We start from the raw sequence: 272745 nt of genomic DNA, 5'->3' as shown, positions 1-272745 counted from the left end.
AGCAGGGTTCCCTCAGGAGCGTCGGCGTCCTGACGCAGCACTGCCAGCCACACCACCTCCTCGCTGTCCTGCAGGCGACCAACTACAACGGTACGGGCGTGCTGCCGTACATCCGTGTATGGGTGCTGTGTTGAGGGTAGGGCTGATGTCCTGTAGACCTCAAAGACATCTTCTGGAGAGGTGGAAAGAATCATTATGCCCATTTGGGAGCTGAGGACCCCAAAGCACACAGCAGTGTCTGACATCTTTAAAATGTCACTGTCTTGTAGGCCTCCCCACTGTTGATTATTGCCTCTCATGGCTTTGAATTTTGCAGTGCTCAGGTTTTTTTGGTGACAATAAGTTGCAGTCAAACGCTGGAATAAATCCTCTTAAGAAATCTTTCCACATTCCAACCCTGTTTTTCATGCCTACCAGAATCTGGAAAGCTTTCTGGAAAACACCCTTTTGCCATGGATGAATCACAAACTTAAGATACCATCCTGTCCTATCATCTTGACTTTACCTGAACAGTAGGGCATTAAGTTAGACTTACTGAAAAATTTTCCCTTCATTTGTGCTTTGCAGGACATACATGTCTCCATCTGGCATCTATTCAAGGATACCTGGCTATTGTCGAATACTTGCTGACCTTGGGAGCAGATGTAAATGCTCAGGTATGTAATGTATACCATGAATTGAACTGAGCAGAGCTGTGTAGTCATAGGAATCAGCAGGCCCAGCATCAGCTCCCCTAACACGCTAAACCGTGTGTTACTTTCACGCAGGAGCCGTGCAATGGCAGAACAGCACTACATCTGGCTGTCGACCTGCAGAACCCAGACCTGGTGTCGCTTCTGGTGAAACACGGCGCCGACGTGAACAAAGTGACCTACCAGGGCTATTCCCCTTATCAGCTCACCTGGGGAAGAGACAACTCCAGCATACAAGAACAGCTGAAGCAGCTGACCACAGCTGACCTGCAGATGTTGCCCGAAAGTGAAGATGAGGAAAGCAGTGAATCTGAGCCTGAATTCACAGAGGATGAAGTAAGTAGCTCTTTGCACCTTTTCAAGAGAAGAGGAAAATTGTGCCTTCTGTAGTTTTTTTTTTGGTGGTGCCACTCGGATGACTTCTTTCAGTGACCTGTTGCCTATATAACAGATGGATATAAATAGCCTAAAAAGTGAGGGTGTACAATCAAACATCAGCAAGATGGCACTTGGGACAAGCAATTAAACAGAATAGTTTAAGAATGAAATGTAAAAAATAACATGAGGGACCAGAGGTTAACTTGACATAACACGGTTCTTTGAACACCATTCTATTGCTGACATCTACAGAACCCTGTGAGATAAAATTCAAGTTTATGGGTGGCTTCTTCTCCCCATCATTTGTTTTTCTAGTGTTCTCAGAGCCATTAAATGGCAAGCATAACCATTTCAGTGTAGAAATTGTATATGCTGCTGAAGTCAGGGCACGCAGAAATTGGCAGTTATCCCAGAGTGGATACAATACTCTCAGTAAGAGTTTTGCATTAACAGTCTTCTGTTTTTTCTTGCAGCTTATGTATGATGACTGCCTTATTGGAGGACGACAGCTGGCATTTTAAAGCAGAGCTTTCTGTGAAAAGAAGGGACCGTGTACATATGTATAGAAAGAGGACTGAATTTCTTCCTTTTAAAAAGAAAGTTGCAATGCAGAGGGAAAAGCCAGGAGGGAAATACTACACTGCTTGGCAAGGAGCACGTAACTGTAACTGGACGATTCCAGGTTCTGGCCTGTGTTTAGGTACAGGAGTGGGATGTGTAACATCAGTAGAGATCTGTGATTATTCACACCGCTTGATAAAGAGCTGCATAGCTTATCTTCTCAACCCTACAGAGGTAACAGACTACACATCCAACTGGCTAGTTACAGAGAGCTACCTTGTGGCCTTCACTACCTGAGGAACAGGTCCTCTCGTGGCAGGGCAGGCTCATACCAACACCCCATCTTCTCGGAGATTGTGTGTTAATTTATGTTGGGCTGAAGGTGCTCCCTGGCCTTACTGACCCACCTCAGCTGCTCTCGTGAGGTGTCCCAGTGTCCCAGGTGGAGGAGTCCAGCCGAGGCACTGGTGACCTCCTGGCTATTAGGAGAAAGTAGCAATAATGTTAACTGTGGGCATTGGAAACTGTGTGTTTCACACCATGTGTGTCATAATTGCTACACTTTTTAGCAGTTGTATATTGTGTAAATACTGTACATTTTTTGTTTATAATTATTTTGGTACATGTGAGATGTGTATTTATTAAAAAATGTCAGATTACTGTGCCTAGTCTGTGAAATGGTTCTTTGTGCACCTTGTTTCCCTGAGACAGAGGGGAATCCACCTAGTTTGCTTTTTAAGAAACATGTAGCGCCTGGTAGACCAATGGGGTCAGAGGCTCAGGGGTTTTAAGTGGTTCACCTCAGCAGTGGTAAGGTGTCTGAGCAGCTCACAGCTCTCAGCCCTCCTGCAGCTAATTTTGGAAGCAGACGTAGGTGTCTGTTTCCTGCACCCATTGCAGCAGGCGGGTCTTGGGGCTGGGATTCCCCTCTGCCACCCAAGCACCAGGCTGCCTGGCCACTAGAAAGGGGTTTTGAGGCAGCACCCGCCCGCTTGCCCTCGTGGCACCTTTTGTTCCAGCTCCAGTGCTCAGCAGCTCTTGCTGGGACTTGCTGGGGTAGGCTGGAGGTTTGTAGCACAGCCCCGTGTCCGCCCTCCCTCTCGTTTATCAGCTGGCCTGGCTCCGGTTTGAACTCAGGCACCTTTGGATTTTCCAGTGGGGATTTCCACGGGAGGAGGGAGCACACGTGCCTGGGAACACGTGCTGCTGCCTTCCACCTCTGAAATTCAGGCACAGGGCCTCCTTCCCTCCCTGCTGCGGGAGCTACAGCTCTCCACAGCGATGGAGGATGTGGCTTTAACCCACTTCAGTTATTCCTGCCTGTTTCTCTCCAGCACTCAAGCACACAGAATCACTTTGCTCAAATCCTCATCTGCACCAGATTACCTCTTGGCTGCATGTCGCAGCACAGGACTAATTTTAGCCACAGATTTTAGCCTATTGTGTGATGACATAAAGGCTGGGCTGCTTGAAGGGTGTCCAAGCCCCATTCCTTTTGTGCCATAACCCTCTGGATGGGGATGGGGTGCAGCAGAGCTGCTGACGCAGGACTGAGCTCTGCCAAAAGTGCTGGCTGGGGGAGTCCTGTGCTGCTGGCACCCAGCTTGGCTCAGGCCGACAGAGAAGGCCATAGCTCCACATGGCACAGGAACATCCATTCCCTTTTCCACCCTGCTCTTCCCAAGGATTTCCTGATACATGACCTGCTCTAAGGAGGGCTCTAGTATGAGGAAGAGCACCACAGCTGACTGAGTGCTTACTAATTTGCATGTGAGGCAGAGGCCATTGTGGAAAGGACTATACAAAATTCTCATCCTGAGTAATTTTTATTTCCCTTCCACTCCCATAGCCCAGGTGTATGAGCTCAAACTTCCTTCTGGCAGACAGGGCCTGCCTGCACTGCAAACCTGCAAATTTTTCCAAGTGTGGGTTTGCTAAACCCTTCTTGGGAACTCCTCTTGCACTCCAAGAGGAGGTTTTGTCCACCTGCTGCTACAGGTTTTCCACCAGCAAAATATCCCCAGCACTTTCAGCCTTTCTTGACTGAACACATTGTTGCCACATCTGGAAACAGGAAAGGCAGTGTTCCCTTCATTAGCTATGCTTCATTTACCCCCTTGCAGAACACGAGCTTGAAATGCTGTCAAGGCCCTGCAGAGGCATTCACCAGCTATAGATATCAGTGTTATGGAAGTCCTCAGGTACTTGGCTGGACCTGGTATGCAAATATTTAAATAGATACCATCTGAATCCAAATACTTTTTATTTGAAGGCCAGAGGGAGGGAGGAAAGTGAAGTTATCAGTAGTACCAGGTTGGTCGAGCAGTTTCAGAGGCAGCAGTACACTCTCTGCCACCCATTGCAACATTTAGACAAACACTATCTGAGGAAGGTGCTGCTATAATCTTACAAGGGCTCTATAATGACTTAATAAATTAAGCAATTACTTTACTGTACAAGGAAGTTTTGCAGCTAAACAAATCATTGCCCAGGTACCATATGCTGGTTATGCTACTGTTTGCCTCTGCCAGTCATGCAAAAGTAACCGCATACCACATGCAGAGGAACTGCATGTAAAGCAAGTAGGACAGCTATTAATGTGAGAATATGTGTTTGTTAACAAAGTAGGTTGGGATGTGTTGTGTATTCATGCATTGCTAACATGGGGCTATTTAGTGCAGAGCTTTACCTGTTCGCTTGATGACATATCAGATTGTCCACTTCAGGTCACCCCCCAAACTCTCACTTTCAAACACATGCTCTTCACTGCACCATGTCCACGCTGTCTCAGGCTTTTTCATACCCATGCCTTTGGAAAGAGCTTCTGAGAGGGGTTTTGGTGATAACCTGCCTTCATGCTACCTTCTTTGCACTCTGGCAGAAATATCGCACAGTCCCATTTGTAGGGCTTGGAGCAAGAACTACTTACACAGAATCTCTTTTTCCTTTCTCAGCCACCACACCTGCTGCTAACAGAGCATGCTAGCTTGCTCTTGCTTGTCCTCCTGCCAGTGCTTCCCTGTGCTGGCCTGGGATTCAAAATTCTCTCCCAGCACCTTCACTACCTGCCCTTGGTGGCTCAGCAAGCTTCAAGAGCAGCCATGCTGCCACAGATCAAGGTCCTGTGAAGTTTAGTTCTAGTTTCCTGACTCTGGCCCTCTCTCCCTTGGCTTTCTTCCTTTCCTAAGCTCCTGCCATACCTATGTCCTCTGCTCTTACTGCCCTTGGCACCCATGTCTGTCCCTGCCTGCTCTTTTCTCCCTTCCAGGATGAGCATCTTTCTGCAGGTCCCCCCTCCCTCCTCTCCCGAACATAAGCTCACCATGAACTACTCATTCACCCATCATCACATTGCACAGCATGAGGCTGCACTTTTCTTTCCAGCCTTTTGCCACTGCCTATTCTTGTAAATTAATTTGATAATCCCACAGGGATATTCCCATACTTCCTTATATTGCACACAAAGAGCTGAACTCCCCATTTCCTCCCACACCCTCCTTTTCCTTCTCACACTCCACCTTCCTGCAGGCCTCCCTCACCCCAACCACAGCCCAGGGGCCACCTTCAGTCTCTGCTCTCCTGCCTTTCAGCTCAGTCAGCATCAGCCCTGGACTTCTCAAGAACCTTACGGTGGTGACAAATAAAATGCCAGGGCAGCAGTGAGCAAAGCCCAGGGCCTGATTTTTACCCAGTAAATAGGGAACTGCAGCTTTGGAAAATGTTAAGAACAAGGGCAAAATTCAACCCTGCACTTGGGGATATGCACAGGCAGGCTGTGTCCTCCCACTGGCTCCAATGCCAGCCTGACCTTTGCAGTCATGAGCCCTACAGCTTCAGTTCAGATTTGGATGAGCAAGATGGTTGAGTGAGGAAAGGAGAAGGTGGAACCAGCAACAAAACCTGAGGAAAGACACTGTGATCTCCAAGGAGGAGGACAAATATAATTCGTGACTTGTTTTAATGGAAATTCCTCAGTGATGGCAGACTCTGGGCTGGGCAGAGGCCCAGCACAGATTGTTTTTCTGCAGCAGCTGAGCTGTGGAAATAATTAGTTGTTCCTAGAATAAAGAATTGCAAAACAGAGTGCAGAGTTGGCAGGGAGGACCCTCTCCTTGGGTGAAAGCCTGCCCTCACTTTAGGGGAGTGGAGGAAGGGCTTTTCTAGCATTGTTGCACTCCCAGCACCAGCACAGGAGCATTCCCCCTGTGCAAGATCCGAGGAAATGAGGGAGTAGGAAAGTTCCGTCCCCTCCCTCCAGAGGGGACAGCATGCACCACTGGGATGGCTATTGTACAGCCTCTTCCAGTCTCCAGCAAGTGCCTGTCACAGCTCTGGCACCTCTCACCTCCTTGTCCCTTCAGACAGCTCTCTGAAGCGTTAACATCAGGGCCAAAAGGCTCCCTTTAAACACAGACACATTTATCAGGCCATAATGTAAGAACCCAAACTCCAAAGCCAAAGGGGTTGAAACAGAAACTCCCCAACACCCTGGACAATTGAATGCTCTCCCTTCCCTTGCTCCAGCACCCAGATTTTCCCAGGACCATCTCCTTGTTCAGTTTTCCAAACAGGACTTTCCAGTCCCTGTCAGAAGAGACCTGGGGTTTTCCCCGCTCACTCCTTTCTGCAGCTTTACCCCTTTACAGCGGCCACAAGCCATGGCACTGGGCTCCATTGCCTCTCCAGCAGCCAAAGGGCAGCCTCCTGCCTGCTCATTGCCAGCCCCAGGGGCTTCCCAGCCTCGAAGGAACAGGCCTGCACTCCTTTCATTTAAATAAATTTCCCATTCCCAGCTAATTCATATTCTTTTTCCTGTGCATATTTTAAGGGAAGCTCTTCACCCCTCCAGCTGAAAGCGAAATAAAAGCAAATGTGTGCAAAGTGATGCAAGAAAGTGCCTTAAAATGCAAATATTTTCAAAATGCACACACCCTGTGAAGGGCACACAGCTACAATAACAATACAACACTTAACTCTGTTAATTATTACCCCTGGATTTCAGTAGCTTGAAGGAGGGATTTTCCCAAGGCCCTACAGAAGTTCTCAGTGAGCCCTGCTGCTCCACTTCAGCATCGCCCAGTGCTTCATGGGGAGTGCCCAAGGGTCAAGGGGGACACAGCCCCCCCAGAGGAGCACTGAGCAGTGGTAAAGGAGAGCCCATGGTGTTTTCTCATGCAGTGTGGGAGGGAGGACCCATGTGGTGCTTTCCCTCTCTTCATGGGAAAAGGACACACCACGTCTCAAAGCAATGCCTGTGTGCTGAGCTAAGGCCTGGGTGTCTGTGAGGATGGCTGCCCAGCCTGTGCAGCACGCAGAATGAAACCATCTCTTCTTTCATTTATTTCTAAGTGAATAAGTGGTTTCCATTCTGGTGTGTGTCAAGGCTGATGTTTCTGGATTTCATCTAAAAACTGAGACCTGACTCCTGGCAACAGCTTCTCTGAGAAGTTCTGCCCCAGCAAGCAAACAAACAAGCCTTTCCTCCCCAGGCTGCATGGAGGCTCATTATCCCAGACTGTGCCAAGCAAGACTTGGGGAAAACCCTCCAGAGGAGGGGGATTCACACCACCCACTCACCCCCGAACACACTTGACCTCCACCTCCTCTCAAACAGTCTATGAAGTTTCCTGAGTGTAGTAAAACATCCAACATGGTCTGCCTGTCCATCCGTCTGCCCCAGACCTCCCCATGCTCCTGAGCCCTAGCAGGAGTGGGCTGAAATGCGTGGTGCTGAGCTGCTGAACTACCCCACCACGGTGAGAGAAAGCTTGAAAAGTGCCATGTCTCCTGCCTTGACAATCATTCTCGCAGGACAGAGCTCAAACCTGTGGAAACTGAACCAATTAGGTGGAGACGGAGCTAGCTGCAGTGGTGTGGGAGGCTGGCAGGCTTTGCCTGCAGTCAGCTGGGGTTAAACAGGTGACTAAACAGCAAAAGGGCACATTCAACAACTGTGAAATGGCATGAAGGCAGAGGGGAAAATGGCAGCAGTGCCACTGGGATGCAAAAACTAGATGAGACACCAGCAGCAGCAGACTCAGGTTTGGCAGGTCTCCCACATCCACTGCTGAGGTGACCTTGTCCCTTCACAGCCCAGTGGCAGAACTTTTCTCAAGAAATGCTTAAACTTTCCCTTCTGCATCCTCCACTCTGGCTCTGTCACCAGGGAATGGAAATGAGCAGGTCTAAGAAAGGCTGGAACTTCTGGCCAGGACTGCCTTCTGCCCCTGGGTGATGGCATGCAGAGCCAGTTTCCCTTCTCCACACAACTGACTCCCAAGGTGATCCGATCACCCACTTCCCCCTGTAAGCCAATCCAGTATCTGAGGGACTAGTGGAGCAAGGAACTGATGACTCTTCATTTCCTTTTTCAGAGAAATGTGGGCAAAGTGAAAAAGGGAAACCATGCAGGTTACTTGGCAGTTGGCATCTTTCCATGAGCAGCTCCAGGCACAGGGCAGCATGACCAAGCCTTCCTAAGCATGCTGCTTGGGAAAGCCTTTTCCTAAAAACAGCCATGCTGAGAGCCAGAAGGCAAGAGGACCAAGCTGCACCCATGCACTGCAGAAAATTAAGAGCATCTCAGCAGAGCACGTGGCAGCTCTGTGCCACAAGAAGGATCACAGACACTTCTCACAAAGACTCATGTGTGCAGAAGTGTGAGCCCAGCTGCACAGCAGTATCCTGGGAATGAGTGCCAGTGTCTCCAAATGTTCTGCTTCAAATTTAAGAAGTGGAATGATTCAAAATAGCAATTCTTTTCTATTTTGCAAAGGAAATGTTTTGCTCTGCTTTGTTTCACTGAGAAACAATGTATTGTGTAAAAAATCATATGATTAAATTAATATCAAGAACTTCCCAACTGAAACATTATTTCTGTAGGCTCAGAAAACAAAAATTTATTCAATTATTTTCTTACTCTCTGGAAACTTTAGGTATTTGTTTTCTCACTCACCTGAAAAATGTTTTCTCCTAAGCTTTTTTGGTTGCAACATAGTAGAATTTCCTCTTGTCCTGAGTCATGTGAACTGGGCAAACCTCCAGCCTGGGGCTTACCCTGTTGTCTCTGAAAAGCAAACCCTCAAATCTGCATCCAATTGCCATTTGTATAATAGCTATTACTCTCCTCATGCTTGTGTAGGGGCAAGTCTTTACTCAGGCTCACAGCAACAGCCTCCCATCAGGTCTGCTTGGCTGCCACTTGCTGTGACAGCACCCACTCCCCTCACACAGGTACATCCTATTCCCTCTACCAATTAACTCCATCTTTTGGCTGCTCTAAATATACCAAGAAGAAAGCTCAGCTCACAGGAGGTGATAATTTTAAAACTGACCCTGAGGGCATTCTTGTGCTGAAAGTTTTGGGGCTGCAAATCAATCCATAGCAAGTGTGCGGCTTCTGGCAGGTAAATTGATGCTGATTCTGACACCAACTCATGTCCCGCTGCCGGACATCTTGGCCATGACTTCGACCAAGTCTGGAGGCTGATTCAACCCAAGGCGTGAAGCCAGCGCACATGACCCAGGGAGTGTTAGGTATTTCCCATGCAGATGCTTTCATTCAGCAATGAAGTGAACGCAGGTCGGTGTGTCCTCTTCCTGGAGGCAAGTCCCTTGCATTGTAAGCACATTCGTCATGAAATGCCACCCCACACGGCTTCTCAACATCATCATGAGACAAACGCTATCTCTGCCACCCTTCCGCTTCACTGAGTTTACAGCTGGGCCCTTGGCTGCTGTCAATAGAAACTGCATGTTCCTTGTAAGCACAAGATAAACACAGCTCTGTGTAGCCTTTTTGATAATTTTGCTTAATGGTACGTGAAATATCATCTTCATCGCCAGTCCTGGGAGGATCTCGGTCCTGTCTCCGAGGATAGCAAAGAAACCATTTGGGAGCAGCCTCCCTTTAGGCAGTGGCAAGCCTCCTGCCCAAGCTGAGGTGTGCAGGGGAATGCTGTGTTGGTGCACATGCTGCTGCACAGCAGGGTGCTGGCACAGCACAAGTAATCTCATGTCCCTTCCCCCACCTCTGCCCATTGGCACTACAGGGAGACCACAGCTTTTGCCCCAGACTGGGTATGACCCTGGCCCAGTGGAGAGGTGAAGAAGGATGCAGCACTGCGGGTGCCCAGTGCAAAGCTGGCTTTTCAGGGTGAACTAAAAGGCAACTGTGCCCAAGCAGTACGGCAGACTTTTGTATCATGTTTCATCATCACTTAGCCCAAAGAACAGTGCTGTGATATACACAAAGAGTTTGCTGTTTGCTCCTGGTGGCATCTTGGTCCCTGTCCAGGGTTGGCCACCAGGCACAAGTGCTTCTGACATCAGAGCCTGTGGTTGGAGCAGGAGGCGTCCCCATCCCTGCAGCACTTCAGTGCCTGGTACCCCAAGCCCTACCCTGCTGGCTGTCAGTGACCTGCTTCAGCAAACCACAGGAGGAAGTCAAAGACAAGATGTGTGAGATCAATGAAGCATGAAGAGCATGATCCTGCTGAATCTCATTGGTCTGCCACCAGTGTGTGGAAATTCAGAGTTCAGGGCATAACTCATCAACAGTATGTAAACTGTTATGACAATCAGAAGAAAGCAAGCTTCAAAATGAGAGTGATTGCTGAAAATGTCACCCTTCAAGGGGCTAAAGCAAAGAGGCACCATATGCTTTCAACCTCAACTGAAGCCAGTAGGAGCTCACCACCTCTGAACTGAGCCTCCAGGAGCTATTCAGAAAGGAAAGTGTAAGGTGGTGCAGAGTGACTGAGCTGCTTTGCATGGCATTTCATTTTACCTTTTTTATAAAGCAATGGTAAGAAAAAGGGGCAGTGACGGTAAATGCAAATATCTGCAAGACATCAAGGCCTCTGCAGGGAATGTGCTCAGTTCTGCTGTCCCTGAGCACAGGAATAAGGGAGCTATGTGGCCATGATTTACGATTGACATGGATCTTGCTGCAATGACTGACAGACCTCCTAGCTGGGATAAGTCCCTTTATTCCATCAACACCAGGTGGGGCTTTTTTTGTCTCCTACTCAGACATGACTGAAATTTGTACTGAAGATCTGCTCTTAAAAGTGAGAGCTCAATACACACAGCTGCTTTTGGTATTACTAGAAATGTAGAAGAAAGAGGAAATTAATTTTAACTGTGTGCATACAGCTGAGCTGCATCAAGCTGCAGACAGGATGATTCTTCTCCGACATGTGCAGCAGCTACACTGGGGTCTCTCACCCTCTTGCTGCTGATGGCTAAATTATTTTTTGCACAGCTGTAATAATACACCTAATTAACTTGCTCCTGCATAAACCCTGAGCATCTCACTTTTGCTATATGGTAACCTGCTGGGCCCTCTATCCCTGCACAGCACGTCGCAGATCTCATGTGCAATGTCAGATACATTTCTGGCACGATTCTCAGAGTCCCCATGAGGGGCCTCCATCAGAGCTGTGTGCTTCCAGCTTCTGCCAAATGGGGCTGCAGATATCTCCAGGGGAAAAACTCCCTGCAAAAAGCCAAGACAGAACAAGCTGATCAGTACCAAAGGCATGAGGAAGAGGGAAGGAAATGTTTTTGCTAGCAAACAGCCAGCAATTTAAATTAGGAATGGCAGTAACAGCAGTGAGCCTGACTGAATGTGGTAGTAGCTTCCCAAAATACTTGTAGTACGAGTGTTCTAAGTCCCCAGTGGAGAGAACTGAGGTACAGATAGTCGGCAGTTTATGCTGCAGCATAGGAGGGCTCAGCCTGCTCCTAAAGAGCATGTAGGACAGTGAGAAAGTAAAACATCACTTTCCCTTAAAAGCACCTTCTGGTAACAACAGCGGCACAGGCTGGCAAAGGCCAGGGCTGGCTCCATCTCTGCTGCTCACCATGTGTGTGCACCCTGTGCAGCTCCACTGCTCCTCACCTGGGCAGGCTACACGTGCACCTCAAGGCACTGCAAACTAGCAGGCTCAGAATGCTGCCACAGGACATGGAGTCACAGCCCACACTGGCCTTGAGGCCTGCAGCACCTCTGCCTGGCCTTGGACTGTAAGCTCCCTAGGGCAGAGACTGCTTTTAAATAGGTGTTTGCAGAGCTGCCTGCTACCAGTCTCCCCTGGGGAGCCACAGGCAATATGAACTGGTAAAACCAGCACCTACAGTGTTAAAGCAGTTGGTGCTTCCAGCTGCAAACTTACCCACTTTGATGTCTGTTGGGACAGCCAAGATTTGGGCTGTCACCTGTGCACCGGGCCTCCCTCAGGTGCTTTAGGCTCTACTAAATTAGCAGACTTCCATTAGTGATGTGCGATAAGGTAAGGTAAAAGGGTGTGGACTCCAGTAGCCAGAGGTACATGAAAAATTGGGAGGATTTCTTGCTGGGCAGGAGCCCTGCTGTGCTGTTGGATTTCACCTTTGTTCAGCCCTGTTGGCAGAGGTACTCTGTGCAAATGTTGTTCTCTAAGCTTTCACACATGGGACTTTCAAAAGATTCACACGCTTCAGAAAAAAATGTACAGGATCAGATTTTCCTGTGGCCCCTCAAGTTATTGTATTAATCACCAGGGCCATTCTCAAACATCTTTCAACATCAAGAAATTCCACTTAATCACGGCCTGCCCTGGTACCACCTTCTCAGCATCAGATGGAGAAAGAAATGATGCAGCAAGGACCTTAGTCACACTAACACTGTTTCAAGGCTGAGCTGGGGAATGGGAGATGAATCATCTTTGCCTTTTCTTTCTTTTAAGGGAAATAGAGAAGATGACTGCTGCTCTGAGGGTAAAATGCATAAAGCAGTGACAGGTCTTCCTGTTTCTTTCCCATCTTAGGTCCTTGCTGCATGCTCCTTCCCTGCACTTAGTGGTATCTACTGAAAAAGCTCATCTCTCTTTCAAGCTACTCCTTGGAGACTTGTTTACCACATCTCAGCAAGTGTAGAGCCACACAGAGCTGTTTTCCAGGACCCACTGGCAGAATGAATTGCAGGATATTTTCCAAACAAGCCAGTTTCTCCTCATAGAGGACTTCTCTGTGTGTGCAGATGCATAAGGGCAGCAAGACAGTCTGCTGAGAGATAAAAAGACCAGATCCCTAGAAAGGCATAAGCGTGGCAATGAGAGGCATTGCATCGCCTCACTTTTGCAAGCCTGTCTTGCTTGCTGGAGTCCACTGAGCAGGTCTGGTGCCCGGGACAGGGAGCAGGCAGCTGCCTATGGAAGCAGAGGGACATGCCGAGGCCAGAGGTGCACCTCCAGCCTCACGGCACAGAGAAGGAGGTGAATCAGGATTGAGGGTCATGCATAGCTGTGCTGTGAAAAGTGCTCTCCATGGCCTCTGGGGCATCTCCTTTCGTACTCCTGATGTGAGGCACACAGAAAGGAGTGCACGGGGCTCTGCAGACTGATTCTTTCCCATAGGGCCGCAGAAACCCTCTCTGCATAGAAGGAGGGGGTGGGGGGAATATTTTTCCCTCTCTCTTTTGTACTGGAAAATGCATAACCACAACTCCTCATCGGTGCAGCCCCTCCGGAGAGGAACAGGTATCTTGCTAGAAAAATCCAGCATTTTTTATCTAGACATGCTTTGAGCAAGGCTTAGGTAATACACAGCTGAAGAGCAAGGAGCTGAATGCCACGCTAACACTCCCTCTACCACTTCAGCAGCCTCCTGCTCGACTGAATGCTGAGATCTGGGGCAGGCTGCCCAGCGCCTCAGCCGTGGCTCCGAGCCAAAGCAACCGGAGCTGCAGGCCTTGCCTCTGCAGCCAGCAGCCGGGCACACTGCAGGCCTGCCTCTGCAAGCTGCCCCAAAGGGCTGGGTCGCAGCAACTGGCTTGGGTGCTGCAGCAAGGAAAAGGATGCAACTCGTCGCAAGCAAGCTGGGTCGTGGCTTGCTGCAAAAAAAAGGAAGCCCACAACAACGCATTGCTAAGGACAAATCCCAGCAAACTGCTTGTGTAGGCAAGGGGTTGCCCTATTTCTGTTTGGAGTTTCCTGCCCTGAAATAAAGGTGTCTGTGCTGAGAGAAGCTGCATGCATGCAGTAAGCTCAGCAGGTTGCATGTGTGGAACAATCTGTGCAATACAGCCAGGGCACTTCAGCTGCGCTTGTGCAATCAAGAGTCCAGGATTTCCAAACACTCTAGTGACTGGTCACAGCTGCTCTTTTGCCGGGGTTGCTTGATGTCAGCCAGCCAAAGTCCTCAACTTCAGCACAGACAAAATTTCCAAGGGTGAAAAGCGAGCACATCCAGGGAGGCAGCAGACATGGGGCAACTGTTCTGTACTCAGACAATTTCTTCCAAGGAAAGGTCAGAGGAATCCTCCCCGGCAGATGGCTCGCCAAGGAAGGAGCTGTGCACTGCCCCATTGGCCCCTTCCACATTCCCCTCCCCCCCCACACATGCTGGCAGGCCATTAGTCTGCTCTAAGCCCTGGTTTGGACAAAAACCTGCCACTAATTCAGCAGCCAGGGCTGCACCTTGGAGTAGCTTATCGTTAGTTTCCATACAGCTTGCTTTTCTGTTGCCAGGACTCTGCAGTTATCCAAACTCAAATGACATGTAAAGCTGGGAATCCCCCCACCCCCAAACTGTTCTATCACCCTAACAATGTCACCTCCCTAAATGGGCCATCAAACTAGTTTCAGCTCTTGGCAGGACGCCCGTAGAAACACGCTCCAGCCACATAGTAATTCCAGAGCTTGGAGACAGGCACCCACCCAGGCTGCAGAGCTCCCTGTGAGACACAGCTCCCAGGCTTTGCTTTTGCTCTTTCAATCCCAGTGCTCTCCCACTTCCTCACAGCCCACTACCACCCAGGATCTGCCAGCCATGGCCACTCCTAGCTTCTGACAGCTGGCACTCTGGTCACACAAACTCCTGTGTAAAGTAGATTTCTCAGTTCACTGAACTCTTGTGTTTTGTTTGATTAGATTTAGCAGCTTGAAGGAGATAAGTCAGTTCCTAGAAGCTTTGCCACAGCAGCTGGCAACCTCTATTGACTACCAGAGACAACTCTGTGGGAAGGTGGTGCCAGAACTTACACGAGCTGGGAAGCCCCTGGCAGGCGATTTTGCAACAACATCCCCAGCATCCAGGACATCGTGACAGCTTCCAAGATTGCTCTTCTCTGTCAGCCCCAGCGTGGGTCTCTGGCTGGTGCTGCAGTAGCTGCACGCGCTTGCTGAGACCTTGCACAACATGAGAATCAAAGCTGTGCTTGGGGCAATCTGAGCTCATGCTTTCTTATACTGCAAAACAGAGGCCTCGTCCTTGGAGTTGAGCAAACCTGTAATTTATGCTGGGGATGATGAGCCTTGGGCAGACACAGAGCCACTGAGGGAGCTGCTCACATTGCTCGCCGCACTGCAACTTATTTGCTAGACAGACTATTTCAAGCTGTGTCAGGGGCACTGAGTTACATGAAGAAAACAGCCTGTTGAGCAACAAGCCAAGTTTGACAGTTAATAAGGCCACTGCAGTCACCAACCCAGAGGTCTTACCAGTCTGGTGTGTTGTCTTCAGCCATGACCAAAGATGGAAATGCTCGGGGTACAACCTCACCATCACTTGGGTTCCTAGGAAACTAGTAGTGCAGACCTGTGAAGGGACATGCTTCTGCCCAGGTCAGTGACCATCTTAACGACCCAGCAGCAGAAGAATTAAGAGCAGTATAATACTGTCCCAGCTGTAGCTGACGCTTCAGGGCCTACAGAAGTGTCATTCTGAAGTGCCACAGAAATAGAGCAGCTATTATAGCCCAGCTTCAGGAAAAACTACTTGTTCTCCAGTAGCACAGTGGAAATCATCACTTGGGCAGGGATCTCAGAAGACATTTAAGACCCTAAATCAGCATTCTGGTAGGCTCTGAAAGCCTGTGTCCAAACCCAACATCTGGAAAGCCTGTGCTCAGCAGCCCTCTACCTCCTGCTACTTGGCTTGGAAGTCCCTGAGCAGCCAGGGGGCTGTGTGGGTGCATGCCTCACCTGAAGACCCTTTGATAGACATTGCGTGTACCCTCCTGGAAGGAAGATCTCGTAAATGTTCCCTCACTCCCAGCCGAACAACCTAATCCCATACTCTTGCACACTCTGCTCCTGACCCTGTGCCACCACCCTGAATCCCTGGCATTAGGGAAAGAGAGGACACAGTGTTGCCTCTTTCTCTCTCTCCTGCCCAAGGGCTGAGGCTTATCTTCTATGGAGACGTGCCCAGCTGCCCTTGGGCTGAGGGGCAAGAAACCCATTTGTTGGGTGGGTGCTCGAGCTGGAAATGTATTATGTTCACCTGAGAGGCTGTTTTCTTTGGCATATTTCAGGAGGAAAAGAGAAAGGCTGTGGAAGGACATTGGTGTTCACACCAGACCCTCGGAACAGTCATCCTCAGCTGAGTCAAGAGTTTGGGTGTTGGGAGAGGCCTATCTTCAGGCATAACCTGTGCTCAGTGTTTCCAGCTGACTACCAGCTCTATTTAGCTTAGGTACTGTTTTTTTGTTTTCAGCCCCTCATGGAGGAGTGCAACCACAGGACAGGGCTTGCTTCAGCCCCAGCTTTGCTGGTGGAAGAGCTTATCATCCGGGACTGCCTGACCACTGCAGCACCTGAACTGCAGCTGCCAGAGAGGATTGCATGAGCTTTCCCCTGGTTCAGCTTGGATAGAACCAGCCACGGTGGCAGAGACGAGCTTAAATTAACCTATATAATTTTGCCTAAAGTAAACACAGAGAACTGCACTCTAATTACGCCACCTGCCATCTGAGGGGGTGCTACCTCAAGTGGGAGGCATAGGTGAGAGCAGTGAGACTGAAAACCTCTTCCAGCACTACGTCCAGAAGAAGAAAAGTCTTTGTGGCCCAATGCATGTAGGAAACCCCTCCTAGAAATCCCCCAAGTTAGCAGGGCAGGCAGCAGCTGCACACCTTCCTAGCAGCAGGCAAAGAAGCTTTCACTGAGCCCAGAGGAACGGAGATGTGAAGTTTGTGGCCTTTCTGTATAAAAAAACAGAGAGGACCCTGAAGACTTACTGTGCAAAGGAGCAAAAGAAGCCAGTAGGACTGACTGCAAATGCCTGCACGCACAGCGCAGGTCAGAGGTAGAAGAAGGTCCCCCTCAAGGGGGCCAAGGCCAGGAGGACACCAGGAAAATGGATGTTGGACATACTGGGAGACGGGAGTGCCATGAGAAACTTCCAGGCAAAATGGCAACTTGCCTGACCAAGTGTCTGCCTTATTGCAAGAGAGAAAATAGAGAAAATCAGAAGAGTCCACTGGCTCTCAGCGCTTCAGTGTGGCAACTGGCAGCATCAGTCTGCAGCCCCTGCAGCCCCCAGCTACCAAGTGTCAGGAAGTAGAGGAAGGAGCAGCACGGCTGTCCCGGTACGCAGGGGTTGCCTCTGCTCACCTACAAGGGCTCACCTCAGAAACAGGCCTGACACCAGGTAGATGGATGCTGAGCTGCAGGGCTGGCTGTCAGCCAGAACCCTTCTCAGTCTGCAAGGAGGCTGGAGAGGCTGAGGCGGAGCACTGGAAAGGATGCCAGCTACTTGATGGAAACGCAATCAGTTAAACCTGCTGCTCTCACCTTGGGAAATTCCAGGTTCCTTCCACAAATGAAATGTTCCTTTTGCAAACTTGTTTTGGTGGGGTTCCTGTCTACACCCAGGCTGTATAAACAAAACCAGTGCTGCAAGTAGAAGTATCCATACTGTGCTATATGCAGGACTCCCTTCACTTCTTGTGTTAATTGTGGTGTGATGGCCACCCTCTGTCACCTCAGTAACACGCTCAGTTAAATCCAATCCCTTGGAACACCTGTGATGTGAGCAGCACGTGCCATCACATGTGTGGGTCCTCTGAGAAATGGCTGACATTTCCCAAATCAGCTGCTGACAGATAGCTTGGTGACTCAGCTCTCATGATCTGCTGCTGCTCATCAAGGAGGGTTTTGCCACTTCCACTCTAATTAGCTAATCCTGCAAGGCACACATTTGAGCTGATCTTTCTTGTCCACTTCATGGGTGCTTTATACCATAGTTGAGCTATCAGTGCCCTTCTTTCTTCCGTTTCTTTAGAAGGCAGAGAGCTACAGGGTGGCTTTGCCTCAAAGTCACTGTAAACTGGTGATATGCTGCACTGAGCATAGGCACTGCAGAAGAGCTGTGAAAGGAAACATCCAGACCCTGAAGTCAGAGAGAATCCCACTTTAGGGGAGCAAAAAGCATATCCCAATGTGGAAGTGCCTTGGGGCAGCCAGAGAAACCCTGGTTTGGATGGTAACTATATGACATTATCCACAACATCTGTGAGAACCCAGGAAAACTTCTCAAGAAAGGCCAAGGTTGGGGGCAGAAGCACAGAAACAGAAGCTGAGCAACCGGGCAAGGCAATTTTTAGGCAACCAAAGTAGACAAGGGCAAAGGGATACAGATGAAGACATTGCCTGAAATTGTTATCCTCAAAGCAAAATTATCCCTGGATGGAGCCCCTGCAATTTCTACCTGGATGTACCGGATTTCAGCACAAATGGGTGTGCCATGCAGATGCTCTTTTTTTTTTTTTTTTTTTTTTTAATGTTTTTGCTCAGAAAGCAAAAGTCACAGGAGTGTTTCCTGTGGTAACTTGCAAAGACAAACTCCTGTGCTCTGGCTTGGAAGGAAGACATTTTTCCACGTCCCCCAGGAACATGCTAGGGAGAAAGAAGGGCTTTCTGGCGAGCTCAGTAGCAGCAGGGAGGATCATCTTCTGTCCTCACACTCTTTTCTTCCTTTAGAGGTGCCTGGCTGCTGCAGGAACAGGGGGAGAGGCTGCTGTCCCAGCTCCTGTGGAAGGCTGTGGCGGTGGAGCTGCGCCAGCACTGGCACCAAGCCGCCCATTTGGCCTGGACTGTGGTTTTCTGGGGAATCACCCAGACCAAGGCAAACACAGGGCACACCTGACAGGTTTTATTAAAGCGTTTCTCACTTCCCTAACACAGACAGGCAGTGTCCTCACCACTTGTGGGTCCAAGTTGGACCAAGCCACCTGGCCAGGGTGAGGATGCTCCTGTGGCTCACTGGCAGATGAGGGGAAAATCCCACACAGCACAATAAGGCACATAAGGTGCCTTAGGCTGTTTTCTGGTTAATACTCACTTTCCTAGGGTTTTTCTCACCCACTTTCACAGTGATTCAAGTGGAAAACATTGTCAGGACCTGGTTTCCACTGAGTGTACAGACTTAGAGGACCACATGTTGATCAGTAGGTCAGTGATAATCAGTTGCATTTCCCATCCCAGTCCCATTTAACCCCTCTGTAGCACTCTGCTGCTCTGAAGCACTGAAGAAGCAGAAGTTTTGGTACACAAAGTGAGGCGCCTTCCCCTAATCCATGTGTTGCTTGGGGTCTCCCCCACTCCTGCTGATCATTTGCCTAGAGGAGGAAACATTTGAGGATATTTCTAGCCAGTGTGCAGGACTGGACCAGAAAACATGCACATCTAAAAATCAGATTGGTTAGCTAGGAAAAAAGAATGAAAACAAAGCCCACAGGAACTGTGGGATGGATGTGCCACAGCCCTTATGTGAAGAAAAAAAAAAAGGCACATTCTTCCCAGTTTTTCAGCCAGCTTTGCCTTGCAGCTGAACACAGCAACAGACCTACATGGTGACAGAAGATCTCCCTGGGCACATTTTCCCTTCCCTTTCCTTTTTTCCATCTTTTTTTTTGTTTCATTTTTTGCCTTTTTTTTTTCTTCTTTCTCTTCTGCTTGGTCCTATGTGGCAACAGCTGCTTTAAGAGGAAAGCATTACTCTGGCCTCTGTATCCACTGGTTTGGCTTACTCAGCTTCTCCTTGGGGATTTCTAGAGGAAGGTAATCAGCATTGTGGCTAAACCAGCTTCCCTTCAGCAGCCCATAAATAATCCCTGACCTCCAGAAGAGTAGCAAATGCGCTTCACTGGGATGAACTATTTCACGCATTCATGGTACTGCCTGGTCCCCAGCCTGCAGATGGCAGGAGGAGAACCAAAGCTTATGGTCCAATGTGTTCATAGCCCCTAATTCTCCAGATCCTGTAGCTGACTAATCAGGTTTGAGGGATTTGAAGGGATTTTCCTCTTTATGAAAAATGGATTTCTACTGAAGTTAAAAACTCTATTAGGACTGGTTGTACAGCACCTCTTCTCCTCCATTTGCACACCAAGTCTGTTTTCCCTTGCTCTATACCTGCTTAAAATCAGGAATATTTTGGCCAAAAAAAGTTAGACATTTTGTGGTTTCTAAAAGCTACCTGCACCCAGAGGCACTGTCTATTATCCTGACAAAATGGTTGAGGATAAAAGGAGGATCCTTTCCTCTTCCTTATACCAGGAGGGTCTCCTGGGGAGGTGAGTCTGCAGAGACTGTCATGAATGGAGCAGAACCGAGTGCTCACCCTGCCTGGGATGCTGGTGTACTTTCCTCCTGGTCAGAGAACACTGTGTGGTTGTGCAATGACAAAGCCACTGCGTTTTAGGAAGAAGAAAAGAGGAAGGAAACTCTGCAAGTCAGGGGTTTCCCGGACTGCGACACTGTCTGTATACACGGTACTTTTGAATGGAGGAGAAATCTGGGAATAGGGAAGCCAGGAGGGGTTTTTGGTACCTTTACTTCTCCTTGCTGAGCCAGTAATTCAGATCCCAGTTGAAGCCGTGGCAGTTCCACCAGCCCAGGCAGCCCACAGCAATCACCTGGCAGGCCCACGCAAACCGGGTGGGACCCTGTGAGAGGCACACAATCTCCCGCCTCACCTCCCTGTGGACCTGCTGACACTACAAAATGCTGCTGGCAGGGCCAGGGCTGACGTGTGCCTCTGGGGAAGCTGGGACTGTCCCCTGAGCTCCATCCACACCCGAGCCCTGCCAGCCTGCCAGCGCTCCCCAGCAGCAAGCAGCGCACCCACCAGTCCTTCCCAGCATCTCCAGTCCTGCGGTGCTGCCAGGCAGCTGGGATCATGTAGAGCCCTGCCGTCCCTGTGGAGGGGGGTGGGAGCGTTTCACACTCCATGGCACAGAGGGGAGTGCAGGGTGGGGTGCCTACGTGCCTGGGCACAGATAAGCTGCACTATCCCCTAACAGCCTGCAAAACCTCACTGCTCACAGCGTCTGACTTTAATTTGCCTTTTAATTTGGTCCTAGCAGGCTTTTTTACTAAGCTCACTGAAGAGGCCAACCCCCAAATTTAAGCACTGTGCTGCAGGAGCTCACTCAGCAGGGAGTTTTGCTGTGAAGCCATTATCTGCACTGTAGCATTTCAAGAACAATTAAGTTTGACCTACAGCCCTGAGGTAGACAGATGTTACTGCCCATCTGACCACACGAGATAAAAGCATAGACCAGACCACTCTAGTCTTAGCAGACAAAAGCCCATTAGTCACTGTTTGTTAAAAAAAAAAAAGAAAAAAGAAAAAAGAAAAAAAAAAAAGAGTAAAGAAAATGCAGACTGCCCCAGCTGCAAAGGCCACGGTATCTCTCTGCACTGAGCAGATACCACTTGGCTCTGCTGCAGGAGATTCAAAGGCACTAGGACACACAATCTTCAGAGGAGGAAAGGACTGTGCACATTCGTACAGATTTCTGCTTTATTTACAGGAGCTGCAATCAAGTCGGTCCTGGGCTTGGGGCCACGCTGCTTGTGGTGCAGCAACTGAGCGTGGGAATTCCCTCCAGGGTGGAGCCTTGTGCTGTAGGTGTGGCACCAACAAAAACAAGCACAGGTTTTCGCTGCTTCTTTCAGGGTGGGCCTCGGAGCAGCTCGGTGTGGAGAAAATTGCCTTGACATTTTAATGCTGTTGACAGTTTAGTAGAAGAGTAACTGCTAAGTGTGTGGAAGTTAGAGGGGACAGGACTAAGACTAGCACCTCTTTGACAATTTCAGACTACCCATATCCTGGTATTGTGACACTTGCTTTCTGCAGAACTTGTCATTCTTGTCTCCAGAAAAGAACACTGAACCGTTCTCTCAAAGACAGACAGAAGGGAGAAAGGGAGGGAAGGGAAGGGAAGGGAAGGGAAGGGAAGGGAAGGGAAGGGAAGGGAAGGGAAGGGAAGGGAAGGGAGGAAGATTTCTCGAGGCTGTAGCTGTGGGGCACCCAGCCCCATAGAGCTGCCGCCAGTGCTCAAAGCCGGGGAGGCACGTCTGCCCCTTTGCTGTCGGTGCGGAGACTGCAAGACATGAGGATATTTTAAATCAAAATTTGAAAGCACAGATCCAGCTGAAACAAGCCGAGCAGGTTCTGCTGCAACTATATTTAATCGCTGTTCTGAATCCTCTCCCACAGCCTGTGGCATGAAGCTCACAAGAGCCCGGTGGTGCTTGGGCTGGCTTCCTCTCTAGCTTGGCTATCCTCACATGACCCCGCGTACTGAGGACAAGGCTGTTTTCTCTCCCAGCTCTAAAAATCAACAGATGCACAAAACCGAGTGCCTAGGTTTTGTTCACAGTCATCGCAAATACTCAAGTTGCCTTACATGTGTATCTTGCAGCATAGGTGTACTTTAAGATCTTTGCTTTATTTTACTTATTGATTTTCAACAGACCTTCAGAAGGCAAATCAGAGGCAGAACATTGTCAGAGCAGCCAACAACACACTCGCCAGCACAGCTGACTGGTCTCAGCAGCTCCACAGTATTTGCCAAGAGCAGAGGGAGGGGGCTCGAGGTTTCCACCAGCAGGAACAAATCCAGGCAGTATCCATAGCTCTTAAATCCAGCCCTTACAACCCCCCGTTGTATGCAACACTGAAAGACGCACGTGCATGAAGTTTCACATGCTTTGTGTGGCCTGCAGAGCGGCTGAAGCACAATCTGGAGGATGGTCCTCCCACTGCTGGGGAGTGCCACGAGCTTGCAATGTGTGTGAAGCTGGCAAAGAGCAATTGTTTATTCTCCTAGGTAACAATGCATCTCAAAATGGTTTAAAATGCCAACACAGTGTAACTGTGGCAACCTCCAGTATGCTTTATGTGGCACAATCAAATAAAAGGGTGTACTTTTTGCACTCTCACAGGATGACAAAACAACAGCCTGTGCAAAACTAGATCCTACCCCCTCGGTTTCCACAAGATCCTATCCTCTCCCTCCTACAAGCCCTGAGCCTTGTGCAACCACAGTGAGCAAGTGAACTGAGGCAGATAAAACTTAATCCAGAGTGACAAAGGGGCAAGTACTAGACCAGATGGACTCCCTGAACCAGGTCAGCTTGCACTCACATGTGGAAACACATGGGATGGCATGAGACAACACAGCAACAGAAGGTAGCCAGTTCTGACAGGTAAAGATTTTGTGGACCTGTGACCTTGTCTGCTCGTGCCACGAGCCAAACATCATGAACCTGAGCCTAGAAGCTGAAATGAGACCCTTTGCCTGCTGTGCTCTTGCAGCACACCTTGGCTTTGCCAGCTCTTTTGAAAGCTCCATGCTCCTGGCACAGCTGGATTACAGCACATATTTATCTACACACCTCAATTCTTGTTACAAAGCACAGGTGTTCACATATGGTGATGGTATGTGCTTTGATTTATTACAAAAGTGGGAGAGCATCACATTCTCATTATTATCTGCACCTGAAATAAGTGCTGTAACCTCATATGTGGTTCATCAACAGAAGCAGTTTCTCAGTTGTGCTCCTGCTGGATGCTTTGCACATGCTTTCCTTTGTCAATAGGTCCAGCATCAGAAAGCAGAAAAAATCCGTTTTATCCTCTATTTCTTGATTAATAACTAAATCACTTTCTTAAATTGAAGGGGAAGGACATTTCTACTCCAATCCTGCAATACAGACTGCCTGTAATGCTACTTATCACTAATTCTTTTTGTTATCTTCCTTTTCTGGACAAGCTTATGCCCTTTTTCAGACCATCAAAACCCTCTCTGGTATGTTAGGACACTCACAACATCTGGGTTTATTTTTTCTCCCCATCCAGACTTATTTTGCATTCTGTAACTCTAACTCTTGCCTTTGAATTTGTGGACCATTACTGCACTTTAGGCAGATGTCCCTCACTGAACTACCTACACAAGAGCTCATGACTGTTTCCTGCGTTGGAGTGAGAAAGATGTAGGTGTCAGTGCAAAGTACTCAAAGTAGGAAAAAAAGTTAAAAAAATTACTTCCTGGTGAGTACTGTTGTCACTCAGGAGATATAACTATTTTTGCACTTAAAAGGTGCACTATTCTGTACTGTATTTATTTACTTGGTTTGTTACTAGGTAGGATAGTAATGGAAACTTCTCCTGGAGATAAGATCAGGGAATATAATAACCTAATGTTGTAACAAGTATTCAACAAACATTTCATGGGTGCAGACACCCACGAGGCAGAGCAACCAGGAGCTACATGCTGAGAAATCCACCAGAGACTGAGGGTTCAGGCAACTCTCCACTACCTCGCAGCAGGTCAGGCAGCATTCCCAGTCATGACTGAAAATCCTCCTTTCTCTCCCATCCCTTCTGCTAACAGTCTCGACCCTCCAGCCTTCTTGCAGGCACATCCTGTGACCTCGGGCGGTAATGAGTAACTAACTGCTCTACCCTGGCAACCTATTTTCAAGGTTCACCACATCCTTAGGTGAAACAGTTTTGTGTGTTGTTTTGTTTGTTGGGGTTTTTTTTGGTTGTTGTTGTTTGTTTTTTTCTGTAAACCTGGTATTTCCAAATACTGTTACTGAAACTAGGGTAACATTCAATGTAAATAAATTTATTCACAACACCCTAAGGGTATGCTCAGCTACAAGTGGTTTAAGGGACACATATAGAAAAGCAAATGGAGGAAACACTGCCCATCGCACTTGTGCTAAAACCCAATCCAAGGTGGCTGTCCCCTTTGACAGCCAACACGCTGTAGGTTTTCTTGACACCTTGTTGAAAGTTCTACCTTCCTAAATGCCCTAAATCTGCACTGTCCAGAGAGAACTCTGCCTGGCTGCCCATCCCAGCTGCCAGTTAGATTCCAGAAAGGAGGGTTCAATGGATTCAGGTAACTGATATGCCCCCCTCTCCCAGAGGAAAATATTTTCTTACAAGGGAGGATTTTGACTGTCATTCCTACCAGTGGCACCACTGGTTTAACCAGAACCTGCTTATGGATCCTGTCCTGCAGTGCCCCCTGTATTGCTACTGCCATTGCAGGACCAGGATCAAGATTAAACCAGCATCCAAACTGAGTTAATGCTGATTTGCTGGATGTATATTTTAATTTAATTTTTTTTTTAAACACAGACTTGTTTCCAAATCAGATTCCTCAAGTAGCCCTGGAAATGGCTGCACTACACAATAGGTGTAGGAGCAGAGGAATCAGGGAGGAGCTGCAGTAAAACCACTGTCCCCAAAGAAATCTTCCTCAGACAAAATAAACCTTGCCTGGTCAATGGGTAGGCTTGATGCCACTCAGTGAAGGCTTGTGTCACCTACTGGCCAAAGGAAATACCATTTTGGTAGAACAGGTGTCATCACACAGGGATAAGTCAAAGAGTAGTCGAGAGGACAATGAGCTATGGTTACTCCTGTTCCTTTGGTGATGCAGGCCATGGTTTCCACAGCAGCTTAAACCAGAAGCAGTGCAATCCTATGTCCCTCTTCCCCCCTTTACACCAGCGCTACACCCAGCGTGATCCTACAGCAAGCCGATTCAGGTCACTAATCCAACAGAGAACTGAACCAAACCAAACTGTGTTTACCAGCAGTTTAGTGAACAAACAGCTGATTACAAATATAAAGGAGTAGCAGTGCTGGCTGAAAGAGGAGGGTGGACACAGCTGGGACCAAAATAGGGAGGAGGGCAAGTGTACATGCAAGGATCACAGCTGTATCATTTCTCACACAAAGGAATTCCCATTCCTGATCATGCAAACCCAGCTGATGCACATTCCTGCTGCATTTCTTCATCCCCAACTACCAAGTCTGACTCTCTAACTTTAGAGAGGGTTGCTTCCTAGCCTAAGGAATCCTGTAAAGGATTAAATACCTTATGTTCACAACTCCCTATGCCAGTGGGTGTCACAAGAGGTAGTTTTCTGGAAGAAAAGACAAAGAGATAAAATTTGATGGCAAAAGGTTAAAGCTTGGCTGGTGTGCCCTAATCTGCACTGCATACTAGGCTGCTAACGCCTTAGCTAGGAAACTGCACTGCAGAGGATCTGGTTCAACATACATGATGTCAGCTAAGCCACCATCAGTTGCACAGCGAGGCCGTGTAGTGCATCTGCACTACAGATCGGAAGCTCAGCTACAGCTGACGGGTTCTAAAAAGTATCAGGAGAAAAAAACATCAACCCAAAGAATGAAAGCACACACTTCTTCCTAGATGACTCAGTTCTGCCAAACAGTTAGATGGATTTTGACTTAGTGACATGCTGGGTCTATTTATTCACCAAGGTTACCGTCAAGTACATCACAGTTCCCAGATTTAACACTGTGGCACAGAATTTTCATAGATGATGGTGACACAGGTAAGACTAGTACTAGAGAAAAGATTACTGTGCTAAGAAAATCTTGGTGAAGAGCAGCAAATGCTGCTATTCACTGTGGATTTTGACTGCCATTTTAGAAGTGCAAGTTTAACTGTACAAAGTACAAAGGACAGGAGAAAATGTTTTGTTTTGGTTTTGTGTGTTTTTTTTTTTTTAATATGACAATAATAATAAACAAAATCCAGACACTATTTTAAGCAGCTTTGCATACGCACATGAGGATCCTTGTTTTAGTTTAGGCATGAGAGGTTTAAGTTCACTGTTCCTACAGATCCTGAAGTACAGGATGTCTTGCATTGTTTCCAAATAGTTTGGGTTATAGCAAAACAAAGAGAACAGAACAAACTGTTACTAGCAAGGACTGGCTGGAACAAGCTACGACAATTCAAGAACTTCCCATCGTAAAAAAAAAAAACACAACACAACGAAACTGTGATTACAAAATGAAAACCAGTGCCCCTACCGTTAGTTTCCTGGTAGTGTAGTTTCTTTTCTAGAAGAAAACATGAACACTGTCACGGATACGCTTCACACAACCCGTGAGCCAACAAGGCTGCTGTTTTGCAGAACTCAATAGCAGGCTTTGTTTGTATGTCAGCGGAAAAAACAAAGAGGAAAAGTTAATTTTTTTTTTTTTTTTTTTTTTCAGATGCAAGCGAGCTACAGATCTAATTATTTCATGTTACTTCCAGCAAGGTGCACTGAACCAAAATATTTATTTATTACACCCTGAGATTGGGCTAATGAGGAGCAGGACAGAGAAGGCAAATTAAAATGCAGCATATTATTCCATGTAATTAAGGTTGCTGTAATACATCTACACATAATTGCTCCACTTGAGCCTCCCATTTACCTCTCTGTGCTTAAGACTGTCACCACTGGAGGCTTTACAGTGAAAAGGTATGGTCTAACATTCTCAATTCCAAGTTGATTCAATACCACGTGTTGCACTTAAGAAGTATCTGACATACTGGAGAGGTTGGTTCCCGCCTGTCTTGGCATCTTTTGTTGCCAGGAGGAATGAACACACAGACAGCTCCTGGTCACCCACAGACCACTGATGTTAAGACTCCTTGTTAAGCTACTTCGGTCTGTAATACATGACATTGCTGCCTCTGGGCCCCTCTCAGGGGCTGTTCATAAAAAATCCAGATGCTTTTCACAAATTCCAGTGGACACTGTTTTACCTAAGCTGACTGCATCTACTTGGCCTTTACATCCTTACACCCTAACCACAAATAATGAGCCCTTGGAACGTAGCGTGGACAGTTACAAGGCTGTGTGGAGCATGTCTAGGTTTAGTACAGATAACACTGATCTGGGGCTAGTGTGTGAATAAGACTTAATCCTATTCCTGCTTAACTACTCAAGCATTCACACTGTAACTGCATCTACCAGAGTTTTCAGCCCTGGCACAACAAACCGCAAATACATGGAGTGAGCCCAAGCCTGGTATCACTCACTCTTGACAAGCTCCGGCCAAACCAGTGTCAGGATCATATCATGCATGCTCTGGCCTCACTGCAAGTGCCAGGTTTGGAAGAGCAGAATACAGTTCAACACCAGCCATGGCTGACACAGTTTGGTTGCAGGTGCTCTCTGATCCAGGGTGTGATCACGTGTATGTGTAATACATGGGATTTTCCCCTTGGTCAGGTAACCCCATCTGTGCAGCTGCCTTATCTTATGCAACACAAAGCTTTGACTGAAAAAGAAAAATGATCATTATTATGAAAAGAGAACCATGAATTTCCAGTACAGGACAAAATACTAGCATAAATGGCATTTCAGTTGCTGCAACTTTAACTTTGTCTATTAAAATAAAAAAGCAATATTCCCCATGAATGTAGACAGCTTATTTCATCATCTCTGAACAGAAATTGGGATGTTCTGTGCTGCAAAAGCATAAGGTATGAACAAACACTCACTGCTCTCAAAACCACCACCCAAGTTAGACAATCACATGCAGGCTCCAAAATTTAGAATTAAAGGTGTTGCAGAGTTTTAACACAAAATACAATGCAAATGTACTCTAGTCATATGGCTCCCCAGTTGTCATCTTTTTTATTTATTTTCTTCAAGTCATTAGTGACGTTTCATCTATATAATTAAAGTATCAGTGGGTTATACTTTATGGCAAAATAAATCATTACTTAAGTCTACTCAAATTCCAGGTTGTTATGCAACCGGAGGACTCAGAAGGGTCCTAGGAAGTTTCAGAAATGCCGCTGTCACTTGGAATGACTCAGACCTTTCCAAACATGCCATTAGGATTAGTTCTGCCAATGGTTGCACAAAACCACACAGAGTTCTTGTACAACCAACACAAAACCAGAAGCAAGGCGGCTTCATCTTATCATCTGTACTACACTGTATGACAAGAGAGAGGCTGAAATTTGGAGGCACTAATGGAAATTTAGCAAGCTTTGTAAAGTCAACAATTCACAATACAGCTGAATCTCCTCAACTCAGTTATCACAAAAGGTTAGTATTATCTTTTATTAAAAAAACCAATCACATAATGCATCTCATTTACTATGATGAACTTGGAAAATACATATTCAAGAGGCTTTAACTGTAAAGCAAAAAGAAAAAAATTAAGCAACCCCAGTTTCTGATGACTTACGAGGTCTTCCTCAAAGGTCTCAAAAAAAAATTTAAAAAAAATAAGAGAAGTATTTTGATAAAATAAAACAAATACAGGAATAGCATGGCACAGGAATGAAGGTAAGGAGCTAAATTGTATTAGCTTGGCATTCTCCCAAGAAGACACTCGCATCTATCCCAAAGTACCTGGTAATCTTCCCCTTCCCTCCTCACCACCTCTTTGCCTCACTTCATAATCTCCCTTTTTGCTGCTAAGACTGAAACCTTTTCAGTTGAAGCAAAACAAAAATGCCTTTTTCTTCACCTTGATTCACATTTTTTCAATCTTCTATTTTCTCCTAACCCAGAACCTTTGAAGGAGCAAGGGGATTTGTCTCCCAGAGATATTCCCACTGATGGATTTTGATGGTTGGTTCCATCCGGCCCCAACAATGTTTCTGGCACTGCCCAAAGCCTTAAAACCAGGTAGGTGACAAACAGCTAAGATCCCAAAGTACACTGCATACAGAATCTGCTCCCCTAAATAAATGTTACCTTCAGAGCTACTTGCACCCCAAATAAATGAGTCTAAAGGAGTGCACTGGGAATCACAGCTCGTGTTTTCCCTCAGCTGTCCTATATCCTCATACAAAAGTGAGAAAATATTAAGATCATCTTCATTTCCCCACAGTTAAACCACTAATGTTAAAAGCCTTTCAACACCAGGGCAAGAGAACACACATAGGTGTGAGAACTATCTCCAGACACACAGGCCACATCACGTGATATAAAACTTCACACTAGGAGCCAAATAGCTCAGATGAAAAATACAGCACATGACATAACATTTCTGTTAAAATACAACTAAAAGGCAAGCAATGATTACAACAATATTCTAAGTCATCAAGCATTTTAATGAGAATTTCACAAAACTGAAAGTTAAAAAAAAATACATTAAAAGGAGACACCAAGTATTTCAAAAACCTCTGTTTTATTTGTACAGAGTAAAATACATCATATAGTGAACATGGTTTTCCACCCATAATCTAAAGCCATTAATAAGTGTTTTCACCAAATATCCTGGCCAGAAGCACAGACAATGCAAAAGGGAACACTAATTAGTCTCTCTCTGCCAGAGCTACAAGGTGCACATCAATCTCTGCTTCTGTAAGGATCCTGAAAGAAAAAAAAAAAGAACTTTAAATTGCTTAAATGAATCTTCCCCTTAAGCTTCAATATTACAACCCAATGTCTACAGAAATAAGTTTTATACAATACATCTTTCAGCCCTTTAAAGCCTCACTGCCAGGACCACAGGCCAATGTTCCAATTCTTTTTAGAAAAATAAAAGAATCATAGGCATTAAAGAGCAATGAAGTAACAAATGGTAGGAGAAGAACAAGTAACTCCTCACGAGGAACGTATTTGCAAGCTGGGACCTGCTGAGAAGGATGGGTATGGTTATCAGTAGGATTACTCCAAGGGGGACACAGATTTTCATAGCCTTCTGCCTCTGCTTGTTACCCATCCTTTCTGAAAAGGACATAAACCCAGTAAATGCAGCTTGGCAGAAAGCTGGCAGTTGACCTTTGAACAGCAGTAGGAAAGGGGTAATGCAGCTCCTGCACGCTTTCTCAAAAATCCTATGCTGTTGTGTTGTCCTAACACACACCACCAAATGCAAAACCACCCACCATCACCATGTCAACTTTATACATTAAGAAGCACTCAAAAGAATACATCTGTAGGACCCAAAGGTTTGAAGTTTCTCTCCAGTCCCCACCCACCCACTAACTAGACTAAAGTAGCAGACAAATTTGTCTTCCACCTAGCTATTAATTTCTTTGCTTTTAAAAATTTTAAAAAAAGGCAAGAAAGATTAAGGCAGGAATAACTGAATTTCTCTGCAGCAAGCCAGCCTTAAATAAATTTTAGGTAAGACATACCTAGAGGGTCCTTTTGCATATACACTGTGTTGTGAGGAGGCTGCCAAGGACACTGTATCTGATGTGAGGTATAACCCTCAGCAGGAAGATTTCCACGTGTTGTCTCAATAGACTGACCAAGTAACCTTGCTGCACACCGTGGGTGGCACTCAGATTCAGGCAGTAACAGGGGAGGAAGGAAACTGTAGGTGTTTTGCTTGCATTCTAGTTGGTAATGCAGTGTACTCAGAAAGTGAAAAGTTCAGCCAGTTCCAAATCACTGCAGTGATTTTTTAAATAAAGGATCATTTAAACTTGTAAAATTTAAGTAGAATATTTTAAACAATACAAATTCATAGCATATTAACTATATAGTGGAGCTGTTAAAAACTGATACAATTATAAGATGAGCAAGAGTAATTTAAAGATCCCACTTAGAAGAGGATTTAAAAAATTAAGAGACTTGCAAAAATTTCCAATATAAAACAGACTTCACTGTGTTAAGTTGTCATGACCATCATTTGGAAGTGGACTCCAGATACTAGTACAAAGAAATTTTTTAATTCTTTTAAGCATGAAAAATCATCTAGATCTGATGTAACCACTCTTGAATCATCACAAGAAGCAATATCCTTTTCAGAAACAAAAGATAACACTTCACTGTATCCCTTAACTCTGTCAAACATTTGTCCTGGTTTTGGCTGGGATAGAACTAATTTTCTTCTTAGTGGCTAGAATAGCACTATGTTTAATATGGCTTTAGTAGGAGGTTTGGTTTGAGGAGAATGTTGATAATTCACTGTTTTTAGTTGTTGCTAATTATCAAAGACCCCGTATTTTTCCAGTGTGGTGAACAAGCCAGGAGGGAGTATAACCAGAACAACGGATCCAAAGTGGCCAAAGGAGTATTCCTTATCATTTAAGGTCCTGATCAGTGTATAGTTGAGACGTGGTGGGGAATTTGCTTTCTTTCTCTTGCAGGATTGCAGTTTTGGGATCTCTCTCCTCCTCTGGGATGGTTAGCCAGGAATAAGCTTGGCCTTGGTCAGTGGGTGGTAAGCAGTCACATTGTGCTTCACTGCTCCGGATACTCTTCTTCTTATTAACACTATTATTATTATTACTGTTTAATTTACTATTATCATTATTGCTAAATTTTCTTTCAATTGTTTTTCTCACAACCTATGAGTCTCTGTGCTGGTTTGGTGGGTTTTTTGGTAGTGGGGGAAGGGCACCAGGAGTGGCTACTGTAAGAAGCTGAGAAACACCCCCAACTCCAAACCCAGCCAAGGAGCCATTAAAAGGACAGTAGATGAACCTCAGCGATTAACATATGAAAGAACTGAGATAACACCTGAGCAGAGCAAGCAGTTAAAAAAAAAAGAGCTGTGCCGGAGAGGTGAGAAGCAGTGCTGGGGCGAAGATCCCGGGTGGCTGATGAGGAAGAAGGGGAAGAAGGTGACCAAGCAGAAATTTCCCTGCAACCCATGGCGGATGGCAGCTGTCCGCCTGCACTCATGGATGAACATGGTGGAACATTCCCTGGAAGGTGCCAGGAGGGGTGAACTTGGCCAGTGGGCTTGGATTTTGTGGCCAGTGGATTTGCTGACAGGGGACTCAGATTACGCAGCTGTGGAAGACCCCGGCACCAGGGGAGTTTGTTCCCCAAGCAGCCCGTGACTCTGTGGGAAGCCCAGGCTGGAGCAGCTCTGGACCTCACAGGAAGGACTCATGAAGGAGAGGTTCGTGGAGGACTCTCTGCCATGGGAGGGACCCCGTGAGGAAGCAGGGAAGGACTGTAAGGAATCCTTCTTCCTTAAGGAAGGAGTGGCAAGAACCACCAGTCTGTGAACTGGCTCTAAACCCTATCCCCTGTCCCCCTGTGCTGCTGGGGGGAAGGAGGGAGAGAAACTGGGAACAAAGTGATTTGGGCCCTGGAAGAAGGGAGGGGTGGGGGTAACGTATGTAAGCCCTGCTGCTTGTGTTGTCTGTGTCCTATGTGAATTTCATTACTGTGAAATTATTATTTTTCCCCAAGTTGAGTCTGTTTTGCCCGGGACCTTAATTGGTGAAGAACCCTCCTTGTCCTTTGTCTCAACCCATGAGCTTCTAGTTGGACTTTGTCCTCCTTAACCCAGAGTGTGTGTGTGGGGCAGGGGGGAAGCTGAGTGAGCGGCCAGGTGGCTGTTTCTTTGTTGTCATGTTAGGCCCAAACCACAACAGTCTTCTTACCCTTACTCTTCCAATTCTCTTCCTCATCCCCTGGGGCAGGGGAGGGTGAGCAAGCAGCTGCATGGTTAAACCACAACAACATTCTAAAACTGTGTTAAGATATTGTATTTTTAAAAAACAATGTCTTTTACCTCTACACATTTTGAAGAGTTAAAAGTAAAAAAGAACTCAAAATCTTCAGCTTCTGACATTTATATTTTTTTCACAATTTACCATGACACAAGAAGTCAAAACTGATTGCACATAGGAGAAACACATCAAGTTTTATCAACACTGATCACTTACCTGAATTTAGGATTTTCCACTGTAACTACACCAACTTCTATTTCTGAAGGTTTGAAATCAATGGATAGTACAGTAGACAGGCATGTTATTGCTGTCTGAAAGAGGACAAAAACCCTATCATTAAATAGAAAGCACTAAGGCTTTTTTTTTTTTATGTAGACATAGAATTAACAACTAGCCTTCCTTTCAGTTTTAAGTTATCTCCTTCCACCTCAAAACCTCTGCTGGAAAGTTTCATACAGTTTCTCTCTGTTACAGAATACAGTCCCTCCCTGGTCCTCTCCCTAAGAAGCCAATTTATAAAAATCCAAGGGACATGTCATTTTTGTAGCAGAAGAAACCCTCAACAAAAGCGTTTTATCATGCAAAGATTAAAATCCCATGGCCCAGAAACAGAACATGCTTTCTAACATGAAGACTGTTTTAAGTGCCACTAAAAGAAGTCTTTACTGGTATCCCCAGTACTTGAGCACTGTAGTAACTAACCACCAGCTATGGTGGGAGTGCTGCAATGATAGATTCTACTTCAGCTAATTGAAGTAGAAAAAGCAGATTACATGACTATTTGACCACTTGCAAAATACCTTCAAAAGATTTTTTGGTTGAAATAACTATACTTGCTCTGACAGCAGTACAGAACTGTAAGAAAACAGGCAATGCCTAACTGCATTCCTTTATATCGTAAGCCTACATACACCGTATTATTGAAACTACTTTAACAGATCTTTATTTCCTTCTGTTAGCCTACCTCTACTGTTTGTTCATATGTCCAATCAAATTTCTTCTTTACTTTCTTTTCAAGAAAACTGGTTGACTCTGTCTGTTTAACTCCTGCAGCTGTGGCCTTGAATCCACAATAGTAACCTGCTGGGTCACACTTGTACACCTGAGGGCCATGTTCTTCGTCGATTCCAATCAAAATCATACCTTGAAGAGAAAATTTGTTACTTAATTTTTTCCACAATTTTAGCAAGTTCATTCAGCTGAAGACTAGAAAAAATACTCCCCTCCTGTGAAACATGTGCATGCACAGCAATACATTTTTGGGAACCAGTCCAATACCTGTGGCTGTGATTTCCTATTTATCTCTAACTTGCCGTTTTCTACCAGCCTCTCATTCCCAGGTGTACAACTCAGTTTACTCCAAACCAGATTTCTTTCATTCCAAAAGAAGGCTACTCATTAAAGATTGAAACGTTTTTGCCATGCTCTGTGTGTAGGTAACCACAAAGTCAGGAAATACAACAGTTTAATCCTGATAGAAGTTAACCCAGCCACAGTTCACTCCTGTGTGCTGTATGACACTTTAAAAATGTAACTAATAGTTCTATTAACATGTGCCTAATACAAGAAGGCAACTTTATAAATTATGTTTACATTAATGGAAATATTTTAAAAATCAGCTTCAAATTTCTTGATTGTAATTCTGAAAAGCACTACATTACATCCCTTTTCCTCTTTTTTTTTTTAAAAGGAAAAAAATTCTGAAACTAAATGTGAAAATACCAGAACGCAAACCTGAGTCTTTGAAGACCATTTTACTAAATGCTTTCAAGTTGGACAGACTTGGGAGTAACACATTCTGATTAAAAATGCATCTGTGTTCACCTGTACTTCTAGATTTACAGTTGTATTCTCTCAATATGCATATTAAAAATAATTTGAAAGTAATACTTGCCAAAAAAATCAAAACAGAACAAGGTCAAGTTTTAAATTATTTTTGCTTTATGTTGCATAACTTCCAAGTAGTAGTTACAGCTAAAAGCTTCTGAGCAAATATTACTACCACAGAAAGAAAAATTCCATCAGCTTTTCAAAAAAGCTTAAGGGAAGTTAAGAAAAATACATTTTTATTCATGTATTAAAAAGAAAATTAATAAAATAAAATCGCTTTCCAGTACTATAATGGCATGGGAAATTCCAGCAGAAGAAACAAACAATTGTTCCTGAACATTCCAAGCACAGGAAAATTACCCCATCATGGAAACTGTGGTGCAACCCTGAACATTACTGCTTTAGTGAGAATAGTGCCTACTATGATTACAAGAAGTGATGAATCAGTTCTGAAACTATTCTCCTTAAAAGAAAAAAAACAACAAAAAAACCCCCACAACAAGCAAAACAAAAAGAAACCCAGACAAAATGTTTAATAAAAGGTAATGGAGTAAACATGAAATGTTTTGTCTCAGTTCCAAGACACCACTTCTCTACATTATATATATCTCGGTTAGTTTAAGAGCAAAAATTATGCAGATTTTTGTCCTATACATATTACTTAGATCAAAAAAAGCCACAAAATCTGCACAACCATAGTTCCACTCTCCTTATGTCAGTTTAAATAGTGATATTTCCCTGGACACAGACACCGGTAAAAAGAGCATCTCCCATTCACAGACATCACTGTGCAGTGCAAACAGACTAGGCCCCAAAAACTTAGGAGCAATGGCATAGCTCACTCTAAAGAGGCTAAAATCACTGACTCCAAATGAAATGCTGAGTCAATGGTAAAATCAGGGCTCCCAATTCAAGACTTCCAACACTCCTCTCTCACTGGCTGCTCATCCCTCTTACTCCTTCAGTTACATCTGTATCTTGCACAATTTGAAAATAGGTGAGAATTTCTTATGCTTGAAGTCGCAGGCTTAGACAAGGAACAGAAAAGTTTAATTTCATAGACTATACTTACAGCAACCAAGAGGCCTCATTTCAGCATTTTGTGTGTAGACCTGAGAAATATCTGCAATCCTTTTACACAGCATATCCACAGGGATGTCATAACCATACTTGTACTTCCAGTTAGCAGCCTCATAGCGGGCTCTCTGCACCTGAGATCTGCTGTCAGCTAGACAGAAAGAACTAATATTAATTTCACCAAGCATTTACCACGTTTATTCCTAGCATTGCTTGAGAAGGCAAATTCCAGGCTCAACTTTAAGTTGTCTTTAAATATACACACCAAAACTAGACAAGTTCTCCAAAATCAGACTGAGTGGAATAAATCTCCTAAAGCACTGAATTGTTTATGTGATGCAAAGTAGGTGAACTATATAAAGAAGCTGACACACTTCAGACATTTTAAAAGATGGTGAATTAAATACCTGTCATTCCTGTCATCACACAGCCGATATTTTCTGTAATTCTGAATAAGTGAGTCACTGTGTTGGAATCCAGTAACTTGTCCTAAAGAGGAAATTGAAATAAACTAATAGAAAACACTGTTCTTCAAGTACAAAAAAGACAGACTCTGAATGCTCTGGTATTTACAGAAGAGTGATTAAAAAAAAAAAATATCAACAAACAGCTAAAAATTATCTTTCAGGCTCATTACTGATATAGGCATGGGAAAGAAAAAACAGGAAAATTAAGAAGATAAAACCTCAACATCTGCAAAACGATGACAGCTAGAGCATGAACAAGATCAAAGTCCTTTTCCCTCTGAAGAAACATTTGAGAACACACAAAAACTTGAGCTCTCTTTGCCCACTGCCCTTAAAACACATGGGTTTTTCCTCTTTGTCAGCAGCACATCCCCACTGTGCTGAAACACCCATGAAAATCAGTTCTGCATGTTATTGGCATAAGGTGTTCTGAGTAGGGATTAATGAAATCAGGAAACTGAATATGGACAACTCAGTCCTTACAAGCCAGAGTCATGCAAGCATGCCCAACTTAATGGTCCAGCAGGACCAACTTAATGTTTTAGCTTTAATCTTTTGACAGCTATAGAGAAAACCAGTATTATAGTACTTGGTCAGGACATGTACAATTGAGTACCAAAAGGAGCTAGAACTTGTCATAAGCAGAATGAGAATAAGATACTCAATTCAAACTGCCATATATGTCAATGCCAATAAACTTAGTATCAATGTTGCAGAGTCTCACCCCCACCTTTTTCCTTATCTCCTTCCAGCCTCCCCCTCAAAACCAGACTACTTACAGGTACTTTCTTCTGTGTTACAATTACTGCAGAGTCTTTCCCACGAACAGCTACAGATGTAAGTCCGCCCTGGTTTATGGCCTTAAAAGCATATTCTGTAAAAATATGTAAGAGTTAATAAAAAACAGCACTAGAGACATCAGTACAAACAACTCCGACACACTTTCCCTAACAGAGAAGTATCACCAAGTCCTGGCCTTTTAAATACTTCAATATTTGTGTAATACTTTGGGTGTTTAAGGTTTTTAGAACAATGCACAGAAGAACCTTCTGATAGAAATTAAATCACCAACTCTCTTCACAAAACCACTACCACTTCTTCCTTCAAATACTTCTAGTAATTTGCCTTTTTGTTCAGTTAGAATGTTTAGCAGCAACAGAACTTGTTTTAAAACAAAAAGGCTGTTCTGCATGTGACCAAAATGGTCCAACCTTAACCTATAGTAAGCATAAATCCTTACATAGTACTTTCTAACATGCAGAAGTTTAGTAATTCAAGCATTATTACCATTGCAAGGATGCAATTTTATTTTGCAGATTTTAACTGAGAAAGATGAAAACTCAAATGATGGACCAGGCACATAGGATTCATTTTAGCCTCACTATCCCATTTTCTGACTTGATGTTCCAACACTGCAATGCTTTTATTCACTTTTTAAAATGAAACCTACGCACACGCCCACTAAACAGCATTCCTCAGATAAATGTAATGTATTAAGATTTCCTTGATATGATCCATGAAATTAATTTCCCTTGATCAATGGCTTCAAAAGCCTCAAGAAAAGCAACTTTAAAAATCTTTGATCTGACATTATACGGTAAACATTCAGAAATTCCCAATATCAAGTTAGGAGAGGCAAGTTTGAGGCAATTGCTAAATGTAGATGACTTTTGTTAGCCATGTGAATGAAAGTGGAATTTAGAACATGTCTAACCAAAAGTGCAGCAAAAGAAGTGCATCTGTTTTAAACGCTGCATTCAGATCTATGGAAGACACTGCACAACAGGAGCAGAGCAATCTGAAAATGAAAACTCAACTCTTGCAACACCAGGATCCTGACGTTCAATTTGCTGAGTCAGTGCTGTGGAAGGAAACTGACTGCCCTGTATTTATGGCACAGTCTTTATTACTCTTGGGCATCAGAACACTTACTGGTTACCCAAACACACCATAAAGAATGTTCTCCCTTTCTCTCCATGAGATGCACAGCTCTGCTCACCTCTTCTCTCGCCTTCCCCGGGATGACCAGTGCTAGCCTGAAGCCAAGCACAGAACCCAGTGATGCATGAGCTAACACTGCCCACAAACTGGTTGTGCTTGAAGCCCCAGGCCAGAGCTCTGCAACACTTGCTGATTTATGTGTACAAATATCTGAAAGGAGGGTGTAAAGAAGACTAACACAGCCAGAGAGGCAATGGATGTAACCTGAAATGCAGAAGGGTCCATATGAATATCAGGAAACACTTTTTCACTGTGAGGGTGACCGAGCACTGGCACAGGTTGCCCAGAGAGGCTGTGGAGTCTCTAGTCTTTAGAAATATCCAAAAGTCACCTGGACATGTCCTGGGCTATGAGCTCTAGGTGGCCCTGTTTGAGCAGGGGGTTGCACCAGGTGATGTCTTCCCACCTCAACTGTTCTGATCCTGTGACACTTAGCTGGAAGCAGGAATACGTGCCCTCACAAACTGTTTTTGCTCACAAGTACTGATAATCAGACTTGCTGAACTGCAGTTCCTTCTTGCCCTGTTTCTATTACCACTTGCATTGCTCAGTTTTCAAAAAGACAAGTCAAAAAGTGAAATGGCCCTTAGAGTGTAACAAATCCAAATTACTAGTGGTGTTACACTGCTTTGTGCTATTTAAGTATTTCAGTAGTACTGCACACATTCCTTCTGAAAACAGCAGTCCCTTGCTGTTCCCTGAATACATCGGATCGGTCAGAAATTTGACAATAATTATTTTCTTCACCACCTGAAATTCTGCTTACATGAAACACTGATGACTGAAACTAACAGGCAGGACAACACTGATGCTCTGAGGGATTTTTAACCACAGCAACAAGAAATATATGTGAAATGTTTCTGTTCTAATATGAGATCCCTTTGAAGTCACATGAGCTTTTGAGCTTCAGAAGCAGAAGACAGATCTAAGGCAAAGCACAGGCATTTCAATCCTGTATCACTACAATGGAAATCTCTGTTCTGGTACTGTCAGCCTCCAGAAAAACCTCAGGTTTTAAGGCAGCCTTAGGGCAATACATGTCCATGTCCATCCCCGACAGCACCTAGTTAACCTGAATCCAGCACACAGACAGGGATGTACAGGATTCAAAAATAAAAGGAAGGAAGAAAGGAAGATATAAGCTAGATTTGGATATTTGACCTCAAGCAAACATGAGCCTCCTGCCCATGCTGTGGCTAGATGCTAGCCAACAGAGACACTCGTGTGGTGCTATGCCAGAGTTATCAGCCCGGCCACTGGCAGAGTCTTCATACTTGTTTGAAGTTTACAATGCACACTTGCATATTTTTCTTCCCATGGCATAGGGAAGGTATAGGTACTCAAAATATCTTCAAGACAGCTTCAGGCTGTGTGCAGAGGGTCTCAAATGCACATGCATATACTTGCTTCTAAGACATGAGTCAAAGACACGGGAGGTACAGCACATTTCTCACACATTAAGGTAATGGTTGAATATACCCAGGAGGTAGGAAACCAAGGCTCAGTTACCTCTTTGCTACAGGATGCAGAAACCTTTCCCAACAATCACTGCTGTAACAGAAAAACAGCCAGAAAGGCGATGTAGACCAACCAGCCTGTTTCAATGGCAGCAGAAGGTCAGAGCCTGTGACACTTCCACCACAGAGCCACTGACACCCTGTGTGAGGCAGCACTGTCCCTACCACCCACAGGTACAAGGCTTACTGTACTAGCTGCCTGCAAGCCTTATGCACACTCCAGGTATAAGACAGCACTACGCATAACCCTATGTAGGTATCTAGTACAGGTAACTTTCTGTTACAACTTTCTGTCCTCCTCAAACCAGCACATCTGTGTATAGACACCTATGGACAGAGACTTTCCTAAGCTGCTCCTTGGAAAAAGAAGTGCTTGTGACTAGGCTGCTTGCTCATTAAGCCTATTCCACACAACCCTCTTCCTGGAAAAAACTCAAGAGCTGACACAAAATAAACTACTGGCTATCAGAGACAATTCATGCACTCTGGTCTCAGCAACCTCCTTTCCTGGTGAACATACGGATTAATGGACACGATGTGCAGTGCATGAGGAGTGAAGCCACTGCAGCTGGGGAAGAGCCACTAAGCTCCAGGGGAAGATGGCATCAGGATGATGCTGCAAAAACCATTCCTCTGGCCCTCCCTGCTGTGAAGCTCCTCAATGAATTCACTCTCAATGAACTGTCATGCCAGACCAGGGATCTGAAGATGCTGTTTAAGGAGTACTCTGCAGAAGCAGCACTATGAGGCTCTTCTGCAGAAGCCAGTGCACTGTAAAAATACGAATAAAAGATACAGTGGTCTATAAAAGAAAATGAAGCTGGGCTGCAGCTTCAATTGCAAAACGTTCAGAGAAGCCTGGAAATAATCAATTGCTGCTGCTGCCTCACAGGCCACAATGTACAGAACACACGGCATTCGGGTGTAACAACAGCAAACACGGGTTGCCTTCCAAAACTGACCTTGCTTATCTGGCATGCATGGTTTGAGGTAGTTCCAGACCCGTTTTTAACAGCTATTGTAGTTCTCAGCTTACAAAGCACAATGTTCGTAAGTCTGGCCAGACAAACTGAAAAAAAAAACCCGTCAAGGGGAACAAATAGTTTCTGGATAGCTGTCAGCCTGGCCGCCAAGCACTTGAAATCAAAGACTAGGAAATCAGAAGAGGCCGTTCCCCGTCGCAGGGCGCACTGCAGAAGGCCCACCCTGGCTAGGAGCCCTCCCTGCCTCGGCGCGGATCCCCTTCCCAGGCCCCTTCCCAGGCCCCGCAGCTGCCCCGCGCACGCTGCGGGACCAGGCAGAGCGAGAACCCAGGCTGCCCGGCCACGGAAGGCTCCAGGCTGCCCAGCCTCTCCCCAGAGGCCCCAGGCGCGGCAGGCTTCCCGGGCCGGCTGCAGCCGCGCTGGGCGGGACGCGAAGGCGGCGGCGCGGGCAGGCCGGGCCCGTGACGGGGCAATTCCGCGGCAGCACCCGCGGGGCCGAACACGCACCGACTTGGTAGAGGCGACCCTCGGGCGAGAAGATGGTGATGTGGCGGTCAAAGCCGGCGCTGGAGCCGCGGGACATGGCGGGCGCGGGGCGGCGGGGCCGGGGGCGGCGGGAGGGGCGCGGGCCGCACCGCCGCGCGCAGGGACGGCCGGAGCGCTTCCGGGGCGCGGGCTGCGCGCAGGCGCCGCGGCGGGCGGGGGTGGCGCTGCGGCCCGTCCCCTTCCGCCGCGCCGAGCGCGTCATGTCGCGACAGGCCGCGTGCGTCGTGAGGGAGATGCGGGCCCTGCGGCGCGGCGGCCGCGAGGCCTCCAGCCAGTGGAGGAGCGGCGGGGGCTCCGCAGGCTGCTGAAGCGGTTCCTGGTCATGGAAAACTTGGAACGTGCTCCAGGTGCCCGAGGGAACGCGCAGGGAGGCGGCGAGGAACGAACTGGGGGAAAGGATCTTGGTGGGCGGTACCGCCAGCCAGCAAAACAAAACCTCTCTTAGTTCTCTTCAAGTATTTCCACGTGTTCTCCTCAGCGAGTGTGTGATTTTAAAGCAGAGACTTGTACCAACCTCACAAAAGATGTTTCAGTTCCTCATCATACTTGTTGCCGCAGCCGCACTGTAGCGTGATGCTTGAAAAGACTTTTTATCGGTGCCCAGTACAAAGGGAAATTCCCCACATTTAAACTCCTGAATGTCTGCTTTTGTTTTTCCTCTCAGCATCTTGGATTTCCCCTGCTCTTTGTGGGAAGGCTTTTAAAGTCGGTCATTAAAAGGGCTGGAAAAGCTCTGTTTTGGTATCCACACCTCTGTTCCAAAAGATCCCTGTTAGACCAGCTTACTCCTTGTTGAAAGAGCAGATGACGTGTGCTTTGTGTGTGCCATACGTAGGAGGTCTGCATTCTTGAATGGTTCAGTGTGCTTTTCCTTCCTGATTGATACTATGGGAGAATAAACGGACTCACTGTGTATTACAAGACACAGAGTTTGTCCCCTCTGTTAGGGGAGCACTTTGTGGGCAGCCATGAGATGTTTGAAGCTGTGAGGTGAGCACTGGAGCATGGAGAACAGGGAAATGGAAGGACGTCTCTGCTGGGTCAGACGTGGAGTCTGTCCAGACACATGCCCTGTCTCCACCTGCTGCCAGAAGTGGGTGTCCAAGGAAAAGTATTAAGACTACAGACAGCCTTTAATGATACATTCCCTGAATACTCTCCCGATCTCCAACCACCTGGAGGGACTTCCCAAGGCAGAGATAGTGTCTGGTTATTTAATAATGGCTGCTGGTCTCCCCTTGAACTCACACAAACTTCTTGCACCTGTGAGATGCTGTGGCAGAGTCGCTCAGCAGAACGACGTGTCTTGTGGTTTCATCCAAAACCTCACCTTTCCTCTGAACCTTCTGACTGCCAGCACCACTTGATGCTGCCTTGGTACAGGAAGAGACAGCAAACAATTGATCCCTATACATCCCCTCCACAAGACTCATGGTTCTTATGGCCAGTGCCTCTTAAGACCTGTGTTTGTCTAGGCTGAGGATTCCCACCTTTCCACTCCTTTCATGTAAAAAGCTCTTCCATGCGGTAACACTGGAATTTATTGTCAGATTTTTCTTCCCTTGAGAAGAAGGGGATGGGAAAGTGGAAGTTACTGTCATGCATTCAGCCTGATTGGCAAAAACTAATCAAGAAAATCCTTAAGTGTTTGGAGTCAAAGATTCAATATTTGACTTAGACCAAGGAAAGAGTAATAGTTGTTCAATACCATGGACATGTTGGAGTGGAAGTCATGCTACTTTCAGGACATGGCTTCTAGAAATTTTGTCCATCTTTGTAGCGATTTTTTCAGTTTCCAAAATACGGTTTTGTTTCAGAAGAGCAATCATATTTTTGGTTTAGTGTTCATTGCCTCTAATCAACCCTATGAGAGTCCCAGTCTCAAAGAGTGTTGCAGAATCCTGAGGAGCTGTTCTCACTGACATGTTTTTAACGGTAACAGTAAGTGGGTGATCTCGGAGATTAAGCTACTTGCACAGTAGCTGTAAGCACAGGCTGCATCAGTTCAGACCTCAAATCTATCTTGCCCACGCATCTCCCTCTCCGTGGCATGTGGCAGGCTAAGCCTGAGTTCCATCCAATTCCCATTCTCCTCACTCAGTGTGCTAAGCAAAGGGCTGTCAATGTCATTTGCCATGATTTCATGGGTACCAGTTGCTGCAGCATTTGGAAGACTTGCCTTTCTGGCATTCGGCGTGGACCCATCAATCTAATAAACTACTATCAGGTAGATATGAAAAAGCCTTTGGCATTTACTGTACCAACAAGTAGTAGATGTCAAGTAGATCTGCTGGTAGTTTGCTTTGGTTTGGCTCTCAGGTTTATTGCCAATGAACATGCCCTCCTGCCCTGAATGCCTTTTACATAGTCTGAAGCAAATCCTCATATTCAATGTTACCTCTAAATTCTCTGTTTCAGTAATGACATTTCCAGATCTACAGCCACACAAAAGCAATGTTATTCCACAAATATCTTAAAGAAAATGCAAATAATTAACCTCAGACAGAAGTGAACCTCTGCAGACTGTGTCCATCTGTATGAATGGGTGGTGTGGAACTGAAAAAGTCCGTAGGTTGATCACTAATGTTTCTGCTTTTGGTCCAGAGAGGAGGCCATTAATTGCCTATAAAGATCTACACTAAAGTGTATTAGCAGCAAACATAAGAAGAAAAAAAAAAGTCACAACAATTCTGATACTAATATTGGGATATCTCTCTGTTGTAAATTCAAGATTCTGTTCCATCTTTCCCTAAATAGACTAAGTAGTTAGGAAGTGTTACTATTTAGAAGGTATTATGGTACCTCTGTAAGAACAGTTTTGAGATGAAGCTCAGGTGATTGGTTAGGGACACATCTATTCTCAGGATGCATTTATTCCAGTCAGTTGTTGGTATTATGGATGCCTGTTGATGACCACTGTGAGGTAAAACACTAACTTCAGTGGATGAACATGTCTTGCAATGAAGTGGATAACCTGAAGGTTCAGTTCCTGGTCAGCTAAAGCTGACCTGAGGGTGCACTGCAGAAGCCCACCTTCTGCAGCCTGACATTTCAACACCACCCCCCCCCCCCCAGCACCCCTCGATACCAGTACCTGTGCAGCAGTGCTAGTTCCATACACCACCAATTTTGACCTAGCCAAAACATTTTTTTGTAAAGGATTTGCATTCAGCTGACCCAGCTCTGAATTGCTCAGGCCTGCATGACCACCAGAGTTTGTCACAAACTGGGACTGTAACAGCACTGATCCAGATCAGTTTATGCTGTTGTGAAACTTCATACAGAGGGTAAGTAACTCTCATACAGAGCAATGATTGCTAAGTAAGCAGGAAGACAAACAAGTATTTGCATTTTCAAGGAGATGTGGTAGTTCTCTGACATACGGAATTTTAAAAACCGTCTTCTGACAAATTCAAAGTAAACCGGCTTGAGGAGCAAGTGAAGAAAATCCAATCTTTCTGCTTTCCCTGTCAGACTCCAGAAAGCAGGTAATGTATGGGAGCTGGCATGTTCTGTCAGAAAAGGGGTTGGTGAAGAATGCTACCAAGACCACGATGAATTTAAAACCAAGGTTCTAAGTTACCTTAAGAGGTATCCAGCTTCTCTACATGTTCTGCACAGTGCCTGAAGGACATGACTGCATGCTAATTACACCTGCTGGTTTACAAGCCAGTAGAAATAGTGTGAGTATAGCTCTGTGATGTGACAAAAAATAGCAGGGAACATATTTTAATGCTAGGAGTCCTCAGGGAGCTTTGTCAAGGAACACTGCAAAAGCTCAGAACTGCAAATGCCATATAAAAAGATCTCTGATTCAGCTCAGTTTCAAACTGAGGATTTTTCAGTGTGCAAGACAAATGTGACAAAACCCATCATCTTTCATCTGAGATTAATGTGGCATTTTCATGTTTTTTGAGGAGTAAAGTTTGCAATAAAATGGTAAGTGCAATAAATGAACTCATTTACCAATTAGAAACTTAAAACACTTTTCCTGTAATATATACTATTTTTCTTGCTTTATTCGTAACTTGGGATGGGTTTTATAAGAATATCTGTACAAAATCCAGTTTTATCATATTAGTGCCTAAAATAATTTCTAGTTATGATCAATTTTTGTTTAGAAAATGAATGTGTTTCCATAAACAAACTATTTCCAGACATGAAACCCTGCAAGAAGCAGCAAATTTAAGAGTATGAAAGAGCCAGGCAATGTCCCACTGCTTGTTTCCTGATTCTTCCAATCAAAATCTTAATATATGTTGCCACAACAAAACTTTGGCATTCTATGTCATCAAATGAATTCAAGTTAGTGTGAGGAACTATTTAGATCTATGTGTGCCTGGCAAATGGTAAACATACTGTTTGGCCTCCTTAGCTCCATTTACTGGCTACAGACATTACGTGATACTGTTGCACAGTCAGCCATGCCCACTTTGTAGATACTTCACAAGTCCTGCTTCATTTCTTTGAAGTAGAGAGTTAATTAATTTCAGTGTAGATTAAAAACTTGAGAAAATAGAAGATTATAAAATTCCAAGAGGGACAAGCAAGTTTTAATTCAAATCACATTGAGAGGCTACAGAAATTGTCTGTAAAAATGGAAATAATGGACCTAATTAATCCCTGCTGGACCACCATTGATGTTAACAGATTTAATGCAGGAATGATTTTGACAAAATGCAGTTACTGAATTTTATTTAGTTACAGGTCTCACACATTAATCCCATAATTGTACTGCTGAGTTCTAGTCAGCAACAATGATTTAAAAAACAAAACAAACAGTTTCAGCTTGTGCAATTACATTCTTCACTTCTGTTGAATGCAGAGCCATTTTTTTGGTACTTTATATGAATATTTTTCCTCAAAAATGTCTTTATAGGGGATATGCCATGTATCACCTGTAGTCTGTACCACACAGTCATAACGGAAAGCAGGCTGTTGGATAAAGACAACATGTATTACTAAAATACCAGCTATAGGTAGTTACAACTTCCAACACTTACCTTAGAAATCTCCACTGATTAATCTCTTTAACAGCTTTAATTTATTTTCTTACACCAAAGAAATTATAAATTTTATCAGTGGAGGAGCATCTAGTCGAACAAATATAATAAACTATTTTTCAGGTCTGTTATGTGATAGGGATACTAACTCAACACACATATAACTTAAATACAAAATAAATGTTACTGGTTTGCAGTTACACTTCTCAGAACATCCTGTCACTCTGTCTTTGGAGTTTGCTTTCCTGTGATAGTTTCCAGAATAAACCAGAAGACAGCTATGACTGGGAACGTCAGTCATCCAAATCACTTCAATGGGAATTAAGATGTGAAAATCACTAGCCCTTTCATACAAAAGAAAGATACAAGGTGTAGCTGGCAACGCTGAATGAAAGGCTCTCGTTCTTATAGGCCTCTACCTCTAAGGTCTGTTTGTAATGATGAATATTATTTTACAATTTTATCCAGAGCAGCAAGAAAATGAAACTGCATAAAGTATTCCTTTAAGTTGGCAATAACAACGCAGACAGACCAGACAACAGAACACTGCATTTTCAGTAAGCATGGGAATTCTGAGTCCATTGGAACAAATGCATTTCCTAGACTCCCAACACTCCTTCCAGAGTTTGAATTTGTGTATCTTTAATTCATATGCTCTGTGTGCTTTCTGATTTCTGCAGCAAACTTACCAAGAATGTGATATGCTTTCCTTCTGCAGAAGGGGAAAACACTATCTGGTGTCCACGCTGCCACTTACGAAACAGATGACGCGTCAGGCTGTCGGTAAGACAAGCCTTGTGATCCCGGAGGAAGTCTCTAGTAACAAACTTGCAATGCTTGCCTGACTGAAGAGTGGCATATAACAAGAAGGTATCATCTTCAGAGCTTAACAAAACCAATGGAAAAGACAGACATCAGGAAATGAGTCAAATGCTGATCTGAGATTTATTCATCAGCAATACTGAAAATTCCCATCACTACTCTAGTTCCCTTGTAAAATAACTACTTACCACAGGATGCAAAAAGTTAGTGTATTCTTCCCTCCAGTCACAATGTGATAACACAATACAATCTTTTGCCATGTAATGTAACAGTGCTACGTGGAACAAAACTGCTGAAACTCTTAAGGATACCCACAAAACTTTGTTGGAATACAATCATCACAACTGACAATGAAGCATACAGTAATCAACAGTCAGAATTACAGAATCTTTGTCTTTTCCATGGGTAAATATACTTTCAAAAGATATTATGATTATGCAACATTAGCTCCAATTAAACGGAGACAATTTTAGGGAAAAATCTCTAAAAATACATTTATAGTGGGCATGAGATACCCTATACCTGGACAAGCTGAGCAGAACTTTTCTTGAAACCACTTTTTGATTGCTGTAATAGGAAGTGACCAGGCATGAGATTAGCAAGGATTTCCAGCCTGCAGTAACTGAGTCCCCTTTGGTGGTGCTCAGATTGCAGGAAAGAAAGCAATGTGATTCAACATCAAAGAGAATGAGAGCCAGAACTGGACGGTGACAAAGAAGTACAGATCAGAAACAAGGAGCCAGACAGAAGAGACTTGCACTGGCTGTTGGGACAAGGAACTTGGTCAGAAGTTCTGGGATCACAGAGGAAACTGCAGAGACAAGTGAAGGCTCAACAGCGGCCACCTCAGTTGGAGACTAGGTGGAGCTTGAACCGCAGGACAACAGACTCATATGAGGAAAGCAGGGCAGGGAGAGGAGACACTGACATGGAGACAAGAACCTAGGTTAGAAACAAGGGCAGGTTTGGCTGGGCAAGAGCAAGAAGGTTGCGGTTCTAAAATTTGAGAGGCAGGGGGTCCATTTCCAGTCACAGATATATTCTCCTCTGAGAGCAGAAAGGAAGTCAGTGCTCCAGGCTCTCCACAGTGCTGGGCTACCAAGCAACACTGGCCAGGCATGAACTTCACTCCCCCATGATGCAAGGCTAACACAGCAGACCACGACTGTACACTGATGCTAGCAGGTATTCTGTAAGTTCAGGCCACTGTGTCTTGGCAGTGGTTTTAGCACTCTAAGTGATGAAATTCCTCATATTGCAACTTTTAATATCTGTTGTTTTTTTGAAACAAGTATAGCAAGAGATATGTTTCTCTTTCACATACACAGAGTTGGAGATACGAATAATGGTACTAAAAACTACAACTGTGTATACTGATTGAAAATGCACTTAAATCAGCTGCTGATCTCCATTCCAGTTAGCCATTTTCTTAAACTTACATATTTTCAGCAAAGAAGAAGTCTGCCTTATTCTGCATCTCCTTCATAATCCCTCTTTTCCAATTTGAAGAGTTAGTCAGCATGTGTTTGCGGCCCAGCACAAGCAGTCGGGCATTCCCTTTTGCCAGGATGTTGACAGCATTGAATAGCTGCAGAAAACAAAAGCAAAACCAAAGATTTTCTTAGCTGTAAAAGCAGACCAACACGAAACACTTTAACATCTGTGTCTCAACTAGTGGGACCTGCAGCGTACCCTCATTTCCCACAGTTCTTAACTGCAATGCGACTTAAGTAGATAACTAATTTAACTCCCTAATGACAAAGAAAACCACCAAGCCAATTCATTGTAGGAAGCTGCTCTCAAACACACAGAAAATACATTGCTATTACAAATCCTTCCCAGTTATCACAGCTTGAATGACGTGAATTGAACTCAGGAAGAGTCAGCTGAGGGAACTGAATTATCCTGGGATTTAGTACTATCTACTTTTGGAAACGATCACTGAAGCCTTTGTTGCTATCAAAGCAGGACCAAGCCCTTAAATATTCTGCCTTTCCAGCCCCACCTGTTGTCGAAATGGGAGAACTACATGTCATCTGGGCTGCCCTGCGGAGAAGCAAGCAGCAGTAAAAGGAAATCTGTGACCTCAGGATTAAGGGTTTATGAAAACCACATCCAGACCAGACTCCCACTTATTAACTAACATCCTGACGTCGCAAATTCACTTCTACACCAGCTTCTCTTCAGAGGGACTTTTCACCAGCCTTTTAGGGCTGTGCCTGTTCAGAATCTTTTCAGGACAGTGGTGATGCCTGTAGCTTTCCCTGCCTGCTTCCCCCAGGAGAGCTCCTGGAAGACAAAGATTCTGGCTTTTCAGCACCCAGGTTATTACTGTGGACTGACTGCTCACAAAGCAATGACATTTCAGTTCTGCCCAGAAAGAGAGAAGAACTGTTTCTTGAGACTGAAGCATCATGTTTGAAGGCCAAGGACAATATGCTCAAGGGAAAGGTGTTTTCTCATTTTTACCTGCATTTGCTGCCACTGTTTGTCAATATACAATCCTCTGATTTTTCTCTTATCTCTCTTCCTGCTTTTCTAGCTACTTCCCTCTTTCCTGATCTCTCTTCTCCCTGCAATACCTCCAACTGCCCTTCACCTTCTCTTGCTTTCCCCCTCCTTTCCCTCCTATTTGTGACCTTTATCATTATTCAGGACCATTATCTTTTGTTCCAGGGGCTAGAAATAATTGTTCTCACTCTTCTTACAATGCATTTATTTTGTTCTGCCTGCAAGTAGCAGTGGAAAGGGGTGGTCCCACTTAGTCCTCTTTCAAACTGCACATTCCTATTACTATTTCTGTTGCATCAGATCTAACCATGTCACAACTATCCACGAGCTCCAACAAAACAAAAATTTTTTGCAGGGTTGACCTTGCAGCCACACAACTGATAGACATGAGCCAAAGGGAACAACACACTGCTGGAGGTGGTGAAGACAGGAAGTGTGGGACTGTCCCTCTCAGCCAAGGACCTGAAGATACATCAAATAAAGTATGCCATGAATCTGAAGATCTGAGAAAGGAGGCCAGAAGATTTTATACGTTAATGTTTACTGTTGACAATGAAAAACTGAAAAACTGAGGTTGTAGTGTTTCCATATTGCCATTTCTTTTTGGAATTCTACTTGTTTACAGCTACTTTTATTTTCTGGTCCTCACGCTTGGCCAAGTACTGCAAATAGCTGGATCCAAGTACCAAGGGAGAATTAAGTTTGTTAAGCTGAGTTAATTAAACCTAGTAAAAGTAAAGAATGTACCTACAATATTCATTCACATTTTCATGTAGACAAGGCAACAGTCAAGAAATATCAACCATGAGTAACATAAGCAACCCCTTACAAATTCCAAATGAAAATCCTTTCTCGCCTAATGTTTTGCTACATTATAGGAAGGTTAGCAAAGTCATGTGGAAGTTAAAAAAACTTCCAAAGAACACTCCAGAAACTGATTCTAAAATACAAAACTTGACACCACAAGCATCCTGATGGGACAACAAAGGAAACAACTCCTAAAAACAGACTCCTGAGTCAAAAAGAGTCTCAGGAACACAGCTGCACTAGTGGTACTGTAAAGGATTGCCCGTATTTGAACTGCTGGAGTTCGCCCCCAATAAAAAAAGAGGAAACACCCTTTAATTACACTTTTGGCTAAACACAAAGGCAGCTGGATTTCCAGATACAGTTTGGTCAGCTGGGGCTATTCCCAAGTTTATAAAAAGCTTAACTTGGCTTGGACCCAGCTCCCTTAAGTCTTCCTTTCTGAAGGTTATTACTAGTGTCATTCTGTACCTATGAGTAATAAGGACTTCTTCTCCTACATATTATTAGCAGATGAAGTTCTCTAGTATGAAGTGCTTCTGGGAAAAAAAATATAAAAATGAAGGATTGTTTTAAATTTTCTACAGTTTTGCAATGGAAAAACTCAAACCAGGCTTAAGTCATAATAAAAGTAAAAGGAATCACCATTAAAAAAATTAGAAACTCCTGTTTGCATAACAGCACAATGTCTCTCCTCTACTTACCACAAAGATTAACCTTTACTTACAAAATTAAAAACAGAAGATTGAATTTTTTTTTGCTTTCACAAGATAAAATTAATTCTGTTCTGCACACTGCCTTGCCTGATGCAACTTTACTAAAGAGCATTTTATCTCCATTTAGGCTTACGTGTTTAACAGGGGTGGTGTACAGGGAGTCACAAAACTTACGTGGGGGGTTTCCTAAGTGTGTCTACTCCCACTCCTGGCTGCTTCTCAAGAAAGGAAGATGTGAGACACACAGTAACACTTATTGTAGTCATACAGGAAACTGAGCATAACACTGCTAAAGCAGTAGTGATTTCTCAGTTTAAAAGGCACAAATATTTTATTAATCTAGTATTTCAAAAAGTTATCTACAAATCATTATTATTTGCCACTACCCAATGCAAATATCCTATATGCAATAAGCTCTATGTAGATGCTTCCTTTGAATGTTCCTACATTATTTAGGCCGCAACATGTTCAAAAGGCCATCTGCATAAAATCTTAAAAAATATACTGCATGTACTTTCCTTATGCCATTCATTTTCTTGAGAGTGAGTATTACAAAATTGGTGAAATAATATTTTAAGAATATTAGTATCTTTCACATTTTGGACAGCAGAGCATATAAAGCCACATTTTCTCTGAAAATAGGAATTGTAAGATTCTGTTTTGCACAGAAGGGAAAATAAGCACGATTAGACTGGCTGCTAAAGTTCACAAGGAAAGATGTGGCTGAGACAGGGTAGCAAGAAGTTGTGAATTGCTGCTCTCTGCACAAATCACTAGCCACACAACAAGGCACTAAAAATACTACTGGATTATGTAGATAAATACCACTGCATTCAGTCACTTTCTTTTCCTCTGACAGGGCACATCAGAATTTGTTTCTTTCTGAACTACACAGACACTTTCATCAACTGTTTGTGAAGATCACTAGATCCTTCTCCAAGAAACTCATGATCATTAGTACCTCCTGAGTACCCACCTTCCGAGTGCAATTCCTTTAATAATTTACCAGCTGCATTTTAATTATTCCCGTGCTGTCCCAGTCTTTGTTTAATTAATCTTTCTCAAGCTTCTTCTAAACGTTAACAGTTCACTTACAATGTGAACAATTTTATGTTCACAGCACTTTAGCAAATTACTGATGGAGTCATGGTGAAGCCACAAAGAAGTATAAAACTACACACAGATCAATGGAAGAGTCAAGACCAGCTGTTCACAAATGTATCAAGTGTCTCCTAATGTGGTTCTTCTAAGTCCAGTGCTAATAATTTATCTATTTTTTAATTATTAAAAATTATCCATAATTAAACATGTGAATGTTTCCAGTATGCATGTTCTAACTCTGATTTCTGCACCTTGATCTGTGAATCAGTTAAGAACTAGCACACTTGTACAATAGTCTGGCTGAGTGTATACACTTACCTCTTCTTGGCACAGTCCCAGAGATAAGAGCTATTTCCCCACATGAAAATGAGTTCTTTTTCGTTTCTGCAGCAATGTTATTTTACAGAATTTCCCCTCCACCACCAAGTTCCTACCCTCATACTACAATACACCTTTTTCTTCTTCCCTGTTGTGCTGATATGATCTATTTGTTGGGCCATGTTTTCAACCAGGTCATGGCACAATCACAGCTGCACTCACACACCAGAGCAGGAACTTTGGATCAGAGGAGATGGTGAAAAGAGGTAGGAAGGCATAGCAGCAGGACAGCAACCAAAAATGCTGTAACTGGTAGTTTTACACTTTAAAAATCAGCAAGTTACACCTTAAAAGAACCATTTTTCAGGTCAGAATAAATGCTGGTTTCCCATCAGAAGGGAACTTTTCTATTCAAATTCCTGGAAATAATTTTGCAGTGTTCCACATTCACAATTGTGCACAATTTAATGGAGATCAAATATAGCAGTTAAGCTGGAAGAGCACAGAATCCTTGTCACACTGCAAGATCAATCCTCGTTTGTTAAGTTTCACAACAGCCTTATGAAGTAAATGCATAATTACATCTCCATTTTACACCATTGCCTAAAGGAGCACATGGAAGACAGATTAATTACTCCACCTCACACAAGGAACTACAGGCAGAGCAGGATAAGGATTTCCCAAGGCTTCATTGCCAGTCACCCGTTCTGCTCTCCAGATCACACTGTGTCATGTGTCCTAGTTTCAAAGGCTAGCTTGCTGTAGTACAGCCTTTCTCCTAGGACATTACTGGTGGTTTCCCACTTGTCAGATGGGAAAACCCCTGAACACTGCTGCCAAGAGGCAAAGCATTCAGTGAGTCAGCAAGAAGTGACTCACCTGTATGCAGGTATAGGATGAAGAAGTAATCACTCAGAAAAGTTTAAATCCGATTTGTTAATAAATCACATTTGCCTTTTTCTAAACATTTAGTTTCACTAACTACCATTTAAAAGCAAAACACACCTACAAACAGATTATCTGCTAATAACAACAAACTGCTCTGTTACTGTTTTTACTGTTGTTAGTGCTGCTTCCCACCCAACACTGTAGCTGTGAAACTGCAGAGGAAACCCCAACACTGACCACAGGTATAGAGCTGCCGTACGGACACTGTCAGGTGGGACTGAGCATGAGCATTCTCTCCAAAGGTTGGCTAGGAATCAATTCCCACAACCGCCACATTTATTTGACTTACAATTTTGTAATTTTTCGTGCCCTTTTTACATATTGTAGACAAAGAACCTTAAAAAACTTGTGTACTGTAGTAGCACACAGTAGAGGGAGCGAGAGAGACATGAAGGGAAGCCAGAGTTTTTCCCATGGCATGTCCAGTTACCTAGAGAAGGCAAGGGTGCTGCTTGCAAGAAAGGCTGGAATTTCTCACTGAGCCTGGTAATTTCACCAAAGCAGATTCAACACCATTATCACAGCACCAAACACAATGAAAGCTGCTTCTTATATTCTCTACATTAATACTGCTGGCACTGTGTCAATTACCCTCAAAGTCCTCTTTATTCAAATGCAGGGCAGCACACACACTTCTTGATTCCCTGCAGATTATCTGCCCCTCACCAGCAAGGGAGTAGCTACTTAGAAGGGAAAGCAGTAATGGATGAGTAACAGTCACTAAGCTTACTCAGCTTGATTTACTTTATGCCCCATACAGCCAACAGCTGACTCTTGGGAATTATCCCTTAAAACACTGGGAATATTTGTATCGCATGTTACAGCAGGACTACTTAGATTGATGGAACACACACATCATCATGCACAACTCTACCAATGACAGCACTTTGCATATCAGTGATAGAAACTGCACAATATTTAACATGTTTTAACCTGTCTACATTGACTCCATACCTTGAATTGACTTATCCTCTCTTGATTCATTCACTAGAGATATGTCTTAATTCCCTATCACAATTGATTAACATTTGCAGTTCATTATTACATTCCATCTTTTGCTCTTGACTTCACAGTCAACTCCATAATCAAAGGCATATTATTGATTGAACAGGAAAACTAAACCATGGAAGAAAAGATACCTGAGTTGACTCAATATAGCTTGAGGATGGCACAGGAGCCTCAGTTTGCTCAGATGAGGCGATGCCTAAATATAGCTCTGCTGCTTGTAGAGCATGTTTGTATTCAGAAGCATCCTGAGGATGCTTTTGCAGCCTGATCCAAACTGAGTGTGTGTTAAGACACCTGGTGCCCCCACACAGTCCAACATTCCCATGGACTGGAGGACTTGGAACAAGTGCAGCTCTGGATGAATGTGCCCTCCTGAATGCTGGGTAGTGGGGAGAGTACAGCAGAGTAACCATAAACAGTCAGGTCAGGTACAGAAGCAATAAATAGAAAGAAACTGTAATAATAAATAACATATATAATATATACAAGTATACATTAATATAATAAAATATAATAAGTAATTATAACAATTTATATCTTCCTGTATTCATGGTACACTGGCTACTATGCCAGTATCAGATCTTTAATTACAACTCGATTTCAACTGAAGATGCAACCTACTCAACATAATCTCTGAAAGAGTTCTGAATGGAGAATATGTTTGCAACTAGGCTGTGACATCATATTCTGTCATATTATAAACTGTAGGAAAAATTTCCAGTTTCTAACAATCTTTCAGAGCCATGCCTGGTTTTTATTCTACTGACCAACTTGGAAAACAGCACCACACAAACCAAATTAACTTTAGGCTTGGGACAACTGTTACTAATCTCTCCTGTGCAACACAAAGATAGGGATAGGTCCCTATCCTTCCCAGCAGAAAGGCATGTAAGAAAAAAAAGGTTTTGAAATAGGTATTTTCTTATATATAATCTCATTATGGCCATATCCTGCTCTTATTCCAAAAAAGGTACGACAAGTAGTGGTGCGATGGATAGTGAAGCAGTATTTCCTAGGAGAACTATCAGGATCAAGGCAGGATGCGTGCAGAGACCAATGAAATATATAAACAACTTAAACACAGAATTTAAATTGTGTATATGACATGAAGTATGGGGAGGCAGGAGCAGGATCATCAAGCGGAGCTGACGCAAACTTTCTGGAGCCTGGCTTCTCAGAATGGATTGTCACCTTTAAAAGATCTCAGCCACTTTGCCAGATCTTAAGCCTGACAAACCTTTTAGTGTGACCAACACTTTTTGAATGTCCCTTTTTTGAATGGTAATGATAATTTTCATTATTTTTATCATAATGATTTTTACATGAATAAAGGTCAACTATGAATAAAAGAAATAAAAATGGGTACTGACAATAGTGAGCATGGCATGTTATTTGATGAACAATGCCAAGAACTGATGAAATGATGGCTAAAGAAGAGATGGACAGTCGGGGAATTGCTGAATTTTATAGTATAAATTGCAAGAGAAAAACTGGGGTTTTTTTCTGAGTCTTACAACAATTCAAGAAATACATGGATAAACACTCTTCAGTTGCATAACGGTATCTTTGAAAGTTGAATTTTGTAAATCACTGCAATAAATTTTCTCAATCCAAAAGCTTTATTAACCAGCTACAACACCATTTTCTTTCCCAATTGCAAAAAAATGTATGTTGGTTTAAATATGCAAGCAGATCCTTCAATGTTGGCTCAGCAATTATGAGGTAGGCATAAAGATGGAAGAGGATATGTGAATCTGGACTCCAAAGCAGCATTTTGATAAGGCAGCAACTGGGAAATGTTCAATTCACAATTGACTATAGTCCAGTCCTAGCATCTGTAAGATTTGTATTTTAATTATGCCAGGCAGTAAAATGTTTTCTTTCATGAATTTGAATTTTCCAAATGTCTTCCTTTCTTGAATCATGTAAAAGGGCAAAGATCATTTGCTTTTTCTGTTCTTCTCAGAGATATTTTCTCTACATAGCTGATACCATTGTATACTTCTATCTCTCCTCTTACCCATCTTTTTTCTTGCAACAGAGAATAAATACCAGGCTCTGGACAATACATACGGGATATCTTCTATTGAATCTTTTTTCTTCAGACATCTCCTTTTTGTACCAAAATCTGGAGACTTGCAAGGTATTAAAAGGAGTTACCAGTATCAACCCTCCACACTAAGATGAGCTAAGTGACTCTGTCTATCTGTGATTATAAAAGAGTAGGAAAATACACATGTAAAAACTGAAAGGATATGAAGCGTTACCTATGCATTTCCCCTTATCAATACTATCCTTTGTTCTCATCCTTGAAATCTTTCTGCCTGCATCGCTGATTTTTCAACACTATTTGCTTACTGATAACTACACATTGTTTTGCTCCACCAAATACACATTATCTTTATTTTCATCAGGAAGCAAGTGACACAAAAATTAAAAGGTATGAGGTTTTACTTATTTTTGTATAGGCTTTAGAAGTGAAACTTCACCTATCACAGCCACTGACTATAAATGGAATAAATGTTTCAGCTGAAGTCACAGCCCCAGGGGTCTGCCATCTTTCACTGTAAATGGAGTCTTTGCCATTACATTGGTACTCTTGCATTTCTACTACTAGCATAGCAGCTGTATACAATGACGTAGGGCCATAAGAGAGTTTCTCTTATGATTTTTAATTTTAGAAGGAACGTAAAAAGCTAGCTAGGAACATTTGTGGACTAAATGCCGCTGAGCCAATCTTAGATTTTCACAGTGTGGATCAGAAGTTATATATAAGTACCGAAAATCCAAAATGTGAGCAGGATCTCTGGGTGAAGGTGGCAACAGTGGTGGTAATGGGGTGTTATGAAAACGAAAACACAAGCTTGACTGATCCTTTCCATAGATAGGAAATAACTTGGTACAGGACTGAAGTTGGCTTTGTAAAACTGAAACTGACAGTTTAAAAGATACCAATAGTTTAACTTTCACCACTGTCCTATGCAGATGTCTGCACAGCGTCACTGACCTAGTCTGATGTTGAGTGTTTTCCCCCTCTCCAATCTGTGGTTCAGAAAGCCCCAGATGGTACTTTTATTCTTTAAGGAAAGGTGCTGCAGCAGCCGAGGAGATCACTGTTGTAGAGGGCACAGGCATGATGCTGTTGAAGACACATGAAACCTATGTTTCTGCAGTGACATCCTGTTTTAATAGACTTGATAGTTCCACAAAAACTTGAAAATAAAGACTATTCCTGTGCTTACAGATCAACAGGCTTATTGTCCAGGTAGAATGAGACAATAACCAAAGAAACCCATCAATAAACTGATTGCTTGCAATAATAAAAAAAAAAAATAATTTGACTGCAACATGCAGCAAATATTTCTAACACAATTTTCACACTGCTATTCATCTGTTTCTTATTAGCACTATTTTCCAGTTGCTTGCTACTGATTATTATTCAGAGATAAAGACATTACCTTCAAAACAATTGCTCCAATAGGAATAATTTTACAGTTCTTTAAACAAATAAATACATTAACAAACACTAGTCAAGTGAACGGTGATTTCTCTTTGAAGGTCAGAAAGATGAAAAGTTGTTTAATGTAAAAGACAACATACAAAATATTCTTCTTCAACAGGACAAAAATGAGCAGAAGCAAACTAAAGCACAAAGGTCTGAGGTGGAGGAGCAGCTGTGTGGTCAGTAAGGCCCACCTAACCCTGGCAGACCATGCTTCTAGGCTTTCAGCAAGGAGGGATCAAGGACAGTATCTGTTTAATGTTTAATCTTACAGGTAAGAGCATAACCTTAGGAGACTTTAATGTACACCAGTACAACCCACACTGCCAGTTCAATGAGTCAGAAGTTCAATGTCTCATTTGGATGACACCTGCACACTGTGGTAAGTAACACTGCAGACTCAAGCCATTTTACTACTAGTAACACTGCGGGCAGTATCTATGCCTGGAGATCCTAGGCAGTGAAGGTCTGAAAGTCCCCTACAATAGCTACAATCCACAAGATCTGATTTACTTCAATGCTTTTAATACAAGTTTATGGATAACAGTCTGCAGTACACAACAGCTGTACACTGGGCAAGCCACTATCTAAAGTGTTTTTCTTTAAAAGAGGAGATAAGATACAGCTATTTGACAAACAGATAATATTGTCAGCTCCTACAAATTAATTATGGATGATATTTGTCATTTGTCTAAAAGCTCCACCTCCTGGGAACAACTATTATATGAAAATCTTGGTCTACTTAGTCATTTTTTCCCCAGTAGTCCAGAGAAATAAGCTTGAGAATATGAAAAACTGACCACCAGAATGGCTTGGACAACAAAAGACAAACAAGAACCACCCACCTCCTATTTCATAAAAGGATTTAACATTTTTACTCCAGTTTTGGGGTTTAGCATTACAGTTTCCAGGTATCTGTATATGACTATGCCAGCCAGCACATTTGAGAAATTCTGTTGTACCTTTCCCTCCTTTGTCCTTTTCCATGGAAAGGACGCAGATATCCACTTAATCACTCCTTGAGCACCCAGGACTGAGCAGCCGTGCTCAAGTGCCAGAGAGAGCGCTAGTTTCAGAAGTATTTTGTTTACCAAATTTATCAGACTGCTAAGGGTTAAAGCTCTGTGTTACCGGTTATGTGAGCTAGGCTGTCAGAGTGAACGGGCTTGTGGAAATGAAGATGAGTGGAATGAGAAAAAGGAAATCCCTAACCTATAGCATTCTTATTTCTGAAAGCTCATTTGGGGATGCCCATTCAATGGAAAGTTAGAGCTTTTCACTCTGCAAGGCATGAAGTATGAAGATACATACATACCAATGAGAAGTGAAAATGTCAAAAGCCTCCAATTCTTTCAAAGCCACTTTAACTATTGAGCCTTAGGGCCATCATACATAAATGGATTTAAGCAGTACAGTGCAACATTTTGCAGGGATATCATGTAAATTACTTCAGATGCTGAAACCAGTGTAGCAACATTAACATTAGATAAGCTCAGGATAACTACTCCCCATAGGTAGCTGGGTAAATCAGCATCATTAAAAGTGACTGGATCTGCTTTATGACTACCTGCTTGCAACACTCTTATTACTACTTAATTTTATGTACTCAAATGTGTGGCAACTTAGGGCTGTGGTAGAAGACAAATTCTACCAACAATCAATCAATCAATCAATCAGGTAGTGGTACAGGTAGTATTTCAGGAATACCCATCTTTCACTGTGGTCAAACTTGCATTGAATGTACAAAAGCTCAGATTCCAGTAAACTACAGCTCTAAGAAGCACCTGCATCATACCTCTGATTTTTTTTCAGTCAATAGAGTAACCACTACCTAGTTTACCCAAAATCACACACTTAGGAAATAAACAAGGAGATAAGGCATCAGCAAGGTTGATCTTCTCACACTGGTATATCATGTAAGTCAGGAACAACTCCACAGAGCCAGTGAAAGTGAACTGGCATTTAACTTCTGGTTAAAGAGCTTATGGCACACAAAGTACAGAGCTTGCTCAAGGAGCTGTGTCAACATGTCTCCTTAAAAGCTGAAGACTCAAAAGATTCAAACTATCAGAGGCAGAGGAAATACTACTGCTAACTCACTGTTTCCTTTTTGGCAATCATAGAAGTGAGCAGGTAATGGATGAATGCTGGGCAACAATGCGGACAGACATAAGCATCACTAGTATTTCCTGATCTATGTAAAAGGTAAGTTGGCATTGTTAATATGATAGGTCCAGTTTTAACAGTCCCTACATGAAACACTGTGCAAGGATTAGGACAATGCAGAAGCTGGAAATGGTAGAAATTATTTGGAAAAATTAGACAGAAGTATCAGTTAATACTTAATAAAATGGGTTAGAAAAAGAAGTATATTATGTTTACATAATTTTGCCAACCTCTTTAGCTTCTGACTCACCTGACTCATTATAAAATAAAATCGCCCTGCAGGTGTTTTCTCTTTTTCCCTGAAAATCTAGAGAAGAGCAGCAGCAAAGGTAGCCATTGCTTTCTTATGATGTTCTTGGTAGTGCTATTCTTGTTAGATCATCACTCCTGTTTCTCACATAATACCAAGAAACAAAATCATTTACAAGTCCCAGCATGTATGATAATAGCTTAGTTACATTTTGTATGGATAGATCAGGTCTGTTTACAAGCATGCTTGCAAGGCTTCTAGGCATTCCACATTTTGTACTATTCCAGAGCATGCATCGATTGCATTGGTGGTGGTGAGTTAGACAGATGATACCAGATCACTGTTCCCTGCTCCTGGTATCTCTGTTGCTATGTTGTAATTTAACCACAGCAGAGGCACACCACAGATCATCCACAGGAGACAGCAATGGACTGCTGAAGGAGCACACACAAACTCCCAAATATTTCTGAGGTGGAATTAATTTTAAATTTTATTTAAAATCTTATATATTAATCCAATCTCTTATACTCAAATAAGGAAAAAAAACCCACACCTTATCAGGCATTTTCATTCTATGACAAACAAGAATGTTTTGAAAAACAGTGAAAAATGCAAAAGAAACTTTGGCTTGTTAACTACAGGTAACCTGCAAGACCAGGATACTTCAAACTGAGTTGCTCAGAGTCAAACAGGAGATCAACAATTACATAATGAAATGCTGGTCTTCTGAGTCCAATTTAAGAGGCTTAGCCCAATAGTAGCCCTGATTGTCACCACACACACCCAGGTAAAACAAAGATTTCTATCAAGAAAGTAGTATAGTTAAAAATGAAAAGGAAATACAAATGTACACAATTATATGCCTTTTTTTTTTTTCTCCAGATAATTTGTAAAAATAATATATGCTAGTTATTTGAAAAGGTCTGTAAAACAGCAAGCTAGCTGGAAAGTGCAAATAGGGACTATGCCATTTTTCAGCACAAGCAGCAGAGACCATCATACAAAATTAAAAAATAGCAAGTTTAAAACAAACCAAAGCACATGCATTATCATATCCTATATAATTGTGGGTCACATTGCTAGAGGATGGTTTGAAAACCAAAGACAAAAATAAGTTAAGAAGGTAAATACATTTATGAAAGACATCTCCATCAAACTTGCTCATCAGGATGCAACTTCTTAATCCAGAATTTGCTAAATCAGTAACAAAATCTGGGAAACTGTAACAACTGAAATTATCCCTCCAAACTTGTCTCCTTGTTGCACTACTAATCTACTTCTGACCACTGTCTTGATTAGACAGGTTAGATACTTCGATTTGATACAATACAAATACTCTTCATCTTTTTAATACTGAAGAAAATAAAACATTGTCTTATAACTTCTAGACTCCACTTCTGTCGTGGTCCTGGTGGCAGCCTACAGAGAAGTGACAGGTATTTGAATGAGATCTCCTCTTAATATAAGCACACAAAAAATGGTATTAGTTTAATTTAAGTTGATGTAATTTAGATTCACACTACAGATAAAGGCTTAAGTCTGAACTAGTCTGGGGACTATTTTATTTTTACTTTTGTTTTTGCCCTGCCTCCTTCTCCCTCCCTTGTTTGGAGGAACTGCTCAAACACACCCTTAAATAAAACAAGTAAAAGATATAATAGGGACAGTCTCTTGACTGTCACCTCTGCATCTGATGTACAAAATCAATACTGGGAAAAGGTGAGGTTTTCCCAATAAGTGTTGGATGCAAAAGGTCACCTCTAATGGTGACTATCCAATATTTTGGATAAGAATTAAGAGTTCTTACAATTTTTCAGAAGTTCAGTTTGAAACAGGAATTCTTGTGAATTGGTTTTAAGCAAGGATACTGCCAGCATGATTGTGTTCCCTGCATGGAATTTTAATCCTGGTGAAACTGGTCTCCTATATTCAAATAGGAGTTCCTATTTCCATGTTCCAGCCAATATGAAACAGTTTATGAAGAGATTTAGATTAAAAGCTGCAGACAATTGTACTTGACATTCTATGAGTCTAAAACAAAATATTTATTCTTACACAGAATTGGCCTTTAGTAACCCAACCTTCACATTTTCTGGCCTGTTTCCCATATCCTAATAGCACTGTAGTCTCTCACCATTATGGATACCTTCCATATAATAATTACTTCTAAAGAAGCAGTTCAGTTCCCTAAACACCAGGTTTCCAGTTTGGAGGCCAAGCACACTTCTTATTATCACACTGATAACAAACAATTCCATTATTAGGTGAATCAGTCGGGTTGCTCAAAGAAAACTCATCTTGTGGTTTCCAAGGGAGAAGTGAAAACAAGACTGAAACTCATCCAGTCCAGAAGACCTTCATTCGGCTTCATCATCCAGATTTCAGGACTTCCCTACAACATACAGCAAACAACCTGTTGCTACAGTTACCATTTTCACTGGGAAATGAATCATCAAGGCATGCTCATTCTGCTCTGCTCAATTTCAAGCCTATATGCGTAGTGATTAGAAGAATTCTTGTTACAAAAGGTACGATGCAATTCCTCTCATAAAAAGAGGAGTGCTTGGGTGCTCACGTACTTTTTGAATTGCCACTATCACCAAATACAAAGGTAGAAGTTATGAATACCAGACAGAACCCACTAGAGATTCTTAAATTAGTCACATAGTTTTTATTCAATTTTATGGCCAGCAACAGAGGTTGCAAATAGTAAGGGGAGGCAACACTGAGAAGCATCTGAGTTTAGGAGAAAACAGGGAGAAGTTGTCAAAACGACTGACAGTCAGGAGTTTTTAACTTGCTCAGTTTCTGCTGCTCTATTCTTCCTTTCTTCACCAGGAAAGGAAAAATCAGATTGGAAACCTCTGAAAGCAAAAATTGCTGCTTAGAGTTGACTGCTGAGGCCTTTAGTCAGGGAATCCTGTCAGCCTCCCCCCCAAATCACTATGTTGGGAAGTTAAAAAGTTTTGAGCAAGCTCCCCTGTATTTGCAAGTAGCCAGTCTTCGGATTTCCTTTCTTAAGAAGTCCTATCTACCTCCTACTCTTCCTTCCCAGCACTGCAGAAATGGCAAAGGATGTTGGAGCATCCCCCTATGGGTAGAGCCAAACTTGGCGGCTCAAAGGTATGTAGTCATCACCTGCATTTCCTCAGTGGAAGAGTATGTGCTGGCCACTTGCAGAAGTACTTTTAGAACCTCTGACACACACTCATCCAATACACCTTTGTTTACTGTGTATTGGTATACAAAGCTGAATATATTAGATGTCCTTTTACTTCTCTTTTAGCCACAAACGGGAACTGCCAGGTTTCAGAAGAACTGGAAGGAGAGAAGGAAGACTTCAAGGCCAAGTTTTTGCCCTAGGTTTCACAAGCAAATGAGTCCAGTCTCCTTTACTTCTCCTGAGAAGCTTAAAAGCCTTGCTGTTCTGGATCTGGTGAGCAAGATTTTTGAGCTTGAGCTATTCCGTTTTAGGAAGGCCTCAATATAGGAGGGGAGGTGGAAGATTTCAGCATTTCAGTATCAATGTCTTGTATGTGGCTTCAGAGAAGAACTTGACTCAGTCCACTTGCTGAGATATTCAAGAAAACCAGAAATTAACTGAAGAAAGATTAATGCAATGCTGATTGTTCCAGTCACACATCTCTAACACTAGAATCAGGTGAAGTTACAAGTTTACCCCTTAGTGCTTGAGCTCCTTTCTTTTCTCAGATCATGTTATACAGAGGCTGAAGGTCCTTTTCAGTGAAAATACCAAAACTCTTCAAGTTCACCATTTCTGCAACACTTAAGGGAAATTAAAGTACAGGTCTAAAGAATGAAACACATGTCGCAAAGAGAGAAAACTCTCCGGTCTTGAGCAACAAGGCAAATGTTTTGTTACAGAAATGCAAACTTGGACTACCATTAGAAGACAAGAAAAAAGAAAGAGAGATGGAAAAGGCTGGGAGCAAATGAATGAACACATCTGACTGCTTTGTTGAGTGGTAAGCCAAGAGTTGGTGGAAGAATTGATGAACTGTCACAGTATGACAAATAAGACCTCTGTTGGATGTATTGATTCCGAACAGAGAATGACTCATGGATCTACTTAATTCTTGCCTCATTTACAGACAGTAAAGTACTTGAACAAATCACAGATGCTGCCAAATTAGTCAAAGAAGTAAAAAATTCTTTTCCACGCATTACTTTTTTGGGGTCAAATTTATTAATAACTGCTTGTTTTGCAGGACAGCTCATACAGTAGAACTTGTCTTTTCTATCAAGTTATCTCTGTCTCTAATTGTGCAGTTGATCTCTCATACACGTTGCACAGTTAAGGCAGACTTCAACACTGGGAAAAATTACCACATGAAAACCCAAGCATATTAGTACGTGTGTTTGTCAACTACGTATGTATGCACAGATGTTAATTTCTTTGTGTGTTTCATAGCCTCAAGACAATTTTTAGTAAGTGGGAATTGGGGAGACAAAATTTTACTTACTATTTTCCCCAAACACCATAAGTGCCAAGGCTTTTTTTTCCCCTTTTTTCATCATGGAGGATTTATAGGCACAACAGTAGAGATTTCAAAGAAACAAAATTATGCTTCAAAATTGATTTGGGTTACTAACCCAAGAGAATGGCTGGTCATAGGTGCCCTGTTTTTGTGGGAGTTTTTTTACCTTTTTTTTAACTTTACCTTCATTTGAAGAGTTATTATTTTTGTCTTGATATTTGTCTTTATGTTCATTTTGGAAAACAAACCTTGAAAATGTGAATAATGTGCATACCAAAACAATGATTCTGAGCTAAATTTATAAAGCATAATTCATCAAGGGTCTTAATTTCTGTGGCCACAGTTGGGCTTATCAAAAAGAAATGTAATGACCATTCACTATTTTCCTGTAGACTTGTATCCTACATCCTGGTTTTCTCCCCTGTCCTAATGAAACATTTTTCTTTCTCTCAGCTTTCCCTTCAAGGCTGCTCTCTCTGCTCACTTTTTTTCCATACTGCTGAAGCATGCAGAGTGTCCCGGAATAACTACTACAGAATTACTGGAATAATGAATTAGTTCTAAACTTCAAATCCTCTTTATAAATATGATTTAAAAAATATTTTAAATATGGAAAACAAAAATGCAGCAGTATGTTCACATGATCACATTTAGTCAAAGAATGCTTCACCAATTCAGAGTGCAGCCTCCACTCAGTAAGTCTGCTGCTCCTCCCTTGGAAGAGACAAGAAATAACTGCAAGGGATGTTCTGTCTCCTCTGCCTGTCACAGAGCAACCCTAACTACAGCAGTCACAGCCTGGCTTCTTGTGGCAGCCTGTAAGAGGTGCAGGAGGGCAGCTCTGGTGGCTTTCTTGGCAGTTGCTGACTGCAGCTGCAAGAGGGAGAGATGTGGTAGGGGTGGCATGCCAGCTGCTGCTACCAGACAGGGATGGGATGGGAATAGAAAGGATCTGGCTTTGTCAGCTGTTGTACAGGCCTACTGTAATTTACATGGGAATTGTACAAACTTACACAGTTCATTTATAGAAATGCTGATTAACTTTGGGAGCAACCACTTTGAACCATCTGCCAAGAGCATAAACTATTCCTTTGTGCATTGTCAGCCTCAAGGAACTCAATCTGGAACTATTTTACCAATCTTTTAGATGTCTGAGTTTAATACAGAAATTAGAGAGGGTAAAGTTAGGGCAGAGCTGACCCCAACTGCCAAACTATTTGAAGGAGGGAATTTTAAGTTAGCTTTGATTGAACACACATTCAAAATCTTTATGCAGTTATGTTTAACTCCAGATGGGTACAGCTAAAAAAGAAGCTGGCTCCTTACCTCATTTACAACATACCAACCTCAATGTAAATTAAAAATTGCAAAGTACTCTTTAAACTGTGTTTGCTGATAGTGCTCCCTCATCCCTCTCTTGCCTCCCACCCTGGCCCTTTACACTCTTGGGGCAGCTGCAGCACAGCTCATTGTAACTCCTTCATTCCCCTCCCACAAGCAAAGTGAGATGCTCCAGAGCCTAGATACCCTGCTTGCACTTGGATTCCCCCTCACTTCCAAGGAATACTTCGAGAGAAAATTGTGATAAACAGGAAAAATCCATTTAAGAATTATGCAACAGTTTGTGTTTAGTAAGAAAATTAAACAATTAGCATGTGGAAATTCCCTCTCTTGACCTTTAGAAAGGTGGGGCACTATGTGACTTACGGCAGCAGAGTACAGAGTACCAAATGTCAGTGTGCTTTGCTAAAGATTTATGTAACCAGATACATCTGGAGGAAAGGATTAACTCAGCGTCATGATATAGCTGTTTGCAGTACAATGACTGACTCACCAAGGCAAATACACATCAGGTACAGTCTTAAACAGCAGCAGAATGCACAAAAAACCTAGAAAAATACAAGGCTGGATGTTTTTAGGCATTATGGGAGTTTGTCTCTATTGTCTGGATTATATAGCAAAAAAAAATTTCCATTCTATAATATCTTTTAATTAGGGGTCAACTTTAATGCCTAATTTAAAATGCTGCAGTAAGGAAGGGAAAAGGTTGAAGAGAGGTGCTGGCATGTGCCCAGTGTTGCAGTTTTAGTCACTGTCAGTGCAGTGTCTTCAAAACCAAGATCTCATCATTTCCTAGCCCTCAAAAATGTTTGTTTCCACTCTCATAATACCTCCTGGTTTTGTCTAATCAATACAGCCACCTGGTGATTTGTACCAGGAAACAGACCTAGTATAAAACGAACCTGGAAAAAAGGGGATTGTAATTACAAACCGACAGTGTCATATACTAGAGAAATTACCACAGAATATTCCTGTAAATCTGCCAAGTCAATAATATTTATTATGATCTGCTCAGTTAGTGCTGGCTGTGAAGCCTGAAGTTGCCTGGGGCTACTGGAAGTCACATAAATACTTTTCCAGAATGTTGGAACACTTTGGGGATTAAATGAGTAAAAATAATTCCTTTAACTTCTGTTTTTTTCCTTCTCTTCTCATTTCTCAAGGCACTCTTGCCTTGTTCACACAACCCAGCCCTTTCCCAAGATGCCTAAGTGGAATCACATATGTTAAGATGTTTGGAAAAAAAAAAAAAGGAATATCTATGATTTCTTATTTTAATTATATGACTAAGAGTTAGCTAGAATTGATCTCCAGCAAAACAATTAGAGTTCATAAAGCTAAATCAAAAAGTGGAACCATATTTTTTGTTAAATTTAAATAAAGATTCTAAAGCATTTAAATCACTACGCTATTGTCACAAATCTTAGGCCCTCTCCTGTGTTTAGCAATGCCCTTTATTTTGCTGTTCTCTCTAAAGCACACAAGGGACACGGTCCAAAAAAACCTAATAATCTGCACATAGTAATGCCTACAGTGTGTTATAAATGAAGAGCAACAATCTCATTTTCTCTTTCAACCATCACTGCTGCACACTAAACTATACACTAGAACAGAAAAGTTTATAAAACAATACCCTGACTGGGTCAAACAGCTGCAGTAATGAACCCCTGAAAAGAGCACAGAGTGACTTGCATCTGGAGACTTAGAATAATTTTTCTTTTTGACAAGTGAAACACGTGTTGGGCAGCCTTTTAACACAGGCCCTTAGAAATACTGCTCCTTGGTAGTTACCTCTCAAGTCGGACAGAAGAGGTCACTGACGAGTCACAGCATCCCCCTCTTCTCCAAAACGGGCCAGCCGTGCTGTCCTAGCCAGCCAGCTTGGCCTCAGCAGCCTTCACTCTCAGCTTTTTTCCATCTTTTGTGCTCTGCCCCCAGCTTCTCTTGCATTTAGTTTTCCTTTCCATCCTCTCAGTTCTACACTATGTTTCCCTATGTATACTGGAGAGTTTAATAAGGCACAGGCTGTGAACACCCCAGACCTGCCCCTCTACGTTTTCCATTCAGCTGCCTCTGTTGAAAGGACAGCAGCCTCCAGAAGAGGATGTTTGGTGGCAGTCAGCCCTCAAAGCACAGACTATAGCGCCCAGAGAGGTCAGCATTCACAGATGGGGAACTACTTGGCAGCAATACCAGTAACCAGGAAAGCAACAGATGCAGAGATTCCTGTGGTCTTCCCTTTCCTCATCTGGAAGAAAAGTTTGGAGACAGAAGAAAGGATTGCTCTGCTTTGTGGGTTTCTCTTTTTAGCAGTCTTAAAAAACATCAGAGTGAGAAAACAAGAATACATGCTTCTTGTCAGAAGTATCCCAAAAAAAGAACAAAGACACAGTCCTCTCCTGACATGTTACAACATGGGAGTTCAGACTCATTAAGAAATAAAACAGGATTTGCTAGCACCCAGCATGATCTTGCATTTAAACAATGTTCACAGTTGGAAATCAACTGTAAGCTCAATAGTTAATATTGTGATCATGTAAAAAATAATAAAAAGGATATAAAACTGTATCAGTGAATAAAGAAACTGAACATAGGAAACAGTCTTCAGTAGTTCATCTGTCTAGAAGAGTACTTCTTTTGGGCTGCAAAAGCGCTATTTTGTTGCTTCGAGTACAGATACAAACTTCCTGTGTCAAAGTAAAGGTACTATCCAGCCACTGAATATCTACAGGTGTAAGGCAGGAGTAATGAGCATGTCATGTAACGACTCCACACTCTCAAAAACAGCATACAGATAACAGGAGCAGCAAAAGACTAGCTGGTGGAATCTCTAGTGATTGACGTTTTTTGTGCATGACAAAATGCAGTGATAATTAACGGCAACACAGCTCACAGAACAAGTAGATCTTCTGGAGGTAAGATGGAGTGAGCCCAAGTTACTGTTCTGTTGTGAAGGAAGGAAAGGCAGATCTTCCTAAAAATCCTCCTAGTCTGTAAAGTCTGGGATTTGAGATGTGACCTATATCTGTATGGAACAACCTACATGGAAAATTGATGCCTCCATACACTCTTTCTGGAGATCCCTGGCATCATGGATCCCAAAGTCATAGAATCTTAACATTGCTTTGGTTGGAAAAGACTTTTAAGATCAACACGTCCAACCATTAACCTAGCACTGCCAAGTGCAACACTAAACCATGTCCTGAAACACCACATCTACATGTCTTTTATATACCCTTAGTTACCTGGGCAGCCTGTTCCACTGCCTGGCAACCCTTTTGGCAAAGAAGTATTTCCTAATATCCAGTCTAAATCTCCCATAGTGCAAACTGAGGCCATTTCCTCTTGTTTCATTGGGTACCTGGGAGAAGAGACCAACACCTGCTTCCCTACAACCTCCTTTCAGGCAGTTGAAGAGACTGGTAAGGCCTCCCCTCAGCCTCCTTCTCTCCAGACTAAACCACCCCAGTTCCCTCAGATGATCCTCACAGACTTGTGCTCTAGACCTTTCACCAGTTTAGTTGCCCCACTTTGGACATGCTCCAGCACTTCAATGTCTTTCTTGTAGTGAGGGGCCCAAAACTGACCACAGTATTAGAGGTCATTCCAATACTGCAGAAGCTAAGGAGGAACTCAAAGGCAGTTCGTGCTGCTCAGCATGCTAATACCTCGTAGTAAGATTTCTGATCAGAAATCAGCAGTAATTATCCTGAAAAAACAGTCTGTATCTTTTCTCCATTGCTTCCAGCTTTTACAGAACATTCAGGATCCTGTTCAGAGTTTCCACGCTGGGACAGGCAAGCACTGAGGAAGGAGGTTAATTTCTCTTCCCCTTCTTCAGCAACATAGATCTGTCTCTCTACACCCTAAAAACATTGTGCCACTGCATGCTGCTTGGGATTATTCTTAGATAATCAACACTTCCTCTCTGGTCTCATGCAAACAACTTGTAAACTTCCTTTTCTATTTTCATAGTAGGAAAAGCAGCATCTTTGTGAGCCAGTATCTCATGAAACATCACCACAGCTCTCAAACACCTTTCAGCAAGTTTATCTAACCTCCCTAGCTAAGGTGCTTCTATTTTCATAAATGAAAGCATATCCTGCTTCTTCAGAAGAAAGTAGTTCTCAGAACAGAAACATATTTCTTGCAATTACTAGAATTACTTAAGTTATTATTAAGCTAATTTATAACTTAGTTTTGATTTCAAGAGGGTGAAAACTTAAATTCTGGCTTTGGCATACATGGCAGCAGCTACTTCAGTATTCCTAATTTAAATTAAAAAACAATCTTAAGCCATTTCTTAGTAAAATGGTAAGGGGAGTGCCAAAAATTCTCAAAAGTAGATATTAATAAAAAGCAGGATTATTCTTCTAAAAATCACCAAGTGCAAAGAAATTAAGTCAGTTTGAGTTGCCCTTGTAAGAAGAGTACTCAAATGCTTAAAGCAATAGCAAATGAGATTAAGTTTAAACTTGTGCAGGATGTGGTTTGAACTAAGCAAAGGGTTATTTTAAGAGGAATTCTTATCAGCCTAACTATATTAAATTGAATTTTCTATAATGTTGATTTACACTGTTTCCCCAAATCCCTATTATTCTGAAAACATACACACCCACACAACATATGTCCTAATTATATTATTAATAATAACTTAGATGCAACTATCAGAATTGCATACACAGAGAAATTTAGGTATGATTTTTTACAGTGAATACAGTCAAATATGTAAGAAGAACCATCTTCCTACTGATAATTTTTAGTTTGTGAAGTCTAAATAATGCTTCGAACTTCACTGTAACATGCTACAAAAGTGTTTTATCAGCTTCTCAAGAGGATAATAATGAGGCACTAATTGTTTACAATCAGCCTAAGCATACAAAAAACCCTTAATGAATATTTAACCAGCACTTACATTTTCACACTGCATCTTTCTGGGTTTTATATGGGAAACATTGAGTCCATCAATAACAATATCAAACGGAAGTCGATTTTCCACAAATGTTTGAAAGGCTTCAAATTCCTGAAATAAATAAATAAGAAGTGGGAAGAATATGTTGAGTTTAGCAGAAGCAAATTCATTCACTTTATATCAAGAAAAGAAAAAAAGGCTAAATCTTTCACTTTTCCTTTGTTGGCTACATTCCACATCTTTACTTGCCTATTTGCTGAAGCCACCAAACAAACTTAAAAAAAAATTTAAAAGCCAGAAGTGCTACAGGGGATTCCTTCAACATAACCTTAAATTACATTACAACTGAAAATAAAAACTGTACAGCATCTAAATTTTCAAAATTATAATCCAAATTACTAATAAAGATACAAGCTATTGCCATTGTTATGCAACAGCTGCAAGCTTATCTTGCAACTTTATATACCAGTAGACCATGACATTAAATCTTAACACTTCCAAATCTAAAATAAGCATTATATTTAGTTTCTCTGTAAGCACTCTGAAATTTCTGAATGCTGGTCTTTGGGTAACAGACCAATATTTAAATAAACATTCACTTAGAAACACAGCACTCCCTTTGTGAGAAACACACAGCTTTAAAGCTAGCAAAACAATGAACTTTCTTACTAGGTCAGAACTGCAGTGACTGAGCAAACCGACTGCGTCCATCCAGTTTTTCCAACAGAAGGAAAACCAGTTTCTTTAGGCTTGAGACCCCATAGGAGGAGAACAGACTACAAAGTAACAATACAAACTTCAGGAATTCCTCCCTTCATTTTTTGAGGAAAGATACACATTGTTTCAGCAGACACTTGCATTAGATTCCTACTTCCAGCATCAAACTGTTCTTAATGGGCACAAGATCCCTAATCCATCCTGGTGGGCAGCCACCTGGTTTCATAAATGACATTTCTAGTAGCAGGTAAGACTTATCAGGGAATAAATGTTTCATAGCCCAAGGTTATAAGTGAAGTTTCATGGGAACTCAAAACAACTGCAAATTTCGTGCCTTCTGCTCAAAATTCAAGAAGCCTTTTTGTAATCTTGTCTTCTCCCATGCGGCCATGCAGCAATATGTAAGTCTAAAGAAAAAATATCCTTTCAGCACCCAAATAAAAAAAACTACGCAACATACACAATTCTTCCTTGGACAAAGGAATGAAGGAAAGAATTCATTTGTTCAGAAAATACATTTGCTGTCAGGCAGTAACAAATGATCACCAGCTTCAAATTTAGTCAGAATGGTTATGACTAATTATACCAAGAAAAGGTTACTTGTATTACAAGTACAAACCCACCAAGTGAGACAAGGGTGCCTCACTCAGATGTTAAACTTACAGGTATGCAAGTGAACAGAGGTGTACTCGTCCAAAGTACACCAACAGGAACACAGACAACATGAGGCTCAGTCTAGCACCACCAGAATCAACTCCCTTACGTGACCATTCACCTCTCCATGGCTTAAATTCAGATAAATCATCACTGAAATACTAGATGGCTGTCTGAAATGTGGGAAGGATAAAAAAGAAAACACGTACAGACTAAATGAAGGTAAAATAGGAGAGGTTTGAGAAAAAGATGAGTAAAAACGGTAAAGAGAAAAGAAAGGGGAAGCACATGAAAAGGTACGGTATTCAATCCAAAAGAGCATTATTTTCCTAAAGCCAACAAATGCCAATATTATTTGAAGTAACATGGTTTCATTCAAGTAGACATTTTTATAAAATATAATGTGCATGTCATCTTGTCTTCAAGGGCTCAATTCAACACAAACCAGACACTTTGTGGATAATTTTTAAAGCAGTATTTTATTTCAAGCAACAAGAGTTCCAGAGCAGTTCCTGAAGTGATAGGTTTTCCCTAATGGGCAGAGTAGAGTGCTTTGCCAAGGGAAAACCACAGCACAAGTTTAGGGAGCAACTGAGTATTTTAGCAGGTCAGTGATCCGCTCTGCCCACTCTTTGCTCGGTTCCCTCTCCTCTCCCCAGCAGGGCAGATGGAGCAGGACCTGCCAGGGGAGTTCTGCTGAGAGGCACCAGGACAGGCTTGGCAACTCTCAAAAGCCAGCTCCTTGTTCTCTGGGGTGCAGAAGACAAATGGCCAAGTTTAATTTATGTCACAAATACAGAATACTCCAGTGGAAAGTATAAGATGGACTGAAAATCCCCAAGGATCTATTAGTTTTTTCCTTGCCATCCATATTTTCCCAGCAACACACAAGTGATCTTTTTCTTTTCCAGAAAAAAATACATAACCACAGAGAAGATCCAAGTCTTCTCTCCTGAGAGACAGTTTTTGAGTTACCTTATTTCCCATCCTCTCCTGACACAGGGAAGTAAAAGGGCAAAGCTTGGGAATAATAGCAGGCTACATCATCCAGATACAGTACAAAGGGTTATTCAAACATACACAGACTTACACTATAAAAGGTGTGCAATTTGAAGGATGCTGATCTTCCAAAGATAAGAGATTTGTTTGGATTTTATGCAGATCCTACTTACAGCCACAGTAATAAAGAGACGGTGCACCCACAGTTCTCTAAAGATATTTCCCTCACTAGCCAACTGTAAGAAGGAACTGTAGATCTTCTTTATAAGCAGTAAATGAAGTAGAGCCCAGCTGCAGCTAGGGTACAGCCGATCAAGAGAAGCCAGACACAATAATAATCAGTGCAGTACGAGGATGTTGTGAACGTTGGTTTAGACCAAAAGAAGTGAGCTATTCACACAGGCTTCCTCTTCCAAATGGAGAACACAATGTGTGATCTACATACAGCCCTGCTTATGCCACAGGAATGTTTACACAGACACTTCCTGCTAAACACTACAAGGGGCATTTCTGATGAACCCCTTCAACACACCAACAAGTAACAAAACATCTCGCTTTCACTCTTTTGGTAAGAGAACCAAAACAAACACAGCAAACCTTAGATGATTTCCAGCTTGTACCGACTGGGTTAATTTCATAAAGTTTCCAAGGAGAAGGATCTGGGAGTCCTGGTAGATAGTAAATTATCCATGAGCCAGCAATGTGCCCTTGTCACCAAGAAGGCAAATGGAATCCTGGGGTGCATTAGGAAGAGTGGGGCCAGTAGGTTGAGAGAGGTCATTCTCTCTCTCTACTCTGCCCTGGTGAGGCTGCATCTGGAGAACTGTGACCAGTTCTGGGCTCCCCAGTTGAGAGACAGGGAGCTACTAGACAGAGTCCAGCAGAGGGCAACAAAGATGACTGGGGGATTGGAGCATCTCCCTTATGAGGAAAGGCTCAGAGAGCTGGAACTCTAGCCTGGAGAAGAGAAGGCTGAGGGGGGACCTTGTTAATACCTACAAGTATCTAAAGGGTGGGTAGAGGGAGGATGGAGCCAGCCTCTTCAGTAGTTCCCAGTGACAGGACAAGGGGCAAGGGGCACAAGCTGCAACACAGGAAGTTCCATTTAAATATGAGAAAAAGCTTGTTTACTGTGAGGGTAACAGAGCACTGGAACAGGCTGCCCAGGGAGGTTGTGGAGTCCTCTTCTCTGGAGATATTCAAGATCTGCCTGGATCCAGTCCTGAGTAAGGTGCTCTAGGGGATCCTGCTTTAGTGGGGGAATTGGACTAGATGATCTCTAGAGGTCCCTTCCAACTCTGACTATTCTGTGATTCCATGAAAAGTCCATTCTTCCAGCCTCAGAAACACCACTCAGACTCAGTTGGCAACTGAAGGGACAAAACTTTAAAAACACATTCAGCATTGCTGACTGGCATGACCCTCTTAATGCTCAGGAGCCACAGAAAAGTGTTGTAATACAGCCAGGCCGTTACCTCACTGCAAGACTTCCCCGAGCAGCCCATGCACCGTGTGAACACGCCTCCATGCAGCAGGAACATGAATATGCACGGTGCAGCAGGGTGCTCACAGCAGGCTCCAGAGATATCCTGTGTATACCAAGTGCAAAAGAAAAGGGAATTCTAAAAAACCCACCTGATTTCATCCATTGCTTAGCTGAGAAAATAGGGGAATGCCAACTACGCAGCCATTAGAGATGATTCATCACACCTTATACTAAAAAAAATGTAGCTTGCAAATGAACCTCACACTGACTAAATCAGTTTGGAAGCAAGAGCCAGCCATAACAAACCCATGATGGAATTTCTCTTGATGTGAAGAACTGAAGACATTTAGACTCATTTTTTGTTTAACCACTAGCATGTGGGTGGCTCAAGTCCCTTCATATCCGAGCAAAAGCACAACACAGTCTTGCAGCTTTTTGGTATTCCACACCAGCTGCATGACTCATGTGCTATTTCACCATCATTTTATACTGGTATATACTGGTGCTGCCACAGAAAGAGGTGTTTCCACTTTCTCCCTTCCCTCAGCCACTGCTTCCTAGTCTTGTTCCCTCCTCTACCTATGGACACATTTTTGAGAAAGACTGAAGGGGATGAACTGAGTCCATGTTAACTGAGCCAATGTAACAGTCCTTAGCCAGCACCAGCTCTCCTGTTCAGGTCAGAGCACAGAGGTTTGATTGGGCATGAAAATTCAGCCAGGACATGGAATAAGAATGAGACTGTAGCAGGTGAAACTACTGGCATCACCTTTTCCCATAGGTAGTCTTGACTATGCTAACAGACTGGATGGTGAAACTACAACATTTTATGAGATTAATCTCTCAACCTGGGGTATTGCAGCAAAACAAAAGATAGAGGTTGGATTTCAAAAAACAGGTACAGGAATTATTGTTTGGAAAAAAAAAAGAAAAAGAAAAAAGATTGGTTTTGCTATTTTAAACCATTCATTTAATTTTAAGGCTTTTTTAAAAAAGTGTGACCTCAGACTTCAAAAGTCTGGCTTACACAGCCAATAGTATTTGAAATGGCAGTAGTAATAAATTTGAGTATAGGACTTTCCTGTAAGAATATTACTACTGTTTCAACTTCTGTAAACAGAAAACAGAAATGTATGTTTTTCTTTCAGTCCACACAGAGACTACAAGCCTCAAAAGCACAACAAAAATGCAGGGAGGAATAAATTATTAATATTTACAGATTTACTACGTTAAATATTATAACACAAATAAACATTACAATTCAAGACAAAACAAAGAAAAAATTGCTAGACAAGCATGTCCTTTGATAATAACAACATGAGCAATTAAAAAGAGTATTCTGAAATAATTTTAATTTCTATAACAGATCTAAGAATATGACAAGTTTCAGATCACAGAAAGATACGATCATTTAAGTATTTGTCTCCTCAGGTATAAATAGGAAATGTGTTGCCAACTAGAAATAAAAATCATGGTATTGCTCAAATTCTTCAACATCCAAAATGTCTACTGATCCAACTGCAAAAAAAAAAAAGGGGGGGGGGAGGGAGGGGAAAAAAAAAAAAGAACAACCCACAACAAAAACCCCAAAAAACACCAGCCTTATGAAAAACTATTAAAATCACTGCAAAAAAAGGCTGCTCAACACTTCTAAACAATAAGGTTTATGCTCATGCATCAGGAACAGTGGAGAGATATTAAGGTAAAATTAAAAGTGCAAAAACTACAGCATTCAATGTGCATTGTTTCCAGAAGCATTCACAATAATTTAAGCTTTGTGCAACAGAAAAATCAGTGCTTCCCCATCCGTATTTAAAGACAATATACTCTGGTGCAAGGAAAGAGCAAATTCTAATTAACAAAACATTATACTGCACAGCATTATGTAACTATCTTTATTATCAAAAAAGGTGTTTTTCAACACACTAAGAGCAGATTTTAGAGAAGTGAAAACATTTACTTTTTAAAAGTTTCATAAAATCCAAAGTGATGGGGGTTGCTTTGTTTTCAGGAATGCTTCTTGTATCAGAAGAAAAACACGGGAATGAGTACTAGAGTGTGAGAAATGAAATTCAGCTGTCAAACTGAAATCCAGCCAATTTTTTTTTTGGCGCCTGGTTGGAGAACTCTTAAATCTGTTTGTTGCTATGCCTGAAGGGTTTGAATATTTCCCCCACAGTTTCAAAGCTTGGAAATCCCCTTCTAACCCTTATAAGCAGGAAGGCTTTTCTCAGTATTGTTATGGTATCACTATGTGCTCTGGATTGCATACAATTTGTTTGCCCTCTGTTATATGCTTTTAGATTTAACAAATAATCCAGGAGTCACAAACTCCTGTATCTGTAACCTTCTGAGGTACTGTCACAAACAGGAAGGTACTCACAAGCACAGTGACAACCTGGCTGAGATGTGCTCTGTGTTGCCTGTTTGTAGACCTCTGACAACAGCAGGCTGTGTTTTCAGAGAACTTGTTCCTGCCTGCCCTCAGCAGAGGGTCAGTGTTAAGCAATGCAAAACTTGGATCTCAGCAGTCCAGGCACAGCACTTCTGAAACCTCCTTTCTGAGCACACCTAACATGATGGAGGGAGAAACAAGCCATTTGTCTTGCCATCCTCAGTGAAAAAATGCCCTCATCTTTGCAAGGCTGCCATCCTAAGAACAGGATTATGGAAATGGACCATACCAAGCTTTCATTTAAAATGAGCAAAAAACCTTGCAAAGGCAGAAAAATTTTGAATTAATGGTGCATTCTAAAGTAAAAACACTATTTTGGAACCTTTTCATCTTAAGGCAAACCTCCTAACAGAATGCTAAGCTAGGAAAAGATTGACTTGAATGCATAAATACAATGTAAGGGGCATTACAGAAAGATAGTGGAATAATATAAAAGCAATGCATAATGAGTTTCGTAGAAAAGACAGCATCCCAAGTAAGTGAGGCAGACAGACCACGTGGAAAAAATACTACATGTGTATCAGCCAGCCAGATATACCTCCATGTTGCTGTCTCTGCTATGCTGGTACAAATGTTTGAAGCAAATTTGAACAAGGAACTCAACTAGCTGGAAAAAAACCAAGACAACAAAACTTTATTTTGTCATCTAGGTCAGTACCCTGCTTACCACAGGGCTGTGCTCACTTGTTTCCTGGAGCACGTGCAGGGGACAAAAGGGGCAGAAATGAACAACTGGCTGGGTAGTAAGGCTAGTTATGCTAGTTTAAAACTCACACTGCCACCAAATGCTTATGATAACCACTATTTGCAATGTCAAGAGAAACAGCAACTGTTCTGTGCCACTGAATGGCACCACATGTTCTACCCCTATTTTAATATTTCTAGAAACAATCCAGAGAATTATAAACCTACACACCCAGCATCTGTCCACTGTAATATGGTTGAACTGATCACTAAAAACTGCACAAACCCTCTGGAATAATATGATGTGGTAGCATTTAAGGCATCCTCCTTTTGCAAAATAATATCTCTAGCAACTCCTTCCTTGTCAATGAAAAAGTAGGTAAAAAAGAACAAGACAGCACTAATTAGATTTTAAAAAAACCTGTCACAAGACTTCCTAACAAGCTACTAAAACAGCATTAGAAGAGGCAGAAAAGAAAAAGCAGAGGGCCGTGCTAAAAAATTAGCAGCATCTTTCAAAGTTCTGTATCAATTCCCATATACACAAAGTATTTTACTGATATTTAGGAAAGGGGATGGCACAGAAGAAGATAAAACAATGACAATTACAAAACCCCCTAAATTTAGCATCAGAAAGATGAAACCATGTAGAAGAAAGTGCACTTATAATTTACAGATTTCTGGAGGAACTGTATCAACTTAAATAATCATCATAATGTAATGAAAACATCTGCTCAAATTGCTGATGTTCTGAAATAAATCTAATAAAATCCTAAGAGCTAATCTAAATATCATAAATTATAACATAGCTCTATATGAGACAATTCCACATGGGCCTCTGTAGCATCAGAACCTGTCTTTGACCACAGCTGGAGATCAGCTCCTTAAATTAGAAGGACTTCTGGTAATGGACCAAAGGACCAAATGGTAAAGGAACATTCAATAATGCTCAAGTTTTGAGAGGTAACATTTCAAAGGATCTTAAATCAACAAGTCCTCACACTAAGTTTACTTTAGAAGTATTATCAGAGAACTTAACCATATTCAGAGACAGCAAACACTTAAAAAAAGGATGGTAGCACATGCAGTCTGCATTGTGTAAACATGCGTCAAGATCCTACTTAGTGGAATGCATGAGCTGAAAGTAAAGGACTGTGTCTTCAGGAGGTTCCTGATAAAACTATCTCTTTAAAAAACAACTGCTCAGATAATTCAGATTGGTTTAATTCTTTAGTTAAAAGTTACTGTTCTGATGTCATGTTTATGGCCCTGTCTACCTCTGTGTTGAGCTAACAAACAAGAAAAAAGAAATACTGTATCAAGGTATGCCATTCTTAAATCTTGGTGAAATTCTTAGACTTCTTCTATTTCTCTCAATTTATTCTTATATATTCTAGCTAATGTAAGGAAGATATAGATCTGGGAAAAATCACTGCATCAGCAAACCACATTTGTAGTTTGCTTAGCAAGATCTTCAGGTGATATATGGTGAAAAAAAGTTAAGGTTAGCAACTGTATTTTAACCAAGAACTGGTGTTAAAAAACAAACAACAAAATAAAACAAAAAAACCCCACAGATTTTTCTTACTTATTGCACTAACTGGAATATGAAGAATGTATCATGTTAGGAGAATTTCCAATTACAGAGGTGACAAAGAGTAAAAAGACTGTAGAGGACAAGGAATCAAGTTTTGTCAGTGCCTTGGAAGAAACGAGAATTCTTGAGTTGCAGGGTGGCCTAATTTTTCTGCATAACCATTTGATGGCAAAGGAGACCAAGTGACCTGAACAAAACCCCAGCTCATTTGTTGCTATATGAATCGAGAAAAGGAGGACTGTGGACCACCCCAGAAGATCTCACCCACCCCCAAGAAAGATTCTCTAACACTGAGGTAATTGAAGGAAAGAAATATGCACTAAATTTATAATGTTTTCATCTAGATGTATTTCTTGCTGCTGAAGAAGCAGCCAAGTCTTTATTCTCCTGCCAAAAGACTGTGCGCTTCTGTTTTCTTCCATTATCAAGAGCCTCTAGGGTAAGGGAAGATGCAAGAGAACTCCAACAGCCTTTGTCTCTCACCACCTATTTCCTATTCGGTCTGCCTCTTTCCCTTCCGCCCAGAAGTTCCCTCCCTCTAGCAGATCATATCACAAGAAGAGTGTAACACCCACCCTGAATTAAATGGAGGCTGGAGTACAGAAAGTAAGCAGGATAAAGGCTGCAGCTTGGGCTGCAGCGCTCTCAGACTCTGGGCACACTTACTACTCCAATTGTTTCAACACCCACCAGAATTCATCACCTGTCTTTATGAGACCTAATACACTAGACCTACAAGATTGAACAGATCAAGCTCTGAGACAAGTGTTCTCTCTAACCCCAAAACTAACTCTAGTTCTAGTAAAATACTGCAACAGAAATAAACCCACAGCTAATCCTGAGCCCCACTCAGACAAGCTCTCCTCTGTCCCTGTGCATGTTATAAGATCTAGCAGCAAACCTGGCCTTTAAGGAAATGTAGGATCCTGCTCTACCGAATACTAACCTGATCCTGAGTTCAGTGGCCCATACTTAGCAGAGATCTAGTAAAAAAAAAAAACAACAAACACAGAAAAAAAAAAGCTGTTCAACCCTATCTGCAAAGATTGTGTCTCACCTCTGTAGGTTTCCCTAGACTTATGACTGCACATCTTCATGATCCAGCAGTCTCCAGGCTTGGTATCAAGGTATTTAATTCTAACTGCAATGCTAACCCTATCCTTCTTTACAACCTAATGACCATATCCTTTCCGTAACTAAAAATCAGCCACAAAACAACAATGGGACTTAGTGATCAATCTGCTTTTCTGCAAGACCTGTAGAATTACACTGTTCAGCACTGGCCATCCTATAATCAAACAACAGCTACAAGCAAGTTTTTTAACCACTGTTGTTGCAGACTAGTCAACACACTTGTCCTTATTGATGGCACCTCCAGTATCATGCTCTGGCCTAACCAGAGCCATAATAAGCAAGTGCTTCAAGTATTTTAAGTCCCAAATATCAGCCCTTACCCTAGTCTTATCCATAGTCCAACACCAACACATACCCAATTAAGATCCTTCATATCCACTGGCATTAGCTGTCACTCAGTCCTAATGAACTTGCAAGACTCAAATAGTAACTCAAGTTCTCCAGCACCTGCTGTCCAAAACACTAATTCCCACGAACCACACTTTCAGGACTTTAAAGATTCAACAATAACAGGTTCTTCCAGCCTTGCCATCCTGAAATCCCAGCTTACCCACAAACCAGTAACTCATACGCATCCAAAAATTAGTTATTACTTGCTCATCTAAGCCAACCTCAGCATCCATCCTACAGTTGGGCCTCTGAGGGGAGGGGTTGGGAGAGGGGAGGTGAGAGGAGAGGAGATGAGGGGAGAGGAGGCAAGGCAAGAAGGAAAAGAAGAAAAAATAAAGCAAGCTCAGAAATCTCTATCATCTTGAAGCCTTAACCCTAATCCTACTCCTAATTACAGCTTATTGTCCCTATATCCCCCTCCAGAACTTACAGAAAGCTTTCAACCCTTGACAGCACCAGCAAAATTTCCATTCAGCCAGCACAGTTCTCACAGAAGCGAGCTCTGAATCCAAGTGCTGTCATTCTAAACCAAGCCCTAGCAAAGTGACTCAGCCTGCCACAGAACTGACAAGAGCAGTTTCAGTCATTTCTACCTGAGAAGAAACCACAGGAACTGTTCAAGCCCAAAACAGCCCCCATCCCAGTGCAAGGGGCTTTGCAGCACTCAGGAACATGCCAAATTTTTGCACTCCTGCAAAGGACAAACACTTCCCTGGGAATCTGATCCCTTTACTGCAATGTAGTATGTATCTGGAGGGAAGGGGGAACACAAACCCACAGAATTCCACCCAGCCTTTTTCTTCCTTACATGTTTCCTCTCCTCAGAAAGTTTTTTGCTCCCTGACAGAGACAGGGAAGACGCAACATATATGGCAATAGAGGTAGACAGGGCAAACAGCACACACAGCCTGGGCTGTGGCACACAGTATTAGCCATTTAGTGGGAAGAGATCTTTCCCTCTTCAGCCCCTCAGGAGACATAGCAAGCCTAACTGAATTAACAAGCCTTCTCTGTCTCCCTGATCTCAGGCAAAGAAACCATGACATCCAGGTGCAAGACAGCCAGCCATAACCCAGGCGTCTAGGGGCAGGTAAGGGTAGCTCACCTTGGAAACAGCTTACGTGCAGGCAATTTAGCTGACTTTGACCACAAGCTGAGAGTTAACAAAGCAGGCAGAAGAATGAGAAGATCATGCGGGAATTCAGGAGTGAAGGCTCTGCCAGATGGGGTTAGTGCAAATGGTGTTAGACAGTTTCCTTAGAGTTCGGAGTACATACAGTTTGTGGAAATAATAAACTACTGCATTCAGAACAGGACTGACATATATCACACAAGACCTTGGGGCAAATCATGGAATTGGAAAATATGCACATGTGGAAGGAGAATCAAAGCATTGCAGAAAAGAAGAGGCAGGGCTCTTCTAAAAGTTAAGAGACAGGGCTTTATTTTCAAGGCTCCATGTAAACAGCACAATCTCATTCACTTGAAAAAATAACACTGAGATGAATGGGTCACTTCCTCCTCCCCCTCCAGACTCTTATATTCCAGAAGAATATGTAAAACCCCTTCAGACACTTTGCCCAGATCTAGTGTGGGGGACTTTCCATGCCCGTAGACCCATCTCTTCCTGCCTTCTTGACAGCACATACACATCTACTACACGCTTCCTTCCCCCTGCACAACTGTTGTTTCAGGCTTCTCAGGGGTATGAAGGGAATAAAATTACTGCAGATGGGAGCAGCTGCAACAAGAAAGTCCTCTCAGCAAAAGCTGATTCTGCCTCTCAGTACACCAATTATATCAGCTCATGCTCAATGGCATAGCTTCCAATTATATGCAGCCAGAGTAAACAGGCATCTGACTGAAAACATAAGCTAGACATTGCTACAAAAGATGAGTCATGTTACAATTGTTTTCTTTCTACAGTAGTCTTTAAGGTTGCAGCTTGCTACATTAAATCATCATATGACATCCTAATACATCTTTCAGTAGCTGTGCATAAAGAGCTGAATACGTCTTCTTTTAATGTGTAACAAGTATTTCCTTACCACAGATAATCAGTTTTATAGTTCATGAAAATAATCTTTTCAACACATTTCTAAATAGTGCTCATTAGCATTCTGATGTACAAACCTTAGTTGTTTGATTTTCTTGCCTAAAACTAATTACAAAAAGTATTTTTTTGATCAGCACAACAGACTACTTTTGGGGGATCCTCAACAAACCAAATCTTTGCTCCTAATTTTCTACTGACTGCATTTACTCTTAAGTGAGAAATAAAATCAAATAAAGCAACGATACTGTTCCAAAAGTATGACAAAAGACTACTCCTCAATCAACAAAAAATAATTTCAAACATATTACATATTCAGTTTGAAACACTGTTGAAAAAAAAAATGTTCAGAGCTCAAAACAACTGAAACTGTTTCCCTGAATAATAATTTTATTGCAGAAAACATAGAAGCACTGAAGAAAACTAATTAGGAGAAAAGAAGGAATAGAAAGCTAAAATGTTTTATGTTTGAATTGCAGCTACTACAAAAAAAAAGACTGGAAAATGGAAACCCCCCTCTCAGATATACTTGCTTACATTCTGTTTTCAGCCTCTTCACCTAGTTTCCCCTCTGGAAAACCCTGGCTGCAGAAGAAGTCACACAGTCTGGCATACTTAAAATAGGCAGCATGTTTTCATCACCACACATCTGCTTTCACAGCACAAAGGCAACTAAAAAGTGCCAAATTTATTTTTGGAAACCTGTGGCACATCACAGTGGTGTTTTGCCTCTGTCCCGTGCACACCCGTGCTCAAAATTCACTGAGGAAGCGGGCTTTAAACTGTATAGCCAATAGTAAACACACCAAGTTCATCTCCATTCAGCCTCCTGGTCACTGCCTGACAACAGGAACTGGAACAAGGTCAACTTGGAACTAGCAAGTGGGTGGCCCCAGAATGGTAAATAACAGAATTTCAGCTATTACATGGTCTAACACAATCTACTGACATAAAAACTTACAATAGTGTATTGAGTCTTTGTTTCACTAGACTGCATTCATTTGAACAATCAGGTTCTCAGACAAGAAGAACATAATTTCCAGCACTCCTCAGCCTGGGAGTTAATGTCCTGTTACCCAGAACTCCCTTCCTTAATTTCCCTGCCTTCAACCGGTACTGCTAATCTAGCCTTGTGTACACGACAAATTTGAAATTTTCAAGCCAAGACACATAAATGAAACTTCATGGACTAGACAATTTGCCAGTTAAGGAATGAAAGTTTTGCTGTTGTTGCTTTCTTTAATAAATGAACCTCAACCACAACATTCACAAAGGCTTTCAGAGGACAGAGTTAGCTGTTCAGTGTGCAATGAAACACACTCTTTTGTTTATCTTATAATATTATAGAACATCAGTATCCCCTACAAATTTTATGTCATTTCTACATTTTTAAGGATAGTTTTACTCCCTGCACAATTTACAGCGATATGAACTAAAAGTCCTGAACTGAGGAGAAAACCTCTGTGGAATTGAGATGTCTGAACAATAGGCTGCATGTACAAGCACCCCAGCAGGAGATGTTTCAAGTTTCTTTAACTTACACACGTGCAATGTCTGTGCCTGCAGAGACCCTGAAGAATTAAACCTGCTGCCCTCTTCCACATTTTCCGGGCCAGTGCCAGCGGCAGCAAAGGGACACCCACACAACACCCACACAACACCCACACAACACCCGCCAACATCAAGCCGAGCCCGCCCTGGCGTGGCACGGGCTCCCCCTGGCGGAGCGCGGCGCCAGTGCCTGCGAATTGTCCATCCCCTCTGCCACTGGCCTTTGGAAAGCCTGATCCTCCTGATGGGCACTGTCATACCGACACGAAAGTGTATCTTTAAAGTGCAAGGGGCAGCGGGCTGGCTGGTGGGTTGTGACAGTCGAGCGAACAAAATGGTAACTGGTTTCTTCTTGTTTCTGGCAAACAGGTGCCCGGTGGAAAACGAGATCTGCAGCACATACACAAGCCTCAGATACCACACTGAACTGAAGAAACACTAGGACTTCTACTTTTTCACAAGCTAAAAATACTAGATGTCTTGTTCTGGTTACTGGATTTTATTCCCTATTTAAAATTTACCTTTCAGAAGATTAAAATATTTCCATACCTTTTAATTTTTTTCATGTAAAAACAAATTACATTTTACTTATTTTGGTATCCATTATCAGGACAACATCTTTGTCATCTTTGTGACAACAAAGATCATACGAAGGTCAAGATTTAGACCCATTTTATAAACACAGCTGGAAAAGGTACACAGGATACTTCAGTATTGAATGGCCTATTAATGTCTAAATCAAAGAAAAAAACATTTGTGGTGTTTTCAAAGTACCTGAACAATTGTGTATTACACCGGACACCATGCAAGACCTACCTGTGGGCTTGTCTTTCTAAAAGTGTCAGTTCCATGTATCACATCCTTTATTATTTTTTCTCTGAGATCATTATACTCCTCTTCAGTGAGGTCACTATCCTCCAACTGATGGCTGCAAACTGGGCACTTGCCGCTGTAATAATAATGAAACAAGAAAATTAAAGGATAAAGGCTTTACAAAAAAGAAATACCTTAAATTTACTAACTTATTGAGCGTCTTGTGTAAGATCACAGTTCTTTACAAGAACTCCAACATAGTACCATAATCAGAAAATTATTTGTAATATTTCTGGGATGCATCCAAAACCTACTGAAGTCAACAGAAATATTTTGATGTGACTTAGTGGGATCAGGATCAAAGACAAAACTAGAGAAGTTTGAGCGCTTAGGACCAAAACTCCGCATGAGCATGGAAAAAAACCCACAAAACAAGCAAAAAAGTATTTAAATATTCACCAGCATTTATTCAGGCCTTGAGAGATAAGAGTTCAATTCTCAGCATTACCACAAATTTCCGTATCTCTAATATTTGAAAGTTTCCGTACTACACAGCAAAGTCACCACGGATACCTACAGCCCAGATCTCAATGTGGGAAGGTGATGCAGTTGCACTGACCCAGCTATTAATTCATTCCAAAGTGTCACAACAAGAAAATGTACCAGTGAAATGTTCCACTATTGTGACACCATCTGTTCCTACAAAAAAGCTAAGCTATTTGTGCCTGGTTTATCATGGTTTGGAAAAATCAACCTGCCACAGGTGTAGGAATGATCCCATCCAAAAGAAGGAAAAAAAAAAAAAAAAAAAAGAGAAATACAGAAAAGGTAACATAAATCTGCTGTATGGTTGGAAAAGCAAATAAAGAGCGAGATTGCCTTCTCTGTTCACTTGTCTTCTGCTGTCAGACTTCCCCTTTATTCCTAGGCTGACTGTTCAGATCTGTCCAAGGTGGCCAAAATGAACAGACGGCGAGCAGGGTGTGACTAAAACAGAAATACAGCTTGTTTTGAAAACCCTCAGCAACACGAAGTCCCACTGGCACTGCCTGTCTGTATGATGTCCAATTCCATCAGAGACAGTCTAATACCAGGCTGACTGCACCCAAACAGAAAGCAGCTTTAAAATGCTATCTCCTGGTAACTAATCACTACTTCCTTATTTATTGTTAAGAAACTTCAGTCCCTGCTCTGTAGCTAAATATCATCACATGGATCTAGAAATGTGGACTGGTGCAGATGACAAAGCTCTGCAGCTACAGTCAACCAACACCATCATTTAGTGTTCATTTCCCAGAGACCAAAACACCACTCTATTATACCCAGCTGTGTCAGTGACTGTATGACTGCATGCAGTACTGGGACAGTTTCCTTCATCATTCACATTGTCCACTTCTTGGTAGTCTTAGTTTCCCTGTTACGGGGCCAGCAGCTATGGTAACAATTGTGGTTTTGCAAATCCCAAATCATACCTTGTTTTGTGTTTAACACACACAAGAACTCTCTGCTGATCTGTCCAAGCATGTTTTTAATACTAAAAGACCAAAGAGACTGAAAGTCCATAGCAAAAGAAAAGATTACAAAGCAGAACAATAGGGAATGCGAAAAAACAGACTTCAAACGCTTCCATTTCCTCAAGAAGAGTGCTGGCATGTCATAACAGACCCTGAAAAATTTTCCAGAATACCACAAGTGAAGCAATGCTGCAGAGAACACACTGATTCATGCCAGTCGAGAGGCACAACTTTTTCTCTGACCAACCTAGCGCTGCAAAAACTTCCCAGCACCAGGAAAGGCTATCAAAACCAACCACAACCACTGTGCTATGGGCTACACCCAACAACTGCAATGAGTTGGGTTTTTGTTCCTACAGACTTCTAGCATAGCACACACATAATTCCAAGAAGTTTTTCCAAGCTTAACTCTTCAGTAACTAAATAAACAATCAGAAAGGACATGAGCATACTGTAAGGAAATTCACAGCCAGTCATGTCTATTCTTAGGCACTTCTGCCAAGAATATTGAACGTGAGATCCAGCTTGCATCTTCCACCACTGGACTGGACACTCCAGCCACAGTTAACAAGAAAAGAAGTAGAACGTAGTAGCTTCTCCAACAGGCAATAAAATGGTGTTTAGCTTGAATGGGTCTTTGGTTCTTCCTGGCTTATGAACACTGACTTTTTAGCCACTTGTTCCCACTTAAGCTTCTCTTGTATGCAGGACATGTTGTTGACATTTCACATTCCTTCCTCTCTGTCATACTCTGTTCAGAAGCCTATACTCACCCATCTTGGCATTGTCTGAACTGAAGGAGTAACAATTCTCCAAATCCACCCAAATATCATCTTTTTCACAAGCACAATCTCAGAACCGAATTGTAGGATTTGAGATAGGGTGCTAAAATTGAAAGAATTATTGTCCCCTGGCTGTCTCCACAGAGATAGCCTAGAGAGGCCAAAGCTGTCATTGTAGTTTTCTAAACCTACGGCAATCAGAAATGTTACATTCTCCCAACAACTGATCTTTAATATACATTAAAGTACATACCATAAGCCAAGACTGCATTAACTGCAATGCTGACAGTGCATTTACTGAATCAAAAAACGTTATGCATGAAACCTCAACAATGGGCATTCACTGCTGCACACAGACTATGCTCCAGTTGCTCAACCCACCATGGCCATTGCAGGCTTAGCCTACATATTAACATAGGCAATGAGACCAGCTCCTCATACAGCTGTGAAGTTATCATTAAATACAATTAATTGCTTTTAGGAACTTCACAGTTTGGCAACAGACAATGAAGGCCTAACAAACTGTTATGAGACTATTTCAAAATCATTAAGCCTAAAACTTAAAGGACCTGTCCCATAGTTGACTTGGATCCTTCTGCAACTACAACTTTCAGGTTACTTGAAAAAAGCCAAAACCTTCACATACCCAAACAAATCAACCCACCCCAACCACCTATCAACAACTAAAGCTCCAGAAACCAGTTTATTCTTGTGAATTCTCAATATAGATTCCCAAAGGGAGCAGAAGCAAAACAGGTACAAGGAACACCCAGCAACTTGCAAGGCTGGACCCTTAGTCTAACTGCTGCTTCTTTGCAACCATACCTTTAAAATTACCTTGCAATTTTTGTAATATCTCATTGATAATTTTAGAATTTCATGCCAAGAAATTCCAACACTGAAGGCTCTCCCCTCTGGAGGTTATTTAGCTGTCCTTACAGCTAATTGGCCATTTAGCTACTTTTTTGAGAGAGACATGGAGTATCATGGCATCTGTGTATCAAGCACGAGGTCAGAAATGTTACAGTAGTTTTAACACAGCCTCAAAAACCTAAGTTGCAGCTTTCTATAGAACTTGACCAGCAAACTTCAAGGTTTGTTTGCAGGGAATTCAAGATTCTATCTCAGTTCAAACAAACTAGGAATTCAGTGTTAGAGGAAGAAGAAAATATCCTGGATATAAACATTGTAGATACAATCAACAGTATTTATTCAAACCCAGAATAATCCTATTAAGTTATCAAACTCAGTTCAGGAAAAATATAGTTCTTCTGGATTTTTAACTCAAGACTCTCATGTTTTTAAGACACCATTTATGTTGCCTGCAGAGATGAGCCTAGAAACAATCACCACGAGTTTCAGAGATACCTTAACGGCTTTGTCCTTTTTTGATCAGGAACAAAAAATATCCCCTGAAAAAACCCAAACAACAAAACTCAAACTTCTTTTTTTCTTTCTTAAGTCCTAAGGATCTTTTCCGTCAGCAGCTACTTAATTTAAATATAATAAAATTCTTACATTATTTTCATTAAGTAATGCTAATTTTATTTGAATACTTCTCCAGGTAGGCTACCTAAAACTTGTTTATTTCAAAATAAAAATTGTTTGCACAGTTATCACAAAATACCTATCAATTAGCACCTTGTCACCACTTTGTTCACAGATTCTGAATCCATGGTAAAATGTAAGATAACAAGATAGCAAGCTACCTCTTAATCAAGACAATCAACTTAAGAGTTTTAAAACTTCAGAAGATGAAAAAGGTTGTCTAAATTTGGTGAATTATCATAATATAGTAATACACACATACATAATTATAATCCATCTTACAGTGAACAACCTCTACTCTTAGGACAGTGAGTTATGCTGTTCTTTCATGGGCTTCAACAGCAGCAGACTCTACTGGTGCTTTTACTTCAGAGTGTGCAACACAGTTTATTTCTACAAACCACCAAAAACCCCCATAATCCATTGGAGACATTCTTGTAATTAATATATTTATAGTTCCCAAATTGCTACAAAAACACAGAATTAGATTTCAAATAGAATAACATTTAAAATAAGAATTTACAGACATTAAGATAACTGTTATGTAAGAGAAACACAACCAAATAATTATTGTCAAAACCTAACATCAGAATAATTTTGCCTTCACTGAAAATCGGGTGGGAAAAGGGAACCTTTCCACCTATACAAATTAACTGCAGTGTCTGAATAGTATCAGTTTTCAAGAAGACACCATTTACACACCAAAGCTGCTCTGTTACATATTGTGTTAAACAATGGTATTATAAAGCCAACCAATAAAGTAAGTCTTTGTGTACCCATGGGAAATCATGGGTAAATAACAAAGGTTCATATTCTTATGAATTAAACTATTTCCTTACACAAGGAAAACTATTTTTATACTTATGCAAGAGTTCAAGATAGAATAATCAAGACAATATCTTGCTTTTAAATAAAATGTTACATTTACCTGTCTTTGATGTTGGTCAAGTGTCCCCTCCAGTTTCCTCCTGGTATACTAGTAATTTCAGAGGGAAAGATAAATAAAAACGTTAGATTTTTATTCAAAAATACCTGAATTACAGATAAAGAATAATTCTATTTTGGTCAACATTTAGAAATGAAAGACTGATCAATTATCTACCCTGCAAAGAACTAATACGACGATTCACGTATAATTTAGCAACACCTTAAAATATCATATAAAGAACCAGAATTTAACAACACAGAGATAAATAACAGTATCGCCCTCCCCAGTTTGTTTTCCTTATATATTCAGAACCATACAAATAACCAGGCTGCACTGACAATGTGTAAGTTGCTGCCCTACACATTCATAAAACACCTCAGAAACTAGATGGGAAAGCAGGAATGAAGGTTTCTATGCAAAAGACATCCTCAGAGAATAAGAAAGACCTGCTCATACCTAAATGCTGCACTGAGACTTTCTGACTCCCCATCATTTTCATCATCATCATCACCACCACTCCCACACCTGCCATCACACTGCTGTAAATACTCCTCCTTGCCCAGGAAGACTAACTTGTAAAATGGTTGTGTAGGTCACATAAACCAAAGCCAACAGTTAAAAAAGAAAGTCACAGATGGACTCACATGCAACAGTAAGACCAATATGCAGTAGGCTCAGGGGAACTACACTGTGCATGTGCAGTACAACTGGTTGCAATTTGCAGAGCCTGACCGTCAGTACTCATGAAAGACAACTGTGCATTCTGCTAAGTACTGTGCTAAAACAAAGAGCCTCCTATCAGGATTATTCCTTTCCTGTTATTCTATACAAAGTCAACACTTAGTCTTCACTTAACCTCAGGTAAATTGCCTCATTCTTTCCCTTACAGAAAGAACCTACCTAATGTTCCAATAATTTACTACTCCTACATTCTGACAGATTCTACAAAAAACCCTTATACTTCTGTGTTCCTTGTGCACCAACCCCAGAAAGAGATGAAGCTGGATATTTTGGACAGCCATCGGTATCACTATTTCCTGCTTTCTGTACCAAGGAATAATATTTTTAACAGGTAAAATATTTCAAGAAAAGGAGAAATCAGTGAGAATTTTACACTTGGTGCAAAAATAAAACACATCTTTTCATGACAATGGAGAATCAACAACCAAAATGAGATGTGGAGGGGTCTTATTTAGAGCCGATCTGTGGAATAATCTGAATCCCATCCTCATGAACTGGAGCTTGCTATCGAAACATTATTTACCTTTCAAACCACAGCTTTATACTCCGCATAAATGTTTTGTGAGGGTATATCTGGTTCTCTCTCAAATATAAGAGGATACCAAACAGCTCTTTTTGTAACTCAGCACCTTTCATCCCCCTGCTGAAGTCAAAAAAGGCCTGCAGGATGTCCAAGGTTGGCACCAAATCCTTAGTCAACATTTCATGGTAAAGTTCAAATGCTAGGGTCATTTCCTGGTGACGGCCAGCTGCTTTGATGCAGGATTCATAGTTTGTCCGTGAGGGAACCATATTCTTTTTAACTTCTTCCAAAAGAGTCAAGGCCATTCTCCATTGATCTGAATTGCTCAGCCCCCTGATAAAAAGGTTGTAAGCCCCACTTTCTAAAATCTTAAATCTGATTTTCATTATATCATACACATCACGAATTTCTGAAGTCTGCCCCTGCTGGACACACAACGCCAGATACTTGACCAACAAATGATAGGCAATGTCACCGTTACTCTGTGCCACGTGGGTCAGCAAGGACTTGGCCACATCAATGGGGCTGTTGTGCCTGATCATACTGTTAAACATGACTTCATGAAATATTTCAGGTGACCGAAAGGTTTCCTTCAGTCTGTTCCATTCCTCAACCTGCAAGGGTTTTTCTGGAGGCTGCACGTATGTAAACTTATGCCTTGACAGAACTTGACTCATTAACTGTTTCTTTGGAGCTCCAACAGAGGAAGAAAAGTGGAGTTTCCCTTCAGACGTTTCTTTAGTCTCCTCATCCCATCCTTTTTCTTCTTCATAATCAGCTTCAGACATTTTATTGGTAGGAATGACATCGGTTCCTTCGGGATTCGCTGGTAAAGCAGTGCTAGAAGATGTCATAAAACTGAAATAGTTATAGTTAACCTTTTCCCTGCTGGGGATGCTGAAAGAGACAGGAAACAGTTGTTGGCATCTTGAAACAGGCCAGAACATACGACATTTCCACAGCAAAGCCTGAAAACCCTGTTGACTAGTTTGAGAAAAAAGTGCCATGACAAGAAATTGTCTCACTATATTAGCTCACTGAAGTTAAAAAATTGAAAATGCAGTTTTCCTGGGAATGTTTAATATAGAAGCCCAAGGGCTGTCAAGCTGTATAAGCTTTAGTTCAAAAATACTTGCTCTGTGAGTCCTTTCTGCCCTTATGAAAGTAAAAAATGGCAACTTTTTTTTTCCCCACAAAAATCAGTCTCTTAGAGTGTGAGAAAACTCATCCAAAATGAGGGTTATCTTTCTTTCTAGAGAAGACGCTTTGCAGGCTTGCAATTTATAATTTGTTTGTTGGCTGCTCTGAAGACGAGTGTGTCACAGGCAGACAGGCAACTCTGATGCAGCTTGGCAAAACCCACAGGTTTTCTTCCCCCTGCCTTCATCCAAGTCAAGTCAGAAGATTCTCTAAAAATAAAATTTTTAAATAACACTGTAAAATCATGACCTGCTCCATGCTTTCCCGTCACATACACACTTATTTGCACGCTAGCAAACACCAAGTCCAAGGTACCTCGACAGCTTCAGGTCAGGAATCCCAGTGCGCATCCCGCGGGCAGTGCCAGCACGGGATTCCTGCGCTGCTTCCCTCACACCTTCCAAACTCTGACCAACTTCTGTCGAACGGGACCCTCCAACCCTCGCGAGCGCCGCCGCCGAGGAGGCAGAGCAGCACCGCTGGCAGCGATTACAGTTAAACCCCACATGAATGTCAAGTTGCCAGCGCCCCTCCCGAGCGGTTCGCCGGCAGGGGGGAGGCAGCGGCTGCCGCAGAGGCCCCGGCCGGGCCTCCCGTCCCCCGCCCGGCCCGCCCGGCCCGGCGCACTACAGCTCCCAGCGCGCGCTGCGGCCCCGCAGCGCTGCCCCGCGGGAGGCGCCGCTCCCGATCCCCTCTTACCCCGCCCGAGTAACCACGCGCGGTCCCGGCGCGGGCGCGCCCTGGCCCCGCCGAGATGGACCGACCCGGCTCGGCAGGCGGCGGGCACGGGCCTCCCGGCGCCGCGGGGCAGGGCCGCGGGGCAGGGCCGCGGGGCAGGGCAGCGGGGCGGCCGCGGGAGGGCCCAGCAGCCCGCCTGCCGCCAGACCGGAAGCGCCGCAGCCCGCGCCCGGGTGTGGAGCCAATCGCGTCTCGCTGGGCCGGTCCGCACGTGCCTCCGCGCGCCCGGTTCGGGCGGATGGGGCCCGGCCGCCATGTCTGTTGCGGGCACGGGCGCTCCCCGGGGGCGGGCGCGCTGGGCGGGCGGGCGCGCACGCGCACAGGGCCGGGCGGAGCGGGGCCGCGGTGGGGGGGTCACGTGGCGGCGGGCGCGCGGGGTCCCGCCGGGGGGGGGCCATGGACTGGGAGGGCAGCCTGAGGGGCCGCCTGGCCGCGCGCCGCGCGCGTGAGTGCCCCGCGGGGCGGGGGGGCCGTGCGGGGGGCGCTGTGCGGGGGGCGCTGTGCGGGGGGGGGCGCCCGCAGGGAGCAGCCCCGGGAGGAGGGCCCGGCCTGGCGGGGCGAGCGGTGCTGCTGAAGCGTCTGGCGGGCGGGCAGCTGCGGGGCCGTGCGGGGGCTGGTCTGGCTGCGGTGCGGGCCCCTGAGGCAGCTCTGGCTGGTGGCTGCTCCCAAGGGAGCCCTCCGAGGGGTCGTGCAGGACGAGAATCGTAGACTGGTTTGGGTTGGAAGGGACCTCAAAGATCGTCGAGTTGCAGCCGCCCCGCGTGGGCAGGGGCACCTCCGCTAGAGCAGGTTGCTCAGGGCCCCATCCAGCCTGGCCTTGAGCACTGCCAGGGATGGGGCTGCCACAGCCTCCCTGGGCAGCCCTGGTGTCTCACCACCCTTTCAGGAAAGAATTTCGTCCTGATGTCTCATCTCGATCTACCGTCTTTCACCTTAAAACTCTTCCCCCTCTTCCTGTCACTACATGTCCTTGTAAAAAGCCCCTCCCCAGCTTTCCTGTAGGCCCCCTTCAGGTGCTGAAAGGCTGCTGTAAAGTCTCCCTGGAGCCTTCTCCACGGGTCTCTCTGTGGCAGAGCAAAAGGTGACCTTGTGCTGCTGCTCGCAGTACGCAGTATCCCAGGCAGTGCCACCGCTGCAGAACACAAGTGCTGCTGCTCAGTCAGGCATAACCATGTGTCTGTTGCAACCAGGTGCTGTCCAGAGAATCAGGCGTGTGTAGTTACTGAAAGAAGTGCTTTGTAGATACTCACATACAGTGTATATCTGACACATTCGATGTATCTGTTATATCATTTGCATAATGGGCCTGTGCTCCATTCATTTCAACCTAATACTTGTGTTGCTAAACAGCATAGCTGTGTAAGCCTCAGCATTAACTCCTTTCTTCCAGCTCCTTGTTATGTTAGAATCTCTAGAGTACAATACGAAAATTCTTTTCTGTGTTAATCAGCCAAAAAGAGTGAACAAGAGCTAAAAGATGAAGAAATGGATTTATTTACAAAATACTACATGGAATGGAAAGGAGGAAGAAAAAGTGGCAATACATCATACACAAACATACCACGATTTTACTACAGGGTAAGTGAGGTATTCAGATAAACATTACAAGAAGCTTTTCTGTCGTATAAATAAAGCTGTGGTTATTCAAAGGGATACTTAAGCTTCAGAAGCTTAAGTAGATTGAAATCTGAATGATATGAATTGCTAAGCATATTTTTTTCTTTTGTACAATTGTGGATTTCAGCAGTTTCAAATAATTGCTGACCATCTCATCAAAGGCCATTAAATAGTTTGGTGATCAGGCTTGGCTGTTTACTGAAGATAGGAAGTCCTGTTTCTTTTTCAGAGAAACTTCCTGGTTCAGCTAAATTTTGACATACCAGTGTTATAAATGTGTACCTTCCTGGTTATGTTGAGACAGACTGGGATGCTGCTTCATGAAAATGGTGGGTCACTGGTCTTCCAGTGGGTCTGTTGCTTGCATCATCCAGCAGAAGTGCTTGGTCTGGTAGCATATGTTAGGTGAACCAGATTGGGATGGGGGAATATGGGAGCACAAGTTTGACGTCTTCATGTTGCTTTCACTTAACAGCTTGGCTACTCAGCCCCTATCTAACTTGTAAGGACCCATATTCCTCAGGATCATGACTTTCTTCCAATTCAGTTCTCAAGTACTTATGTTTCAGTTGATGAGTACTTATGCAGCCATCCAAGGTCAGGTAGTTTTGCATGTAAACATCAGAAGAGCTTTCATACTGAGTGTTCCTCTACCTGTTTTCCTGGACAACACAAGCCTAGTAGACATTCGCACTTTTGAGAGTCAGGCCTACCACAAATAGAAAGGGCTGCCCTCTCCTGAGTAAAAATACAGTAGTAAATGTCTTTTATGTGTGAGACCTCCTGTCTTGCAGCTGTGGGAAAGTGCTTACAGGATGGGTTATTAGGTATGAGGTATCTCTTATGTTAAAGATGTCCTGATTTAAGTAAATACTTAAATATTGAAGTAGTTTTGTACACTATGCGAGTGATACCCCTGTAGAAGAAGCAGGTACCATGTAACATTGTGGTAGATAGGTCATTATTGTCTGTCAAGTAAACAGCTTTGTAAGAGTGTGGGAGTCAGGACTTGCTAAACGTGTAGTTTTTGAATGGTACCACTGTACAGAAAGTTAAAGTGCTGCAATGTTTTCAGCTGCCAGCTGAAGATGAAGTCTTGCTTCAGAAATTAAGAGAAGAATCCAGAGCGGTCTTTCTGCAAAGAAAAAGTAGAGAGCTGTTGGATAATGAAGAGCTGCAGGTAGGAAAATATTTTCTTTGTCTCATAATGCCTTCTGACAAGGATTCTTTCTGCAGAGTTTGACTATCTCCTGTCTGTCCACAGAATCTTGTGGTAAGGTGCTTTTTATTTGGGCATGTTGGCTGGTTGTGAAGTACTAGCTAAGGGTGAAGTGCTGTATTGGCTTGGGCTGGTAATGTCAGTGTAAATCTTCTTTGCTATGATGAATATGAGGACTAAATCAGTGGCTTCTGGTTTTCTACATTCGAACAATTTCCCTAGTTGGCCCAGAAGAAATAAGTTCTGCTTATGTGTATGACTGAGAGAGACTTCAAAGATGATTGAGTTTACTGCAGTGCAAAGAGAAGCAGGATGTGACCCTAGAGATTGTAATGAGTGAGAGAGAGGATGTGTGTTTAACACCAGTTTATAGTAGTGGAAATACCACTTAACTGTTTTTCTGACTCAACTGACAGTGTGTACTGATGAACCGAGATACCCTCGCAGCAAAACTATTTTTCCTGCATTTCTTAAATCTTCTGTCTTAAGCACTTTGACATCTCTTGAGAAATGTATTCTCAACCCAATATAATTGCCTTCTAAGAATCTGTGGTTTCTGCTGGACAAACATCAGACACCACCAATGATTGGGGAAGAAGCAATGATCAACTATGAGAACTTCTTGAAAGTTGGTGAAAAAGCTGGAACTAAATGCAAGTAAGGCTTTCTTCTCTTATATATACTTAGTTTGGATAAACTTTGGGTAAAGTGCTGCTGTAACTTTTACTTGCTAAAATAGATGGAAACAGTTTAATGGTTAGATAAAATCATGTCCTTGGAGTTGTTGATGAAATAGTAGCTTTGCATCCTTGCAAAGATGTATTGCCCTACATCTGTGAGGGGACTTTTGATAGAGATGTCTACAAGAGGGGTACTGCATCCTTTTGAAGAATAAAATCTTATCAGCTTGAGCATTGTTACGTTGTTAGTGGCCAGTAAACAGCACATTTTGTACTTGAATTCATGTCCCCAGTGATATTGCCAGACTTTCCCTAATACCTTCTGATGGAAAATCTCCTACCAGATGTTGTGTGTACAGCTTGTGTATTCCCTCTCTATGCTCGTGTTGGAGGCTGCTGTTGTGCACATAGCTTTGTGATGGAGTTTTGGGCAGAAGCAGGTTAGTTCTCAGTATTGGCAGTTCCTTTTATGTGCATATGATTGTAGAAGATTGAAAGCCACCGAATATTTTGTACTAAAGAAAAACTAAATTGAATGAAAGCTCTCAAAACTTCCACATCACTGAAGAGTCTGATGGGCAGCTGCTTTTTATTGAGTTTACCATTGTTATTTGGTAGGATCCCACTTGATGAGCAGTAGTGTAGCAAATTAACATCTTTGAATGCACAGAACATGTTCTGTATTGTTGAAAAGTGTCCATAATTTTTTGATACTGTAGCTGGCTCCATCAGTGCAGTGTAATCAGATGTACAGAAGTAGCTTTGTGTTTGTGTTTTACAGGCAGTTCTTCACAGCTAAGATCTTTGCTAAATTACTCCACAATGATCCTTATGGGAGGATATCTATCATGCAGTTTTTCAATTATGTCATGCGAAAAGGTTAGTTGATGCTTACCCTGTGTTAATGAGAAGTTGTTTTATTTTCAAGGCTATTTTAAGCTTTATTAATTCCTTGCTATTTCCTTCAACAGAACTGAGATCTAGCCCTAGATTGCTCAAGCTGTTTTCCTGGAGGCTTGGGAATTTTTTCTGGTTATTAGGGATGTCAGAGTTCACCCTGCTTCTGAAATCCACCTCTCCTCTCAGCCAGAGATATCCTTGATCTGTTTGTTATATGTTGTCATTCCGATTTGCTTGACTGTAAAGAGCAAAACCGTGAAGTTCTGTGGCAAGAGTGATCCTAACCACTGTGATCTGTCTGTCTGGCAGACAGACTTGGCCCTTTTTTCTTCTACATAGTGGTGTTGTCTGTGCCTTCTAACTGTGTTTGTCAAGTATGTGAATATGTTCTTGTGCTTGTCACTATAGCCTTACCATATTTTCAGCTATTTTTTATTATAAATAACCACTTGTGCTTAAAAATGCTTTTTTTTTTTTTTAAATCTGCATGAGATCTTGTTTAAAAAGATGAGGCTGCCTAGCAGAAAGGAAGGTTACCTCACTGCCTTGTCCCCAGGCTACTGTGTTCTTCAGTCTGGTAGAGCCTTCAGGAGGGGAGAGTGGCACCTTTCCGCAGAGCAGCTCAGCTCGTTTAACTTAAAATCTTGTGGTGCAAGGGATGAGAGATGTGTTGAGCAGGAAACCTGGTGAGTAGATGTGTAGAGTATACAAGAAAGGAGTAATAAGCACATTTGCAACAAACAGCAAAACCAAAAGCTGCAAGATAAGACATTTTTCAAGAAGTCTGTGGAAATCGTATGCATTTCAAAAAGGCCAACTGAGATGACACAACAGAGATTCTTTCAGAGCTCTTTATTTAATTTGTTTTACCCAGAAGTTTTAAAGTTTTGTGTATTTATGGTAACTTTTTTCCTAAAAAAACCCAAACAAAAACCCCCAAACAAACAAAACCCAAACAAAACACAGCCCCACAACACCAAATTCAGAGCCTTTTTCATGTCCCATCTCAAATTTAACTTGCAGACTCAGGCCAATACAGGTCTCATTGCAGTGTTTGTGTGCAAGCCCCTCTTGGTCAGTTGAATAAAGATCCTTATTTTTTGCTAGCTTACAGCACTGGAATTACCTAAGAAAGTTAGCCCAGTAGCATGTCTGTGCAGTACCTGAGATAATTTCTGTTACCAGTTGTATTGGGTTCTGTATGAGGACTAAAGACCACACCAGGTATTAAAGGAAGAAAAGATTTAAATTCCTGTAGGAGCTTTCAGTTTTTACTTTAGATTGGAATTAGTGGTTTCCATCTGTATTTACTGATAAATGTTCTTCAGTGTGGAACTGAAAGAAATGGAAAGTAACAGATGATGAAGGGAGTTACTCCAGCTGCTCGAGCTGTTCCAACCTGGGGCAGTGCAGTCCTGCGTCACACCTTGTTTTGAGAAAGCTCAGGCAGCAGAGGGTCTGTCTGCAGAGTGGAGCTGCAGCAGGGAAGAGCTTCAAAATCACCCTGAGCTTCAGAAACCTTAAGCTGCTGTGCCTTGGGTGTGTTATGGTGTCATCTAACCAGCTGAACTCATTAATGAGCTTTTGAGGTTTTTCTTTTGTATGCTTGTTAAATTTTTCAGAAATACCTGTGTGTATTCATGTATTTGTGCTGAACATGTAGCATCTGTCTTTCTCCTTCCTACCTCCAGCTAGAAGTCCATGGATTACAGCTTTTCTGCCTCATTCTTAATGATCTACACAGTCCTTTTGGGAGGGCGTGAGAGAATGGTGATGTTAATAACTGAATAATGGTGAAGCATTTCCCAAAGCACCATCTGCCTCTATTAACATTCCCCGTTCAGGAGGAGAGGTGGTTGACTCCATTGGCTTTGTCCAAACAAGTCAAGCCTAGTAAAAGTGTCTTGAATCACTTGAGGGTGTGTGATGGACTTACCTTTACACGTGAGCCAACAAAGAAACAGCCTCACAGTACAACCTCTGTCATCGCTGAGCAAGATGCTTAGTCCACTTTGACACTTACTTTGAAGAGAAGAATATTGGTATGAACCACAGCTCGTATTTCATAAGAGAAACTTTTGAACAGTTTCTTCATAAAATGGAAGTTAAATTTAACGTGGAAAGTGTGAATAATAGTTTTTATGCCTAATCTCTACAACATCTCCATTACTGTGCTTTAGCAATGGCCTCAAGCACATTGTCCTGTAGATTGCCTGATTACTGTGCCTTCTCATGGCAAAAATAGTTGCTCGTGCTATTCTAATCGTCCTATTGTAACTCCTAACAGAGGGCAGGACCTCTGGCTGTAGCTGCAACATCTCGTGCTGCACCAGGGCTGTAGCAGTCTGACAGGAAGTCTGTATATGACGTTGTACAGCTGTTATTGATGCAGTAAACGTGCACTGCTACACATCACTAGGTCATCAAGAGAGAACAAATCCATGTATTTCATGTACCAGATGCAGTGTGGTGTCTGCTAAGCTGTTTCTCACACCTAGTTACTACAGCGCAGTCTTGCCCACTGCATACCATGTATCACCAGGGCTTTCCAACAGCTCAGAGACTGAAATGCATTTCTAAGCAGGACTGGTACATAATCATGGCTTTGCTTAAGTCTCAGAAAAACAGGGAATACAGAGAGGCACTTAATGTCCAACAGTGCCTTGTGGCCTTTAGGAAAGCTTCAGATTTTGATGAGGCTTCAAAAACCCTCTAGGTTTCTTGCATTGCAATTTTGTGTTCTGTTTTACAGTATGGCTTCATCAGACAAGAATAGGTCTCAGTTTATATGACGTGGCAGGACAGGGCTACCTCAGAGAATCAGTAAGTAAATTGTTGATTAGCTGTCTGTCTTTGCTCAAATGACAGACCATATGAAAGGCTGGGATTTTCTTCTAGTCTTATCATATAAAAGATTATATCGTAATCTAGATTTGGGGTGGGCACGCCAGATTTGTTTGGATATTTGTTATTTGTTTGGATAAATAACAATCTATATTCTACAGATTTGGTGGGGAGAGTGCTAATAGCCTTTTTAAACATCTGGTAATTCTCTGAAAAAAAGATGATAGATATCAAGGTTTCATGTCATTAGCATTTTACTAGATTTAGTAGGATATAACAGAAATGACAAAAAAGGATGACAGGAATCTGTCTCAATGCATTATTCTCCTGTTCTAACAGGAGTTAATATTATATAATAAATAAGAAGGTTCTAGTTACTACTCTATTTTAAAAATATCTATTCAATAGTATTCAGCAATAGGATAAGCTAGGAGTTTTGCATTGGTATTTGGTAAAGGTACAGTTGAATGCATTTATATTTACCTATAAATACCATCTACCTTGTGAACATTCTGCTTGATTTGTAGACTGTTTCAGTCATGGCATCACATGTATCATATGACCTAGGATTTCTTGCATGGAGACAGAAGTTTTTTTGCCTGCTTTCATGCTCTTCCCAGCATTGTTGCAGATTGTATTTTTAACAAAATGTTGAAAGCCAGGTGGAATATAGCAAACATGCAATCATAGTAGTGTTGAAAGCTTGTTTTCTTTCTTAAATCTGCAGGATTTAGAAAACTATATTTTGGAACTCATCCCTACTTTGCCACAGCTGGATGGTTTAGAAAAATCTTTTTACTCCTTCTATGTCTGCACAGCAGTTAGAAAGTTCTTCTTCTTTCTGGATCCTCTCAGAACAGGTAGACTTCAAAATTCTAAATATATGGGAGAATTTTCACTTTTAAAATGTTTCCACTGAAGCTACTTGTGTTTTCAAAGTAGTATGTAGTTGTCCTTGTAGGCTTTTGTAGCAATCTTGTATTTGAAGACAAATCTCCGCTGAAGACCATGAGTCTCTATGTGGGTCTCGTAATCTACATCCACAGCTAATTAATTTCCATGAGTTGCCCATCAGTTGTAGTACTATAGAGTTGTCTCATAGAAACTGACAAATAAGGTATTGTTTCATCATAATGCATCATTAGCAGTAGCTAATTTTACAAGTGTACAGTGTGAATAGAAAACACAGTAACTAACAACAGAACTGCTTGATGGACCATCTGCAGAGCTGTGGAAATGCTCAAGAATTTTATGTGTTTCTGCTGTGATTAAATGTGTGTGCACCATGTAAACTCATTAGAAAAGGTTTGCAGTTTGGGCTGCTAATTCTTATTTCAGATGTAGCTCCCTCAGATGATAGTTTGCTTTGCATATGCCCTGATTTCAGTCACTCCATGTGTTTTCAAGATCTAGCTGTGCCACTCAAAGATGGCAGAGTTGTGTGGGAAGTTACCTCTGGCAGAGGTAAGGATGAACAGGTAGGGAAGGGTGTGTGTGAAGTTATAATGCCATTATTTAGCACAGCTCTTTGTGCAGTGTTGATGCAGCAGTCAAAGCTGCACCAGCAGAAGTGCATTCTGCCACCTTAGCTTTGTGTCACATCTGTAGCTTCTGAAGACGTGAAAATATCCCATCACTTAAGAGACTGTTACTCCAACATATGTTTTAAGTGTGCTTCCTTTGCATTTTTTATTTTACATTAATCTAGTTTTTTGGCTTTTAAGGCTTCAGGATAACACCTGTTCTGCCAACATCAGGCTAGTTTTATTAGTTGTTTTAAAAGCTTTTTTAATTTTATCTCTTAAATTGCAGCCTAATCCTTGATGTTAGAAGTTAATTTTTTTTTGGTTTAGGTTTTTTAAAAAGACTTCTTTATGCTCAGATTATTTCTTTTTAAGTAGAACCACCTAAATGAGAACAGTCAAATGGATCCGTTGGCTGCGCAACTGTTAACATTTGTTTTCCTTTTCTTGCTGCAGGAAAGATAAAGATACAGGATATTTTAGCTTGCAGCTTCCTAGATGACTTACTGGAGGTAAAGTTCTCTTAGCATATAGTATTGTATTTTTATTTACTCTTTCTGAATTCTAACTTTGTGTTTCACTTAGTTAAGGGATGAAGAACTTTCTAAAGAAAGTCAGGAAACAAATTGGTTTTCTGCTCCTTCTGCATTAAGAGTTTATGGTAGGTGCCTTTGCATATGTATGCTTTCCTCCTCCCACCCTCATTTTTTTACTCTCCTCTCTGCCTTGGATGACTTAGTTGCATTCTTAGTCTTATTTTTCCTCTGTTTTTGTCTCTTTAAACCCTCCTAAGAACTTGTCCTTTCAACTCCTGTAGCCATCCTTTCAGTATACATTCCTGACTATATTTACAGTTTTGGCTCTCCACTGGAGCTGTTTACTGTGGTTTTATCCTCTCTCCTTTTGTGCTTTTTGCACAAGGTACAAGATGCCTCTGTAACCTTATCTTTTGGCTATTCTATTCATGCTTTTGTATCACCTTTAACTTTTTTTTCATGCTTACAGCAGATCTGCTTAAAATAATACACTCTTAGCCTTCTGCTCCTTTCTCTGTATACACAGCCTTTGCTTTTGAGCCTAGAGCAGAACTATAAACACCGTTATCGGAATCCTTATTCCCCTGCCTCCCTGTTCTGTGCTCATTTTGTGGTGGTGTATGAATATTATTGTGGATCTAGCATTTTCCCACTTAAATGCTTTAAATTTATGATGAAAATTAAATAAATGTTTAAAAAGTGCTACATTTTCTTTCTTTGTTGGAACAGTTATTTGCTAATATAGGTATGTTATGTTTTGCCCTCTATATCTCCTCCCTAGGCCAGTACTTAAACCTTGATAAAGATCACAATGGCATGCTCAGCAAAGAAGAGCTGTCCCGGTATGGAACAGGGACTCTGACCAACATATTTTTGGATCGTGTCTTTCAGGAATGCTTAACTTACGATGGCGAAATGGTAATCATGTATTTTCACTTTCTTGACAATATAAAAGGTTTGGCTTATTGAGATGGGAAATGTCTCATAATCAGTATCTTTAAAATAAAGAAGAGCTTGAGGTAAAGTAACTTTTGGTTTTGATTGTGCATGCAAATGACCGTGCAGCAGATGAGAAGACTTAATTTTCTTAAAAGTAAGGTGATTGCAATGTGGCTTAAAGACAAGTTGCTTGCTTTGAAGAGCAGAGGTGACAAAAAATTCAGACAGCCTAGGGTAAATCTTTCAGATTTAGTGACATACAGTTGAAAAAATGCATAGATGTAGCAGTGCTTTTTAGTTACAAGTAATTTTTTTAAGATAACCAAAGACAAGTGGCACACTGGAGAGTAGTGCAACTTAGCTAATTCATCCACTTCTCCATAAATACAACGGTGTTTTCTGTTGTAACCTTTCCATAGCTCTGAAAAATGGGAAATCTAACTAAATTAGAGTTAAAATAAGAAGTTTTACCTGTATTTATTTTGAAAGTTTTACTTAATGTATTGCTAACCTTGTTATCTGCATTCGCTGGCTGAACTCTAAAAGCAATAAAAGTACAAATAGAGTCCTGCTGCTGCCTTAGGAGTTCTTTGTAGAATCACAGAATCCTTGAGGTCGTGAGGGATCCTCTGATTTGCCCTTTGCTGGACATACTCCAGTCAGTCCGTCTCTCTGTTGTTTGGGGGAAACCAGAACAAGACAGTGCTCAGATGTGCTCTAAGACGTGCTGACTAGGGGGGAAGGATCACCTTCCTCGACTTGTCAGCCAGTCTCTTCCCAAGGCAGCCCAGGATGATGTCAGCAGCCTTTGCTGCAAGGGCACATTGCTGGCGGGTGTTCATTTTTGTTGCCCCTCAGGACTTCCACATCTGTCTGTGCAGAGGTGCTTTCTGCCTAGTCATCCCCAGCATGTACTGGGGTTATGCCTCCTCAGATGCAGCATTTTGCGTTCCCTCTGTTGTCCTTGGTGAAGCTGCTGCCAGCCCATGCTCCCCTTCTGTCAAGCTCACCCTGAATGGCAGCACAAGTCTCTGGTGTTTAAGGTAGAGAGAGTTATTATATACATAGGCCTGAAGGATTTCTGTCCTTGTCACAGCTAGATCTTGAGCAGGAAACCAAAAATCAGTACTAATGAAAAAGAAAAGTGTGATACTTGTGATGTCTGCTAATGCTTCTACCACCTGATTTAACAAAGGACCTACTCTGGCCTAAGTGTTATATACTTTAATTGTCCATATAGTTCTCTGCTTGGTAATGGCTCACCTGCCACTGGACATTTAATTTGTGGTAATGAAAACCTTTTATATGGCTTTTCTTCACTTGTTGGGTATGTTGAGCTGTCTAAAGATGTATTAAACATTGTTTAAAAATATATATGGTATGTTTTGTTGGATTTATGCTTAGAATCCTGTTTTACCTTTAAAATGGCAGGATTTCCTATTGTCAGCAGTCATTAACGACTAACATTTCTGTTCGTGTTGGTGGTAGCAGCCATTTTCTATTTCATGTTGCCTTTTTCAGAAAATAGACTGAGCCCCTACAATGAAATAGCTGCCAATTATAAAGTTCCTGCTTGCAAAATCAATTTAGAAAGAAAACTGTAATAAACATGATTGTATCTACTTTTAGGACTATAAAACCTACCTGGACTTTGTGCTTGCATTAGAAAACAGAAAGGAGCCTGCAGCTCTGCAATATATTTTCAAGCTGCTTGATATAGAGAACAAAGGATACCTGAATGTTTTTTCCCTTAATTATTTCTTTAGGGTAAGTCTCTTTATACAGGAAGGCCATTTTCTGTGTTTGTAGTGTTACAGCCTGTGTGCTTCTACATGCAGTCTGCAGGAAATCACTTTAAATTACCAGTACCCACTGGGAGGCTAGTAACTACTTCTAAGGAGATTTAAAATATTAAGAAAAAGTAATTCCAAAAGTTGGAAAGAATTCAAAAGGTATTTTTAGCAATTTATCTGCAGTTGAAATTAACTGTTTTGATTTTGGTTAGGAAAAATATTTTCTGTTTATTTATTTTAATTGAAATTGTCCCAAAGTGGCCTAACGATACTTACTAAAATCCATTACGATGGTTCTAATTGGTTAATGTCCATGGCTTTAATTTCCACTGTAATCCTAAAATTCAGTAGAAGGAATAAAAATAATGAAACGCAGTGATGGGCCTGTACAGCTGTGGGATTTTTTCAATCACTATATTGATTGCAAAAATCTTTTTGCATTTTTCATACTCTGTATTTTTATCTGTTGCTCCCAGAATAAATTTAAAACAAGCTTAATTTTGTAAAATTGCTGCTAATATTAGCCTAAAGCTTGGAAGGCCTTCTCCAAATTGTGGTTTGCCTGTGTGTGAGTGGTTTTTTGTTTCTGTTTTCTGGCTTCTGGTGGGTTTGGTTTGGGATGGGGGGATGGATGTTTTCTTGTTTGGTCTTAGTTTTTTTAATAGATACCTAAGGTATGTTGGGAAGGGAAGTGTCATACAGTAAAATAGTATTTTTGCTGTGGATGGCTTAGACTGAGTTATGAGTGTGATGCTTTTTTCATGTAAAAGATCCCTTCAAGGCTGTCTATTTAGACACAGAGACAAGCACTTCAATTTTCTTTAAGTGGATCTTGGTGTTATAACTACAAGAATAAACAGTGTTACTGTACTTGGCCGTATGATGAACAGGGTACCTGCTTCTTTCATCGCATCAGGCAAAGCATTCCTGCCTGCTCAAGGCATAATCTTATATCCGCATCATTTCTATATTGTAATAAGTGTCCAGTTGGACATGAACTTTGATAGTGACTACAGCCATTTTTTACAACCATTTACAACCATTTTTTTGTAAAAAAAAGACTTCCTACCTGGAAGATATTTTCTGTAAAGGAAAGGTTTTTCTCTTATTTCTTTTTTTTTTTTTTTTTTTTTTTTGTTAACAAATGAAAAAAACCAAAATGCCCACAGCCCTTTTTTTTGTGCCTTGGAACCATCAAATAATTTAGGGTGGAATGGACCTTTGGAGGTCTTCTCCTTTCTCTTTCCCAAGTCTGTATTTCACACTTAGTCAGAAAATTGAACCTTCTGATTTGAGTGTACTACTGTCCTGAGCTTTGAGTGATAATATTCGAGTGCCTGCACATCCAATTTGCAGGGTGCTCCAGCACTGGTCATAATCAAAGTTGGATTCTATCATACTAAGAACAGTGAACCTAGAGGCGTGCATCATTGATTGTGCCTTAACTCACCCCTGCCTCACTTGTGGAAAAGAATTGATTGCAAGCTGGACCATGAATGCTTTGTAACAGGGCTATGCAGCTTAAGGTGCAGAAGCGTTAAAAAATTCCCATACAGTGCCAGTGTAATCCTGCACTATCTGTTCATAACTTTTGTTTTTCTAGGCTATTCAGGAACAAATGAAAATCCATGGACAAGAACCTGTTTCTTTTCAGGACGTCAAGGTTAGTTTTACTGAATAGAGAACGACGTGAAATATTTAATAAGCATTTCATTACTAGCTCATTATATTATAGTTTCTAGGTTGCTGTATATTTACTTGCAAAGTAGTAGCAATGATCTGACTTGTCCTGCTCATAGGTTTGAAAATGTCTATTTAGCAGTTGCTCTTTAAGAAATCTGGTGTGCAACTGTTCTAGTAGTTTCCTTACTAATAGACAAAGTGGCTGTTAAATACACGTTGCTGTGCCGTACACTTGAAGATACTTGATATGTCTATTTTATGGCTCAGGATCATACCTCAGGAAGGGGGGGTGGGGGCCTGGTGACTAAGAAAATCCCTGTCTTTAAAACTGTCTATATTATTGCCTACTTTATACCTAGCAGTTTTAGTACTTAAAAAAAAAAAAAAAAAAAAAGAGTACAAGAGTTTCTGTAATACTTGGCTCATACAAGTAAACAGTTTCAAATTGCCACTTGGAGGCCAAAGCCTCCCCAGAAAAGCAGATTTTGAGATGTGGGAGCTGAGCACACTGCTCCTATCTGTAGCCAGTTATTGTGCTTTGTATCTTAAATAGTTAGGGACTTTAACAGCTTCTTTTCTTTGTAAATCAGTGTGGGTGGCACTAGTTACCCAAAGATCATTCTACGTATGACATGAAGTTGCCATTATTCTGCTCGTTAATGTGTTGGGGGTTCTTTCCCCTCTCAATTTTTACTTTTCTTTCATAGGATGAAATATTTGATATGGTGAAGCCTAAGGATCCTTACAAAATCTCTCTTCAAGACTTAATCAATAGCAGCCAAGGAGACACTGTTACCAGCATTCTAATTGATCTGAATGGGTTCTGGACATACGAGAACAGAGAGGTCCTTGTGGCAAGTGATAATGACAACACTGCTGATGTTGATGATACGTGACTTTGAACAGGAGCAGACTGTATCCATAGAGACTCTCAAACCGATGCAGCAACTCTTGGAAGCTGGAAACACTCATCATGTCAACCAGTGGCTCTTGCGTTTTACTCCCCTTCCTCCCTTATCTCCCTCCCCCCATATAATTTAAAATGTGGTACTTACAGAACAGCAGAACTGGTTTCTGAAATAAAAAATCAAGTGTTGTTCAAGAGGTAAAAATTACTGCTTTTTTTTTTTTTTAATAAATGTTTTTGGACTTCTTCCCCATGTACCAAGCCCTATTCTTATTTGAATACCATATTCTAAATGTGAATTTACCCTTAAAGTAAGGATATGATTCCTGGTACCTTCAGCACTGGCCTGTACCCATTCAGCCATCCCAGGCTTCCCACTGCATTCTGAATGGCTTCCTCTAATGATAACACTGTTGAGCATTCTATTGTAAAGGGAAAAGTCCTCAGTAAGACATGAAGATTTTAGAACTTTTTTTTCCTGTATAAATGTCCAGCTTTCTGTTAGACACTTGAAGGGTAAGTAACTGTTGAACTGACTGAACAGTTACAGATTTCTTCAGAGGTTCATGAACAGAAACAAAACTGCAGTAGCTTTAGGTCCAGTTAAAATTAATCCAAACACATGTATAAAGCCTTTTCACGAACTTGACCTCCCTTGCAAGTATTTTATGTAATTTAAATTAATTGTACAGCTGAGTTACGGCGATAGTTAAAGCAGTGATGCTCTCTTCAACAAAGCTGTAGAAATGTTTTGACTTTCAAAATTACAATAGCTCAAGGCCAGAGGTGGTTGCAATCCTACATTATTTATTAGTTCGAGGTGGTGCTGAAGACAGTACATTAACAAGTGCTGCATGAGACTGTAAGGAAGGGATGGGGGTAGTGTGATCTTTCCAATGTCAGTGCTTGAATATTCTACCAGGATGTGTGACTCAGTAAAGATGGAAACAGAGAACAGCCACATGCTCCCGTGTGTGTAGGCATAAAGTTTTGAAGACCAGTTTTAAAGGAAAAGTCATAGCCAACTTCCAATTAAAAAATTATATTAAATACAAAATAACCAATTAATGCACTTACAGAAAACCATTATGAAAGTAACTGCTTTCATACAGTTTGCTAAAAACTGAAGGAAGGATTAAGTTAAGGCACAGTGAGTAATACAGTATTTTATATAAAGAAGTTTAAACCCAAGGCAGTGAATTTCTGAGGCAACACATAGGAAGAGAGGCAAAAAAATTTAAAAAAGCAACAAAACCGACATTAATTTCTTGGCAGAAAAGCAAAGCATCCTTCAGCTGTAAAGGTTTTACTCTTGAGGCTTTCTGTCTTTGACAGTATAAGAACTCCCAACTAGCTGTTCTTCTGTGTATTCCCCAGGTGTTGAACTAAGCTCTCCCTTGCAGATGTTCAGAGCTAAGGAATGGTTTTACACAGCTGTCAAAACCCTCTGTCTTACAATTCCAAAAGAAGACAAAGAACAGACTATCAAAACAGATGGAATAGAGCTGATGATTAAATCCTCAGGAGATTTTCTGTCATGCTGGAGTGCTGAGGGCAGATGACAGGAGAAAGAATTTGTGCTCTACAGGACACTAGTTCAGGCAGAATGTCTGAAATACCTAACTGAACTCTGGAAACTAATACCCAAGTTACCTGGCCTCTGATACGACGTCGGACTTCTTAGTTGGTAGTAGGACCAAGGCCAGGGACATGCAATGCAACCAACACAAAACTTCACTGACGACTCTTTTAAATCTTTTTCAGAAATCTCAAGGACAGAAGTAGTGTTTCACATGGTAATTAGTGCAGGTTCTCTGCTCCTTTCTACAGTGATTCCCTATAGAAAGTGATTGGGGCACTGACATCCAATTGTCACAAACCTTCCACCTTCTAAAAGCTACAAGCAGAATGACAGTCGCTGCAGTAAAACTGCCTTAACTGGTATTTGGGACTACTTGAAAGCTCTGGAGCTACCTCCACTTCACTTTTGACAACAACTAATATTACTGTTGTTGCAGTATTGCAAGAAAGTGTTTTGTTTATTTACGATAAAGGAAGTATAAGGTGATTTTTAGTTATTTATGTGGCGGGGGGAGGAGAAAACATCTGCAATAGTAATTTAACAAGCAAATGATCTGTTTAGGTTTATCAAGTATACTGACTCAGGTAATGTACATCCAAAAAAGTTTTCATAGTTCTAGATTGGTACCATGCACAGTGTCCAGTACATTCAGTATAATTTAGCAAGGCTTCCCAGGACCATTCAGAGCATGTGAAGTATTCAAGCAGGTGGGTCTCTTATTGGAGCAAGAATATCCTACACTGATGATAGTTCTGTACTTTGCTACAGCACTGAATGGAGCAGCTGAGCACTATTAGCCTCAAAGAGGGCTAGTACTTGTTAATAACTTCTAAAGGGTGTTCACAGCCACAAGGTGTTGTTTTTTTTAAATTTAAAAAAAAGAAGTTAGTGGACCCTTACATATAATTAACATTAAATCTGACATTATCTCTTGTGTTAAACAATGGAAAAAAGATACATGCATACAACAGTGACAATAAATAGGGGAAATCAGACAGTTAGAATGACTTAGGAGTTACAGGATATTGATTCCTATTAATCTATTCATAGAGAGCTGAGTTGCAAACACTGTGCAAATCAGAAACAGTTGTTGAGAAGTGGGGAACGGCACTGCATCCACAGGTGTTAAGAGACACAGCAATTGAAAGAAAAGTAATTTTTACTTGCTTTACACAGAAACTAGCTCACACATTCCATTTTTGATCAAATGTTTGTAGTGCAATTTTTGTTCTAACTGAAGTGCCAGTCTGGCAGAATGCCTCACCCCGTATTAGGTGGACAGACTGAACAGACGGGGCTTAGCTCTCTCCTGATCAATAAGAATGCAGTAAGTTTTATTTCACTGAACAAATATAACCCTATTTTTCCTGCTCCTTCTAGCCAGATTGTGGCACCTGACACTTTTATTTCCTACATTATACAGACATTTATGCTTAAGGAGGGACAGGAACTACATCTTGTTTATTTTCCCCAATGGACTGGCAAGCTCCCTCATTTTCAAAGTTCACATTCATGAATGAAGTGCATGCTGTTGCTTCAGGCTGGTCTGTCTGGACAGGAGCTTCTGCGTGTGGCTTGTTCTGCTGTTCCTGATGCTGTCTTTCTGCTTCTTCTGACAACTTGTTTTCCTGTTCCTCCTCTTCCTCCTAAAAATAGCCAGATTTGCAAGCTACTATTTACTATTTACCACTTACTTACATTCACTTAGTCCTTCTGTAAGAGTATGCCAGTTCCTATGACAGGACAAGGACATTTGTCCCACTAGAAAATGGTCACTAGTTGATCATAAGATGAGGTATATTCCAGAATTGCCAGTATGAGAAAAAAATAAATCACCAGAAGTGAAGGATTAAACTATGTTAAATAAAGAGAAAATGTCATGTGTCTAGATAAGCAGTTTTTAGTCAACAGCAATACTGATGGGTCTACCTTCTCTCAGGCTTTTTCAGCTCTTAATAATAAAGAACTACCAAAAATTAGAAAAAAAGTAGTAAAGCTCTAAATATGTTTCCCATCTCCTCCAAATGAAAATTATTATGGTTTTTATTTTGCATAAAGCACTGGCTACCTATCAGTCATTTCCATTTATGGTTTACAACAAATGGTAGCATCATGTTCAATTCACCCTCAACACTTCGTTGACCAAGGTTTAGAGAAGGAAAGTATGTGCCTCACAGCGGCCCCTTTACAGTGTCCAGTAACTGCTCCATCCAGCTTTCTCACACCATTGACCTGAAAGTGGATTGTCCAAGAGAAATACATAGAGCAGTGATCAGCACCCAGCCAGTTCTAAGAATGATGAACTGGTGAGTAAAGGCAGACGGATAAGCAAGCATTAATCATGCAGCAAATGAAAACTGAAGGCAAGCTGGAACAGAGGTTCCAAAATTTCATTTTAATGCTGGAATTTTTTTTTTTTATTTTTTTTTTTAAATAGCAGGGAAGGCAGTGTGGGAGGAAAGGAATGTTAGAGTCCTATCTCACATACATACCTCTCTCTTCATTCTGTAATACTCATCAATGGCATATTGGTATTTTGGTGTGCTTATTCCCAGAACAGATGCAATCTTTTCCCCAAGGAAATCACACACTAAAAAATAAAGAGAGATTTACTTAAAATTATAAGAAAATTTTGAATCACAATTTTATTTTAAAAGGTATCCTCTTTCCTGAATGGTTTTCCATAGTCCCACTTGACTCAAAAGACAAAACCAAAATCTGCTCGGCTAACCTACTTCACATGTAATTATTAGCTCAAGATACTAATAATTGTTCTTCAAGATAAATAACAGAAAGAAGGACATGGAAATCAACGACAATCTAAATGGTGGTAGTGTTTGTTTGAATTCTACTAGTTTCAGCTTTGGATCTAGGTCTGTTTCGCTAGGGGATCAGTTAAAGGATAAACCTCTAACTGAACTTTAACTGAAAATTAAACAAAAATACATCGATACAACTGTACTGGCATTTCAGTCTAATGGTACCACGAAACTAGAGAGGTACTTACACATGCACAATTTGAGTCAATAGCAGTTTTAACAACGTCCTGTGTTGCATACTAATGGATTAATAAAGTATTTAGGTTTCAGCTGTCTCATTTTTCAAGCTGGACACTCCAAGCAGGCACTACCAAACAGGCAGCACACCATCAGACACATGGAACAAGTGGGCTTGTGTCAGTCAGTCTCTTTACCATGCTGATGGCTACAGCACTGGCTCTTGAGTAAAGGCAAGAAAGAAGTCAAATATATTGCACTGCAAATTGCAAATTTGCCCTGAGGATACAAACAAATTTGTCACCTTGAGGGAAAACAAGTTACAAGTTAGCAATTGGCTGCTTCAATGAATATTCACAATAGCTATTTTTATAGATACCCTAACATCCAGAGTGCTGTGCAAAACCCCCAACAGTCCAAATTACAAATACAAGAAGCAAAACTGAAGTGGGAAGAAGGAAGTACTAATCTTCAAATTCATGAAGGACTTCTGAAAAAAGGCAAGTATATCTGCCTTTGTGTATGAAGAACAGATATGACAAGAAAAAGAATTACACTGCATACTAGAGAAAAAAAGTGTTTCTAAAAATAAGGATAGATTATTTAGTAAACTGCCAATAGTTTGTTTTTTTTTAAATATTCAAAATGAGGTGTACAATGACAGAAACTCCACAGTATTTGTAAAAAAAACCCAACCCAACCAATAGAGATACTTTATACTTTGGGAAGAACACAGACTAGGACAAGCACTTTTAACACTCCGGAAAATTCTATGAGGTCCACAAGTTGAATAAACTTCTATGCAGTGAGTTTAAGGCTAGTTTAGTTATCCAAACAGCATTATTTTTAAATAACATCACACAAAATCATTCCCTGCAAAACTTAATAGAAAGCTGACATCTTTCCTTGCCAACACCACCCTATCTACATATGGAGAAAAAGGGGAACAAAGTGTTCAGCAAAGGGGATTTTCTGTTCATTATTTCCCTTAAAGAGTTGTTGATTGAAAGTAGAAAAAAAGAAAAAAGCCTAAGGCAAAAGAGTACACCTTCATAGATTAAAATGCAGGTTCATTCATAATTTTGAAAAAATGGCCAGTAGCATACAAAGACTATTCAGTCTGTCAAAGCAACTTTCAATAGTCCATTACTGGTTTATCCAAGAATTAAACAAAGCCATACCTGATAAGGTTGATGTGGCAACTCGCAGCATGTGAAACCACAAGTAGGGTCCCCATGTGAGTGTTGTCTGTAAGAAGGGTAGTATAAATACGTACAGTTGTACATTCATGGCACAAAATAAGACATGCAAAAGCTCAAACAGATTGTGAAGAAAGATCTGCAGTGTTCCCTGTTTGCCAGCTACCACAATATTTTTGCTTTAAAAGAAGTCTAGACCAGACATATAAATGTAATATAAGCATAGTTTACATCTAAGAACATTTGTTTCACTGTTTTTTTTCGCACTCACAGACTTGCGGAAAGGACAAGCATCTGACTCACTCCCAAGGTAACTCCTAGAAACTGAAAGACCCTTCTGTAATGTTCTGAATTCCACCAAAGAAGTGGGTTAACCAAGTAGTCCTTCATTACAGTAATGAGAACTGCAAAAAGTCTGTCAAACCAAACCTTCAAAGTGGTCCTTGAGCAAGAGGCATTTACCACCAGAACGAATTCTCACTGCACCTGAAGAACAAAACCAGGAACCGTGAGGGAGGGAGAGAGCTACCCAGCTCTGAGGGTGCAAAGGACAGGCTGACAAACTAAGTGCCTGGGGTGATGTGAGCAACCAGGAACACAAAATGAACAAAACAGGGCTAAAGTGGGGTCACCTCAAGCATTGGCATGTAAGCAAGGTAGCCCCTCCAAAGTGTTTTCAGACTAAGGTACAAAGTGTGGGAAGTAAGCATGAGGAATGGGAGATCCATGTGCATCTACAGGCTGGGACCTTGTTGGGATCCCAGAGGTGTGGTAAATGGCTCACATGACTGGAGTCCTGCAATGGAGAGCACAGACTCTCTAAGAAGGACTGGATGGGAATACAGGGAGAAGGAGTTGCCCTTTGCACGACTACGATGCATTCACTGCCACAACAGAAGTACTGCAGCCTCCAGACAATTGACATACTTACACATAGGAAATTAAAGCAAATTTAGAAATTAATGGGCATTCATAGGCTATCCTGTTTGCTATGAAAAGAGGCTGTTTCTCTTTAAAAATAAACAAACAAACAAACAAAACAAAAAACAACCACAAAAAAACCCAAACCACTCAAAAACTAGAACAAAAACCCCAAAACAAAACAAAACAAACAAACAACAAAGCTATGTAATGAAAAGGAGAAGAGAAAAAACAGATTCCTGTCTAACAGGGAAAAAGTTGTAGGCTTTCACTTTTGTGAAAAGGCAAAATGAAATTTCATAGTGAACTAAAGCATGTTTATAGTTAACAGTCTGTTGTATTCACGCAAGCTCTTTGTTACGTACTTCCCCTCAGTAAAGATCTCTGCAGAGTTGTTACTTGTGGAAAATAGCACTAAAAAGGGTCAGCTTTTCTTAAATGAACTCCATTTGCATGACTCAGTCACATACTTTACATAACTTGTTGCTAAAAACTGTCTGATAGCAACCATTTTCTGTGATCTTATTTAAGAGATATCTGTACAGGACAATCAATATTACTGTAAACAATACAGCCTCTGGGTCTAATTGATACAGCCTCAGTATGAATGTACACAAGCTACTAGACTTTAGTGCTTTTCAAAAAACAGCCTCTACAAATGAGTGCAGCAAGAAATCATCTCTCAAGCCAGAAACTCAAGTTAGGCAGGCTCAAAAAAGCCAGGTGAGATGTATTTTTGGCAGTGGGTATGGAAAATGTCCTGCCAAGGTAGAAGTGTAAGCAAAACCAGCTGCTATCCTGCTTGCACAAAAGCACCTCCAGCTTGTTGATTATGCGCTCAGCTGGCAGGCCATTGAAGAAGTCAAGGAAAGTGCTGGAAAAGCTTGTTGCCACAGGTGCAAATAATGGCATTGATGAGGCTCAGTACAATCCTTCATAACAGGTGACAAGGTTAAAAAGCATTCACACAATGTGCAGGACAAGCAAGAGCCTGCTGTGTGGCTGTAAGCAAGAAGCTACAAGAGCCCTGTTAGCATTTAAGAGTGAAAATCCAAGCTGAACTTCAATGTGACAGAAGTAACTCAGACGCAGGACACTCTAACATGTTTGTGGCAAGACAGAGGAAGGGAAATCTGAGGCTCAGCAGACACCAAGGCTCTGTCTATTTCTGATGTGTCCCCCGCCCCCCATTAAAAACCAGTTTGGTATGTTAGAAGCACTTCTAAGTTCAGCTTCCTGGAAACTCTGCTTTCTCACAAAGGCCAACCAGATACTTCTTCATCCCTGACCAGAAAGGTCTTGCCAGTCCCCTCAATTTAAAAAATGACCATTTCAGGTGTCTCAAAAGGCAATATAAAACCATGAGAGAAGTTACTTCACACAAATTCAACAAGAGAAAGGAGATGGCTTGGAGACTAAGCTACAAAGAACAACCAGGAACATGTGAACACATCCAAGAAATAATCCTCCATTTTCTCCTCCCCTTAGTTCCTCAGGTTAAGTGTGGCTGGTTTGCCAGAGCACCCTGGAGATCACTGCAGGAATGGTGAACATGAGGTGAGAAGAGGCACTGGAGACAACCAGAACCATTTGGGTGATATGAACAAGGCTGTTAGGCAACGGTTCAGTACAAACTAATCCTACACCATGAAGGAGCTTTAATGCATTGAGCAATACTGAAAAATGGTCCCCAAGTCAGGCTCTTACTGTGGTTCACTAAGAACCACATATCAGATACTAGAAACAAGGGGCAGCACTATGAAACACAGGACACTGGTTTATTTATAAGGGGACAGTATTCTTCCTGCCATGAATCCCTTTCGTATATATTTCTACAATGCTTAATTATACTTTTCAGCTATCCTGACTTCATTTTACCATTTAGAATGGAAAACACAATGGTTATGACACCTGGTTTACAAAAAATCTCAATGTACAATTTTAATCCAAGTGCTGCAATTTAACTAGGAATTAACATAATGGATTTGTCCATTTATAAAAGCAAGAGGGCTCTGGTTCAGCAAGAGAACATTATTTTGTTTCCTAGTAAGGGACTACTGAAGGAAGCACACACGCACTTCCCTGAACTTCTGAGAGCATCATGTGCCTAAACAATCCACATCAATATTTGTTTTTGCCAGATTTCAGTCCCTAATAACTTCTGAACTTTCCAAAGAATGTAGGAGGGTTTTGGGTTGCTTTTTTTTTGCCAAAGAAAATGGCAAAATGAGGAAAAGAATAATTTCTGGATTTAAGAAAAAATGAATCCTGTATTTGAGTTGATATATGCCACCAAATAGATACTTTTTCATTGTTTACTGTGCCAAGATGCCTTTTGAATGTTTAATCATTGACTCTTCATTGCTATAATAGCTCCTTCAGTGTATGCATCATGTAAAACTGTAGCACCTCAGACAAACCAGTAAAAGATCAGAAACACACACACACCATTCTCTACATTACCATACTCTACATTAAGAGTAGCTATTACTTGGTCGGTATCTATTTTTCTCCCTCATTCCCAAATTCTTAAATGAAAACTAGAGTTCAGTGGTCCTCAAGAGTGAACAGGATATCAAGATAATTTTCCTCCAAGAATGTGTTTCAATTATTTTAAGCACTGAAGGTTAGTAAAACTACATCTCTTCTGGAGCTTTGTGCAGCGATGTACTCAGGATGAATTCTGAGGTTATCATCAACAGTTACACTGCTTACAGTTGCTCTGCAAAGACCAGCACTCCACCTTCTGCCTACTCATGTAACAGGTGAGTGCGACAAAGAGTTTATAGCACGTGGCCCTCCAGTGATAGACAGATTATCTTCTAAAATAGGTTAGAGAAATTCAATTACTACAAAGTAAAGTTTTGGTGGACAGAAGCAAAAGGAGATTTACATGTAAAGTGTAAGCATCTGAATTTTAGGGCAGAATAGATGAGTCTGTTAAAACTGAATAATTTACGTTATTAAAGCATTTAAATTTTAATTTGAAAACACTCAGGTAACACCGAATGCTATTACCTAAAAAATCCAGGGAAACAGTATTAAGCATACCCTGTTTTCTGGATTCAACTTGAAAAAAAAAAACAAAACACAACAGAATGGACACTCCAGTCCAAGAATGTTAATGAACTGAGTGCTGACCTATAGAAGTATCCAAATCGTTCTTTTTGAGAATTTGTTTCATTATGAGTGGCAGCCATCCTAACACTGAGTGCTTTGGTTATGGTATTACCAGGTTATACACATTACTTTGCTTAGTAAGAAAGGCATTGTCCTTTTATGCTTAGGTCTGAAACACGATTAAGCCAAAGTGCTTACTTACTGAAGATGTTTCTTCACAAAATGGCAAAATATTTGTTTCCCTTAAACTCAGTCAGAAGCTGCCAGGACACTCATACCAGCTAAGCTTTGAAATTTCATGAAGAAAAGTTTCTATTCAAAATGTGCTTTTTCTAAAAGTAAATTGGACCAGAAACAGCTATTACTTGCAACATACTTTTTCGTAACCCGCCTGAGATAAGTTTTAGACATGCTGGTCCAAGGAAACTGACTGTTTAATTGCTTTTATAGAAATCCTACAACAAAAACATTTTAAGGTGGTTGTTGGCTAAAACATCAAAGCTCAGCTTGGACTAACATTTCTTCAATTGACTGGCTCAGCTGGGATACACAAAGCATGCAGCAGCTAAGGTAAACTTCACTTAATGGCACCCCTTGGTCTAATCAAGCTTATTCTGTCAAGGTAAAAAGCAATACATAGTAAGGCAGACTGTGCTCCACAACAAACTACTCTGGTTTGGGGGGTCCTTTTATTAAAAAGTGTAGTAATAAATAAGGATTTAATAAACTATTAAAGGAGAAGAAAGCAATCTGAACTGTGCCATACAATATACATTTTTGGTATTCAGAAAAAAAGAAGTGGTATTAGGAAAGCAGGAGAATGATCACACAGCATTCCTGGCTGTTATGCATGTTTGAGGGCTCTTAAGTTAAGTGCCCATTTGTACAGCAGCGTGCATGCCTCTGCCCTCACAACACATACATCATGGCTTGTGAGCTGTCTCCATCACTACACCACAGTGGAACTTTCCTACTGAGAGGAAATGGCACCAAAAATCACACAAATCTGGTTCACTGCTACTTAAAGTTGGGAAAAAATCTTTTACACATCCATGGATACCTGACATGACCTGCATAATGGAGAACAGATCTATCTCTAAAGATACCTGAACATTACCATAACATTCAGTAAGTTTCACAGTTCTTGCATTTCCTTAGGGAAGATCCGTAGGGACAAAAAAACCCAACAACATCCACTGAGGCAGCTTAACACCTATTCATTGTTTGTGAGTATAATACAGTTATTTTCAATATAGTACCTGCTCTCAGGCTAATGTTACTTTCCACTGTATACAAAACTGCCTAGCGCTAAAGAGAAAGCAGTACCATCAGTCCATCCAAGAGGAGATGCAACAGCTTCACCTGTGAATCCCTAGGAACCCAAATCCCAGCTGAATTCACACAGTCTCACTGCAGCTTAGTCTTCAAAACACATTTTTTTAATTCAAGATAAATTTATTTTACAGAGGGAAAAAAAGAACTGATTGTCAGTCCTTCCCAAAGCAAACCCCTTGTGGTTCACAACTTCAGAACACAATAAGCAGAATGTCAAACTCTTCAGTGAAGTTCCTTTAACAAAGCCAAGCTCTTCCAGGATGCATATGTACATAAATAAATAAATACATGGCCTACTATTGTCATCTAAATAGAGAGCTTCAACCACAACATTTCTTAATCACAGATTCCCAAACCATGGTGCACAACTAGTATCAAGAGCAATGTCAAGTAGAAAAAGGCACTAGTTGCCATGCAGGCAAAGACCCTTCTCTGAAGTGTGGGAACAAGCAGCTTTACACCGGCCTCCAGCATGCAACCAGGACTGCACACAGCCACGACTCCCAGCAGCCTGGCCCTACTCCAGCACATCAGGAAGAACCCAGCCAATTTTGGAGCCTCCACCTCCAGGTCCAGAGAGGGTCAAACAGGGAGCCCCGCTGACAGGCAAGGAACAGGACTGCAGACCCAATTTATTGAGGTAAGAAAAGAGGTGGCTGGGACACCATTTGGGGGTGTCATGAAAGAAACATGAGACTGGGGATGTGAGAGATGAAGAGACGGATGCGGATTATCTCTGGGACTGACTGCCAGAGGGCAGGGAGGTGCTGCCACGCACAGCTGTGAGCTCTGCAAATACACTACCACTGCAAAATATAGTCAGACACACCAACAGAGTAAAACAGGTTATATATTTCATTTTACCTCAAAGTATAGATCCAGAATAACTGACAAAAAGGAAAAATTATTTTAGCAGGTGCAATACATACTGCTGGAGACAGCTCCAATTGTTGAAACTCCACTTGAATTTGGACCAATAAATAGAGACTCCATTCACAGGCTGAGCAACATTTTAACATCCTACAAGACAGATGAACACTAACACAGACTAGGCAGGTCCTTTAAAATCTGTTTTTGGTATATCATTAATTACACTATAATTTTCTTTATTCCTGCAAGTCATCTGCTTCTTTCCCTTCTACATTTGCCAAGGGAAGCTGTTTCACCAAGGGAGGCTGCTGGGGAGCCAGCCCAACCCTCAGCAGAGTGGCCAATGTTGGCACATGGGGCCTTTTCCTCAGGCAGGGAAATACAAGGGCAGTGGAGACCCACCAGGAGCCAGTAGCTTTCACAGCTGACCAGACCTGGGCATTGCCAGGGCCACCATGACCACCCCCACACCGGTAAAATTCCACCAGGGAAGTGCTAGAGGCCAGAGGGGGCACGGGGGGGGGAAAGCAAGGGCCTGGCACGGCAGCTTGGGCAGAGGGTGCACAGGAAGGGCGTAGTGACCCTACTAGCTCAAGAACTGAGCTCACTGCTGGTCATCACCTTCTCAGGAGCTTAGCTATGGTATCCACCTGGAGGGACACTGTGCTCTGCACTCAGCAGAATGGATGTGGCAACTCAGAGAGAGCTCCCATAAAAACATGCAGGTGTCCAGGTCTTGGGCTGCAGGGCATGCCAGAGCTTTTTGTTGGCAAGAGATGGCAGGGATGTGTGAGGTGCAAACAGGTGGACAATCTGCTCAGCCTGGTGGCAGAGCTCCAAGGAAAACCAGAAAGCATCAGGGAGGCTGAGAAAGAGATAGACTGGTGAAGCCATGGTCTGCCCTCCCCAAGACAGAAGAGCCACCAGCAAAAAAACAAGAACATGGGGGTCCCGTACCCTCTCCCCCACCAGGCAGATGGCAGTAGCTTAACTGAAAGGAGTGAATGGAGGCAAGTCCAGACTTGGGGCTAAAGGTGAACCCCCTCCTTGCCTTCCCAGGTGCCCCTGTACAACAGGCACGAGGCTCTGGATGTGGAAGGTCAGTCAGTGGATGATGGTCTGTCTGTATCACAGGTGCTGTAAAGGTTAGATTGGCCTATTCCCTGTATCATGATCACCTCCATCAGGAAAAAAAGATGGGTTACAGTTGTAGGAAACTCCCTTCTGAAGGGAACAGAGGGTCCAATATGCTATACAGACCATCCTCTTTGGGAAGTCTGCTGCCTCCCTGGTGCCTGGGTTAAGAACATTGCTAGGAAACTTCCTAGCCTGGTACTGCCCTCAGACTATGACCCATTACTGATCTTCCATGTGTGGAGCAATGAAGGTGCAACACATAATCCAAGGGCAATCAAAAGAGACCTCAGGGCTTTGGAATCATTGGTGAGGAAAGCCAAGGCACAGGTTATTTTTAGCTTTTCTCCTTCCAGTTGCAGGCAGTGAAACTGGAAGAAACAAATGGACACAGTCTATTACATAGCTCCATGGCTGGTGTCATCACCAGAATTTTCAGGTTTTTGGTAATGGGATAGCCTACATGGCACCAAGCTTGCTGGTGTCAGATGGGATTCACTTTCTCAGAAGAGGGCATTTGCTCAAGAGCTTGCAGGGCTTACTGACAGAGCTTTAAACTAGATTTGAAGGGGGAGTGAATAATATCAGGCTTCCCCTTGACAAGCTGTGGGATTACACGTCAAGGTTAGAGGGATGGGGTGCTCGTGAGGGCCCTCAGCCTGTTGCTCAGAGATGTGCTGGATACACTGCAGCACACAAAGACTTCCAGAGATGAGCCAGGGGCTCCTGAGGTTATATGAGCCTACAGGGAAGAACCACATAAATACCTCAAAGGAACTTCAGCCACTCCAGCCAGTAAGTCAGCTTCAGCAGGGGCCCAACTTAAATGCCTCTATACAAACAGATGTAGCAAGGGGAATAAACAAGAGGAGTTAGAGACATGCATGTGCCTGCAGGGCTGTGATCTTACTAGCATCATGGAGACATGGTGGGATGGCTCCTATGACTGGAGTGTTGGAATGGAAGGATCCAGGCTCCTTAGGAAGGACAGGCAGGGAGATAAGGAGGGGGTGTTGACCTCTCTGTCAATGACCAGCTAGGGTGCATGGATTAGGAGCTGACAGAGACCTTATGGGTCAGGGCTAATGGGAGGGCAGGAACAGGAAACATTATAGTGGGCATCTGCTACAGGCCACCTGACCAGGATGACACAGTGGACAAGGAAGAGGGTAGATTTAGCTTAAATATTATGAAGAAATTCTTTAGTGTGAGGGTGGTCAGACACTGGAACAGGCTGCCCAGAGAAGCTGTGGATACCCCATCCCTGGAAGTGTTCAAGGCCAGGTAGGATGAGGCTTTGAGCAACCTGGCCTAGAGGACAGTGTCCCTGCCCATGGCAGGGGGGTTGGAACTATAGGATCTTCAAAGTCCCTTCCAACCCCACATTCTATGATTCTATGATACTCCTTCAGTTGCTGGTATGGTAATACTAAATTCAAGGTTCTACTCTCCACTGTCACCAAACATAAGGAAACAAATCCCTTCCCGGCACATTTTTTAAAACAACAGTATAGATCAAGGAGACACCAAGCAAATATTATTAGAGGAGGTAATGCTGGAAATGCTGGAGAGGATGGACTAGAAGACTGAAGAAACTGGACTCATTAATGGGGCTACTACGGTGGAGAACTCCAGGGCAAAACTTCTCAGGAATACTTTTCACAGATTTGTCAGTCCCTATGGAAAATCAAATTCAGGGAACCTTTAATACTAAATACTAAATCAGATTTGTGATACAAGAATTAAAGTATAAAATGTAGGTAGTCACCCAGTAAACTAGAAGCAGCAGTTTATCAAGTAAAATACCTACAGGATCTATGGGTGGCAACAGGTCTTTTTTCTCTTGTTCATCTTCCTCTTCATCTGTGCTATATTCTTCCATTGTTTCTCCACTTGCAAAATGAATAACCCTCCTTGGAATTTTCTTCTTCTTTCCTATGACACCCAGCTCCACATTCTCAAAGCCTCTCTCTCCATTTGCAAGTTGCTATAAAGAAGAAAAAAACATTATCTCAAGTGCATGCCTCTGGAACTGGAAAAGTTTCCCCTTGAAAAACTTAATGAAATTTTAAAAAGTCTTTAGATTGATCAGCATATACAATGCACATTTGCAAGAGCTTTGCTGTAAAAAGATAAGACTGAAACATTGTAGGCAGATATGTAAAAACTGATCTCTTCACTAAAAATAGTAAGAAGTGCCTTCACTTTGGCACGGACATTGGTATTAAAAACATCTATTACGAAAGACCAGTGTAGGAGTTTCTTAGCAGGACCCTTTTCTTTAAATAAATGGATAAGCATGTGTTAGTATTTTAAAGTATCACTGGTTTCAGAATTAACATCTAGTGAAAATAATCAAGTAGTTCATAGGCTGTAGCCATCCCTTTGCAAGTTTAGACACCTCTAGCACAAAAGAGAACTGAATGAAGGACAACTAAGAAACCAGACTCAAGCTTTAAAAAGAAACCAAGGAATCTGCCTCTGTGGGCTTTCATCAGCAATCACAGTTAGTAGTAGGGACCATGCTAAAAGAACAACACTAAGTTTTGACTAAGGACATATAAAAAGAGAAGTACAATGTCTGGTTTTGTTCTTCCAGCTCATAAACACTACAATGCAGTCAGTCTTTGGGTCACAAGCATTAAAAAAGTAGACTTCTAGTTTCAAGGCAAATGAATAACTCTTTAGGATAGTAACCCCCAGGGCCAGAGAACTGTAGTAAGGTTTTGTATCATATCTATTAAAATAGAGTTTCAAATGCATAAAACTTGAAAACACTTCTGTCACACAGAGAAGAAGTTAGGAAATGCCAGCCACACGTTTTTAACGTACCACAATGGTTTTTTAAAATGCATGAGCTCACGTAGCTTCAAACGATATCGTAATGGATATGTGTATGAGTACACAGAATTCAGGTTACATAAAGCAGGCACATTCCAATATCCAACTTCTTGTCTATGCAACCTTAACTGTCTCCATAGAGACAACTCAAAATTATCTATAAAAATACGTATTGTATCACACAGTTGTAAGACATCCCGTGATCACAGCAAGCACAGTAGTACCATTCCCATCTCTTATGCTAGATAACGTAAATTAGCTTTACAATGCAAACAGGCTCAGTTAGCTGGGAAAGCCTGTGGGCATGGTATGGAGAGGCAGGAGGGACTGCGGGAAGCAGAACTGCTTCCTTCACTTCACAGGCACAGGTTTTTCTCATGTCCCCAGAGAAGAGGGAGGGAAGGTCACGTGCCAGCTCTACAGTGTGGAGAGGGAGCGCACACATTCATGTCTCTCCCAGCCCTTGTTCCACTGCTTCTCAAAACTGCAAGTCATTTCAGCTTCCCCTAGCATCTCTTTAGCTACCATGGCACACTTCAGGTGTTTTCCGCGAGGAGCAGAGCAGAACTGGTGGCAAGTTTCAACTGGGTAATTCAGCTGAATCAGCATCACATTTTCATGCAGAATTACATTTTCTTGTAGAAAGACAAAACTGACCATCCACGGCCCCACACATTCTCTCCACTGTGTTTCAGCCTTGGGAACAGATCAGGAGCAGAATGGCAAAGCTACAAAAATACGGACGCTGAAAACAGTGAAGCAACCTAAGCACAGGGAGCACTCCTTGCTGCCACTATGAAAGTGGATGCTACTTACTGTGACTCAGTTCTGCATTATTTGGAGCAGAGCGCATAACAGAATCGGCCTTTTATAAACATTTCAGGCTCCTTTATTGGCGTCATACAATTATACCATTTTTCATGTTGGGTCACAGGGCTGAAGAGCACTATTTCTTGCAACACAGCATCACAAATATTACTGAGATTAGTAACAGCAAGCAGCATGAGCCTCTCCTTAGAGCTCCTCCTCTACAGGCACAGTTTCTTCATCTGATTTTGGCTTAACTCAAATTCTTCAGATATTTTAACTTGGGAAAACATGGTAGTTAATATTTCAAGTTTAAAATCAGACTTTAATTCTCTGCACACCCATCCCATGCTCTGCTTACACTACCTAAAATAAGCAGCTCTGCATAGTTGGTGCTGGTACAAAATTCAAGACAAATGCAGTTGTTCAAGACAGCAAGGATTCGTCAAGGAACGATTAATCTTTTCCCTTAGTAATCTGGCTCAGAGTCCTAAATTATTAAATAAAATAATAAAGATTGGCTGTTCTTTGGTTATTGCCTAGTCCACAAACCTCTATGTGGGTTTTAGTCTACACTGTAGCACTTGTCCTTAGCATCAGTAAATTTTATTTATCTTTTCAAAACTGTGGCAATGCAGATCTACTCTAGAACTGTCAGCCAGACTCACTTTATAGCTCAAATGTTACAGTAACCCCTGTTTGAGGCTTTATACTTTTGATATTCCTTTACAAATTGGATGTCCTTTCCCAATTCAGTAAGTTGTTATGAAGACGATTCTTCCATGATCTTTGGTCAGGTTGCCATCTGATTTTTTCCCACAGGCTCATCCCTTTCCGACACATCATATGGGTCCTGAAAGACTCAGTATTTGTCTTAACATTATGCCACACAGTGATTACTTTGGCTTCTATTCTAGGAACTATTAGACAATGCAGGCCAGACATCCTCATGCTTTCGCCACACTAGCTGACACTCTTAAGGTACTCAGTGGACACTGTAAAGCGACTTCCTTTTTCTTTTACATGCCCTCTTGTAATTTTTCTTGGCTTTATGGCACCCATACAAACCTTACCTGCCAGGAAGTCAGTGTCTGAAACTGCTGCTCCTTCTTTACCCTCTTTACACCCCACTCACTTATCTCAGTCCTTGGCCAGAGAGTGGGCAGGGCACATTTTGGGGGTGTTGGTACAATACCCAGCACAACAGCACTTCAGTCCACAACCAAAATGCCAAAATAAATAACTACAGTGAAGGATGAGGTGTGCCAGGACACCGGCAAGTAAACCTGGGGAGCTGACACAATTAATATTAGGTGATGCAATAATGCAAAGTTGCATCAAGAAGAGGAAGAAGAAAACCAAAAAGTAATAGGGAGATGATTCACATTATCATCTTTTAATCTGTCAGGTGTGGATATCATTACAATATGACCCAAAATACCACAGTCTGCCATGTCCACTCTCCCTTATGAGTTATTCCTTTTGGACAGATCTACTGACCTGAGAGTGCTAGATACCAGAAGGCTGGTAACTGTTAATGAGAAATATTTCTTCCCAGACTATCTTGCCTGCCTTACTGATTTAATTCGTGTCACTTTTTTTGGCTGCATTTTTTTTGAGGAGTTTGTTTGGTTTGGGTTTTTTCATATTGCTTGACTTTCCACCCTTGTGTTTCAACTGCAATTAAACAGCACGAGTCTTTCTGAAACAGCAGACAGTCAAGTCAGCCAGAGGATGACTGTAAGAAAAAGCAGCCTCCGAACAGCAAGTCTTGGAAAAGGGCCGCAACCAGTGAAGGCGCAGCGCAAGAAGCACTCAGGGTGAAGCCCAGGCCACCGCGAGGGACATCTGTGGAAGGGACAGGAGAGCTTACCAGGTCACACTCTGATTAAGAGCCGGTGTCCGTGACCGCCTCCAACGCCTTCGCGAACTTGGCAGGCAGGGGAGACCGGACACCTCTCTCCATTTAGTATTTATCAGGCTCGTTTGTCAGAGGCATGATCTGCCGGTCAGCAGGAGACACCGGAGACACGCCTGCCCGCCCTGCTGACTGTAATTACAGAGCGGTGCAAGGAGGGAAGGACGGACGGACGGACCGACCGACCTCCTCCCGGCGCGGCCGGGCCCCCCGCACTCCGCCACCAGCGGACAAAAGGACCTGCCCACCCGGGGGCCGCTCCTGCCCACCCGGGGGCCGCTCCTGCCCACCCGGGGGCCGCTCCTGCCCACCCGCGGGGCTCAGGCCGCGGCCGCACCCCCGCCCGGCCGGCCCGCACCGCCACGGCCGCGCCGCGGGCTGAGCGGCCGCGCCCTCCCCCGGAAGCGGCCGGTTCCCGGGCCCTGCTGCCGGGCCTCGGCCGGCCCCGCTCACCTGCTCCGGCTCCATGGCGCAGGCGGCAGCCGTGGGGGCGGCGGCGGGAGCGCAGTAGAGGGTGATGGCGGACAGCCCCTGCTCCATCCTCCCGCCCGCCCGGCGCCGGGGGAGGGCGGCAGCGGGCCGGCCGCGGCCCAGGGACGCGAGCAGCCGGGCGGCACCGCCCGTCACACCGCCCGCCGGGGCGGTGCTTGGAGCCCGCCGCGGCCTGCTGGGCCGCAGCCCCGTCCCCTCCGCGCCCCGAGGGCGGGCGTCCCGCTGCGGCGGGCATGGCTTGTCAGCCCCTACCCGCCCGGGAGAGGCGCCCGGCGGGTCCCCTCGGAGCGGGAGCCCCGGAGGGAAAGGGGGAAAAGACGGGAGGCAGCCGGGCTGCCAGGCCCGGCCGTACCCAGCCACAGCGGGAAGCGTACCCCGCTGCGGAGAGGGAAACCTGCGGGGTGGGGGGACATACAGACGTCATCTTCTTGGAAGAGCTTGAGAAGCTCATGAGGTTACCGGGCAGCGTTTATGACCCCCCTCGCTGAGGCTTTCAATACCTGGTGTTGGTGCCGGCTTTTTAAAGGAGAGACCAACAGAAGGAGGACGAAGGTGCCCCGGCCCCTGGCGTGTGTCTAGGGGAGAAGAGATCGTTTATTCCCAGCAGACAGGAAATGTTTGTCAGAGAACTGGTTTGCTGGACTGCCCCAGTGGAGAGCTGGAAGTCCTTTTCCCTCCAAGTCTATCCCCCGGCCTCCTTGCTGCAGGTGATGACCCAGCCTGAAGAGCAAGGAGGAAAAGGGACATGAGCTAGTGAAACAGCTGGAGGTGGAAGTATTTGAAAATTTTTTTTATTGGACTGAGGAGTGATTTATTTATTTCTTAAAGGTTGAAGCCAATGGCTCCTTATTTAAATGACAGCAAGAGCCATCCTTCAATCCTGTATCATTAAGAATAGCTTCCAAATAATTAGTTTGTACCATAGGTGGGCACTTAGATACCATCTTAGTCATAGAATCATAAACTCATTTAGGATTGAGTCCAACCATTATCAAAGCATTATCCAGATCCCATAAGAAATTAAAGTCCCAGGTAAAGTATTGATGTACCAGATCTGCAGTTCTACTAGCATAAGGCAGAAAATGTTCCCCTTACAAAAAGGACTGATACACAGAATGTACTATTGAATATATGATTACAGAAACACATGTAAGATTAGACTACTATTCTAGATAGCACATCTAAATATACCTCTGGATGTTAAAACAAGGAGGTATTACTTAAAACTGCAAAGAAAGAAACCAAGGGAACATAAATAGCTCTTACCCTTAGATTCTACATGCTGTTTAGTAAGGACTGGTTGAAATAGGGTAGCATTAAATTATCAACAGCCAACTTGCTCTTCTTTGTCTTTACTGCAATTACAGCAGCTGTACAGTAATATTGAAGTTAATATTTTTCCCTGCCAGAACAACTACCATTTGCAACTTAGGCAATATGAATAGATTTATCAAGGATCAATACTGAGAGTCCCAAGGAAAGGTAAAGACTGTTAATGAACAAAACCATGTGTCTGCCTTTCCATGGCTATTTGTACATGCTAACAGTTAATTGTCCAGCTCCTATCCCACAGCTATCTATTGACCATCGTAACCATTTCCTCTTAATCAGCTGCTCAGCAGAGAGGCTTAATAGCAGTTACCATGAACTACATGCATCCTTTGCCCTAGCTGCAATAAGAGGATATTTCTATTTTAACTGCTAAGGTCCTCCTCTTTCTTGAAGGAGTAAAAAAATTCCATCAAACCTATTGTTCTAGTCCTATGGGTAGGATTTTCCTTAAAAAGGCAGCTAACTGATAAAGCATGCACCAACAATACATTATTTCTCCATAGCTGGAGAAAGTCTTCCACTTTCAGGGAACAACCACTGTTTTCAAAAAAATATGCAACAGGTAAGTATTTCTATAGTAGTGTGCTGGATGTCAAAGCTTATTTACATCCTGCCACCAAAGAAAAAAGTAACTGCCAGATGTCACGGATTTTGAAATAAGGGTGCACTTCTAACACAGAAATAGTTAAGCTTACTTGGTACATTACTCTCATGTCCATTGGCTCCTTCTAGTGGCCTTCCCAAGGCGCTACAATCACTTGATCACCTAAACCCTTCCTTACCTAAAGTTCTCAACAAACTTCATTTAGCCATACGTCCAGATACCAAAACAGAGAAACTTGTCTGAGCAGCACCAACAGCTTCCATTAAGATAGACAGAAAAACAGACTTCAGCCTTCTAAGTATTTCCCATTAAGCTTGTTGGCCTCCAACTCCTCAGGCTTCTTGTACCCCACAGAAAACACTACTGCAGAACATGGTGAGATCCCGTGGAGATTAAGTACAAGAGGCCTAATGCAAGAAAATGGTACTGAGAGTTGTTACTCATGGCACTTGCTGGCAGTGTTTTACATAGCCTCCCCTGGTTAATGCAATTAACTCTCCATTTCAGAATACCAAATTGAGACAAGATCCAGAATATGATAGCTTCTGTTCTCTTCCAACAACTTTAGGATTTCTTTCTACACATTGTGCAGCATCCACAAATACAAAAAAATTATTACCCACGCTCCCTAAAATTCTCATGTTCTATAAAACTATGAGAGGATTTTATAGGTGCTCCTATACAGTTGAACTCCCCTTTAAAGTGCCTCCAACCTGGTATTTATTTAAACTTGGTATCTCTAAAAGGCTCCAAAGTGTTCTCCACCTGCCATCTTAAGGTATAAGTAATATACAGCTATTTGCTTATTCCAGCATAGACCTTAGAAGTAACAACTGACATGTTAACACTTTAAAGGAAATGCTCTCTGAGCTTGCTCTTGCCTCTGCCAAAACACAGCTCATGACAGCTCTCTTCCTGTCTGGTAGCAGTGGGAGTAGTTGGGAAACGTTGAATTAAAAACTAGAATTAAATGCATGCAATGAATTGAAAATAGAGTTAACTGTTGGTAACTTGACAATCTAACTGAGCCTGTGCAGCAGCACAGTGCTGCACTGTTCATCCTCAATATGCCTATTCATGTCTGATTTCCATCAAAAGCATTCAACTTAACTATCTACTCACCCCTACTGACTGCATTCCAAACCTGGATTTATTTTCTGCTCTTTGCTGCATGGTTTTTATGTTGCATTGATTTGTACTCCTCAACAACTGAAAATACTATAAAAGATAAAGCTTTAATAAACACACACCACTTACATAGCTAAGGAGAGCTCCCCCACAAGCCAGTTATATGCAAGGACTCATTCTTTTGTTACATTTAAAACACGAAGATCCAACTTAACTGGTCCTTTTACAGACTAATGCTATGTGTGTTCAATGCAGCACTGGAGGTAAATGACATACCTGAGGATTTTCCAGCATTCTCCATAGAGTAGATACATGGACCGCTAATCACACAGAGGATACTTCCACGTTATAAAGTTACAGCAGACCTTATGTTTTATTAGCACAAAAGCATAAACATCTATATAAGCTATTCACTGTCAGGTGCCACATTCTCAAAAAAATAGCTGAGAGGACACATTTGGTTTAATTGCTGCATTTTATTTTTATCTTACCTAAGCAACAGAGATGGGTGTCCATATACAACCCAAGAACTGCAGCATATTAACATGAATTCTCAATACACCCTCTTGACTTTAGATAAAGGGTGAGAGGTCTTACAATATTTGCCAAGACACGTTGGATTTCAAGTTTCATCTGGTCTACCTAGTTTCTAAAGTGTGCCTATAGATTCTGACCTTTTAAGACTAACACAGTGAAGAGAAATACTAGAAGAAATGTTATAGGAAATTAAGATCAGATTGTAGCTGAGTTGGGGCAATATGCTCTGTCAGATATAGCTCTGTCTGCTTTATTTTAAGTACCAGCACAGGATTCCATCTAGTATGCATTTGAAGTTATTTCTGGAAAAGAACTGCTTCAGCAACAGCCTTTTGTGAAGATTATCATCAGTATATGAGACAGCTTGGTATCTGCACACCTCTATGTTTTCAGTTATTTCATTTTTTATGTACAGGGAAAGAATAAAAAAAAATTCTGCAGAACAAAGTTTTGTACAAACCTGAGCGCAGCACTTACACCTTCTAAAGATGCTCCAAGAACACCTGAGCAGCAACAGCAGATTTCCAATACTGAATTATTCTTATAGTACCTATAGCAGACATGAGTTACAACAGTCATTAAAAACAAATCAAACCAAGAATATCATCTCTTTACATACTGATGAAGGACAGTTATGAAAGAACTGAAGAAACGGGCCATTTCTTTGTTTATAACCACTTACATTTTATTTTACAGTATATTTGTGACATTTTATTACTATAACCAAAGATCAGGGCTGTTTACAAATATAATGGCTGCCATTTGATGTAAACAATTAAAAAGTGTCTCTATTAAAATCTGACATCATGATTTTGTTTTATTAAATTGAATTACTCTTTGTGCCATCAGGTATTAGTGGAGAGGAACTAATTTAAGCAAAAATAGTTTTCAGAAATTAGATGTAGAAACTGAGAAGCCTGAATAAGATTTCTAAGAGCACTCCCCCATCACTGTAAAAAGGAAGAAAACAAATTCTTTCACTGAAGTTGCAATGAAGAGTCAACCAAGTCCATTTTTATTAAGGCTTCTTTACATATTATTGAATCCCATCATGCCTTTCATATTCCCAGCAGCACCTTGTTGAAATTGTCTCATCATTGACTGCAATCCTGCCATGCCACCTGCAGAAAATGAGAACATGGATGTGTTAATTAACTCTGAAGCACAGTTATCTTGCCTCTGAGGCCTCATTACAGCACACAAGCTATTAATAATACACAAATGCAAAAGCCCAAGACTGTCAAGCCAGGTTTAAATGGCTATTAGAAATGGACAAGTGAGCATTTACAGAAAGGTCTGCAAAACACCAGGCTTAAAGTAGGTTTTAAGATGACCTAGACAAAAGAAAAAACCTTGAAGAAATGACCATTATAAATTTGTAAGTCTTTTTTTAAAGTTGCTCTTATAAAATCTAATCATTTGAGGCAAAGCTTTGAAGAGAAGGGAATTTTAGGAATACATTTGCTTTACTACAGTCATGTTTGAAGTCATCACTACACTGTTTCATCAACTGTTACACTCCTGTTGCTTATTTTGAGAGCTGAATCCAAGTGAAGAGAATAGATTAAGCACTGGTAAGTGCAAGGCATTCATAACATATTGACTAAACTTTCCAACTCATTAGAAAGCCTAGAAATAAGTACTTAATGCTGATATATACTGCACTCATCACATCACCATCCTCATTCTATTATTTCAAATGCTCCACTGTAACTGGTAGTCCTCTCTTGAAGCTGTAAAAAGCCAACACATACCCATATGATGAAGAACTCTTGGATCCATCATCTTTGCCATCTGTTGATTCAGTTTGGCTAACTGAGATGGGTTCACATTCTTTGACATATCACCACCTAAAAAAAAACCACCAAGCAATTCTGGCTTACAAATATATGGAGCTAAAAAAAAATAAATCAGAATTTAACATAATGATTCTTTATTAAAATCTGTTTAAGTCTGTAATCAAGTTACTACATCAGCCACTTAAGTATTTTAAGGATCAACAGTCCCTGCATCCCACATTACTACTACAATACTGACACTTCAGTCTGTTATGAAGTCTACACTGATAAAGCCAAAAATACAGTCGTTTTCACAGCTCAGTTACACATTAGTATAATGAAGAACAGTGCAGCTTTTACCAGTTATATAAAAGAGCTTTCAAACATCACAAAGATGAGCTACAACTCACCTTCTCTTCTCCCAACACCTACTCAACATTTTCACATGTCCTCTGTGTTCACACATCAAGTGATGATCTCCCCACTGAGTTAATAAATGTTTTTCTTTTATTTTTTTACCTTTGAAAAGTCCTTTGATGCCTCCCATCTTTTTCACCATCTGTGCAAACTTAGTGTATTGAGTCAAAAGCTCCTGAACATCTCTGGTAGAAACACCTGAACCTCTTGCTACTCTTTGGATTCTTCCTGGCTGTTTACTGAAAACTTTGGCACCATCTGTACTGTCAAGTTCTGCAATTACAGCGTGGGAAAGAAAGAGCCATGAAATTACTGACATTAAAATATGTTACAGCTGGCAGCAAACTTGTTTTCATTATTGTTGAGAATTTAGTTTTGAGCCAGAGAAAAAGTGTGGCTTAAAAAGTGACATTTGGAGAACAAGTCTTATAAGGGGCATCTGAGGGAACTGGGACTGTTCAGCCTGGAGAAAAGGAGGCTGAGGGGAGACCTCAACACTCTCTACAACTGCCAGAAAGGAGGCTGTAGTGAGGTGGGGGTTGGTCTCTTCTCCCTAAAGAGACAAAAAACAGGACAAGAGGAAATGGGCTCAAGTTGCACCAGGGAGCTTTAGATAGGATATTAGGCAAAGCTTCTTCACTGAAAGGCTTGTTAAACACTGGAACAGACTGCCCAGGGAGGTGGTTGAATCACCACCCCTGGGGGTGTTTAAAAGACATGTAGATGTGGTGCTTAGGGACATGGTTAAACACCGACTTGGTTAGGTTAATGGTTGGACTAGATCTTCAAGGTCTTTTACAATCAGAATGATTCTGTAATGCAGAATTTTACATAACTGATATATAATATTCCAGGGAATGGTACTACAGAGCTGCTATGTTCATATGCTAATTAATATGATGGAAAGCTGCTGGAATAAATTTTGCTCTCACCATACTTAGTCTTGAGCCATATTAATGTGTTTAGCACAAGGGTAGGATCATACATCTCCTGCAAGTGTTATGGGAGGATTAGAAACACTACACCTTGAATTCCAGAGAGCAGGCTACCTCACTGAGTAAATTTGAGGGTGGGTAGGAAGAAAGATGGCAATGACGGATTAAAGATAAATCTAGCTTTTTAATTTGCAAGTAATTTGTTTTACCTTGGTCATTCATACTGTCCATTATAGTCATCAGTTTCTTTAGCCTTGCCATTGATTCCTGTTCATTGCCTTTACTCATGAAGTCAGTTCCAAACCCAGGGATCATACCCTTGTTTTAAAAGTGGGAAGAAAAGCTGTGTCAGAATAGGCAAAGTTACCTTCAATTAAGCAGCCAGAAATATAGACAGCAAGCTTTAGTTCAGAAGTTATGTATCACAGTAGGCAAATCATTCCACCTTCTTGAAAAACAAAGCACAGACTAACACCAGTTTTAATTAAGAGTAAGTTCACAGCCTAAGTTTGATAAATATACAAGAAAATTTGATAAAATTATTTTTGGGATGACTAACCAAGATCTGACTGAATGGTCCCATTTTCATGATGTTTTGGAACTGTTCGTACATATCTCTTAACGTAAATTGACCTGAAGTACAAAAAAAAAGTTAACAAAAGTCACACTAGCATTTTGGTTCTACTGTCCTCTCTCAATTATTCTTTCTATTTACAATATAAATACTCAACGGCTTAGATAAGTAGATAAATAAACCTCTTCTCCACCATTAACATGGCTAAACTGTTTTAGATGGCACACACTTAAGAGTTAAGCTAGTTATTCTGCAGTTATAGACAGTTACAGTCTTATGGACTTATCATTCAAAAAAACTAACTCAATTTACTTGTCTGCCACGTTAGAAAAAGAGTAACCATTCTTCACCATGCACATGAAACAAGTTCCTTGTCTCTACACAATATAAATTAGCTCAGTGATCGACATCTCTTCAAGAACCTGTCTTGACTAGGTCACAGTAATGTACCCACTATTCAGGGCTTGGGAATAACTTACCATGTTTGAGCTTTTCTATGAGTGCTTCATTATCATCCAACTTTAACTCATTTACTTTATCTATCAATCCTTCAATATCACCCATACCTGGGGAAAAAAAGAAAAAACGATACAAAACAGCACTGAAGTTAGCATTAAAATTTACACTTTGACTTTCTATTATCCAATTCAAAGTGTCTTTTGAGTACAGTTTTACACAGTACATACCAAGAAGTTTGCTGATGAAAGGCTGTGTTTTGAAGGGTTCAAAGTCATCTATGTGTTCTCCAGTTCCAATAAAAATAATAGGACTCTTTGTGGCAGCAACTCTGCAGTAAAATATATTTTGTGAAATGGCCTCTCAAAAACCACCCATCTTTTGTACCACCTGTTGGCATAATGAGCTAGGCATCATCAGCACAATGCATCCCATTTAAAGTACCTTTCATACTCCTAAAATAATTAATGCAAAAACATCCAGCATTTAGGATGGTAGCTGACAGTAGCTGACTATATGTTAACTTTAAGTAGTACTTTGTAAAATACAAACTCTGCTTTGAAAAATCTATCAACAGAAATACAAGTTGCTTATTTTCATTGCTGAGTTTAATAAACTTGAGAGGAAAGAAAAATAAATAATCTCCTTTTTATCCTAATATTGGGAGGTCAGATGAGACAGGCATTGATTACTTTTTCTATTCTGTAGATACTTCCAAAACCAGACAGGAATCTCATTGTCAACAAGGAAAGAAACTCGGACATAAGAAAAATCAGAATCTTTTAATCAATTAATCAATCATTTGCACTAGCTTTTCCAGTCTACAGAAAGTACAGAACAATCACAGCAGACTTATCACATGTGAGTGCATGACAACTAGAAGAAGCTTCTGGTATTTTCAATTTGCTCTTAAGTTTAGTTTTCCCTCACTATGCTATAAATTACAGCAAAATACATATGGCAGTTTGTGAATTTTAACACTTGAGATCAAAATCAGACATTGATTTAATAACTCAGTGTCAGTTAACTTTGACTGTTTTGACAAATTATCTCAGCTCCACACAAGCTATGTCATTGAAACACATCTGGAGGTAAGTCTGACATGCCATCATGTATTTTTTTCTAGCCAATACAGTCTGCCAAGATACAGCTCATGCGAAGTCCAACAAGGATGGAATTTGAGGAAGTATGACTGCAGACGAATTTTTTACCAAATTGCTAGACACTGGCAACCCAGAGGTTTGTTTGCATCACAGTTCTAAGACCATTAGACTCTGACTAGCTAGAGTTTTCCCCTTTTTGGAAAAAAAATCTTGGGGATTAAATGAGAAGCAAAATGTACCAAGTAAGTCATATTACTCAGTCCAGATGTACATTTTTGATAAAAATTCCTACTACTTAAGAAGCAATAAAAATAATTGCTTGATGCTATTTTAAGAAGACATAAGTCTGTCAAATGACAATACACACTATTGTATTGGATTAAAATCATAACATCCAATTCTGATTGACGTTAAGTACAAAAGGGTGACCCTGTCCACCAGAAGCAGAGTAAGAACAGAACTGTCACTGACTTAAATGTCAGGTTCTGTGCAGCGCGAGTTTCACAGGACAGGTTTCTGTGAGACACTAACACATTTCTTGCTGTCCATGCATGGCCAGGTGATGGAAACTTTTATATCAACATACTTACGCACTAAGAGCTCCACCTCCTTTTGCATGTCCATCAAGCTTAGTAACAATAACAGAAGCTACATCTACTTTATCTTTGAAAGCTTTAGCTTGAGCTTCACAAGCTTGGCCAATGGAAGCATCCATCACATAAACAATGTTATCTGGTTGCTAGAAGAAATGAGAGATACATAAATAATAATTTTCTGCATTCTTAAACAGTGTTGGCACATTATGTTCACTAGCAGAACTTATTGCAATAACACTACATAACAGTTTAAAACAAAAGGGCAACTGTTTTATGAAGAGTACTGTCTAAGGACTATTTGAAAACTGATGCTGTATTACCATGTGAAAGACTTATCTACAACACAGACTATTCAAATCTAATGGGTTTACAGTTATTACTTATGTTTTGAGTGATTTTAGTCAGTATTTGAATCAATAAGCAACTGAGTATCTACAAGCAGTTAACAGCTAACAACATCTTCCATTTGGTTTTTCATTAAGACCTTTAAGACATCCACTCCTCTGAAAACAAGATAGCCACTAACAGGAGTTGTGTGGGAACTGTCATATTGTCATGCAAGGCCACAGAATCAAACCACCAACCAGACTTTTAAAATCCATACAAGAATTAGCAGCTTCATTTACATATCAAAACTGTTGAAAGTTATCCCGTCATCTTCTGTTTCAGGGCAATTATTCATGGCAATCACAGAAAATGTAGTACACATAGCTACAGAAAACCAGATCAGACTGGTTCTTTCATCTAGCTTCTCAATGCAAAGATCCTGAAAAGGAAAAGTTAAAGCAGGAACAGTAGCCTAGTTATGTGCAAGCATCCTTGAATTACAGATAAAAGAATTAAAACTGATGCTGTCAAGCATTGATAATCCAGCCCTTGTTTATTCATAACCATTTGTAATTCCTAATGTAATCTAGGAGGTGAAGTGCTGATGCATTCCAGATGAGCAATATCCACACAACATTAGGAGATAAAAATAATTTAGATGTAGTCAAATTACTGTAACACAAGTTACTGTATTTTTTCAAACTACTCACTATGGCATTAGCAACTTGTAACATCTCTTCAAACAAAGAGTCCTCCTGTTTGTGACGGCCACTTGTATCAACAATGATTATTTCAAAGTTTTCATTCTTAAATTTCTCAACACCTTCTGAGGCAATAATTACAGGATCCATTTCTGTATAACTGATCACAAAGAGAAACATTAATATATAACCAATTCTTTGTTCCCAAAGAAACTAATTCAAACTTTCATCACTTGACTGTAAACTTGTTAACTGTAAATCCATCTGGATCTCAAGAATTCAGCAAAAAATGATTAAAAAATGCACCTTCCTGAGCCATTTGTGTTCACCATTAAGTGAAGTGAAGCACAAAGGACTGTGTGTCTCATCTGCTGAAGACTGCACTATGTTCTACTAGCCCTTCTCTGAACTAAGATTTAACTGAGCACCCAGACAGTACATATCCATTGAAGCCTAAGGAAAAGTTATTTACTGCTTTATAAAAGCTATTTCAGGTCCTCTGCTGCCTCTGACATTAAAAATTAAGAGTCCAAAAATCATATCCTTTGTTATGTAAAGATACTTCCTGAAAATCTGAATGTGCCTGATAAAGGCCTATAAACTACTATACACTGACAGAACATTCCAAGGAATTATCTCTGGATGCCTGATCTCTTCTTACATTACCCCTACCTGCTACTACTGGCAGACAGTACACTGAACTAAGCAGAATTTTCATCTGATGAGAGCAAATATTATAATAAAATCTAAGTAATGAGGCAACACCGAATGGGGTTTAGGGTTAGATGTTCAATAAAGAACACATCATTGGAGTTGAATCATGCTCCAAATTGATTCTGAAAGATGCTTACCTCCCATAAAAGGGAATTCTTGCTTTTGTGGCATTCTGCTTTAACTGGTCAAAAGCACCTGTAAGACAGGTATAGTCAATAGACTATTAAAAATACATATACTTGTTAAGTATCAGAAATAAAGGACCACATAATTAAAGATTGTATTACCTGCTCTGTATGTGTCTGCACATATTAAACACGTCTTCCAACCTTTCCTCTGATAGAAATATGCTAACTGTGAAAAGAAATCCAAAACAAGTAGTTACAGCATGGTGACATGGTGTAACAGCCTGTAAGTCACTGAAATACATACAGGAGACAAAGTCAAGCCAGCCTTCCTGTAACTGAGACCACTTAGTAACACTGTACAAGTATGAAATATTAGCATCTCCATTATTTAGAGGAGTATGTTATCCATGTAATTATTAATGGCAAGAAGAAAATAGCTGCTTGACTCTGCTTCTGATTTCAGTTTCCTGAGCTAGGAATAACTACAAATAATTCCAGTTCCCATTTTATTACCTGCATTCTACTTACTGTTAATATTGCTAATAGGACTAGCTTAAATAAACTTAAATAACCAAAGCAATAAGTACTTCAGTATTAAGCACTGTAATGGCTACAACTTGTACAGTGCTGTTTCTGTACTTCCAGAAGAACAAAGATATTTTCATTGCAAGAAAATGTTTTAAAGCGATGAACAGAATCCTTACTTTCTTTTCCTTCCTTTCTTCTAACACTTAGCTTCACTGGTACAAAATACATTCACAGAAGGTTTGACTGATCAAAAACACACTTCCAAAATACAGTTAGCCTACAGAAGCACTGGGGATGTCCTATGAAATAAGAGCAGTTCTATATTCGGTTTAGCCTACGTGTGAATCTCAGAAACAGATGACTGAAAAAAGCAACAAAGACGCATCAGTCTTTTTCCACTGGATAATTTTTCCTCCTAGCAACAATCATAAATAGGTTAAAGTATTGATCCAGAGCACTCTTCTTTAGCCTTAAAAATACAAATCCAAATTTCCTCAATGAATTTGTGTCTGAAAGAGGTTTCACACCACCCACTCACGCCTAACGGTGATATTTAACTCAGAGGCCAGTCTCCACTGGCTCCCTTAAATAGGCAATGGAATGAGACAGGTTCCATTCATAGTACTAGTTTTAAACCCAGAATGCAAAGAATAGAAAGAATCTTTCTTACCCATATACAGTATTATTTAATCAAGAGTTTAATTTTTACAAAATCTTGTATCAAGTCCTACAAACCCCTCTGAAAAAATATCTCGACATTGTAATCAGTTAGTACTTTCCTGCTAATAGAAACAGCACAGATCACAAGCAAATCCTACCAAAGGAGTTCCAGGAGCACCACCCTCCCCGAGGAAAACAAAGAAATCCCCACATGAACAGATTCTGTGCAAGTTACCTTTGAACAGGTTGTTGTTTTACCACTTCCTTGCAAACCAACAAACATAATAATATTCTGTTTTCCTTTGGTAGGTGTCCATGCTTTGACTCCAGGATCCACAAGCTAAAGAACAAAGTATAATATATTTTGCAGAAATTAATTTCAAAAGCACAGAAAAGCCAGTGTCACAGTCATGCTAGCCATCTGGTTTTATATTCGACAGAGCTAACCAATTTCTGCATATTCTAGTATTAATTTGGCTTAGATGCTTGCTGATCTACAGTGAACAGCAACAGCCCATGCAAGGTATCTATAGTGTTATGCATAATAGTCTATACAGTGTTATAGGTAATAATTCTGTAACAGTAACAGAGTTAATTCCTCTCTAGCACCAAAGCCAGAGCAGCCTATATACAGAGCACAAATGAAACAACCAACACAGAAACAAGACCTCCACCCAACCAATACTGCTCAAGATGGACCTCTTCTGGTGAAAATCCTACAGTACAGAAGACTTTTTAAGGTTGATGCCTCACTTCTGGAATAAGTAGGTGTACATACATTCCAAAGAGCCATCACAGACTACAGAAAAACAAAAGACTATACTGTTAACTGGAGAGAGGACAGAACACTAATACCCAGGTGCTGATTTGACCAAGAGGGCAGATTAAAGAGGAATGTTGCCATAAAATGCTGGGTTATTACTTAACACTTTTTCAAAGACTTGTAAGTAGGTTGAACAAACCTTCATTAGGGTAGAAAAGGGTGTTTCTGGGACAACCACAAACAGTCCAGAAGCTAACAGTACTTCACCCTTATTTTGTCTTTAAATTTCAATTGAAGAGTATAAACACCTGAACTTGAAGCTTAAATTGAAGTTATTCAGAGAAGCCAGGAAGCAATTCCAACCAGGACACTACTGCTTGCAACAGTAACAAGCCTTACAACAGAGAACTTAACTGCAGGTACCACATAATTACCTAAAGCTTGGCATTGCTTCCACAGCTCAGGCTGAACAAGAAAAGTGACATAATACAAAATTTTGAAATCCTACCTTAACAAGTTCCTTAAAGACAGCATGCTGAATCATTTTTCTTTTGTTAAGGCCAGATGCCATTTCTTCAAGATCAATTGCAGACCTGAGTTTAGGAAAATCATGAAACACTATCAAGGCTTAAAGCATCACTCTAACCAAGTAATAAAGGATGGCTTTCCAACTGGAACAGCAGTTTTCAGACAGGATGTATTTAATAGACGTGTTGGACACGTTACTTCTTTATACAGGACAAAAACATTTTTCTAAAATACCTGAATCTTTCAGACTTGCATCTACTTGAATTACACATCTGAAAATAGCCAAGGTAGCAGTACTGGCCTATTTATAGTACAGATCTATCTATAGCCAGCACAGAACATGTGAAGATGAGGTGTCTGGGAAGTAGCAAATCTTGTTTATTAAACCACTCAACTGATGACATCACTGTTTTTTTTGAAACACAACTGTAACAGCAATAACTGGCTACATTTGATGAAGATTCTTTTGATGTAACTCGCTAGACATTTAGTTCAAACTGTATTTGTTTAACTGGATAACTACATTAAGGCAAACGGGATGTGTCTAAGAAAACCAAACAGTTATTCTTTTGTAACCTCAAATTGCAACTTTCACAAACATTACAAGTTAAATGCATTTTGATAATTTCACTTACTTGACATTTTCTCTGAGTTGCTTCACAAGTTTAATATTAACATCAGCTTCCAGTAATGCTGTACATACTTCTTTTAACATAGCATTTAAAACCTTTGGAGTAGAAAAGAAAAATGGTTTTACAATACACAGCATTGGCTAGGCCAGTATCAGTTCAAAATAAGAATGTGAAAGTGCACTGATGATACAACCAAGGCTTTCATGAATTAAATGCATGCAAACCTGAAATTATTTTGACTGCCACAAAAAAAAATAAAATTGTTTCTATATCAACGCAATTTCAATTTGACAAGGTAATACTAGAAAAGAAGGGTCCTCAATTTGCAACATGCACACTATAACCAAGTAACACAGAATACTTCCTATTCCATTAAGGACAACAGCTGCTTGTATGGTAGCAAGACTTCCTAAACTTCCCTCCAGGTACTCCTTAGAGACAGCTGTTAACTGAAGCCACAAAATAATCTCTTAACACAGTCTCTGTAGATAAAAGTATTCCTAAAATGCAAGATGGACATGTTGCTATCTGCATTCTCAAAGAAAACTGAACTGCTCTGGGGTATGCCTTTTAGGCAAACAGACGCCTCAGGAACCCAGTTTAGTACTTCTAAGGCTTTTCAAAGTGAAAAGTCTTGAACAAAAAGATTTTTTGAAAGTAACACCTGCATAAAGTCCTCATTTGCACAGCTGGAGCTCTTGCAGGCCAAAAGTTTCTACTGCTGAAAAAAAAAAAAATTGGGCAAAATTTGATTCAGCTAGGGATTTGTTCTCTCCCAGCTGAAGATCTTTTAAAACCTCTCCTCTATGCACAAGTTCCAACATTATAACCCTTGATAAGCCTACTTTTTACTTTAAGCCACCTATCTGCCTACTTCAAGAGTTTCAACCCATTCATTTACTTGGAGGCACTTCTACACCATTACTTCAGTTAGCTTTCCATCTTGCTTTTCAGTTCAGAAAACACTTATTTATAATTTCAATCTCTTAATTAGGAAAAAAAATACAGACTACACCAAGTCAAACAGCTTCCAGAACCACACACTGTACTGGCTTGAATACAAAGGCAGCAAACATAACATTTCAGATGGCAAAGTTCATGTGGAAAACTATCTGTTCTTCCACACTTTGACGTCCAGCAGCCTAGTACACATCTCCAAGGTCTAGCTGCACATACATAAAAACGAGAGCACACTACGTAGTCTTGCAGTACATAGGTACATGTTGCCTCCTCCAGCATCACCTCCTCAGGATGCTCATCTCCGTAAGTACAGCCACGAGTTCACAGACCCTTTGGGACCCGCTATGTCTGAGGTGACTGTACATTTCTAACTCTGGTTCTAATTTTTGCAGTACTATCAGGGGATTAAAACATCTAGCTAGAAATTCTACTTGAATGTAGAAAGAAGCCTCAGGTTAACACGAAGTTACTTTAAGCTCTTCATCAGCCTTGAAGAACTTCTTCCCAGGACTTGGCTTTCTGAAGGCTAGTGCCACCACAGAGGCACACTACGTACCTCCTCATTGATAATGGTAGCATTGCTCAGCGAGCGCAGCGCTGACGTTATCTTTCTTCCAAGGTCTGCTAGAACCATTTTGGCGGCTTCAAGGACAACTCAGGAGAATCTGGAAAACAATTAAAAATTAAGTTTAAAGCTAGCTGAAGCTATGCCTTTGCAAATCAATTAATTCCAGTATCTTTTGGGTTAAGAAACCTGCTTTACATTCCAGAAAGTGCACAAGTTTTACTTTAGTTATTTTAAGGAAATACTGGCCTGAAGTTAATTTGAGGCTATCCTGACGGCCTACTTAAGAATAGAGATACCACACTGCAATTAGGAAGCATTTCACTGTCTGGAATTTTTGTGCATTGTGCATTTTGTGCATTCCCCATGAAAGAACAGTCCAGACAGACTTCCAGAAAGAACGCCAACTGCTTTTTATCATCTTATAAACATGTTACATGACAGAATAAAATCAAGCAGAACAGCCTAGAAGCTGTGTATCCTGCAAAGATCAGAAGCAAAGTATTTTGCCAGCAAAATTGAACATTATTTATTGGTATCTATCTTCCACTAAATCAAACTGAATTTCCCATTTCGGTAAGTCTACAAACATATTTGTACTTTAATAAGCAAAATTCACGTTGTATTTTTTAACAGCTTTATTGGAAAATCAGACTAATTTTGTTCACTGCAGACACAAATCCTAAATATAAGCCTAAAGCTTATCACAACTTACAGCTAGGAAACAATAAAAGTTAATTTCTGAAGCACACACAGTCTAGTCAACATGCTAAACCACTCCACCTCCTATACAAGGTGGCAAGATATTCAGGAGAGGGCAGACAAAGCAATCTATAATTCTGGAAAAGGGCAAACCAGTATTTGTCTAAAGAACAAAAGTTGCAAGACCACAGTTACTGCAGAAATGGAGCACTTCAGATACCTTGTGTCTGTCTTCTAATTCCACAGTTGTTTTCTCATACCCAAATGAAACTGCTCCCTTGATGACAGCTGAATTCAGAATTTCACATTTGAGATCCTCCTTTCAGAACTGAAAGCAAACTCCCCAATAATGACAGCTTCTGTAACCCAAGAAGCTGAGAGTTTTCAAAATTTTGCAAACTTCCTCCCCTCTTCAAAAAGTAGAGAGGAAAACGGACAAGAAGGCCTTGTGCACCTGGTAGAAGAACGTGTTATTCCTGTTTTAATTAAGAGAGTGCCAACCTAGGTGCAGCTCATATACACAAGCTGAGATTTACTAGCTGCACAGACCCCCAAAAGCAAGGTTTATGTTGTGTTTATGAGTACAAAGATAGATTCCAAAGTAGGTGAAATGAGTCACTCACATAAGCCAACCTTTGTGCTTTGCCTACTTGAGAGTTAATATCATCACAGATTTGGCAGGTTGAAAAAAACCAACCAAAATACAACCGCCAGTCCAACCCCTCCAAAACTACGGCCACAACACAGAAGAAAATCTTCAGAATTTGCAGAAGATGAAGCATAAATAATTCACTCTAAGCATAGGCCTCAGCAAATAATACAAAAATCAATGTATTTACCCATTTTAGATTGAATGTACACAGTATATACAAGCAATTCCAAACCCTGCCATCTCGATATTTCATTAAAAATCAGTCTATGCTTCCTAAAGAATTCTGCCCATAAGATATCTGCAGATCAGAACACTAAGAGATTTGGACCTCTACCTTCTTACTTTGCTGGAAGAGGATATCTACTGGCTATCTGAAGTGCAAAAACTCCAAGTCTTCCTTATGAGGCATGTAAGTCATAATCTTACAAAATATTTCCGAAAAAGCATTATCACCAATATGATCTACCAAAAGGTGTCAGCAAAACAGATGTTAAAAACCTTTTTCTAACTTGTTTCCCGTGAAAATCACAATGCAAAAAAAGCCCTTTTGAAATAGCATAGCATCTCGGTGAGCTCTGAGCTGCTGAAACTGCAGCTGCAGACAAAAGTTGATTAGAACACTTGGCTATAGGAGACAAGAAATTTTACAAGATGACCAACATACAGCAGCTAGGTGAACACTCAATATTTAAAGTTAGCTTGCAGAGTTCTACAGACCTCCAAATACGAGTTAATTATGCCGTAATAAACAAATGTTTCCACTGCAGAACTCCAAAAGCTTCTTCCAAAAGCCTTACAAGAATAACACCAATACTGTGCTAAGGGAGTTTGAGCATTTTACTATCAACTGCTTTCTCTAGCACATTAAGGATTTATAAGCCATCAGAATTACTAAGGGATGCCAAGTACAGAAATGAATATAACTTTTCACATACAGTCCATCCAAGCTGTGAGCCACACTACAGACAAAAAGACACACAAGATGCCTTAGCAGGTGGCCAACCTGGGCTGGCAGGTAGCCAAAGGGCATTAGCAGTGACTGCACTGCAGAATGTGTATATGCTGCGTTCAGAGCATCCGTAGTTCTGGAAGAGATTTTTAACCTTGCTGCAGCACTCCACAAATGCACAGAGGAGCTTTACACCTGGCAGGGCTCCACAGTAAACAGGCCAGGCCATATCAAGCAGCCTTGTGCTGAGCAAGGCCATGAGCTCTGTACAGTCTGAGGTGCCTTCAGCAGAAGCAGCCCGGGGGGCCTTGGCACCGAGCTCTCAGGTCATTGTTCTACTGCAGATTCCTAACACCTCTTCACTTGCTCCTGAAAAGCAGGGGCAGAACAAAACAGAAAGAAGAAATAGGGGGACTTGTATTAAGCCATAGCAAAACATCAGTGAAACAGCTCTGAGCAGACAGACTGCCTATGCCTGCCAATCCATCTGGTATAAACTGTGAACCAAAATTGGGCTAGATAACCTAACAGTACTCTCAATTGTACAGAATTTTTATAAGATAACAGCTTTAACAGATAACTGCTTTAAAGGTAATAAGCAAAAGAGATATTTACCTAAAGTTATACTAATATACACATACATGGGTTAAAACCAGGGAGAGTCCAACACCGTGAAAAAAGGCTGATTCACCACTGGAAATAGCTTGAGCTACTGCCCTGACATTCAGCCCCAACTTAGTAGCTTTCACCTTCTAAAATTATCTGACCAAGGCACGGGAAGGCTCCCCTGGGCCGCAGAAGAGTCTATCTTACAATCATAGAATCGTTACAGTTGGAAGGCACCTCACAGACGATCCAGCTCCAAACCCCTGCCCTGGGCAGGGGCACCTCCCGCTAGATCCGGTTGCTCAGAGCCCCGTCCAGCCTGAGCCTCGCTCGCGGCCCGACACTCACTTTCACGGAAAACAAACCATCGACGACACAGGCTCAGATACGTGCCCGGGCACCGCCTTTCCCGCCGCGCACCCGGAGCTGGCCAGGGCCAACAGCCGGGCGCCGGGCCGGGCAAGTCCCGCCGCGGCGACGCGGACAGCGAGGGCTCCCCGGGCGCCCCAGGACTCCGCTCCCCCGGGGCCGAGCGGGGCTGGCGCACAGCACTGGCCTCTGCCCAGCTCGGCCGCCCCACGCCCGGGTCAGGGGAGGGCAGACCTGCGGCCCGCTCCCCGCCAGGGCCCGGCTGCAAACCCTCCCCGCCGCCGCGCCTGGGCCAACGGGCCCGTCTCGCCCCGAAACACCGGTCCCGCCAGCGGTCCCGCCTGGCGCCGCGGCGGCCCGAACACTCACCGGGAGCGCGGCGCGGGGCCCGCCGCCCGCCGAGGCGAGGCCGCCCAGCGCTCCGCAGCCGCCGCCGGCAGCTCCGACACAGCCCGGCCGCCGCCACCAGGGAAACGTCACCACTCGCCCTCACCCCGCGGGCCCCGCCCCGCTTCCGCTTCCGGGGCGCGAGCGCTCGCCTCCGCCTTAAGGTAGCCCGGCTGCGCGGCCGGCCCGCCCAGCCCCGCTGCGCCGCCCGGAACTGCGCCGCGCCGGCTTAAGGGCGGGGGGGGGGGGGGCAGGTCGGGCTTCCCCGGGACGTGCGCACCGGGCGGGCAGGCGGGGCCGGGCGTGCGGGAGGCGGCGGCGCCTGCGCGTGCCGGGCGCGGGCTGCCGGGGAGGCCCCGCCCCCCGGGGCGGCCCCGCCCCCGGGCGGGCGCGCGCGGCGCCCCCCGGCGGCGCGATGGAGCTGGAGGCGGCGCGGCGCGCGGTGCTGGCGGCGGTGCGGGGCACGCGCGCGGCCGACCTGCCCCGCCTGCTGCGCTGGATGCGCGAGACCCGTAAGCGCGGGCCGGGCCGGGCGCTGCGGGGCCCGGCGGCGCGGGGGGCCCGGGGGGCGTAGCGGGCCCGGCCCGTGCCACGGCCGGTCGAGCCGCCCGTAGCGTTGCGGCCGGCGGGCACCGCCTCCCGCCGCCGGGGCGCGGGGCCGGTGCGGCGGGCAGGGCCGGGGGCGCCCCTCTCCGCCAGGCCGAGCGCGTGCCTGCCTAACGGCCGCGGGGCCGGCGTCGGGCGCTGCTGGCGGCCCAGGGCCCGCCCGGCCTCCTCAGGGAGCCGCCCCGGCCGCTGCAGCGCGGCTCGGCCTGGCGGGGCGGGGCGGGGGAGCTGCCGCCGCAGCGTGCGGTGCGGTGCGGTGCGCGGGGAGGCAGGGCAGGCCTGCAGCCCGTCTGGTGCCGCCCGCCCTCTCCGGCTCCGAGCGTGCGCCGCGGTGCCCGAAGCTGCCGGGGGCTGGGCCCGCTGTGCGGAGCCGCCGCCGCCTGCGGGCCGGCGTGCCCGCCTGGGCTGGAGCCGGTGGCGCGCCTGGGGTGGCCGGTGTCCCGGCAGCGCACAAGCTGCGGGTGCTGTGCCGGCTGTGCTGCTGGAACGGGCGCTGCCGGCAGGCGAGCAGGACGGCGCTGGGCTGGTGACTTAGTAAACTCTCCGGCATGAAGCGTCATGGGCCATGCGGAGGCACTCTCTTCCTGGTGTATCTGGCGATTTTTAAGTGTTAGTCTTGTTCAACCTTACACATGTTCGCAGCAGCCTTTCAGAAGCTTGAAAATAGCAGTTTGAACTAACTCGCAAACACTGCCAGTTACGATCTAACGTAGTCTCAAGTTACTGTAGTTTTGATTTACTTTCTTGTTTATGTCTCAGTGTAACTTTTTCAACAGGCTGCACTCAAGCATCTCATGACAGATGAAGAAATGTGGGTCAGTGTATAAGCTGTTAGTTTGCAACGGAAGAAAAGGATGACATGGAAGACGTTAATACAGGCAGTGCACTAAAGCTGTAGGCGCATATTGCCATTCTGAACAAACTGACTAAATGCTGCCTAGTTTATGGGTATATTTGCATTTACCATGGCAGATATGATTCTTGAAGTCCCACTGGATGCTTTGATCCAGTCTCAAGCAGCCAATAAGTGCACCTTTTGGGTGGCTAAACCCACTGCCTGGTGATCATGTTTTGAGCAGGAAAAAAATGTCAAACAGTACATTACTTCCCCAAGTAATCCCCTTTTGTACTCGGGTTATTCCCCTGGTTCAGGTCTTTTGTTCCAGCACCTCCGTTTTAGGATAGAAACATCTTCATAAGCAAACACATTAAGACCGTTGCACAAAGGCCAGCCCTGACACCTAGAAGTTGTCCAGGTGCTTGGAACTGTGAACTCACTGTTGCTCTGTGATTTTCGGCTCCCACAGTCGCTCGGATGGAGAGAAGCACCAGAGATCCTTCTCTGGCTGCACGGGCCATCTGCTGGCGCTGTGGGAGAGGTACCGCCTGGGAGGACAGTGTTTACCCTCCTCGGTGGTGACTCAGACCTCTCACCCCAGCAGGTTCTTTCCTCGGAAAGGCATTGCCAGATGTTGCAGAGCATCTGTGAGCCAGCCTTCGCGATTAGAGCAGCAATGGGACTCAACAGGACTTGAAGGCTAAAGTTCAATGAATGTAGTTAACTGTAACTGCACATTCTTATTTTATGTGTGTGTTCTTCTATGCACATATAGATACGCATGCATACGTCTACACGCATGTGTATAGACATCATGCTAGAGCAATGTGCTGTAAGCATTTTCTTACCTCTTTTTGAGTGCTTCTCTGGGTGCAGTAGCATGCTCTACTTGCTGAACTGTGCCTGAGTTCCTGTAAATAATCTTGTAATAAGTGGTTCTCTTCTGCCCAATATTCCCTAAGTTAAAAATCTCATTGGATTTCATATGCAATCATTCACATTGCTTGTTCACTTAATGTAAATCATTACAGCTACGTCTACACTGTATTAGTTTGTGTGGTGCATATACATGGCTTTCTCAGCTGACTACTACAAACATAGTAAAACACTTGGGAACTTACTAGTAAAACTTGAAAATGCTAAGCTGTTTCAGTTAGGTAGCATACACTTACTATTTTATCCACTTTGATTTTATGATGATGCTTTAATTCTACCATAGAATTTTTAGCCAATGGCTTAATTCATATAGACTTGCAAAAATTCTTTGACCTTGAATAACCGTTAAAATTTTCCTTCTTATGCTGCAGCTTCCAAAAATTCTTACAGCTACGTAATATCTGTGAAAGACAAGTATGCTGTTGTTCTAGCCTTTTTTAGAGTATGGTATCTCAAACATTTTTTTTCTGAATTTTAATTATTAGATCCATGCCTAGGCTTTTCAGTGAAAGGAAATATGTATATATTTTTTCTTTGTATTTACTTTTCATAATTAAGGTACAAGCTAATACGTAGATCATGTTCCAAACTTGGAACTACTTTTTGCTTGGTACATGTGCGCAATTTGTGTCCTGTTTTTCTGTTGTTTGCCTCAGTTATGATTGCTGCTGCTTCACTGTGTTCATCATCTAAAAACTAACATAATTAGTTTTGCAGTTGCCATACAATGGCTTTTTAGCTCATATGCTGCAGATCAGAGGAGACAGGATACATAGGGCAATCAGGATCAAGCAGCTGACGTAATGAATATAATTTCATCTTTGTAGTCTCCCTGACAGGCCATCTTCAGAATATTCTTTGTTTTAGGATTCTTCAAGTCAATATCCATAATGCTTTCCTTAAATTCTTTGTTTACAGGCTTGTGCTCTAATAATAATTTATAATAATTTTCTCTTTTTTTCAGAAAAAAAAAATAATAATTGTTAATGTCCTGGCTGGGTGCTATTAGCTTATTTTTTGAGAAATTAAGTTGGACTTTGGGCATATGCATCTTTGGCATTTCCATACAGTTTGTGATTTTATTTTGCCAAGTGTTGGTGCAGTATAAAGCTATAGGTAACAAATATATTTGTTCCCAGATACGTCATTTGAGACTGTGTGACTTAAGTTAATTTTATTTCCTGGATTGCCACATTTGCGGAGAAGTTTAGAGCCTATAGAGTTTTATCTCATGATACTGCTTGTAGAAGTTAACAGCTTCTGAATTAGTTGATTATGATGTTTACAAGTATTGATGTTTGCCCAGGTTTTTCTGCATCTTCAGGTGCTGCAGTCTCCCCCTCTAACATCCATGTATATGTACATGTAGGTATATGGTAGAAGGGAGGGAATTTGAAAGCCTTATGCCTCTCTGTGAGAACTTTTTGTTGTTCTCCAATTCAGATATGTTTCATTGTCTCTTTGGACATTTAACCTGTTCATGTTTTTGCGCTCAACTTTTCCTGAATGGCTGTGTCCTTCTTGTTCATCTCCAGTTTTTATTTTCTTCAACCTGTGAAAGTACAGGACCAGAGTTACTGGTTTTATTTTGCCACAGCATTGAACAGTAAGTAGGCATTTGTCTAGCAGGTCACTTTCCTTTACGCTTTTTGCAGTTTCCATTTTCCCTGGAGTTGCAGACATTTTGGATGATGTCCCCACCACAGCACTCTTGGTGACACTTCCTTTTGTATTGTTTCTCTGAGCTGTTTCTGTGGCTGCATATTGACAGTAACTTTTACTATGGGATTTTTTTCCCCCCTCAGAATTGTTGTGTTTGAGTAATTATACTGCCCATTGTGACACCTAGATCCTGGTTGGGCAGAGGATAGTGAGGAGCTGGTACCTATGTTTCTGCTGCAGTACCCTAAATACAGCTAGGGAACCTGCGGTTCTCTCTGTATAGAGAGAAAACAGTTTTATAGGAAATGCTAAAAAGTTGCCAGATTCTGTATCACACAGAAATAAAAGCCTACCTAGTATTTAGCAATGCAGATGTAGGAGAGAAACAAACCTCTGATAAACAAGAAAAAAAGTTGCAGGGGTGGGGAGATAATATTTTGAATGAGAAAATGGTAAGCAAACAAGGATAGGGTAAGTGGAAACAAAAATGCCATAATCACAGACAAGTTGTTTTTCTGTGGTTTGTGCATTTACCCCCCCACCTCCTACTGCCATCCTATTCCTGTTCCTGTCAAGATTTGAGCTTAGAGTTTTACTTCCAGCTGAGGAGGACTGGGCATGATTCCAGTGTTAGCTATAGTCAGGATTTTTCCTCCCTCATGCCTCTCTCTCAACTTAGAGTAAAGCCCTGCAGAAAGTGGTTGCCCTTCAGGATTAGTGTTGTTATTAATTTGACTTAGTTCATGTTTTCTGACTCACACGCTGAATGCATGGACTATTATTGAGAAACTTTTCCATGGAAGAGCCAAATTCCTTTATAGTAAAGCAAGTTACCTGAAGTAGAGACTCGTGTATGTGGAACTGAGAGAACGTTGTACAGATTCTCACTCTGTAATGATTTCAGACTAATCTTCCCTTGTAAATTACAGGAAAGTCAGTGTATGCAAGATGTCAATAATTTTCTTCTTTCTACAAATAAAACAGCCAGTCATGCTTTTTTTCTTTCTTTGGTATTGCAATTTTTAGAATTTCCAAATCTTTATGTATGATGGAAGAAGACGTTACTGTTTGAAGGCAGGTGCTTAGCAACACTGCTTTGCTGTTTCGCAATCAGCCAGCTCATCCCACACACTGCAGTGAAATGTACGTCATTGCACAGTGACTGGCATTCCAGCTTTTCTCTTGAGTTAGTCTTAGATCTCAAAGAAAATGAAATAATAAGAGTTGGAAAGAATAACAGGAACTTTTGGTGTCTTAACTTTTTTATAATAGGATGATTAATGCTTTAATATCCTTCTGCAATAACCACATTCCAGAAGTTCGGCTAAGAAAACTTGGGTGAAGCCCAAGATCTAATTCAAACCACTTGGGGAAATCCCCCTGAAGTTCCCCCCTCAGTTGGGTCCCAGCATTTGATGTATAGCTTCTATATAAATTTAGGTATGGTCATATTTCTCTTGCTCCTCTACTGTCCAAACTCTTAAGAATTTTCAATAGGAGGAGAGGCTGCATTTGGTAAGAATGAATGCTGGGAAAGATGAACAGTTAAAACAGAATTGATCAGGCTATCTCTGTACAGGAACAGAGATAGAGGAATCAGAGGAAGCAGATACAGGAATCCTGATTTCAAGTTTGATATGAGAGTTACCAAACCATTCTACTTACTGGCAACTACTAAACATTTTTGCTGTATTCAGAGCTTTCATGTTGATTACGAAAGCCCGTCTCTCAATTCATGTCACTGAAGCACAGATAAGGTGATAAAAAGACCCTTTGTGGTTTTGTATGTACTGTTGTGGGGTCTAAGATTTAAAAATACTCTTTTCAGTGGGGCTAAAATTGATTGTTCTAATACTCGCTTTTAAATTTTTTTTTCAGTCATATAGCAGTAAAATAAAACAGTCTTGCAGTCTTTCCAATCAATGCATTTCATTAGAAACATTTAAATATAAAGCTAAGATTTCAAAGAGATGTACTGGTCTGAATTGCTGATTGTTATTAGTGATATATTACTCAAAACAACCATTGAATAATAAACTGTTTCAAGTCCTCTTAAGGATAAACAGTGTATAGTTGAGTACAAATTAAGGGTTTTTTTGTGGCTTGATTTGTACTGGAAGCAAACCAGCTTTCTAGGAGATGAGCATAGGATATATAGTCTTGTGACTTGGAAACTGAGGGCAGTCAGTGCTGTAGGTTCAGGCTTTTAACAGGCAGTGAGGGAGGGGTATCCAAGAAAATTACCCAGACCATGGTGGGTGTGCTGCTTTAGCAGTGTTCTGCATATGGGAGAGTAAACTTCTCATCATACTGTAAGGAACAGACCAAGTTTGTCCAGCTTTTTCTATTATGTGCTTTATGATCTAGGCATTACTGTGTTCCCAGCCTGATAGTTAAAATTATCAGATGATTTTCACAAGGCAAAACTAGGAAATAGTGTAAAAACTGGACTCTTACAGGAAATGTTCTTTTATATTTCCCTTCAGTACTGTTGTCACTGCAGGTGAACCAAAGTGAAACGCATCTCTACAAAAGGTTGAAAGCATGATTTTCTGTAATGTAACAAGTATAGTTTGTAATGTGTGTGTGTGCAAAAGGAATTTAGTAGAAGGCATGATACCCAAATTAGTAGAATTGATTTATCCAAGTAAAATGCCCTTTCAGAAGAGATCAAAATAGCATTGCAGAGCCACATTAACTGGAATGTATTTCTTTGTTAAAATTATGTCATACCAAAAATCTTTTCCACTACTCTGTTGTGTGGTAAACTAAAATGGGATGTTACCTGTAATCTGATGAATCACCAACTTTGAGAACTGGCATTAATTTCATTTGTTGTGACAAATGATACTGCTGTGAGACAGGTCTCAAGAATACCAAATATTTCTAAGTTGTTAGTCACTGAAACTTAAAAATGTTGGGGAAAACTAGTGATTGTAAAATAACCGTGACTTACCTTGTTTAAAATTTAACTTTGAAGTTTCTTTCAATTTGCAAATGTAAAAGCCTTAACTAAAAAAAAAATTACCTCTGGTTATACTCCTATTGGAAAAATTTGATTACTTTTTACCAATAGCTAAATATGCTTAGGGATAGAAATAGAACTTAGAGTTCATGAAGAAGTTGGTATACTGAGGTAATAGATTGCTTCTCAAATTGTGTAGCCAAAAATGGAGATAGTAATATTTTAGAGATCTGGGACTTCCTTCTTGACTTGTTTATTCAGTATGATTAAAACACAGAATTATTAAATTAGCCTTGTATTAAGTAATATAGATGTTAATGTTTGCTTTTTACTTCCGTAAGTCTGAATGTGTATCTAGAAAACCATAAGGTGCTTGCTGTTACGGTTGCCTTTGCTAAATCCTCTTCTTTCAAGGAGACACATAATCTGTTGTAGTTTGGGAATTGTGTATTTCTTGTCTCTAATCATGTATTTCACAGTGCCAGGATGTTTAGATGTTGGTATAGCGGTGCTCTCTATCCATTGTGAAGGTTTATGATCTTTCCTTAGATTGTGTTATGTTTGCCATAGAAAGCCTGAGCAGTACCAGGGTGTTAATTAAGCTTTTTGCAATGTGTTATTTAAATTTTATAAATGCACGTTGAGTAGATCCAGTGGAACCGGTTTTTGAAGTAAAATACAAACACTGTGCACTCAGGCTTCCTCCATAAACAAATGATTGTGATTCATCTCGCAGTATTTCATTAGCTGTACAGTTCTTTCCTGGTTAGTTGTGTGTTCAATAAACACAGGGGTTGGCTTGCATGCTCTCCATTTCATATGTATAGCAGGCACTAAAATGGTATAAAAATAGTTTTCTATTTTTGTTTCTTCTTTGAAGATCCCCTGAAAGGTGATACTGAGATTGTCAAGAAGGAACAATTTGCTAAACACAAGGATGGAGTTTATAAAACCACCAGTCTGAGGCAGAAATGCCTATTTTCATATTTGGCACCTGTGTTCTGTACTTGATGGCAATCTATAAATATTTACATACTGCAAAAGTGAGCAAGTTATTGTGGTAGCTGTTGCTGTTTCTTGCTTTGACAGGAATGAGGCGACTCTCTGCCTCTTGAGTTCAGTCGCAAACTATACACGCCAGCACAGAGCTTTTCATGTGCAGCTTCTGCTGAAGCTGCCATTTTGTTATCTCAGAAGGAGTGTTCACATCCCCTCTATTTTTTTGTTCCTGCAAGTTTATGCTTTACAGTATTAACTGATAGTTGGGAAGGAGCATTTCTGCTCATCATTTATTTTTCAGTATCAGTGTGTCAACAGTTTTTTTCTGTTTGAGCTGCATATGTGTTGTAAGATTTTCATTAGGACTTGTTCCATACAGAGCAAGACCTCTGCTGTGTCATAGTTTGTTTCATAGAAGAGCTCTAAGGGTCCCATGTAAGATAGTCAGTGTTGTGACAAGTATTATACAAATGGAAGTCAAGGCAGGGAAGAGGTTTTCTGGATTTGAGGAAGATGAGTGTGCTACGTGTCACCCACTCTATTTCTTTACTGTAGAGCTGGGACACTGAATAGCCTATAGAGCTGTCTGCTGCTGTTGTTGGCCGGAGAAGGTCATCCAGCTCATGAGGGAGCAGATCCTATTGACACACCAGCTCTGGGAGAAAGGGAGCTGAAATTCTGCATTTGATGTGTGATGTGGCTGGCCTGGTGGTCAGTGAACACTTCCTGCATGTCATTAGATGCCATATATGAATATGATACCCCTAACAGGCAGTGTAACAGCTGGATGAGCTCTCTTGCATAGTAATAGTATTGTTTTAAAGCATGTGCCAGATGTAGACACTTATTGCCCACAGGCACTGGTCTGTACAGCTGCTAATATCAGCTTTCTACTTGCTTATTCTGTCAAGCACAATTTTTTCTCCTTCTCACTTCCTCAGATGTTGTCCACTTAAGCAAACTCTGGCTCCTTTGTACTCTGATGGCCTGTCATGGCGCTGGCAGTCCCAGTTAAGCAACAGTTAAATCTGTCCACCTTCCTTTCCTGTAATCTCTAGGTTTATTTCTGTCACGTGTCACACCCACAGAAGTCTTCCCTGAGCTGATCAGAAAAATCGCTCGCTGCTTCTGGGATGTTCATAACAAATGTACAAGTTGTTGGATGGACCATGAGGTTAACAGGAGATAGGTGCTGATTAGAGGTTTCAAATTAAAATGCTGACAAGCTGGAGCTGCTGCATTGCACCTGTTGTGTTGTTTATGCTGCTGCTGTTGCAGCTGCTGCCTCTGTCCCTCCTGTGTTCCTCAATGCAAAGCCTGCATCTCTTGAGCTGAGGTTCTGGAGAACTTAACTGTGAGGTCTTTGGAACAGCAAATTGTCTTCCTGTCTTATAACTACCAATGGTATTATGCCCATCAGGGCCTTGGAGTGTTACTGCTGTATATTTAATAAATAATAAATAAAATACATGTTAGGAGAATCCTGATGGTTTAAAGTTTCTGTTGCTTACTATGGGGGATTCAGGATTATCTGCTGGATATCAGTTTTGGGACATGTGCAGAGAGACATTTACATTTGCACTTAAGAAGACAGCTTGCACCAAAGAATGAGAGTTTCTTTAATCGTATTGTTCTCACTACAGTGCTTAAGCCAAAAGCATTTCAGAAACATTTCATCATTAAAAGTTTAGCTGGTCTCTATTTCTTATACTAGCCTTAAAAAGCCTCACTGTTTCTAGCATTGCCTGTGTTCCACAGGAAAGATTAAGTATATTAGCATAGAAAAAATTTGTACCATGTTTATGGATTTATTTTGAACCTACTTGTCATCAAGTGAGACTGTACTAATATTCCCACCTGGAACAGCAATGCTAGCAAACATGAACTTTTTTTAAACACCTCTAAAAGCTGGCAGATCTTCTTTTGGTGAGTATTATACATCCATTTAAAAAACACACTCCCTGTCCAACTTAGTGGCAGTCTAAATAGAGCAAGAACAAACCAGAAGGGGTGGGGAAGAGAGGACAAACATTTATATTTTTAGATGAGAATCAATAGGTGGGTTTGGTATATTTTTCAGGATTAGGTTTGTGGTTACTTCTTATTGTGTGTTTTTTGTTTCTCACAGGTATGTAGTTTTGTCCTGAGATATGCCTTTGTTTAGAACCAGTTCAGTGCCCTCAGAGAGCAGTGAGGTTTCCAGACAAAAAGGAATTTAATCTAGTCCTTCTTTTGGGGAAAATGTAACAGGAAAGGAACAGAGTAACAGGCATACAGCAGATCACATGCTGAGAACATCATACTCTGGCAAGAGAGCTAACATGAAACGGGTGTGCAAGCAGTGCCGCAAGATATGAAAAGACTGTTTAGTGCAAATAAACCTTTAGCTGGGTTAATGTGTCTAGTTCTCAGTACTGCAGGTCATAAAGGATGAGACAGTCTAGAAAACCCAAAGAGGAGTGAGGAGAAAGATCAGACTTCTAGAAAAGAGGCAGGAAAGGGCTGGATAAGTGGATGATGTTTCTTACAGAAAAGAAGACAGATGGGACACATGATAAGTCGTCAAAGAAGTAAAAGGTTGCTCTATACAGGAGAGGAACAAACTTGTCTATTTCCATTGCAAGTGGGACAGAGTACTAAGTTTAAATTGTGGCAGAGGAAATCTAGATTGGTTAGTTAGAAAAGTATTCCTTTCTAATACTAAGAGTAGTCAAGCACTCAAATAGATTGCTAAGGGAGGTTGTGGAGTCCCCAGCACGAACAGTCTTTTTAAAAGAATAGTTTGGATAAGGAGTGACGCATACTGATTGAACCATGGAAGAAGGTTTGGTGACTTCCCAAGGTTTCCTCAATCTTTTTTTCTAGATGTCTTAAAAAAAAAGGTGTTAATGCAGGAATATCCTGGAAAAACAGCAAGAATTTACAGTGTGGCTTTGCAAGAATATAATAGTTTACATCCGTTCTGTTTTCTTTCACATAGGAAATATTTTGATAGTAATGTAAGATGTATTGTAAGTTGAACTGTTGAACTGTGTATTATCCGGGATTTTTTGGTAACCACTTTATTAGAAAGATGGTATGTATAAAAAGAAACTTGTATTAAAATAAGAAAAGGCCTGCATTCAGGCGGCTATGAGCTTTGTAATTTCTCCAATAGTTCAAAAACATCTTTGATGTTTTTATATTTTAAGCTGAAGCAGTATCGCTTTGGTGGCAGCCCAGACCATCATATGTGAGTTAAAAGTTTATAAATATGAAAATAATTTGAGATTTCAAAAAAGCGCTACGTTTATTTTAAGTGGCAAAGTTATTACAATTCAAATCTGTCATTGGCTGAAAAAGCTAACAAAGGCTGAAAAATGCATTTCAAATAAAAACCTTGCCCATCTGGTATTGTTTATGTCTCGCAACTGTATTGTACTGGTCATCACTTAGTCCGCATGATCTACGCATGATTGTTCAGGGGCTTTTGTTTGTCTTGATTTATAGATGACTTTGATGAGCTTGTGGTGAGTAACAGTGATGTTGTGCTCAAAAATATTGCTGAAGATTTGCGGAATCGTTTGCCCATCGAGGCAATGTTTGATTCGGAACATCAAGCTGTTCAGAAAGTAAGCTAATGTTATGATCTCCTTTTGCTGAACCACATCATTTATCTGGGGACTGTTGCTGATTTCAGTTTTAATAGTAGTTACTAATAGAGAATGAGCGCTGGGTTGAAGGATAGGAAGTCTCAGTTTGGTTCTCAGGTCTGGTGCTGCATGAATGTGTGACCCTGAGAAAGTTGCTTCATATTTCTTGATACTTTGTTCATAAGTTGTTTGGCATAGCTTCATTCTGTGTGGTATGGCACCTGACACAGTGATTCTTTAATGCTAGCTCAAAAACAACCCCCTTAAAGAAAACAGAAATACAGGACCAGTGTTTGGTTGTTGCCATAATGTGGGCAGCCCAGAAATTATTTCCAGCTTTTTCCAGCTTCTTATGGCTCAGAAAGAGGTGGGCTGTGAGTGCTGTGGGAAGGGAGAGCACCTTTTCTACTTGAGCTGTCAGTATAGGTGGAAAGTTAACGCATTTCCCAGAAGAGTGGTGTCTGGCTCTTAAATGGGAGAAGTGGACTGGCCACATACCACAAGCCTGAGAGAGGGAGGAAAGATGAGTAGGAGGATAAAGATTATACCCCTTGAAATGATGAGAAGGCAGGCATCCCAAGTGGTATCCTTTTGATTGAAAATGACACCCATGTTCATCAAGGGTGTTTTGAGGCATAAGGCATGAAGATGAAAATATTCAGACAGTTGAAGTTCAGAAGCAAAGTTGCCCTTTCTGTTAAATTTTACATTCTCATTAAAGGGGAAGAGAAGCTTCCTTTGCCTTGTACCTCATTTATAGCCAAGCAGGCACTAAGGAGACAAAATTCACAGCAGGTCTCCTACTCAGCTATCAAAACCAGCTTGCTTTCCTTTGTTGGCTGGCACTTAGTGGTTATTTCAGTGGAATTCGATGATCCAGTTTACATGCAGGATTTCTGTGGTTTCATTTTGATTTTTAACTTTTCAGTAGGGAAAATCTTAATTCTCGGGGATGTTGAGAAAAGTAGGATGGTGGGACAACTAGGAACAGTGTAAGTGAGATTAAGACACTTGGTTATGCCTTTCTTAGGTTCTGTTCATCTTCTCAGATACATCAGCATCCACTGCCTGTGATTCATGTTGATGCATTCCTTTATGATGATGATTTTGTTGATTCATTGTGTGAGGAAGGGAAAATGAGTAGGAGCTACTGCACAGAGTGTGGCTCATACAAGACTGCATCTTTAGGTAAGTGCTCTTTTGGGAACGTAAGAAACAAATTCATTTTAACTAAACTGGTTTCTACAGTGACTCAGCTGGACAGCACAACATCCAGCAGATGAAGGACTTTGTCCAGACTGGTGTAGTACATAGGCTAGAAATATTCCCATAACCAATAGAAGGAGACTCCTCCTACACATGTAAGTTGAATTAATTTGCAGTGTATGAATGACACTAGTTGCCCACAAAAACTGCAGCAAAGAGGTAGGGCTTTGTACCACTGAAAAGGAAGATGTAAGAGGAAGACAATACTGTCCATGCAGTAGCCTCAGTCTCCTCACATACACTGAAAAGCAGTAGAAAGCACCATCTGTCTTAAAGCTTGTGTGTGGTGTGGCACAGATCAGTGCTGTCACCAGTACAGCACAGGCATTGAAGAAAGAACGGTTTTCATGGACAGCCTTCCATTCCTTAAAACCTTGGAGCTAAAGTCCAAGCTAATATATTTGCCCATAAAAAGGTTTGCATGGTTTGTGTTGAGCCTTAGGTGCCTTAGGTACCATGTTTCCTTTTTCACATAAATGATTCTAAGTTACTGGGTTTGTATTCTTTAACATATGTCACTGTGCAGAAAAAGGTAATTCAGTTTCATAAAGGATTTCAAAAATTTCCATGTAAGGGAAGGAATCCCCAGACTCAAGACAGACTACTTGGCAAGCTATCTCCAGTCTGCAAACCCTGGTTTTCCAGGGTCCCCAGCAGTAGTGCAGGCAGGAAACCACACAGGTTTTCAGTGATGATAACTCTTCAGATTAATATTTCATTGGTTAATAACACAGTAGTTAGTACTGCCCACCCAACACCTTTGTTCTGTTCTTATTTCCCAGAGTTTATTTCGCATTCCTTTTCCCTCATGGAACTGAAGTTTCTTTATCAACATGTACTGCCTGACCTGACAGGAAAGGTAGTGGTTGACGTTGGCTCCAGGCTTGGTGCAGTGCTATTTGCGGTAACTTCCAGCACAGGAATTCATATTCTGTTACTGTGACAAACATTTTCCCTCTTCTCTGACTGCCTACTCTTGTTGCTTCATCTTGGACGGGTCATTTTGAGAGGCACCTCTGATCTGATTTTCTGAACAGTATAAGGTGCTGTTTATTAGCAATTTCAGCTCTTGTTCTGTTCCTCCCAAGAGGGAATATGAATGATCTTTCTTACAGAGAGGAAAAGTCTGTTATCCAACAGAGAAGCATATTGCTGTCACACATGCTGCTCTTTTGCTAGTTCCTGCTCTGTCTCTGCTTCATAAGTAAGTTTGGCCTCTATATCTTGACCACGTCGATACATATAGATTAGTTATGTTAAATTCCTTTATGAAGCTGACAAACAGTTACATTATACAAAGGAAGACTTTGATATTAATTTGTCTCCAAAAACATATTGTTCTGCTCTGTGTTTTAAAATGCACATAAAATACTTCATCGAGAAACTTGAGTGCAATTTTGATTGCTTTTGGCATGGCTGGTATAGCATATGGCCAACAGCAATGCAAAACACACATTACAACTTTCTTACAAAAGTCAATGGCTGTTTAGGGCTTAATCTTGGAAACGCTTGAGCATGTAATTTTACTCATCTGAATAATCTAATTTTGGGACTACTCAAATGAGGAAAGTTACTCCCATTTGTAAATATTTGCAGCATTGGGTCCTTAAATGGTAACACGTCTGCTATGCTGAATTTATTTTAAAGTACTTAAATTATTGTATTGTTATAGTAGAAGATGGTCTTAAGATAAAGCAAGGAAAATGTTTTTTAAAAGAGTTCTTCTTTTTAATTGTATTTTGGGCTGGTATTGGGGGAGGGGTGACTTCACCTTCACAGATTGCTTTTCTACTCTGCATTGAATGGATTCAGAAATCTTTAATATGGGTATCTCAGAGAATATCTTTAGCTCTGTTTGCCTCTGCCATTGATGGCAAAGTGTAATTACAGTGTTCAGTAGAGACAATGGCACTTAAAGCAATTTATCTTCCTTTGGGCCCTGTAGGCTCATGTATTTATACTTTTTCTAACATCTCCAATGACTTTCCAAAATCTCAGTTGAAAACGGAACCATTCTTTTTATTTTATTATTAAGGGATAAATTATGTTATTTTTTTTCATATGTACATGTGTGAAGCACCTGAAAATGGCAGTAAAACAATAAACAGAGGTGCTGACAAAGACTCTGTACCAAAGTGTCCCATTATATTGCCCATGCATTGTTCTCCATTTTCACTCACTCGGAGTATTTGTATGTTTCATGGTTTGTTTTTTTTTCTCTTGCTGTTTTCTTCCATTCTCCTAAGAAATAATGTGTGGAGGCTTTTCCTTTCACACTATTTTTATATCTTGGTTTGTGCTGCTTTTTTCCTTCTTAGACCCTATTTTGCAATCAAAGTGAAGTTGGAGCTTTAATTTTTAATATTTGACATGTCATTTTTGGATACCTTATTAAAATTCATGAGATGTGTTGCCAAATCAGGGCTCTGAAGAACGTGTCACATCCACTGAAAGACATGTCTCAACTTGCTATTTCAAAATTATTTCTTAATCTTAACCTGTGTTTTGTTTTTTCCATTTTAACTGAAATTTTTGAACTTGTTATAAAGGCATCACAGTTACTACATTTCCTTTTCCTAATGTAGGGTTATCTTTATAGCTCAGCATCCCAACTGTGTGGAGTAGAAATGAATGCAGACTTTTGCCAGTTGCAAGAAATTATGATCACAAAATACCAGTTCATCGACAGGATAAAGGTAACTAAATATATGGCTTATTGTGTGTATTTTTAAGCACTGTGTGCAAGGTATTCTGTTTATCTGAGTGGCTGGTAAATCAGCATTCTGAAAAGCTTCTGCCTTTGCTTGTTTCGGTCCTAACCAAAGGCTTTGGTATTAGGAAAAAAAATATCTCAGAAAGAGGGAAATTACCAAAATGCGTTAACATGTTGAGTTGCTTAGCAATGGACTTAACCTGCTGGCTCACACAAACCAGGTATATCTTAGCTGTTTCTCCCAGTGAAATCAATTACACTGTTGCCATGAACTTCTGTGAAACCAAGTGTATAAAGAGTTTCTGTCAGGAATAACAAAACTAAATGTCTGTATTTCCTTAAGGTTATCAGAAGTTTGTAGGATTTGCAGATTTGCACCTAAGAACGTTAGAGGACGTAAGGCTAGTGGTATTTACTTTCTTGGAATGTCACTGCATATATACCTTCCACAAACAAATGGGTTTCAAACAGTGTGATCTCATTATGGGAACCATTCTTCTAGTCCTGTTATGGAAATAACTGCTACTGTTTTAATGATTAACAAATACATTATTTTTTTTTTCTTTCTGGGGAATGCCAGTTATTGTATGACTAGCAAAAGTTGGTAGGGGTAGAATGCTGACCTGAGTCCTGTGTTGCATGTGTGTGCTCTTGAATAGAGTCCCAGAAACTGCTGGGTGTAATAATTTCTTGGGAATTAAAGCAACCAACTTTAAACTGGAAAGAAACACTAAAAGTGAAATATTTAACACAGGATAAGCAGTATCATTGGGTTGCCCAATTAAGTCACAGTTGCTGCCAGTTTATCCATAACCTCTGTTTTTTGCATATGTTTTGTAACACCTTACTGTGATGAGACTGAAAATGCAGTTAGGAACTCTTATCAGGTTAATTCGGTGGAGCTGGAGATCTGTATGCATCCTTTTCAGGCTTGTATATTCTTCTGTAAGCCTTTTTGGTTTTCCTATGCACCTTGTAATTCTGCTGAAGTATTCATTTCAGAGCATGAAGATGAGAAGATAGTATATTTTCAAAGCAGTGCCTCAGGACTTAGCTATCTGAGTCTCAATAGATGCTAATTTAGTCATGTGAGTCCTGTTATGACACTGCTTTGAGCACTTCTGTCTTAGATTTTTTTCATCCCCAAATGTATCCTCTCTAGAGATACACACCAGCTTGAAAAATAGTCAGAATCCAGTTACTGACACAAATTTGTGACACAAATTTGAAGACACCCTTCTTAAATAATGATTGTTTTTTCAGGATATTCTGATTTTTTTATTAGAGTATGTCCCAAAGGACAACAGGGTGGAATGATATCTTTAGTGGCTATATCTCTGAGTGAACCTTATGTTTCTTTGGTCTACATTTGGTTTGTTAAAATACATAGAAAGTTGCTCAGCATCTTTTTCCATTTGAATAAATACTTAGATCCTGAAAGGAAAGTAAACAACTCAACAGATGTTAGGAAATTTGAGACCTCAATTCAGAAATTGGCTGTAGTAGTGAAAGGCTTGGTGTGTATTCAATTGGGAAGCAGGGCTGTTTTTTGTAAAATCAGTGGCTGCCCCTCTGTTGTGTCAGCATACAGCCAAGCAGGTCAGGGAACTGGTCCAGCTGAAAAAGAACCCATCAAAAGAGTGTTGTTTGGGCTGGAGCAGTACCTGAATCTGGCTCGTGCTGCAGCCACACATGCTTATGTGGTCTGACATTCCCCAATAGGAATGAGGATGTGTCTGGGGAGAATGGGGTGCTTAGGTCAGATTAGTCAGTATGGTCATCTGCTCTGCAAATACAGACCTAAGTTAAGTTTTAAATGTTACTTGAGAAAATATCAATATATGTTCAGAATTTCCTGGTAGTTTAAGTATGTTTCTGAATTGAGGCTTAAAATACGAGGACTGCCATTAGTAGGGCATTAAGAGAGTTCTGTGCTAGTCATGACTTCTTGTGCTACAAGAAATCTTCTGATAGAACAGCCAGCCAGTCACTTGTGTTTGGTTTAAAGAACTGTAGTTCTCCAAGATTAAATGCTATGATGCCTAGTGTTTAATGAACAGTAGAGTTTTGTTTTTATTATTACTGATACTGAAATATTTGGCTGTCAGTGCAATTGCTATAATGCATTTTTTGACAGCATGAACTGGAGCCAAACTGTGGCAGCTGATCATCTTTTCTGCACTTGAACAAGTTGCAGGGGTGGTAGTATCTGTTTCCTCTGACAGTCAAACAGCATTCTTTGTGCGTTTATTATGAGGAGAAATACATAATTTACCCTCCCAACAAGTAGTGATATATTGTTAAGTGGGCAAAACGTTTTTCAACAAATAAGCATTTTTAATCTTCTATACTAACGTTCAGCTTTCTTGTCAGAATGAAGATTTCCTTTTTACATCTGTCCAATATTGGAAGGATTTGACTACCAAATTCATCAGATTAGTATATTCTCAGCACAACCTACTAATAGGTCACACAGGAAGGAAAATAAGTTGTTCAGATTTTTTGCCCATTTCCAACATAGAGAGATGCACTTTCAAAAAAAAAAATTGTGGAATGCAGGTAACATTCAGATTGGCTTTCTCTCCCTTAGGCCTTCAAAATATGTTCCAATTTATGTTTCTTCTCAGATTTAGGATGTGATGTACTTCTCTGTGTTTAAGAGGAAATCAGACACATCTTGTGAGAGTGTTAAAGAGCATCCATATTCTGTCACTATAATCTCACCTGTTTGAAAAGGACATGGTGTGATAATATCCTTTTTTGGTTGGTGAAGGTAGATGAAATCAAACCAGCTCCTACACTGACTGGAGAGGCAATTGTTTAGTAAGGTAAAGCACTTGCTGTCCTCCTGTGCCACTGAGCATCCTGCCACTTAGCTCCTTTCTGTAAATCAGTGACCATTTGTGATAAAATATAGGTCAGTGAAATGTAACAGCCATCATCTCCTCTTCTGAGGCACACAGTGTTCTGTGACAAAAGTCAGGTGTAGTTTATTTCACTTAATGTACTGAATCGAGTGTTTTAATTAGAGAAGAAAATCTTACTTTTATTTTTCATTTTTAAAGCTTATTCTGGTTGCTTACTTCAGTTTTATCTACTATGAAGCCAGTGGCATACCCATTTTTGTGACTGGTTCAGAATGGTGGTGGCAGGTGCTGTATTAGGATGACAGGCTTCATGGCTACTTGAAGGCTGCATTTGTCTCTTAATTTATGCTTTGTGAAACTTTTCTCCTTCAGGTATTTCACGCAGACATCTGTACTCAGGCTTCCCTTCTTCAGAACGCTGATGTTGTTGTAATGAATAATGTCTTTGAATATTTTCTTAATAGAGAGGAACAGGCCAGGTAAACTATGTGTCCAAACAAGTAATATATTTCTTTGGCAATGAGTGTGTAACCTTGTGAGTTATGGAAAACCTTAAGGTTGTGCTTTTTGAAGTCACATGCATAAATTTCATAAGGAAATTGTTTTAAACTGCCTACACTTAATTGTTACACTCAACTGCTAAGGTGTTATGGCAGTTGTTTGTTGATAAACCCAGTAAACACTGCTGCTTTTTTTTACCCAAACCTGGCCCTGAATCTTTGTGTTGATCTGTTAAAACAGTATCTTGCAATTAAAGGATCTGAAATTACTATAGTAGCATAAAGCTTTATAAGGATGTGGTGGCAAACAAACGCATGGCTAAGGTTCTTCTCTTCCAGGTGCAAGACACTCACAGATGAGCTTTTGCTAATCCAGCAGTATCAGTTTAAAATGCAAATAAGTAAACCACCATCCAAAGTTACTGTGCCTTTAGAATGGGCAGTGAAAAAGAAAGGGTACCTGTGCCAACAGTCTAACATTTGCTACCAGTTTCAGCTTAGGCACGTCCTGCTGCCCCTGGTATCACACAGTGATGTCAACTGGAGAGGCACAGAGTGAACAGGTGAAGGGTCCTCGGTGTTCCAAATTGCCAGGAGATTTGTTTGCAGGCAGATGGCTGAGAATGCATTTGATTCTTCAGGATCTCAGGGGTAGTGCTTTAATGTTGCATTAGTACCAGGGAGATAAGCAACATTTGAAGAATGCTGGAAATTAAGTTCTTTTTATTCTGAATTGCCATGCTGTAAGAAATGATCTGACTTTCAAAACCAGAAAAGAAAAGGAATGCTGGGGGCTATATTTAAATACTCCAATGGCTAATGTCTTAAGACAAGCATTTTTTCACAACTGCAATGTATGTAAAGAGCAGCTTGTTGTTAAGCTTTATAAAACTGTGCTCAGAGACTAGGTTTTCTTCAAAAGTTTAGAGGGCTCAAATGTCAATGTTTAGTCCTATTCCAAAGTGAAGGTGTTGATAGTACAAAATGACATGCATGTATGTATCAGAGTTTAAAAGTTACAAAAGCTAATATTATAAGACTATATATTCCCTCCATTTTTAATATGAATCTTAATTCGAATCTTGATCTTTGTACAAAGATATTTGCTTAGATACCAACAGTGATTGATAAGCATGTATAGCAGGTCTTTAAGCTTTGTCTACCTCTGGCCACTAAATTGTAGAAGTGTTAGATTAATTTTATATCAAATATGTTTTTCTCCTAAAAAATTGGTGAACTATTTTTAAATATGTTTCAGAGCCTGGGAATTTATTGCTTATAATGTAAGAAAAAGCGGGTCCTTATTAGTGACAGTTCCAAGTCTCAAAGAATCACTCTCAAAGCTCCAGGTAAGTTCTCTCAGCCAGTTTTAGCCAAGACATTTTGTCACTTTCTATGGAAGTAGTTCTGTAGTTGAGGTTAGCTGCTTGCAAGTATTGCTGTGAGGAAGGATGTGTACTTTTGAGCATAGATTAGACTCTGTTTCCAGGTTGATCACCAACACATCTTCCAGTACTTTGATCATCCCCACCAGTAAAATGGAAATCCCAGCTTTTATCAATGGGCTTCAGGAATCATTATAATATCTTATGCATTATTAACAATAACTTGGATGTGAGGTTAAAAAAACCCTACAAAACATTATCAAAGCCATATTAAGATGTACATTTTGTGATAATCATATCCACTTGCACCAGGCTCTTCCAGGTATGGGAGTGGAATCTCAGAAGTACAAATGTATTTATAAACTTTTAGAAGCAAACCCTTCAAATGTTTTCTCTCTTTTAGCTCTACATTTGCACATTGTTTTGTAACATCACAAATGTTTTGTTAAGCCAGTGGGATAAAGGGACATAGTAAAGAAGGACCATCCCTGAGGATACTCTTACGTTCTGACCTGCTGTCAGCATAGAAAGTGACTCGTGATACACCAGGATGAGCTGTTAGAAGTACATATTAGGGAGAGATGCAGTCTCCCAACTAACCAGGTGATTACCATCAGGCATGTTGGAGCAGTGACATAGCTTTAAATTGAAGTTGGAAACAAACATGATGACAATGCAGCTTTCAAAGATGTTGAATGCCCTGTGCTATTGCTGTTCCTTGAGTAGTAGCCACTTCTGATGGGCCAGCCTCTGCCCTGTGCCTGTTCTGCCACAGGTCATTGGTAGATTACAATTGTTAATGTGTATGATGCCTAGACAAATTATGTGGGCTGGCTTTAGTTAGGAAACAAAACGCTGATCACCCATGAACAGGTACTCATAAAGCAGCTTGCCCACCACAATAGTCTGCTTCAGAGAAATTGGATCAGTTGTTGCCTGTATGCTGATGGGTGAAATAGATCCTCAGCCCCAGGAGCAGCAGTGGTGTCATTTGACCTTTTATTTGAGCAGACAGTAGTTACACAGCAGCTGAGAAGCCCTTTGGAGCCTTACTGCAATACTCCCTGTAGGTAAAACAAGAAATTACCTGTGATTCTTCCATGGCACAGTTTGCTGCTCCTCAGCGCTTCCATCAGAATGTTGCCCTCTGATCAGGATGCTTGAGGCTTATACAAATGCATATAGAGAAGCAGTTGTAACAGGGCTAGCAAAATAACTTGACTACTGACAGATAATTTTTAAAAGATTTCTTTATTCTCTCCTATTTAAGTTAAATTTTGTTTACTGAAATGAGTCTATCTTTGCTGCATAATTTTGAATAACTAATCTCTGTTATTATGTCTTGCCTTTTTAATTTCATACTGACCTTGAAACCCCTGCTGTAATTCTCAACATCATGTTAAATTAAGGATCTCTTTTCATTGTTTCAGACAGATATACAGCTCAGCCAATGGGTCGAAGAGATGCAGCTAAACTATGATGTTTATATGGAAAAGGATTTTGACAAAGAAGCACTTGAACAAATACATTTATACAAGGTTCTCTAGTGCCTGAAAAACTTTACTACTATCCATGTAATATCATATATTTTGAGTCTAAAATTAATTTTGATTGATTTGTGTGAATAAATCAGGTCAAAATTATTATCGTGATTAATCTGAGTCACATCTGTGGTTTGTATGAAAAGGTTTTCTTATGGAGGCATTCTGTCTCAACAGAGTATATTGACTTTTATTAACTATGGGATGTCCTTATGGTTATCCTTTTGCAGAAATGTTAGAAAGAGTGACTACATACTGATGCTAAAAGAATTTTTGTTCACTAGCATTTTGCACTACTAATTGTTTTGGTGTAGACCATTTCATAGAATCAAAGAATGGTTTGAGTTGGAAGGGACCTTAAAGATCATCTAGTTCCAAGCCCCCTGTCATGGGCAGGGACACCTCCCACTAGACCAGGTTGCTTAAAGTCCCATTCAACCTGGCCTTGAACACTGCCAGGGATGGGGCTTCTCACTACCCTTGCACTAAAGAATTTTTTCCTAATCTCTAACCTAAATCTCTCCACCTTGGATCCATTACCCTTTGTCCTGTCACTACAAGTCTCTGTAAAAAGTCCCTCCCCAGCTTTCCTATAGGCCCCCCTCAGATACTGTAAGGCCGCTGTGAGGTCTCCCTGGAGCCTTCTCTTCTCCAGGCTGAACCACCCCAGCTCTCTCAGGCTGTCCTAGTAGGAGAGGTGCTCCAGCCCTTGTATCATCTTCATGGTCCTTCTTTGGACTTTCTCCATGAGCTCCATGTCCTTCTTGTGTTGGGGGCTCCAGAGCTGGACACAGCACTCCAGGTGGGGTCTCACAAGAGCCCTGTAAAGGGGCAGAATCACCTCCCTGGCCCTGCTGGCTACCCTTCTTTTGATGCAGCCCAGGACACAGTTGGCTTTCTGGGCTGCAAGCACACACTGCTGGCTCATGTTGAGCTTCTTATCCACCATCACTCCCAAGTCCTTCTCCTCTGAACTATTTTTGATCCATTCTCCACCCAGCCAGTATTTTTTTGCTTGGGATCACCCCGACCTAGGTACAGGACCTTGCACTTGACCTGGTTGAACTCCATGCAGTTTGCACGAGCCCACCTCTCAAGCCTGTCAGGGTCCCTCTGGATGGCCTCCTTCCCTCCAGTGTGTCAAGCTCACCACACACTTTGGTGTCATTGGCAAACTTGCTGAGGATGCATTCAGTGCCACTGTCCATGTCACCAACAAAGTTGTTAAATAATACCGGTCCAAGCACTGGTTGTTGGGGAACACTACTCATCACAGGTCTCCATCTGGACATTGAGCCATTAATCACCACTTTTGCATGTGACCATCCAGCCAGTTCCTTACTCAAGGAGTGGTCCATCCATCAAATCCGTACTGTTCCACTTCTGATACCAGGATGTCGTGCTTGTTTGTTATTATCAATAAGAATATTTATTATTACCAGTATTATCTTTAATGTTTCTCCAATGGAATGTGCAGGTTTTCTTTCCAGGGTCTGCTTGATAACCAGAGCACCTAATGATATCAGTTATGAGAAGCAAGTCCTTCCATGTAGTTAGTTGTCCTTAAGATGGCTACTTATGTAAAATACCGAAAGACTCCAAGGAGCCATTGAGAATTAATACAGTCCACAGGACGAAAGAGCTCTGTTCCACTTCCTGCACTTCTGCTGGGGCTGGTAGGAAGTGCAATAAGGGGTTAAGAAGCTGAAAATTCTGAACAGGTGTCATGGCTTAGCGGAGGCTTGGTGGTGGCGTAAAACATTGGAAATTCGTAACAGAGCCTCCTCAGAGAGAAAAGATCCACATACGCCCACCACATTTATATTTAGATTTTACATTTTAAGGATGTGAAGCTTTTAGTCAGGTGAAGAATGTTTCAGTTTCCAGCAAACATTAACAATCCAAGTGCAAAAATACTAACTTAAGGAGTTTTGGACTAAGTATGTTGTGAATTCAAAAGCTTTATTAGTGCCTTACAATTTGCTACACAACTTATGTCTAGTGCAAATGGCAAAACTTTAAATTGGATTTCAGGCTTCAAATTATTTCCAGGTCAGTGAACTTTATAACATATGCTGTAAGCAAAAAGGAGCAGTAGCCATTAGGTGCTCATTACATACCAAGTAAATGGTACTGTGGAAAGGGTAGTGAGCTTTAGAAGGTGTTACTATTCATGGTCCATTTGGAGTGGAGCAGGATGTTTTAACTTGAGTGATACTGAACCAGTGCCCAAATACTGTGTTGAATCTGTTCTTCATGCATTTACAAATGAACAAGGATGGAAAACTTTTCTTAACATGTTTATTTTATTAAAGTGCAATAACAGAACTGTTGAATAGTTGTCAGTGAGACAAGCACCGTAGAAAGGGAACCTAGGAGAGGCTAAATGACAGTACCATGTCTCCTTGTCCATTGGTAAAACAAAGCTAGTGGGTCTAACAAAGAATAAAAAATGACTAAAGAAATGTGCGTGCAATTCAGAATGAGGAAATGAGCATTGTACTAATCAGTACAGTACAGTGGAAGCTGTGACTGAAGTCGGTGTATAAATAGGCTGCTATAAAAGGAAAACTGGCTGGGTCTTAAAAAGCTACTTCATAACCATACTATCATGTGAGAAGAAAACACCATGTCAGAATGTTGCTTACTTCTTCCAGAGGTCCTGCAATATCTCCCAAATAAATTGTCAGGACTTCTGGCTCACGATGCTAGGTATAATGTGTGCCCTACACCTTGTTTTGGTAATGTGGGAAATATAGCTTTCATTGCAGTTGTTTCCCCTCTTCATGCTGAGTCTTCAAATACTTCTTCTGGGTGTTGATCTCAGATAAAAAAAAATAATTCAATAGACTGGAGCAGATCACCAGCATATTTAATGACATCTGTATCCTCTGACTCTGGAAATAGCATGCACGCATCTGGAGCTCATATGCAACAGAGGGTGCAACAGGGAAGCTCCCTCTTTTTTAAACATCAGGAGAAGCTCAAGAGGTCAGTTTAAGCTGCTGAAATGTCTGTCTTCCTCTTCTGCCCTTAACAGGTCCTTGATTTAAACCTGCATCCCATCATGTTCACAGGGAAGAGGTGGTGGTGATTCAGTTTGGTTTTGATAAGCTGATAACCAGAAATCTAACTTCTCTGTTGCTTTAGATATCTCTTCCTAACTGGGCTTCATAGGGCCAGAGCTAACAGGGCCATTCTTAAGGATGTTATGAGCTGCTTAACTTGTCTGCTGAGAAACTAGAAATGACCACTGTGTGAAATAAGGTATTAATTGAATTTGTTCCTTTTCCAGCTTCGGCTTTGGTTATCTGGCCCGTTTTAGTCCTGTTACAGATTCCCTCACACAAGAACAGCAAAAATAAGGTGTGAGGAGATTATCAAAACATTGTGCTGAAGTGGGCAAATCAGTCCTCCTTGTATATGCTCAGAAGGCCTCAGACAACACTTGAAATACTCCCAAGAGTGTGTGTAGTAACTCAGGTTGTGCTTGTTCGGCTCAAGGAAGCTGCGAATGGCATTTCCAGTGTGCCCAGTCCCTGTTCTCAGTTCTGTTACTGCTGTATTGTGTGGTATTTGGCAGATGATGGAACTTTTCTCTGCCTCGGTGTCTGCAGTGGGAATGGAAATAACAAACCCAAAATCAGAGAGAGGTTGTGAATGAACTGAATATCAAGTTGCTTTGAGATTGTAACATAAAAAATGCTAAAAAGCCAAGCTGTTCTTTGTAAACTGACCCAATTTTAAAGACCTGAAAAGCAAAGAGTACCTCTCAGATCACCTTTCCAGCCCTTTTCTTATACAAGACAGCACTGGAAAGGAAGCCTAGTTTAACCACACTACAGTGTGGAAAACATGTACATAATTATTTCCTAGTGTCCTCAATTTTTACACTCTCCTTGCCATTAGATGGCCACTGGTGTTGGGAGGAGGGGAGTGGGGAGAAACAAACTCCCACTGGTAACCAGATTGGTAGTTCTGCAGGCAGGGCAGTTCCATGGCAGCTACCGCAACGGCTCGGTGGCTGTCGGGAGCTGCCGCCCCTCGGCAGCTCTTGGGCTGCACGGCTGCTGTGCTACAGCGTCCCGTGAAAGATGGCTCCATGTAGGAGGTCCTAACTCAAGCTACAACACCAAAACCCTGGGGTCCTGAACAACTCGTAAATTACAAAATTTCACATTTGTAGGCCTGAATGAGAACGAGCTCATCTGAGGGAGCTGCGCATCTGCAGTGCTTGTTGTAATCACCAGGAGTTTTTGGCACACATTAAATTCCCCAGCAGCATGACTTCCCATGTAGAACTCTGGCTTCTGCAGAACAAGCTATCTGAAATTTAAATCCATGAAGAACTACTTTTGTAAACCAAGGAAGATGCTTTGGATCTGCTGTAATAGCTCAAAAACTGTCAAGCCATAAGAGTGACAGATTAACTTTGCAGACAAGGAGACATTGCAAATCTTTTCACTTGAGATTGTGTTTTCAAAAAATCGTGAAATGCCTGGTGTCAACAGCCTGGCTCACAGAGATGAGTCATTTTCCATGTGTCCTTTTTCCCAGTAAGCAGTACTGGAAGGGTCTAATGACCCATGCTTGGAAAAACTTGACAGTGGGGCAAGCTTGAAAAAACCGCCAATCCATCTCTTTCATTCCTCACCATCTATGTCCCCCTCTGTTTCCGAGGTTTCTCCTGTTTCTTTTGTCTTCTCAGCCATCTTCCCTTTTCCTTCTCCCAGTGCCAGGACCTGCCCATGGTGCATCAGGAGGCTCACAGAAGCTCAGCCTGAACATGGCTGCAAGGCCTGTGTGTTTTTCTGTTACTGGAAGACAGTAATAGCAAACACAGCTGGTAACCTGAGCTGAGCAACTTCTAGGGGTCAGTGCTCACTGGAGTAATGATGGAGATGTCTTTAAGGCACTGCTTTGCACTCTCTAGGAATTCATAGTAGGGACTCCAGGGAAACAGTCAGAACTAGCTTCATCTCATCTCTGAGGCAGCAGGGCAGACCCAGGCTCCAGCTCCCCTTCCTTGGTAAGGCAGTAGCTGGACACGCACAGTGCCACTGCTCATGGCCAGCATTTCAGCAAACGGCCTCTCAATACTTGCCCTTGGGCTGTCACAGGCCCTCTGCCATAGAGGGGCTTGTATTTGTAGAAATAAGTGCAGAAGGAGGCAATGCTGCTTGGCCAACAAGTACATGTTAAATGCTCATATATATATGTATGTGTGTGTGTGTGTATGTATATATGTATATATGTTTGTATATATTTTAATTCCTGCAACTCAGTGCAGCTTGCCACATACAAGAAACAAAATGTCTGTGTAGCCCTAGGAATGATTTTTTTCCATCAGGAGCAAGGTAGCAGTATGCTTGAAGGCCTGCAGCTGTTAATCTCCAGAGTCCCATGTAGCTTGTAAAGTAAGAGTCTCGTATCTGAACACGTCAGAGTCATTCCTCACTTCTCTCTTTCAGGAATTCCAACAAATAGATCTTAAAAACCCAACCTGAAAGGTCCTTATAATTAGTTTAATTCTTTTCTACTAGGCATTTTGCATTTTCCCCTTGTTTTTTTCTGCTGCATGACATCCTAGCCTCTCCTGCAGCTGTGGTACTTCTTTACTTGTAGAGCCTGTCACAGGGATCTTTTTATTCATTCTTCTTGGGAGGTTCTTCTTCTTTCACTTGATGGGACAGAAGAAAAAGAGGAAAGCAGTTTCTATTTGCTATCTCAGAGTGTAGCAGACTCCCCCTGGCCTCTCCCTGATCTGCCCCTTTCTGTGTGAAAACTGTTGGGAGGGCTTGCTTTTCCATCACATGCCCCAATCCCCACCAAAGGCCCATGGGGCAAAGAGGGCAGAGCAGAGGCTCTGTCTCTCTCCTCCTGCCTCTCTGCTCAGCTGTGTTTCCCCAGGTTTGCCAGAGTGTGGAAGGGAGCCAGCCAAAACTGTCAGCCTGGGCTGGAAATAGCAAGGACGGGGAAAATTGGCAGGAGGTTTCATGCCAAAATTTGAAGCAGAATATTTCACCAGTTTCTTGCAGCCCCAACAGAGATCAGGCCCCAGTTGTCTGCAGTATTGTGTGAGCATGTGTATTGTGTGTGTATATATATCCACCCATGGAATGAGACTCTGCTTATCCTCATGAGTCTACTCTGTACATGGACAAAGGTAGAAGAAAGGAAATATTATTTCCTGTCTTCTAGATGGGGCATTGAATTTTGTGTTGTCATTGTGATTGTGTAAATGAGGTAATTGCACACACACGGTCTGCTGTAGGATCCGTGAGTGCATTTTTTTGTGGTCAATATATCCAAGGCCTTACAATTGTGAGCATGAAAATATAGACATAGCTGTTAAATAGTCTCTCTTTTAAAAATGGCATGAAGCAGATAAATAGTACACAATTTACTCAGAAGGGAGGAGGGGAACACCACTGACAGCTTCCTGGCAAAACTTTAAGACACTAGAATACAGACACCCAGCTGACACAGATAAACACTGCAAGGGCACCAGGGTAATGAAAAGAAGAATTTGGGTGGAACTGCCTCCTTCCAACTGCTTGAGCAAAGATCCAAACAAAGGAAAAATTAACAATTTCAGTAGTAAGTTAAATGGAAGGCTAACAAAACATGAGTCTTAGTGTCTTAAAATGAAATTAAGCATGATGTTGCAAAAGTGCTTGCCAATTAACTGGGCTTGGATGCTGAAGAGCACTATTCTGTACTAGAGATAATAGATGCCTGCACGTTTTCTTCCAGTCCTGAGTAAAATGTGCAACCTATGGATGTGCATAAACTGGTACATTTCATGGTAATTTTGAAAGCATTTTGAATAGTAAGTACAGTGACAACTAGGGGAAAAAATAGGGAAAACAATTCCTTGAACATACTTGGAATTTTACAAGTAATCTTTAACTACTATGGTATGTATGTTTACTAGAGGTATCTCTCTGAGAAGGCTGCACACGAGTGTCTCAGACCTTCTCACAGATGTTTTCCCACTTGGGCATGTTAGAATGACTGGGTGAATAACAGAACCCTGTTCCTGCTGGGGCAATAACCTAGAAGGTAATCAGCAAAAAAATCCAAAACAGAGCCAGGTGATGAGTGGGTCACAGTAAGCATTCAAGGGTTTTATAATTACAACTACTGTGCATGGAAGGACAACATGTGGTGTTGGAGTACTGTGAGTCTGTAATTCTAATGCACTTACTGGAGTTAGTAAGGACCTCCACTACTTATTTGAAATCTGTGCTTAGTAGACTGACTGTTTCAGTGTCATTAAGGTGTCAGCCAAAAATTCTGAAGCTGCACTAAGATTTGCTGTGGAAGTGAAGACTCCAAAATATGTACAGCTTTCAGCAAGGAACTGATTGTGGAGTGCAGTACATGTTGTTGGCCTTTTTTTATTTTTTAATTACTCATATTTTGGACCTTACTCCTGTTTGTCTTTCAACACCAAATAGAAATTGCTGTTTAGGTCAAACTGCTATTTTGGTATGAACAGAAGCAGACATCAGTTTGGTCTATGGATTTCACATTATGCATTTTTCAGAATGAAGTTCCCTCTTCTGGCTACTGCTGACATATAGCTGTGGCAGTGTTACACCAGGTTTTAGTGCTACCTCTGCCACATTACTTGTGCCCACAGAGTTGTGGGATATAGCTGGGGAGCTACTTTTCAGATGTAGCTACTATTTTTGTTCATGTAGGCTCCGAGCACAGCATCTTCTCCTCCCAGCTCCTGCTTCTGGGACACCCCTGTTGCAGCCTCACTGTCCTGGCTCTGACCTTCTCAGCTATTCTTACCCACTGGTGTGATTCTGTCTCTCTGCAGGGCTGTTTCCTAACCCATACTCACCAGGCTCTTGCTTACTGCTTTCTGGGGAGCGCCAGCTTTGGAGAGGAGCCTCAGCTCACTCCTAGCAGAGGTTTTTAGCCTGGGTTCTGCTCTGTGCCTCATCTTGGATGCTGTTGTGCCTCTGCAGTGAGGCATGCTGCCCTGTTTCCCGAGAACCAGTGCCTTGGAGGCATACACAGGAACAGGAGACCTGCTAGCTCAGGTGCCAGAAGAAGTCTGGCACCAGCACAGAGGTTGCTGCAGGCTGCTCATCTCTTCCCATCAGGTAACCAAGTGAGTTGAAGCATTTCTGTGCAGCACAAAGTCTGCACAATTTAAGTGTCTTCCCTTTGTGTAAGAGCCACTGTGGCCGATCAGGTGGTGCTCAGCACAGAAATTGTTAGATAAATGTAAAGGGGAGGGTGCTGGTTCTGACGCCTGCTCGTAAAACTCCATGAGCTCAAGACTTCAGTGAATTTCCTTCAGCTCTTATATATATAATGTCTGGCTCTCCACATTTAACTCAGGGTATCAAGACTTCTGAAGATGGAGCTTTAAACCTATTTATGTACAGATAGTCAGATCCTGAGCTACAGCGAAAGGCGTGGGCTGAGGGAGAAAGTACAAAAATGCCTTTAAACTACTTTTGAAGTTCTTCCGTATCTGCATTATTTTGTTTACTCTGATTAAAAATAAATAAATAAATAAATAATAAAAAGTACTTTAGCTTGCAGAATAGATAATGTGAGCTGGTTAGTGTCTCTAGTTATGGTCTCTAGTATCAGCTAAGTTCTAGAAGGCCAAAAGCACCTCTTAAGGCTACTATTTTCTTCTTTCCATCCTCCTCAGGCTTTCAAAGAGGAATCATAAAACTACTTGTTTATTGTCCAATTCTGAAAAGGCTTTGCTCACAGGAGCAGTGTGACTGAGCACAGCATGAGAATTACGTTTATTTTTTTACTTACATAGATAACAAGATGTTTTTGTGAAATTCCAATCCCTTTCAAATTGATCCTCTTTTACAGTATCTACATGACACACAGTCCAACACCTTCTCTTTTTTTCTCTGAGCTGTTGTGGTCTGCCTCTCTTGTTCTTGTCTTTTGGTTTTGTACTTGGTTTTGTTTAGTGTTTTTTTTTTTGTCAACAATTTTGTCCAAACTTTCTATTCAGATCCGTTGATGCCACCCTGAAACTCTGGTAACAGAAGGATGTTCTTACATGTTTTACTATTTTTTCCTCTTAGCACTTGTCCATTTGGGTTGATATTCATGCTCCAAATTAAAAGAAGTTAGTTGCAGCACCCACATTTCATCATAACTGTACATTTGATTTAGCTCTCACAGATCATAGAATAATAGAATGTCTTGGGTTGGAAGGGACCTCTAAAGGTCCACATCCTTCTTGTGTTGGAGGCTCCAGAGCTGAATACAGTTTTTCAGGTGAGGTCTCACCAGGGTAGAGTAGAGGGGCAGAATCACCTCTATTGACCTGCTGGCCACACTTCTTTTGATGCAGCCCAGGATGCAGTTGGCCTTCTGGGCTGCAATTGCACATTGGTGGTTCATGTCCAGCTTGTGATGTACTAGTACCCCCAAGTCTTTTTCCACAGGGCTGCTCTCTAGCATGTCTTCCCCCAGCCTGTATTCATAACTCTGGTTGCCCCAGCTCAGGGGCAGGACACTGGACTTGGCCTTGTTGAACCTCAAGAGGATCACCTGGGCCCACTTCTCCAGCTTGTTCAGGTCCCTCTGGATGGTATCCCATCCCTCTGACATATTCACTGCACCACCCAACTTGGTGTCAAACTTGCTGAGGTAACAGAGATGAGTTTTTATTTAGTAGCTAGAAAGAAGTATTTTACTGAGACTTAGAAGCAGACTATTCAATCCAGAGCTCCTGGCCTTTCAGTTATACGCAGTTATGTTTATTTACTGTCTTGTAACTACAGTGTTATGGTATCCAGATTTGGGATTATTCCTTTGTCTTTCCTGCAAATGGGATGAAGGGAGTGGAAAAGACACACAGCTGGTCAGAAACTAATTCCCCCTTCCCCATGCAGGCCTTAATGGTGGTGAAGGGACCTGGCAGAGAGGAGAGCAGACAAGCATCCTGTGTGTGTAGATGGCATCCATGCTCACAGCCTAGATTAACTGTCAGAGCTATCTAGGCTCCAAAGCTGGTATTTCCAGCCCATGGGAACAGGCTCATCTCACTGCTGTGATCACAGCACAAGAGAAACCAGGTGCAAACTTCTCTGCATCCCCAGAGGAGCAAACACTGATACTGGTCTGCTGGAGAAAGCAATCTACTGCTCAGTGCCTCAGAAAGAAGAGGTGAAGCCAGCAACCCCAGTGATGACCTGAGCCTGGGGATGAGCCCTGCTTAGTGCTGCACCATAGCTGAGCCCTTTCCATCACTGGCAGCCCTGAGGAGCTGAATCCTCTGCTGCTGCAGCAACTGGAGTTGCCAAGTCAGGACCTCTCTCAGTGGGTGAGCTTCTCTTGGCTCTTCCTACAGTGTTTTCAGAAATGCACGTGGGCTTTCCCATTCCTCCTCACCTCATTAAGGGGAGCTGGAGTAGGAGGTTAACAGAACGGTATTTTTCTGCCCAGACTGGTTCACCTGGATGCTGGTTCCCAGCCAGCCTCTCTGTGAGGTGGGAGAGGGGCAAGGTGAGAAGGAAAAGTGGGAGAAATTTGGAGCAGCAAGACTTGTTCTGAAAGAATTAGGGAAAACTGCTCCAGGCAAGCAGGCTAGTGTGGGCTGTGGTTTCTGCATCTGTCACTGGGAGGGAGCTGGGGTGATGTGCCGCTGGTGGAAGCCTTCCCTTCCTCCCCTGGCTGCTCCCTGTTCCTAGGGCACTCTTAAGGCACTGGGCACCCAACACAGAAGAAGAGGAGGATTAGGGGGAAGAGGAGCCAAGAAGCTGGCTGGCAGGAGGAGGGCTCTGCTGATGGAGGACTTCAGATACTGGTGGCACATAATGTGGACACAGCATGAGATGGCACCTAGCACTCCTTCTGCAGGGAGCAGCCCTCTTTTAAGTTCTCTCCTTAGCTGCTGTGCTTGTTGGTCTTCACCTATTGCCTGTGTTTTCCACAAAAACTTGCTCTTTCCAGGGTGGCTAGCAAGAAGGCTGCTTCCCATTGCCACTGCACTCGGACCCTGGTACTTGAAGGAGCTCTCCCTGCAGAGCATGGGCTCAGCCTAATACTTTTAAACAACCCTAAAGCCAGTGTTTTTTCAGAAGCCATATTTACAACCACATATAAATTAGATACAGATTGCTTAATTTGCATGGGTGCCAGACAAAGAGATGTACAAAACTTGGCAGGTACGCCCAGATGGAAGGGGGGTGGGTGGGTGTTGCATAAGGGAGGAGGCAGGGCCTATGCTCATGTTCCTGTCAGGATTGCTCTGGCAGGGCAAAGGAGGTTTACTGGAACCCAAAAAGTCTCAGATCAAAGCTGTGAAAGGACCTTCAAATCCATCCTGCTCTCTGCCTGCACTGCACCAGCACTTTCTTATGCTTTGCTTTAAGCAAAAACTTTCACTGTGGTCAAATTATTATGCATGTGAAGAAGCTGCCAGCATAAGGCAGCTACTGAAGGTTTTGGCAAATCATCTGAGTGTGAGACATCATGGTTGGACTCTATCAGGTTTAGCAGTGATGGCTACACTTTGTCTACCCCCCATCACCTCACTGCCAGGGGTCATTGCCTCTGCACTGGTGGTGGCACGCAGCCTCATGGTCTCTGCACCAGCTGTGACCAATGCAGGGGCTTGCTGCACAGACCCCAGGCCAGACTCAGAGGAAAAACTGCCTTCAGCAGCATCTGCTCTCATTTCCCCTGCTGCTGGGACAGACAGCACTAGGAGAGAGTTACAGCAGCCATGGGGGAGGTAAAGTGTTAAAGACTGGTGCTGTTCAATCCAACAGAGCCCATCTGTCAGAGCCCTTCATGTGCATTCGGCCTCAAGATGGAGGTTTCTGTTACAAATCAAGCAGCTTTAGCTTGATCCTACTTAGCAGGGTCTGCTTAGAACTGAGAACTTGGACAGGCACCCTCTGCCAAATCAGTTTAATGCATTAACACAACCAACTTGCTACTCTTCTCCTGGACCAGAGCAGGGTGGGTACCACACCTCGTCCCTTCCCATTCACAGCCCAGCATTTTGGATTCAGCCAGTGGGTTTGTGCTAAGGCACCAAGCTGCAAATGAGGATGTCTCTCACAAATGCAGGAATCCTGCTCTGCTACCTGGCAAAAGAGAGAGTGACTTTTCATGACTGTGGTATCTTAAGACTTTTTTGACAGAGGTGACATTCAGAAGGGGAGATCCATGAGAGATTTGCAGACCCTTTGCTCCTGAACTAGAGAATCTATATACTGTTTAAGATGTCTTAAATTGCTCACCTTGTCTTAATGCCTTTAGCTAACTTGAGTTTTCTAAGTGGAGACATGGCAGAAATTCTCTAAAAAGCCAATGGAAATTTTGCCTGTAGGCAAAAGGCCAAGTACCAGTCATTATTGTGAAGGCACCTGTGAGGTTTCTTACATCCTCTTTGTTTTTATCACTTCTCTTTGTTAACCAGAAGGCACATCGGAAATTCTGCTGTCTGAGGATGAGAGCAGATTGGGGATGTGGTTATCTGCCTCCACTTAGTACACTCTCAACAGTCCCTCTCAGAGGCTGAGTGGGATGGCTAGAAAATAGGGAGGATGTGGTTTCTGAATTCTGAATCATGATAGTTTTCCCCCAATACCCTTATCTATAGTAATTAAAAAATTCCAGCCTAGTAATTAGACTGTAGCTGGTCACAGGCTCTGTGGGCTTTGACACTAGCTTCTTAAATTGCAGGACTAACCAATGTAATCAAATTAAGTTGTTTTAATTAACAGTTCTACCAAACTGATACTCTATCAGAAACCATGCTGAGCAACATTTTAGAAGTAGTTCTGTTACTTCCACTCCTGTTTTCATTTCTTCTCCAGGGAGCTGTAAGTTCCATACTAATTCGTTCTGTAAAATCTCCTGGCGGCATCAGACACAGGCTGCACACTAGAAACAGATAATATGAGTGAAGATATTCCAGCAATTTAGTCTTTGCTGTTTCAACCTGCCTTAGAAAGGAGGATGGATTAGATGAACTTCAGAACCCCTTCCAGCCCAATTTTTTTTCTAGTCTTCATAATATCTATGGGAACATGGTGATCAAGAAGAGATGGGTGCCTCTGGCTTCCAAAGATTTCTCTTCCAACTGGTAAAACAATTAACTATATGTGTGGTAAAAAAAAAAACCCAAACCAACAGCAAAAACCCCCAAACCAACAAAAAACCAGAACAACCCACAAGAAACCTTAAGAGGCTTCCAGAACCTTAAATATGTACCTCAGAAAAACTGAGCTCTGTTTTAGACAGATATGATTGATACTTCTTCTCAGATCAGGCTATAATATTTGGAAGTGAACTTGTGTTAGTTGGTTTTCACTCTAGTCCTGCCTGGCCAGAGGTTTCAGTTGGTACTTGGGCCCCTTCCCTCTTATGCCGGGGTAAAAATAGGTGAATAAAGCAGCAAGTGATTAGTGCTGGTTCCTGCAGTACTTCAAGAGGTGCCATTTCAGAGGTGTCTCAGCAGTCTTTAGTTGTGTTTGGTGACAGGAGTATTTTGGTCCCCGATCGAAACCTGATAGGAGTGCACCCCATCTCGTCTGCTCTCGTGCCCTGCTCAGGACACCATCCCACAGATATTGCCTATGAGAACCTGTGCTTACAGCCTGAAGTTCTGCTGGGCTAACCATTAACTCTAGTAGTATGCACAGGATCAGCTATTGGTGTAATACCTGATCCTCTAAGTAGTTAGACTCCAGACCCAAATTCATTCATACATTCAAGCTTCGCTTGGCTCAATGATGACCTCATTCAGTGTTTTCTTGAGTTAAAGATTAGCTGACACTTAACTGGTAGTTACTGTAATATTCACCTTTTTCCTGGCTGCTGCTCAGCTTGTCCCTGAAATTGATCTTCAGGCTTTGGACCACCCTTGCCCTGAGAACTGAGCAATACTAAAATGCAACAATCTCAAGCATACTGCCCACGCTTCATGGAAAAATCTGACAGATGCCTTCCTTAGAAATGCTTTGGTTTGGGTATGTAATTCTATTTTGTTTCCTTAATACGTTTCTATGAAAACAGGGTTATGGTTTAGGATTTAATCTTCTGTGTATTCCTGACTTCAGTCATAATCTCTGTCCACATCAAAATTAGCTGGGACATCATCTTCACAGTGCACACCAGATTTGAATATGTTATTTTCATTATTTTTTTTTTCTGTAAAGATCGAAAACCTAAGCAGAAAAATAATGAAAAGAGCCTACCTTCATTTCACTGATGTGTCATGCTCAGAGTTTTCTCATCCTTTTAAAATTATTCTTAGTGTGAATTGATTTTGCGGTATTGATTCTAAGAATACTGTCTGTAAGCAGTTCTGTGCAATATATTAAATAGTAAAAAGGATCTGGGTGCATTTATTTATTTATAAAAGCTGGAATAATTCTTTTATACATATAAAAAACACACACAAATACATATACACACACAACTGTAAAAATTCAGTCAATCAAGAGGTAGAACTGGTTACAATTATGCACTTGTTTTTCAATTCTATGTTCTCACTAGAAGAGATGATAATTACCCTGCAGTTGTCTTTTCCAGTGCAGAGCAGCATCTACATTTGAAACTTACTGGGAAAAAACCACTCAATTAATTTTCATAAGTAGCTGAAAAGCTGAGTAACAACACCCATGAAAGATGTATTGTAACAACATAGAAAAAACAGGGGCTGGTACCTGAAGTTACACATTCACTGCAGGAAGGGGGATTTAAATTCAATGTCAGAACACTGTCACCAGCCCCAGCCGAAACAGTGCCTTATCTTTTGTTGGGTTTAGGGAGGTTGTATTTGAGCTATTAAAAAAGGAATCCCAAAATAAGCAATCCCACTCTTTCCTTAGAAAGTTGTTCATTGTTCCTTACTCCAAAAGGGTTCAGGAAGTGGTGGACACATACCTACCATAAATCAATGACAAGAGTGTGATTAATAGGCTACCTGACCTTTCCTAAGGAGAGACAGCAGGGAGAGCTGGAGAAGACTGGCACAGTGAAGGAGGGCTGGGCAGCTCCATAGTCTGCTCTGTAGTTGGGGCAAGAACTACATTTATGCATCTTCCCAGAACAATTTCTGAACTGTGTATTCTTGTCTTTTATGCGTTGTCTGCAAATGCTTAAGGGTTCACCTACATGTCTTTTTTTGAGATTAATTTAACTACAGATTAGTTCAGAAAGAGGTAGCCATACAGGTACAAGCTACAGTGGTAGAAGTACCATTAGCCTAGTATACCTGCATCCACTCTAACAGGGTGTGAAGTAATATTTCAACATATTTGTAATATATTATATTGTAATATGTTAAAATATGTTTACATTTTCCTGGAGAGCAAAGATAGCAGATGAGTGAGCTATGTTAGAAGAGCTAGTTGGAATACTTTAGCGTTGATAGTGCTAGTGTTGGTCCTTTAGAGTAATCTGCATTATAACTTATAAATAATTTGATAAATCTTTCAATTTATTTTAGCCGTGACTAGTTTGTCTTCATCTCTCTTGTCAATTTAGGGCTGCCTTACAAAAAGTATAGCTGAACCTTATGAAATGCATTTATCCAAAATGATTTCTTAGAAATCTTAGCTTCCCATCAGTTGCTTTAGCCCACTTGATATTGAGGGTCAGGACCATCTGCCTCATCAGGGTAAAGGGAACAATTTAGATCATTTCACTTGAGGTCTTGGTTAGCACTTTTTACCACTATGAAATGCTCTAAGAATTAAAGGATTTCAGACAGCTCCCTCAAATCACATTTTAAAAAGCCCTTTCCAAAAGTGACTATGTTAATAGACTTTATTGTCACCAGAAAGCCTCTGTTAATCTTACAAAGCATCTGCAATGAATAATCTTCCCTTCCCCCATTCTTTTTGCTGCCAGAAACAGCTTATAAATGCTCAGTTGAAAACTCCGCCAAATTTTGCTTTTAGGCACACTACTGTAAATAGAGACTATTTCTACTGATTTTGGTAGAATTACTCCAGATTTATTTGGATGCAAGTGAAAGCCAAATTTTGCCTGGGTCTTTCCTCAGCAGCTGCCACTTAGTGACCTGGTCAGCACCAGAGCTGCTGCCTCTGGTGTCAGTGAAAGGCAAGTGCTGGAGCCGAGTCTGCCTATCGTTTGACAAATTATTATAAACAGATTTGAACAAATATTTCTTTACAAAACAAACTGGTCAGCAGGCTCCAGGCTCTCGTCTCTTGATGCATTTTATAGAAAATAATATCAAGTTAGCTATTATGAAACTACCCCCTCCTCACACACACATAATTGCTTCCAGCTTGCTGATTATTACCCTTTCTTTAACTGATAGAGTGAGAAGAGAAATAAAAATATCTCCATACAGTGGGCCAAATCCTCATCTGGTATAAATTGACATAGCTCCATCAAAGTCAATAAAACCATGTTGATTTACACCAGTCGAGGAGCTGATGCACTATAATTTTTTTACTTGCTTTTAAAAATAAAACCTTATGCAGTTGTGTAACCAACATTGCAACAGAAACCAGCATTTTCTTTTGTGAAGTCAAACATGTGCCCTCCCTTTGACTTTCAAACATTTTCACTTAGACAGTCCTTCTATAGCTTTCCTTTCTTCACCTTCTGGCAGAATGCTCCTACCACCCTTTTTACTGGGCCAGCATCCTGACCTAAGCACAAAATGGGCTGAATGATTATCAGACACAAAATAATAATTCTGTGGAGTAATGAGGATAAGGAACAAAATGCTACCACCACTCTTTGGCACAAGGGAGGAAAAAAAGCTAAGCAAAGCAAAAGGTAATTATTCCTCTACGGACATTCTCTCTGATCTCCACAACACTTTCCAGTTAGCTAGCAAATATTAATAGCACCATCAATCAGTCATCCCCACCCAGGAATGATAGTACTGTAAACTACTATTATAGATTAAGTATCTTAAATAATCTTTAAAATAATATGGTGAGATATACTTTGCAAGTAAACCTTATTACAAGGTTTACTAAAGCTGATAGAAACTGTGTGCCTGGACAAGCTCAGATTTCTGAAGTCTTTCTTCAGTCTTCACTAAAGGCTGTCAAACACATGGTGAATTTTTTTGGGAATACTCTTCATCTCTTTTTCTGATCAAAAGCACAGAGAGATGTTCCACGACAAATCTTTTACATGCATTGCAGGAGTTCTAGGCATTTCAGTGTGGTATATTGTCAAACAAAGGCCTGGTCTTTCCCAAAACCCACTTTTTTTTACTGGTTGTTTTGATTAATTTGTATATTCAGAAATTCATTATAATTTCATTAGCAATCTACAAAAATTGAACTTTTTTATTTTAATGCTGACATAGTTTGTAGTTGTCGAACAAAGACTTTTAAGAAACCTTTTATTTATAAATTATTGGTATTTAGCAGCCCCTAATATCATGCTGGTCATTTTATTGAAGTTAATGGTGATATTTGCAGGGTCATAGCTTTTAATTTCCAATAGCTTTTTTGAATACTGTAACCAATTAAGGTGTAATAAAAAAATTGCAATAGCATGGATTTCCAAATGATTTTGTGCAAAATCTGTGCAAGATTAAGCTCACTGTAAAATATATATTCCATTGCTTCTGATAACATCTTGAAAATCATTCTACAGTGTCTGGAACTCAGTTGTAAAAACTGAACCCAAATTCAGTCACACATTCTGGTCTCTGTTTTAATATGTATTTTCTAATTCATAGGCCAGTCTGAAATGCATTCAGGATTGACTGGAAAACTTTTTATAGTAAGACTTGAAAAATTCCTTATCATATTTGGTAGCTACCTCTGCACTACTTATTTTGATTTGGAAAAGAGTGCTTATCTCTATTAAACAGGGAACCCTTTGTTTTTGGGATCCTGCTTTTACGACCACCATCGTTTTGGATTGCAGCCTTTATTTTGTAATGAGGATTTGCCACCTGGTTGAATGAATTACTGAGATGTTTAATGCAGAGAAATCCAATTCAGATCCTTCATTACCTGTCTGTTTCCATGGCAAGATATGACTTGAAAACACGATCTGAATCTTGGATAAAACAGTGGTTTGGTCCCCCAAACACCCTATAAACAGATACTTATAGGCAGGCACTCACCAGATCTGTACAGAGGAAATTAAAATAAAACACAAATCAGCAAACACTTTCCATTCAGTCAGGACTGAAAGAGCAGGCCAGACTGCAAAGAAAGGTGGTGGGAGATCTTGTTAAACAGTTCTGTCACACAGAGGGTAGGACAACCTTGAATAACATGGGCAAGAAGTGTCGAGTCCTGCTGGGAACAAAAAAAAGTTATTCAAAAAGTCAGATCTTGTTCCCTATGGCGCTGATAGGGACACACAAGTTGCTCCAAAATGAGCATACACCCAAAGGACAAGGAATTGAAAAGAGGTTGACTTAGCCACAAAGTGCAGTCCTTCGCAGGGCTGCAGGTGAGGCTTGCTAACCCTCATAGGAGGTTTCTGGGTTGCAAGAGGATGGCTTTCATGCTGCCAGTTTAATAACCCAGAGCAGCCAAGAGGCTGCTTTCTACAAACCTGACCGCATTTCCTTCATGATAGCAAAAGCTACAGTCACATGCCAGCATCCACACTTGTGAGGCTTGAGCTTTTCCTGGAAAAGTCACAAATTGCTCTTTGAGGAAGTTGTGTTAGCTGGTATCAAGACGGGTGATTTGGATGCACATACTATTTGCCAGTGGACCCTGCTGGTGTGGTGCCTCATTCTGAGGAGCTCAGCTTCAGCACTCATCTCTGAAAGTTTGTCAAAGCAGAGTGTTTCCAATTAAACGTTTCAAGCTTAAAGTTTGTTTCAGCAGAAAAAGCAAATTTCACCAGCACCATCCCAAGGTTCCTTCCTCTGTGCATAAATCATATATGGAATAGGAGTAGGAAGATTTAGGTAATGTCTCAGACATGCTTTTCTTTTTATCTACAGCAAAACTTATATTTTATTCCAAAGTATGGCAAGATTGAAAAGAAGCACAGAGCTGCCTTGCCTTAAGCATGCTGAAGCTTTGTGGCATCTTTAGCCTGGATTCTTGGCTTTGGAGACTAGAGAAACCTGAAAGTGTAGTGGATATGAAGTCAAAACAGCTTGTTACCCAACTTGCTTTCTCCCATAAAGTATTGAAATATTAAGAACACAGGCAAATAACACTTGGATACAACTCCCTTTGTTTGTGTCAAAGTGCATTTGTTTGTTTGAAGCCAAACTGGGTGGATAATTTTGCATTCTTTATCTTAGCGGTGAATTGTGTGGTTCTGAAATTTGAATAAGATAAGATCACAAACAAGTAAAAACATGTGTAGGCTGAGAAATCAATATGTTTCACAGTAACAGTTGAAAAACAAATTATTCCAGTACTAATACACGTAAAACAAGGTCTAGGGATTCTGCTAGGCCTGATAGTATTGCTAAGAGCTAAAGCAGTGTTATAAAGAATTTGAGCTGCCTTCATAGTTAGATGTTAATCACACCTTCACCTAGAAATAAGATATTCAAAAGGCTGATAATGGTAAACTGCAACATTAAGGATTTCTTAAGCTTCTCAGTCTTTGCATAGTAATTAGATCTTAACAACTGTAATTCCTTTGAATCACTCATACTGAAGTCTGCTCTTTCCATCTACCCTGAAATTTTCAAATGTTTTAGTTGAATTATTCAGAATAGCTACTCTCTTTCTATGATGTTCCTATTTTTCAGTTAAGGACGTCACGTCATTGTCCCTGAAGAGTGGCAGAATTCCTGCTAACTTAATCACATTCAGACCTATAACATGCCTAACATCAGAAAGCCATTAATAACTAGCTTACACCAACCAAAGTCTGTTCTGTCAATGATGACACATCTTAAAAATAGTTTCCTCCAAATGAAATCTACATTTCTGTACAGCATTATTACTTGCTGGGAGTGACTTGGGTAACCCTTATACTTTGCTGAAACAGAACATTCATTGCCCTTGAGAAATACCCAAATAAGCCATGCCTAATATGATACAATTGAAGAATAATTAAAGGCAATAACTGAAAACTGTAGTCTATCAGCAATATAAAATATTTTCCTTGCCACCAGAATCAGTCTTTTCTTCTTGCAGCCCCTGCTTCACTTAGGGCACTTAGGTATGGCATAGGACTCAGACACTTGACTTCTCAAAAACAATCCTCAGAATCCCCAGTTTCTGTGTCTAGTACATAATTCACTAGGACAGAACTAAACATCTCCTATTTATACTTCTCTCTATATGCTGGGGACTCCTGAGTGCTGGCTTTGTCTACAAGCAAGCCATTGATATACTATAAACATCTGTGTATTTATAGCACAGAATTCCCAAATTCTCAGCACCTCACCAGATGACTGAATTTTTAAAAAAGCTACACACGCAACTCCAGTCTCATCCTCTCTGCAGGTATGTGTTTGGTCAACACCATGCTTTAGAGAAATGCTGTGTTGACAGGAAAAGTGACAGGTTGTTGAGTTATGAGGCTGTGGAACAATTGTGGTAGGCAAGACTCAGCTGCTATGAATAGTGGCAAACCAAGAAGGGTGTCAATTTAGTCCTTCAACAAAGCCAGAGTGACTCAAGTAGCATGTTGAGGCACATCACGCAAAGACCTATCTGCTTAGTTCTACAGAAAAGTATTTAAAAACACCAAGAAAAAAAACCCCAAAATAAAACCAAAACAAACAAACACCAAAACAAAAAAAAACAACAACACTTGGAAATCAGCAGGACTGCAACTTCCCAGTAAGGATCTTACTAAAAGGGCTTAAGATGGATTTTGGACTCAGGGCCTCAACTGAGAACATGCAAGAAGCTCCCAGTCCAGTTTCCTTGGTTTTTATGAAACAGGGGAGAAGTGCTAATTAAGGCAGCTATGTAACTTACAAAAGGAAAATCCTCACACATGGCATTAGATTGCAGAGAAAATAGAAGAAATAAAATAATTACCTACTTTTTAAACTATTAGTAACAGTAAATATTTTTATCTACATACCCCTGATGTTACAAATTTATTTTCCCTGAAGTTTCTCAACAGCTGTGAAATCACTTGTTACTTGCCAATTACAGTAAACTTCTAATAATCAACAACCACAGCCATTCTAGAAGAAAAGCAAGCTGGCAGCTGAGCCTCTGTGTTAAAAGGGATGTTTATGATTGCATGATTCAGAGCAGCAGTTGGAAGGGATCAAGGCTGGAAGTAGAGGTAAAGCTAGAGACAGCAAGTGGAACTGGGGCACGCAGGATGGAAATGTGCTGTTTGAAAGAAGGTTAAAACTCTTGTAGTAATGCTAGAAACCTCACAGATGTAGTGTGAGAAGCCACCATAATTTCCGAGGGAGTAGAGCTTTCTAGTCTGGTCAAGTTTGGCAATTTTTGTTAGAATATGGCCTGGTCCTGTTCTAGGAAGACTTGTGATCCACTTTCAGGTCAATAATTCTTAACTCTTCTTAGCAGTGCATTGCCAACTGTTAGTTTCACACCTGGGATTCTTCAGGAGCCATGGGAGTATGCTTGGATCCCAGAACTGGTATGCCAGCCATTCTGAGTTGCCAGTGGTCCTCAAAGTCCCTCTCCCTCTTCTAACCCAAGGCAGGATGTGCTGTAGCCATCACACTGTTTGCCGGGGCAGCAATCCACAACCATGTACCCTGGGGGAACAGAATGCACTGCTGGTGAGAAGCTGCACAGCAGAGGTGGGAGGAGGCAGCCTCCCATGAAAGAGAGCACTTAGGGCCAGCACTTGGAAGAGCCAGGATCTCCCTCCGTAGCCCTCTTGCCCAAGCCATTCAAAGGTTAGTCCTGTTGCAACAAGTCCATTGTCTACCCCATGGTAACACCATTCACCTGTGTTGGAGCTTTAAACATAATCTGTTGAAGTCCATCATGTGTTATACTACCAAACTGATGGCTAAAAACCCCACTTAAGAGCTATATTCAAAACAAAAATCAAAATACAACGTGGCATTAACAAAATTAAAATGGAATTAATACAGTATTACAGACATGGTCTTTATGTTTTATACAAAATTAATGTGGGTCTAGCTTGAAATGTACCATAATGTTCATGACATGTTATTAATAAGCAAACTACTTATGACAGAGTACCCGATGGCATCTGCCATTGCAAATTACTTAAAAGCATTCTTAAATACTATATATATCCTGAGGAACTGTGACTTCTTTCTCCCCTGAAAACTTTTTATAACATCAGAGCAAATCAACTTTTAATGTAGACTACTGCTGTAACACTGGATATGACAGTCCAATGCTGAGCTGTGTTTCTGATTGATAAGAAATCACTTAAAGTAATACTAGTATTTATTTTTCCTAATTATCTCAATTATTCTGGAACTAGAAATTCTAGGAAACTGTAAAGCTGTAATAAACTAAGATTATTAAAAAAAAAAAACCAAACAACTACCTATAAAGGGCAACATTGACAGAAATAAATGTAATTATTTTTAAATAGGGTGGTGAAAAGCAAGGTGAAATTCACCTTGTACAGACAACATTTATATACCACTTCCCTGTAAAGTGTCAAAATAGGGAGTCAGCTGAATAATTTGGTGCGTAATCTTCTTATCTTTTCATGAGACAAAGTTCACATGAAGCAACAAGGAGACTGAGCAAACTAGGAAAAGGTTAAGTGCTGAAATGATGAAAAAATTATTTTCAAACAGGTACCTGTTGCCTTTTAGTTTTTTGACTGTCATGCTTTCATCACTGTCACTGTCTCACCTTCCTAAAGATGGTACTGATGAAAATCCTTCTTTAAAACAGGGTTTTGTGCATGTGCACAGAGGACATGATAATCACTTATACCAGTGAAGCAGCTGAGATCAGCATCTTTCTCAGGTGTCCTTGTTCCCTTCTCAGTCAAACCTGGGAAGGACTAGCCTGTATTTGAGAACCTTAGCTGTCATTTCATTTTGCTAAGTAAGCCCTGCAAGTTTATGTTTTCTCTAGATAAGGTTTTTATATGTTCCCTACCACACTTTAAATTATTATCAACCTATCTCCGCACTGTTTAGGGTGCTTACAGTATTGGCAACCTAATTAGTTTAGTTTGAGGGTGTGAAGTCGTCTTGTCCTCGTAACTGGCACCACCTATCTCTTTGATGCACATTGAGTGTTCCTCCCACTAAACATCTGATTGTCCTAAAAGTGGAAAATAACACTTTCTTCATTTTCTTTCTGGCTTCAGAAGTTACTATCGGAGTATTTGAATTAGTATGTTTATCAGGAGGAGAAAGAGGTAGTACCAGCTCTAGCCCTTCCTCTAAGGTCTTTGTAAATAAACAGACAGTAAGTGATTTCTTGTTCCCCAATCCTGCGCTTGGCCCTCAGGCCCATTCAGTGCCCCAAAGGGCTCTTCCTCTGTTTTCTTTCTTCCTTCTCACAAGCTGCAATACCCAGTCAGCCCCAGGATTTGTAGCTAGTTGTAAAAGGGCAAAGGTTTTACATTACTCTAGGCAACAGAAACGCAGTAAGAACGTTTCCGTCCCCTTGCTCTAGGCAAGTGAGAGACAGAGGCGTGTTTTTTTGTTCTGTTTTGTTCTGGGGTTGGTTTTGGTTGTGTGGGTTTTTTTGCTCCTGCAGGCAGTGCCTTTGCTCTTCATTTGTTCCCATCAACCTGGTAAAATCATGTGTAGTGGCTGGACTACTTCTTGCTCAGGCCTGCAGATTCAGCCCATTGCTTTGGATAGCTGCTCCCTCAGTGTTTCCAGACTTATCACTGTGCAAAGATACAAACAGTGGAGCAGCTTCTAGTTAGCCTGGAAGAAGAGCTAGTTGGGTAGCCAGCTCCATAAATCAAGTATTCATATATCAACAGATTCAAGCCTTTTGATGTTCATTATTAACAGTTTTGAACATTGTAAAACGTTGACTCTTTTTTATTACTCCACAAATTCTCATTGCTTCCTCACCAAACAAAAGCTCGAGAGTGTGTTTGTATAAAACAAGCAACACGAACTCTAAAATGTTACCTAGGCTGATTCACTAGAGACCAGGGAAAAGCAAACATGCTCGAACCCTACCAGGTGACACTAAAAAATAGTAGTTTCTCAATGCTGATTCAATCCTATCTCCAAAGAGGAAGAATTAAACAAAAAAGTGAGGGGCAGGGGGAAAGAAGGAAAGGTACAGTGAACACTTGGCTTAACTATCTTGGAGTTTGTTTAAAGAATTAATTAGCTGTTCCTAGCCCAAGGGGAGCGCCTGGAGGCAGAGAGGCTCTGCAGAGTGGGTACATGCTGCCTGTGACATTTGTTTCTTTGTGTACGCTCTGGGAGTAGAGCTCAGGAGCAGGGAACTGTCGCTGTCTCAACGGGTCTATGCCTTGCAGAGCTGTTCCTGGAGAAGTGAAAACAGTTATGGGCTGGGGCAGTTAAGCTAGCTCGAGAACTCTTGGAGTAGTGCCGAGGACCTGGCTCAACTGATAGATTTTGTTTTCAAGTTGCATAAGTGCAAGTAACCTGCAAGACTTGATTATTTTTTTTAGCACAATGGTTAAATTCAGATAGGATTATTTAAACAGCAATTGAAATAGGACCCATGTAACCATTTTTCAGTTGACCTTAATTGTCCTCCCAGGTGCTGCATCCCTGTTTGTAGGCCTTTGGGTTCTGATCGTAGAGCTGCTCAAGTGTTTTGACATAGTGAACACCACTGAACCTTTGAGGACCCTGTCTACAAGGGGCTGGTGTGTGAGCGTGTTCACTTACTCCTTCAGAAAAATTGCAGATCACATTCATCCGTATTATTTTTTATTAGGAAAAAATAACCAGCTTTCATAATTAACTGAAGAATAATTTTATTAAGTTTGAACTTACAGGGGTAACATTCCCTTCTGGATTCTTTTTTCATCTTACTGCTCAGTCTACCTTTAACTTCTAAAAAGCTCAAGTGCACTAATGAGCTTTTCCTCTTGCAGACCTTTTGCAAAGGCTTTGGAACATCCTTGTATGGGGAAATACTTTTGTCTTGAAATACATAACTGTCACTATCTAAAAGGAATTAATAAATTACATTTAAGTGTAAAGAAAATAGCATGTAAGTCAGCTGATAGGGCCAGACTTCTAACTTTGCTAGTACTACGGGAGAAAAGCATATCCTCTGTTTCAGATACTTCAAGGCATATCTCCCATTGGTGTGACAAGCATATATTTACGCCAGGTATCTGATACACAATTAGGCAGCATTCCAATACAGGCAAATTCCAGACAAAAGGAACTTAATTCAAAATAATGCTAGAACTAGTCTATGCACAAAGCTTGCACTGGCACATCTACACCACTTTTTATGCTTACTTAACTAAATACCTTTAAAACCCTGTGTTAATATGCTAATGCAGTATTTTCACCTTGTTTCTCAGTATGAGCACCTTACAGTTCACACCACAGCAGCTAAACTGATGCCAAAATAACTCCAGCTAAACTAGTTCATGGTCTGGTCTACATGCAAAGCTCACAATACATCTGAGAGTATGATTTAAGAGTAGACTGTGTTAAAAAAAAAAAAAAAAAAAAAAAGAGTCAGTAAAGTTCTCTCCTGTATTCCCTAACACTGGGAAACTGTAACAATTTACAGGGGCTTTTATCCTTCCCTAAACCTAATTTTACAGAAAAGGATGGTCACATGCACAAGGTCTCTACACCATGGAAATATGAAAGACTAGTTGTACAGATTAATTCTGGCTTCTCTGAAGAAATGAAGTCCAAGATATTCCCAGCAGCATCTTGTTGTTCGATCTCTACTGGAACTGATTGCATTTTACGACTCCCAGCAGAAGGACCTCTTAATTTCTGAGAGGTCTTATATACACCATGAACTTATGTGGAGTGATGGATATGATCCAGCTGGTGTCCAGGGAACAGCACAGCTCATGGTGCTGAACCAAGTGCCACGTCTTCACTGCCAGCTACAGGGGTGGCCAGACCTGGTGCCCATAACCACACGCTTCCAAGCTTTCACATGGCTTGAAGCAAAAAGATACCTCCTACCCAATTTCGGCAAAGGCCTAGAAGGCGGAGAGGGCTGTAGGCGTTCCCTGGGCAAGGGGTGACCCCCTTCATGGTGGGCTGCTGGTGCACCACTGTCACGCCAGGGCTGGCGCCAGCCCTGGTGGCTGCCTGGGCTCCTAACCTGCCATCTGGGGACACACACTGGATGCGTGGAGGAGGATGAGGAGACGGACTGTCGCCCTGGCGTGGCAGCTGCAACCCCGATCCTTGGGCTGTCTGCCCGGGGAGGGGCGACTTCCAGCCTCCTGAGCACCGCTGGAAGGCTGGCTGGACGAACTGCGAGGGCTTTCCCCAGAACACCTCCTCCCGCCCCTGCGCGCCTCCTCGGCCTCTTCGGGTTAAGCTTTAACCGGCTGCCTTATCTGCAGGCGAGGGCACGGACGCTGCGCCCTGCACGAGGCTGCCCCAGCGAGCGGCTGTCGAGGAGCATCGTGCTAAGGCCGCCGTTTCCCGGGCGAGTCACCGCCGGGACCCGCCCTGCACCAAGAGCCTGAGGCCCCGGGCTGCCCTGCCAGCCCCAGCCCGGCTGCTGGCCCTGCCGCCCGCAGCCCAGACATGCCCTGTGCGGGCAGCTTGAGGCCCCTTGGTGCGTGGGTGTCCCCGTCCCTGCACCAGTGCTGAGCCACTTATGGTTTAGACAGGTGTGAAGTGGCGAGGAGGTGCATGAAAGCAGCTATTCGACCAGATCTTCCTCAGGGAAGCTGCCAATCGTGGGGAAGCTCCCAACCATTGCGTGGGCACCATGGTGGTGCCCCCGCTGTTGAAAACCAGCTGTCCCTGGAGGTGGGAGCAGCTCCGACCTCCTCTACTCTTGTCACAAAGCAAATAGCTACAGAAAGTGTTATTCTTCCACAGCTAGCACCAAACCCTGTCCAAATTCCTTTGGCAGGCCAGCCTGGTGCCCTCCGGGGTGGCAGCATCAGCCTAATGCTACGATACAAATTGACAGCAGCGAGTTGGATTTCTCTGGCAGCACCGACTTGTTCACACGTCACAGCTTTGCCAGCCAGCAGTGCATTGCTTCTATTTGCTTATGCAAAGTTGTTTGGAAAGCCACAACATTTTGCAACCATGTTTTATGTGAATGCTAAGAAGAATTCATATGTCTTGGTCTCAGAGCTGGGCTGTAGGCACAGACTCTTGTGAAACTCATTGAGAATCTGACCATCAGCACAGACCTGAGCTGTGTTTCCTAGCATACCTTTCCCTTTCCTCCTCCCAGTTTTTACAATAAATTGTCCTCCTGCCAGGAGATTCTTTCAGACTATGTGAATGGAGCATTATTTGGGAAGGGAGAGGAGGGGGAGAAAATAGTGTTTTATTTCGACTTATGTCAGCTGTTAGACATTTTTATCCAAGCATGTGTGCCTGCAATATACACAAGTATTAGATAATGCCGAGGTTGTAACTCCTTTTGCTGCTAAATTCTCCATTGCACAACAGGCAAGAATCGGAGAACTGAGGTTATGCATATGCCTTGCATGGTTTAAATACTATCTACAAAGCAGGAAATTGTCTCACTGAACTTTAGTTTTGTCACAGAGATACAACGCACCAACTCACAGACATAAGAAAACAAAAATCAAGGTATTTCATGGAAGTGATGGGAAGGCATGGGCATTTTTACACCTGATCTGACCTCTAAAGCCTTTCTCTGTGGTACCGATTTTCATGAGGGTACTTACTTCTGAGATAAGGTATACAAGAACTGTCTTACCCACTTTCTCTTTTTTTCTTGCTGTTAGCTGCATTTCTGTCACTGGACCTCAGCTGAGTCAGTCGTACTGAGAATGACTGAAAGTGTTTAGAGGTCTAACCCACTGCATCCATTTGGGACTAGGCAGAGCTGTAGGTGTTTTCTTTGCCGTTTAAAGTAACTTTCTGATTCCTGGGGGACAGCAGGATGGTCAGCATGCTGTTCTAAGTGTTACTGTCCCTGTAAACCTGGATTTGCATACAGGTTTGATGACATTCTGCAATTCTGATAACTAGGGTACAAACTTTTAAAAAGTATTTTAGCCTGAGATATTTATACCAGTTCGAGCTTAAACATGGACACATTTAGAGATGCATAACAATAAATCGCATCACTAGAAAGTGTTCCTATAGAACAATAAATAATATGGATATGAGCATTTTTACAACATTATATTCACTCTGTGAAGTTGTACTGAATGAGGTCTCATGTACTATGATTTCCATGTGTGAAGGTGGTCTTAGGATTGCCAAGTCTTACCTTTGCTTTTTGTTTAGGAACTTCTTGGTTGACTGGAAATTACAACTGAAATAATTTTCAGTTCTTAATTCACAATTCTTTAACAACTTCATTCCATCAATTGTTCTGCTAAATTTGTAATGGTAACAAAAAGGTTTACATTTTCTTAATTGCTATGAATGTTTAGAAACTGTCCTGCATCAGATCTCTTTCAATAATCAAGCAGGTTTGTCTTAGTATTACTGGAAAAAAACAGTTGGGACTGTATAGTCATATAAAAAAATCATAAAGTAACATCCTTGAAATTATTGGTTCTACTCATCAACTGGACAGAGACGTGTTAAATATAAGTCATTCAAATAAGATGAATGCAAACTTAGAAAACAGTAGTTTAGTAATGCAGCTGGAGATTTCTCAATCTTAAATTCAGCTGCATAAAGAGTATCTTATTGATTCAGATCCAGGTTTCCAGCAGGTTGATGCAGGCTTTTTATATCTACTCTAAGATGCCGTACAGCGTTTCAGTGGTGACAATGTGTGTATGTAGCAAAAGATAACAAATTCTTTCATCATTCATCCAAAATTATTCATCAGTCATCCTTCATTCTAAATATTGGTTAGCAATGAGAAATCCAGCATATTTTAGTGTCAGAAAATTACCATGGTGTCAATACTCTGTATTCTCTGCACTACAACTGTAAGAAAGAAATGCAGTACCAATGCTTTCAGAATTTAACTTAGTCTCAGAGACACTGTTATGAAATGAATAGTGGTTTCACAACATCATTTTATCATTCTGTAATCAGGTTAGAGGCAAATCATATATGGTCATTGCTGCAAAGTAGATGAGGTCAGAGTTCCTCCTCACTAGTATAAGGTTATCAGCTTAACTACCTTTAATAGTCTTTTCTGAGAGAGAAAAATAGGAACATATCTCTTAATTTCTGGAGTTGCATGGAAATTAAACATCCATCCATAAATATCCATTAAAAGCAGTGAGAAGTCTATGTCTAAATCCTATTAAACGGTGAAAAAATTCAAGAAGATGGAATGCGTTTCTGCAGAGTAACTCTCAGGATAAAAGACAAATCCTAGAGCTCCTCAGGGACTTTGTTGAGAGACGGCCCCTGCTGTATTTAACCTTAGTGATAGGCAACGCAGACTCTGGCCATGCTTACTGCCCTCTGTGGTAGCAACAGACCCAAAGATTGTGTCTCCATTTGCAACTGTGGAACGCCTGGGTTAAGACTGTTAACAAACTACCAACATGTGTGACCATACCAGAAATTCACTGACCATGGGGATTGATTCTTTACCTTTATTTGTGACTCATGAGCAAGCAAAAAGTGTTGAATGTGTCCAGCAGCTACAGAATAAGAACCTCCTATCCTTGTGATTACAGAACTGCTTTAAAAGCATGTTGAAATACAATGTGGCTAGAATGAAAGAAAAATGAAGTGTGTTGTGAAAAATAATCTGTGTATCTCTTACTTTTTTTTTTGTTTTTTACTGAAGTATGGTATTTATAAGTCAGTATGTTATTAAAAACTGAGCATAGCACTTTACAGCCAGTAAAAGACAATAGACCAAATGTTACTGTTACCCACAGCTGGAGTGGATTGATAAAACCCTCACATTGTCTTTGCTTATATAGTTTAAAGTCTAAAAAAGATGTATGATCAAAAGAGTAAATTGGGTCAGCAAGGTGGGGGAGAAAGGGCAAAAGGCGGAAAAAAAAAAAAGGGCTATATCATAAAACGCATAATTGAATAAATAAGGCGGATTTGCTGGGTGCTGTAAACATTAAAAAAGTGATCTTTGGTTTGTTTGCATTATGGAAATGAAGGATTTTCAAAACAGCTTTTGGAAATAAGAGGGATGATACTATCCCCCCACAATTTACTCAGTGCATTAAAATGAGTCAATGTTTACATATTTGTTATACTTCTCCTTTTTTACATGCTCTAGTCAATGGATAAAAAGGTAGAGACTAATTGGTATTATGTCATTTGACTGAACAACTCACTGGCAATCTATCTCTTACACTAATAAGTGCTTTTTTGCACATTTATTTTTTCAACCTTATATTTCTTACAAAACTAATATAGTTGAGAGCCTAGGGTGTCATTCAAGTCCAAGGAAGTTCTTTATGAATAAATCCCATATTTTTTTTTCCTCTGGCTTCAGCCAAACCCTCAGAGAACAAAGTGGCAACTTTGGGGGAAAAATAAAAAGCAAGGAAGCAAGTAGTTAAACATACACTACAGAAAAAAACTCTCCCAATTGCATGATAACACAGGTAAAACCAAGTGACATTTTTATTTTTGCATAGTTTCAAGTATATTATTTGGCTTCCAAAATAAAGTTAGGTATGAATTTAAAGTGGCAATGCTCTTATAAAATGATCCAGTGTGCTCTACATGTTGCAGAAAAAAAACAGTCACGCGGGAAATTCTTTGGTAACAGATATAGTTGAATAGATATTTTGGAATATCTGACTTGATACTCTGGAGTATATCTGTGTAAAGCAGTTCTTGATGTTTGAAGACAGGAAGAAACAGGGGAAGAAAAGGAAAGAAATCTGTGATGAAGCAGGGAGCAAGGGAAAAAAAAAACAACTGCAAATTGTGGGGAGCTTTGAAGGAGCAGCTGGGAGGCTGCCCCAAGCCTCACCCGCCACCACCCCTAGGAAATTGTTCTGCCCTTGTGAAGCATAGAGATCAAGTGGTTTGTAAGATTTTATGTTCCAAATACAACTATTTTTAAAGTTCTGTGAATGAGAACTGCAACCTGCCCAGCTAAAGATCTCTAGTATGGCTGTTAGTGTAAGTCATCTTTTTAAAATAAAGCAGCTTCTTTTCTGCTATTTTGTAGCAAAATCCACATCAACGACCCCATTGAATGTCATCAATAATCCCATTCTTGTATCTCAAATCAAAACTCGACTTTCAGTGATGTGCTGAAGAAAACAAATTATTGCAAAAATTAAACACAGTGTAAAAACACAACAAATATTTCCATGGAAGGGATCTTTTTCTGATTTCTCAGAATTAATTTTCACTGAAGTCTCAACGTCCACTTAGTAAACATTAGCCAGTGTCATAAAAAATTGTCCTAGTTCCTGCTGACCTAATGGGGAGCAGAATCAGAGCCTGGATTCATGGATTTTAAATATCAAAGATGGATTCAGAGGTGAAAACTAAATTAACTGCACCTCTCTGTCCTAAGCAGATGAAAGCAAGGTGCAACCCTGTTATCCAGTGAAGTTCTGTTCACTGGAAAATCACCGAGGGAATAATGAGTGGGGAAGAACAAGAGGAGGAGGAAAAGGTGAGAAAAAAAGAGAAAGGGCAAGAAAGAGCAAAAAGGAAAAAGGGATTTGCTTTTGATGTCACAGTTCTATCAACTCATGCATTTTTCATGGATAAGAACTGGTGCTAAAAAAATGCTGTGCTGATAATCAGCATGAAAAAAATCAGCCAAGATCCCAAATATCATAATACTGGCTTAAAAATAATGAGATTTACGAAAATTCAAGACTCAAAGCTTGTCTTTCCCTTCTAATTTGTGAACCTTTAGGTTTGCAAAGTCAAGCTTTTCTCTAAACTTTAGATTTAGAGATGTAATTCCTTTTAAGGAGACTTGAGGTTTCAATTTAATCACAACTGCTGAAGAGCTAGAGCTTAAAACAAAGCTAAGTGTTGCAAAACCTCACTGTAATCCTAAGACCTGGCAACATTAAATGTCCTAACTATGGCATACTGTACGGTTTTGATGCAAAATGAGCTAAAAATTACCAGATGTTAGATACGAGTGCATTAACTCAGGTTGCATTTGTGCCCTTTGCTAGAAAGCAATTACAAAATGAAAGTGAAGCCAACTGGCAAATGAAAATAAACTCAGGAGTTAACCTGTGTTGTAGCTCACCCTTTGTATTTTGTAAACTTACAAGTAAGCATTGACATTTTTAGTGCTTTCGATTAAAACCTGATCACTTTTTAAACAAAGTAATTAATGGATTGTATGTAAACATTCTTTTAGGTTTCAGTCACACAGGCTACAGCAGTGTCGGTTGTTGCCTTTGCTTGCAGAGGTAGAGAAAACAACCTATGGACAGGTGCAGGAAACAACTCGGACCTTTATTTGCAGGAAGTGCATTTAAAGTTGCAAAGAAACTATTTAAAGCCAGGTATTATTCACCTCAATAGTTCTGTGGAATTTCTACAATTATTCTAGAGATTTTTTTCATGTAAGTGCTGGACTTTGCAAAGAGGAACTAACTATAATGGACGTGGGCTCTCTGTGTTTTTATGTCTTCAAGCACTCTTAAGAGCACAGTGAAATTGACACCCCAGTTTCCATCACCAATGGCACTGTAAGTGCATTAGCGTAAAAAAAAAAAAAAAAAAGTGGTGAAAAACCAATACAATAGTAAGACCACGTAGTGACATTTTCAGAGAACTGGGAAAAAAACGAGGCAATGTTGAGGGGCCCACTTACAGATCTTAGCCTCATCTTACTTATATGTAATCGCACTTTTAGCAGATATACCCTGTGCCCCCGTACACTCTGTCAGCACAGTACGCCTTGGCTCGGGGCTGTAACTGAGAGAGAAGGGTCTCCGGAATGGCTCTGTCAAACGCCGGAGCCGCTGTGGGGTGGGTCAGCCGAGGGGAACAGCTCTGCAGGAGACGCGCCTGCCTTGCTGGCAGGACAGGTACTGAGGACAGGGGATCCCTCGGGATTGAGCGGTGGGGTCTGTCTCCCGCGGGCTGGTGGGCTCACGGGGGCTCCTCGACGCCCGGCGTTGCCGGTTTCGGAAGTGCCGGTAATGCCGGTGGCAGTAGGTGCGAGCGGGCGGCGCGGCAGCCTCGGCTCGGCCGCCCGCCGTGCCGTGCCGTGCCGTGCCGTGCCGTGCCGTGCCGTGCCGTGCCGTGCCGTGCCGCCTGCAGCCCCCCCGGCCCGGCCCGGCCGTCAGCACCGCACGGGAACAGCCGCCTTGCCCCCCGCGGTCAGCCGGCCTGGGCCCACCCCCGCCGCACCGGAGATCTCCGGCTGATAATTCAAAAATGGAGGATGCGCCCTCTCAGCCATTAATTAATAATGTAGCTCGCTGTCTTCCTGTGTGACACACGCTGGAAGGCACCGAGCGGCCAATAAAGATGTAGGGGAGAGCAGGGGAAGGCTCCTCCCCGCAGCTCTTCCTGATTGAGGGCTTGAAGAAGTAGATCAAAAACTTCCCAGGAGCCGGGGGGGGGGCCCGAGGAAAGGGGAGAAACGCAGCGCGGGGACCGCGCTTCGCAGCGGCCGAGCAGCGAGGGCAGCCTGCGGCCGCACCAGGTAGGCAGGAGGGGCGGGAGAGCCCCGGCCCCCCGCCGCGGCAGGCCGGAGGGCGGGCAGCCCCCGCGCCGCGGCCGCGCTGTCCCGCGGAGCCCAAGCGGCGGCCGGGCCGGGCGCGGCCGGGGCGAGGCTGGAAGGGCGAGGACCCCCATGAAGCAGCGTCCCGGCAGGGACGGGAAGAGGGAGATAAGTGGCCGGCGCTGGCCCTCCTGGGTGTTTGCTTTGCGGGGAGGAAGAGGCGGCGGAGGAGCGCAAGTTGGAGCCCGGCCCGGCGTGTGCGGGTCAAAGGCGGGGGAAGGGGGTGACCCGGGGGCAGGGGAGCCGGAGGAAACAAAGCGCGGCGGCGGCCGGGGTATCCCGAGCCGAGCACGTTGCGCGGCCGGGGCGGGGGGCGCCGCCTCCGCCCGCCGCTCGGCGTCATGGCCCCATTGTGAGGTAGAGGGAGGCGGAGGCGGGAGGAACGATCCGCCGCTCGCTCCGCGCGCAGTTCCAGCAGGCAGCGGCGTGTCAAGTACACAAAAGGCCGCCGCGCCGCCGCCAGCGCTTTCTCCCGCTCCTTCTCCGGCTGCCCCCGGGGGGAGGGACGCGCCGGGCCCGGGCCCGCTCCCTCCTCCCGGGTTCGGGGGGCGCCGCTGCCCGGCCCCGCTCCTTCCGTACCTCCGCTTTGTGATTTTTTATTTTTTTATTTTTTTTTTCCCTCCCCCTCGAAGCCGGTCCCGGGGCAGGAAGAGAGCGCGGAGCAGGGCGATGCCGCTGCTGCACCGAAAGCCCTTCGTGAGGGTGAAGCCCCCCGCCGACCTTCGGCCGGACGAGCGCGTTTTCTACTGCAGGGTCACTAACGAGATCTTCAGGGACTATGAGTAAGAGACAAACCCCGTGTGTGTGTGTGTGTCCGTGTCCGCGCTTCTCCGTCCCTGTGTTCGTCCTGCCCCCCCAGCCCGGCTGCCCCGGAGGCGGCGGCCGGGAGCGGTTTAACCCCCGCACGCTGACACCTGGGCCGGCGGGAGGGGATTCCCCGGCAGCGCCGCGGGGAGCCCTGCGGGTGAGGGGGGGGCGCGGCTCAGAGCGAGCCCCTGCCCTCCCGAGGGGTGGGGGGAGAGGGCGGATCTCGCGCCCGGGGCAAGGGGAATCCCTGCCCCTCCTCGGCGGGGTGTCCCGCGGCCTCCTCCTCTGGCGGAGAAGGAGCGGAGCCGGCTTCTTCCCCACCCGCCCCGCACCTTTCGCGGTGTCACCCTCGCCCCTGTCCCCGCCGGGGAAGTGAAAGTTGAGCGTGTGGGAGGCGGCGGGCGGTACCGAGCGCCCGCCGGGTCCGGGCTCCCCCCCTCCCCTCCACCAGCAGCCGCGTGTTGGCGGCGGAGGGCGCTAGGCCGCCTCGCGGAAGGGGCCGCGCCGGGCCCGGGTTCAACCGCTGCCGCGGGGCAGCGGGGCCGCCCGCCCCATTGTTGTGGTAACGGCCGGGCGGGGGGGTGCGCGGCCGGCCGGGCTCGGCTCTCCGGCCGGCTCCCGCTGCGGTTAACCCCTTGCGGCCGGCTCCCCGCCGGGCAGGGGTGTCGGGGCCGCCGCGCCGCCCAGGGCCGCGCTCGCCCCGCCTCCGCGGGGAGCCGTCGGCTGACCCGGTTGGAAATGGCTGGCGGGCCCTGCTGCCGGCGCCTCCGCCGAGGGGAGCGCAGCCCGGGCCTGGGGTCGCTGCACCTGTCCGGCGGGGCGCGGAGCCGCAGCCCTTCCTCCCGGACGGAGCTTAAACCGGGCCCGAAACCTAGCAAGAGCACCTGTCCCCTCAGGATCCCCCTTCCTCTTGAGGTCTTTCTCCCTCTTTGCGTCCTTTTTTTTTTTTTTTTTTTTTTGGTGTATATGTAGAAAGACGACTGGAAATTGTGAAACTGACGTTAGCCGTTGGACGGACAGTCCCTAACTTGCTGCCGTTTATTGTAGCGCTTGTAAGAACAATGGCCAGAAAGTATGAAACGAGACGTTTTTCAGGAGTTGATAAATGTGTTTTCAGCCCCCAGTCTGATCCAGCCCCATCCCCGCCTACAGAAGGCCCCCAAACTGCCTTTTTGGTTTAAAGGCGTGCAGACTTATGAGATTACATCTGAAATACTTTTCATTTGCAGCATATGAAATTAGAGCACACCTAAATCTTTTTCGTGTTTAGACTTGTTTTTCTTTCTCAAATACACTTCACCTAATAACATTTTAAAGAAGTTGGATTAGGTAACTTTGAAGGGTAATGCCTTCCTGTTTCCTGGACAATATACTCGGGGGGAGTGGGGGCACATTGAATATATTGTTGGAAGTTTTGTAAGGAGTGTTTTCATTATAGGGCGTATAAGAACTTGACTAGCAAGAGCTGTCAGCCTCCTGTTTCTGTAGGAATAAAGTCCCCCTCCCCCAGCTTCCAATATTTTGAAAGCTGCTTTTCTGGTTACAATTATTATTATCACGTAATTAGATTACGTATTTGTTGACACTGCTTTGAAATACATTACAGGTATGCCATTCTGCTAAAGTTTCAGCATGAAAAGTATCCTTTTAAAATGTCTTCTGCTCTCAAAGGGTTTGGTGAATATTTTAAGCACTGTGACAAGCTTATTTAAACTCCAAGTATGTTGTCACTATGAAAAAAGTATGGAAGACCAAATTCCATATTTAACCAAAGCTCATGAATTAAGGGATAAATTTAGACTTGTGTTCACACAGGCGATCCCTAGAAATGTCAGTGGGTGGCTAGCTCAGAGGTCGGGGCTTAGAATATGGCATTTGGGAAAACTGCAGAAAACTGCTGTGCTTGTTTCTTGTGTATGCGGGGTGGGCAGTTTTGGTGTGGGTAGGTTTGTTTGTTTTTCCTGAGGTTGGGTAAAATTGGTGCTTTGCATTGAAAAGTTTAATATTTTTTGCTTACCGAAGTGTCCTGGCATAGATGAGTAAGTTTAGATTAATGTTAGTTGTTTGTGGCATAATCTACTGGAGAACATAGGGTCATCTTTCAGCGAGTTTTAAATATGCTGATCCTTGTCTATGCTAGTTGCAAAGTGATGCTTCAAATAGCTGATGTCTTCTGAAAACCACATTTCCCATTTCTCTGCCGAAGGAAGGGCAGTTGGATTAATAGGGACAGAGAGGGCCCACTTCAAAAAAATGGCATTAGCTGTTTAATGAAAGAAACTGTTGTCTAAATCAGACTTCTGTGAATCTACTTTTGCAATAGCAACTTGAATTTTTTGAGGGCAGGATTTAAAAATTAGAGAGTTTAACTAGATCAAGTGGAATGTATAGATACATATGGTAACTTGAATTCACTCCCTCAATTATATAAACACTCTTAATTACAAAAAGGTTAAGACTTTTTGTTTGTTGTGTTTTTTTCCTTATTGTTTTTAGTTGTTGGTTCTTTTTGTTTGGTTGGTTTGGTTTTTTTGTTTTCGTGGTTTTGTTTGTTTGTGTTTTTTGTTGCTTGGTTGTTTTTTTTGTTTGTTTGTTTATTTCTTGTTACAGAGCACAAGCTTAGAGTTGAAAAGCTTCTTTCATACCCATGGCATCTTTGGTAGAGATGAAAACAAGTTATACATGAGTATTGGTCTTCTCTATATAAGAAAACATTATGCTAATGTGAGGAGAATTTGGCAAGACTAGTATTTCGTAAAGTGACTTTCCTGTTAAGAATGTATTTCCTTTTTAATCTGAAATACCATCACATAATTTTGTAACCCTTTAAAAAAGGGTGCTGGCAGTGTTTGATTGTATTTATCAGGGGTAACAGGAACTGGGGGAGCTGGTGTTCTTCATGCTTGGTTGTACTCCTGGTTAGAGGGACAGACCAACAAAAGAATCTCTGGAGCCATAGTTGGAGCTGGAAAAGCAAGTATGGGGATGCATGGGATACATGAGAAATAGATTAAACCACTGGGATGTTACCACCATCTTTGACACCTTGTCTGTGAAAGTTAATAGGTGATGTAGATGTGCAGTGAAAGCCGCTATTAAAGTACGGGAAGTCATGCTTGTGAAGTCACCCTGAGAAAAAGAAATGATGAGTAGTATAGATACAGTGGTAGGAATGTCCCACATTCTAAAACACACAGGGAAAGAGCAGTTTTATGTCTCCAAAACTTACTGAAACTTCTTTGTAGATTAGCCTGTGAAATTCTTGTTTACAGTCAAAAAGAGACCTGTTTAAAAGGCTTGAAAAAGTGTCCCGAGTTAAATTAGGTGGATTTTTCTGTTTTGTTGAAGAGAAACTTGTAACTTGGAATATAATCCTCAATGCATCATTAATGGGTAAATATTAAGGAATAAATGTCTCTTTTTCAATGTTGTTTGTTTGTTTCTTCTGTGCCTTATTTTGTAGTGTGTATTATTGACCACTTCTGCAGACAAGGCAGAGTTCAGGAGTGCTTTTGTGATCCAGAATGGCAGTGTTGGTGTTCGTGATTACCCTCCTTCCATAGACTAAACAGATTATATATTAGAGGCTCATAGGGGCCTCAGGATTGAAAAAAAGAATTATTACAAAATAGCCATTCCATAGACTTTTTTCCCCTCTGCTTTTTCCCTGCTCTTAAATTTCATTTATTTAACATGACTTTCTCATATTTTGCGTTCTCTGATATGTAATTCATCTGTTTATAAAAAGAACACTCCCCCAACTTGTTTGTAGTTTATGCTAAGACAATGAATGAAAGTATGTTGTTTGATACAAACATGTTCTTAAAACACACTAAAAATACAGTAAATCTTGGACTGAATGGGAATACTTGATTATTTCAAGCAAAAGGCATCTGTTATTTCTAGGCTGGATCTTTACATACAGTGCAAGTGTAGTCAGCACAGAGATTGCAAGTAGTTTATTTCTAGCTTCTGTCAATTAACTACCTTCTATCAAATACCTACTGAGTAGCAGTGTGAAGCTACTTCTCAAATATTTGCTGATAATTTTGATCTTTTCCTTACCTTGCATGGAAAACTATATCATGTAAACGAAAAAAGGACATCTAGCTAAGCATTAATTACTACTACAGTGACAGCTTGGTTTTTAGTCCCTGCTCCTCGAGTAGTTGAGCTGATGTGGACATCTTCACCAGAATGTTGTGGTGCCCTTTGACTTCTCACTGGCTGATGGGATCATGCAAGTGACTGTGGAGGTGCTTTTTACTAACTTCCTTCTCTGTGTTGTCAAAGAGTTACAGAGTTCTTGAACCAGTGAGGAAGCCCCCAAGACCGTAACACCCTAAAGATGTAGATAAAGCTTCAGGTGTGATGTAGCAGCAGATGCACTTGCTGTTCTGAATTTCAGTTGAATGTAGAATGTGATACAAGTGCATTATTACTCTTTAAGTAAAAAGAAAGAGTATCACTGCTGCTAGTACTGTTCTCTTGCTTTTGTAGCTTTCGTGTCTGTAAATCTTTCTGTGATAACTGATGTGCACCAGAGAGATGGGGACAGAAATAGTATTACAAATAACATCTATTTCAAAACTGTTGGGTTTTCGTTTTCTTCTCTCAAACCAAGTTAAAACAAGATCATTAAAACATTGCAATAAGACTGTGTTAACAGACTAAGGCACATATGGCTCTGATACAATGTAGAAATTGACTAGCTACAGACAAATAATGCTTTTAAAATTACATGTGATTTTGTTCACAATTTTTTTTCCCTACCCTGTAAATTCACAGGGGAAAAAATCCACACAAAACAAAAGAGGAAGTGAGGGAGAATGAAACTAGATACACAGACTACTCTTGTATGCAAATGGAAAATGTTTTCCTCAAATATGTTTCAGTTAAAATAATCTTATAATTTTACACTTTTAATAGTAGTAGAGTAAGAATTTTTTTAGTTTTGTTTTTTTTGTGTGTTTGTGAGTGGGGTTTTTTTTAGGTTGTTTTTATTTTCCCCCCTGTAAGTTCCATTCTGCTGCTTTAAATAGCATGATTGCCCGGGTGTCCTCTCACAAAGAATAACAGCAGCTCTTAAAGGGATACTGTCAGCATCAAGCTCAGTCTCCTTCCCTCTCTGCTCTCTCTTCTTTTTCTTTTTTTTTTTTTTTCTTCCCCTTTTACGTTCTCAATTTAAGAAAATTATGTTCTGGTACATTTTAAAATAACTCTTAGGGTTGTTTTCTCTTTCCTAGCTAAAGATAATTATCAAGAACCTCTTTGGTAAGTGAGACAGAAAAATACAGAGACATGCAGCTGCATGAAGATTTGAATTAAATGTTTCTCATCCATTGAAGTCAGTAAGACTACTAAAAATTATTGTGAATAACACAGAAGTACTGAAATGTAGGGCAGGAAGAGACCTGAAGAGCTCATGTTTTATGTATTCCATCACCTTAAAAAAAACACCAAAAAACAAACCACCCACAGATTTTTGTCTAACCTGTTCTTGAAAATGTTTAAGTAACTATACCTTAAAGATACTGATTCACCATGGTTGACAGCAAAAAAGAATATTCTGTTCTATGTGCAAAGAATGACAGACAGCCATCCATTCTTCACACATGGAAGAGTAATTTCTCTCATTCTGTCCTTTGTTCTTCTCTTTTTCTTGTGTAGCATAAGCAAACCCAAGTTATTCCTTATTACTTATGAGTATTAGACCTATGTGCTGTCAAATACATTAAGTAGATGAAGGTGATATAAAAATCTGAAATACAGCTATTAAATATTACTCAGATAAAATACATCTTCCTCTTCTGTCCTTTTCCCCTTCTTGCAGCTGATGTTATTCCTCAAGCATCTTTCTCTCACTCAGAGGAATCATGTACTCATACAGAAAGGATTATCTGAGCCAGGACTCTCCATTGTCATCAGTCTGAATTTCCATTTTCATTTACAAAATGTTATGGTTCATCTGTCCATCTGCAGTGAACATTGTCATTTGCATCAGTCTAGCTGATGCACGTTTGCCAGCTTGAGTTTGCTGGGAGCCTGCAGGAAAAAACTCGGAAGTGTGAACTGTCCAATGCACTAACCCCATTGCCAGAAATTATTTGAACAGTTCTATCCTTTTAAAAAGGGAATGCTGGACAGTGTAATTTTTTTTTTTTTTTTCCCAGGAATGAGCCTTCAGCACAGGTATCTTGTGTAGTGTTGTGAAAGCACTGTGTGTCTGCCTTGAATCCACTATGTTCAACTGATACAAGGCAAAACAAAGCTCAGTGTCATCTTGTGTGTTGCATACTTACCAATACTAGTCTCTTAAGATCTTTAAAGGAAGGCAAATAAGTATTGTCTGAACTAGGGCATAGTGAAAGATTGCTCTGCTGTCTGATCTCTGATACATATATGTTTTGTGAATAGCTACAGCATATGCTTAATCTAGAAGGTATATCAGCAGACTGCTGTTTTTCTTATACCTGTCAAAAATGGACAGGTATAGACTAATAAAGGCTTTTCTTTCTTGACTCCAATAAAACAACTAGTAAGCAAGTAATAAAAACAATGTAATTTTAGCATTAATTGGAAGTACAGGGATGGAAGAGAATCAATATTTGCTAATGGAACAAGAGAGGAGAAGAATCTGTAGGAAAAAATAGTTTAATGCTTTTTCTAAGAGCAATGCAAACAGTGGAGGAATACAAACTATTTAGAGAACTACTTGACATTAATTTTTTACCTCTCCCATCTTCTCATTTGTGAGCTAGGGCACTCAAAATCTGAAACTTATTCAAGTTTCAACATGTTTCTGAAATCATAAGGTTATTTTATGTTTTTACAGTTTTAGACCCTCCCCTTGCAAATACTTGTGGAAGTGTGGAGGATGTGAGGAGGATATGACATCTATTAAACTCAGTGTGGTTATTCTTATGCATAAGGCTTCTTATACATGTATATTTGTTTCAAGAACTCCTAGTTCTTGCTGCAGTTACTGTAGTCTGTAGTGAGAGGAGATCTTGGTTTTGGAATAGCAATTTACCACGCCATGGCTAAAAAGTGGTAAATAACTCTTAATTAATTATCTCTTAATTAATTAATTGTGAGCAAATTGAAAATGTTACAACTCAAGCATTTTTTTTCTCCCCTTTCACCTTTCTTTTTAGTGATTTTTTTGAACGCACCATTCTGTGTAACAGCCTTGTGTGGAGCTGTGCTGTCACAGGTAAACCAGGACTTACATATCAGGAAGCACTGGAATCAGAGAAGAAAGCCAGACAAAATCTTCGAAGTTTTCCAGAGGCACTCATCATTCCAGTTCTCTACTTGGCCACCCTTACCCATCGCTCCCGACTTCATGAAATCTGTGATGAAATCTTTGCTTATGTCAAGGATCGGTATTTTGTTGGTGAAACAGTGGAAGTAGTTAGAAATAATGGTGCAAGGTAAGTATGTTTAAAAAGAAGTATGTATTGCTTTGGTGTGGGTGAGTTTTCTGTGCAGTTTTTAAGAACAAAAAGTCAGAATAATGTGCTACATCAAACACACCAGAAGTGAGGTGTGATGTTTAAGCTAATGATACTGTTACTGCCCCTCCCTACTTTAATTAAGAGTAGTATTGTATTTCTGGGCTTGGTGTATCTTTTCTTAGCCTAGAAGCAGCTCTGGAGGCAAGACAGCTCTCTCAGGTCTTGTTACTGAAGTGTTTTGGTCTGTGTGGTCAGTCCCCTGGTGTGAGAGCAATGTGTTGTTTGTAGAATGGGATTTAATGACAAGCTAGGAGAAGCTTTTGGTAGAGTCCCCCACAGGCTTCTCCTGGAGAAGCTGACTCATGGTCTGTGTGGTGGGTGGGGAACTGGCAGATGAACCATACGCAGAGGGTGATAGTAAATAGTTCCTCCTCAAATTGGCAACTGGTCACAAGTGGGGTCCTCCAGGGATCAATATTGAGCCCCATGCTGTTTAACATCTTCGTAAGTGACCTAGACGTTGGGATCAGGAGCACCCTAATGAGGTTTGCTGATGACACCATGATGTCTGGGGAGGTTGATACTCTGGAAGGGAGGGCTGCCCTCCAGGATGACCTGGACAAACTGGAGGAGTGGGCTAGCAGGAACCTTAAGTTCAACAGGCAGAAGTGTGAAGGTCCTGCACCTGGGAACATATAACCCAGGAGCGCAGTTCAGACTGGGATCCACCTGGCTGGAGAGCAGCCCTGTGGAAAGGGACCTGGGGGTCTTGGTGGATAACAGGCTCAACATGAGTGAACAGTGTGCTGCTGCAGCAAAGAAAGCCAACAGGTTGCTGAGCTGCATCAACAAGGGCATCACCAGCAGAGATAAAGAAGTCATCATCCTGCTCTACTCGGCACTTGTCAGACCACACCTGGACTATTGTGTTCAGTTTTGGTCCCTGTTCTACAAAAAGGATGCGGGCAGGCTGGAGAGGGTCCAGAGAAGGGCCACAAGGATGATCAGAGGACTAGAGGACCTGCCATATGAGGAGAGGCTGAGAAAACTGGGTTTGTTCAGCCTTGAGAAGAGACACCAGAGAGACCTTATTACCGTGTTCCAGTACTTAAAGGGTGGTTACGAAGGAGATTGAGACTCCCTATTTACAAGTAATTACATGGAAAAGATGAGGGGTAATGGGCACAAGTTCCTCCTGGAGAGACTGATTGAACACAGGAAGTAAATTTTTCACCATGAGGACAGTCAAACATTGGAGTAGTCTCCCAAGGGAAGTGGTAGATTCCCCTACATTGGACAGATTTAAGTCTCAGCTTGACAGGGTGCTAAGCCACCTCATATAAACTATAGTAGTACCTAAAAAGATTGGACCAGATGATCCTTGAGGACCCTTCCAACCTGGCATTCCAAGATTCGATGATAAGCTATGAATTAAAAATCCTATGAAAGTTTTGATGAAATAATCCAGAATGTAATTAATTATGTGGTGTTTTGTGTACTCAGAATGGCTGAACTATTGAAAGCTTGAAATTGATGAAAGTTGGATTTTTGCTTTTTAGGTAGTTGCAAAAATTGTGAGTGCGTTCTCAGAGAAGTTGGGAATGAATCATAAAATGTTTGTAACTGGGATTTAGTGTGATGTTTCTTCTTCCCACTCAGAGTTGGTGTTAATGCTTCCTTCTATACTGATGTATGTATTGTAAGTGCTTTTATGGTTATCTTAGACTGATTAAAAACTTGGAAGAATGTAGACTTTCAGATGCTTTTTGTCATAGCATAATTGGTACCTATACTTTGTAGTATAAGTAAGTTGTTCTGCAGCACATAGCTTGAGTCTCTAGCACACCTCTGAGAAAGGACTGCAAAGGGACTATCTTTTGTCTAAATGAATGTGCAGCTTCACTTTAGTGATGTTTAAAACAGGAAAGACTTAAACGTGTTCATCTTACAAATACCTGCAGAACATGTGTTAAAGCCTTTGTGGGTACAGCTGTTGCTGCATTTTTTCTGTTACTTGTTTCTGGGGTTGTTTTGTTTTCCTTTTTTTCAGGAGTAGGGGCCAGCTTGCCCTGCTGAGTAGAGAGGGCACAACCTATTGATTTCTGTGGGTTGTCTGAGGTCTCAACATGTAATCTGGTGTATATTGTGTGATAGGAGTGGGGTCATTCAAAATGGTCACTGGAGAATATAGTTGCTCTGTATAATTTTTTTTAGTGGCTGATTCAGATCTTATTTAAGGCAAATTTTGTGCTACAAGTCTGTCTTGTTTCTTTGTGTTTTGAAATTACTAATCCTTTTCACTTTTCTTTTTAGACCATTGTAAATCAGTTTTTAAGTTTGCCCTAACAAAATGGTTTCCACATGCCATGTAATCTAAATTCTGTTCAGATAAAGTTGTGATATGATTCCATCTTATGAAGATAGTGCTACCATATTTTTTTTTTACCAGCCTTTAATTAAATCTTCTTGGTTATTCAGAGTTGTGTTGCGATACATATCTGACAATTTTATTTGTGTTCCGCTTTCACAGATAAATATATTAATAGGCTATAAGCTAGATTTCTTAAGCCTTTGAGGTGGGCTAGATACCACCAAAATACTGAACTTTCAGATAAAATCTATTTCCATTGAAAATTAACCTTCTAGGCATTGTATGTTTTAAACTACAGAAGTATAAATTTATGTTGGTAAAATGCAGCATGGAAAATTCACCTTTGCTGATAGAATGTCACTGATACTCCAGACAAATGCATAGCAGAGAGTTAGTTCAGACCTTACTATTACTAAATCCAGGAAACAGTGCAAATAACATGGTAATGCAGAGGGATTTTTATGTTTAGGGATATATAATTAAAGAACACAAACTGGGAGGAGGTGAGGCATAGTTATTCTTATGCCAAATTAACAGTTGACTTTGACCTGTATTTTGAAGTACTACATTGGGGATTAAATGTACCAACTCATGTTAATTGTAAATAGCACAGCTGTCGAACAGAGTGATTTTCGTATTTGTCCAATGCAGCTAAGTTTTTGTGATCTTCTGTAGCAAAAACGCTCGTAGTTCATCCATAGTGTAATAGCATCCTATGAGATGAGCAGAATTTGGTAGATCATGAAAACCCAGCTGTGTTTTGGTGGTGTAAGCTCTTACACTACATTTATTTACGAAGTTTCTTGCACAGGGAATGTCAGCAGGATCGTTTGTTATCTGAGCTCTGTGCATCATTTAATGCCAAGCCTATAACATAATGAATGTGTAACCAGGGGTTGCTTAAGCAGTTAAGTACTGATATTTGGTAACTCCTAACATTGCACGTGTAATACTGTTGTAGGATAGATTGCTTTGATGCAGCTTTCTAGATTTTGAACAAGGTAAATGGGAGGGAACCCAGACACTAGAAGGGTTAGCACTTTGGCTTAATGTAAATGTTTTTATCTTGATCATACAAAGTAGTCTGTAGTCCTGAAAGCAGTGGACAGGTGATCTAGAAAGAGTAAGAGATCAAGGTCTTTGTCAAGAGGCTAGGTGGAAGATTTTTTTTTTTTTTTTTGAGAGTGGTGGTTCTTGCATCCAACCTGTGTGTTCTGTGTGTTGCAGAACCTGATGCCCCATTTCTTTTTCTGGTCTTATGTCCCTGTCAGGCTATTCTGGTTTTTAGCCTCTTTTTGTGCTTCTCAGTTTTGAATTTGGCTGCATCTGCCTTGTTGCTGAGGCCTGGTAGCAGGAACTCAGAGGGTTTGGGAGATATTCAGTCTTCCTGTTGTTTTGGTATGTCTGGTGTTTTAACAGCCTTTATCAACCAGAAAGAAATTGCAGAGAAAGCCCCTCCAGTCCTTTGATGTGGTTTGTTCAGGCAGTCTCTGAAAGTGATGTGTGCAATTTGGTAATCTAGAAGAAGCAACAAGGAGATAATTATACTTGCTCTTTAACTTTTTCAGATGACGTATTGATTAAGTATGGTCAGCTTTTTTTATTTGTATGTGTCCAGCTTTTCTGGCCAAACTGGAGCTGTCTTTTCTCCAAAGTGGCAGCTGTGCTATGCTTTAAAATATGTGGTGCTTGGAATTGATTTTCAGTATCATGGCATCTGAAGGCAGTTCCCTGAAAGGTGGAACTCTGTGGTGTGGAGTGTCACCTGAAACAGCCTCGGTGAAGACCTGCAATCCACCAAATAGAACTGTGTGACTAACTCAGCTGTCAGATCTATTCCTTTCTCCTTGAGGTCAGAAGTGTGCTTTTCTTTTAGTTATTATTTTAGTTTGTCAGAAGAAAATCTAGATTTAAAGCACATGTAAACAACCAGTTGTGATTTATCATCAGTGTTTTGAGACTGGATGCTATCTCAAGAAATAATGGCTGTCTTTATTAGGGTATACAAGTGAGCGGTGTGATAATTAGTTAATTAATCTGTAAGCTTGCTCTGACTTGAGCATTGAAGAGTTTTAGGTTGGACAACTCTACTAGCTCGTCAGCTCCCCCTCCCCCATCCTTAAAAATAGCTTATGTGGCGATGCTTTCTCTTCCCCACCAAGTGTGGAGGACAAACCAGTTGTTGTCCAACAGTTAGTACCGATCTTAATTTAAAAGTCAACTGCCTGCTGACTAAAACAGATTGCTTAAAGGTCGTGTGTAAGAAGGAAGAAATCATACAGAATGTGGCAGATAGAAAACACGGAATTTTTTTTTTTTTCATTTAATTTGACCACTAGATGACACCACTGCAAAAGAATACTTGCCTAATGTCTGTGGGCAGGCAACACCAGAATGCCTTAAAAGAACACACTGCTTTAAAAACAAACCTGTTTACAGTAGTAGATGATGCTCCGTGTTAGAGGAGTGCTGCATCTCATCATACGTTTGATATAGGCCAACATCCTTTCTCTGCTCTGAAGTTGACTGTTGCCAAGCTATAGAAAACTTAGATAATCACAGAGCAACCTTGTCTGTAAGTGAAACTTCTTTTTTTAACTCATCAATTGTTTGGCTGGTGTCCCAGTGCTTTAGGGCTGTTCATAGTGGATTAACCACTGCATTAGTCCAATTAAAAGATTTGCATACTGTTTTCATCTCTGTAAGTCTTAACTGGGGCACAGGAAGCATGTTGCTGGCCATGACTATGCCTAGCTGATATGGATTTGGGATGCCACAAGATAATCTTTGTAAGAGATAAGGTTATAACTGATTTTCAGTTTTTTCATTCAAACTCATAACAAGGTATTAAATGCTTATATATATATGTACAGTTGTCTTCTGTGCACTAGGATAAGTTAATATAAGAGCACTAGGTAGTAAAAGGAAAAGTGTCTTCCATGTTTAGACTAACAACTTACAGTAAGTTTAAATTATTTTCTAGCCCACCAACAAATTTTCCCTTCTGACATATAGGTTTCAAAGCTGACTGGTTACTGAGGTACTGGAACTAAAGTCAACAGAATCAAAAAGTTAGAGTGTGTTTTTGTAGTGTTGAGGCTTAAGTAGTAAGTTCCTGCACACAAAGAAAGTTTCCTACTTTGTTTTGAAAGGTGAATTTTAATTCCAGTAGCAGAGTTAGTGTGGTGCTTACGTCAGCCTAGCTGACAGTATTGGACAGCAGCTTACCTATTCATAGAGCAAGTGAGTTTGCATTCTTCCAGCTTTGCTGTTTAAGGATCAGTCAGCTCCTGACCTGAAAGAATCATATTTAAGGAATTCACTTTCCACTGCCCTTAAGTCCTTCAGTATATAAATGTATTTGTTGACTAATAGACATATTTGACTAATAAGATAATGATATCTGGGAGACAACCTGCAACTCCTTTTTTATAGATTGTTGAACAGCTGTTGCAACTATTTTTGGTTGCTGTCAATCTCTGTTAGGTCTCATTTCTGTGCACACTTTCTACTTTTGTAACTGCAAATGCAAAGGTATAGGTTTTGGTTTGTTTGGTTTATACTTTTTGTTTCTTTTTTTTTAATCAGTACAATACTATGAACTCTGAATGCTGGACAGTCAAAACAGCGCATAAACTGGTGTTACTGTTAGTGCTGTCCTAAATCCACAGGAGATAGCTGATGCAGCTACTGTGTATACAGGATTCTCTTGTCCTAAGCAAAAACATACTTCTTATTAGTTTCTTTGAAGCATACAATCTTACCTAGAACTTGACAGACTGAAGATGCTATAAGTCAAAACCAGCAGCTCTTACTGTACTTCAGGAAACCATTATGTGTATAAAACTTGTTTCCTTGTTGTGTGCTTTTGTTTTGTGTGTACATTAAACTGTACCACTTCGCTTAGTAAAGTATGTCATTTATTGCTTCAGACCTTGTCTCACTTTTATCTCTAATTAGTTTCAAGTCTGTGAAAATTGTTAGGACAAGGATGTAAGTTACTGCACTTATCTGACATTTACTTCTTAAAAACTTACTAAAAGCTGACAAAACAGAATGAGGCTGTAGTTTTTTGATACTTCCTGGTACTTCCTGCTGTAGCTTCTTATATTACTGGCTCTTGGTGTTTTCTGTATTCAGCTATCTTTACATAGTATTAGAAAAGGTCTGCTTTTTAATGTTTGCATTTGAAAAACTTAGCTTTCATATGGGTGGATTTTAAAAAGTGAATTCCCTTTTGCTTCTGACTCACTGGTTATTGTTTTCTTTGTGTTGGCCTCAAAATATTGCAATATTCTTCCACCGCCCCATTTGAAAGAGATTTCTGCTTTTGTCGGCTTATTTTAAAGCATATAGAGGCACTTTTGTAACTCACCTCGGTCTTCAAGGAATCTTGGTTTTTGAACTGAAATGAGGACATAGTAGAGTGCCAGACTATTATTTATATCACAGTAGTTAGCACCAGCCAGATCAAAAAGCTTTTGTGCAGAATGCTCAGGGGATGTGCAGTAAGAAGTGGTCTCTCCTCTCACAGCTGCCAACTCCGGCTTTAGTTGGGTATAAAGGCCTACTCAGCAAGAAGAACTTATCCAAGTTAAGTGAGAGTACTGATAATTGCAGGGTTAAGGTTTCCAGTTGACATCCTATTATAGCTGGTTTTGGCCTGGTGACATAGTGAAGTGCAGCTTCTCTTTCTTCAAGTAGTGTTCTTCTGCTGCTTCAGCAGAGGTAAATGGAGGTAACTGCTTGTCCCAAAACTTGTAATAGCTTGTGTCGGTGCCTTTCAATTGCTGAGGTGAGTGAATGAGAAATGTGGCAAGTAAGTTACACTTAACCTTTGTTCTGAGTTTTCCAGAATCACTCTCTCCTTGGACTACTGGTGAGTTTCAAGTATGTACGAAGTCTTGCCTAACTACCTTGTTATGTGTGTGGTTTCCCAGGAACAGACTCTCCAAGTGACCTAGTGATCATTTGTCTAGATGTTATTCACTTGGGAAGGATGAACTACTGAAATTACTGAGATGCTACAGAAATTAGCGTCTCAGGGCTTCTAGGGAGGTGTTCCTATTTTTTCTTTCTCCTCTGCTTTTTGCTGTGGCCAGTATTTGCCTCTTGCACGTGCTTTGGTTCTCATCAGATCTTTCAGTGAGCAGCTTGAAGTAGCTAATAGGACAAATATGTACCCAGCTCTTCACACTGGTTTAGTTTTGGGATTTTTTGGTTTGTTTGTTTTGTTTTTCTTGTTTTGTTAGGAAAGGGAATTCAGTTTAATGGCAATTGGTGAAGGATACTGAGTGCCAGAGCTACAAAAAGCAACCACCACCCCAAATATCTGGCAGGGAGGAGGAATAACAAGGGAAAATTTCCCCCTCTTGACAGTGTTGACTTGTTAAGTCATCTCTGCATCCCATACAGCAAGTGGCCTGAGGCTGCAGGTGAAGTTTGCTTTTATACCCCAAACAGCCTGCTGCTTCCTTAAGGTTCTTCTGGGAGTAACAAGGGTTAAGTCCTACCTTAAAGTTATCTGCTAGTTGTGTTAAGATGCTCTTCAAAGCACAGCCCAGAATCAGTCTTAAAGAGAGATACTGATGGAGTTGGGTTTCCAGAGAAACTGTGTCCTGTGCTGCAGTCTCCAGTGAGTGTCTCTTGCCAACAGAATGCTGGAGTCAGTTATGGTCTTCCACATGTGCAGCTGACCAGCCCTTCCTGAAATTCATGAAAATCAATGGAAGTTCTCAGGTTTTTTTGCATTTGAGAAGGCGATAGGCACTGGTATTAAAAAAAAAAAAAAAGTGCATTGGGGATATCTCCTCTGGCTTTCTTTCTAAAACTTTTGGGCTCCTGTGTTATTCTTTTATTTCTTAAAAAATTAACAGATTTAATCATATGAGCTGAGCACTTCTTTGAACCTTTTCCATAACCTAAGAGGACCTCAAAGAGCTTGGTTTCTAAGCTTAGCAAAAAAATAAAGCTGTGAGCATAAAGGCCATCCTTGGGACTGGTCAGAGGACCTGTATCCTGTTACTGAGAGCAGCCGACAGTGCAGGAAGAGGTACACAAAACTACTGGGGTACAGGATAATCCTTTTGCAGGTTTACTGTTCTAGCTTTTGGCTGTCAGTGTCTGAGCTGGAGTTGCTGGGACTGTTTAAAACTCTGTGGTGGCTCTATTCTCAATTTATCCAATCCTTTTCTGAATACCTTTGGGATTCCTTTAGTGTGGCTGTAAGCTTTTTCACAACATTTATTGTTATTTGAAGAAAGTGCTTCCTGACTGAGGGGGCTATTGGGGTATATATTTATTAACTTTTAATATATTTATCTTTCTAGATTGAGGTACTTCCAGTTCTTATTTTGTGGGAAATAGTGAGTGACGGCAGTTTGACTTATGCACAAACTCTTAAAGATCTTAAGGTATCCTCTTTGGGAATATTTTAGTGTCTTGCTTCAGCTTTCAGCTCTGCTGTTCTATGTGCCTTATGGTATAAAATGAGAGGCGTAATAAGTGAACTTGAGGAATGATTGTTATTGAGAAGAGTAGACCTTCGTTTGTTCTAGAAGCAGAGTGTCTGCCTCTCTTAGCCCAGGGAATTGGCTGCTATTAGCCACGACTTCATGGTAGCAAGGCTAAAAAAAAGTCTTCATTTGTAGATTAAAATTTCTTTAATGCCAGAAGGAACGGTTGCATCACTTTCTTTAATCCCCTAACAGTAATCATTACATTTCATTGGATTATGTTTTTATTGAGCCAGATAATGTGTGTTTCACTTCATGCCTTCTCCGAAGATTTCTGATAATTATTTGAATGGAGGCATTGTCTATCCACTTGCTTTCTGTCATAGCTTGTTCCATTAGTCATTCTCCCTGTTTAATAATAAAAAGGAAAAAAAATGGCAGCTGTATTGGGGATTTTGCTACTTACTGTGAGTGTACAGAATATATAATTTCCATTCTTCCAGAAGGTGATGTGATACTCTGTAAATTACAGGGCTGGCTGATGGATAAACAGGTAAATTAAGTGTTGGTAAAATCCTCGGTGCCTAAGTATTTAAGTCTTTTTGTCCAGGAGGATTGATTTGCGTGTGTGTGTTTCATCCTCTTTGTCCTTTGCTGGCATTTGGTAGCGGAGGTTGGGATTTAGCTTTCATGTGGCTGTGTTACTGTGATTGCAAACTCAGTGTTTATTCGCTCCCTCTTGTGGTCTTCAAATAATAAACAAATTGGAAAAAGTGTTAGTAGCCTTAAGCATTGGTGCTTTTGATTATTTTCTGCTGGAAATTAATTTAAAAGTTATTTTTAAATTAAATTGAACTCTCTAAGGAATTTATTTTATAGTCTGAAACAGAAATAATTATACTAAGAAGACTTTTCTAGCATGTGATCTCTATTGGATTTAGAAAAACAGCATAATAATACACATTCTGCCATGCAGTCAGCTCAATATTATTTATTACAAAGGGGATGCTGTGATGTTCCTAGTATTGGAAAACCAGGATAGTGTAATGACAGACTTTTCCCTTGGTACAAAGCTGGAGTCTGGTGCCGGGCCACACTTTCGTAAGCTGTGTTGGACTTGGGCTTAGTTTGTAAACAGCCACTAGGCTCTGTCTCCATTACATACTTGAGTGCTCTTGGTTCTTTGCACAGAGTCTATTTAGAATTTCACAGTTAATTAGCTTGGGCTCCACTCACTAGGAAAACGTGTCTTCCAGTCCCAAACCAGCCAGCTTTGGAAGCAGAGCTGGCTGCATCGAACGGAAGCGTGCCTGCGGTCAGCGGGCCTGCCGGGCTCAGGCTGCCTCTGCACGCAAGCAGCTCTGCTGTCCCTGTAGGTGATTACATATTGCTCATATCGTCATCTTTAGGAATGTATAAGGTTATTAACAATTAAAAAAAAATACTATATTTTTTTAAATTACATATCCCCTTGGAGTGTTCTGGAGCAGTCTTCCTGTTGAAGAGAGGTTTGGGGAGGACAGCTACAGGCACTGACTGTATTACTGGTCCTAGCTAAATGCACAAGTGAATGCCACCCAGGAGATTTTGTTGTTTTCAACTTCTCTCCCTCTGCATCTTCCACGTCTGCCTCCCTCACCCCCCATTTTTTTTTTCTTGAATGTGTGCAGATTTTGGACAGTACTGTCTGCTTGCAGAAGGAGTTGTTTAAGAAATATCTTGACAGTTTCCTTTTTACCAGAGTTCAGCTGAAATAGAATTACACTTAGAATTTGTCATAGATTTGTTGGGGTCTTATTGTTCGTTTCTTTTTAACTTAGGCGTGATGCTATGCTAATTCAAGCCCTGTTCTTAATTTATTCCCCATTTTATTAATTTCAAGTATCAGTGTTCGGTACCCAAAGAAGAGTGTTATTCTTCTCCCCCTCCTATGGAGCTTTTAGTGATAGTATGTGACAGCATCCATTGACTGCAATACTAACTTTCATGAAGAAGACAATGCTTTAGGAGATTAAACTAAAAATATATGAACCATAGAATTCTAGATAGGGGTGAAAGTTAGTGGTTAAGAACCAGCTATAATACAGTTACTTGGCATGAAGTGTTGATTAATTATACTTTTTAATATGTAGTTAATTCTGCCTTTTATAGCTGGCATTCATGATGGCAAAGGGATAGACTTGTTTTGTCAATTGTGTGCATGCCAGATGGAGCCTTAATATGTGTCAGCAGATAAATGGGCCATTATTAAGATTAGATGCATAATGATCATTTCAGCCTTGTTTATTTAGGTCATCGACAGCAGTAGAAGATCATCTCTTATAAGTAAGAATATTTTGGGATGTGAAAATCTTTTGCTTTTCTTAGTGTGCTTTCAAAATAAATATAAAAGGTTCGGTGAATAGTTTTGAAGTAACACATTAAGTGAACTTTTAGTTAACTTAAGAATGGAAAAAAAAAAATAGTTACCACCACAGTTCTGCCAGTGGCTTGATTTCTTGTATTGAGTAGTGAAGCTGATAGCTTAGATGGAACTAGTGAAATTAATATTTTACTTAGTATTTCAGTGCAAAGCTCTTGGGTATTCCCTCATGTAGTAGACAATACAATGTTCAGTTATACAGGTATTCTTAAAATAGCATCTGCTCTAACTTTAGACTCCTTGCACTAGTGAAAGACTTTGACTGAAATAAATGTCTGTGTTTTATTTCAGGTGTCAGTGTAAGATTTTGGAAGTCATAGCTCCAACCCATCACAATGGAATGGCAAACGGCCATGCCAGCAGCACTGATGGAGACACAATTGTCATCAGCGACAGCGATGACTCAGAAACGCACAATAGCTCTGCACAAAATGGGTAAATGATACTTTTACAGTATAAAGCATTTGGGCTGGGTGGAAATGAGACTAAAGCAGACATGGCAGCATCTGACCAAAACAAATTGCTTGATCTGTATGGATTGTGAGTGTTCAGCCAGCTGAGATGGGAAGCTGAATATTCACAAGTGCCATTTATGCTGTGTGTAATCCACCAGAGAACTGTACATTGTGAGACATGGAGTACGTACAGAATAATTATTGTTAATTTGTTTGGAATGATGGTGTTTCTATTGAGAGACAGTGGATGAGCCATGTATGCTTATCACTAGGCCTCTCTGTGCTGCAGAACCTGTGCTGCTATAGCTTAGAAATGCAGTCATATTCTGCATTTCTGCAGTCTGGTTCTACTTAGCATGATTTATTACTTCCATCATGAGGCTCAAAGTTGAGACTGCCTTATAATGAGAGGACATACACTTATGGGAACTCCCTGAAAAGTCTTTCCAGAGACTTAGTGTGTTTGTGTCCAAAATATAAAAATGTACAAAGCTTTCTTCATTGTGCCTGTGTAAGTGTAAATATACACTATTTTATTTCTTGGCTTTTATTATTATTTTATATGTCTTCTCTTAAGGAAACATCTACAGGCTGGAATAGCTTAATAACCGAATAAGAGAGCTTCATGGCTGTAACTGTGGTGTTTAATTTGGACTGTCCCTTTACTGACCAGTGATTGAGCTTACATATGCAGCTTATCCTAGCAGTATAATGAGAAAAAGATTTTGGAGCCTCATAAGCACACTCCTGATGAAATAAGAGTGTTTGAAGTGGGCCCCTATCAGGAATCTAGCAGTATACAGGCTTTATATGAACTGTCATTGACTTGGAGATGTCACATGAATGCAGAAGTCATTCTCATTGATTGCTGCATGAGGATTTAATGCCTTGAATAGCTAGGGTGGATCTTCTCACTTGGCTAAGAAAATAAAATGGGATAAATATTTTTTTTAATTCTCTGCTGTATCTTGAAGGCAATGTCCAAGTTGCCCATGAAGGGGTCCTATGTCTCTGACAAAATAAATGCATTTTCTGTGTTCCACAAGGCATATGGCACTTGAAAGGAGGTTATTCTTGGAATAATACAAGCGTGCACAGGAGCTGACTGTGGGATTGATCCCTTTATATTGCTGTCACTTCCATGCATGCAGAGCTGGTAGTAAGAATGAGTCTTACACTACCAGTCAGTCTGTGGTTCTCTCCAACCAATTACTTATTTTGACAATGCAGAGAAAGGAGGGAAAACAGTTTATTTCTCTTAGAAAGAGAAATCTTGTGAGAATATAGAAATTTTTGAAGCATTGTTCTGTGGCATACCTAACATTTATGCTACATGGTTAAATTGCAAAACTTTTAAGGATTTAAAATGCCTTCTGGAAGTTTTAAGTGAGTCTTTTTCTACACAGAGTGTTACAAATGCAGGAGTGTAATAAGACTACAATCAGCTTCTGGGTATATGCAAACTTGGAAAGTATTACTTGGTGTACCTGTAAAACCTATCTGAAAGTAGAGCATTGTTGTCAACTTTTGTATACTGTCATCTAAGATTATACCCTTACTCATAGCAACTAGAAATCCCACTGAACTGAGTGACATAGTTTTGCAGCGCTGAATCTTCAGGGACTATATTTTTCTGTTTATGGAATAACTTGGATGTGGAGAATATGGATGTTACTTGCCTTGGGACTAGTGTCAAGTTGATCTGCGCAGAACCACAGTGTCTGCGCTCAGATCTCCAGGTTTTGAGACCCAGGCTTCGTGCAAAGCTGCAGTGCTGTTAAACAATGGTACAGCAGATGCTTGGTGTGTTTGCAAGAGAGGGGGAGGGGAGCACAGCACAGATTGATGGGCCATCTGCAAATATTTTTCCTAAAGAATCTGTAAGGCTAGAGAATCTTAACTGAAAATAGATGTCATTAGAGATCCCAGCCTTTCTCTGACCCTGCTTCTGCCTGTGTGGGGCAGAATTAGCTGGGTCTTCTGTACAAGTGTTCCTGCTGACCTTTTTTGTTGTGTTCTGCAGTAAAAGCTGAGGTTGTACAAGGAGAAAGAGGCCAGGATACTCTCGCTCCTGCAGTCCCTCAGAAAAACAAGTTGCTTTGTAAGGCCTGGGTTGCAAAGTAAAAAGAAGCAATCTTCATAGATCTTAAGCCATTGATGCTATGCCCTGGGACCCTCTGATCCTGTAGGATAGTGGTCATCATAGAATAACAGTGTTCATATCCTAAATTGTAGGACTTGGGGGTAAGGGTGAACTCTTGCATTTGCTTTAGCACTCAGCAGCACACCGGAGACTCAGGGACTTGTACTGCCAAATATATCCAATACTAGCTCCAACTTAATTCATGGCATTCCTGCTGCCAGGGCTATGACTAATGTGAACCAGCAACCACATCAGAAATACTAGAAGAAAAATTTCTTCTTGGTTTGCTGTCTGGTTTCTGACAGTAGATTTGGGTGTTTATTTAATTTTAAGTGAAGTATCATCTTTATTTTGGGGAAGGGTTAACTATTTCTGCAAATTTTGGGATGCAAACAGAGGCAATAGGAAGTTTTTGGAAATTATTCAAATGGCACCTTAGCATCCAGATGTTTTACCATCTTCAACCTAGTTATCTGCCTCTATTTGGAGAAGAAATTATGAATAGGAAGTGTTAAAAAGTGCAGTCGTAGCTGCAATATCTTCAGTAGAAAAAATCCTTCCTTATCTTTAATTCTTATTTTTTACCTTTCTTCCTCTCTCCCTTCCATTCCCTGAATCCAGTAATAGTAATGGCAGGTCTTAGTAATTTGTATTGTAAGGAAAGACCAAAGTACTGGATCAATGACAGCTTAAAATCTTCATCAAAAGGTTCAAAGTCAGAAGTTTGTTGCAAGGTGCTGTTGTCTTGTTCCTAGAGCAGTATAACCAGCATGCTGTTATTAGGCTTCAGGTTGCTCTATTTCCACGTTGAAGTTCTAGTCTGATTCCAAAAAATTGTTGTAATTACTGGGTATAGAGTAGCTTGGCAGTGACAGCCTTCAAAGGTGTGCTGAGGTCAGTGCTTCAGTCAGGATCAATATACTGACAGGTTCCCTCTGTGTAAGGCTTGCACTGGAGCAGAGGGAGACCATAAATGATTGTTATTTAGTTAGCATTCTTCAACAGAGCTTTTTCCATTCCCAAACTTAGTCAAAGAGAAGAAGAAAAGCCGTTGTGTCTCTTTGGGAAAAAAGAGGACAGCGTTAATTTTACATGTATTCCTGATGCTCTAATCATGTACATTTTTTTTTTTAGTTCTGTTAGTACTGCAAGATACAGGTAGCTCGAGCAAGACTTGGACCAGGTGATAGAGATAGTTATGTCTTGGACAAGGTAGCTCTGAGGAAGAGGTCTCAGAAGTTTCTTGGTAAAGCCGCCTTAAGACCATGCTGTCTGAATGTAATACAGCAGGACTGAAAGCAGAAATCTGTATCCAGGTCATGTGGTGAGCCACAGTTATTGAAGGGCAGATGAGATTATCTGTTGGAGGTTCAGAATGGCTATTTTCAGAATGTTGTTGGGGGGGATGTTATTTCTAAATTGATATTTCAGAAAAATATTACACCTGTTTTTTATTCATTTTGAAATGTGATTTGTAGTTCTATGGATACTATTTTTATTAATGTAATTTAACTCTGTCTTTTGGACTCCTTCCTCATAATCTCCATTTTCCTGTCTTCCTGTTACCCTCACAACTGAGAGTATAAAGAAGACAATTTTCTGGGGGATAGGGATGATTCTTTCTTGTCTCCTGCTTTGTTCTTGCCTTCGCATCTCCTCTCTCCCTGCTAAGAAATCCAACACCCCTTATACCGTTTCCTGTTCCGTACAGTTTTACTGGCTTTGATGAAGATCTAAATCTAGTGGCAAAAAAGTTGGCAGAAGTGAATAGGTCTTCTTTGGTACCATCAGAATTTACAATCTTACAGCCTGCGCTAAATATGGTTGAGTATTTTCAAGAAGTCCATTGTGTGTATGTATAAATATATGAAACACATACAAGACAAGACTGATGTTTTGTGATTGTTGCTAACTTCTTAAATTTTTTTTTCTTTTTTTAGGGAAAAGAAAGCCATAATTGATCCTTCTTTGTTCAAATACAAAGTCCAACCTATGAAAAAAGATCTATATGAAACTGTTATCGTTAAAGCATCTCAACTAAGGTAAAAATTAGTATATGAAAATTAAAATTTTACTTTATGTGAGTTGCATAAGTCACTGAAAGATGTTTTTGGTATGAAGTAGCATTTTAAAGTAATATGTTAGAACTATTAATGGGAGGCACTGGACAAAATACTGTGTTTCAGAGGCTTTCTGTAGCAAATGTTCCAAGCGTTACTAGTATTAACACAGATACCAACTCCTTACAAGCCTCAGTGCTTTCACTGGCACACAGACAAGACCTATGGTTGCTTTGGATATGTTTGCCTACTGCTGTGACTGATGGAGTAAGTGAAAAAAAGTTTGAGAACCCTGTTCTATAATATTGATGAACTGTTGGCATTGTGAGCTCTCTCTGTGTGGTGCCATTACTGGTTTGAAATGTTGGAGCAGACACTGGCAATTAGACTGCTTTACTGCTTTAAAATAGAAAGCTGCAAAGATTTTTTGGTTCTTAAATAAGATGATTTCATCTTTAATTTAGTTAAAACTTTTTTTAGAGTAGATTGTGCATTAAAAGTTTATAAACTGGGTACTTAGGAAGAAACCCCACAACTTCCATGAGTTTAAGTAATTTAGTTTCAATATGGATCTAGATCAGTTTTTTCACAAGCTACTCCTGTATGGCTGGTTTCTTCCTTCCCATGAAGTAGTGTGGATTTTCCAGGAAGCCAGTTAGCATGAAGAGCACACTGTCCTGTAGTGAATAGTGCCACAGCCTGACCAATCAGTGTGTCAATTCACCCCTCTCACTTGTTGGCTTCAGACTTCTGTGCCTTATCCCTCTGAGGGATATGAATGCTGCTTTCCTGCTGCCCTTGTTCGTGTATTTTCACCCTCTTCTGAAACAACTGGACTTCAGTTTTATTTGAGGATTTTAAAAGCTATTATGATAAAATGGAACGTTTCTATGTGGGGATGAATAGGCTGTGGAGTTTGTCTGTATGTATGTGTGAAAGACCATACACCAGGATCTAGAAACAAAAATTACGAATGCGTAAAACAACTGGGTTTTGTTTTGTTAATAAGTGACATGGGCCCATTTTCAATTGAATTGTGGTTGCAAATAATGGCTGTTAGGCACAATGGTAAGGGTGTAATTTGTAATTAAGAAAATGATAAAAGAGTCAATCATATGATCCGTTAAATGTGTTCTTGCACGTATTGTCAGCTTTACTTAAACAATAATTGAAGATTTTAGTTGATAATACTACCTGTCTTTCCTAATACAGCCGAAGGAAACATCTCTTTTCTCGTGATAAACTTAAACTTTTTCTGAAACAACACTGTGAACCACATGATGGAGTCATTAAAACTAAGGTAAGTAAGAAGGAATAACTTGTGAGATAGAGTATTGACCCTACTTAGTTTTTTGTTTTGCTCTTCTCTACTAGCTGCTTAGAGCTCCTCTTTTAAACTACATCGAGTTTAGCTTTTTCAAGTGTAATATATTGAGTTAGTATTTGACTTTTGAAAATAAAATAATGAATACTGCAACTTTTTTTCTGTAAAAGCAGTTTTTTATTAAGTTTTCTTTGTAAACCTGATGGTAGTTTTCTGTACATAAAGCAGAATTTAGTTGTCTAATTTCTTCTTTAGCTGCCAGTTTGAAAAGGCCCTAAAATAAAAATAGGAGCTTTTACCTAGAAATATGTTATGTATTAAAACATAGTGTGTTTTTGCTTAGTTTAACACACGAGTTTTCCTTCTTCAAGTTATGCAGATGGTATTTGGTACAGTAGTCTAGTATTACTCTGTTGTAATGCTTTTAGCTGGAAAATATTTTATTGTAGATTCGATTCAATCTCTAGTTCTTTACTGAGGCAGAAGTACTAAAGAGTTCAGGTGGCTGAAATGGGCTTTTCATGAGGCTTTAGATGTTGATGATGTTAAGATGCATGCTTTTGTTATCTTATGTCGAGATGTATGGTGATATTTAGTACAAGTTCAGATTAAAGTTCACATCTTAGTCTGTGCAGTATGACTCTGAGAATTTCTGTTTCCTTTTGCTAAATAGAGCAGCTTTTCACACGCTTATCAAGTAGGCAGCAATTTTCCTTGCCTTGCTTGCTGTGCTGCAGGGGATCCTGGACTCTTTCACTGACCCTGAAATCCTTCTTATCTTCATCTTGTTTTTAGAAAGTAGTATGTTTGTTTATTAGGTCTTGTATTTTGTGTGTGTGTTTAAACTGTTCATACAGCTGTGTAACTACTCCTTCTGCACAGGAAAGCTTTGAGAGATGAGAACATCAGTGAGAGTCTAGCCTCTGAAAGTTGTGAAAAATAACAAAGGCAACTAATTTCTAAATAAGTTAGTAACTTTGAAGTGTGTCTTTTTTAAATAAATGGAAATAGAAGAAAATAGAGCTGAAACCACCATGTTTCCTTGGGCTTATTAACAATCACATTGTCCTTGATGTGATACAGTGTGCTGGGTCTAGGGATCTATTAGTGATGCTTTCTGGTGCCTCAGGAAAATTGTTATTTTCTGCATATGTGTGCATTTGTCATCTTCTCTTTGTTTGGGCTTTTGTGGAGTGTCTGTCTATTCCCTTGTTGTTAGCCTTGCATTTCAGCAGTGAGGTGAACAAATCTTTATTTAAAGCATCTCCTTTGTATCCTCATCCATATAACTTGATAAAAGCAGACTTCCTGAAGCCACCGGGTTGAAAATGCAGACTTGAAAGGAGACTTTGGCATTCAGAATGAGAGAAGGCATAAAATATATCCTCCTCCAGAAACACTTAAGTATGATAGAGATTCATGTGATTCTTCAGTAAATTAATTTTTAATCTTTTTCTGTCAAAAGACCTCCTCAACAGATTTCAGTAACTTTCTGGTTTAGCAAACCAGCTATCTTTGCTAAAAGGCATCTAAAGAAATAAATTTTTACCAAATGAGGCCAAATTATCTTTTGAAATGTGTGCTGCTTGCATTGTTATCCACTTGGTGGATTAACTCTACAATTATACTGTTTCAGAGTTTTATTTCTTATCGTAAGCTAACCAGTTGTGAACCTAGTTACTTTTATTGTCTTTTTTTTTTGTGTGTGAATTAGTGATTCATTAATTAGCTTATATTTATGAAAAGATAGGAATTTCACAATTAATATCTGTTTTCATCTTTCCTACTAAGGCATCATCAATTGCAAAATATAATCTAGCAGAACAGAAATTCTCCTGCTTCTTTCCTGATGAACCACCTACATTTATCTTCAGTCCTGCAAGCAGACGGCGGGGGAGACCCCCAAAGAGGGCATCTGCTAGTCTTGTAAGTAATAACATTTTTATTTCATTCCAGGTGAAGACACACCAGCATGGTCTTTTAAGTTCTTCCATTTTCTCTGAACTTTCCAAGCAGTTGAAATACAAGGTTGATTGCATTCTTTTTTTCTTGAAGGAAGAATTCGGATGTATTACATAATTAATATTAGAGTAGATTGGTTTATAGTTAAGCTGGTAAAAGGGACCATACTTGATATGTTCTCTTCTTATTTTTCTTTGTTATTTCTGTGATCCTACCAAGAAACTAGCTTTTCAGTGTGTTGTGAAGGTACATAGAGTACTTGTCCCTTCTGGGAATGATGAATAAATAATTTGCTAAAAAAACATTAATTTGTACTCTTAGATACAATAATGTCACTTGCCCTGATATACAGTTATGTGACTTGTCTTTTTTTAAACACAGTGAAGCTTAGTGCTCTAAACTACCTTATTTAAAAAAAAAAGGTGGAAGAAAAATTTTTGAGTTTGGGTTTTTTTCCTGTGCCCAACCCCTCACGCTCTCCCCAAACTTGCTTGCCTCCATCAAGCAGAATCTTGGGAGTACCTAGTATGTCTGTGGGAAACTCTTGCAGTCTGTTTTTATTCTTGTTTGAGACAACTGTTGAAAAAATTGGGAATATATATTGCTGGTCATTTCACTGTAGATATTATGTTCTTTTTTTCCACTCCCCCTCCAATTCCTCTATCAGGAGGATGAGATTACTGCTAATCAAAATACCCAAGGAAACAAAAGTAAAGTAACAAAGGAAAAGACAAGGTTCCAGAAGCAAAAGGAAGATACGCAGGCCATGGGTAAGTTAAGGTTTAGTCCTATGACTAGTAGAACCAGTTTTTGCAGGTCTGACAACACCCCATAATTAGAATATATTGGGGCTTGTACCTTTCAAAGGGAAAATGTAATTAGTACACTGCAACAGCACTGTTGCCAGGTGCTCCTTACAGTGGTTAGAATGCTTGTTTCCTGAACTATTTATTTATTTTACTAAACTGGGGAAATACAGGAAGCTTGCTGTTCAGCTGTGTTAATTTCTATCTCAGATAAATAAAGAGGAAAATAAAGTTTTGCACAAGTTTGGATTCTGAAGTCATGTATAAATTTACTAACTGAAGGTATATCAAAACATGAACATCTAACCTAATTTAATCTGTTGTATGAAGAAAACCCATAAATGGAAAAACTAACCCAAAATTTAGGTAGTGAATGCTTTCTAAACCTGTAATAGTCCTTTCTGAAGATGTGTGTGCATAGATATTTAAGGTACATCTACATGTTCTGCAAGATTACATACAGTAAATAACTACAAAGTTGTCTCAGGCCACTGAGTACCTTTTCTCCATAGGAGATGGGGACACTATGTTTAAGAGGCTCCACTAAACTTATGTGTCCACTTTTTTGCACAACTAGCATCTGTTTGTTTATGTGCTGGAAATGACAGCACAGAACAAGATAACCAACATCATAGCTGCTTCCTTTCTTCTGTAGCACTAATTCAGCTTCTAGAAGGCTTAATTCTGGCTTAATTTTATCTTTGTGTTATCCTGTTGCACCCCAAAACTCAATGCCCTTGAAACATACAGTCTCAAACAATGAAAGGGCAATCAGCCTTGAGGTAAGTTTTGTAACATGGAGATCCAAATGTATTCTTTTTATTTTCTGCCACCTCACTAGAAAGATGCCACAGCATGTTGATACTCAGACTTTTAAAATACTTTCTATTTTTTATTGAGGACACAAAATGATAATGAATCCATCAAATAAATAAATAATAAATTAGTGTGTTTATTTTTGGCCCAATGTTGACCTATGATTTTAAATTTTTTTCAAAGATGCAGTCCTTTAATTAGAAAACAGCAACATGTTCTGCTGGTTGTTTGAAAAGCATGATCCCATACATACAATCAGCCTAAAAGTACAATTTCAGATATACAGTATTAATGTAATCTGATATCAATCTAAACATTTCACCTGTAAATGAAGTTTAATTTGGACGGAAATTACTGGCATTCATAGTCTCTTACAAAGTGCTACTATAGTACTTTATTGATGATGTGGAAAGGTAGCAAAATACCAGGTACTTTGAAAAAGTGAAGTTCCTACTGGCTGGAAAAGTGGAAACATAACCCCCATTCTCAAAAAGGGGAAAAAGGAAGACCCATGGAAGTAGGGGTTAGTCAGTCTCACCTCTGTGCCCAGCAAGATCATGGAGTAGATCCTCCTGAAGGCTCTGCTAAGGCACAGGGAAAATGTGGAGGCGGTTGGTGGCAACCAGCATGGCTTCACCAGGGGAAAATCATGCCTGACCTATCTGGGGGTCTTTTATGGTGGGATGACAGCATTGGTGGACAAGGGGAGAGCAACTGACATCTACCTGGATTTGTGCAAAGCTTTTGATGCTGTCCCACATGACATCCTGGTCTCTAAATTGGAAAGACATGGATTTGATGGATGGACCACTCAGTGGATAAGGAATTGGCTGGATGCTCACTCTCAAAAGAGTAGCAGTCAACAGCTCGATGTCCAAGTGGAGGCCAGTGATGAGTGTCATCCCTCAGGCGTTGGTACTGGGACCAGTGCTGCTTATCATCTTTGTTGATGACACGGACAGTGGCATTAAGTGCACCCGCAGCGAGGTTGCTCACAACACCAAGCTGTGTGGTGTGGTTGACATGCTGGATGAAAGGATGCCATCCAGAGGAACCTTGACAGGCTGGAGAGGTGGGCCCATGCCAACCTCATGAAGTTCAACAAGGCCAAGTGCAAGGTCCTGCACCTGGGTTGGGGCAATCACAAGCACAGATATAGGCTAGGCGGATAATGGATTGAGAACTGCCTTGAGGAGAAGGACCTGGGGGTCCTGGTCAATAAAAAGCTCAATATGAGCCAGCAATGTGCACCTGCAGCCCAGGAAGCCAACCATATCCTGGGCTGATCAAAAGAAGTATGGCCAGCACGTCAAGGGAGGTGATTCTGCCCGTTTACTCCACACTTGTGAGACCTCACCTGGAGTACTTTGTCCAGTTCTGGAGCCCCCAAAACAGGAAAGACATGGAGCTTCTGGAGAGTGTCCAGAGAAGGGCCATGAAGATGATACAAGGGCTGGAGCACCTCTCCTGTGAGGACAGGCTGAGAGAGCTGGGGTGGTTCAGCCTGGAGAAGAGAAGGCTCTGGAGGTACCTCCTAGCAGGCTTCCAGTATCTGAGAGGAGCCCACAGGAAAGCTGGGGAGGGACTTTTACAAGTGCTTGTAGTGACAGGACAAGGGATAATGGCTTTAAACTAGAAGAGGGGAGATTTAGGTTAGACATTAGAAGGAAATTCTTTAGTGTGAGGGTAGTGAGACTGGAACAGTTTGCCCAGGGAAGTTGTGGACGCCCTCTCCTTGGAAGTGTTCATGGCCAGGTTGGATGGAGCTTTGAACAACCTGGTCTAGTGGGGTGTCCCTGCCCATGCAGGGGGTTGGAACTAAATGATCTTTAAGGTCCCTTCCAGCCCAAACCATTCTGTGATTCTATCACAAATATTTAATGGTTATGTGCCACACCTAGTTCTGATGTGCTTTTATTAAGCAGTCATTGCTAAATATGTTGCTGTAATTATATGCAGTTGGAATCAGTTCTCATCTTTATATGTCACTTGGTAGGAACTAATAAGCAAGTAATAAACTTCTGTATACTCATAAAAGCAGATAAATTTGACTTACACAGTGATGACAACCTTGTAAAACATGTATAATACTTAGGCTTAAAATTTGGATTCTCTAAAGAACTTGTAAGCGATGAAATTTCTGGTTGACATAGAAACAGCTCAGTCTTAATAAGAATATAGGTTTAATATGGTAATTATAAAATGCTTAGTCTATTTAGCACAGTTAAATACAATAAACATTTCATAAAATAATATGTAACTTTGGTTTGTTTGTTTTTTCCTTTATAGCTTTTGAAAAAGCTAAATTAAAGCGAGAGAAGGCAAATGCTATAGAAGCCAAGAAAAAGGAGAAAGAAGATAAGGAAAAAAAGAGAGAAGAATTAAAGAAGATAGTGGAAGAAGAAAGGATGAAGAAGAAAGAAGAGAAAGAGAGACTCAAAATAGAAAAGGAAAAAGTAATGCATTTGCAGTATATGTGTTTTATGTAGGAACAGTATAATGGCTTCCTAGTTTACTTGTATCGTAGCCATTATAGGCTTCAAGTTATTTTTCAGTAACTGTTTTCAGTTCATAGAAATGCACTTCAGAAGAATAGGCAGTTATAAGATGTAACTTTGGATTTGTGTTTCCGGGTAACATCCTCTATATTATAATTTTATTTCATAAAAAGTTCACTTTGTACTTTCCTCTGAAGGAGAGTGGTGGGTTTGGTTGGGTTTTTTTGGCCAATAATGCATGACAGTATTTCATTTGATGGTTGACTTCTGCTTAAGCGTTCAAGACACTGTACTGTGTAATCCATGGTTGTGTTTTTCCTTGTTGTTCCTCTTTGGATTGAAATTACTAAATAACTTTGTGACTTTGAATATGAGGAAATTATCTATTCCACTATATTCTGCCACAGCCACATCCATGATCTGTTTCAACGGTGCTTTTTTGTGGCAACTTTCATCAGTGCTCTTATTTTTAGATACTTTTTCTGCAGCCACTTTCATTTAAAAAACCTTAACAATACCACATCTCCAATCCAACAAAGTATCACCACTGTTTTCCTAAACTTTTTTTTACCAATATCTTATACAAAATATCTTTATACAAAATAAAAACCGTTAGATTATTTCATTGTAATGAAATATGTTTTAATTTTATTTTTCAGTGTGATTGAAATAGTAAGTGGTGCAGTTTTAGAAACTATAATAGGGCAATCTGACCATGTATGCATTTGTGAATCTTTTAGGAAAGAGAGAAGCTGCGTGAAGAAAAAAGAAAATATGTGGAATACCTGAAACAATGGAGTAAGCCTAGAGAAGATATGGAGTGTGATGATCTTAAGGTATGATTGAATTTGAAATAGTTCAAGCTTGTACTTTACAGGATCTCCAAGCTAGTTCTTCTGAAAGCTTAGTTATTTGCAATTATTTTTGTTAATGTTTGTGAACTACCAGCTTTGTGTCAAGGGGTCATCCTTCTGGAAATTCCTTTATCTGCTAAGAAACATGAAGACAAATCTTGAAGCATTGCATCAAGATACCAATTTGAAAGTCAAACACAGTGTTAGACACTGTGTTCTGTGATTTGGAGGTGGTGTCTCTCTGACGTGTTTACATCAGCTCCCTTTAAAATGTCATCTTTAGCTATCATAACTGCATTATCAACGCAAAAACCCAAATAACAGATCACTCAGTCATGAGACTTGCTCGTGCATATCCTAGTATTAGATGGGTGTGTTTTTATGTGAATGTTTTCTTTTTTTTTTGCTTGTCTTTGCAAGCGATAATGCGTAACTTTTTAAGAATGTTTATTTTGGCTTGTCTCAACAGTTCCAGCAAACTTAAACTAAAAACTCTTGTGAAATAACACAGGTTTAAAGAAAAAATCTTGAAAGTTGGTGTTCTTGTATTGGAGTTGAGTTCCTTTAAACAAAGGTACAAAATCATTCAACTTCGTGAACATGAGTAATCCTTTGTATCAAAAGTTTTATGTCCAACTTGCATGTTTTTCAGTTTTAAAAGTTTTTACTACCACAGATGTTACTGTGATAACTGAATATGTGTCTTGCAGAACAGTTTTCAGTAAAATGTAAAGAAACCCGAGAGATACACTCTTTAGAATCATAGACTGTTTTGTCCTGTTTGGATTGCAGGAACTTCCTGTTCCAATGCCAGTGAAGACGAGACTTCCTCCTGAGATCTTTGGTGATGCTCTCATGGTTTTGGAGTTTTTATATGCTTTTGGGGAACTTTTTGATCTTCAAGATGAATTTCCTGAAGGAGTGACTTTAGGCAAGTTGTTGTTTATGTGGCAAGGTGCCCCAATTTTGTGGTGTCCCTTCTCCTACCAAACAAAAGTCTTAAGTGCACCCAAGTACCAGTGCTACAGAACTTTCTGTGTGGTTTTAATATGTCAGTGCTTACATGTGCATATCAAGCCAGTTCTCTCTTCACAGTCAACTTCTTAATCAAGATTAATTTCAATGTAGAAGCTGTTAATCTAATTATTAAAATGTTTACTTGTAGTTTACACTTGCACTTATATATTAAGAAAATAATGTTTGACAGCATCACCTTAGGAATATTTGCAGTAAATTATGGAAAAGTAACTTGATTATCATTAGTGAAGGAAAAAAATGTTTTAGTTCTTCAGTGCATACCGGTTTTCCAACTTTGCGGCAAAAGTGACGCTTCTTAAACTTTATTCACAGAAGTTTTAGAGGAAGCTCTTGTAGGAAATGACACTGAAGGCCCACTATGTGAACTGCTGTTTTTCTTCCTGACTGCCATCTTTCAGGCAATGGCCGAAGAGGAAGAGGAAGTGGCCAAAGATCAAATAGCTGATGCTGAGACCAAAGGTCAGATCCTTAATTTTACTGCTGAAAACTGAAATTCCACTGGAATTAACTTTAAACTGCATGATTTATGGCACTCCTTTGTTTAACCTTGCCTTATTATGCATGGGTATTGTATGTAAATGAACTTGTTTTTTCTCATTTATCTGAAATTGAAGCTTTAAACTGGGCATGGAGGGTGGGGCCTGGGTGGACTAGAGAAAAATCAAGCTCATTGTCACTGCAATTGTATCCAAGAATGCATAATAAGCATTTAACAGCACTGCTTATGTTTTGGAGGTGAGGAAGGCTCATCTTCACCTTCCTCCTTTTCCTTCAGCACTGTTAGATGTTTCTCCTGAGGGTCAGGAAACAAGGCATTTTCCTCAGTCTTCTCAACGGTCTTTATCTGTAGGGATTAAAAGAAGAAAAGTCTTGACCTAACTGCATTAAAGTCTAAACCTCCCCAGCACAACTGTAACGGACAATCAATATTCGCTGTCCTTCAAAACTTAGAATACACATCCACAGCTCCTGGATTTTACCATGTCTCTGTTTTTTTCAATGAAGGACCTCACTGTCACTCTGTCTTTGGTCTTCACTCTAAGGCTGAAATTGCCCATGATTTCAGAGGCATTTGCTATGTGCTTTCTACTGATCGAAAGGAAGTGCAGGCTTTGTTCCAAAAGTATGTGGTCAGGGACATTACATGTGTGTTTCATCCTCAGTAGGCTGTTCATGTTCTGTGTATAGGCAGCTCAGCTGTTTGGTTGGTGGGCTGGGAGTGCTCTAAGCCTCATTCTGCAGAGCATTCTACCTGTCAGATCTTACTGATGCTACATGGAGTGCTTTGCAGAGTTTGTCAATAACACAAAGTTAAAGTATTCTTTATATCCCCTATGCACAATTTTGGTTTTTAATGCCCTTTCAAGGTGTTTCTCTCTTGTTTTTTTCAGCTCAGCTATTTATGAGGCCTTGATGTGGATCAGGGAACTGATCTGACTGTTTTGTTATGGTCATCGAGTATCTAGGGATAGTCTCTCAAAAAAGAGTAGTGGTGTAACTGAGGAAGTAGAAAGAAGCATCAGACTGGAAGCCTTGAAAATATTTTAAGATGTTATTGTTGCATATTCTTTCTGTGTTTTGAATTTGAAGTGTGAGACTTCACCCAACTTTTTTGCCTTCTGCAGTGCTTGGTGGGAAGGCAACTGTTGCCCCACTGGTATTGTCCATTATGTCCTGTGCTTAAGGACTACCAGATTCACTGTCAAATGAAAGAAGTTTTGACCTTTTTATTAGAGGAAGATAGGACCATAAGAGCACTCCCATTTCAGATCAAGTGAATCCTGTGGTTCCCCTGACAGCTGTGTGAGGTGCAGGCAGGTTCCTTTAATTCTTCCCTTGAAGACCATGTGTAGGATTTATGTCCAGTCTACAAAATGTCTTCATACAAAACATGGGCACAATCTTCAGCAATAGCAGCTGTTTTCATAATTGCAAATTTACAGCTTTGATATGGTGTTAACAAATATAGACAGTATTTTAATTACTGTTACATTTAAAATAACAGCTGTTACTGTATCTTTTAACTGCTGAGAGCATTACTTGGGCAATATAAAGAAGAATCCCATTATCAGGTAATCAGAGAATAGTTGATAAGATTCTTTATTATTCATAGAACTGATCAGAAAAAATGTGATGTAACTTTCATATTTTAATTTTACTATATGGGGTTGGCAAATGCAAAAATCTGCTGTTTTGCTTCTAGTTTGGAAGAGTCATGGGCAGGGCACTGTATCATCTTTCACTTGCCTTTGAACTTTATTTTCTTGTCTCCCTTGTTTAGACATCATCTTTCCCATAAAAGGATTGCATGTTCTTGACTTTGCAGTTCTGATTAACCAAACTAGTAGTAGTCAGCATGTTTGTTCACTGAAATTCTGTACAAGCAGTGTTTCTGCCACAGAAAACACCATAGGTGTGGGGTTTTGGTGTGTACGGTACTTTCTCAAACCCTATTATGCAGATACAGCAAGAGGGGAGGTGCAGAGGTCAATTTTGCAATGTCTGGCTGACAGTTTTCAAACAACATCAGTCATCATACAAGACATTGTCATGGATTTGCTTTATATGTAGTCTAGTTTGGATCTGTGACTCTTTATTGGCTTGGTGACTTTGTAACTGCTTTATGATTTGGACTTGAATGAAGGGAAATTGTTGAAATAGTATAAAAGGCTAAAAAAAAATCTGTCAACCCTCCGGAGAAATATTTCTAAGTGCTAAGGAACCTTTTGTCTAAGAAATTAGAAATTTTGCTGTTTCTTCCTTTCTTCACTGCCCTGCTTTCCTGGTCAGTTTGCTAATGTATAATGCTCCTTATTAAGTGCAGATGCTTGTTATACTGAAATATGGTTTCTTTGTAATGTAATTGTATTTGTGCAGAGAGGTAGGGCCATGTGAGTGGTAGTAACTAGTATCAAAATGTCTCCTTGGTTTGGATGGTCTTTCCTAAAAACAAAATGTTGATAGGAAATAACAGTTCATTTGAGAGAATGAAAGACAGTGTTCTTGTATTGCTCTTTGGTTTTGCTTTCCAAGCGTGTTTACAGATTTGGTTTTGATGCCTTTTATGTTGCCATTGTGCATGTTTTGTGCATTGGGTTTGCTTTAACAGCTTATATATAGGGAGAACAGCATATAGCATGTGGTGCATGTCCTTAGCTTTTAGTTGGATTTTTAGTTGCATTTAAAGACATGTAAATTTTAATTTGGGTGTTGAACTGAGTCTTGAATCCATTGATGCTTTTGTAAATATTGGCCCTCTTTTTGCTTTGTCTGCACCTTTCAAAAAACAGCTTGCTTTTCTCCCCTCCACAGTAAAAGTTTTAATTTGCACTAGAATAAAGTGTTTATTTCCTTAAAGATTTAACAGAGGCTTTGGATGAAGATGCAGACCCCACAAAATCTGCACTGTCTGCAGTTGCAACTTTGGCAGCTGCATGGCCCCAGTTACATCAGGGTATGTGTGGGTTTCACTTGTTTGTTACTCTTCTTATTTTGCTCTGTATCTTAAAGCACATTTTTAATATTTATATAAATTTCATTGTTGTATTTAAAATAACTGTTAATTCTTCTCAACTGTAGGCTGCAACTTGAAAAACTTGGATCTTGATAGCTGCACTCTTTCTGAGATTCTCAGACTTCACATTCTAGCATCAGGTGCTGATGTAACATCAGCTAATGCAAAATACCGTTACCAGAAACGAGGAGGGTTTGATGCTACTGATGATGCTTGCATGGAGCTGAGATTAAGTAATCCTGGTCTCTTGAAGAAACTTTCAAGTACCTCAGTGTATGATTTGTTGCCAGGTAATGAAGACAAGAAAGGTTAGAGATGGTTGTATTGCTCATCAAGTTACCCGTTCTGTAACTGCTTCAGATGAATAATGGTCAAAATGTACTGTGTCTTAGAATAATTTAGGTTGGAAAGAACTTTTGGACGTCACCTAGACCAACACCCACCCCCTGTGCTCCAGACCCCCAAAGCAGGTCCCACCATATCACAGATTGCAAAGCTAGGCAGTCTCATGGCTTCTCAGTAGCTTTTTTAAATCCCATTTAAAAAATGTTAGTTTTACTTGGAGAAGGAGGTCTCTCTGGGAGAGACATCTGAGTGTTTGATTCAGCCCTTGCGTTTTGTTGCTGTTCTGGTTTGGGTTGGGGTTTTTTTGTTCTTGTTATTTGGAAATTGGAGGAAAAAATTACTGTTAGTAATATCTCAATTTTTAAGATAATATTGCATTTGAGTTCTTTGAGTGCTGAAAGTTAATAAATTAAAAATATAAAGCCTTGCATCTCTGAGCAAAGCAGGTATTTCAGGAAATGCCCCTTTGCAAGTGCAGCTGGTGCACTACGTATGTTTGCTCACTTTTTCTTCAGTGGAAACCAATCTTCAGTGTAGAGAGCATAAGAGTAAGGCTTGTTTATCAGTTGTATAACAAAATAGAAAAATTGGTCTGAATTTTATTAGGAGAAAAGATGAAGATCCTTCATGCCCTCTGTGGGAAACTTCTGACTCTCGTCTCCACTCGAGATTTCATTGAGGACTCTGTTGATGTGCTACGACAGGCAAAACAAGAGTTCAGAGAACTAAAGGCAGAACAGCATCGCAAAGAACGAGAGGCAGCAGCAGCAAGGTAAAACTGGGATAGGGAAAGCTGAATTTTGTTGCTACAAATTAAATCAGTTCCTCAACTGCAAAAGGGGTAGGAGAAACCATTGTAGTATTTGTGGTTTTATATTGGTTTCTTGAGACACTGGACAAGAGTGAAACTTTATTATACTAAGCGTTGTGTTGTCCAACATTGGTTTCATTTTTAGATGATGCTGTACTATAAGAGAAAAAAGATGTGGCTAGATCAGATACTAGGTAATTGCAACTGGTTTTCTGTATTCTTCTTCTGTTTAGGATACGTAAGAGGAAAGAAGAAAGGTTAAAAGAACAAGAGTTAAAAATGAAAGAGAAACAAGAAAAGCTGAAGGAAGAGGAGCAAAGACATCCTGCTGTAGAAGGATCTGTTGGGTATGATATGAAGTACTATTGTAATTCACTGATGTAGCACTTTTCAGCTACGTGACCAGACCTTACCTATGTTGTTTTCATTGACTTGATCATGTACAAAGGTATATTTTAATTTAAGGTATAATCTATATTCTAATCTTCCTCATGTTCTAGTACTGCTTTATGAAAGTGATGTTATTTTTTAAATTAACTTTCATTATACTCATAATTCTAGAGAAAGTTTGACAGAATTAGCTACTGACAAGAGAAACTTGCAAAATCTAACTTGTATTTTTTTGCATTAGTTTTTGTTTTGCTTTGATTTCTTATCTGAATATCTTTCTAATAGACCATTCTAGTTTGCTTTCTAATTTGAGGAATTGGTCTGATTGGAGCTAGATAATGCTGACTTCACATAACAGTTTATTAATCAAATTTAATAGCATTTTTTTTTAAATGCAGTGATATCCCAGGTGATTTCTGTAAAACCAAGGGTCTTTGTTCTGTTACTAAAACTGTATGGTTTCAGGTGGTACAACTCATGCACATGCAGCTGTATGAGTTCAGAAAAAAACCCATAGTGTAGGTACAACACTAGATCTTTACCTGCTTGAGGAAGGGAGTTAAGTAAGTCTGCTTGAAGAAGGTGAGCATGGGTCAAAGACAGATTTATGCAATGTTTTTGAAACAATAATAAAAATATAAAATAAATGTTAACCCTGTAATGTTTGTATGTAGTTCTATAGATTTTTTTAATACTTGCTAGAGTAGAGGAAAAAATGTGTAAAATAAGCATTTTATAAAACAATATACATTTTGATGAACACATAATTTTAGTTATGAAAAAATAATTCAGGTCAGTAGAACTACACTAAGATGTCTCAAAAAATATTCTGATTATAATAATGCTCTTCAAATGAAAGTGTGAATAACAAAGAGCAGATTTTAGATTTTAATATGGAACTTTCCATATAGTTCATTGGGTGTCTTAAGAGTTATATTCTATGACTTTATTTTTAAAAAGCGTTACAATTTTTTAACTAGCTTTAAGTACTTCTGAAGGGAAAATACTGTTTGTGTTGAAGATGCTGTATTCTGTTGTGTATTTTGTTTTCATTCCATTCAGCTTTTAATAGGTGGCTGGTCAGTTAGTCACTTTTTGTTTACTTTGTTGTGCCAGGGAGGAGGAACGTGAAGACCTTGATACTAGTACAGAGAGCAAAGAAGTTGAACGCAAAGAGCAAGACATGGACACAGTGACAGAGGATGAAGAAGAGCTGGGACCAAACAAGAAACGAGGAAGAGGTAATACTGTAATGTCTGTTCTTTTGCACACATGCATGTGTGCACACAGGAAATTCTTCTGTTTTGTAGTAATTTTTTATAAATTATTAGCCTTTTCTGTAAGTTTTTAAAGGAAAAGAAAAACAAACAAACACAATACTCAGACATGCTCATAATGCTGTTAAGTGCGTTGAGTGGCCTACTGTATTTCTAGCAGTCAGATGTACGTTCTTCTGCACTGCTGTTTCTTTTTGTCTTGCTCACTTGCTATCTGGATTCCTATTTTGTCTGAAAAAACCCAGGCTGCTGCCTTGCAAACCCTTACAGTTATGAGTAGAGAAAGAAAATCCAAGTCTCATCTAACAGGGCATGGTGTGGTTTTGATTCTTTTTATCAGGAAGCTGCAGAAACAATAGGTATTTTATAAGAAAATGTTACGTTGAGTGGTTGGGTTTAGTTTGACTTTGTTAATAAAGTATCATGCCTTCTATTTAAGATGCAATCAGACTTATCCTTAGGTTTAATTTCCTCAGCAGTCAGTGTGCTTAGGAGCTGTGGTGCAGCAGCCAGTGCAGCCTGCTGTGTGTCACTAAGCATAGATAGCACCACAGGAGGATGAAATGTTGATGGCTTTGAGCTGCTAGCTCATCTGTATCTTCCTCTTCTGAAGGCTTTGTGCTAGCATCTGTGCCAATCAAAGTCCTGGATCATTGTGGACTTAGGAAGTGTACAAGCTTGTAACCCTGATAGTACCTAGGAAAGAGATTCTGAGTTTTTCAGTAATGCAGATTTGCAGGTTTACAACAGCTTTGTGATCGCAAAACAATGAGGTATTAAAGAGAATTTCAAGTTCCTCAAACGCCCATGTTTGAGACATTCTGCCTGGAGAGCAAACAAGTGCTGTTCCATTTCGACAGTTGGAGAACTGGAGTCAATAATGAACTAGAGTATTTTCAGCTGCTACAAGTTGAGAAAAAAATTGTATAATATATATATATTTTTAAATTCGTAAAGTAATGTAACTGAGTTTACAATAAAAGTTCTTACATAGGTATTTTGGTTTTGCTTTAGGTCTTTGGGGGGGTAAGTAGGTAATTTTGAGTATGATAAGTCCAAACGTATTTTTTATTCAACAATGAAATTGCTAGTATTTTACTGTCTCATTATAAGAGTATTTAATGTAGTTTTAATTTCCAAAAATGTTATTTCTTTTTTATAGTGTTAAAAATTACAATGATAGGAAATGAGACTTGGTCTTGTTTCTGCAAAGTGAAAGTGAAATAAAGATGGCTTTATCTTTGTAGAGGGAAGGGAATTAATCACTTGACTTTTTCTTTAATAAAGCTAGTATTGTTTCTTAACTGAGGTGATGGTCCTTGATGGTGTAAGTTTAGATAATTAGAAAGGGACAGAACCAAAACCCACCCTTTACAGGAGTTTTTTATAAGCATGTTGCTATCATTCTTCTTCCTTAAACTTTTTAGGAAGGAGAGGGCAAAATGGATATAAAGAATTTCCAAGACAAGAAGAGACCACTTGTGAAAAGAGTGAACCTCTTACTGCTGAAGATGAAGAAGCTTTAAAACAGGAGCAACAAAGGAAAGAGAAGGAACTGTTAGAAAAGATTCAGAATGCAACTGCCTGCACAAATATCACCCCATTAGGTCGTGACCGTCTGTACCGACGCTACTGGATTTTCCCCTCTGTTCCTGGATTGTTTATAGAAGAGGACTACTCTGGTCTCACAGAAGACATGTTGTTGCCTCGAACCTCTTCCTTTCAGAATAATGTACAGTCTTGCACAAATGAACCTCAGGTATTCAGTAAAACTGGAGAGTTATTGAAATCCTCTGAATCTACCTCCAATATTGACCAAGATTCACACACCAGTGTTGTCGTAGAGGTGCCAAGGCCAGTATATAAACCAAACCGTTGGTGCTTTTACAATTCTCGGGAGCAACTGGACCAACTCCTAGAGGCTCTCAATTCCCGAGGACATAGGGAGAGTGCCTTAAAAGAAACTCTTTTACAAGAGAAAAGTAGAATATATGAACAACTAAGCAGTTTTCCTGTGGAAAAATTCCATATTCCAGGTAAATGGTTTCTTATCTTAATTTGCTTCCACAGCTCTAATTTCTAATACTCTAGAAACCTCTAATTCTCATTTAATTGTAATTCCAAAGAATTAAGCATGATCCTTGAACATTGTTTCACTCTTAGGGAAAACAGGTTTGGTTTTTTCCTTTCTTTTTTTTTCTTTTTTTTCTGTTGGATCTTTGTGGAGTTTTTCTGGTGTTTTATGCTAAAAAAGCAGCCAACCCAATAATTTTTAGGTTATTTCACTGCTTAGTAAAACAGGATTGGCTTTTAAACAAAGATCTTTAGGAAGCAATTTGAGCTTTGGGAAAAGCTTAACCAGGGAATAAAGATTAATATCCGCTAAAGGTAAATTATAGTCTTGATCATCTGATGTCCTAATTTCCAGTATGGTGAAAGGAGACACAAGATACGATACTGGAGACAGAAACAATGCAAAGAAAGGCAATTACTGTTACCTTGATTGGTTGAGCAGGGCATATTCTTTCATGATATTGTAATGCATGAAATTACTCAGAAACCTTTACTGGCCTGTTGTGAACACAGGAATGATAGTATATTGCAGGATCATACTAACACCTTTGAGAGGATGGGTTAACCACTGGTGGGTTAACATCAGTGCAGTGGATTCTGTGATATTCTTTTCTGTTTATTTTCCCTTTTCCTCATTTGGTAGAGGTTACTTGCAGGAGGAGGAGACATTAGCAGAACAGTGTTGTTTTCATGGGTTTTAAAACACAAGAGTGTACTTAAAACCATTCTAGACCTAGGATTTAGGGTTTTATCTCTGTTCTCTTGCCCAAGTATTTTGCCATTTATTGGCAAGGTATTCGCTCTAATCACTGATAAAATTGTGTGCACAAGTTTGTGGTGTGTTTGGGGGGTAGAAGAACTTACCAAAATGAAGCTCTCTATGGTAATGTTTAAGAAATTGCATTTTGTTTTGAATTATGTCAATTGACTATGAGAATTTTGGTATATCTGTACTGGGGCAAGGGAGGATTATTCGCAGGAGAGCTGAGTTCTGTTTTACTGCAGTGTGTGTGCCAGGACATGCCACAAACACATCAAATACTACTAAACCCGTAACTGATCTGATTAGGACATGACAGAGTTTCTGCATAGTAATTAAGCTTTATTTGGAGCCTTTTGGCTAGGTTGGTGTTTTTTGGTGAGAAAATTTCTGTCTTTTTCTGATATATTTGTATTTGCATGTGTTGTTCCTTATTTTATTAGTTGCTGTTATCTGTATTTTATGTGTTGCTTTCTGCCCTGAAGCAACTACATTTCTATGTAGACTTTTGTTCTCTTTTGATGTTAGAATTGTAGAATAGTATTGATCTAAAAAAACCAAAACAACCTGGAAAACCTCCACAAAGTCAGCCATTGAACATCACTTTAAGAATGATAAAGGAAATTAAAATGTAGTGGTCCAATACCATTCTGTCTCCTCTGTGTGATAAGCAGTGGTAAGTGGCCACGTGTAGCTCACTTTGGAGGGAGTTTAACTGCAGTGGACTCCAGATGCTGCCCTGTTGCTGTCACTTAAATGACTTGCAGGACAAGTGAGAACTATGTGATTCTCTTGCGCTGCAGACTGCCCTTCTCGGTTTTCTAATCCCCACTTAAGAGAGTATGGAAATAAAATTGATAGGTGGTGTTTATTTTATTCCTATAACTGTTAACTTTTCCTCATCAATTATTTGCAAACCAATTGCTGCTGTTTCAGTTCTGCTCGAGGGGAAAAAACCCCGTCATTTCTTCTTTTTCTTTTAAACCAAAAAGAACGTTTCCCACATCCAGACATCAAAGTGCACTAGTATACGTTTTGAGAATATTTGCATACTTTCAGTTACAGGGAATTGTTTTTCCAATTGAGTGTGTCTTAGAAATTCATCCAGTACTACTTCAACAACTTTCTGGTAATTTTTCATTAAATGTCTCCTAAGTTCTTGCATATACCTCCTCATCACTGCATTCATGGGATTTACGGTAAATCCTGTGAACAGGAACATTTGCCACCTATGCAGATTTGCAAGCACTAATTTAGGATCTGGGCATACTTTCAGCTCTTCCTGTGGCTTTTGTGCTTTTACATGAATTTTCAGTTCTCTTATGAAGAGGTTTTTTCTTGACAACCCATCATCAGCTCTTCCTTTCTTTTTTCATAAATTATCTTGATGTCTTGTTCCTTTTTCTCTCCCGCCTTTAATTAGAGGGCACAGTCAGTCTAGTCTGTGCCTGTGCCATCTTATCTTTATCTGTTTGCTTTGTTTTAAGGTTAGTTTTTTTTTAAAAGGGATTATATGTGGCAGTGAAAGAGATTCATGCAGGAAAGAAAAGTGAGGAGTTCCCCTGTAAAGTAAGGACCATCAAATACAAAAAAAGCTAAAAACGTCACTTGATTCTTTTTCTTGGTGTTTTTTTTTTGTTTGCTTTGTTTTCTCTTCTGCACTTATAGCAGAGAGTTATTGACTATCTACTACTTAAGAAAGCATTTTAAGACAAAAGAATGACTTGTAAATTGCTGAGAATTTCTCATCCTGTGGATTGGGATGAACAGGTGCTAATCTATAGGTCTTCCCTTAAAAGAATACTCTCCTTGGTTGGATTGGATGATTTAGTTGTCATGGAGATGTTGGTGTTGGCAAACGTCACTACAGGAAGGGAGTTTTGAACCTGTGTGTTTAGTTTGTTCTGCCCTGTACTACTTCTGTTCCCCTCACCAGCAGCTGCCTTAAGGAAAAAAGTGCACTAACATGATGTTACTTGGTGTCCTTGCAGACAAACCTCAAAGTGACATCAGAGCTCCTTTAGGACGGGGAAGGATGCAGAATGCCCATGATGGAGCTCATGTATCTGCAGAGAAGCAGCTTGAACTCAGACTTAGAGACTTTCTTTTGGACATTGAAGACAGGATCTACCAAGGAACATTGGGGGCTATTAAGGTATTTGTGAATTGTAGAGTACCTAGGAGCATGGTGTTGCTGTTGAGTCTGTAGCTTAAATGAGAACTCCTGCATGCTATGAGTTTTACTGAAAGCATAACTAAATTAAGAGTAACTGGCACTCAAAGTTTGTGGCCTTTGATTCTTTAGAAACTTCAAGTTTGTGTGTTTGCTTCAGGTTGCAGACAGACAGTCTTGGAGAGCTGCCTTAGAACATGGGCGGTATGAGTTTCTGAATGATGAAAACAAAGAAAATGGCATCATTAAAACTGTGAATGAAGAATCTGAAGAAATGGAAACTGATGACCAAGAAAAGTTTCTTGTGAAAGACAGGTAAGAGCTATGGTTTAAATCATGTCTCTTCTGAGAGTTTTATAGCAGTGCTTCATTTTTTTTTAAGCTTGAATTTTTTTTTTTACCTTAAAGTTTTTTGGAATGTATTTTTTAAGATTTGAGTTACAAAATGCAAGATTTTTTTGTGATACTGGTTTGTATTTGCTAAATGACACTGTTCTATTACCAGTTAAGACTAAGATACCTACAGGTCAATTTTTACAACTACTATTCAGATGTTACACTGCTGAAAGAGATCATTAATTATGAAAAAAGAAATATGTGTATTCATGTAAAAATCACTTAAAATGCTGAGAAGAATTCATCTGGCAATGTCTGGGTTTTTTCCCAGAAGAAAAGACAAAAACAAAACTCAACAATCTACTTTGTGGAAGAAGTGGGAGTGTTTAAAAGGAAAAGTGTTAATAGTAACAAATTTCAGGTTGAACTGGCCAGTGTACCTCTTCATGACTCACACTAAGAACTGTCAGAGCAACAGGCCATGGTCTGAATTAAGCTTTATCTGCAGCAAAACAGAGATATAATCTTAAAATTTTGTGAATGATGGTTCTTCTGTGGAGCAAGCTGCAACCCAGTCAAAGAGAGGAAACCTTGAATCATCTAGTGTTGCAACTATAAAAGTGCTTTGTTGAGTTGTTTTTTTTTTTTGGTTTAAACTTTTGAGCACGTGTGACACTATACCGTATCAGTGTTTGTTGTAAATTGAATTATACAAACTGTGATTGTTTCTAAATATTTAATTCTCAGAAGTTACATCCTTTTCAGAAATAAAGATCTACCTTAGTTTACTTAATACATTTGAAATTTTATGTCTTGACTGGATGTGAATATGGAAATATTGCATGAAAAAAAAGATTTAGTGGAGCACTCATTGTACTAACATACTGTTTGCTTATGGATTCTGTGAGGTTTTCTGCAATTAGACTTTTATCTTACGAAAGGTGCTAATTCTGGGCAGACACTTGAATGCTGTTGTGGATGTAGGAATTGAAATTTAAAAGTTCTTTAAGGTTTTTTTTCCTTTTTATTTCAGTTTTCTGAATTAATATTTACATATAAGACTACCCTTTGGATTAGAGTTCTCTAGTTGTGTGCAAAATGGATAGGGTCATCCTTCTTTATGTTAAGGACACAATTTACAGACATTTGCTTCCTAAAACCCACAGCCTAGAGATATTCCACTGTTTTAATTAAGAAGTTAAATTTTATCTGTCTCCAGTTACCTTGGGCACCTGCTTCTATTATCAACTCTCGATTCAACTGCAGAAACTTGTTTTTGCCCTTTTTTTTTTTTTCCACTTGATACTGACTCTGTCAAAGTTTCTGAATAATCTCAATTCTAATAAAGTCTTGCATGTTAAAACAGAGAGCATGGGATTCTGAAGTCATGTGACAGATTCCTTTTGATGCTGGGCTTTTTATCTACCTCAGCAAGTGACATCTCATTAAGACCTTGGAGTTTGACTAGTGAAATGTAAATAACACTGCAGCTTTTTTTCTGTTTGCTTTCAGGCTCTTGAAATGTGTGTGATTGCAAAATATAATGAACAGCTTTTAAGTATGAAAAAATAACAGGGACAACCAAAAGCATTGCTCATTCACCAGAATAAAGCAGAATCCAGACAGTCTTAATTAATCATTTTCTTTAGACACACCAAGTAGAAATTGAACTTTATTTTCATTAGTGTGAGTTGCTCTCCTAAGCTATACTTACATTTGTGGTTCAGGAAGATTAACTATGCTTTGAAGTGATTACTTAGTCTTTGGTCAAAGAGGGCTATTTTATTTGAAACCTACCTTTTTAATTTTTTCTTACATGAAAAGTTAGTATTTTTGAAAAGTTCTCCAAGGTTGAGAACATAGAAGTTAACAAATCTTGATTTAATATTCTAAAATTACTTTCTGGTTTTATTTAATTTATTTTCAGAAAACTTATGAATTGTGAGGGTATGTGTAGATGAACTTCTGCAGATAAAAATATTCTAACAGGCTACACCTCACCACTGCAGGTATTTTCATTGAAGTATTATTGGGACTCCACAGAAAAATCTCAAACTAGTTAAAAAAGGTTGCATCAGATCTTCTGGAAATCTTAATTGTACCAACATGTCATCCACATTTCTTGAAATTTAGATAACTTGGTTACCTAAGGTGATTTATCTTGCACCCAATATAGGTTAGGGCTGGATCTGCTGGAAAGCAGTTCCGAGCAGAAGGATCTGGGAGTCTGGTAGGTAGTAAATTATCCATGAGCCAAAAATGAGCCCTTGCCACCAAGAAGGCCAATGGAATCCTGGGTTGCACAAGAAAGAGTCTTGGAAAGTAGGTGCAGAGAGGTCATTCTCCTCCTTTACTTTGCCCTGGTGAGGCCACATCTGGAATACTTCATCCAGCTCTGGGCTTACCAGTTCCAGAGAGAGGGAACTACTAGAGAGAGCCCAGCAGAGGGCAACAAAGATGACTGGGGGATTGGAGCATCTCCCTTATGAGGAAAGGCTGAGAGTGCTGGGACTTTTTTAGCCTGGAGAAGAGAAGGCTGAGGCTTATTAATGCCTGCAAGTGTCAAAAGGGTGGGTGCAGGGAGGATGGAGCCAGCCTCTTTTTAGTAGTTCCCAGTGACGGGACAAGGGGCAAGGGGCACAAGCTGCAACACAGGAAGTTCCATTTAGATATGAGAAAAAGCTTCTTTACTGTGAGGGTGACAGAGCACTGGAACAGGCTGCCCAGGGAGGTTGTGGAGTCCTCTTCTCTGGAGATATTCGAGACCCACCTGGGTGCAGTCCTGAGTAATGTGCTCTAGGGGACCCTGCTTTAGAGGGGGAGTTGGACTGGATGATCTCTAGAGGTCCCTTCCAACTCTGACTATTCTGTGATTCTGCAATCTAGATAAACTAGCCTAATGAAACAAACTAGAGAACTGGGATAACTCATCACACCTGCACAGTATCTGTTCACATCTCTAGTCCACACAAGTAAATGAAGTGAAAATAAAAATCTACTGTGGTACAGACCTGTACGAATATCTGTGGTGTTGAATTCAAAGCATGTTTCAAAAAGATAATTTCATTCATTTCTATTCTAGACTTGTTGGGTTAAAAACTGAAGCTCCAAGTGCTGCATCAACAAGTACAAGTACTCCTCAGCCAGTTAATAATGTGGTTCACTACTTGGCATCTGCACTGCTTCAGATAGAACAAGGAATCGAGCGCCGGTTTCTCAAAGCACCTCTGGGTAAGCTCTCAGAATTTAAACTGTTTATCTATATATTTGTGTAAGATCTCGTAACAAACACCCACACACACGCTCCCCAAACCCACTTGCTTCTGATCTAAGACTGGATGCTGTAGAAGGGGATGCATTGGGGAAAAGAACAAATTGCTAACCTCTTTCTATACAATGCTGTCAGTTTACAAGGCTATAGGTCATGAAGAAATATTAATATTTTTCTAGTTATTTTACATATTCTGAATTACATGTATTAAATAATAGCATATTTTACACTTAAATACATGCCTATTTAACCTTGGATCAGTTACGTGTTTGTGTGGCCCTACAGTTATGCATTGGGAGACAAATTGCACCCATAGGCAGAAATGTGTGAGCTTTCTGGGGGAATACTCTGTAATTCAGCATCACTGCTGACACCAATGTATCATGTAACTGTATAATGAAATCCCTCTGTGTGTGTTTAAGGTTGTAAAAATGTATGCTCCTTTTTATACTGTTTTCTGTGAAAGCAATGTAGGTCTGGTTTATCTGGATCACCTTGTTCTGCAATGACAGAACATAGAATCATAGAATGGTTTGTGTTGGAAGGGACGTTAAATGTCATGTAGTTCCAAACCCCCTGCATGGGCAGGGACACCTCCCACTAAACCAAGTTGCTCAAAGCCCCAGCCAACCTGGCCTTGAGTACTGCCAAGGAGGTGCCATCCACAACCTCCCTGGGCAAACTGTTGCAGTGTCTCACCACTCTTCTGCTAAAGAATTTCTTCCTAATATCTAACATTTACAGTAATATGTAGTAGAGATTTACCTTGCAGACTTTCAGATCCTCAGGTTTTGTGTTTATGCTGTAAGACTTGGAAATAAAATGTTGCAAGAAGAATTAAAGCCACAGCATGATTATAGCTTGACTTTAACACATATTCCTTCCTTGAATTCCTTTGACAAGCACTAAGGGTGAGAGAGGGGATGTAAGGTGCTTAAAGGCCTTCTCTTTTCCAGTGGTCCCTCAGGTCTGGATTTCTTAGGATCCTTTTGTGATTCAAAACTGGAGTTTTGTCTTGGACAAGAGTGTAAAGGTGGTTCATCCTTCCCAAGGCAGCTGTCTCAGCCAGCCTTCCCTTCCAGATGCTGCATCAAGGAAGAGCTGTGCTCTGTACTGGGCCAAACTGCTTCCCCTCTCACCCCAAGAATGCAGCTGGGTTTAACAGCAGAGCGTGTGCCAGGGCTCCTCTGGAACAAACTGCTACATGTCCCATTAAATTGATACTCTCTTCTGATCATGACTGCATACAAAATCCTTAGGCTCTGGCAGATTTTGCTGCAGGTTTTGATGTATTAACAAAAGATGTTTAGTTCCCTGTGGCACAGTTGACCTAAAACTGTTTCTGATCTCGGCTGCTCCCGCATGGAGTCTGGTGGCTGGAAATCAGTTGCAACTGAAGATGCGTTTGAGCTAGATTTGTGACAGAAACTCTGGTGTTCAGGCATGGGTTCCTTTCCACAAACTTCCGTTATCAGTGTGGTGACCTCTAGAAGAGGTAAATGCGGCAAATGATTGAGATGAAAGGGGAGACCATAAACAACAGCTGTTGAAAAGCTTTACTTGGCTAAGTGTTTGGTCAACTCAACTATGTCTGCCCTTTCCAAGACGGGCATGATAGGGCTTATTTCCTGCTAGATGACTAGATTTACAGCATGTGCATGGGCCAGTTAATTGACAGCATTTGTCATATTTACTTTGCACGTGCAGGTTGTAAATACATTGTGCAGTATATGCCTCCATCTCCAGACTCTGTTGAGAGTAATTTGGCAACAGCATCTTGCTGACAGCTGTTAGTTTACCATGGTGCCCTTAAGGGAAAAACATGGCTATTAGTAGGTTATGAACATGGACTGGGCAACCTAGTTGTTAGGAAAGGACCTAGTTAGAGGAAAGGACTAAAAGAGGAAAAGTGCCCCTGAAGTGTTGGGGAGAGAGTTTTTTAGCAACCCTAATGCATCTTGACATTTTAGTGGCCCTAACTCTGCTGTAATCTAATGACATTTCATGTTTTTGTCTGACCTTTTGATGACGGTGAGGTTCCTTGTTTGTTTTTTAACTTGGGAATCCTGTTTTCCTTTAGATGCTTTATACTATGTGACAAAGTGTATAGGGAAGGCAATCTTAGATTATTTGCATGTCTTAAAACTCGTATGTTTTTTTACCATACTGTGCCTGTGCATCTCTTTTTTCCTCTAAAGAATGGTACTGCTGTAAGACTACTGTAATTTACAGAATAACCTGCATAGCCAAGGGAGCAGGAGAGATCCCAGGTCTCCTCTGCTTTGGCTTACTGCCCTAACCATTAAGTGACAGTGTCAGGTTCCCTCTTCCTTGCTTCACCTTTGGTGCCAAGTGTCTCATGTTTTTGGTTGCGTAATGGGCCAATTTTAGCCAGAGACAAGTCTGAATGAAGGAAAGATTTTAATTTTGTCACCAGAGAGCTCTTGGAGGAGCTGCGGCTTTGAGTGTCTCTGTAGTAAATCAAGCTTAAAACGCACACACCTGTTTGCTGATGGTTTTCTGACTGCTGGACAAGCAGTCATATGAAAGCTGCTCTGACTTGGGAACTTCTGGACATGGCCAGAAAGTACAACTGCAACGTGTGAAGGAAACCTGTGTGTTTGAGAGGCATCTGGCAAACTTAGGCATTTTAGAGGTCAAACAGCAATTCTGTATGCAGCCCTTTCTGCATATAACTCTTCAGTGTTTCAGATATGTTTTAAACTCCTAGGTTTTTTAGATTTGCATAATCTTACATTCAGCTTAAACTCCCCAGTTGGAAACAATGCCTTTGCCTGCTAGCACAGCGAATTGTTTCCTACTTTGCAACTCACAGATGTATCACAGACAAAGAAAAGCTCTCTATTTAGCTTTATAAGGAGGTGTTGGTAGTGTTACTAAACCTTTTAGTAAAAGGTGGATGCTACTGCTTGCTTGGGGACTGCCTTGTGTTCAGAATTGTGATGCTGTCTCTCATTGACCCCTCTAGACAGTGCCGAATAGTGGTTTTTAACCACTGGGTTTTGGTTCTGGGAGTTTTGTTTTTGTTTGCCTATTCTTATGTAGATCATTGTGTCCGTACTCTCCTTTTTTTTTTCTAGCCAGAGGCTTTTTTATAGCTGTTCCAACTAGTTAATGGAACCATCCTTTAGCCAAAATACCTGCATACCTGTTCCTAATGTTAAAAATTTTAAAGCCAACTTTTTAGGCTGATGTTAATAATGCTGAAGTAAAAGCATTGGAAGTCAAGCAAGTACTAGGAGTTGTTTTGGTAGCAGTACAGGGGAGCACTTTTTGGTAAGAAGTCTGCTTTAAACCAAAGTGAATGTTATTTGTCTTTGTCATTATTTAAGTAGTTGCCTTCACTGTGGAGTTTCTTATCCCTCTCTGTGCCCTGTTTCTGTTAGGGAATGGAGCCATACTTAACAATTTTTAGTTTTCCCTCTATTTTCAGCTTGTAGTGCTAAAGACAGCACAGTGACATTCACTGCAGTCACTGGCAAGTTTGTCCCGGTGGCCTCCAGGGTGCAGAGCAGACAAAGGGACCCAGCACAGCAATAAAAGGGCCAGCTGCTCCTCTCTGCTCCGTTTTTGTTCTGAGACCCTATCAGGCTGCCAAGAGCTCCACTGGTGATTCTGATAAGTTTAGAGTTGAGGTGCGTACCAAACATTCAAGTGGACTAGCAAGAAAAAACTGACACAGAAGACAGCAGTGCAAAAGGAGATTAGAAACCCCAGAAACAGCACCCTCTGCCTTGCAGAGCTGCTAGATGGCTGCTAATCTTCTGTTGTCTGGTGATTAAATGTAACATGACTTGAATTGCATGTATTTCTTAATTATGGATAGTATTCTAGAAATCCTTTAATTACACGTTAGCTAGGAAAATTTGGGTTTTCATCCTTTAGTCTGGCCCACAGTAATGTTTGGGGAGAATCACAAAAATGGGGATGCAGCTTAAAGTACATGTTTCTCTTGCAAGAATTCTGAGTTAAGATGTAAAGCATTTTTTTTGATGGCTGTTTGATGGAAATTCTGAATGTTGCTTCTCAGATTAAAAAATATGTTTGAGGGGCAAGTAATGTAAGCGATTTTTATTGTGGGTTTTGCTTTTTTGGTGTAGATTACTTTTACTTGCATTTCAGAGTACTTTTCAGTGGAAAAGTAGGTCTCATCATTCCTATTACATAGAGGTATATGAAAATACAGGTATGAAATGATTAAATTATTTGGTTGCTTTGGAGTTCTGTGAGGCAGCCACAAAATACTCCTGCTTTTTGCACTCGTGCAGGACTCGAGTCATTAAGCATCCTTCAGATTTCCATGTGAAAGGTTGGATTCTAATTAATAGAAGCACCTTTGTGCCTGATATTGGGAAGCATTTACCTCCTTTTTAGGTGAACTGGGATAGGATTGGTATATACATATGCTTAGTTCTTGTGATCTCATTACATCCCTGCAGAGTTTTGTGAGCAGAGGCAGCAAAGGTGGTAGTGGGCTTTTTTAATGATGAAGAATTTTTGTTTACTCTTCAGAAGAGGCAGTGAAAGACAGTACCTGGAATTTGGAGCAGATGAGGTTTACTGTGGCTATATGGGAGAGTACTATTACTATGGGACAGTAGTTTCATTATTTTAATACTTAAGAACTCCTGCACAAGACCACCTTGTGTGTCATTTCACATGGACAGATGAGATAGTTCTCTTGGTCCTTAAGGACTGTGCCCATAAACCAGCTATATTTTTGAGATACTAGGGCGTTCATGGTTGTGTAGGCCTGTGAAGTTGCTTGCCAAGAGAGAAACCTGTGGTCAGTAAGCTGCTCCTATAGTTTTTTGTTCTGGGAATGGACAGAAAGGTAAGGGAGGGTAGGTTTAAAAGCTTTAAGTTTAAGCCATTTGTAGTGTTAGTCAAAGTACATCCTGGGACATGCAATTCCTCCATGCACATTATTCTTTTACCCTTCCCTGCCTACGTTTTTCCATGTGCACATGTTGGGAACCACTGTTCTAGTTACATTTTTAGAATATACGAGTATAGATTATAAGAATTAATTCTTAAATAATCTGCCATGCTTCAAAAAGGTGTTTGAAATAACTCTATGAATTTAATGTTAGGTAATGCAGAAGATTATAGAAGGAACCACTGGGGGTATAAAAAGAGGAAGAGAGTGGAAGACAAGACTAGTCAGAGAGATGGTAAATTTTAAATGTTACTTGATTGCTAAGAATTAGAAAGCATTGAATATTTTAACAGGTTTTCTTTTTTTTTCTTTTCTATTACTTTATTAATTTTGTAGACAGTTCCTTACATGGAAAGAATTGCAATATTAAAGCAAATAGCTTAAACAGATACTTTAAACAGAAGTAAAACAAATACAGCTCAAATAATTGAAAATAAAAATATATATTTTTAAAGTTTTCTGCAACCAGAGGTAAAGAACTGTATTTTCTTTTTATCACTTTAGAACAGAAATCTGCATGTTCACATAATCCTTTCTCCACACCCCACCATGCCCCCCTTCCTTTTAATGCCCCCATTGTTGTTTTTTGAAATTTTGCAGCATTGTGCAACTGCATATCCTTTCTAGAAATACTAAAATGGAAAAGCCTTCCCTGAACTCAATTCGCTATTGATAGATGAGTGCATAGATCTGTGAAACAACTTTGTTTGCATTGTAGTAAGGCTTGGAGGGCTTAGTTGACAGAGGAGTATCCCACTGCGCAGCGTAGAGCTGCTCAGACACAAAGGAAGAGGCCGTTTCTCCTTCCAAGTTAACAATATAAATGAGAGAGATGATGGATGGAAGAAAAAAGTGTTATTCTTATTTTACAAATTGGGATCTGAAACAGTGGGTATCGTTTGGCAGGTTTCTTTCAGCAGCAGAACATGTCACGGTCAGTCATTTCTATCTCTATCTTGCATCTGCCATTTTGCAGTACAGATATTTGTTGTGTTGTGTGATGAACTATATTGGTTAACCAATCCAGGCTAGAAATAACGGCCAAAAAAACAGTAGCAATACTCAAGATGCCATTGTCAGCAAATAAATGCTTGCCAAGCTGTATATTCATGCTTCAGATAGTGTCTTTACCAGTTATAGTAGAAATCGGCTGCTGAACTGAGAACTGAAGTGAGTCTCGCATTCAAGTCTAGTTTACATGTGGTTTGCATTTTTTTTCTTGCTGAAGTGTAAAAAATACACTGAGAGATACGCTGCAGTTCTGTGAAAACGAGCTTGTCCATTATCGTTAGTAAGACTGAACTTGACATGAGAAACCAAAGGACAAAGCAATAGGAAATGTTAAGAAATCCAGATTTGTATTTGCAGTTCAGGAGTGGCTACATTTTATTTATGAAGCTGTGTTGCCTCTTTACCCTCTGCCTTCTCCCATCACTTCTCTTGTGCTGCGTGCTGCTAATGCAAATGTATGCAAGTTGAGGCAAATCCTAGCAGCCAGTTGATGAGAGGGCAGAAAGGCCTTGCCAAGAGAGCAATTAGTCTCATTTTTGTTCTTTCATTTTATTTGTTATTAGATATTTTCTCCTCTTATTCCTGGGGAGAAATAATCTTTCAGATAGGTGGATTGTAGGCCATTCCTGTGCCCACTGTGACTAGTGCAGCAGGGAAGGTGGCATTTTATACTGGAGTACATCATTAATCAGCTAGAGATGACACGGTAAAACCTGGACTGTTACTTTTAGAAGGGAAATCGGTGGACATTTCTATAATCAAAAATCTTGCCATACTGTCTCTTCCTCTCCTTAAGAGTTCTCACTTTAAAATGCAAGAAATAGCTTTCAACAGACATCAACAGGCATCTCATCAGTGCAGGGTGTCACTTATACCTGCTTATTTCTCTAGCTCCTCAAACAGCCCATTTGCTTCTGTAATTCCCAGCTGCTCATTCCTCTTTGGTGCCACCCCCCTCACTATTCTGCACGTGTATTTTTGTGGCTGGTTTGGTGGCCTGGATTGCAAACAAGTCCTGTTTGAAAATACAATTTTTCACCCCTGCCCCCATCCCTACCCCACCTCTCCCTCCCCCCCCATTTATTTCTAGTTAATTAGGATTCCAGGTCTTACTTGGTTTACCCCTAGGGTTGCACCCAACCTGGTTAACCATACAGATGTGCAAGTTCTTGGGAAGGCAGTGCAGGGCAGGAATGAAGGCACTGAGGTGTGTGGAAAGGCTGAAAGATTGTCTGCTAGACCATATTGGGGCAAGTGCATGTGACAAGCCCTTTAAGCAGTTTTTTGCCAATGAAGTCTCTGTTTAATGCTAGATATTTTAAATGTAAATATTTTGGGATTTCAAAATGTACATACAAGGGGAAGTAAATTGGAAGTGTCTTTTGGGGTTTTTTTAATTTTTATTTTTTAAATCTTAAGTAATCTTCATTTCCACTTTATAAATTGAATGAAATGTTTAGGTTTACAGGTTGACATTTGAGTGAGACTTCTGTGTCTTACTCATATGCTATGTAAGTGCAAGTTCTAAGTTGAATTGGTAGGGAAGAGTAAAATCTTAGGGCTTCTGCAGCTTGGAAACTAAGGAGGAAATGTTCAAGTATTGAAGAGATAAGACAAAGGTTACAATATTATCCCAATTTTCTGCTGGTATCTGTTTGAAAGTCAAAGCTGTACTTCATAGTCTAGAATAATCTGATTGTTTGAGAAGTAAATTTGATAATTCTGCTTTTTTTCTCTTTTTCTTCTTTTTTTTTAAATCCCCTTCTTTAACGGAAGACGCCAGTGATGGTGGACGATCCTATAGAACAGTTTTGGATCGCTGGAGAGAGTCACTTCTTTCTTCTACCAGCTTGTCCCAAGTCTTCCTTCACCTGTCTACGTTAGACCGAAGTGTCATTTGGTCCAAGTCCATCCTCAACGCTCGCTGCAAAGTGTGTCGGAAGAAAGGCGACGCAGAAAGCATGGTGCTGTGTGACGGCTGCGACCGAGGCTACCACACCTACTGCATCAGGCCCAAGCTGAAGGTATCTGAGGACAAACGAGCGCTTCCTTTCCGCCCCAAACTTGAGCAGTTCTTAATGACTTCATTGCCTATTACTAATGCTTTCTTTTCTTTTCTCTTCACTTTCTAGGTCATTCCTGAAGGAGACTGGTTTTGTCCAGAGTGCCGACCAAAACAGCGCTCTAGACGCCTCTCCTCCAGACAGAGACCTTCTGTGGAAAGCGACGAAGAGACTGCTGAACGGCTAGGAGAAAGGGAAGGAGAGGCAAACTATGATGAAGTGGGACAAAGTGAGGAAGAGTGTTACGAAGAAGAGCAAGATGAGGAGGATGAATCTCAAGAGGAAGATGATATATGGTAGATATATCTAAATATATCTGTAAGATGTAGATATATGCTAAAGTGGTTTCCTACTTGAAATAACATCTTCATTATTAGATGGAGTACTTGTTCATATAAGCACGTCTTGAAAATCCAGTTTGAAAAAGATGTTTATTTAAAAAAAAAAATAAAAATCACAGCTTGTTATGCGAATTTGGCCCTTGCTGATGGGTTTAATATTAACAAAAGCTAGGTTCACTGGACTTAGACGCACTTTTCAGGTTGAAAATTCCAGCTTTGGGTGTGTGGGTGAGGGATGGGTGGGGGATGGCCATCAGAGTTGCAGTTCTGTACAGCTACTGTTTGAAGATAAACAGTTTCAAACAGTAAACATTTTCTAGGGAAAACCTGGAGTTATTTTTGTCTAGTTTTGAATTTTGAGGAAGTAGATGAATACAGTAAGTACTGGAACATTAGGGAAGACAAAGTCATCTGTTGGAGGCCATATGACATTGGGAGGACGTTCAGTAGCTGTTGAAAAACAAACAAGCAAAATCCACACCAAGAAACCCTGTACCCAAACCAACCAAAGAAACAAAAAAATCCCAAGCAACTAAATAATCCAATGTAGTAATTCCAGTAAAGTAATGGATTTTTTGCACATGCCAGGACCATAAATGTTGAAGGAAACTTTCCTGATACCTGAGTATTTTTCTTCTTTTTGCTAGTCTTTTGAATTGACTGAAACAAGGTTACCTGTGGCTCTGGCAGTTGCGATTCAACAGTTGGAGAGAACTTGCATCTCCTTGAAACGCAAGTTTATCTCTGGGATCTTACCTCTCTCCTATAATGGAAGGAGAGCCTTGAGTATTAGGTATAAACTCTGACTAGAGCATAACTTTTACACTGAATGTTTTAGAACTGCACTTATTTGTGTAGCTGATAAACCGATGGAAAAGAGGAACGGAATTTTGCCATAAATAAACATAATTGTTCACTTTTCTGTAGCCCAGCAAAGCAAGGAAGACACGAGGTCAAGTTTCCATTAAAAATGAGAGCAGCCAAACTCAACAATCCATTCTCAAGTCAGAGCAGCCAGCGCCAGGCAAGATATGCTTCTCGCAGTCAGCAGAACACACCTAAGCAAACTGAATCTTCATCTAAAGTTACCAGAAGGGGTTTAAGAAAGGTCAGATCAGCCCCTCCATCAGTGACAAAGCCTTCTTTAAGACTTTCTAGCCGGACCACTCGTCAGAGCCAAAGTTCATTACAAGCAGATGTATTTGTGGAATTACTCAGTCCTCGGAGAAGACGAAGAGGAAGAAAGAGGGCTGATAACACACTGGAAGACAGCCCTTCCAGTTCTCTCGGATTTAGAATTGTTGATACTGCAGACTCAAGCGAACGGCTTAGGAAGTATCCAGTTTCTGCTTCAAAGCTTTCTCTTCCTGTTACTGAACCCAAGAGAAGAGGCAGGAAACGACAGTCTACAGGTAAAAGAAATGTGTTTGTCTAGAACAAAAAAACGTGTTCTGTTCCTTGCTGAAGTGTTTGTGTGGTAGAGCAAGGAGACTGGAAGTGGTGGTTGAAAGCAACAAGACTGTTCCCTTCATTTGCAGTGACAGAAGTGAACCTTAAAAAAAAAAGTCTAAAGAAAAAATTCTTCATTTGCCAAGGAGATGTATCATATCCATATTTGAAATTTCATATTTGCACAAAATATGGAGCAATTGCTAATATGTGGATAGAAAATGCAGAAGTTATATTTATGCTTTAACCCATGCAAATGGTTTGCTTATAATTTTTATGGGTTTGTTTTATTAAAGAGTTAAACAGTGAAGAACACAGATGTAGGTAAGGTATTGAAACTGGGACTATACATATACAAGAAGAAACTGCTACCAGAAGAAAAATATCAGCTGTCTGGTATAGGGCTAACAGTATCCTTGCTTGTTAAGCTAATACCAAGGTATTTGATGGTAGGGCAATACTTGGAAAGCTACGATAACCTTTTAACAACCAAAAGGACCCAGTGTGAGACTGAAGAGTCTAAAAGAGCTTGCACTCCAGTGTAGCAGTCTTGTATTCTGCACCATTTCTGTCCTTCCCTATGGGGAGTTTCTAGACTTATCCTCTAACCACCCTGCTTGACTACTCTTGAAAGCATAAAACCACTCTGAATAGAGGTTTTGTGGAAGTACAAGTGATGAGCAGGCAGCTTATTCTGTTTTTCTCTAATAGGGCTTTTCTTTAAGTGTTTCACAAATTGTTAAAAAATTTAAGTAAGTGAAAAGATCCTTTCCAGAATCAATGCAATGAAGGAGAATGGAAGAGGAACCCAGCTAAATCCTGGTACTTGGCATTTTGTACAACAGAAGAGACATTTAGTGGTTAATAACAAGGCTTATAGTCTAATTAATACCTGAAGCCATACTGCATAAGTTGTGCCCTGAAACTACAGTTTTAATACCCAAGAATTGGGTTATTGTACTTGTCAGGTTTTTATTTTTATCTGATGGGAGTGTTGTGTTTCTTTTTTCCAGAATCAACTCCTCAAACCTCATTGAACAGGAGAAGTTCAGGACGTCAAGGGGGAGTCCATGAGCTCTCAGCTTTTGAACAGCTCGTAGTGGAACTGGTACGACATGATGACAGCTGGCCTTTCATGAAACTGGTTTCCAAAATCCAGGTAACTGATAGAACTGTAAAGGAAATTAGAATGGTTGAGAATCCTATTTGCTGCCAGTAAGACTTGGGATATTATAGCATCACTCAACAAGGGGGGTACAGCTAAGCAATGGGATTCAGGAGAACTCCAGCATTTCAGCCGAAATATTTGATGCCTTTTTCAGTCAGGAAAAGGATCTAGAGCTTGGTGTTTTAAGTGCTCTATTAAAATTAACAGTGGTAGCTGTTAGATGTAGACTTGAAACTCTCAATTCAGTCACAAGTAGCTGGAAAGATCAATGTATCTGGACAAAAAGAATAATGTACAAACATGAATGAAAGACATAAGCACAGAGGAGTAGAGGAATTTGGAATGAAACGGATATTAGTGTCTGCCTGCTAGAGTATAGGAATTGCACTGGGAAGTGCAAGAAGTTGGTGAATGCAAGGAAACTTCTTAAGGAGGGATAGAGAATTCAACTTAATTTTGATCCTGAAAAGAAACTGCTAGAATTCAGTGCATTCCTATTTGCCTGAATCAGTCAATAAAGGATAATCTCTCTATGGGTGGGAAAGAAAAATCTGTACCTGAGTGACCCAAATTTTCTTCATCATGATAAAAATTAAGGTTTAAACTTTTTGCTGCCTTTAAGACAATGTAAAGAATACCTTGAATGATCAGTGCTCAGCAAGCCAGAAAGAGGAAATCACCTTTCTTTTTAGTATTCACATAAAAAGTACTCCTAAAGGGAAAGAAAAGATCTAATTCTATTTCTCTGCTACTTATTTCTCTAGGTTTGTTGCAGGTTGCACTTGATATAGTAAGGTTTACAGGCCATAACCAAGAGCTTGATTTTAAAACACACATGATGGTGCATGTGGGTATCCTACTTGTTTAGAAAGGTCAAATTTGGATCAGATACTTTTTTCTTTCACCCCCCTGTCCTGCTTTGTGACTGAGACATAGTCACCCTAAGCTTTGTGCTTATCTGGAATCAAAAGCTGTGATCTAAATGATCAGTGCCCTCAAGGGTCAGGCAATCCTTTTCCTTCCCTCATTTATATCACACTCACAAACACTGTTCTGAGTGGCTCTTTAGGTCTGGTACTTGCATATTCTGGTACTTGCATGCTCTGTCCTGCTTGCTACAGAAAGGTTCACTGCCTTCAACACAACTAAATGGAAACTCAGGGTTTCTTTTCTTTTACAAGGCTGCAAGATGGTGAATAGTAAAAGTGGTTGTGATTAAGAAGAATTTAATATTGTAATATGTTACAAGAAAATGAAAAGTTTTAAAATCTTGGAAATAATTTTTGTGCTAGACAGATGGGAAGAGCTGAACTCCGTAATGCTTACCTGTTCACACGGTTTTCAGAGGATATTTAGGATTATTCATTGAAATGATGGCTAATGTTTGTTGTAGTCAGCTACTTTAATGATACAAAAATAGAAAAGCAGTACCTTAATACTCAGTTCAGGAAGTGGAGGTGGTTGCTTGAGACTCCTCTGTTTATTTAAAAACAAAACAAAATGCTTTCTGATTTGCTTTTTTTTTTTTTTGCATAGGTAGAATGTTAAGCTTCCATTTGTTTGTCTATGAATCATTAATTCTTTCATTTTTTTAAGGTACCAGACTACTATGATATCATCAAAAAACCTATTGCCTTAAATATAATCCGTGAAAAAGTGAATAAATGTGAATACAAGTTAGCATGTAAGTATGACTTACTGAAAGAGGTAATGGACCCTTTCTGTCTCTGTTCATGACCCTGACTCATATAATGACTCTTCCTGTTCTGTCTCCTTAAAATAAATTCTTGTCCTAAGATAGGGCTATGTCAGATTATTAGAATGCTGAAATTGTATTTGGTTTGGGGTTTTGTGGTGGTTTATGTTTGGTTTTGTTATTTTTAAAAGAGCATTAACTAATCTTTTCTAAATAAGATTGTTGAACGTATTTCTCTTACTAATAAATACGTGATGTACAGATAGATAAGAAATGAGCAGCTGAGAAACTGCTGGTAATTTCTCAAGCTTTTGATGTCAGTGAGTGGTTACTACTTGAATTTTATTTCCTTTATTGATAATCAGAGGAATGAATGAATGTTTACATGGCACTTCACTAATATGATAAGAGAAACTCAACACACATGTAAAGACATTTGTGTGTTGCAACTCTGTGTAGGATCATACTTGATCATGCTGCCCTCTGATGACTCAAGACACGCTAAATTCATGTATTTACTTTGTATTTACTAGCGGAATTCATTGAAGATGTTGAGCTGATGTTTTCAAACTGCTTTGAATACAACCCTCGTAACACAAGTGAAGCAAAAGCTGGAACTAGACTTCAAGCTTTCTTCCATATTCAGGCTCAAAAGCTTGGACTTCCCATCACATCTGGTAATGTGGACCACGCCGCTCCTGCGGCAAAGAAGTCGCGAATCTAACCTCTGCCTTCCAAAGGATTTTTTGAGGGAACCTATTATTTTCATTAAAATGAAATGTTAAATCACACAGTCATCATACCTGTCTGTATAAAGCAATAACAACTGTTTAACCACGTTGAAGTGTGGCCTGCACTATATTCTCAATGTAATATTAAGCACTCAGGAGAATGTAGGAAAGATTACCTTTGCTACAGTTTTATTCAGTGTCTAATAATTTTTGATAGATGTACTGGATACAGTACTGGTTTACAAGGTTTTGTACATTTTTAATACATTCATGTGTCCAAACATCTTCCAGAAGTACAATTTTTTCCTGCATCAAATGACCTTGTTTCATCCTCTAGATTTTGTAGGAGCTGTGGTATTGAGGGCTTTATCAATTCTGATAAAATCTTCTGCTGTAGCACAGTTGAAGAAACTGTGTGTATGTTTAAAACTTGTTTGAGCATATCTTCTCAACACTACACATGAATGAGTACAACTGCATATCTTTTAAGTACTGTACCAGTGCTGGCTGGAGGTATTCAGTCTGAATTTAATAAGTAGATATTTATTTAGCATTCGAAGTAATTTGTGAATTTGTTTTGTATTTATAAAATTTGTACTTGGGGTTTAAAAACAAAAAGAGTTCCATAACTTTAATTTTTTTTTCCAGTGGGTTTCTTTTGTTTTGTTTTTGCTTTATTTTGTTTATTCCCCTCTAACTTGATGATCAATGAATAAATACCTTCCTGTGTCCCTGGCAGTTCTTCTAGCAATGAGTAAATTCACAGGACTCTACTATAAGTTTTTACGTACAACTTTGGAAGTGTACAAATAAAATGACACATTTTTCAAAGTATTTTTGAGCTTCTGGTGTTTCCTTTTGAGTTCCGCTGCTACACCATCTTCCCCATTAACTCACTAGGACAAGTTGCTGGAGAGACCACAGCAGAATCTGGTTTCAATGTGAGTACCACAAGCATCATTTTCAGCAGCTGCAGCCAGTGTTTGCCTGGTCTCTGCAAATGTTCATCAGTATATAAGGAGTAACACAAGTATATCTGTAAGTTGTATGGTTCTTTAGTTAGGATCTTTATTCTAGCAGTTAAGGCCTCATAGCTTTGTTTAGCTGACCAGCAGCTTCTTTAAATTATACACTATCCTTGATAATTTTAATTTCAGTGTTTATTAATCTAAATGTATAAAATTCAGTTTGAGTCAACAGCTTTAAAACCCTTTTTAAACGAGTTTTGCCCACACAGAGGTATGCCATACTCTAGGAAAACAGCATGGAGCAGAAATTTGGAGAAGGTAGGAAAAAGACAAAACATGAGGTTTGCTGCTGCAGTGACTTTTCTCCCTGTGTTTGTGCTTGCTGCTTGTAGCATTAAGACTTGTACGTGCTACAGACCTCAACAATTACTTGCTGAGTTGGGGTTTTCTTTACTGCTGCGTGCTTACCTTGCTTTAGAGGTGGCAAGAATGGGCATTCCCTTGAGCCTAGGGAATGAATGGAGAGAGATAGAAGGCTGATTAGTTTGAAGTGTTTGATTTATTTTTTAAAAAGGGTCTAACATGAGAACAGTGCAGGGATATTGTTTAGATATGTCTGTTGATACTTCAGAGTTTCTCTGCGATCTTCTCCTTGTTCAGAGCTGGTATCTCTGTCGTGCCCAGATCGAAGAAGCGTTTCTTGTCCCCACCACAAAGAATGCTAAATACCATGTGGAATGTGAGCAGCAGAAAACTTCTTTGCAGAATGTAGGTTGTACTTGATATGTCTGCATCTGTCTAGTCCCAAGAGGATGTGAGTATCCTGGGTAGCAGGTTGGACAAACAGTTGTGCAAATTCTTGTTCTTATGAATAGTCCCCATTGACTTAGCTGTGAATACTTTGGGGTGAGGGGTAGGCACAGTGAGCTGAACAAGTCCATCTGTGGCAGATGCAATTAAAATTGTTACTGTGCCCAACCTACTCCCAGCTGTTCATTCCTATCACTCTTTCTCCAAAGATATTTCCTTCAATAGCTTCCCCTCAGCAACAAAACTAACTGAGTTTGGGTAGCACTGGTGGGAACAGTTTAACCCAAATCTCTGCTTGTGAGAGTGTTGTTTGTATCCTGGTGCTATGAGTGAAATTACTAATTTGTCACTAAGTTTGCAAGCCTAAAGCCTCAGTTAAGCATGTTGAAGGTGAAATACAGAGAATCATAGACTTGTTTGGGTTGGGAGGGACTTCAGTGTTCAGAGTGCTCACTTCTTCTAACAGCTGTGCTTAAAAGTATTGATGTGTGCTGCATGTGCAATATAGATCCAGCTGTCCTTGGCTTTACTAGTGCTCACAGGGCACGCCTTCTTTTTGTCATCTGGTTGCTTGTTCTGTGCTCAGGCACAGAGCATGAACCAAACCCTCTGTTTCTGGCAGTAGACTCCTGAGATGGGACTTCTGTTGCAGCTTTTTCAAATGTCAGCCGTGCTTTTTCTGATGTAAAAAATGTAATGGCTGTTTATTTCCCCCTGCATGCACCCCTTTGAAAAGCAGGGAATTGCTTCATGTCTCCCTCCTTGTCTTTGGAGGGCTGAGATACTCTCCATGTCCACCCTCCCCACCAAGTACATCCATATGTTACTGCAAGCAGCCTTACCACCAAGGTCAGGGATGTCCAATATCTGCAGGGGGCTTCAAGCCAAAGTTTCACAAAAGTGCAGAAATGGATAGGGTCAATGGCTTAATCTCAGATTCAGAGCCCCTGGCTAATCAGATGTTACCAGACCCTTCAGGAAAATGGGCAGTAAGTTTCCATGAGCTCCCAGTCCAGTGCCTGTCCTCCATGCAGGATTTTCACAAGATGCAATAGTGAAAGTCTTTCCCTTCATGATAGCTCCAAAGTATCTTGGCCCCAGCAGGTATCTAGACTGCTCTACCAGCTGTATTTCCTGCTGTGCAAATTCTGCCTCTCTTCCCTCCTCCCATCCCTATAATTCATTACAGAGCTAAGAATTACTGAGTAACCAGCTCCCCTTGGCAATTTCTTCTGATGCTTCTTGTACATAACTCCTTAACTGTGGGGCTGGTTACCTTGGAGGAACTGGGCTCCAATCCAGAGGACTCTCTCTTCCAGGAGACCTCAGCATTTCCTCAAAGACAACTTGCTCACTTGGCCACCACAGACTGCCAAAGAAGCAGAAGACAAATCCCCACAGTGTCTGCCATTATTGGAAGCTGCTCTTCCTACACAAGCTAGATCAGGTCAGAAGGAGAAGGTCTGTTCTTGGATATGCTGGATGTAGCCTTGTGTGGTGGTTGCAGTCAAGCTGATACTGATTGTTCATGCTTAGGTGTGTTGGATAGCAGCACTGGTGTAGCCAGGTCCCTTCACCTGTATTAGGACACGTGATCACCTTGACTGGTCTATCCAGTGTCAGTTTTACCTGCAGGAAGTTTAACTCCTGGAAACCTTAATGATGCTGGAAAGCTTGAGCTTCGGTCTGGCAGACTGCGTGACAGACGTGAGCCAGCAGGCTTCATTGTTAAGGGTTTGTGCTGGGGCCACCACTCCTGCACCAGTGCTGGATTGCTCTTGTGTGGAGGGTGAAATTTCAAGTATCATAGGAGAGAGCACATAAATGTTAGTATTAATAGTAAAGGAAGATGACATTAGAATAATCTTAGCAAATATGGGCATTAGAAACCATCAAGAAGCAGCAAAAAACAGACTGAGCTTGCATATATAATCATAGGGATGCAGATCTTGCCAGACCTGGAACAGCCCAACAGTCACTGGCTGCCATCTGCCCCCAGCCAACCCCCTTTGAAACTGTCACAGTCTAGAGGTGGAGATTCTGCCTTGGATGTGTGCAGGGAGTGAGACCTTGGGGACACCAGACCACACCAGAGTCCCACTGACATCATGATGCTGCTGGACTGGTAATCTAGTACTTTAGGATTTAGGAGATTAAAAGTGTGGTTTATGAATTTTGAATTGTTGCTGTTACCACTGAATTAAGCTTTGCCCTGCAACAATCTTGTATCTTCTAAGTTATATCTGTTTGCATTCAAGCATCTAACACTGGTTACATCGCCTAGTGTGGATCACTGTCATAACTGATGGCAACATTCCAGCTAACACATCTGGAGGCTACTAGGGATTATTTCTACCCTGCAGGAGCCTTCTCAAAAAAAAAAAAAAAAAAAAAAAAAAAAAGGTCAGTATCCAGATGACTGCAGGTGGTTTTCTGTGTGGCTTTCAGCTCAGTTGTTGTAGCTCCAGGAGATCTCTCCTCTGCATGGCTAGACTGCTGCCCTGATCTTCACAACAGTGACTTCTTGGTCTAGTTCTGCAGAGATTCTCCTTGTGCTTTACCCAGCTTGCTGTTAAGGGGGTACTCGTAGATTTCTCAGCCTGCTACCTCCAGACCAACTGATGTCTTCATCCTCCTGCCCTTCATCAGCAACCTACTTCCTTTTTTGGTGCTTTCTTAAACAAGCACACTGTTAAAACTTTGCCAAGTGCTGGATGGTATGTATGTCTGCTCCCAGGCCTGCATAACAACCCCTCTAGGAGAATCCCATTATCACTGATAAGAAAGTTTCCCATTTGAGGGCAGTCAGGTTTGAAGATGTTTGGAGTAAGTCAAATGCAAAATGGCTGTGCTGCAGATCAGAGAAACTATGAAGATGGGTAAGTAAAGCTGCCAGCTTGCTTCTCATGTATTTCCTAATAGGGATGCTGAAGTAGTTCCATCCCTAAAACCTGTCAGTGTATTTGTGGGTGTATGTGTGTATACTTGTGCGAAGTTTTGTATTTTTAATATGCCAAGAGCCACCGAGTATTGAAATAATTGTTATAATTCCTGAACATTGTACTTCTATGTCTGTAAAAGGTACATCTCCAATACCTGAGAAAGTGCTGGTAAAACTGGGATTCCCTCAGTCCATGAGTGGTGCTGGGAGCAACTCCAGCTTCCTGCTGCCTCCTTCTACTCCCAGCAGCAACCACTGGTCTGAGCTTGGGTGACAATGGGCAACTGGGTCTATGTTTAAACTTGTTTTGTTATTTTTAGTAATCAAATGAACCTGATCTGCTGTTGGTGAAATATTCCACCCTCAGCCATGCACCTGCAGCTGCATTCTGGCAAACAGATACTTTTCCAAACCAGTGCTTTTTAAATGTGCATTAAAAGGCTAAATACCAATACAAACTAGACCTGAAAAGTTTCCAGTAGCAGCAGGCCACAGGCTGTACCTGTTTTCTAAAAAGTGTAGGGAGGCTAACTTGGGGTTTGTTTCTCTGCTATAGCATATCAGTGTCTTGGGTTTGTAGTGCTTCTTCTCTGGCAAATTGTTGAAACAATTTCAGATTATTGTTTTGAGGTGCAACTTATCATTAAAATTTTTTAGGTATGAAAGAAGAGGAGGAAAGAAAAATGTTCTGTGCCTGCAAACAGAGGCGTCTGTCCCTGCCTTGTGAGAGGCTCTGGGCACTGCAGGGGGCAGGCGGGTCGGGGCTGTCCAGGCTCATGTGAGAGCCCCTCACCCCTTGCCAGAAGGGGGAGAAGGCAGCCAGCACCCACACCCTGCCTGCGCCCTCCCCTCTGCTCCCAGGGCACATCCAGCTGTGCAGGCCACTCGCTTTTGATGATAGAAATGTTTGATTGGGCCAAGTTTGCTACAAGGATGTGAGGTGACAGCACGCTCTCCAAAGCGCTGGCACTGCCCACAGAAGATCAGCTTTCACTCATTCTTCTCAACAGTCGCTCACCTTTCCTTTCTTAGCTTCAAAGAACCTTGAAAGAAAGAGTATTCTAGTAAGGGAGTGCTACGGTGCTGGCATCCTGTCACACTGTGTACAGCCTGATCCCACAGTGCCATCCATGTGGAGGAATGGAAAAGGACACACTTGCACTATAATGTCTCTTGTAACAAAGCTGCCTCATAGGGACAGTCCTACTCTGCTTGGGTGATACACAGTCTAGAGTTTTGTTCATCTACTGTTCTTAGTTTACCAATTTATTTAGGCTTTATGTAGCTATTTCCTAGATTAACAGTCCTAGAAGAACATAAGTCATAATCTCTGTGCTTTCCTATTTTTCTCTCCAAGCACCTTACAGATGAAATTTATTTTGGAGAGGAAAGGACTTTGAAGAGATGATTGTGCTGTGGTTTGGCTCCTGTGAATCATATGTTTGAAATGGCAGAAACTTGAGCCAGGATGCTGGAACGTTTGGGGTTATGCATTTGAGTCTGGGCAGCGTGGGGATTTGCCTGTGGGATCAGGGCTTCATAGCTGCCTTTCGCAAGCATTCCTGTGCAGATCCTACCACCGGAGTCACATGCTGGGCTCTGCAGGCCTGGCACCACTGGAGAGCGCTGCTGTCACCGGAGGACACTTGCACTGACCGACAGGTCCAGAGGTCCAGCAACAGTTATAAATATTCCTGCGCCCCAGTCATCCTAAAGCCCATCCTCAACCAGCAGTAAGTGATCTCAACTCATGTATTTAGCATGTTAGGCTTAGCTAATGTTTTATTTTTAGGCGTTTTAAAAGGCCGGGTCAACTTTTTAAGCAACACACTTTGTGAGGGGGCTTTGCAATGCGTGAGCAGGTTTAGTCTGTGCATCTTTTGTTTTCATAGTTGCCCACCTTTGCTTCTAAGAGGTTTCTTAGAACCAGCCCTTGGGTTCAACCTTCAGCAAACACAATTTTCTTCCAGTCAGATGCAGTGCTGCAGTATGAGTCCTAGGTCTGTTTTAACAGGCAGTTTTAATAGTATTAAAAATTCAGAACTAAAAGCGTCTGTCCTCCTTTTTGTCTGGCCTTTGCAACTTCCAATATGAAGGTCATATGGATTAATCTCTCCTGTTTGGCACTTCTGTGATGGCTTCCTGCAGATCCTGGAGAGGATTTATCCTTTTCTGATTATTATTTTTTGTACTGCAAAGATGTCTGTTTAAATCAGACCTGCAATGTCATAGAAGTGCTGATCGTGACTAGAAACAGTCAGTTTTCCAAGGACCTTATTCCAACGTGATGACATAACCCCAGTAGGAGGGGAAGCATGAAGCCATGAAGGTTAGTAGCAGAATCAAGCCAAGGCTGCAAGACTTGGGATTAGTGCCCGAAATCTGCATGCAATGTGTGCACAGTGCTGCCTTGCACTTGTCCAACCACAGGAAAACAAGGATTCCTTGTCCCACCAGGCTGGGACAGGGGGGGCCACTTTTTGGGGACTCTTTTGTAAAGAGGAGTGTAACAATGTTAAATCATTATATGAAGTATAATGAAGGGAAAGGCTTTATGAAATCATTGCCACCTTCTCCTGGAGTGCACCAGTTTCAATTGTGTCATTTGCTGACATGTCTGACTGCATCCTAACTTTTGGCAGTTGTCTCCCTGTGAACCAGACTGAAGCTGTTCAAGAAATTACCCCTTCCAGCTGTCCTGCTCCTCTACTGAGAGAAGCTGCTGATCTGTGACTGAACAAGTTTTCAGAAACCTAAGGAAGATGAAGTCCCTGTTGGAAAAGCTGTAGTTGTGGGCTTTATTTTGGTGACACTACTATTGTCCTTAGTCTTCTTTGCATAAATGTTATTATATTTGTGTACCAACTTTCACAGATGGTGAGCAATCAAAGAACCAACTGTTAAGCCCCAGCACTGAAGTAAGAAAACAGACCACATTTTTGTCTCCAATATGTTTTTAAAAATAAACAAAATAATTCTGCTTCTGTGCTGTGGCAAGTCTGTTGAAATCCTGGTGTAAGACAATTTGACTTCCTAAATATGGAGAGAGAAGCAGTGCTTGGAGACTGCCAGCATAAGGGCTGTCACTGAACTTGTAATACAACAGGAGAAAATGCAAAAATCATTACATGCCATTGGGGCACCTGCACAGCAAAAGGACATGGCAGCAGGAAGAGAAACAGGTTTGACAGTGCTGAACATTCACTGTAACCACAGACAACTTTCTCCTGGTGGCAAAAGCAGGGAATTTTTACCATAACCTTAAATCATCATAGAATCATTCAGGTTGGAAATCACTGTTAGGGTAAGTTGTAGATGTGGACTTTAGATCATCAAGTCCAATCTTTAACCTAACACTGCCAACTCCACCACTAAACCACGTCCCTAGGCA

General features: G+C 41.2%; 7 protein-coding genes across 19 annotated transcripts in view; 4 read left to right on the top strand and 3 right to left on the bottom strand.

Moving 5' to 3' along the window:
- The window catches only part of NFKBIA (NFKB inhibitor alpha), a 3755-nt gene extending 1460 nt beyond the window's left edge, over positions 1 to 2295 (top strand). The window contains exons 3-6 of the mRNA XM_051620640.1: positions 1 to 90; positions 568 to 656; positions 768 to 1028; positions 1544 to 2295. The exon at positions 1 to 90 is cut by the window's left edge and continues 121 nt beyond it. Of these exons, the coding sequence (XP_051476600.1) occupies positions 1 to 90; positions 568 to 656; positions 768 to 1028; positions 1544 to 1591 (488 nt within the window). The 3' untranslated portion in view covers positions 1592 to 2295. The remainder of the gene's footprint in view (positions 91 to 567; positions 657 to 767; positions 1029 to 1543) is intronic.
- Positions 2296 to 29650: 27355 nt separating this feature from the next.
- On the bottom strand, positions 29651 to 41447 carry PSMA6 (proteasome 20S subunit alpha 6). Of its 2 annotated transcripts, XM_051620642.1 has the most exons (8): positions 41287 to 41373; positions 40759 to 40865; positions 37058 to 37152; positions 36219 to 36300; positions 35807 to 35962; positions 33869 to 34047; positions 33121 to 33215; positions 29651 to 29854 (listed from the first exon to the last, which is right to left on the bottom strand). In XM_051620642.1, the coding sequence occupies exons 2-8, from the start codon at positions 40772 to 40774 to the stop codon at positions 29797 to 29799; spliced, it is 681 nt and encodes a 226-aa protein (XP_051476602.1). In that variant the 5' UTR covers positions 40775 to 40865; positions 41287 to 41373; the 3' UTR covers positions 29651 to 29796. The 2 variants fall into 2 exon arrangements, with proteins under 2 accessions (XP_051476602.1, XP_051476601.1); XM_051620641.1 differs by lacking the exon at positions 40759 to 40865 and having other exon boundaries at positions 41287 to 41447.
- A 4556-nt stretch (positions 41448 to 46003) lies between these two features.
- Positions 46004 to 93882, bottom strand: PRORP (protein only RNase P catalytic subunit). 3 transcript variants are annotated; one of them, XM_051620630.1, is made up of 8 exons: positions 93698 to 93882; positions 91799 to 93207; positions 90535 to 90582; positions 85766 to 85898; positions 71233 to 71340; positions 48590 to 48738; positions 47018 to 47213; positions 46004 to 46260 (listed from the first exon to the last, which is right to left on the bottom strand). In XM_051620630.1, exons 2-8 carry the CDS (start codon positions 92803 to 92805, stop codon positions 46132 to 46134), a joined length of 1770 nt encoding a protein of 589 aa, XP_051476590.1. In that variant the 5' UTR covers positions 92806 to 93207; positions 93698 to 93882; the 3' UTR covers positions 46004 to 46131. The 3 variants fall into 3 exon arrangements, with proteins under 3 accessions (XP_051476590.1, XP_051476593.1, XP_051476592.1); XM_051620633.1 differs by having other exon boundaries at positions 93763 to 93882; XM_051620632.1 differs by lacking the exon at positions 93698 to 93882 and adding an exon at positions 93314 to 93614.
- A 218-nt stretch (positions 93883 to 94100) lies between these two features.
- PPP2R3C (protein phosphatase 2 regulatory subunit B''gamma) lies at positions 94101 to 108634 on the top strand. Of its 2 annotated transcripts, XM_051620638.1 has the most exons (13): positions 94101 to 94181; positions 95187 to 95314; positions 96429 to 96533; positions 97117 to 97229; positions 98034 to 98131; positions 100905 to 100975; positions 101724 to 101856; positions 102976 to 103031; positions 103105 to 103180; positions 103837 to 103973; positions 105624 to 105761; positions 107391 to 107450; positions 108178 to 108634. In XM_051620638.1, exons 1-13 carry the CDS (start codon positions 94133 to 94135, stop codon positions 108364 to 108366), a joined length of 1353 nt encoding a protein of 450 aa, XP_051476598.1. In that variant the 5' UTR covers positions 94101 to 94132; the 3' UTR covers positions 108367 to 108634. The 2 variants fall into 2 exon arrangements, with proteins under 2 accessions (XP_051476598.1, XP_051476599.1); XM_051620639.1 differs by lacking the exon at positions 105624 to 105761.
- Positions 108635 to 109403: 769 nt separating this feature from the next.
- On the bottom strand, positions 109404 to 147337 carry LOC127385157 (signal recognition particle 54 kDa protein). Of its 3 annotated transcripts, XM_051620637.1 has the most exons (17): positions 147206 to 147337; positions 143550 to 143658; positions 142037 to 142128; positions 141382 to 141466; positions 140346 to 140450; positions 139082 to 139148; positions 138932 to 138989; positions 138090 to 138240; positions 137047 to 137195; positions 135584 to 135684; positions 135377 to 135463; positions 134883 to 134956; positions 134533 to 134641; positions 133491 to 133661; positions 132948 to 133043; positions 112452 to 112549; positions 109404 to 111605 (listed from the first exon to the last, which is right to left on the bottom strand). In XM_051620637.1, exons 2-17 carry the CDS (start codon positions 143625 to 143627, stop codon positions 111393 to 111395), a joined length of 1734 nt encoding a protein of 577 aa, XP_051476597.1. In that variant the 5' UTR covers positions 143628 to 143658; positions 147206 to 147337; the 3' UTR covers positions 109404 to 111392. The 3 variants fall into 3 exon arrangements, with proteins under 3 accessions (XP_051476597.1, XP_051476595.1, XP_051476594.1); XM_051620634.1 differs by lacking the exons at positions 109404 to 111605; positions 112452 to 112549 and adding an exon at positions 131853 to 132314; XM_051620635.1 differs by lacking the exons at positions 132948 to 133043; positions 133491 to 133661; positions 134533 to 134641; ... (10 more) ...; positions 143550 to 143658; positions 147206 to 147337 and adding exons at positions 114137 to 114203; positions 123345 to 123521; positions 127554 to 127710.
- A 265-nt stretch (positions 147338 to 147602) lies between these two features.
- Positions 147603 to 169248, top strand: LOC127385330 (uncharacterized). 6 transcript variants are annotated; one of them, XM_051620980.1, is made up of 8 exons: positions 147603 to 147735; positions 158719 to 158840; positions 159911 to 160049; positions 160910 to 161031; positions 162713 to 162823; positions 166080 to 166186; positions 167466 to 167556; positions 169027 to 169248. In XM_051620980.1, the coding sequence occupies exons 1-8, from the start codon at positions 147639 to 147641 to the stop codon at positions 169063 to 169065; spliced, it is 828 nt and encodes a 275-aa protein (XP_051476940.1). In that variant the 5' UTR covers positions 147603 to 147638; the 3' UTR covers positions 169066 to 169248. The 6 variants fall into 6 exon arrangements, with proteins under 6 accessions (XP_051476940.1, XP_051476939.1, XP_051476938.1 ...); XM_051620979.1 differs by having other exon boundaries at positions 147606 to 147735; positions 160910 to 160986; positions 169023 to 169248; XM_051620978.1 differs by having other exon boundaries at positions 147606 to 147735; positions 169023 to 169248.
- A 33358-nt stretch (positions 169249 to 202606) lies between these two features.
- On the top strand, positions 202607 to 265469 carry BAZ1A (bromodomain adjacent to zinc finger domain 1A). Of its 2 annotated transcripts, XM_051621393.1 has the most exons (27): positions 202607 to 202717; positions 203428 to 203577; positions 210760 to 211038; positions 222602 to 222745; positions 226849 to 226950; positions 228181 to 228268; positions 230084 to 230218; positions 230922 to 231024; positions 234166 to 234332; positions 235115 to 235210; positions 236021 to 236159; positions 236579 to 236725; positions 239625 to 239720; positions 239846 to 240070; positions 240732 to 240897; positions 241170 to 241283; positions 242443 to 242567; positions 244031 to 244639; positions 247428 to 247591; positions 247770 to 247924; positions 251028 to 251176; positions 258964 to 259211; positions 259320 to 259546; positions 260519 to 261003; positions 262054 to 262199; positions 263805 to 263892; positions 264438 to 265469. In XM_051621393.1, exons 2-27 carry the CDS (start codon positions 203465 to 203467, stop codon positions 264626 to 264628), a joined length of 4701 nt encoding a protein of 1566 aa, XP_051477353.1. In that variant the 5' UTR covers positions 202607 to 202717; positions 203428 to 203464; the 3' UTR covers positions 264629 to 265469. The 2 variants fall into 2 exon arrangements, with proteins under 2 accessions (XP_051477353.1, XP_051477355.1); XM_051621395.1 differs by lacking the exon at positions 210760 to 211038.
- The last annotated feature ends 7276 nt before the right edge of the window (positions 265470 to 272745 follow it).

Source organism: Apus apus, chromosome 5, assembly GCF_020740795.1.
Source record: "Apus apus isolate bApuApu2 chromosome 5, bApuApu2.pri.cur, whole genome shotgun sequence".
NCBI lineage: Eukaryota > Metazoa > Chordata > Aves > Apodiformes > Apodidae > Apus > Apus apus.
The sequence above is the reverse complement of the archived record's forward strand: the minus strand, read 5'-3'. Positions and strand labels throughout refer to the sequence as shown.

Excerpts from the sequence above, each read along its gene's own strand:
- PPP2R3C (XM_051620638.1), top strand. The coding sequence starts at position 94,133 with ATGGACTGGGAGGGCAGCCTGAGGGGCCGCCTGGCCGCGCGCCGCGCG. Across the intron at positions 96,534-97,116 it reads TGGATAATGAAGAGCTGCAG|AATCTGTGGTTTCTGCTGGA; the intron begins GTAGGAAAATAT and ends TTGCCTTCTAAG. Across the intron at positions 98,132-100,904 it reads CAATTATGTCATGCGAAAAG|TATGGCTTCATCAGACAAGA; the intron begins GTTAGTTGATGC and ends TCTGTTTTACAG.
- PSMA6 (XM_051620641.1), bottom strand. The coding sequence starts at position 41,362 with ATGTCCCGCGGCTCCAGCGCCGGCTTTGACCGCCACATCACCATCTTC. Across the intron at positions 37,153-41,286 it reads GGGTCGCCTCTACCAAGTCG|AATATGCTTTTAAGGCCATA; the intron begins GTGCGTGTTCGG and ends ATATTTTTACAG. Across the intron at positions 33,216-33,868 it reads CATATGAACAAACAGTAGAG|ACAGCAATAACATGCCTGTC; the intron begins GTAGGCTAACAG and ends GTCCTCTTTCAG.
- LOC127385330 (XM_051620978.1), top strand. The coding sequence starts at position 147,639 with ATGGAGCTGGAGGCGGCGCGGCGCGCGGTGCTGGCGGCGGTGCGGGGC. Across the intron at positions 147,736-158,718 it reads GCGCTGGATGCGCGAGACCC|ATGACTTTGATGAGCTTGTG; the intron begins GTAAGCGCGGGC and ends CTTGATTTATAG. Across the intron at positions 162,824-166,079 it reads AGTTCATCGACAGGATAAAG|GTATTTCACGCAGACATCTG; the intron begins GTAACTAAATAT and ends TTTCTCCTTCAG.
- PRORP (XM_051620630.1), bottom strand. The coding sequence starts at position 92,805 with ATGGCACTTTTTTCTCAAACTAGTCAACAGGGTTTTCAGGCTTTGCTG. Across the intron at positions 90,583-91,798 it reads ATAAAGCTGTGGTTTGAAAG|TATACCAGGAGGAAACTGGA; the intron begins GTAAATAATGTT and ends TGAAATTACTAG. Across the intron at positions 48,739-71,232 it reads GAAAGATGCAGTGTGAAAAT|CTATTCAATGCTGTCAACAT; the intron begins GTAAGTGCTGGT and ends TGTTTTCTGCAG.
- LOC127385157 (XM_051620637.1), bottom strand. The coding sequence starts at position 143,627 with ATGGTTCTAGCAGACCTTGGAAGAAAGATAACGTCAGCGCTGCGCTCG. Across the intron at positions 139,149-140,345 it reads AAACAACAACCTGTTCAAAG|TTAGCATATTTCTATCAGAG; the intron begins GTAACTTGCACA and ends TTCTTTTCACAG. Across the intron at positions 134,957-135,376 it reads CATAGAAAAGCTCAAACATG|GTCAATTTACGTTAAGAGAT; the intron begins GTAAGTTATTCC and ends TTTGTACTTCAG.
- BAZ1A (XM_051621393.1), top strand. The coding sequence starts at position 203,465 with ATGCCGCTGCTGCACCGAAAGCCCTTCGTGAGGGTGAAGCCCCCCGCC. Across the intron at positions 222,746-226,848 it reads AATAGCTCTGCACAAAATGG|GGAAAAGAAAGCCATAATTG; the intron begins GTAAATGATACT and ends TTCTTTTTTTAG. Across the intron at positions 234,333-235,114 it reads TCAAAATAGAAAAGGAAAAA|GAAAGAGAGAAGCTGCGTGA; the intron begins GTAATGCATTTG and ends TGAATCTTTTAG.